General features: G+C 36.3%; 2 protein-coding genes across 3 annotated transcripts; both read left to right on the top strand.

Moving 5' to 3' along the window:
• The first annotated feature begins 75,687 nt into the window (after positions 1 to 75,687).
• OTOGL (otogelin like) lies at positions 75,688 to 199,877 on the top strand. 2 transcript variants are annotated; one of them, XM_090275663.1, is made up of 58 exons: positions 75,688 to 75,766; positions 76,852 to 76,891; positions 77,868 to 77,916; positions 82,808 to 82,874; positions 84,489 to 84,587; positions 86,085 to 86,239; positions 90,347 to 90,468; positions 93,566 to 93,771; positions 98,870 to 98,997; positions 99,360 to 99,466; positions 104,329 to 104,435; positions 104,645 to 104,770; positions 105,962 to 106,070; positions 107,333 to 107,379; positions 107,797 to 107,942; positions 109,039 to 109,162; positions 110,722 to 110,899; positions 114,614 to 114,738; positions 120,772 to 120,981; positions 122,755 to 122,920; positions 123,723 to 123,797; positions 126,020 to 126,072; positions 127,658 to 127,820; positions 131,942 to 132,049; positions 132,770 to 132,908; positions 138,187 to 138,321; positions 142,801 to 142,950; positions 143,912 to 144,031; positions 145,318 to 145,434; positions 146,455 to 146,611; positions 147,156 to 147,182; positions 149,880 to 150,047; positions 151,813 to 152,091; positions 153,908 to 154,025; positions 159,299 to 159,378; positions 159,691 to 159,729; positions 162,084 to 162,139; positions 164,518 to 164,695; positions 164,961 to 165,103; positions 165,337 to 165,360; positions 165,456 to 165,548; positions 167,566 to 167,755; positions 170,240 to 170,454; positions 174,441 to 174,582; positions 176,129 to 176,314; positions 178,018 to 178,230; positions 178,716 to 178,820; positions 179,187 to 179,294; positions 180,651 to 180,752; positions 181,236 to 181,340; positions 181,426 to 181,466; positions 186,657 to 186,720; positions 187,920 to 188,098; positions 188,557 to 188,661; positions 193,015 to 193,134; positions 194,563 to 194,608; positions 198,787 to 198,866; positions 199,517 to 199,877. In XM_090275663.1, the coding sequence occupies exons 1-58, from the start codon at positions 75,688 to 75,690 to the stop codon at positions 199,715 to 199,717; spliced, it is 7,014 nt and encodes a 2,337-aa protein (XP_090131789.1). In that variant the 3' UTR covers positions 199,718 to 199,877. The 2 variants fall into 2 exon arrangements, with proteins under 2 accessions (XP_090131789.1, XP_090131790.1); XM_090275664.1 differs by having other exon boundaries at positions 159,691 to 159,718; positions 162,082 to 162,139.
• A 13,201-nt stretch (positions 199,878 to 213,078) lies between these two features.
• Positions 213,079 to 227,757, top strand: LOC150012260 (uncharacterized). The gene is given in 10 exon segments (XM_090273669.1): positions 213,079 to 213,126; positions 214,679 to 214,816; positions 215,172 to 215,307; positions 215,713 to 215,970; positions 217,328 to 217,542; positions 220,667 to 220,856; positions 220,966 to 221,268; positions 222,734 to 223,009; positions 227,412 to 227,722; positions 227,725 to 227,757. Coding segments are annotated over 10 exon segments (1,908 nt in total).
• The last annotated feature ends 38,953 nt before the right edge of the window (positions 227,758 to 266,710 follow it).

Below are 266,710 nucleotides of genomic sequence, written 5' to 3' on the forward strand. Positions count from 1 at the left end.
AAATTACACTTGCCTGAAAATAAACCTTTGCTTTTTCCCAAAGTGGCTTTCTTAAAGTCTTTCCTATCTCTGTTGATGGCAATTTTATCCTGGATACTTAGTCTAAAAATCTTAACACCATCCTTGAACTTTCTCTCTGTCTCTCTGTCTCTGTCTCTCTCTCTCTCTCTCTTACATTCTATATCAATTGTTTTTCTGGGGCATGTGTGTGGAAATCCTTTTAGCTTTATACTTAAAAATATATTGAGAGCCCAGTCACCTTCAGCATGGCTGTGCTGGTCCCAGCTGCCCTCCCCTTTTCCTGGATTAGCAGAATAAGCCTCCTGCCACATCTCCATGCCACCTCCTTTGTCTTCATACAACTTATTCTCCACATATGAAATACATCTCTTTGACCCCCCCCAATACTTCACTATATATTTTACCTCTTTTACTACTCTGTTCCTCGTTCTCTCTGCTGCTTCTGTCCTAGCTTCTTTGCCCGTTTTCAAACTTCCAGAATGCGTCAGGCTTTTAGACTTGTTCTTCCCTCTTCCTGGAATGTATTTTCTCAAGATGGCCATAGACAAACAAAGCCATGGGTCTATTTTCAAATTTCCTCTCTATCAGAATGGCCTTTTCTGACCACAGTTTACAATTGCTATCTTCACCCTATTCCAACTCTCCAACTCTTCCAGGTGTCTCATCATTCTCTGTAATTTTCTTCCTATTTTATTTTTTAAAAAGCCTTTGTTTCCATTCCACTAGAATGTAAGATTCATAAGGATAGGAATTTTGATTCTTTCTGTTTACTATTGTACCTTTAGTACCAGGAATATTGTTGGCACATGATAATGTTAAATAAGTATTTGTTGTCTGGATGAATGTTCCCACTCACAGGACAAAAGTGCATATTTTGGTGGTTTCAGAAATAAGACCTTAATGCAAAAAGGCTATATTTCTTTAGGGTAAAAGAGAGGGTTGTTCCTGGCTGGTTTGGCTCAGTGGATTGAGCGTCGGCCTGCGAGCTAAGTGTCGCTGGTTCGATCTTCCAGTCAGGGCACATCAGAGAAGGAAAACTCTGACTCCAAAAAACCTCCGCTGCCTTGCGGCATACCTCTTCAGGGGAAAGGCTAAGGGAGTAAACCCCGACAGAAAATCCGGAGCCGGAGTCCCTAAGGCGGTTTGACGCTGTAGTCAACACCGGCAACTCCTGCAGCGCACCTGAAGCCAAGCTCTATTGACTCCGTCTTTCCCTTGGACCCTTCAGCTGCGAAGAGAGGGGGGGGTCTGCTGCATGGGCAACAGCAGACCCTCCATATCACCCTGCCCAGGCTCTGTAGCTTCAGCTTCACTGGAGAGGACACTCCAGCGTCATCGCAAGATGTCGATTCAACACGGGAGGAGACAGATACCGTGTCACTCCCGAGTCGGACTGCACAGCCATTCTCGGCGGTGCAGATAGACTCTTAAGAAGCTACACCATCGTCTCTCGAGACGGATGGCTGCCGACGACGAAAAGAGAGGGTTGTTTAAAATATGATCAGCAGGAAATATTTAATATCTCATTTTATTTTCTTAAGCCAACTATAGCTGTCTAAAAGCTCTGTGTGGTTATTTATAGTGAAATGCCAGTCGTTATTATAATTTCCTGTTATAAAGGAATTTTAGACAGTGAAGAAAAAATGTCACTGAATTGATGTTTTACTAAAAATTTAATTATCATCTAGTTGCTTTTGGCACAATCAGTGTGAATATTTATGTAAGGCATTGATGTGGTCTTTCAAATGGATCACTTTAACATACCTAAAACAGTACTTCGATGAACTTGTCAGAAATGGAACTGACCAAAATCTCTTTCCAAATTAGACATTTAACTTAAGACACATCAGGACATTCATTTGGATATTTTAACATTATTCTACTCAGTGCTCGAAACTTAATATGCTTTCAAAACACAAATTAATGCTGACCAAGTTCTGAGAATTTATTTTTAATCCTGATTTTACAGATGAGGAAGCAAAGGGGGAGAAGTTAAATGGCTTATTTAAAGCCACATCACAAATTAGCAGCAAGCTGGAACTCTGTGCCAGGCACTCTTCTCTCATGTTTCTAAGTTTATTAATGTCATATTCTGATGCCAGGCTAATCCCTGGAATCCAGGTCTAAGGAGCATAATTTATCTCTGGGGGTGCTGCTGTGATAACTGAAGCCTTTCCCATTGAAACTCAGGGTCTGGAATGAGACCTGCTTCACATTGATTGAAAAATGGAGCTGCAATCTGTGTTTTTGTTATTTGGGAAAATTATATCACTTTAATGTTTTCCACCTTTTGTATTGAGGGGCTAAAATAATAGACTCAATGACAAGAAGTTCTACATGTTCTCATGTTAGTACAATGGAGCATTATGGTTTATAAAACAATTTAGAGTTAAGATTTTTGTCTTAAACAGGGTAAAGTTAGATATCATTTTTCTATATAACCACACACTCAATTATACAGAGGTGGAGTAGCTTTTTGTGAATCAAAATATAGGTTATCAGGAATTTTTACTGAATCTTGCCTTGGGTAAGGGCTTCTTCATGTTAGAAAGAAGGGCTTAGAGGCATGCAATTATTCTTAGTTAAAACTGCTAATTGGTTGATAAGATTATCTTCTTATTCTTTCATATTTGTAAAATATGAGTTTTCTCATTTGTAAAATAGTGATCATTATAGAATCTCTCTAATAAAGTTATTATAAAAATTAAATGAAGTAATCAAAGTTGACTGTTTAGCACAGTGTTTGGTACATGGCAAGCACTACATAATCATTAGTGGTGTTCCTCTCATCTTCTTCCTTCTTATCATTACCATTATTAAATGATGATAATTATTAAATGAAAATGAGAACATATGTTGTTCATATGAATAGGAACGGAATAGTGAGGGATTATTTTCATGTCCTGTATTTCAAAGACTGGCTTTAGCTACCAGATGCAAGATAAGAACATTAACTACTTTAGTAGTTAAATGATTCCAACACAGAAAGTCAACAGCTAAATTGACATTTTCAAGCAATAAAACAAATGTCAAGAAATATAAAGTCATATTTTAGATTAAAAAGTGAAGAGTACAATAACAGACTGTAGTTGAATAGTGAATTGATGTGTTCTCAGAGAATAGAAGTTAGATGAAGGTAGAAATGTAAAATTTTTATTATTGACACATTGTTAACATTAAACTGCTTTTTGAGTAAATGAGTAAATGAATTGGTAGGTAGATGCTTGGTTCATAGCCTAATGACAAGTGTCTGCACGTGTCGTGTGGCAGATATATAGACGGTCTTATTCATCTTTCCCAATTTCCTTTTAGTGTGTTCTTTTGTACTTCCATGATCAGAAAGATTAAAAACCACATTTTCCAGACTCTGTCTTATAGCAAGTGTGCCAGACATGATTTAGGTCTGGTCAGTTAGATGAACTCACATGAGACTTGAATTTCTACTTGAATTTTGCAGTCACGAGAGGAAGAACAAGGAGTGTCCACTCTGCTGGAGCAGATTGCTGTAGAGGTGGATGGCACTGGGGTTGGCCTTGGAGGTGGCAGCTTCTTGACAGGTGAGGCAGCTGACTCAGAAACCCATTCCTGCAGTGGGAACTTGGGGGTTGTCTCCAGACACCCTGCCCAGAGTGTCTTTATTTAGTTCTCCCATTTACTCTGTAAGCATTTTAATATCTGGGAATTAGAGGAATCCTTTTCTGCTGAAAGAAGCCTTGACTGTTCAGATAAGCCTTGACCGATGCAGTGGTTCCTCCCACCTCCATGCCACAACTGCCTCCTTCTCACTTTTTCTCATGCCTCGCTCAAATGCCACTTCCTTCCTTAACTATTCCCTTATCTCTCCAACTTCTGTGCTTCATTTGATCCACTGGAAGATTTTTTGTTTCTCTTATGGTTTTGCCATATTATGTCTTGATTCTGAGTTATTCTTTTTATTCTATTCAAGTTCAGGTTCTTAGAGGGAGCATAAAATTAAAATATACTTAAAGGCCTTTTTGAATTTGTGACAGTGCCATAGGTGTAGGAGGCATAAACAGTTAACAGACATTAGAAGAATTAAATGTAATCACCTTAGGAAGGTTGCTTTTAGAAACACTACCTAGGAGCAGTGTGCCACAGTTTAAACTACAATGTACATGCTGATGGCCACTCCATCTTCAACTTAGACTCTCTCCTGAGCTTCAGACCCATCCTTCCAGCTCCTTCCAGGACATTTTCATTTGATGTTCCACTCACACCCTAAGCCAAATATTTCCCAAGCAGAGTTTATTATCTATACCCTCTAAACTGCCTTTCCTTCCCTGTCCCCTATGCTAACGAATGGCAGGCCTCATGCTCTTACCATCATTCAAGCCAGGTCCCTGAGCAACAATCCCAAATATTGTTTCTTTCTCTTGGTACATTCAACTAGTACCCAAGTCACATCCACTCAAGTGCCATCTACCTCACCTGTTCCCTTTTCTCCATTCCCTCTGCTACTGGTGTTTTTGGTCTGCATTATTTCCCACGTGGACTGTAGCACTGATCTCCTTCCTGCTAGTACAGGGCGGTCTTTGTGGAGCAAGGCCATCACATTTTCTTGAGTTGTTTTTTTAGCTTTACCAACAGTTCTCTTTATTTCAATTTTTGGAACAATGCAGCTGCATATACTGCTCAGAGGTAAATTACTGACATATGTAGATCATTCTGGGTGACTGTACCTTGAGTTTAGTTTTGAGGCAGATTGGTTTTGATGTCTGCTTTGTTTACTTGTGCTCGGTTTTGTCAGAAGGTACGGTTTCAGGCAGTCTTACCATCATTAATTAAACAAATAACCACATCAAATATCAATTATTATTGTTGTTGCTATTTTATTAGGAAGCAGAGCACAATGTTGAAAAGTGAGAACTATGACAAGGGGAAAGAAGGGAAGAGTCTTGTCAAGGAACTAATATAAATGGCCCATGGAAATGGACAACAGGGTGGAGACTGAATGTGGGAGAGAGGTGGGAGAGAAAGGGGAGAGCAACAGGAAAAAACTGGACAACTGTAATTGAACAACAATAAAAAGAAAAATAAAAAAAGAAAAATAAATATTTTTAAAAAGCAGTGAGAAAAGATCAGAAAACAGGAGAGAAACGAAACACATCTAAGCTCAATCTCTTTGGGTCCTTTCTTTTATTATTACAACTCTCTTAAAAATCTAGAAGAATAAAAGGTAACAGATGGAAGTGAGAGAAGAGATATTTTCAGTAATATCACCAATAAAAAAGTGCATCCTTAGGACTCATCTGGGACAGTCCTCTTCCTCTAGTCGCCCACACAGGGAAAAAGCATTATTATGAGATGATCTTCTACATTTATTCATTTTTACATCATCCCTACATTTTCTTTAATCAGGCTCCACTCTTGGAATATCCTCTCCATTTCTCTCCATGAATCTTCATTGAATAACCCCTTCAGGCCAACTGTAATTAAAAAACAATAAAAAAATTTTTTTTTAAAAAGTGAGGATTCAGGAGTTGGGATCACTCAGGTGATACCACTAACAGCCTTATGAACTTGGACTAGTTTCTAATCTCTCTGTGCTTCCTTATTTGTAATATGAGGTTAAATAATATTTACCTCTGAATGTTGTAAGGACTGAATAAGTCAATACATGTGAAGTGCATAGAATAGTGACTAGCTTAAAGTAAATATATGTGTCAGCTATTATCTTTACTTTCTATGTGATTTTGAGGTTTAAAAGTATCTAAATGATGTGAAATTCCAACTTATTAGGCGAGAAGAACTGATATCTCTGGAAATACATTTGGACTTCCGTGATTTTAGTAATTGAGTGATTTTTCTTCATATTTGTGCAATAAACATAAATATTATAGAATAACTTCTTAAAGTTGACCTAACTTACTAAATATCACTTCAGAAAAATAATGCAGAAAACTGAATTGTTCTGAAAATTGTTAATAAAAGTAGCTTGTTCCACGAGTCATAAAGAACCAATGATATTTCTGATATTTTTATAGCTCTTGTAGATGTTTATTGAAACTGATGATCTTTTTATAAAAGGAAGGAGTAAGTAATTATACTCTGTTACATTCCCTGAGTTCTTAAATTATATAAAGTTGAGTGGTAATTTCATGGAAAAAAAGGCAAGATATTTTTTATTAGCTATAGAAATAAGAAGATGCTATAGAATGATTTTTCTTTTTTCTTGGCTTTGAGCATAGTCTTTTAGATTAACATAATATTTATATATAGTATCTTTATTTTTCTCCTCAAATGGAAAGGTAAATATTAATGACTCATTTTTTACTTATCAAGATATATCTTTAGAAGGTGACATGTTCAGGTATGGAAATGAGGGAAATAAGGCACTTATTTATTGACACTTGGTGTCCGTGGGAGAAGAATACTGCCTCCAGAGAGCTTAGCTGTTATGAGCATCTACTGCTTAGCATTCATACTGCTCAAACCTAGTAGGAACTCAATGCATATCCACTGAGTAAGGAAAGAGGTATTCTCTAATAGCAGGCAGACTTGTGTCATCATGCTTTGCCATGTCATGGATGAAATCTCCCTAAAGAGTGTCAACCAATCTCTTTTTGCTTTCCTTCCTAGTCTTTGAGACTCAGATAAAGAATTAGCCACAATTCAAGATTTTTTGTCAACAAAATAACATAAAGTCAAGAATTTCACATTGCTCAGGTTCTACATACAGTCTTTCAAGTTAATGACTAATAAATATGTTTTTCTATATATGTTTATATTAGAAATTGTGTTTTTTATATGTTAACATCAGCAACAGAATTTATCTTTAAATAAGAATAGGCTATGTTTAAGAAAGTACTCTAATAGCCACTCTGAGGATCTGAGTGGAAAACTGTCCCCCATACTCCCTCCTGACCCTCTCCTCTCTCATTCTCAGTTGGGCTTGTCCAAGATTGGGTAGGCTAAAATCAAGAGGGGACCATATTGCTTGCTTAGTATATGAATGGGAGAACCTGTGAATTTCTGAAAGATGACTGATAGAGATAGTTTCTTAAAAGAGAGGCAAATATGAGAAAAACTTAGATCAGCACTTCCCAATAAAAACATAATGTGAATCATATATATAATTTTAAATTTTCTAATAATGAGATAAAAAAAGGACACAGGGAAATAAATTTTAGTAATATATTTTACATTCACACATATTAATTTTAGACTAGCTCAATTTCAAGAGCTCAGTGGCCACATGTGGCTAGTGGTTACTGTATTGGGCAACACAAATAGAGTGGGAGGAATCCCAGCATCATAGCCAGAGTCTGGAGTCCTAAGTGGAGACATGTAGTTAAATTTAAAGATATGAGTGGTGGTAATGGATGAGGGTTCATAAATTTAAATTTTTAATTCATTTTTTCCCTGTTTTTCCAAGATATAATCTCCTCTCTATTTTCCTTTTATCTTAAGTAAAATTCTTTTATTGGATGTAAGATATTTTCAGTGAAACTTCTTTGTATTTGTATCAGCAAGAAGTACTGTTCCTTAAGTATTCACCCAAGACAGAAATGCAATGTCTTCCCCTCATTTCCACAGCCTAGTAAGCCAAGTCTCATTCACTTGACAGCCTTAATATCTCCTGTATCTGTCTCCTCCTCTATCTCTCCACCTCGCTTTGTTTGCATTAGACACTCAAAGGAAGAGTCACTGTGTCCCATGCTTGGGTCAAATAAAGCAGAGAAAATAAAATAGCAATCAAAAGCCAGATGTGATGGAAACCCAACAAACCAGAAAAGGCTTGGAAACATGATGAGGTGACCAAGCAGGAGGTTTCCCACTCTATATCAGATAGAACTTTTTTTTTCAACTATTAAAATTTTAATTCAAATATTAAAATAAAATCTGGAGAACTTGGGACTACTCGAGTAATTAGTAATTTTTGTGGGAAGGCATAGATATAAGAGGTGGGAAAGACTCCCTGGGATGAATTGATGTAGCAATATTCCACCTTGAGAAAGTAATTTGGTGACAAAAGCTAACCTGACCTAACTGGGTACAAATCTGGTATGAATTGACATGAGGCTATTTATAGTCTTTGTTTTCACATCTATGAACATTCATACATTTTTCAGTAGAATATTAGTGTATTTGATAATGGGGTGCCACCAGTCCCACTATGGAGTGTTATGTAATATAAGGTATTTACATTCTATTAACTTTCTGAAGTCCAAAATGTTCAGAATTCCAAATTCCAGCTGGTCCCGTGGTTTCCAGGAAGGGACTGTGGACCTGAATTTTGATTAGAGATGGTTGGGGTTGGAGGAGGAGCAATAGGAAATGTGTTGCAGCACATCTCAAATCACAGCCTAGAGGTCACTTCTTGACTTGCCTGTGTTTAAAGTGACCTCTGCTGATAGACAGATCTCTTCTCTCCCATTAACTCAGCAAGTATTCTTTCTCTCCTCCCTGTGCTATCCTTCATTTCTTTATTGCCTTCTACTTCCTGGAGTTCCCTAGGCTTGTATATAGTTCCCCATGTGAAATTCTAGCATTGTTGAATAGTTACAAGAAACTCTAGAATCTCAAGTTAAAGGGTACTTTTAATCAGACATTTGCTCCAGAGTTTTTCAGACCAGAGGAGAACACTTGTTTGACTTAGTTTTATCATGTTTAACTGAGTGTGTCACCTGCTTGTGAAGGCATGAGAAAAACAGAACACGGGCAGTAAATATGTGCTCAAAGTTACACATCAGTCACTATGTTATTTTATTTATAGCATAGTTATTTGGATCTTATTGGGAGAGTAAAATGCTCCTGTAGTATGCTATTCAGGTGTGCTGCCTATATCTAGAGATTCTTTAATCTGAAAGAGTTAATGACATTCTAGATGGTGTTAATTTATACTCAGAGGGTAACTTAAATGGCTAGAAAGAAGTTTATATTTCTTCTGTGTGTTCAGAGGCATCCACAATGCTTTTGTATCTCTCTTAATATAATGTCTGTTCCAAACACAAAAATGAGTGTCAATACCTATAGAAAGGAGTTTGTTCTTTTTAAAATAGAAAGTCCTGTGTGACCCAATGTCATTGTTCCCCATAAAGCTCTTCAGAAAAAAATATTTTCTGTTTATCTTACTGAGCCAAATTTTTTTCAAGAATTATTTGTTTCCTCTATGTCATATTCATTTTGAAAATGCTTCTCTTTCAATGCAGCTGTGACAGAATAATGTGCTCCTTGCTGACCAGAATGTAGAGTAATTTCTTGTCCAATAAAAATGAAAAAACAATGGAGCTGTTCAAAAGAATTTTCTAAATTGCCCTGCAAAAGTACTCCAGAGAGCTACCCCAGCAAGCTGGACAATCAAAGGGTCACATTCAGAACTTACCTATTTGCATTTATCTTTCACCAGTGTGTAATGTGCCAGTCATTGGCTTTTTCCTGTCACTAAGGCAGCAAACAAATACTACAATTACTGAAGAAAAGACCTGCAACCATGTGGTAGATTAAAAATAAACCAACTCAAAAGTAAGTCTTAAGTTCACAGACACCCACTGTGATTGATTTCTGGTCAAGGGCCATATAGTGCTGTCATTATTTACTTTTACTGAGTCATAGATCAGCACTGAAGAGAAGGACCCTTTCCCCAGAAGGATGCATGCACATGCAACACTTTTACATATGTTAGGGTAGTACAGTATTCTCTCACTCATCGTGGGTATTACATTCTTAGAACCCCTGGCTAGAGGTAAAAATCCGCAAAGTAGGTACCTTACATTTATTTTAGTACAGTATTTATATATTTTAAGACTTTATAAACCCTTCCCACACACTTATAAACCATTCTCAGTCCCTTATTAACCTTTCCCACTCCCTTATTAATCTTTTCCACACTTTTATAAACACTACTTATGTTCTTAAACATATTCTACACTCTTAAACCTATGTAACTTTAACAACATACGTATATAGTACTGCAAAATTTTGTGATATAGCAAGAAATCCGCAATAAATAAATATAATATTTTAAAAAATCCCGTGATACAGTGAGGCCGTGATAAGTGAACCGCGATATAGAGAGGGATTACTGTATGTGGATTCTCTGAAGCCTCTGTATGTACCCCAGTCAAAAGAGAAAGTTATAGAAAGCAGTATAAATAGATGCTCTTTATAATTTTCTTTTTAAAAGCTGTTTTGGGAAAATTATGCTTTGTCGTATCTGTATTTTTTAAAGATTGCAAAGAAAAAAGACAGAATAATGTTCAGTTATTTAATTCTAGAATTGTACATTATTGAAATAATAGATGATAGGAATCACAACATTAATTTTAAATTCTGGTGAGACAAGTTAAAACAAAACAAATCATCTTGAGATTTTTCTAAGATCTAAAATATCAGTTTATCTGAAGATGGTAAAAAAAATTGTATCAAATTTTTTTTGTGGGAGTAGAGCCATCCTATTTGTACTTGAATTAATATTGCTATTTCAGAGCATGAACTTGTACTTTTAGATTTTCACTGTCTCTTTTAGATGGGACTTCTTGGGAATTGTAAACACTCCAGTGAAGGGAACAATGGTGGGGAAGCAGCTCAGTAGTCACTAATATCACTGTGAATGGTTCTTCAACTTATAAGACATCTAAAAATGACCATTAACCCCAAGAGCATCATGATTTCTGTGTCTTAGCGAATCCAACAATAATATCTAAACATCAACTTTCTAATGCCTTGAAATTCACTTCATAGACATTGTCACAGATATTATCATATTTAATTCTTTTTACAACAACCATATATGGTAGTTATTACCATTCTTATTTTTTGAAAGTGGAAATTAAGGTCAGAAGATCAAATAACTTGACTCCAGATCCCAGTTGTGATAGATCTGGGGTTTCAGCCAATGTTTCTGATTTCCCTCCTTTTTACTCAATCAAAAACTACACAGTTCATGCCAGAGTCAGCTGGCACTCATAGACTTGCTCTGGCTGTCACTGCCAGTGAGAATTTGTAAGACCAGACTGGCCTCACCCAGGGCAGGGAGGACTGAGGTGACCTGAGCATGCAAGGCTTCTTGTCAGAGGGGAGCCCCGACAGCTGGAGTGTAGTCAAAAGTAGTGGCTCCTGGGGGTTGAGAGTTTGTTAGCAAAGAACACAGAAAAGAGACTTCTTTACCTCTCAGTTCTGTCAGAGTGACTGAACAGCACAATTTGATGAGGAAGTGAAAGAGGTCTTTAGAAATAAAGTTAAAAAAAAGAAAAGCAGAGTCCCAATCAACTTTGTGTTTCATTCTTTGCTAAGAAAGATGCTAAGAAGATCTTCCCTCCCAAATTCCAGCTTGAAGCTGAAAGGTCAGAGGTACAGAACAAACAGTGAGAGAGGATGGTACATTCTAAACCTTATCGCAATGTAGATGCAAAAAAATATCTGGAATTGGAGGGCAGTCATCCAAGAGATCTGAAAGAACCCAGGAGGAAAATGGTCATTGGGTCTAAGACAAATTATCATCACAGAAGACCCTACAATTTGAGGAGAGGTAACAAATCCAATCCCCTATTACAAAAATCCAACATTTGCCATCATTTATTTCACTCTTATTTTTTAATTTAAAAAAATGATTTGTATTTATTTTATTTTTAAAGAGAGGAAAGGAAGAAAAGAATGAGAGAATATTGATGTGAGTGAGAAATTTCAATTGGTTGCCTCTTGAATGCAACCTGACCATGGACCGAACCTGCAATCCAGCCTGTGCCCTGAATGGGAATCCAACTGCAATCCTTCCTTTGCTGGATGATGCCTCTACAACTGAGCCACACTGGTCAGGGCTGTTTCACTTTTATTTTAAAAATAATTTACAAATGTCCATTGAGTATCAAGTGTAAAATATGAGATTATTATGCTTTTGACTTTTCAAATTGTTTTTATTAGATTTTCAGAAAGCTCAACCAATACCCAGAGTCTCCGCAGGAATCTTTATGGACCTAGCAGACTGTCTCTTCAGGACTTTAATATAAGGCCAACACCACCAGTTTAAGGAAATAAAGTCACAGACCAATAACCAAAACCCATAACACAGTTGACAAACAACACTACTTAGGAAAATTAGTCTCTATTTGAAAGCAAAAAAGTGGAAGCATGTCCTGGGTTCCTGACAACTGAGCTTACAACAAACGGCTCTCACTGTATGGAGACAGTGTTGTCAAAGAGCCAGCAAAGGAGGAGATTCTCATGCTTATCCTCCAAATTAGTCTAGTTTATTATCCCGGATAATTGAAGAGATGATGTTTTATTGACTTATTCTAATTAGGAACAATAGTTTTTGAGTGAAATTTAAAAGAAAGTTTATGTTTATTTCTTTTCTGTCCTGCTAGACTAGAAAGAGTTCCCTAGAATTTCTATAGAAGCATAGAATGGCTTTGAATTGAAACCTTCAAGGACACAAATTTAAGTTCTTTTATGTCATAAATTTTAGTCAACCTGCAAAGCTACCAGAATCAGAAAAGAATTTTGATAGAATACTTAAGAATAGAGACATTTCCTAAAAGAAAAGCAGTGTGTAGTTGAAAAGGCATTTTTGCTGGTAGTTGTAAAAATGCAACAATTGAGGCAATGTATTTTTGCAACTATAAAAGTTACAGACATATTTTTTCTCTTTAAATAACCCTGACCTATAAAGGAAAACTGAATTTTTGTTCCCTGCTCTCTCTACCTTTTCTATTAAATATCAGAAGAAGACAGCAGACCTGTGGCAAAGAAGAAAGAGGAAAAGAAAGAGTCACACATGGGTGTTCTTAATATTAGTCGAATTAAGGGCCCCCTAACTCTCCCTGGGACCAGGATAACAGCAGCCTTAACAGATTTTCAACAAATTTGTATATCTTTTAACTTTAGAACCACATGGAATGACTGTATAGTCTAGAAAACTTCATGTAATAGTGGGTCGTGTACTTGTAAAGCTCCCTTCTAGCTTATCTTTTTCATTATAAATATTATCTACTTCAAGAAATGAGTTTATGTTCCTTTAGTTCTTTTTCTCATGGGCATTCTTTCTTCCACCCTTTTTATTGTAAAGAGAAGGAAATGAGATCTCAAGGGATTAAAGGAGAGCTTGCTTGACCTTCCTAAATCTTATTCATTCTCAGAAACTTGCATTTTATAGGCTGTAAATAAAAAGGTTTATCTTAGATCTACCCATAAGCAAATGCTGGCTTCTGACTGAGAAATTAATATGCTCCTTAGCAGTTGCTGCTACTTATTTGATAATTTTTCTCACATGGAATAGAAAATTGGCATTATATCTAAATATAGCATAAAGTGAGTTTATGAATGTACTATTCACTGGAATTGCTGTCACAGTTACGGAGGGCCCACAGTTGCCCACAGTTTTTTTTTTTTTTCCCTGCTCTCTAAAATATTGAGATGAATAACATTGAGTTCAATAGTGTTCTAACTTCATCTTTCATTCATATTAGTATCTCTAGACTTTACATAGGAAGTGCTCAATAAACAAGTACCTACTAAGTTCCAGGACAATGTAATGTTTAGAATAGGCTCTGGATATAGAACTGGGTTTGCATTGTGCTTCTATTGCTAACTAGCTTTGCAAGTTCTTAACCTGTTTGCATCTCAGTTCCTCTGTTTGCAAAAGATAATAATAGTGCCTTCCTTATAGAGGTGAAAGAGTTAAGAAACAGAATATATCAGGCTGGTCTTGGGATTATTTGTGCTCAATCACTTCCTTGCCTTTCCGTAGCCTACTTTGTGGCACAGAGGGGGCTGACTCCTTCAGCCTGCATTCCCCACGCTCCTGTGTCAAGTTTCTGGCTGGTGGAAGATTGAGGGGGTGGAAAGAAAGAAGAAACCTGGGCATTTCCCCCTCCCTCTCTGCTTCAGGGAAGTTCTTGGGTAGCAGCTGCATCTCCTCTATGGCCCCAACACTTACTGAGGAGACCCACCTATCTTCCTGCTTCCTTTAGGTGTCCCCAAGCCCTGGGCTTCTGCAATATCGCCTCTTCCTTTTGACTGTCCATCCTAGGGGTGACAGTGGCTTCCTGCCATTGCTGCTCTCTGGCTAACTTCACTCTTTCCTATTTGGCTCTTAGTTCTTCCAGTCACTTGTATGACCAATTCCCTAAATTAATATCTCTGTTGTAAATTCTTATAGTGGTTTCTGTCTTCCTGGTAGGTTTCTTATTGATGCATCTATATAAAATATGTAGTATAGTACCTGGCCAATAGTAAGTTCTTACATGATAGGTATTAACAAATACAAAGCAAGTAGAAATTATTTTATTTATATTATTTAGTTAAAATATTTATATTTAGCTACAATTAATATATTTAAAATATTTGCATAAATATTTTAACTATAAGAGAGAGGAAAAACAAACAAACAAAAAAACAGGTTCACAAACCCTGATCCACAATTCCAAAATCTATAAAGCTCTGGAAACCTGAGGTTTTCAAAAATAAGTTCATGGAAAACTCATTTGACTGTAAATTCTGATGCGAACTGACACGAAACTACATAGAGTATTTATCCTACTTTGTGTGACTTTATTCATGTCTTATTGTATAATAATTGACGTGTTTGATTTCAAGAGACTGATCAGGCTCCCCTAGGAATCTTAAATAATAACAGAATGTGTATATAATCTCTGTATAAAATTCAAAAGATTCTGAATTCAGAAATCCATTGGACCCAGGATTTAGAACAAGGAGCTTCTAGGACTAAGACTGACCTGCTCCACTGATTCTCAGACCTTCGGGTTTGAATTAGAACTATATCACTGACTTTTCTGGGCTTCCACTTAGCAGACAGCAGATTGTGGGACTCCTCGGTTTTTATAATTACATGAACCAATCCCTCATAATAAATTTCTTTCTATATTTCTCCTATTTGCTCTGTTTCCTTGGCGAACCCCAACTAATACAGAAGGGTATCTAGAATAATTAAGTTCTTGGTTGAGCAGTTGAAAGAACAGTGCTACCATTAGCATAAATATGCAAAGCAAGAGGAAGAGCAAGTTTGGTAGAAGATGGTATGTTTCAGTTATAACATAAAAAGACTCAAATATTAATGCCATGAGGAAATGATACAATGTTTATAAAGATGCTAAGTAAATTTCAACTTTACTAGGGTCATTTAAGGATTTATGAGATTGTGAGAAACACAATTTCAAGTATGTTCTTCATTTGAAATTAACATCTAGAAATCTAAGTTCAGAACTGATGAATTTGCTTTGGTAAAGCTCTTCAAGACAAAAGCCTCGCCAATGCTAGAATTTAAATAAATAGCTTTTAACTAAAACCAGAAATTCCTATTTTCATATTAACAATTCATTTCCCAGCACATATGCCTCAGTTCCAGGATTCCAAATGCAATGAATATAAAATTACAACAAAATTCTAAAGTGAATTTTACAGTTTGAATCCTTGTCAATCTGGAATTACCATTTTAAGGTGATACAAAAATTATCATTCTTCAAAAGTAGTTTATTAAACAAACATTTATCCCCTTCCCTTGTGAAATGTCCATCACAAAACCACAATCATATTTTTGTCATTGCTCAAGTACCACGGAAACTGCAGTGTCATAGAAACAGATGCACTTCTTTAATTATAGAAAAGTGTCTTGCTTAAAAGACAAACACAGTTTTAGCACTTATGACTAGTTCCTTTTAAGTGGATCTCCTTGTGTACTGAATGGGATTCTCTGGGCTAAAGCACCTGCATTAGTTTGCTAGAGCTACTCTAATCAAATACTACAATACCTCCCGGTTTTGGAGGTTACAAGTTCAAAATCAAGGTGTCAGCAGGGTTGGGTTTATTTTATTTTATTTTTGAGGTCTGTGAAGGAAGGATTTGTTCCAGGCCTCTTTTCTTGGCTTATATATGGCTGTCTCCCTGTGTCTCTTCATACTGTATTTCCTTTATGAGGATCTGTCTCTTTGTCCAAATTTCCCCTTTTACAAGGACATCAATCATATTGAATTAGAGTCTACTCTGATCTTGTTTTAACTTTATTTCCTCTTGGGGACCCTATCTGCAAATAAGGTCACACTCTGGGGTACTGGGGTTTAGGACTCCTACATATTTTTGGAGGGAGGACACAATTCAATCCATAGCAACACCTCATCCTAAGGTATGTTCCTAGGACTCGTGAATCCCTAAGCCTCATTACAACATATAGATGTGCTGTGGAGTGTCTTCAGAACTGAATAGAGAGCTCGCTGCCAAGTAGATGTGATGGACCTCCTGCTGGTAGGCTGGCAAAGACAGCTTTATCAAGGAAGAAAATTGATAATCAGTTGAAAGATGATTATTTATTCACTAAGCCCTTGTTAGTTTTAGATTAAAGATATACTCTCCCCAAAATTAGAGCTTGAATACATCATAATTATCTACCTATAGGTAAAAGCAATAACTTTGTTATGGAAAAATTTTCAAGAGAACTACTTTTATTTTATTTAAGTATTTATCCTAAGTAACTTTTATTTACTTATAAGTTTCTATAGACAGGGGTTTGTTTTATACCCAGCATAGCAGTTTTTCAAATGAAAGGATAAACTGATAAACAAATTAAATTTCATTATCATTTGGGGAGAAGAATAAGGAAAAGGAAACAAATAATGGAATGATAGAATCCCTGTAGAAAAAATTAAAATGTAGAACATTATAACTTAGAGACCTGGTAGACCCTTGCAAGAAAAGTTTAGTTATAGAGATCCAAGTTGGTGGTGGAGTGGGTGGAAGGTACACTCACTTCCTCCCAAGACCAAATGGGAATGACAACTAAAATATAGAACAACCAACCTGAATAACCAACTGAAGACTAGCTGAACAGGTCTTGCAACCAAGGACTTACAGAAGCCACATCAAGATTTGTAGGAAAGGCAAAGATGAGAAAAGGGTTGTCTGTGCTCCCACATGGAGCAGCTAAGAATTTGCAGGGATAGCTCAGCTCCAAAGATCCCACCTGAGAAGCAAGGGGTCTCAACTTCAAATTGGGATCTCCAGCCAGGAGCACCAGTGCCAGGAAGAGAAGGCCACATAAAACCTGGCTGTGAAAATCAGTGGGTATTCTGTCTGCCAGGGAGAGAATGGAGTTGGCTAGAAACCTCAGAATCTTCTTAAAGAGCCAATGCACAAAATCCTGTTTGCAGCCGCTCACCCCGGGCTCCAGTGAAGGTGGGTGGTTCAGAACAGAGTAGAGTTCTGTGAGCAGAGACCAAGTTGTATGGCTCCAGAGAGAGAGCTGAAGGAACAGCTGCCAGGGTCCTTGTGTGGCTCCCTCTCCCACACCTCAGACACCATCTTTCTTAGGTAGAACACTCTCCTCCATATGGCATACACCTTGGGGAATGCAATAGTCCCACATTCCCGAATCCCTGTCACCCACCCTGTGGAGCTCACGCCCTTCATAGGAGCTAGCTGCTTGGGCCTGAGGTGTAGATGTTCAGGTGGACTCAGGGAGGTGTCACAACTGATTTATGTGGCTCTAGGGTAGGAGCCCACTTCAAAACTGTAGCCTGACTGGTGCCTTCCCCACATGGAGATCCACTAGCCCCACATTTCCAACTTCTGGCAGCCCCACCTTGCTGACCGTGGACTCTCCATGAGGTCTGGGCAGAATCTTAGACAAAACTGAGTTGTGAGGCTCTATGATGGGAGCCATTTTTCCCTTGCATGCATGACTGGTGCAGAGCCCTACCTTCACACAGCCAAATCTTGGTCTGTTTGGGCCTGAAAACTCTGCTGACCTCCTCCTGATGACTCCCTGAAACCCCATCCAACCACAAAAGTCTGCAGGGACCTGGCAGGTGGAAGTTAGCCTTGGTGAACCCTGGGACTTATGCTGAGTGACCTCAGACCCAGAACTTGCACTGAGTTTGAAACTGTATCAATCTGGTGAACACCACTGGCCTCTACCTAGTCACTCACTGAGAACTTTTCTCACCCAACTCATATACTGCCAGAAGTTCTTCAGTGACTGAGCCTAACAGGAAGGCAGCAGGAGGTGGCAGGTGGAGGTGGACCTTGGGGTACCTTGAGTCTTTTGCTGAACTTCCCTGGACTTGATGTTTGTGGAAACTGGCCTTGGTGTGCAGCATGACCCTTCCCAGAGACACCCAGGCCCATAAGAGGCAGCCACAAATAAGTTGCCCAGGGCCAGTTACAGGCAGCATCTGATATTGAGTGAACCAGAATCTCTCCCAAGAGGCCTCACAACCAACACACTCAGTGGTGAGTATTAACCAACATCAGAACAGGATCCAGTTAGTTCCATAAGCAGCACATACAAAGGGAGATCTAGGCAGGCACCAGACCCTGCTGAGGTGAATTCTGTTTCCTGTAGAGAGCACATGTACAGCAGCTCTCCACTGTGGTTGGGGTCAGTCCTCACAGTCAGCCAGCTTAAAGGTTGACCCAATACATATATGGGCCAACAACAATCAAGACTCGACTGCAACAGAAGGACTCACATAACATACACAAGGGACATTTCTGGAGCAACCAGATCAGGTGATCAAGGAGACTGTGCCATTGTTTCCCAAAGGACACTTACTATGTAAGTCCATCCTACCAAGACTAGGAGACATAGAAGATCTATTTAATACATAGAAACAAAAACAGAGAGGCAAAGAAAATGGGAGACAAAGAAACATGCCACAAATGAAAGAATAGGAGAAACCTCCTGAAAAATAACTGAATGAAATAGAGGCAAGCAATCTACCAGATATAGTTTAAAACAATGGTTATAAGGATGGTTAAGAACTCAGTGAGAACTTCTACAGCATAAAAAAGGACATAAAAAACACAAAAAAGAATTAGTCAGAAATGAAGAATACAGTATCTGAAATGGAAAATACACTTGAGCCCTGGCTGGTGTGGCTCAATGGATTGAGTGCCAGCTTGTGAACCAAAAGGTCACTGGTTTGATTCCAATCAGGGCACATGCCTGGGTTGCAGACCAGGTCCCAAGTTGGGGGGCATACAAGAGGCAACCAATTGATGTTTTTCTCCCTCTCTTTTGCCCCACTTCTCTCTGAATATAAATAAATAATATCTATGGAATACTATGTAGCAGAAAGAAAGAAGGAACTCCTACCATTTGCAAAAACATGGATGGAACTAGAGAGAATTATGCTTTGCAAAATAAGCCAATCAATGAAAGACAAATACTATATGATATCACCTAATACAGGAAACTAATGAACAACACAAACAAATGAAAAACAAGTTGAACCAGAGGTGTGCAAAAAAGGAGCAGACTAACAGTGACAAGGGGGGAGGGGAGAGGGAAGAGGGGTAAAAAGGGGAAGGGTCTAGTCAAGGAACATGTATAAATGAACCATGGACATGGGCAACAGGGTCGGGATTGGCTGTGGGAGAAGGGGTGTGTGGGGTGGGGGAAACAATGGGAAAAAAGTGGCATAACTGTAATAGAAAAACAATTTTAAAAAATTTTTAGTAAAAAAAATACACTAGAAAAAATAAACAGTAGGTTGGATGAAACAGAGGATTAAATCTGTGATTTGGAAGACAATGTAGCAGAAAACATCCAATTAGAGCAGCAAAAGTAAAATAAAATAAAAATGAGGTTAGTTTAAGGGACATTTGGGACAACATGAAATATAACAACATCCATATTATAGGGAAACCAGAAAAAGAAGAGAGAGAGCAAGGGAATGAGAACCTATTTGAAGAAATGATGACTGAAAACTTCTCTAATCTGGTGAAGGAAAAAGACACGCAAATAGAGAAAGTGCAAAGAGTCCCAGACGAGGTGAACTCAAAGAGGTCTACACCAGGACACATTATAATTAAAATGTTAAAGGTTAAAGACAAAAGAAAATCTTAAAAACAGCAAGAGAAAACTATTAGTTACCTACAAGGGAGCTCGCATAATACTGTCGGCTGATTTCCAACAGAAACACTTCAGGCCATAATGGATTGGCATTAAATATTCAAAGTGATGAAAAGCAGGGACCTAAAACCAAGACTACTAAGTCAACAAGGTTCTCATTTAAAATGAAAAGAAAAATAAAGAGCTTTCCAGACAAAAACAAACAAACAACCCTAATTGTTAAATGGTATTTTTTTAAGAAGAAAAAGAGAAACATAGTTATAAACAAAAAATGTCAATAAATATGTACCTATCAATAATCACTTTATACATGTTTTGTGAAAAGTCTCCAATCAAAAGACATAGGGTGAAGATGGTGGCATAGGTAAAAACTGCTTGCCTCCTTGCACAAACACATTAAAATCACAACTAAAATATAGAACAACTATCATTCAGTACCATAATAAATCTAAATGAACGGAAGTCTGACAACTACAGAATTAAAGAAACCACATCCATGCAGACTGGCCCCCCAGTACCGGGTTCCAGTTCCATGAAGATAGTCTCCATAACTTCTAGATGCAAAAACCAATGGGGATTGAGTTGGTGAAAGAAACTTCTGGAGTCCCAAGCAGCTCCCCTTAAATAACCCCCACACAGACTTACTCAGAATCACTCCCTCTGAGCTCCAGCACCAGGGTAGCAGCTTGAAAGGCACCAGTGGCATACAGGGAGGAACTGAAGTGTCTGGCATCAAGGTGGGAGCTGGGGGACAGTGTTCTCCAAGACAGAAAGGCAGGCAGAGGCTATTGTCCTTTTGCTGAGCCCTCCAGCCATAGAACTATAGAGCTGGTGGTCATAGGTGCCATATATGAGACTTCATCCCTAGCTAACACTTTTTGCCCCACCCTGGAGATCCCCTGAGACTGTCCCAAACAAGATGGATGCAAAGAGGCCCACTCCATGACACACTATAATTAAAAGGCCAAAGGTTAAAGATAAAGAGAGAAAAGCAGTTAGTTACCTATAGGGGAGTTCCCATAAGACTGTTAGCTGATTTCTCTAAAGAGACTTTGCAGGCTAGAAGGGATTGGCAAGAAATATTCAAAGTCATGAAAAGCAGGGACCTATAGCCAAGATTGCTCTACCCAGCAAAGCTATCATTTAGAGTGGAAAGGCAGACAAAGAGCTTCCCAGACAAGAAAAAAGCTAAACGATTTCATCAGCCCCAAACCATTATTATATAAAATGTTAGAGGAATTTAAGAAAAAGAAGATCAAAACTATAAACAATAAAATGGCAATAAAAATATCTATCAAAAGTTGAATCTAAAAATCCAAACTAAGCAACCAAGAAGAACAGAGATAGAATCATGTATACAGAGAATGTTTTGATAGTTGCCAGACGGTAAGGCAGTGTGGGGGAATGGGTGAAGAGGGGAGGGGATTAAGAAGTACAAATAGATAGTTACAGAATAACTACGGGGATGTAAAGTACAGTGTAGGAAACGGAGTAACCAAAGAACTTATATACATGACCCATAGATGTGAACAATGTTGTGGCAATTGCCTGAGGGAGTGGAGGGTGCTAGGTGGAGTAGGGAAAATGAGAAAAAATTGGGATAACTGTAATAGCATAATCAATACAATATAATTAAAAAAGACTTGGAGTAGCTGAATGGATAAGAATACAAGACCCATATATGTGCTGTCTACAGGAAACCCACTCAGAACAAAAGACACATACAGAGTAAAAGTATTTCATATAAATAGAAATAAAAGTAAAGCTGGGGTATCAATACCTATGGCAGAAAATACAGACTTTAAAACAAAGGCTATCATAAGAGATAAAGAAGAACATTACATAATGATAAAGGGAGCAAACCAATAAGAGGATATAACCCTTGTAAACATTAATGCACTCAGCATAATACCTAAATATATAAATCAAATATTGATGGACATAAAGGGAAAGACTGACACTAATATAGTCCTAGTAGGGGATTTTAACACCCCGTTGATATCAATGGATAGATCTTTCAGAGAGAAAATCAACAAAGATGACACACTAGATCAGATGGATTTAATTGATATCTTCCAAGCATTTCCCCCCAAAGCAGCAGAATAAACTATTTTCAAGTGCACATGAACATTTTCTAGAATAAACCACATGTTAGGATAGAAAACAGGTACCAAGAAATTTAAGAAAATTGAAATCATATCAAGCATCTTCTCTGACCACAATGGTATGAAACTCAAAATCAATTACAAGCAGAAAACTGAAAAACACAAACACATGGAGGCTAAATATGTTACTGAACAGTGAATGTGTTAACAATGAAATCAACAAAGAAATCAAAAGATACCTCAAGACAAATGGAAATGGGAAAACCACAACTCAAAATCTATGGGACACAGTGAAAGCAGTTCTAAGAGGGAAATTCATAGCATTATAGGCTTACCTCAATAAACAAGAAAAATCTCAAGTAAACAATCTAACCTTACGCTTAAAAAGAACTAGAAAAAGAAAAACCAAGCAAGCCTAAAGTGAGTTGAAGAAAGGAAACAATAAAAATCACAGCCTTTGCCCCAGCTGGTGTGGCTCAGTGGATTGAATACCAACCTATGAATCAAAAGGTTGCCTGTTTCATTCCGAGTCAGAGCACATGCCTGGGTTGTGGGCCCGGTCCCCATTTGGGGGCATGTGAGAGGCAGCCACACATTGATGTTTCTCTCCCTTTCTCCCCTGCCACCCCCTCTTTCTAAAAATAAACAAATAAAATCTTAAAAAAAAAAATCACAGCCTCAGATACATGTAATTTGGAACTTCTGGAACTTCCTGGAAGCGCAGTGCATGACAATAGTTTCAGGATGTGGCAAATTCTGTAAGAAACCACTTACATAAAACTTCAGCATGAGTGGCCATCTTCTTTTCACTAACCTTTTCGTATTTTTGTTTCTTTGCTGCAGCCTCTAGTCTTTGCCATGGCAAGAACCAGGTATGACGATACATTTGATTGGACCACGTTAAAGCTGAAAGCAGCATAGCAGGCAGCTGCTTCAAGTGGGCAGGTCAGCAGGCCCGAACCCCCACAGGCAAGCAAACTGGCAAAACCAAGAATAACATTAAAGGTTTCTAAGTGTGAATCAAGGAACAGAAGAAGCAGTGCAGATGACTGGAGCAGCATTTGTTTCTCCCCAAATCCAGAAATTTTAGTTTCTATGATGCTGGGTCCCAAGTTGTAGCCACTGTGACTGAATGTTAACCGAGGTAGTGAAGCATGATGTCCAGTTTTCTACTGCATTTTTAAATTTATTTTTAAAATTTTATTGATTATGCTGTTACAGTTGGTCCAATTTCTTTTCCCTTTGTTCCCCTCCACCATGTGACCCCCCCTACAGTTGTTCCCCCCCTTAGTCCATGCCCATTGGTTGTGCATATAGTTCTTCTCAACATCTTCCTGTCTACTCCACTCCCTCCTACTATGCTTCTTAATTCCTGTACCATCTGCCTCCCTTTCCCCCCTTCCCCCTCCCTGATGACCTCCCCCCTATATGTTCCCCATACCTATAGTTCTTTTTCCCCTCTCATTGCCTACTTAGTTTGCCTTTGTTTTGATTCCCTAGCTTCTGCTGTTGGGTGTTGTGATAGTTTTTATTTTAATGTTCGTAGTTTTGATCCTCCTTCTTCTAAACAAGTCCCTTTAACATCTTATATAACAGTGGTTTGGATCTAACAAACTCCTTTAGTTTTATTTTGTCCTGGAAGCACTTTCTCTGCCCTTCTATCCTGAATGACAGCTTCTCTGGATAGAGTATTCATGGCTGTAGGTTTTTGCTTTTCATTACTTTGAATATTTCTTGCAAGTCCCTTCTTGCCTGTAAAGTCTCCTTTGAGAAGTCAGCTGATAGTCTAATTGGGACCCCTTTGTACATAGTTCTTATCTTCTCTCTTGCTGCTTTTAAGATTCTCTCTTTATCCTTAATTTTTGACATTTTCATTATAATGTGTCTTGGTGTGGTTCTCCCTGGGTCCAGTTTATCTGGAACTCTTTGTGCTTCCTGGACCTACAAGTCCATGTTCTTCCCCAAGTTCAGGAAGTTCTGCTTCCTTATTTTTTCACATAATTTTTCAATTTCTAGTTCTACTTCTTCACCCTCTGGCAATTCTATAATTCGAATGTTCATTTGCTTATAGCTGTCCCAGGGGTTTCCTCATATTCCTCACTTTTTGTTTCCTCTTTCTGCACCGGTTGACTGTTTGTTCCCTTCCTTTGTTCCGATTTGTTGATTTGATCCCTGGCTTTCCCTTCCTCACCACTTTGTCTTGTATGTATTTTTGTTCATTTCAGCAGGACTAGCGTTCATTCCTTCCCTGTCTTGATTAAGTCCCACTGTTAGGTCTGTAAGCTGCCTTAGGACTATAGCTCTGAACTGAGCCTCAGAAAGATTCACTATTTGTTCATTGGTCAAGTCCCTTATCTGCTTTTTTGTTAGCTGCATGATTGATATTTCAATCATTAATTCTGCCATTCTGACCATTTTGTTTATCTTTCCTTCTTGGGCAGGGTGCTGTCACATCTCCATCGCTATATTGGGCAGAGCCCCATGTGCTCGTCACAACCTGGCGACTTTTCTCACCACACTGTGGCGCTTTGTGTGGGGGGCGGGGGTCCAAGATGGATTCCTGCTGTTACTCTCCGCTGAGAGACCGGGAGCCTTCTCCTCCATCCTCACGCCCTCCGGGCCTCACAGTCTGAGACAATGGGGTCTGCCTTCCCCGGCGTTGGGATCACAAGCTCATGGATCTGGTCTGTAGCCAGGGCTGGCTCCCAGATGCTTCTCTCCTCCTCCTAAAACAGGTGTCTGCTTACCGGATCCCTGTGCTCATTGCTGCAGCTGCCACCACCAGCACAGCTAGATCTTTCATCCGCGGCTTTGCCCCTCCTACCCATCCGGATGAGCACCACTTGTTTATGACTTCATATGTTGGACTTCCATGTAGTTTTTTTTTTCTGGAACTTCTCATTTTTTCTGGTTTTGCGGTAGTTGTAGTCCTTCTTAGTTGTGGAGGGAGACAGGGCATATCAGTCTAGGCCTCCATCTTGGCCGGAAGTCTGCATTTTTTTTTTTTTCAAGTGGAAAAGTTAACTAAATGGTTGAGACACACAAATTGGTGGAGAAATTGTGCCTAGGCCTTTTTTGTTGTTGTTGTTAAAATATTTTATTTTGAATTATATTTATTTGAGATCTCATTTCAGAAGAAGAGCATGAACAACCTTTGGCCACAATTGTGATGGTTGTAAATGCTCACAATTGTTCACTCTTAGGGTTTATCCATCCCTGGGGTTTGCAGGTTGTTCACTTAAAATGTTCTTAAAATGGTTGACTTCTTGTTTGCAAGCCAACTGATATGGTAGCAACCAAAGATTTCAGCATATGAAAGACCACCTGCTTGTCTGTGCTAGAAATCATAGCATGTAGAAATGAAGACTTAAGAAAATCTCAGTGACTACTAGATTATTCTTAGGACTCTTCATTAACTTTATAATGTTCTTGATATTTAAAAAAGCATATCTGTCACACAAATTTAGTTAACATCTTAAAACTGAATATATATGTATTTTGCTTAGATAAATGTAATCACTGCAAACATATATTTGATCTGGAATTTTGTTTTTATTTTGAAATGTGAGTTTTTTATTTACAAGTTTATTAAAAACTATAAACTGTTAAAAACAATAGAAAAGATCAATGAAACCAAAAGCTGGTTCTTGGAAAAGATAAACAAGATTGATAAACCTTTAATCAGACTCATCAGGAGAAAAAGAGAGAGGACTCAAGTAAATTCAATCAGAAATGGAAGAGGAGAAGTAACAACTGACACTACAGGAATACAAAGGGTTGTAAGAAAATATTATGAACAACTGTATGTCAACAAACTGGACAGTCTGGAAGAAATGGATAAATTTCTAGAAACATATAATTTTCTAAAACTGAATCAAGAAGAAACAGAAAATTTGAACAGACTAACTATGATTAATAAAATTGAAGCAATAATAAAAATAACTCCCAATAAAAAAAAGTCCTGGACTGAATGGTTTCACAGGTGAATTTTATCAAACATCAAAGAAAAACTAACACCTATCCTTCTCAAACTAATCCTAAAAATTAAAGAGAAGGGCATACTTCCAAGCACACTTTAAAAGACCAGTATTATTCTTGTAAAATACTCTTGTTTCTCTTCAGATCATATAAATTTGTCACCTTTTTTTTTATTTTTAACTAAACCAGATAAAGACACTACAATGAAAAAATTATAGGCTAACACCCCTGATCAACATAGATGCAAAAATCTTCAACAAAATATTAGGAAACTGAATCCAATAATATATTTAAAAGATCACACACCATGATCAAATGGGATCTATTCATGGGATTAAAGGTTGGTACAATATTTGCAAATCAATTACTGTGATACCCTACATAAAATGAAGGCTAAAAATCCATGTTCATATCAATAGATGCAGGAAAAGCATTTGATAAAATCCATTACCCACTTATGATAAAAACTTCTGGCAAAGTGGAATAGAGGCAACATACCTCAACCTAATAAAGGCCATACATGACAAACCCACATCTAACATCATATTTGATAGGGAAAAACTAAAAGCACTGCCCTTAAGATCAGGAACAAGACAGGGCTGTTTGCTTTCACCACTCTTATTCAACATAGTACTGGAAGTCCTAGCCACAGCTATCAGATAAGAAGAAGAAATAAAAGTCATCCAAGTTGGAAAAAAAGAAGTAAAACTGTCATTATTTGCAGATGACACGATACTGTATACAGAGAACACTAAGCATTCCACCAGAAAAAAACTACTAAAACTGATAAATAAATTCAGTAAAATAATAGAACATAAAATAAATATCCATAAATTGGTTGCATTTTTATATACCAGTAGTGATATAACATAAAAGGAAACTAAGAAAATAATCCCATTTACAACTGCATCAAAAAAACAAAACAAAACAAAAAACACCTAAGAATAAATTTAATCAAGGAATAAAAGACCTGTACTCGGAAAATTATAAGACATTAAAGAAAGAAATTGAAGAAGTTACAAATAAATGGAAGCATATACTGGGCTCATGAGTAGGAATAAGTAACATCATTAAAATGTCTATACACTCAAAGCAATCTTGACTCAAAGCAATTCCTATCAAAATGCCAATGGCATATTTTACAGAACTAGAACAAATAATCCAAAAAGTTATATGGAACCACAAAAGACCCTGAATGGCCACAGCAATTATGAGAAAGAAGAACAAAGTTGGAGGAATCATGCTACCTGATACCTATCTATACTACAAGGCATAGTAATTAAACCAGCATGGTATTGGAAAAGAAGACACACACAAATATAGATCAATGGAACAAAATTGAGAGCCCCCAAATAAATCCATGCCTATATTGGTCAATTAATAGCTGACAAAGGAGGCAAGAATTTACAATGGGGGAAAAACATTCTATTCAATAAATGGTGTTGGGAAAATTGGACAGATTGATGCAAAAATAAATAAATAAAACTACACCACCTTCTTACACCATGTATAAGTATAAACTCAAAATGAATTAAAGACTTAAATGGAAGACTCAAAACCATAAAACTCTTAGAAGAAAACATAGGCAGTAAAGTCTTGGATATTTTTCTTAGAATTATTTTTTTCTGATGTATCTCTTTGGGCAAGAGAAAAAAATAACAATAACAAAGTAAACAGATGGGGCTACATCAAACTAATAAGTTTTTACACAGCAAGGGAAACCATGAACAAAATGAAAAGGCAACCCACTGAATGAGAGAACATATTTGCCAATAATGCATATGATAAGGGGTTAATATCCAAAACTTATACAACTCAACACCAACAAAAACCAAACAATTCAATTAAAAAATGGGTAAAAGACCTGAACAGACATTTCTCCAGAGAGGACATAAGTGGTCAATAAACATATGAACAGACACTCAACCTCACTAAGCATCAGTGAAACATAAATTAAAAAAACCACAATGAGATATCACCTCACACCTGTGAGAATGACTATCATTAATAAATCAACATAAAGTAGAAGATGTGGAGATAAGGGAATCCTCATGCACTGTTGGCAAGAATGCAGATTGGTGCAGCCACTGTGGAGAACAGGATAGAGGGTCTTCAAAAAATTGGAAATAGAACTGCCTTATGATCCAATGATTCTACTTCTGTGTATATATCTGAAGAAACACAAAAGGCTAATTTGAAAGAATATTTTCACCATTATGTTCATTGCAGCATTATTTATATTAGCCAAGTTAGTGGAGCAAACAAAGTGCCCATTGATAGATGAGTGGATAAAAAAGCTATGGTATGAACTTCCAGCCAAGATGGAGGCCTAGAAAGACATGTTGCATCTCCCTCCACAACTAAAAAGGAATACAACTACCTCAAAACTAGAGACAACCAGAAGTTCCATGATATCAAATTGCATGGAAGTCCAGCAAACAAAGGTATAAAGAAGAAATACTCATCCAGACAGGTAAGAGGGGTAGAGCTGGGGTGGAGAGGACATGGTGTGTTGGTGGCAGCAGCAGCAGCAGCAGGCCTGTGGAAAATGTAGTCACATGTTTTAAAAAGTAGGGAGGGAAACCTGGGGAACACTCTCAGCACCAGACCAAACTGCACAGCTCACAGTTCCAGCGCCAGGAAAAATAAAACCTCACTGCTTCTGATTATGCAAACCAGTAGGGGCTGGGGTAGAGGAAGAAACTGCCAGTCTCTCAGCAAAGTCCACTTGTTTAAAGGGCCCCCACAGTCCTAGAATGCCTGCAGACCCACCCACTCTGGGAATGATGGCAGGGCAACAGCTAGAGGGGTGCCAGGCCCGTATGGGAAGTGCAGGAAGTGCCCGTAAAAGTTGAGAGTGCCAGCAAGTGGCATTGTTCTTTCTCAGACCCCTCCTCCACATACAGTACCACGTGGTGAAATGGGTTGCCCTGTACTGATGAATCCCTAAGGCTCCGTCTCTTACAATGTAACAGGGGTGACAGCTCTATCTGGGATGCAGAGGCAAAGAAACACAGGCACCTGTCAAGATGAGGAGACAGAGAAGTATAGCTCAAAAGGGGAACAGATCAAGGTTCCAGTGGGAGAACTAAGTGACAAGGAGATAGCCAATCTAACAGACATAGAGTTCAAAACACTGGTGATAAAGATGCTCACAGACTTGTCAGATATGCTTAAGTATGGCAAATACATAAGGGAAGAAGTGAAGGCTGTGTTAAATGAAATAAAGAAAAATCCACACAAAACCAATGGTGAGGGGAAGGAAACCAGGGTTCAAGTCAATGATTTGGAACATAAGGAAGAAAAAAGTCAACCAGTACAGAATGAGGAAACAAGAATCGAAAAAAATGAGAGGATTAGAAACCTCTGGGACAACTTTAAATGTACCAACATCCAAATCATAGGGATGCCAGAAGGAGAAGAGGAAGAGCAAGAAATGGAAAATTTATGTGAAAAAATAATGAAGGAAAACTTCACTTCCCAAATTTGGCGAAGGAAATAGACATACAATTCTAAGAAGCACAGATAATCCCAAACAAGTTAGACCACCACACCAAGACACATTATCACTAAAATGTTAAAGGTTCAAGATAAAGATAAAATCTTAAAAGCAGCAAGAGAAAAGAAGAGTTACATACAAAGGGCTGCCTATAAGGCTATCAGTTGATTCCTCAGAAGAAACTTTCCAGACAAGAGGGGGCTAGCAAGAAGTATTCAAGGTGATGAAAAGCAAGGACCTACAACCAAGGTTACTCTATCCAGCAAAGCTATCATTTAGAATGGAAGGGCAGATAAAGTGCTTCCCAGACAAGCTAAAGCTGAAGGAGCTCATCATCACCAACCATTATTATATAAAACGTTAAAGGGACTTATTTATGAAAAATAAGATCAAAACTATGAACACTAAAGTGACAGCAAACTCACAACTATCAACAACTGAATCTAAAAAATAAAAACAAAAACTAAGCAAACCAGAATAGGAACAGAATAATAGATATGGGGATCATTTGGAGGGTTAACAGCTGGGAGGGAGAAGGGGGAGAAAGCGTAAAATGGTGCAGGGACTAAGAAGTATAATTGATTGGTACAAAAATAGACAGGAGGAAGTTAAGAATAATATAGGAAAGGGTGAAGCCAAAAAACTTATATGCATGACCTGTGGACATGAACTAAGGGGGGTGGGATTGCTGGAAGGAAGGGGAGTACTGGGCAGAGGGGAGCAAAAGGAAAAGAAATTGGGACAACTGTAACAACATTAAGTATACTTAAAAAAAGGCAGTGGTACATGTATACAATGGAATATTACTCAGCCATAAAAAAGAACAAAATACTACCATTTCTAACAGCATGGCTGGACCTAAGGGTTATGTTAAGTGAAATAAGTCAACCAGATATAGAAAAATACCATATGACTTCACTTAAATGTAGAATCTAAAGAACTACATAAACAAACAAATAAAACAGAAACAGACTCATGGTTGCTGGAGGGCAGGGTCATTGGGGGACTGGGTGAAAAAGGTGAATGAATTGAGAAGTACAGATTGGTAGTTACAAAGTAGCCATATGATGTGAAGTACAGCATAAAAAATATTGTCAGTCTTATTGTAATAACTATGTATGGTGCCAGGTGGGTACTAGAATTATCAGGGGATCACTATGTAAATTATAATTGTCTAACCACTATGCTGTACACCTGAAACAAATACAAAATGATCTTGAATGTAAACTTTAATTGGAATTTTTTTTTTTTTTAAATTTGGCCCTGGGTGGTGTGGCCAGTTTAATTCCCAGTCAGGGCACATGGTCCCTAGTTGGGGGTATGTGAGAGACAACCACACATTGATATTTCTCCCCCTCTCTTTCTCTCTCCCTTCCCCTCCCTCCTAAATTTTTCTTAAAAATATTTTTAAAATTAAAAAGAAAAGTTTAGTTCCAAGAAACAATGGAGAATTAGGTTCAAAGAGATCAATATTTCTAAGACCATGGGATCAGGCCTAAGAATAATGGGCATAGTGGAAGAGCTAGCATTTTGAAATCAGAGTTTTTGCTGTTACTTTTTAAAAAAACCCACAATAATCATTTATTCTGCAGATCTGCAGGTCAGCTGAGGATAGGCTTCTCTCACCTGGACTGGGCTCTGTTGAGACTGGGCTCAGCCCATGTCTGGAAGTCAGCTGATGTAGGTGGGGCTTGGATTTGACTTTGCCCTCTGTATTTGTCACTCTTCTCCTGGCACGAGTGAGTCAACTTGATCATGTTCTCATGACAATGACACAGGAACAAGAGGGCAAACTCAATTGTGTATGCTCTTTCCAAGCTGTTGGTGATGTCATGTTGCTAATATTCTCCTGGTGAAGTCAAAGGGCTGACCCCAGGTAAAGGGTGGAGTATATTTTTCTTCCTTAAGGAAAGAAACTGTGAAATTACATGGCAAAGGCTATGGGTATGAGGGCTGGGGTTATGAAGATTTGGGCAATTAATCTACCACAAGTAATGAGTGCTGGGGAATAGGAAACAGAGGATGGGAACTTGTATTTTTTTTTTTTTGTTGCCTAGAATATGGTACATGAAATCTTGGTTTACTTTATAGCTTTGAGAAAATTGCCTGTCCTCAGTTTATCTATGAGCAAATATTAACAACATCTGTATGGTTAGATATTTGTGAAGAATGAAGAGATGCCACTTATAAAACATTAATCATGTAGTATATTTGGAATTTATGTTAGATTTCTTCCTTCTTATCTTTCGGAGTACTATTTCAGGGTGTACATAGCTAAAACACACAAACACAATTACAGAGAAAAAAACAAATAAATACATAATGATAGTATATATTAATGTAGAGGAATAACAAAATAAGGGAAAAAATTTCTTGGCCTGAAGAGGTTATTCAATGAAGATTCATGGAGAGAAATGGAGAGGATATTCCAAGAGTGGAGCCTGATTAAAGAAAATGTAGGGATGGTATACAAATGAATAAATGTAGAAGATCATCTCATAATAATGCTTTTTCCCTGTGTGGGAGACTAGAGGAAGAGGACTGTCCCAGATGAGTCCTAAGGACCCACCTTTTTATTGGTGATATTACTGAAATATATCTCTTCTCTCGCTTCCATCTGTTATCTTTTATTCTCTAGATTTTTTAAGAGAGTTGTAATAATAAAGGAAAGGACCCAAGGAGGCCGAGCTCAGATGTGTTTTGTTTCTCTCCTGTCTTCCAATCTTTTCTCACTGCTTATTCTTTTTTTGTATATTTATTTTTATTTTTTAAATTTCTTTTTCCTTGCTATTCTATTATAGTTGTCTCATCTTTCTCCATTGCTCTCCCCTGCCCCACCCACCCCTGCCCCTCTCCCACAGTCAGTCCCCACCCTGTTGTCCATGCCCGTGGGTCATTTATATTAGTTCCTTTACTAGACCCTTCCCCTTCTTTCCCCCCTTTTCTCGCTCCCCCTCCCCTCTAGTCTCTGTCAGTCTGTTCCTTGTTTCCATGCCTCTGGTTATCTTTTGCTCATTTGTTCGTTTTGTTCATTAGATTCCTTTCTTAGGTGAGATCATATGGTATTTGTCTTTCGCCACCTGGCTTATTCACTAAGCATAATACTCTACAGTTCCATCTATGCTGTAACAAAAGGTAAGAGTTCCTTTTTTCTTTCTGCTGCATAATATTCCATTGTATAAATGTACCATAATTTTTTGATCCACTCATCCACTGATGGGCATTTAGGGTGTTTCCAGCTATCTAATGCCCCTAGAGGTGATAGGCAGTGGTGGTGGGATGTGTATACAGAGAGGTATGGCCAAGGGTTTCTGCTATCAGAGTTGGATATTCTCCATTTGCCCCCACCCTCAATAATCTCCACCCTTTCCCCCTGCATTGTTTCTTAGCCTGGCCTCTATGATCAGTGTCAACTGAGCTCTATTGCCTTGTGACATTTCATGTGAGTTCAGTTAATGGTGCACACCAACAGGATGTTAGAGACTAGGAAGTGAGAGAGCTTGGTTCCTGCTCTGCAAACTTAATCGACAATTGGCATTGACTACATTCCTGAAAGTTGTGCTCCTGTAGGCAGCCCTTAATTAGGGCTATAGCTCAGCTTCTCCGAGTTGGGTAAGTTCTTGCCTCTTTAGGCCCAGAGCTGGTAGTTGCTTCTCAGTGTTGCTAGTGCTGGAGTACTTCATCAATACTTTTTTGGTTTCTTTTAGTCCACCCACACCTTTGTAAATATCCTCTTCACTAAAACTTCTTCAAATATTCCTTCTGATTATGCCATCTGTGTTCTCTCAAGACTCTGACTGATGCACCTTCCTACTCCAAAGTCTGTAAATGGTGCTAATGTGCCTTTTTCCTAAATGCAAACTTTGCTGCATTGGCAATATCCTATTTTAAAATATTTTTGTTAAAAAATGTTTTTATCAGGACTATTTGTCTTCTTTGATATACTGAAGATAGTGAGTACTGTGGAGTATAGTAGATATTTCCCTCCCTTTCTTCCTTCTTCTTCCTCCCTCCCTTCTCCTGTCCCTCCATCCCTCCAACCCTCCCACCCTCTCTTTTTTATGTTTACTTGCTATGTGCAAGAAGACAGTAAAACAATATTTGAAATCTAAGAAATGTTTGGATAAGACCATAGAATTGGTGTTTTGAGGAAAGACAATAGAGCACTAAGATTGGTAATTTGGTGCCCATGTTATAATAAAAAAAAAATTTAAATGCTGCTATTTCTATTTGTGCGTTATGCTTTCTTATTACTTATACTTCTAATCTAAATATTTCACTCTTAATAACCTCCCTTCCCTCTATCAGTATGTGGACAAATCTTATATATTCTACTTCCCCAATATCTCAAGAATTTCTTTCATTCCCTATTATATATTTCTCTTAAAATCTTATTCAACGGAGCATTTGAAATAGACAGTAGTTCACAAACTTGAATGTATTATGGTTTAATTTTTTTCTCCACAGCCAAACTCAGTTTATGAAACCCATTTATGATTTTGGCAGAAACTCATTTTGTTAATTCAAGGTTAACTCAGTAATACCATATATTCCCGGAAAGAATATCAAACAAGGGCCTCACCCAGGGTCTGGGCTCTGCCTACTTAGTTTCCTGTCTTATCCTCTGATGTTCAGTTGCTGCTTACATGAAGCCATACTGAACCATTTGCAGTTCTTCAAACAATGTACTTGATGGTTTTCCTGCCTCTGTTTTCAAACACGTGGTTCTTTAAAATGTTTTTTATTTATAGATTGATGTTAGAGAGGTGGGGGAAGCATCGATTTGTTGTTCCACTTATTTATGCGTTCATTGGTTGATCCTTGTATGTGCCCTGACTGGGGATTGAACCTCAACTTTGGTGTATACCAGGGCCAAACATGTAGTTTTTTCAGCTGGGTAAACCAAGTTCTCCTTTTTCTCTCTTCACCTTCTTTACCTCAAATGAATAAACCAATGTCAATTCTCTTTATATGGCTTCTCTTTCAAAAAATTTGATAAGTGCCTAGTCCTATGGAAGGAAGGTCATACTCAGATATACTCAGCATTGTCAAATTGGTAAATATATGAGTTGTGGAGGTACTGAAATTTGTTTTTTATTCTAAATTTTGCCTCTCATTCTCTACTTACTGTAACCTATCTATCTATTCATGCAGCAGATATGTGTGTAACTCTTAATATGTATTAATCACTGGGATACAGAGATGGTTCATGAATTCTCCTACTTCACAAAAAAAGGTATATAAGGGAAGAGAGAAGTATGAGACCAATTAGAGAAAAGTTAAACAGTGGTTGAGTCAGAGGCAAAGGAAATTGTACTCTCTGGGAAGGCAGGAGGATCCCTTCAAAGACATAATGTTTTAAGTTAGTCTTTGACTATAAGCAAGACTTTCTTAAGCAGAATGAAATCCAGGCAGGGATAACTGATACTATCTTTTTAAAAAATTGATATTATTTTATCATAAATTTTTTGCACTAATTTAATTTTTAAAAATATTACATTAAAATATTTGTCTTGATTTCTGAGTTTTTTGGTGCTCCTTTAAACCTTGTGCTTAAAGTGAACCTTGATCTTCTCACCCTAGTCTTTTTTCCATAATAGTCATTGGGTTGGAAAAGCTAGGACTTTTCCATTGAAAGGTGACAATTTAGACTACCAGAGTGAAGGATGTAGTTTGTGGCAGTGGTGGGGAGGTAGAGATTGTCCAGAGGTAGGGCAACAGCTAGATTATCAAGTGACTGGATATCAGGCTAGATATTTTGGCTTTCATTTTTCAAAAGGGTTATTGGAAACCTTTTTAAATATCAAAAATGATATAATCAGATTTGATTTTTTGGAAGATCTCTTTAGGAGGACTGAGTGGAGGGGGCAAGACTTAAACATGGCAATAAATTAAGAGCTGGTTTCAAGATAAGAAATAAGAAATATTGAAAACCGTAGTAAAAAACAATAAAGATAGATATTGTATTAGAGGGAATATGATCTTAAATTTTTTAATTTTAATTTATTTTTTAATCCTCACCTAAGGACTTCCTTTTTTCATTGCTTTTTAGCAAGAGAAGAAAAGAGAGAAAGGGAGAGAGGGAAGCATCGATATCAGAGAAAAACATTGATTGGTTGCCTCCCATACTTACCCAGAGCAGGGATTATACGCACCTTGACCAGGGATTGAACCTGCAACCCAGGCATGTGTCCTGACTGGGAATCTAACCCACAACCTTTCGGTTATAGGATGATACTCTAACCAACTGAGCCACACTGGCCAGGGCTTATATTTAATTTTTAAATGAAAGGTTTTCATGCTAATTATAAAATTAATTTTTTTCTTTAAGGAATACTCATTTGGCCAAGATATTTTTTTAAATCATCTGATCTTCTGCCTTTTAATAGTTTACTTGTGTCTAGTTAAGCTATGAAATGATGGGGAAGTGCAATTGTACACTTCTACTACATAATGCATTATGTGACGAACAATTGCTTTCCAGGAAACCTCAACGTTGATTTGCTTTAGTATGCCACCAACTAGTAAAAAAACAAAAAAGAAAGGCAAAATAAGTGCAAAAAGCTGAGCAATTGAAAGTATCTTCTAGTAACTCAAGAATTGCCTCCCATAAAGCTTTACAAACTCTTTTCAACCCTAATAAGGTGAAAGCTCCTCCACTACATAAATGTTCAACTCATTCTACTGTAGTTTTCTAATTTGTTGATTTAGCAACTGTCTTTGACTCTGAAAGATTTCTTTTTTTTAATTATAAGGAGTACACATTGGTTTAACTAGTGAAGTAAACATCCTTGGAAGACAATTTGCCCAAATATATGTCAACCACGGTTATGTTAGGTTTCATAATTAAACTGTACATATTTTTTGAAAGGGGTTTTAGAATAACTATACTGGGGAATTAAGATATGAAAATGATAAAGGTCAGTTGCTCATGGTGTTTAATGTTCCTGAGCAGTTTACACCATGTCATCAACAGGAGTCATAGCTATAAAAGTAAGAAGTTAAAAAGAATAGAGCAAAGGCTATAGCAGGTTTGTCCTAGAAAATCATGAGTTACTTTGGGAGGTAATAAATAACTTTATTTTGGTAATGACTCCTGGAGAATAGCATTAATTAATTAATTAATTACTTTTTCAGGATTCCTTAATTTATTTTATATGAAGTAGAAATTAAATAATCTAAATGTTTCAAAGCCAGTTTCTGGACAAAAGCTATCATGCATGTATTCTGTCAGATTTATACTCAGTATTTTATTCTTTCTGGAGTTGTCGTATATAGTACTTCTAAAACCTTCAGTTTTCAATTTTAAATTCATAGTATATAGAAATGAGGTTGACTTATATGATATTGTATCCTGTGACCCTGCTAGACTCACTAGTTTCAGGAGCTTTTCTGAATATACCTTGGAAATTTTTACATAGAAAGTCATGTCATCTGTGAATAGAGGTGGTTTTACTTCTTTCTTTCCAAACTGAATGAGTGCCTTTTGATTTTTAATCTCTTACTTTATTGTTATGGCCAGAATCCCCAGGAATATTGAAAAAGAATGCTAAGAGAAGACATCCTTGCCTTTTTCTTTATCTGAAAGGAAACACATTCAGTTTTTCACTATTACATATTATTATATGTTGGTATTTTGTAGATTCCTTTTATCAGGTCAAAGAAGTTTTCTTCTATTTCTTCTTCTTATTTTTTAATTTTAATTTTTTCCTAGACATTTTTAACTGAATTTATTGGGGTGACCTTGGTTCACAAAATCATACAGGTTTCAAATGTACAACTCAATAAAACATCACCTTCACACTGCATTGCAGGTCCATCGCCCCAAGCAAAGTCTCTTTTCATCCCCATTTCCTGCCCTTTGCCCACTTCCTTTTATTCCCACTCCCCTTTCCCTTTGGCTATCACCACCCTTTTGTTTGTGTCTATGTGTTTTATATCTCTATATACATATATATGTATATATATACATATATATATATATATATATATATATATATATTTTGCTTAAGCCCTTCACCTTCTTTCATTCAATCCCCTTACCCCTTTCCCTCTGACAGCTGTCAGTATGTTCCATGTATCCATGCCTCTGTTTCTATTTTGTTTATCATTTTATTTTGTTCATTAGAGTCCACATGTAAGTAAGATTGTATGGTATTTGTCTTTCTCTGACTGGTTTATTTCACTTAGCATAATAATCTCCAGGTCCACCCATGCTATCCCAAAAGGTAAGATTTCCTTTTTTTTTTTTTTTTTTTTACAGCTGAGGGTATCCCATTGTGTAAATGTAACACAGCTTTTTTATCCACTCATCTACTGAAGAACACTTGGGGTGTTTCCGGATCTTGGCTATTGTAAATAATGCTGCAATAAACATAGGGGTGAATATATTTTTTTGAATTAGTGTTTCAGGTTTCTTAGGATATATTCCCAGAAGTGGGATGGCTGGGTCAAAGGGCAGTTTCACTTTTAATTTTTAAAGGAAATTCCAAACTGTTTTCCACAGTAAAAGAGTTCTCTTTACTCTGCATCCTCACCAACACTTGTTGTTTGTTGATTTATTGATAATAGCATTCTAACTGGTATGAGGTGATATCTCATTGTGGTTTAAATTTGCATATCTTTGGTGACTAGTAACATTGAGTATTTTTTCATGTCTATTTTGAGTTTTATGGAAGTCTTTATTGCACTTATTAATATGATAATGTACTTTCTTCAGTAGTGTGTTAATATGATGCATTACATTGATTTTTGAATATTAAACCATTGAAAAAACATTGAATTTTCAGAATAAACCACACTTAGTCATGCTGTATTGTATTTTTAAGATATTGCTGGATTCAATTTACTAATGTTTTCTTGAAGATCTGTGTGTCAAAATTAATGAGGAATATTGTTTGGTAGTTTTATTTTTTTGTACTTTTGTATGAAAGTAATGCTGGCTTACTAAAATTAGTTTGAATGTGTAGCTCCTATTTTTATTTTCTGGTAAAGACTATGTAGAGTTGGTATTATTTATTCCTCAAAAGCTTGGTAGAATATGCCAGTGAAACAATTGGAACTTGGAATTTACTTTGTTTAAATGTTTTTAAATTTGATTTCTTCAATAGATATATGACTATCCAGGTTATCTATTTCTTTTTGAGTGAATTTTAGTAGATTGCTTATTTTATGAAATTGGCTCATTGAATCTAGTTGCCCAATTTTAGAGCTTCAAACTCGTTTATAGGATTCTTTTATTATTCTTCCAAGGCCAGTGGAGATTATGACAGCCCCTCTTTTATTATTTATATTAATAATTTGTGGGGTTTTTTTTGTTTTGTTTATCTTGGTCAATTTGGCTAGTAGTTTATCAATATTATTGATCATTTCAAAGAACCATAATTTGGTTCTACGAATGTCCTCTGTTGATTTTCTCTTTTCAATTTTATTGCTCTCTGCTTATATTTTCATTAATTCCTTTCTTCTGCTTGCTTTGCATTTAGTTGGCTCTTCTTGTCTCTTTAGGTAGAAATTAGACCTTTCTTCTTTTCAACATAGGTATTTAATACTATAAGTTTTTCTCTAAAAACTGCTTTAGTTACATCTTATAAATTTTAATGTTTTCATTTTTATTTTACTCAAAATATTTTCTAATCCAACCTTTGTTTGCAGCCTCATCTTCTAAGACTTCTCTCATATACCTTGTGTTCTAGCTATACTTGTATAATTTTCCACTTCTGTTTCCTTTACTGGGAATGTCTTTTTTCCTAGTTTAATCCATAAGTCTTCTCCTCCTCAAATGTCATATTCTCCATGAAGCTCTCCTTTATCACCATAATGGATAGTGGTATCTCCTTCTTTGAGCTCTTAAAGCATATTACATTGAGTTGGCCAAAAAGTCTGTATGGTCTTTTTCTCTAGAATTAGAGACACATTTTTCATTTTCACCAATAACTTTGTTGATTTGGATATTTTAAGCATGTTGGTTATCTCCAATATGAGATAATGCTGATTGCTCTCCATCAACATCCCAATTTGATTGCTATCAACTTCATCTGGTCTACCTGACCATGGAGCATTGTCCAGCAAGAAATCTCCAGCACAAAACTTTGCAAACCACTTTTGACATGTTCCATCAGTCATAGTATCTTCTCCATACATTGTACAAATCATTTTTTGTGCAGTTGCGTTTTTACCTTTCTTGAGATAATAATGCATAAAATGCCAAAAATGTTGCATCTTTTCTTCCATCTTCAATATTAAAATGGCTACACAAAAATTCACCAACTTTGATAAATTTTTTTAAAATGCAACTGATATGACAGCTCTCATAATACAATCTATAAAATTGTTTCAAATGATCTTAAAGACAACTAAGTGCTACTAGAGACATCTTATGGGAAAAAACAACAAATTTTTGGCCAACCCAATAGTATTGGCATATTAAAATGACTCAGAATGTTTTATAAAACAAAAACTTCTTATTCAGGAAAATGTGCTGAACTAGATTTCCCAGTATGGTAAAGGAGCACTTAACTGAAATCACCTTGAGTATTGCCTTGTTGTATTAGAAGCCTCTCAGATTAAGACTCTTTAGAGAGATTACAGAGCTGAAAGGAATTAGCATGATTCATATTACTATGCAAGGGAACTTGTATTCCTTCATCTAGGAGAGCAAACCCTTCTTTCTATGCATTCTCAGGTTCTACCTTTTGAGCTTTATTTCATATTGGGCTCTTCTTTTGTAAGCTGTGTCAGGCCAGGTGGCTTGACAACTTCACTTCAGGTGTGGTCCTTGTCAGGGGGCTACTGACAGAACCATCAGAGTGACTGGTGTCCTGGCTTGTGCTTAGCTCTTGTCTACACCAAGATATTTCATTGTAACTACTAAGATAAGGTATCTCTTTCCATAATGGCTGAATGGAGTTCTTTAAAATAAGACTTTCGAGGAATCGAGGTTGATTCTGAAGACACAAAATAAAGCTATCAATGATTTAAAGATAGTTTTTAAACAGTAAATGTAGGTTCGTAAGTGACTAATTACAGTATCTCCATTTGCTAACTGCTCTTCATTAGAGGAGATAACATGTTAGCCATGGATGTAGTAGTCCCTATTTTCTATCTGCTATAATTTTTATCCAGAGTTAAATAGCTAATGTTCTTGTTTCAATAGGAATATTGAGTCCTATTACAGAAATTTTCAGACTTTACTGCATTTTCTGACATATAAAGGAGTGGGCAAGAGTAGATTTGCAGTCATGGGTACATGAAACACGGAGTTTGTATTCCTTCATCTAGGATGGGGCCTGGGTAAAGTAACAACTCACTGGAGCAGGCTTACATAATTCCGTGTATTTTTAAAAATTAATTATTGTATTATTTATTATAGTTGTTAACCTATCTTTGACCACCTTTGTATATTACCTTCTGTCAAACTCTGGTACCATTTTTTTCACCATGCATAATTGTTATTCTATTACAATTGTCCCAATTTTTCCCCCATTGCTCTTCCCTGTAGCAACCCCCCCACCCCCCTGCAGTCAGTCCCCACCCTTTTGCCCATGTCCCTGGGTCATTTCTACATGTTCCTTGACTAGACCCTTCCCCTTCTTTCCTCCTTTATCCCCTTCTCCCCTCCCCTCTGGTCACTGTCAGTCTGTTACTTGTTTCCATGCCTCTGATTCTATTTTGCTCATTTGTTTGTTTTATTCATTATGTTCTTGTTATAGGTGAGATCATATGGTATTTGCTTTTTGCTGCCTGGCTTATTTTATTGAGATATAATTGACATGCCTTAAATCACACATTTAAAGTATACAACTTGATACATTTTAACATATGTATAAATCTATCAAACCATCACCACAAAACAAAATAATGGAAATTTTCATCATTTCCATTTTTTTTGTACTTTCCTATAATCTCTCTTTTACCTTCTTCAGAACCCCCTTCCTCCTCTCTCAGCAACCACTGTCCTGCTTTCTGTCATTATAGATTAGTTTGTGTTTTCTAGAATCTTAGAAAAATGGAATATCTACAGTATGGTTTTTTTGTCTGATTTTTTCATTAGCATAACTTTTTTATTTTCAGACCCATGTCCTTCATATATAAATTGTTTTTTCTCTTATTGCTGAAGTATATCCACACAATGGATACATGGATATACCTCCCATTTGTTGATCCCAACACCTATTGTAGGACATTGAATTGTTTTTGTTTTCTGTCTATAACAAATGAAGCTTTTATAGGAAATCATGTATAACTTTTTGGGTGGACAGATGCTTTCATATCTCTTGAGTAAAAAGCTTGAAATGAAATTGCTGAGTAGAATCATAGGTGTACATTCCCCTTTTCAAGAAATTGTCAGACTGTTTTCCAAAATGATTGTATCATTTTACATTTTATATTTTTTGCATTTATACATTTATATTTCAAAAACTATTTTTTCTTCTACCTTGTATGGAAATGATAACTCTTTTTATTTCAACTGTTGCTTTTGAAGTGGAAGTTTCAGGTAAGACTCCAATCCTGTTAGAGAACTAGGATATAATATAGACACCATTGTGGGTGTGAAAAGGCTTCTTACTAACACAATGAAGCAGGCTCTCAAACAGCTCTAAAAATAGCTTCAGAGAGCAGAGGAAAGAAGACTGGCTTGGCTTTCATCTTCATCATGACTAGGGGATGGGGCCTGGGTAAAATAACAACTCATTGGAGCAGGCTTACATAGCTGGAACTTCCTGCCAGTGCCAAAGGAGAGAGTTTTTTTTATCAGCTTACCCACATGTAGGGCAGAAGGGGAAGTAAGAGTGGTGAGGTTTGAAAGCTGTCAGCAGTCAGACATCAAAAATGGAGTAAGACTCTTAATTACTACTCACCCCTGATATCTGACTGATGACTGAAATGGACATGTTTCATTTAATTGAATTAGAGCTTGTTTAAGTAAGTCATTATGGCTCTATAAGTTCTGTTGACTGAGGCCAATAAGAAAGGTGAAAGCTTAATTAAATGCTTTTTATAAGAGACCAACATTATGTATTTGGAAAAGTGAAATGAATGTCTTGCTCACTTTCAGTTAATCTTGGAACTTTGCAGAGTGTGTCTTAGTGAGACCTTATATTTTGGGTATCTATGAGGCAAGAGATTCCCAGAGTTCTTTACCCTAAATGAGGCAGCCTTGAATAAGGAATTGTTGTTGCTAGACTGGATGAACAGGCCAATGATATTGGCTCAAGAGTCTCTAAAAATGTGCAAATGGTGCCAATTGTTGGTGCAAGCCACCAGTGTGTGAAGTCTCGCCAATTTTGCTGACCCTTGGATTCCATCCATGATTCAGGACATCCAAGTTAAAGCAGCCGCTCTCTAGGGAGCATCCATCACATGTTGGTGGTTCTGCCATCCAGAAAATATAATACTAACTTCCTTCACTGTCCACGCACTTGTTCCCAAGGGGCTCCCTAAGCAGCCAAGGAGTCAGTGAGACAGTTCCTCCAGAACAGTGGCATCTAGCAAGGGACTGAAGACAGGGGAGACCAGCCCCTCCTGTGGGTGGGATGTGTCAGAAGGTACAGGTTTGAATGCATCCTGTGAGTTTTATTTCTGTTTTAGCAAGGGGGGCTTGGTGAACTTGCTGAGCTTTCAGGGTGCTGCTTTCATAACCCAAGGCTTTATTAGCAGCTGGGTATAGAAAGTCAGAGTCAAGCCATGTGAGAGCTTTTGTTTCCAGGACAGCCCAGTATGCAGTCAGCAATTGCCCCTCATATGGCATAGAGTGTGAGAGCAGATTTTTATGCCAACAGTCCATGGGCACGCTCTGACCATCATGGACGGTCCATAGGCTCCAAATCATTAGCGGATGTTGCTAAAGCCTCTACAATGAAAGAGTCTCTGGGGAAACACTAAGAAAAGTGCTTTTTATACTGTAATTTGGACAGATTCTAGAACCTTTTGTTATAGGGAGTACCATTTAAGGTGGGTCAATTTGTAAGAAGTAGCATAAGTGGGCTTAAGGAAAGTTTAAAGTGAATAATATGTAGCTTCAGAACCCATTAAGGTCTAAAAGATGTTGAGCTGGTTTTAATGTTGTGAGTGCTTAGAGGGCCAATAGGTGTTTCTAGATGGCATCAAGGACAGAATGGCCCTCAGCTTACCAATGACTTTTCAGGAATTTAATAAAGGTGCCATGATCTTGTACAATGTATGGGTCAATGCCCATCCTTACTTTGTGAGCTCCTTTGTGAGTATTTCTATTTCTTGAATGAGTGTGTTAAGAGTCTCCTTGGAAGAGGATGTCATCAGTGTGCCACAATTATTGGGAATAGAGGGAAGGAGATTTTTCTGATGTCTAAAGTGAGGCATATGAAGTTGTCCTCTGTTTAATACTCAGTAACTTCCCTGAGACAGTTCAAATTGAGTTCTATCCCCGGGTATAATTTAAGCTTCAATGGTGATTAATGTCATTAAAGTTTGCCAATTGATACATCTCAGCAGATGTTAAAGTTAATTTAGATCTTCTGTTTTAGGGGCACAAAAGCCAATCAGCACTCTTTTATCTTTTTATTGTATATATATTTTTTATTCTCACCTAAGGACATGCCATTGATTTTAGAGAAAGGGGAAGGGAGGGAGCAAGAGAGAAGGTAAAGCATTGATGTGAGAGAGAAACACTGGTTTCCTCCTGTACACACCTTGGCTGGGGACCGGACCCAAAACCCAGGCATATGCTCTGACTGGGAATCAAACTCATGACCTTTTGGTTTACAGGACAATGTTCCAACCAACTGAGCCATGCTGGCCAGGGCTTATTGTATAAATTTTTTTTAGCACCATGGAGTATCATGGGTGTTTTCTGTATAACCCTGATGATCAGAAATTTTTGGCAATATCATCAGAATGGCATTTTAGGGTCCTAGTGAGCCATCTGCTTTTAGGAGTATGACAGAGCATGCCTCATGGTGATTACTCTTCCTCATGTGAGTGACCAACCATACATGATTTGTATACAGTATAAATGTGTCTGTATATGCCACAGGCTAACACCCTTTCTCCTGAGCTTTTTATAGAAGTAGGGCCAATTCCTGGTGGAGACAAACAACCAATAGTCACAGGGTAAGAATTATTCTCCTGAGCTTAGCCCTAGCTGACGCTTATGCTGGAATTGGACACATGATTTAATCTGAAGTCCACAGCTAGGTCTGGTCCAAGACACATGACTTAGTGCCTCTTAACGTAGGGCTCCAATCCAATATTCCTGTCCCCAAATGTTAGTTATCAGAATTTCCTATTTAAGTCAGTTACATCTATGACAGAGTCTCAGTAGGGCTCAGCAAATAGAGCCAAAGCAGCAGAGCTCAACATGCAAGTTTGCCAGCAGGCTAGTGGCACAGCTCAAAGGGCATGCTAGAAGGCAGGCAGGGAAGACAGCTAGTTGCGTGATCCCCAAATTCTCTTTATGCCAATTTGCATCGCCATAGAAAAATAAAAGCTACTTAGTAGTAGATGGTTATATTAAACCAAGGAGCAGATAATAAAGATCTTTGCATTCCACTGAAGGAAAAATCATGATAAAACGTGCATTTGGAAAGAATAATATGCAGCAGTGGATGAATTTCTTGAAGGGGACATTAGAAACAGGGAGACCCAATCCTTCTATTAACCTGTGTGGAACTTTTATGTAAATTAGAAAAAGCTACATTTTCTCAAGGTACTTTATTTATTGAAAAATATTTGTATTACTGATTATTTTATAATAGCCTTTTTACTTTGAAGTAAGAAAATTTTTGTAAAAAGTATATACATCTATAATGCTCAAAATATAAATGTCGCTTTCATCAACAATCTCAGGTGTGGTAACTATGCAGGGCCCAAACTGTACAAACGTGCATGGTGTCCAACTAAGGAAGACCAACTAAGTAATTAATGCAATGGCTCAGATTGGAGATGACATTCCTACCAAGGTAATAGCAAAAGATTATCTCTCTCTCTCTTCATATACATATATAATATTTTTCATATATATTATATATATGTGTGTGTATATATATATATATGTGTGTGTGCGTACATATATATTAGCCCTGGCTGGTTTGGCTCAGTGGATTGAGCGTCGGCCTGCGAGCTAAGTGTCGCTGGTTCGATCTTCCAGTCAGGGCACATCAGAGAAGGAAAACTCTGATTCCAAAAAACCTCCGCTGCCTTGCGGCATACCTCTTCAGGGGAAAGGCTAAGGGAGTAAACCCCGACAGAAAATCCGGAGCCGGAGTCCCTAAGGCGGTTTGACGTTGTAGTCAACACCGGCAACTCCTGCGGCGCACCTGAAGCCAAGCTGTATTGACTCCGTCTTTCCCTTGGACCCTTCAGCTGCGAAGAGAGGGGGGGTCTGCTGCATGGGCAACAGCAGACCCTCCATATCACCCTGCCCAGGCTCTGTAGCTTCAGCTTCACTGGAGAGGACACTCCAGCGTCATCGCAAGATGTCGATTCAACACGGGAGGAGACAGATACCGTGTCACTCCCGAGTCGGACTGCACAGCCATTCTCGGCGGTGCAGATAGACTCTTAAGAAGCTACACCATCGTCTCTCGAGACGGATGGCTGCCGACGACGACATATATATATAGTCTGGAAAAAGTCCATCCACTGTTAATATGAGATAGTTTGTGTGAAATTGACATAGCCTGGCAGCCAAGGAAAGTGTACTTGAATGCACATGCATGAGCAATGATGGCTTCACTGTACTAGTCAGTGAGGGCATCAGTTGCTGTTCAGTGAGTATGTGTACTGTGTGGCCATTGCATTCAAAATGATTGAGCAAGCAGAGCAACAAATCTGCATCAAATTTTGCATGAAACTTGAATACTCCTTCCCTGGAAACTATTTGGATAATTCAGAAGGCCACAGCTACGGGCAACTGGTGATTGGCAGCTTCATCACAATAATGCGCCTGCTCATACATCACATCTTGTTCAGAGTTTTTTGTGAAATAGCAAATCACCCAGGTGACTCAGTCTGACTGTGGCCCAGATTTGGCACCCTGCAATTTCTGGCTTTTCCCAAAACTAAAATCACCTTTAAAAGGGAAGAGATTTCAGACTGTCAATGAGATTTAGGGAAATATGACTGGGTAGCTGATGGTGATTGAAAGAACTGTGTGAGGTCCCAAGATGCCTACTTTGAAGAGGACAGAGGCATCATTGTCCTGTGTACAATGTTTCTTGTATCTTGTATCTTCTTCAATAAATGTCTCTATTTTTCACATTATGTGGCTGGATACTTTATGGACAGACCTCATATATACAGTGTATATGTATCATTTCAAGTAAAATGTTTGTTAAAACATAATCAATAATATGAATAATTTCTAATAAATAAAGTACCTTGAGAAAGTATACCTTCTTCTCATGCACACAAATGTAATCCAAGAGTTTGATGATTTATGGTTCTATCATTACTTAGACTTGATATTCTAAATGTAAGATTTGAAGATATAATAGGACTCTTAAGATGGTCCCAGGACCTCCGGTCAAGATGGAGGCATAGGTAACCATGGCTTAGTTCCTCTCACAACCACAGCAAAACTTACAACTTGACTACGGAACAAATATCACCAGAATTTTCAGAAAATCAAGTTGTATGGAAGTCTAACAAGCAAGGAATTAAAGAAGTCACATTCATCTAGTTAGGTAAGAGGAGCAGAGATGCAGAGATGTGTGGAGAGGTGGAATGAGTGGTCCCACACCCATGTGTGTTGGATAAAAATTGGGAGGGATACCTCATGAGCAAGGAATCCCAGCCCCACACTAGACCACCCAGCCCAGGGTTCCAGCACAAGAAGATAAGGCTCCATAACTTCTGGCTGCAAAAACCAGTCGGGGTTTGAAGAAAGAGAGGGATTCTTAGGAGTTTCCTCTTAAAGGGCCCACAATGGACTTAGGACTTACACAGACTCACTCCTTCTAGGCTTCAGCACCAGAGCAGTAGCTAGAATGGCATCAGTGGCCCTGGGGAGAAATTGAAGTGTCTGACATCAAAGCATGTGCCAGGGAACAGCTTCCTCCCAAACAAAACCCCAGAGGCCAGGGAGCAGCATTGTCCCTTGTCTGAACCCTCTCCCACACAGAGCCCCAGAGCGGCTACACCGTAGCTGAGACTCCATCAACCTGATTCACATGGGTTGCCCCACCCTGGTGATTACCTAAGGCTCCACCCATCCAATTTACCAGTGTGCTTTTCTACAACAGGCCACACTACTAAGTCAGAGAGTCAAAGCAGCTCTACCTAATACACAGAAACCAACACAGGGAGGCTGCCAAAATGAGGAGACAAAGAAATATGGCCCAAATGAAAGAACAGAACAAAACCCCAGAAAAAGAACTAAACAAAATGGAGATAAGCAAGCTATCAGATGCAGCTCTCAAAACACTGGTTGTCAGAATGACAAGCAACTCATTGGGTTCTTCAAAAGCATAAAAAAGACCCAGGCAGAAATGAAGGTTACACTAGCGAAATAAAGAAAAAATTACAGGGAACCAACAGTGGAGGGGATGAAGCCCAGAATCAAATTAATGACTTGGAACATAAGGAAGAAAAAAAGCATTCAATCAGAAGAGCAAGAAGAAAAAAAGAATCCAAAAAACAAGGATAGGCTACGAAGTCTCTGGGACAATGTCAGATGTGCCTACATTTAAATCGTAGAGGTGCTGGAAGAAGAGAAAGAGTAAGAAATTGAAAACTTATTTGAAAAAATAATGAAAGAAAACTTTCCTGATTTGGTGAAGGAAATAGACATAGAAGTTCAGGAAGTACAGAGAGTACCAAACAAGATGGACAAAAAGAGGAATAGATAGGTGTTATTAAGAACAGGAAATGGAGTAGCCAAAGAACTTATATGCATGAAATAAGGGCGGATAGCCAGAGGGAATGAGGGTACCAGGTGGAAGGGGACAATGGGGAAAATTGGGACAACTATAATAGCATGATCAATATTTAAAACAAACAAACAACAAACAGAAAAGATGGTTTCTTTTTATTGTCTTAGGAAACTGGATGAATAATTATGTCATCCACAAAAGGTGTAAAATGAAAAGAAACAGGGTGGTGGTTGGAAGAGTGTATTAAGAAATAATGAGTTTAATCTCCAGGTCCATTCATGCTGTTGCAAAGGGTAATAGTTTCTTCTTTTTTACATCCATGTAGTATTCCATTGTGTAAATGTACCACAATTTTTTTTTATCCGCTCATCTACTGATGGGCACTTGAAGACAAATACCATGTGATCTCAGTCATATGTGGAGCCTAATGAACAAAATAAACTGATGAACAAAATAAAACCAGAGGCATGGGTGCATGGAACAGACTGACAGATCTCAGAAGGGAGGGGTGGGGAGAACTGAAAGAGATTAGCCAAAGAACACATATGCATATATGCAAAGCCCACCGACACAGACAACAATGTGGCGAAGGCTGTGGGAGCCAGGGTGGGGGCTGGCTGGAGTGGGGCTAAGGGGCAAAAAAGGAGACATTTGTAATAGTATCAACAATAAAAACAAAAGAAAACAGAAATAGAGTTTAATTTAGTTTTAGACATGCTAAATTTGTAGTGCTTGTGGACTTATCTATAGGCAATTAGGTATATTGACCTGGAGCTCAAGAAAAGAAAGTGGTTTGAAGCCATAGACTTGGTAGTCACCAACATATTGGCAATTGTAAAAGACATACACATGTGTAATGCTTAATTATAGGTAAACTGATGGCTGAAAGAGCCAAAAGTAAGCATGGCTCCTGGCCCTCTCCCTCTCTTTTTTTCTTAACATCTTGTTAACCCAGAATTTTTGTATCATTTCACGGATGGAAAAAGTGAGTCTCCCAAACGGCTGTTATTGGACTGTCACTCACCTACTCTGATGTGTGGGGACTCAGAGACAGATTATATTCAATTTTAGAAAAATGAAGTAATGTGCCTTTTCTTAAATCTGCTTAGTCATACTCTACACACAGAAGCAACAAAGCTTTCTGGTTGGAGACACTGGCTCTGCAGGCCAATATTCCATCAACATGAGAACTGGCATCCTAAAGTGGAACATGAGACATGCAGTGAAAAATATGGGGAATGGGAATGGCACAATGGTACAGGCAGTCTAGACAGGGAGGCAGTAGGCATCATGATGGGGTGCAGTGCATGGACTCTGAGGCAAGACTGCCTGAGTTGTTATGCGAGATCTGCCTCTTACTATATCACAAGTTAATTAACCTCATTGTATTGATTTCCTCATCTGTAAAATGGAATAATAATAAGATGACTGCATAAAGTTATTTTATTATTCATAAGATTAAATGAATTGATATATATATGTATATATACACATACACACATATATATAGCTCTGAGTTTATTGTCTAGCACATTAGTGTTCAGTAAATGTGAGTGATATGCATTTTACATAAGGAATCTGTGTTCTTGCTCCAGATGGCTGTGTCTTTAGTCTGTATATAAAAATGTAATAATCAGCCCTGGCTGGGTAGCTCAGTTGGTTAGAGCATCGTCCCAATACGCTAAGGTTACAGGTTCAATCCCTGCTCAGACACATACAAGAATCAACCAATGAATACATAAATAGATGGAATAACAAATTGATGTTTCTCTCTCTCTCTCTAAAATCAATATATAAAAATTAAAAAAAACAAAAATGTAATAATCGAAATTGATTATTGGCATTTATCCAATTTATTCACACAAGGATTTGAGGGAGCATAACCATGAGATCCATATTTAAAGAAATTAGAGTAAAGGGACAGATAAGTTGAGTCATAAAAAACCAAGAGGATGTGGAGGCACAGGCTATCATGTCCAACACTAAATCTGCCATTGGCCATGTATTCAGGGGACCAAAGCTAAGAGGATGGAGTATACATTTTGGGCTATTTCTCTGTCCAAGACATTCTCTGAGGTCATGCCATTCCTGTATTTTCACCCTGCCCCCTTGCATCTTGGTAGCATAGTGATCCTTTGCTCTCCCTGCAGAAAAAATGTTTTCTGAAAGTTCTTTTCTCCTGTCTTTCTAATTTTGTTTCAAGTTTCTACCATATGTCTATTCTCACCACCTTCCTTCTGGTTTGGATCATATCTTGGATGCCCCTTGTATTATTTTCCTCTCTGTTATTCCCTCTGTCATTTGTTCTCACCCTATTGCAATATCTCCAGTCCATCTCTATCACATGTAGCTTCTCCAAACATGTTCTAATCATATTACCCACTTTCTCAAAACATTTTGAGTGGCTCTCTATTGCATTTCAAATAAAGGATAAATGCCTGATATTCAGGGGACCCTCACAATCTAATTTCATTATTTATTTCCTGATTTATCTTTCCCCACTTCTCAACACAGAGCTATGTTCTCATTGCTATCCACAGTGCTTTCTTCTTTCCTGGAAGCTGTGTGTCTTTTTCATCTCTGCACCCCCTGCAGCGCCGTGCAGTGCCTTACTTAGGAGAGAGAGTTCAGTTAGAAACTGTTTAAAGGGTTTTGCTTCCTGTGAATTCAAAACCCATGGAGTGCTGCCCTCTTTTGGTTACAATAGCCCAGAGCCTAAATCACCAAATAGGGAATGAAGCCGAATGACTCATCTTTTCCTTTTGGTTAGAATCCTCGTGGAAACAAACAAGGCAGGGTGAAATAATTCCATCCTCTTCCCTCATTTTATCTAGCTTCAAAGATTGTTTGTTTAGGGAGATAGAAAGAAGATAAAATTCTGTATAGAAAACTTGGAACTCTTCGCATTCAAATCATATATTACGTGCAAACTCAGAGCTGGGGTAAAACAAATAGCTACTTTGAACATTTTCAGAGCTCCAAGGATCTTCAGACCTCAAAACAGACTTTTCTGTAAGAGCTAGGAATGAGTAAAGAAGAAGTACTTTTAAAAAACCTACTAAGGTTAAGGACAGCTTCCTGATGAAAGGGAAACTGAGGCAGGTAACACAGTCGTTTACTTCACACTGATACCCGGTATTTGGTAGAGTAAGAAATAATGGGGCCTGCCTATGAAGGTAAAATTACTTCTGTAGACCTTAGTGGGGTCCAGGTTTGTGACTCCACCCAAGCCAGTCTTGGTGATCCAGTAGAAGTCAAAGAAGAAGGATGACTCGGAGCCCAGAAAGAGTGATGGTCACATTTTTAAGAAAGGATGGCAGGAGGAGAGGGAGAGATGCACAGGAAAAAAGATCCCCAGTGAAGGCAGTCACTTCATTATACAAAAGCCGAGGGTTGTTAATTTTAGAGCTGTATATCCATATCTTTGTTATGGATCCCACCGAACCCCTCTAAGTATAAAACACAATGAGCCCTGGCTGGTGTGGCTCAGTGGAGGGAGCACTGGCCTGTGAACCAAAAGGCTGCCTTTTCAATTCCTGGTCAGAGCACATACCAGGGTTGTGGGCCCGGTCCCCACTTGGGGGTGTGCAAGAGGCACGTGGTTGATGTTTCTCTCCCTTTCTTTCTCCCTCCCATCCCCTCACCCTCTCTGTAAAAATAAATAAAATTAAAAAAAATTAAAAAAAGACAATGAATAGCAGATAGGTATGCACCATAAATAACAAGAAAGTGCAATTAAGGCAGCCTGAGTTTTATCTCCAATGTCAATAAAACCAAACTTCCTCGGATCTGAAAGGAAAAGGCATTTCAAAACTGAAACCCAGCGGGTGACAGGATGCTCCACACCTTTTGGAGGAGGACAGAAAGGTTTGTGGGCTGGTGTCTGAAGCAATCTTGGCATCCCTATGATTAGGAGCTAATGTTAGCAGAAAGATCAGGTGTCAGTCATGACTAGAATTGTTCACTGTTATCTTCAGAAGGTCACCGGATTTCTGCCCCTTCTTTTTTGAAACCTGATCTGGGGACCACAAACAACCACAATGAGTTGGAACCCTGCCATGGGCTCTAAATTGGGCTGACGAGGCTGAGTCAGTGCCAGGACTTGACACGGGACGCAGCTTGAAATATTCAGATGGGGAGAGGGTTGGACTTTCTTTTTCATTTTCAATAATGTTCGTTAAGAAAATTGGACTGTATGTGGACATCAAAGAATAAATTAAATGAGATTAGTCCAGCATTTGGAGAGAGGATATCTACAAAAGTCTGCAACTTTCTTGTGTTAAATTTTGGGTTCTTGGAGTACTTTACTATGTAGGGAGACTGCCATTCTTTTTCAATGTGTTGGCCCTTCTCTTTCATATTATAAATGTAAAATTTAGTCAAGGTCTATAAGAAACAATGGAAATCCCTCTCATGAGAAGGATATGTATACTTTCATAAATATAATTTTTAAAATTTGTGAATTTGCCAGCAGCACCTCACTTGAGCTGAGCTTTTGTTATATAAATAAAACCATCTGCTGTATCCAAAGAATTTCAGTCTCTAGAGAACAGGATCATAAACAATTGATCCTCCAAAGACCTTTCAGTATTTTAGTTTGATTAAAGCTTTCCCACAACATTGCTTTAATTATTTTATCTGTTTTAAATATTCCAAGGGTTGTACAATTTGGGTTTTCTAATCTAATGTCTTTATGTGAGTACATAAGAAAAAAGTCTACTTCACTTTTTTTCATTTATGTTTTTTTTTTTTTAAGAATTCAAATTTATTGAGGAAACATTGATTAATAACATTAATTAAGTTTTACCGCTTTGGACAATGAGAAGAACATTGTGTATCTTTTAAGGTGCTTTGATGAATGAATCACAAATAGATACTCAGATTAATAGAGAGTTCAGAAGAAGGCAGTATGTTAGTCCATTTTTCTGATGGGAAAATGAGACATAGAGTGAGAAGTTCAAGGTCTCACGTCCCACAACTATTAACTGCTAAACATGATTCAGATTATGTGAATCCCAGTTGAATAATCCTTTAACTCAACACTGTCTTCAACTCAATGTTTGTTTTCTTTGAAGAATGGATAGCAAGCATGCTTCTTAGTGAGACGAAGAGAATTCACTTTGACCAATTGACCAAACAAGACCCAGCAGCTGGGAAATTTGTTAAGACTTATAAGAATAAAATTAGTTTTCTTTTGCTTTTCTTTTTTTCTTTAACCTCGCCTGCCCCCTTTAGAAAAATTGTTTATTGTTAATTCATTTCTTGGTGAAAGCAAATTTCTAGGAGGCTTCTGAAAGTACAATATGTTTGTCTGGAAGACCAGAGGGATTGATTGCAAAAGTCATGTCATTGAATGTTGGCCAGAGAATATCTCCACCCACCAAGTTGTATTAGAATCACCCAGGGAGCTTAAGAAACAAAACTAAAGCCTGGGTCCCACATACAGAGGATGGCATTTTATTGGTCTGGGTGGGCTCTCCAAGATAATTCTAAATATGCAGGCTGCATTTGAGAATCACTGTTTGATGCACCTGGATCACATTATCTCACCAGGATAGTAAGCCTGTGGATTTCCACCTTTCTCCTAAGGTTGTCTTCTTTGCTTTGAAGTAATTCTGAGTGAAGCTAAGAAATCAGAGAGCAATGTGGGAAGAGACTCGGGAGGGATAGAAAACTGCTCAATGTAATGTAAAGACTCACCCAAAACTATCTACTTCTTCCTGAGGGTTGACCAGACCTACAGGGTAGCTGAGTTATTGGACATAGGAAACATAGGTTGACAGGGCTTCTTAACTGCAGATTCTACCAGAGCTAGCCACAGCTTTGCTGGCACCATTTTTATAGCAGGCTGAAATATTAGAGACTCTGCCTTTTAAATTTGGATGTACAACAACACTGCTGTTTTTATGAGTTATTTTGGCACAAAATGGCATTCGTAGCAACTATCTTAATTGAAATTATATTTGGATGTGACTTATTAGGCTGTTCTGTGCATGCACTAATATTTGCTGAGCTATTTGTTTGGGAACAGGATGTATCCTGCATCTTACATGACCCACAAGAAAGCCTTCCCTGTCCAGTAAAATACATACTTCAACTAGTACTATTTTAATGCTTAGAAGTAATAAAAAGAAGTTCAGAGAAGCATAAAAGTAATGAATGCTGATGTCTATTTTTTCTTTTGGATATCAAGGTATCACTGGCACCAAACTAATGTTTGCAGTTTGGGAAGAGTCTATTCATGAGTTCATTTTTGGCCAAAACTATGGGCAAAGTGAACCTTTGCAGCCCAGTTTGAGAATTAATCCAAGTCATAGTTAGTGTTAGAATTCTTAGTGGTTCCTTTTTAAATATAGTTCTTCCTTTACTTTGTAGTTTATACTTTTCCCAGGCTAGCGCAGAGGAGCCTTTTTAAGGCTGCAGGGAACAGGGAAAGGCCAGCCTCCGGCAGACTTCTGTTAGCACAAGAGAGTAAGCAGGAAGGAGAGGGCAATAGCTTCACCTGGAAGCCTGAGGCCACTAACTCACACCTTCTAGTATACATCCATCCTGGTCGTAGGACATCTCTCATTCATTTTTATATTGTGGTTTTAAAATTGTGGAATACTGTCCAGTTACTGCTTTGAAACAAGGCAGGGAAATGCTCAATAAATTTTTAAAAACCATTTCATGTGTTTCTTAATGTATTCAAATGTACTCAAAAGAACCAAATATGCTTATAATTTATAAAGTTTTGTTTTGTTTGCTATTTCTCCTTCAAAATAAGAGTGCCACTTCCAAAAAGTTGACCTCTTACTGAGATGGGATATTAAAATTTAATCGACATCTGGTTCTGTAAAGGCTTTGGTGTAAAATGATTATGTTGTGACAGTTAGTGATGGCTCAGGGGAGCTGGTGTGAATGAGTTCTGGTCTCAGCCCTGCTACCCACTGGCTCTACCACACGGAACAAATTATCTTGATCTCTGTTCATGTGGCAAGCGAGGGCACAAGCACTGCCATGTCAGTTTTAAATGCTATGGTATACTTAAACTAGATTTACTTTTCAGTGAAGAAATTCTAAAATAAAATTTCATCCAAATTTGTTTTCAAGTAACTCTTCTCTTTGTACAAATTATTATGTTAGTCATCTTTCAGAAGAACCATGATTTATTCTCAAGACTGCAGGACATTGTTTGGGAAAGAGGTCTAAAGACTGACCCATGACCAATGTTTCCCTCCCCCACAACCTTGCTCTTTCCTTCTACGGGAAAAATCTACTTCCTTGGCCTGAGTATCCTGGAAGTTCAGATACATTATTTTGTCACTCTTGGATACCCTCAGGACATATGGTAAACTTTTTGATGAGACCATTCTAACAAGTCAGACCCAGAGCAAACCTTTGTGCTCAGTGATTATTTCTGTTCTCATAGATCTTGCTGTGCAGTTCATTTTCACCTTCAACAAAACCAGGGCAGGAATCTGAAGGCCAAGCCTGCTTGTCTAGCTCTGGTTGGCTGAACTGCCCTGACTGACGTGCCATAGTCTAAGGTCAGCCCGTCGATCCCCCACAGAATTCTCTTCCAGATCCTGAGGACTGGTCCCTTCATCTTTGCTTCACCATATGCTTACATTCTCATAGAATTTTATGGGAAAATAGGGCTGTGTATGTGCTCCATTTGGTTAAAAGTGAATTTCCGTGCTGGAAACATTGTTTTCCTTAAAATAAGGGCCTAGATTTTACGTAAAAAGGGAGTTTCTCCAAGATATTTTGAAGCATTACCCAACTGAAACGCTCGTCACTAGAAATAAAAATAGCATGTTCTCTTAACAGGCAGGTCTTTTTGAAGGAAAACACTGTGTAATTCTAAGTGAAGAAGAACATGATGTTTTTGTCCAATGTACTATTATATTTTAAATTAGGAAAAATATCTGTCAGTAAAAAAGCTTATGATAATTGATAAAAATGATTAAAAACGAGTAGTTAGAAATCATATTAAAAATTTTTAACCATAAAACTCCCAAAAGTAAATAGTGAGTACATAGTATGCATCCAAATATTTTATGAGTAAGAAGTAATATAATATTACTTAGACAATCAACAGTTAAAAATAGGAGATGGTGAAAATGCCCTCTTCACTCTTACACAATATGGGCTTGTTCAAAATGTTCTTAAAAGACATTATAGAGTTTTAGAAAATCGATGGAATTATTACAGCCAGATTTATAGGATTGAACATCTCTAACAGACCCTCTAACCCCCTTAATCTGGAAAACACAAAATGTCCTCTAGATGGAGCACCAAGCCTTTTCTTGGTTCAGATAAATAAGTCTTTTTGTGAAAGGAATTTAAGAACTTCATTTTAATAGAAAATAATGTACATAACTTTTTTCTTAACCTTAGCACATATTACCAGGAATATCTATTCTTCGAGGGAGAAAATATGTTTTAGACAACAGAGTTTATCCTCACGTGTGCTGGAGTAAAATACACTTGATTTTAAGTTCTCCAAGTGAGATCCACTGAGTTCTGGAGACTTGGGCAAGAACCAGAAGAGCTGTGAAAGTTCTCTAAAGGACTTGAGTATGGCTGAGAGGGAGGGATGGTGAGGGTTGAGAAGGACAGGGCGAGGGGCAGTCCCTTTGTCTGGACAGAAGCACTTCTCAAAGGTAGCTCAAGTGTCTGTCTAAGTCATTGTCATGTGGTGAAAAATAGGAAGGAAGTTTGAAGTCATCTAATACATTCTTCTTTTCTTATGAAAGAAGAAACTGAGACTGAGGGAAGCAGCTGTCTTTCTCTAACAGTGATGGAGTTAGTGATGGCGCAGACAAAACTGAGGAAGCAGGTGGCAAGCCTTTGTTCTCTTAGCTGTCTAGCATCCATCCCCTCTTCCTAACAACACTGATATTCTTTTGGAAATCACTTTTCCCCAACCCTATGGCCTCTGGGAAAGCTGGTAATGGAAGCTGAGGTGTCCCATGAAACTGCTTCCGTATAGCCAAAGGTTAGGCATGTGACCTAATCACTCACTTGAGGGATTTAAAATCTTAAGCAGAGGTTTAATATGCAAATATGGAACAGTCAAAGCTTACTAACCTTGAATGATAACCGAATATTTATTTTACTAAACATGATTTTTATTTCCCCCAGCTTTATTGAAATATAATTGACTTCTAACATTGTTTAAGTTTTAGGCGTACAGTGTAATGATTATGTGTATATATATATACATACATACACACACACATACACACATACATATGTATGTGTATATATATATGTATTGTGAAATCTAAGGATAACTTTTCAACCTTCCTATTAGTTCTGTGAGAGTTTTAATTACCTTATAATTCCTCTTTTGATTAAGTTGGCCAGATTATTATTTTTTCTTCTTTAAAAATTGTTCTTCTATTACAGTTGTCCCACTTTTCCTCCATTGCTTCCCCCAGATTAGTTTTTGATACTTGCAATTTAAGAATTTTAAGTGATTTCAGCAACTACCATCTATTTGATAATGAAGCATGACTTTCTTATTGTAAATTCAAATAACCCAGCACTCACCTTAAGTTACCAAGAGTAACTTTTTAATTTCGGCAGCCAGAAACATAATAGAATAACATGTTTTAGATATTTTGAGTATGAAAAATTTTAAATTCTAGTAATAATAATCTGACAACACTATTGTAACAAATAAGAAAAGTTTTGCCTTTTATATTATACCAGAGAACATTCTAAAATCAAAGTAACACTAATTTACTTTGCCTGGATTTTTTCTAAATCTTAAAACTATGTAAAACAAATAAACTTTGCTTGTTTTCTTACTAGAGATGAGGAGGAAAAAAACCTCCAAACTAGTAAAGTAGTATAAACAACAGCCATAAAATTATGTGAGTCAGACTAAAATAACAGTGAGATAATAAGGCCTTTAAATTTTTTTCCCCTATTCAAAATCCTTCTCAAAAGCATCTGGTTTAAGCGTGCTATTTAGAAAATGTGTTACAAAAACCTCATTTTTCTTTTTAATGCAATTCCGTTTAATGCATGCAGCAAGTAGACATCTCCCTTGCTTCTATATCTCAGAATATATTTTTTTAAAAGTAGTTTGATGTTTACAAAAGTTTCATTGGGCTGTTTTAACTAATCTCGGGAATAATGTAGTATAATATGATTTATAAGCTGACAAGTCTCATGCCTTAACAATGAAATCTACTAGAAACAGTTAGGGCATTCCTATCTTAATGAGATTTTAAAGCAGACTTTGCAGGTTGGCTCAGAGCAGCAGGCCAGGGGAAAGAATGCTCCAAGGCCTGGGAGCACACACACACTGAGTTTCCAAAGTAGTCAGCAGAGGGCTTTTCTGTACTTGCTCGTTGTGTCTTGTTTTTGCCAAATTCATAGTGCACTGAAGAAAAAGCTCCTTATAAAATATAAGCTCAGGTTAAAAGGAAATCAATGTCCTGGAGATAAGCTAGCTTAAATAAAAATACAATAGAAAGACTGGTTAGTAGAAATAAATGTCTATGACTTAATTCAGTCTAATGTTTGACTTGTTGATATAATGCCCCTTTGGCGGTCACAAGGAGTGTTAACCAGGTAGAAGTGCAGGTAAAAACTCACCAGTTTGTGGGGTTCCCTTGAACCAGATTTTGGAATGCCCTGCCATGACTCTAACTGGCTCACAGCAGTATGCTGGAGCCAGCTCTGACGGGCTCATGAAAGCCAATGCTTACATTTGCAGGAATTTTATGAGTTAGTTGAAATCACATTGGTAGCTCAAAATTGACAGTGGTGAGAGTAGTTACTCCGTGGAAATCTGCAAAGGCTATAAATCTGGTACAAATTTGGGCTCTCCCTTTCCCCTGAGGTGGTGGGTTAACATTTATTAATATATCACCGGATATAACAAAAAAAAAAGGGCACTTTCTTGAGAATCATGCCATCTCACACTATTTTCATGCCTGTTAGTGTCTGCTTTGTTCAGGCCAGTTGAGTGCACAAAAAGTCATTCTTGAAGGTTTGGTTCCAGTTAAAAACTGGGAGCTGAATCTGGTTCTTTCTCCACTGACAGGTGAGGTGGAATCTGGAGTGGATTCCGCCACTGCCCCTGTTGTTGGGTGGGCAGCAAGAAGTGTGTGGGCAAGACGGTGAGTAGAGGCCTTGGTGTGACAGTGAGCATGGAGCTGCAGTCCCTCTCCCAGACCCATTGCTTATGTCCCCCGCTGCTCTTTTACAGGATGTAGTACACTAGTCCCCTCCCTTAGCTGCAGTTTCACTTCCCACGGTTTTAGTTACCCATGGTCAACCAAGGTCCTAAAATATTAAATGGAAAGTTCCAGGAATAAACAATTCTTAAGTTTTAAATTGAGCGCCATTCTGCATTGTGTTCACAAAATCTCTGCCCTCCCGCCCCTCCCACCAGGGAGGCGAATCATCCCTTTGTCCAGTGTATCCAGTCTGTGTACGTTCCCTGCCCAATAGTCACTTCTGGTTATCAGATCAACTGTCATGGTATCAAAGTGCTAGTATTCAACTAACCCTATTTTACTTCCTAATGACCCCAAAGTGCAAGAGTAGTGATGCTGGCATTTCGGATATGCCAAACAGAAGCCAGAAAGTGTTTCCATTAAGGGAAAATTTGAGAACAGTAAAATAGGATATCGAAAGAGACCACATTTACATAACTTTTATTATAGAATATTGTTATAATTGTTTTATTATTACTTACTGTTGTTAATTTATTACTACGCTTAATTTATAAATTAAACTTTATTATAGTTATGTACATACAGGAAAAAAAGCAAGGTATATATATATATATAGGATTTGCTATTATCTACAGTTTCATATATCCACTGGGGGTCTTAGAATGTATCCCCTTCAGATAAGCATCTATTGTAAATGCAGCTGTCCTTGGCATGGCTAGCCTGTGTCTCACTTCTGTGTTCTAGAATGTTATCACCTGGGCAGGCTCCTTCTGGAGCACACTCATACCTTTCTTTTCTCTTGGGGTGCACCTTTACTTTTCTCTCCAAAATCTAGAAGTCTCCATGAGAATTGCAACCAGGGGAGCAAAGGGCAGTGGCAGCTCACCCTGGGCTAACCCCAGGAACCTGTCTCCAAGGCTCCCTTTGCTGTGACTTTTCAGTGACCTAGCAGTAACCCTGCTGTGGCTCACTTCTTTCCTATAACATTTCTGGAGAGCCAATGCAGAGCACCGCCTGGCCTCTGTCCTGTTGTTTCTTCTCGCCTGGACTTTTCAGTGAACTAAAAGCAGCCCCACCTTGGCTCAGTTCTTTCACTGTGACTTTTACTTCTCAGTGAGTTCACGCAGCCCAGTGAGGCCCATTTCTTTCCTATAACATTTCTAGGGAGCCAAAGCAGAGCACCACCTAGGCTCTCTCTTGTTGCTTCTACCCTGAGCCCTTCCTTTGTTTCACTGTCCCCAGATTTAATAAACATAGTCTCAAAATAAAAAATAAATGAATAAGCAAACAAGTAGCATCTCTTGTTGACAAAGTAATAATATTGTTATTTATAAATGTAGTGTGGCCTCAGACTTACTCAGATGTGCAATGAACCATTGGGTTCTTAATTTTTTTCTGTAGCTGCCTTTGTGACCACCATTCACTGCCCTATTTGGATGGCTTAGGTAAATTTCCTTCAGCATTTCAGTCCCCTTCCCTGCTGGCATCGAGGTATGGGGGTGGGATTGTGTTCACTTCCCCCGTGTGTCTTTGGGAGACTGGTTTTTAGGACTGTACAGTGTTCTTCAAGTAGGGCTGGTTTCTGCAGTGAATGGGTGGTCCAGGCTTCTCCTCCACCTCGGCTATAGGCTATATGATTAGTCTTATCTGTAGTGTCTGCTGCTGACTGTAACTGCTGAGAGAAGCTGCTGGAACTCCTGCTTGGTTCTTCTGTTTATTTTCTCTGATGATTTTGGGCTCTACCTCAGCTCTCACTGACTTTGTGTGGAGCCCTCTAAAGTCTGACTGGGAATCCTTGGCCACACAGTCCAACCAGCAGACTTCTGCTACCGAGGTGGTTCTTTCATAAGTCAGCTGCCCTCCTGCAAGCTCTGAAGACAGACTCGGAACTCCCTTCCCCAGCACCTGGTGGAGGCATTTGGTTTCATGTGTCAAGTGACATCTAAGGGCTGGCCCAGAGAACTGAACTCAGGTCCTCCATTTGCCTATCTGCTTGTTGCTTCTACCTTTAACATGTGCTTTATGGAGCCACCTTCTTTCCTATCTCCGATTCTTTATCTTTCTCACAGTCCCTCTGGTCAGGAATGATGGGCTTTAACTCCTTCTTCTTACCTCGCTAGGGACTTCATCATATAAACTCTAAGGTCCAGTCCCTCAGTCCTGCCTCTTCGTATGTAAAGAGGGAGAGATAAATATATAGAAAATTTCCTTTCTTGGAAAAAAAAAAAAAACATGGCTTTTAAATTTGTTGTCTTTTTGCAGATAAAAAGAAAATCCTACTTTGTATGTTTGAAGTTGAATATTATATATATTTTTCTCTTTGTTCTTGACTGAAATAATCTGAATCCTCCAAGGCACATGCATGCCTCATTCTGACTTGGAAGAAGGTCACACACATGGAATTGCAAAAAAGTAAAATATATTAATATGTTTAAAATATTACCCTCATCACATGTACTTAATTTCTCTCATCTTCTGGGTTAAAAGCTTTTCAAGAGAAGGCTCTCCTCCTGCTAAGGACTATTCTCTTTTGAGCAGTCTCTTACGGCTCTGTTTTCACCAACACCCTCTCTGTGGCATCCTTCCTGTCAGCTTTTAATGAAGTACCTGTATCCCTTTAAATAAACAAACAAAACAACTCTCCATGGACCTCACATCTGTCCAAACTTGCTCTTTTTCTAGTGTTTCTGATCTCAGTAGGTGACAGCACCGTCCACTGAATCATGCCAGGTAACATCATCGTTTATATCTTCTTTCCTTTCATGTCCTGTGTTAATTAACTAGCAAATTCTGTCACTCTGTTTGCAAAACATTTCTTGAACTAGTTTCTTTTTTCAACTTCTACATCTTCTGTTGTCGGCTAAATCACTATCACCTCTTCACTGGTCTACTATCATGGTCTCTGGTTGCTGTTTTCCTGCCTTTACCCTTGATCTCCTTGAAGACAGAGTGATTTTAAAATTAACAAACAGATAAGTACAATATATGTAATTGCATATGTGTATATTTATGTGTGTATATGTGTAGATATATTAACATATATATAAATACACACATATACACATACATATAAAATCCTGTTTATGTCACTCTTTTGCTTCAAATTTTCCACTACCTTTATTTTGGGGGAAGTCCAAAATTCTTGCAATAATGGTCCAAAGCATTTGAATGACCTCACTTGACTGCTGTTACATCCCAGCCTTGTGTCATTCCCTCCCTAGCTCACCTGTCCTGGCTGCACCACGTAAGCCCTTTATTTCTTCACACCTACCAAGCTCCTTCCTTCTTAAAGCATCTACATAAGCTGTTTTCTCTGCTTGGTAAAATCTTGCTTCTCTCTGGCCAACTCCAGTTCTCAATAGAAAAGTAACCTTCTCTGAAAGTCCTACCTGATGCTCCTCTTTCCTGCAAGACTCTCTCAGGGCATTTTGTATTTTCTTTAAGGACACGTACTACAATTTTAATTAAATAATTAGTTTCATAATTATTTTTAATGTTGTTTACCTCACTGAATTGTAATCTTCCAGGAAAGAGGCTGTCATATTTATTTTAATATTTCCTCTACTTCTAATTTTAGTGCTTATTTAACTAATTTGAGCTGATTTGTATATGTTTAACCTTTATATGTTTTATCTTCATACCACCTAACATGGTGTTCTACTTACAGTAAGTGTCCTAAGAACATCTATTAATAATTATTTATAATTTTAATTATCCCTTATTTTTCCCCTGGGGAGTTCTGTCTTCTTTATATGAAAAGGAGGGGGTTTAAAAAAAATTTTGGCATGTGTGAGTATGAGAGAGAAGAGACACACACACACACACACACACACACACACAGAGAGAGAGAGAGAGAGAGAGAGAGAGAGAGACAGAGAGAGAGAAGAGATTCATGTGAAGATGAAAGTAATCAAACTCAAACCAGAAGTAATTCAGATATTGGATTCTGAAATGTGGAGTTCAACTTCATGTATCATATTTCTATAAGAGAGCATTAAAAAAAAATGGCTACTGAAATTTCTAATAGATCTCAATTGCCTCCAGGAGCAAGTCCATACTATTTAGCATAGAACATAAAACTTTCTATCAATGGAACTTTGTCTCCCTTTCTAGAGTCATTTCCCATCACATGCTCACTAAGCTCTATAAACATATCAGGAAAGGGAGAAGATTATCAATACCATAATTACCATCGCTGCTAACAATATTTATTAAGCAATAGTCTATATTCAACACTGGATGAGGGCCTGTGGGGACATACAAGGATGTGCAAGTCAGGATCATAGCTCCCAATCTCCTATTCCCCTAGTAGAAGTGAAAGGTATATACATAAAAGACAAATAGCAATATATACTAATTAGCAAGTGCTAAATAGCAGGAGTGCAATTTCCTGAGATGTGAATGAGTGCTCTGCTTTAGTTTTATGTTTCCACAAATAAATGTCATTCTTGGGAAACAAGGAAGGGTAGGAGAAGATATTTAGTGTTCTACCTTTCTCTGTGAAAGCAAGTCTTGTGGTTTATCCATTGCTTTGTGTAGTTTTCCTTCTTTCTCATCTTCAAAACTAGCATAATGCAGCCTGAATCCAGAATACAAAGGGACAAACATTTGACTGAGAGCCCTCATGCAAATTTCCTCGAGCCCTTAGCTTACTTAACTTTACAAGTTCAAATACGTTAGCTTGACCTGTGGAGGGCAAAGCTTGAATTCTTCTACATTGAGAAGGGAGCCTGGTCCACAGCACAAAGCCATGAGATAAAATATTAAACAAAAAAAGGTTTTTAAAAGGTTTTCCAAATCCGTAATTCATGTCACAGCTTCCCTGTGTCATTGGAACTGCCTTACTCCCACCAGTGGAGCGCTGTGATAGCAGTCTAATGTGTAGTTCTCCTGGATCTGACTAATGAATGGCAGAAGAGTGAGCAGGACTCAGCACAATCCTTAAGACAATAAGGCTATTTCACAGTGTCTGGTTTCTGTTTCTCCCGCAGTTCTCATTCTCAACTTCCATCTTCTTTTACCTAATACCACTTAAGAAGGTTTTTCTGGGAAAATGTAACATCTTTTTGCACATGTACATGTCAATTCTCTAGTTTTTTTCTGAGTCTAAATGGATGTTTTGGGGGCCTTGGAGTAGTAGAGGCCATTTAATTTATAGTATGCCTTGGGCAGTAGGCCACTGTCCCAGTATCTACAGTAGGAAAGCTGGAGACTCCAGAGAGCCGAGGGTATGGTTCTTGTCGGAGTCCAAGGCCAAAGAAAGGAGAAAACTGGTGTCCCAGCTGAGAGATGGTCAGGCAGACACTGTGAATTCTTCCTTACTCACTTATTTGTTCTTTTCAGTTCTTCAATGAATTAGATGAGGCTTACCCACATCAGGGAGGGCAATCTGCTTTACTCAGTCTACCAACTCAAATTTCAATCCCATCCAGTAGAACCTTCACAGATAGACTCAGAGTAATGTTTAAACAAATATCTGGGTACTCTGTAGTCCTGTCAAGTTGGCACATAAAACCAGTCATTATAGTCATCCTCCTTTTTCTCAGGTCCTCTGTCTCAGTTATGGTTCATTGCTTGTCAAGCAATAAAATCCTAACCAGGTTCCTCAAGTAAAAAGAAATCTATTGGATAGATATAGTTATGGAAACCAAAATGTAGTGAAGCATCTTCTCCATCACTTGCTTTTGTTGCTTTCTTCTGAATATCTGCTCCATTCTCCTACTTCTTGCAGAATAGCTCTCTTTGCTTATTTAACAGCATGCGTATGACTGAAAATCAGCTGTCATGTCTAATTCCATCTGATCACAAAGCTACGTGTGACTTTTATCACTGATTTATTTCAGCACATGAGAAAAATAATTAGATTAGTGATAGGACTGCGGTATATTATTTTGCTTAGTGTCAAGTAGCCAGAGAATGTGAGTGCATTTGTTTCATATTGCTGCTATAACATATTACCACAAACTTAGTGGCTTAAAACAACAAAATTTTATTATCTTGTAGTTCTGGAGATCAGAAGACTGAAATGAGTTTTACTGGGTTAAAATTAGTGTATTGGCAGGACAACATTCCTTCTGGAGGCTCTGGAGGAGACTCCATTCCATTGCTCTTTCTAGCTTCTAGAAGCTCTCTGCAATCTGTAGGTTGTGGCTGTTTCTTCCGTCTTCTAATCTATTACTCTGATTCTTTTGACGCCTTCTTTCACTGGTAAGGTTTCACTGGTAAGGACTCTTGAGATTACATTGGGCCCACAAGAAATTGAGTTCAATGAAACATTAACAGCCTTGGCTGGCTGGCTCTGTTGGTTGGAGCATCATGCCATACACCAAAATGTTGTGGGTTTGATCCCTGGTCAGGGAACATTTCTAGGTTGTGGGTGGGTTCGATCCCTGGTTGGGGTGTGTATGGGATGCAAGCAATTGACATTTTCATCTTACATCCATGTTTCTCTCTCTTTTGCTCTCTAAAAACAGTAAACATATCCTCAGGTGAGGATTAAACATTTTTATTTAAAAAATTACAGAAAGGAACCATTAACTTATACCTGTAAGTCTCTTTTGCCATGTAAGGAAAAATTAACATTCTGGGAATTATGACATGGATGTCTTTGGGAACCCATTATTCAACTTATCATAATGAGAGTCATAAAAATGTATTGTCAATGGATCAGAGGCAATGTAGATTCTTGGAAGAGTTTCTCTGAATAAGGAATATGGAGAGAGTAGGCAATATAACCACCACATCTACTGCGTCTTCCCAAACAAGGACCTGCTGGCTAGAGTGAAGTCAGGCTGGCCTTCCACCTCCACTTAATGTTTCAGCCTCTGCTTCTTTCCCTTCCAATGGGATGTCTCAGTCCTCCCATATCTGTAATTCACTTATACGCCCTTTTCCTACTAGAGTAGACTTTTTGGTATTTAATTTCCCCCAAACTGGATCCTCTATTACAATACAGATTGCTAATCCCTGTAGACTCATGAAACAGAAAACATGGGATATAGTGGAGATGGGATTGGGGAATTGTGCTTCTAATATACTCCCTAGGTGATTCTTGCACATACCAAAGTTTGAGAACAACCACTGTATTCTAAGGTAAAGCTGATAAACTTATCTTGTTAGATTAAAAGACTGAGGAAAACCTACCAAGGGAACTAGTGTGTTTTCACTGCAGAGTTTGGGAGATAATGATAACAATTTGCATGTAACTCAGTAAGACGAATTCAAGCTGGTAGCCAGGGGAGAGGTCATTAAGATAAGAGGGGAACATTTTGGGCGGGGGCAGCTGATCCAATCTTTATGTGACTCTCAAGTCACAATGAAGGGCTTAGTTTCTTCTAGGTTATGCTTTTATAATGATTTTCGCTCTGCTGAAAACCACAATGATGATCTCCAAAGGCAGTTTTTCTGTATTAACCTTGATAAACTGATGTTTGACACCCTGAAGTGGCTGCAGTGGTTATTGTTACAAGTCAGGTGGCCAGGTATCTGAGTTGAATTCTTCATGTTATATAAAGTCATCTAACCATGACTTTAAGGATTTGACAGGGTTTCCTTTTTATTTTCAATAATTTTATCCAAGTGTGAGATGTTTTTATGTGCTTTCTTTAAATTTTTGTAATTGTCTGCTTTGAGTAACTTAGGTAAAATTAGTAAAATAGTTAAATTAGATAAGCAATTTCTTGTGAGTCATAGATGCCTCCCTATCACAAGTTTGTAATTCAGCTAAAAAGGTAAGTTGCAAATATATAAAGCAGTAACCTAGAAAATGAGCATATACAATTTTTGATAGTTGGTGGCTCTGATGTTGTTACAGAACCCCTGGGCTGTTCCAATTGAAAACAAACCCACGGGCTCTTTAGTTAGGGGCTCGATTGCCCGCCGCCAAAATTATAACTCTTAATACCAGAGTTTGGTGAAAAGAAAAAGAATTGTTTATTTAACAGTTATATAGATTTAGTTATTTGCGGATTTCTGTTGTTAAGTCTTATGTTCTTTAAAACACCCATAAACACATATTCTTGCCTCCCCCCTACCAAACCAGGCTAGCTTTAGAAAAGTTAGAGAAACCGTTTCCCTAGTTTCCAAACACAGTTCAGCTTTACCGGCAGCTGCCAATCACTCTTCTGATTGGGGAGGTCCTTTCTGTGCTGTGGTGCCCTCCAGCTCTCAATGCAGAACTGCCTGGATTCTCAGCCTCCTTGCAAACTGCATTCTTCCTGTAAACCGCATGGATCTCCTGTCCTCAAAACCGCATGGTGAGAGCCTCTTAAAGCAGCCTGGAGATCCCTTCTCCAAGCCACATGGAGGGGGCGAAAGAGCGAGAGCGCGCTAAATTTTCCGCAGCTGCTTATATATCCCTGACTACATCCTCTGACGCAGTGGGCGTTGCAAACAGTTCTGACCATTCACAGAACCTTCCATAGGCTCTGTGTGCTTTTTCCATACCGTCCCCTGGTTCAAGACTCCTCCCATCTTCCTGAGGCTTTGGATGCATTAAAGCCATTTTGCATAAAAAAGACACTAGCCACCAGCCTCAGGCATGCGGAGGCATTCTAAAAGCTGCTTCCTTCTCCCCATCCCCCAGCTGCAAACTCTGGCGATTTTTGGAACACCCCTGTTTCTGTAACAATGTTTATTTTAATTTTAAAAAAAATTTTAGTTTATGCTGTTACAGTTGTTCCTGCATTTTCTCCCTTTCCCTGCCTCCACCCAGCCCCATCCTCTCCCCACCCCAAGCCAAGCCCCACAGTGTTGTCTGTGTTCATGGGTTGTGCATAAATGTTCTTTAGTTAATCCCTTCACCATCTTTCATCCCATGCCCTTCCGCTCCTTTCTGTCAGCTGTCAGTCTGTTTTATGCATCTAAAGTTCTGCTACTATTTTGTTTGTTGATTTATTCTGTTCATTAGATTCCACATATAAGTGAGATCATGTGGTATTTTTTTTTTCATTGACTAGCTTAATTCACTTAGCATAACTTTCTTCAGGTCCCTCCATGCTGGTGCAAAATATAAGAGTTTCTTCATTTTTACTGCTGCATAGTATTCCGTCACGTAAATGTACCACAACTTTTTAAATAGTAGATTGTATTGATTATGCTGTTACAGTAGTCACATTTTTTTCCATTTTCCCCCCTCCAGTCAGTACCCCCTTCCCTCCAGCAATACCCCCTTAGTTCATGTCCATGTGTTGTGCATGTAAGTTCATTGGCTTCACCCTTTCGTATTCTATTATTAACAACCTCCTGTCTATTTTCCTACCAATTATGCTTCTTGATCCCTGCACCATTTTCCCCCTTTCTCCCACTTTGCCCTCCCAGCTGATAACCTTTCACATGATCCCCATACCTATGATTTTGTTCCTGTTCTGGTTGTTTGCATCATTTGTTTTGCTTTTGTTTTTAATCTTTAGATACAGTTATTGATAGTTGTGAGTTTGTTGTCGTTTTAATGTTCATAGTTTTGATCTTTTTCTTAAATAAGTCCCTTTAGCATTTCATATAATAATGGCTTGGTGATGATGAACTCCTTTAGCTTCACCTTGTCTGGGAAGCACTTTATCTGCCCTTCCATTCTACATGATAGCTTTGCTGGATAGAGTAATCTAGGTTGTAACTCCTTGCTTTTCATCATTTTGAATACTTCTTGTTAGCCCCTTCTTGCCTGCGAAGTTTCTTTTGAGAAATCAGCTGAAAGTCTTATGGGAACTCCTTTATAGGTAACTCTCTTTTGCTGCTTTTAAGATTCTCTCTTTATCTTTAACCCTTGGCATTTTAAGTATGGTTTGTCTTGGTGTGGTCCTCTTTGGGTCCAACTTGTTTGGGACCCTCTGTACTTCCTGGACTTGTATGTCTATTTCCTTTGCAAAATTAGGGAAGTTTTCTTTCATTATATTTTCAAGTAAGTTTTCAATTTCATGCTCTTTCTCTTCTTCTGGGACCCCTATGATTTGGATGTTGGTACACTTAAAGTTGTCCCAGAGGCTCTTAATCCTATCCTCATTTTTTTCAATTCTTGTTTTTTCTTTTTGTTCCAGGTAAACGTTTATTTTTCCCTTTTGTTCCAAATCATTGATTTGAATTCCAGATTCCTTCCTGTCACTGTTGTTTCCTTGTATACTCTTCTTTATTTCACTTTGTACAACCTTCAGTTCTTCCTTTATTTTGTGGCTGTACTCAATAAGTTCTCTCAGCATCCTGATCACAAGTGTTTTGAACTCTGCATCTGATAGGTTAGTTCTCTGTTTCATTTAGTTCTTTTTCTAGGGTTTTGTTCTTTTCTTTCATTTGGGCCATATTTCTTTGTCTCTTCAATTTGGCAGCCTCCCTGTATTTGTTTTTGTGTATTGGGTAGAGGTGTTTTGACTCTGTGTCTTGGTAGTGTGGCCTAATGTAGTACGTGTCCTGAAGGGTCCAATGGCACAGCCTTCCCTATCACCTAAGCTGGGTACTTGAGGTATGCCCTTCATGTGGACTGGGTACAGCCTCCTCTTAGTAATTGAGATTTGGCTGCTGTTGGAAGATCAATGGGAGGGATATCCTCAGGCCAAACAACTGCAAGGACTGTCCGTGATCACTGACCACCAACCTCTGTCCTCTGTGGAGGATCAACTGTGCAGGGGCATAGTGGTGGTGCCTCAACGTGGTCTGCAGCTGTCCACTGGGTGCACTGGCCCTGGGGTTTCCCTGGGTAGTGCAGGCTAAGGTCAGCTCTCACCTGTTTTTTGCCTAGGGCCATCCTGCCTGAGCTATAAAGCAATCTGAGATGGCTGCTACTTTTGCTGGGCTTGGAGATTCCCAGGCAAAGCCAAGCTGTGAATCTAAGCTAACTGCTGGTAGTGCCGGGCTTAGAGTTCACTGAGGCCAGCTGTTGCTTGTTTGATAGAATTTAGGAAGTTTTGAAGCACGAGCCAAACCAGCTACTTATATGGAAAATCAGCTTGGGTGGGTCCATAAATTGGGTGGTGTGGAGTCTCTGGGATTCTCCAAGGTGGATCAAACAGGGCTAGCCATGTTGGTGGAGTCTCAGATATGGCAGTAGTTGCCAGCTCTGTGAGGGGAAGTTTAGAAAAGAGGCAAAGGCTTCTGCTCACCTTGATGCCTGACACTTCAGTTTTTCCCTGTATACCACTGGTGCCTTTCAGGCTGCTACTCTGGTGCTGTAGCTCAGAGGAAGTGAGTTTGAGTAGGTGAGCCTCTGTGTGGGTTCTTTAAGGGGAACTGCTTGGGGCTCCAGCAGTTTTTTTCCACCTACTCAACCTCTGCTGGTTTTTGCAGTCAGAAGTTGTGGGCACTTATCTTCCTGGCACTGGAACCCTGGGCTGGGGGGCCTGATGTGGGGCTGTGACTCCTCACTCCTGAAATATCTGTCCTGAGTTTTTATACACCACACATGGGTGAGAGACCAGCCAATTCCAAGTCTGTGCCCCTCCTATCCATCTAGATGGATGTGGTTCCTTTAATTCCATGGTTGTCAGATTTCTATTCAATTTCATTTCTGATGGTTCTGGCTGATGGTTGTTCTATATTTTTTGTTGTAATTTTGAGGTAGTTGTGTGAAGAGGTGAGCCCTGTCTACCTTGACCTGATCCCCTGAGGCTTTGCATCACAGCTTTTTATATCCACTCATCTACTGATGGGCACTTAGGTTATTTCCAAATCATGGCTATTATAAATAGCACTGCTATAATCATAGGATTGCATATATTTTTTGTATTGGTGTTTTAGGATCCTTGGGGTAAATTTCCAGAAACAGAATTGCTGGGTCAACAAGGAGTTCCATTTTTACTTTTTGGGGATCCTCCATATTGTTTTTCACCGTGGCTGCAAAAGCAGGCATTCCCACCAACAGTGCACTATGGTTCCCTTTTCTCCACAGCCTCACCAATACTTGATGTTTATTGATTTAATGATGGTAGCCATTCTGACAGGTATAAGGTGATATGTCATGGAGGTTTTAATTTGCATTTCTCTGATAACTAGTGATACTGGAAATTTTTTCATATATCTATGGGTGCTGTGTATGTTCTCTTTGGAGAAGTGTCTATTCAGGTCTTTTGCCCATTTCTTAATCTGGTTGCTTTTCTTCCTGGCATTGACTTGTATTAGTTCTTTGTATATTTTGGATATTAAACCCTTGTCATATGGCAGATTAGATGGTCTAAACATATGCCAGCTATAAAATACTTAGACATGCTAAATAAAATTAAAGTCATCCCATGTAAGTTGTTAGATGAGTTCACAAGGATATAAGGAATATTATCAAAAGCCAAAAACAGAGCAGAAATTAAACATGACCACCTTTCATTTTGGGTTTGGGAGTTGAATTTATACTCTATAATATGGGAACTGTCAAATTGAGAAATTAATGCAAAATTCCTTGGAGCAGTGGTGGAAGTGCATAGATCTAAAATCAATTTTTTGGAAGGGCCCATCCTCAACCTTGGCAGTAAAGGATTCCCTTTAAAAAATGCACTACCAGAAATGAACCCAAAATCAAAATTACAAAGCCTATGAGGTAATTCATCTTAAGTGCAGAGAGCAAACACAACAAACAACAGGGCTAGAACTCTTCTCCTCCTGAGAAATTTAAATAACATCATCCCTCAGCAACTCTAAAATAAGTACAACTAAAATGACTGAAGATATAAAATGGAATTGAAAGCATGAGAAACCAAATTTATTTATATTGTTTTATCTACAAGGCAGTATACCTTAACCTTGAAGCTAAAATGTTGACAAGAGAAAACTTTACTTGTAGGAACATTAATTCTTTCAAGATATTAGTTAGATATTACAAGTCAATGGCCTCATAGCAACTTGAAAAACGAATGTTCCTTTACACTATAAGACTAACTTCTGGGGTGAGCTTTAATTTCAAATTGTGACCAACGCAGATATTGCTAATGACACATAATCACGTTTTTGTCCAGAAGAGTTTAGATAGATGCCATTTGTAAATTAAATTATGTCAAACAATCCAGAAGTTGCCAAGCAACATACCTCCTGAAACCATAAATAGAATACTGCAAAACTATCTTATAATAAGGCAGTTAAATTTAGCATGGTTAAAACCATGTCAAAGATATAGGATTCTTTTTGCTTGCTCAGTGATAACATAAGTTTTGGATTAAATCACTAACCCTGGAATGTGTTAGGTTTTAGTAAAGCAAGTAAGGAATAATTGCATTTTACTAACAGAATGTGATATGATGGGAATCAAATGTTATCTACTCTAGATTTGATCTCAATTAATGAAAAATTAGTATTTATATAAGCTACCAAAGAAGTTAATTTTTCCCATAGATGAACTTTATTAAAAATATCCCCCTTCTTTTTATCATTGACAAATAAACTTAAGATCAGCATTTTCCCATTCTTGCCAATTGTTTTCAATGTGGTGCGTTGAGGCCAATAGGCTGTCAGGTGTCAACTTTCTAAAGATCATATTCCATGTGGGAAAATGTGCAGTGCTCTAGTAGCAAAAAGGGAGCTGTTTATTGCATGCATTATGTGGTTACCTCAAACTTCTTATGAACTTAATATCTCTTCACAAGCTGGTGGCTGACTCACTTTTTGCCAAAGTTCCTTTGTCACAGAATGAAATATAAAAGCTGTCAACTAAAGTTTGACAGTAATAACTACATGTAGCACAGTTATAAATTCTCTTGTTGGTGTGGCTCTGGGTCTAATCTTTCATCTAAACTCTCTGTTCTATTGTATCTATTCATGGAAGTCTATTTTGCCTATTTTCATGCAGTCTACAATTTAATGTAATGACTTCATAATATAGGTCTTTGAAGAAGAACTTGGGGATTTATGTTATTATTTTCTTTGCCATTGTTCATTCTCCTTTACTAATCTTTTATTTATTATAAGCCCAGATGGAGGAGAAATAAAAGATAGCATACATTAAACCTATATAAAAAAGAATGGTCACCCTGAGAATTCTTGTTGTAATTTTCACTATTTTCTTTACCAGACACAAGAAGTTATAGTTTTTAAATGCATATACTTCAAAATAGAAAAACAGTAATAAAAATGCTGATAATAAAGATTATATAGCCTAGGAATGTTCAACTTTGGTGAAAATGGCTGTGATGTTTTAAATAAAAATTTTAAAGATACTGTATAAAATTTGAGATAAAATTTTCAGTGTTACTGCATTTGAATTAAGTACATAAGATATCTAGGTTTATATTAGAAATAAATACTTTTCACATGACTTTAATGTTTAGATAGAACTATGAATATTATTAAAATGTTTATTTTTGAACCATGAAATTAAAACTTTGGTTTCTTTTTGGAATTTTTCCATCTGTGTGTCACTTGTGAAAAATTTTAAGTTAAAAAAAACTCAAGCAGTTACTAGATTGGGAAAAAGCATCAATGTATGATTTATAGCTTTTTCATATTTTAAGTTGGCTTATACAGGTTGACTTATGAAGCTAAAAGAAACTACTGTAAATTAAGGAGGAGAGATGGTAATATACATTGGTTATGCACATTTCCACCCTTTCTAAAGAGTCAATAACTGTTCTGCATAAATAAAATTGCTGCCCTTAATTTTAAAATTTATTTGGTGGAAAAATATTGTTCTCCAAACAAATTTCAAGCTTACCCTTTTAATTTATTTTATAGTCACATTTTCTAAAGTGTCTAGTATATTTTATAGCTTTGATTGTGCTTTAGTAGATACATGTTTTTAAACCAATATTTAGGATGTAACTATAAATAATTAAGTCATCTGTTTAGAATTACAGTATATTCATTTATCATTTAATTTGTTTGAGTGATTGTCTAATTAAGAATAACGACTAATAACCCTTAATAAATATTTATTAAACACATACTATACTTGAATTATTTAAACTTTATTAATAGTTATTTAACCTTATCAATTAAAATTATAAAATGAGTGTACAAGCATGTGTGTGTGTACATAGGCACATAGCGACTTATAATTTTAGTAAACTTTGTGTGTGTCTTCATGCTTAAAATGTGAATTTATAGGGAAACATCTCTTGGCTCACGGAATTAGCAATCAGGTAAGCAATGGAAAGTGATTAAGATAATTTTAAACAAGAGAAAACAATAATCAGATTTGGGGCACAGAAAAAGAACTCTTTAGGTAATAGATATTGGGCATGCAATAATTAGAACTTCACAGAAAAGACTAGGAAGTAGTTGCAGAGGAGGTCTGGGTGCAAGGCATTAAGACCTGGTATGCTTTTTTGTCTTGTAAGGTAGTTCCTCTGTAGTTAGACATTCCTTACCACTGTGCTCCATTAAATGAGTCTAATAATAATGAAGGCATCTCATGGGATCTGCTATAGTAAATGTGTGTCCATTATATAAGCATGGCTTTCACTCCCTCACGGGGCTTAGATAATCTCTATGGAGTTGGTTATGAAATATTTGAGCAGTTCTCTGATGCCAATCTAGGTAGTCAGTCACTTCCAGAGACTTCTTTGTTGTCTAACTGAATATTTCTTAAAGAGCATGGGAAAATGAGGTGTGAAGGGAAGGTTTTCAGGGCCAGATGTGTTACTTTATTTTTTTTTTAAAGTCAAATATTATATTATTATCTCTCTGTTATTTTCTACTTTTGTTGGAGAATGTTTAATAGAAACATCTGTGGGCATATAAACATATCAATTTAAAGTACACTGTAATGGGACTTGAGTTGAAAATACACACACATAATTTTAGTTTACTCTTCATTCTTAAAAATTTATGAGAACATCTAGACATTCTAGGAATGATTGATAGGATTTTTATTTCACCTTTTATGAATAAAGCACAGAGAATAGGTGAACAATTGGGAATAATGATGATCTCAAGTGACATCAGGGGTTAATTGGGTTTTTAAAAATTAATAGATCAATTAATTAATTTTGATGCTGATGTTTTTAGAAGTTATAAAAGGCTAATATAGACTAAAAAGGTGTATGATGTGCAGCATCAGGGTAGGGTGTAACTAATACGGGCTCATGTAAGAGGCTGCCATGCATTGCTAATGAGAGACTCAGCCAAAAGGTTGCCTGCAATTTCTAAAGCTTCAGATGCTCTATGTAGTTAGAAAGACGGGGATTTCCTTATAAATTACTTGGTTACAAAGCTATATTTACAAAAATTTGACCGCTCTACAAATACACATCCTTCTAAGATGCCATCATAGTAAAGACCAACAATTTGGTTGCATTTCAGGGAGAAAGTCTATACTGAAATGAACATTGTGAGAAAACTCAATTTAATGATACCTTGGAGTAAATTCTTGCTTCATATACTGCTGTTTTCATTACAAGGTAAGAATTCATATAACATTTTTACCTTATTTTACTATATTTTAGTCTTTGTTGTAACTGATAGGAATAGTTTATTCTTATACTGTAAAGCACTTTTTTGAAGTTATTAGAATGGATGCATACTTAATAACAGCCAGGTCATCCTTTTGAAAATTGTTAATAATGTAGATATATTTGGGACATTTAGTTTTTTTGTCTTTTCTTTAAATGTTAAAATCATGTTTTTATTGTATTATGCAACTGTACTAAAAGAAGCTCTGATAATGATTTTCTCTTCTAGAATGATTTAAATATTTGTCTCTGTAATTTAATCACTTGAAATTTTATAATAACTATAGAGAAATTGAGTACTGAAACTTTCTTTATGCCAGTAAACCAAAGAATGGTAAAAATGTGTTTTAAGAAGGACTTTAACATTTGGGGCTCAGAATTGATTTTCAGTTATTTTACAGCAATTTTATTTATAAGTTAATTTTTATAGAATATTTTTATGGGGAAAGGATTTATTTATAATCAATAATCAATTTCTAATCCCCCCAAAGGACTGTATATTTTGGAGCTTGTAAGAGAAGAGGGAGAAATTACTGAAGTATAAAAGTCTTGTGAGGTCATAGATGCTAATGTCTAATCCTAGGAGTGACTGAACTTTCATGGAAAAACTGTCATAGAGAGTTGAGAGATGGAGTGGACTTTGGAGATGAACTTGTCTAACATCATTCTTTTGTTATATATGTGGTAGCTTGCTTAAGTTTGGCATTTACTAAGTGGTAGGATTAAGATTAAAATTCAGATCTCTGGACTTTTAAGTCTAGGGCTTGTTCTACTGTATTATGTCTCTGTATAAATCTAGGTACAGTGCTCCTTCTGTCTGAATTACCAGTTGCTTTGATGTCTCGCAGGAAATTTGCTGGTCAAAATCCTTTAAAAAATGGAAAATACCTAACAACAAAATTAAGTTTTAGAATTTATTTTAAAATGATCTGTTTAATAATTAAAACATGTGACCAAGATAGCTATATAATTTGTTCAGTCTTATGTGTGTATATATATATATATATATATATATATATATTTATCTCTGGCAGGATATATTTGTGCTTCATCCATTTTGACTGAAACATCAAAGTGAGTATTTTTTGTTCTTTTTCTTATAAAACAAAGTTAATAAGGATGAACAAATGGAAACAGATAACTCTATCTGCTTATATTATATAAAAAACAGATAAAATAATTTACAAAATAAGGACATTATATTTAGTTAAAAATTTTTTCCACAAATTAAAAATTATCAAGCATTCAGTTCCTTATTTATGAGGCAAAGATGTTTTCTTTTTTAAATTTTAATTATAAGAGGAGTTCTTGGTGATGTCCAATGACTGTAGATACTAAGAAGAAATTACTTTTACTTCAAAGATGTATAAAGAAGTTGTACTCAGTAATTTCCCCTTTATATTATTATTATCCATCTACATAGCTGATTACAAATGTACTATATCTTAATATAGAGCAAAACAATTTTTAATTAATTATTAAAAAGAATAAAATTGATCTAACACTAAATAATAAAAATCATTCTTTGGACTAAACTGATCTTTTCAACAAAGAGCAGAATGCCATTCCCCATTGATTTTGATAAATCACAGTATGATGTGCTTACTCACATTAATGCTCATCTGCCTTTTATGACATGGTAAAGGAGTAAATTAAGTATTGTGTTTGGTAAAAGTGAATGTGTTCTTGGTGAATACTTATCTCACAAGTTTTATAAAGTCGTTTGAGAAAATGCCAGGTGTGTTGGTGCTAAAATATTACACTATTTTATTTACTTCTCTACCTTGAAGTTCCTTCCTAAAATTCAGTTTACATCAGACACTGGAGAGATTTGGGGACACTCCCGGAATTTTGTAAAATGAGACAGCACCACCACCCAAATCTAACCCCTCAGAAAGGGGGAGGGGGACCTTTTAAATGTTAAACCAAGAAAGACCTCTTTAATAAGGTGATGGAAATCAGGAGGAAAACACCAGCTCTCTCTTGGGAAAGGCTTGTTCAGGTTGCCGTGGGGCCTTTGACTATACAAGTTCTTTTTGTTTTCTTCCAGAAACGGATCTAATGAAAATCGACAGAAAAGAGCTCTTTTAGCAGCACAGGTAGGCTAGGCCTCAGATGGAGAGAGGGACAGAGAAATAACCCATTCTGCTTTGGGACTCTGCTGTCACTTCAACAATGAGACCTTTGTGCAAGGGAATGAAATGCTAAAAACAAGACTGGAAGGAGGAGGAAGAGGCAAAGTAACGCCTCTACTGCTTTTCTGCGCCCCTCAAATGCTTGTTTACAGTCAAACGTTTTTTTGCTATTCACCTTCATTTCCTATTGATAGGCACGTAGTAGCATGTGTGGGAGATTCAATCTCATCTACTTGCCAGAAAATTTAAATGGGTTTAAAAATTAAGTCTAGTATCAGTTAGAACAATGACAACAGAACAAATACAAGGAAACGGAGCAGAGAAAGGTGTAAATGATCTGAGTTAAATACTGCAAAAGGTCATCAGAGATGTACTGGTGTCCTGACAAATAGCTTTTATATTGTTAGATAAATCTCAGTTACAGACAGATATTTTCTGAGAGGGAAACTTCTTTTTTTTTCTTTTCCTTTTTTGAGGGATGGGGTAGCACTGAACTTGAGGATGCCTTTTTGCCTCAATCCCTTCATACAAAGAATATTGGATCTTATAATTACAATGTCTTCAAATTGTGGTTGGAATGTTCAAATGAGTGGGTTTTAAAAAACATTTCTCTATAAAGAATGGATAGCACAATAGAGAATCCTTTAAGGCATTTCTCTGGGAGGTAAATATGATTTGAGTATTTAGATAACAAAGAGCATATATATTCAAAGAGGCATTTGTCAAATTCTGAAGTGCAATTAATTTCTATGAGCATTTCTGGAACATGTCTGAATTATATATATATATATATATATATATATATATATATATATATATAGCTGTAAATTAAAGAGAATTAAAGACAAATTTGATATGCTGTTATGACAATTTAGAAGACAGAACTAATTTTTTTTATCAAGTGATCATTTTTTGTACTAAAATGGGCAAAGGATTGTCTATGGAATGGAAATATTTTCTTTTTTTCTTATAGAGTGTTTTGTGTATTTATTTATGTAACATGTGAAGTGGTTAAAATGACTTTTCTCTGAGAAATTTTAAGTAAATATTTGCTGGTAGACCATATTAACCACAGAAAGACATCATCTTGACTCAGTAGAAAATCTGATTTTGAGAAAAACTGCAATCTATTGAACCCGCTAGATTGAAGATTCTGTGATATAGTCCCTGTAGTTGTCACAGGAAGTGGCCTATTGATGGGGTTATACAGGATGGGCAAAACTAGGGTTTACAGATGTTCACGTGGAAAATAATAAAATCATAAATAATAATAGAAGAATAAACTGTGTTTCACATTCTCACAACTGTGAACCTACTTTTGCCCCACCATGTACCATTTTCAAGATAGTTGTTTTTTTACAATTAGTATAATTTACTCCAAAGGGTTTATGTTAATACCTCCTTTTTTGTTAATAAATTAGGAACTCCCATTGTTTTGATTTCCCTTTTAGAGAGAAAGAAGAGTAGTACACTTGCCTTTTTGTTTCCTGTAACTAAAGAGCATACATCAGAATTATCTACTATTTGAGCAAATTTTAAAAGAATAAATGTTAAAGACAGACAATGAAGTCATAATCACATGTTGCACTGTTTAAGATTGAAATTTCATCTGTTACATGGCCATTCTTGTCCATAGATTCATTCCCCTGCTCTAGGAAGACAGAACACTAATGGATAGCTATCTGTACAAGTAAGGTTCAGAAATATGTTGACAATGAGATGAACAACGAGCAAAGAAAGGGTAGACACAGACTTCTCTCAATGGTGTATTTGTGTGCTGCAGTGATTTCTCATCTAAAGACTGCATTTCTCTGTGCTTCTCACCCTCCTGTGGAGATGTAATCAGCAAGGAGGAAGAATAGGCTATTCTTCTGTATCACTTATGTGACTTACACACCCACTGCTTTTTTTTTTTTTTTTTTTTTTTTTGCATTCGCAATGCATTTAAAAATTCTTCTGAAAGCAGGCGCTGAGACCTGGACTCAGGTGCAGGTAATTTATTTAGGATGTGCACAGTGAGGAAGAGAGAAAAGTGAGAGTAGGAAGGGAGAAAATCCAACACAGCTATGCTAATGAGCGGCTTCCTGCCTTAGACATCTGGGGCTCAGCCTTGTTGGGGACTCTGAGAAACAGTGTAGACTGTGTTGTAGAATTGTTTGTCCAATGAATGGGGAAAGCTGGGGTACTTATCCACCAACTCCCTTTTACCCTTGGTAGAGGGCAGCCCCTGGGGGGCTTTAATAATCCTCTGGAAGGCACATTCTGTGGTCTATCCTGCTTGGATTTTGCCCTTAGGCAGAGATAGAAAGAAGCCAGTGTTTGAAGTTGGAGGATTTGAATGTGCATAGAAACCCAGATGCAGGTGAAGTTGATGAGAGGATGTGGGGAGAGGCATCAACAGGATCTCTCTCTTTTTTTTATCTTCACCTGGGGACATTTTAAAAAAATTGTTTTTAGAGAGAGAGGAAGAGGCTTGGTAGAGAGAGTGAGAGAAACATTGACGTGAGAGAGAAACATGGATCTGTTGCCTCTGGTGCATGCCCAGACTGGGGACAGATCCTGCAACCTTTCGCATTATAAGATGATGCCCCAACCAACTGAGCCACACTGGCCAGGGCAACAAAATCTTTTATAGTCATGGCTCTAAAGAGCCTTGGGAGGCTGATCATTTCCATTTGAATAATGTCTATTTTCAGTTTGGCTGTGTTTGTTGATGACATACAAGGGAACAGACTAGAGATATAAACGTGAATAGCAGTGCTTGTTATGTTGAAACTCAATATCTAGTGGAGGCCAATAAAGAAGTCATTTTTTGTGTAACTTGTTCATTGAATCTAAGACACCATCAATTATTTGCCATTATTCTTATGACATAAAAAATAAAAGTCCTCTGAATTGTAAATATAAAATACCATTCTGAGTTCAGATCTGTTAAAAAAGAAAAAGAAAACTGTGTGTCATGTCCCACCATTGTTGAAATATTATAGTACAATGCCTGGAATTCTGTGGTAATTAGGGCACTGTGATAACAAAGACACTGGTATTATAGGTAGTCATACCTGGTAATGCTAAGTAGTGAGAGGATATGGGAAAAAAATGAGTTATATATTCTTGCCTTAGTTTAGTGCAACAATGTCCAGTGTATTCAGTTTTCGTCTAATAACAAAAATAGGTAACATGTTTATAACCCTATGTGCATTGCACTATTCTTGGGGCTTTACTTATCCCACCTCATTTAATTCTCACAAATCTGTGAGGCAGTTACTATTATTCCATTTTATAGATTGAGATATTGAGGCTGAGCAGGTTGAATAATTTGTTCAAGGTTATAAGCCTATATGAGGCAGAGTTGAAATCACTGTACACTGTTAGTGAGCATCAGAGATGATTCACTGGAGCCAAAGAAGATTTTGGTGTCCAGTAATATCGGTGGTTGTGTTAGATTTAGGCAGCTGGGAACAATAATGTTGAAGAGAGAATAAAACTTGCTGTGTTGGGGGTAATCAAAGTCACAGACTATCATGAGTCTTAGTTTGAAGAGAGGCAAGGACAAAAAGGGGAGATTAAATAGTGAAGCTAAAACCCTGGAGGAATGAAGGCAGGAAATGATGAACTTGGACCCATGCTATGGGTCAAGGAGTCTTAAAGTGGTGAGTGTGGGAGTTCTTTTAGCAGGCATGGGTCAGGTTTGCTTGTTAAAAGAAAAAGAACTTTGTTGGGAAATGCTGAAATAAAACTTTACATGTAGGAAGCAGACCAGAATATGTTGAGAAAGGACTTTGGACCTGAAGTCACATTCTGTATCCCCCTTTCTTCTTATCCTTCACCCTTCCAAGTTTTTCTAACATCCTTTGGTACTCAATTTGACAATTATGTGGCAATGTTCTGGAGTGTTTATTCCTCTGTGAACATAAAATTGCTGTTGGAAAGGACCTTGCTGCACAGGACCGTATACTGAATTGGCTTTGAGTTTAAATAAAAATCATAATTGATTAGTTTTAGTAATCCACAATTATTTGCTCCTAATCCATATTGACCTCTAAAAGTCTTAAGGTTTTATCTGAGTTGCTTAGATTAGTATAGATCTCCTCTTGCCAATTTTCTGTATGTGAAGTACTATGTTGAAATCTTTACATGCATCATTTTATTTATATTGCTATGATTGCACAATGAAGTAAGCACCATTGTTCCCATTTTACAGACAAGTAAAAGGAGGCCCTAAGAGGTTAGGAAACTTGCCTAACAGTAAGTAATGAAAGAGTTAGTACCCTAATCCAGGTCTCTCTGCTTCACTGATTTGTGCTCTTAGCCACTACCTTAAAGTGCCTTGGGATCTATAAAAATATACGCAAGTGTTCTATGAACTTTAAAGTGTTAGCACTTTGGAGAGTGAGGGTGGCACTCTCACAGTGCAGCAGCAGACGCTTCTATGTGCGGTGCCTTCACAGATGGGTCTGCAGGTGGTGGGAGCTTCATTGTTGGTCCATTGGCCTCATGCATTTTCTTCACACCCGTCTGCACTTGGAAGTATCAGAGAACTGCTGCTTCTGTAGGCAGGACAGCCAGTTACTGCAGAAATTAACTCTAACTAGGCTCTTTTCCAAGGAGGGAAAGGAGGCAGAAGAACTGAGGTCAAACAGGTTATAGAACTTGTCAAAGTCATGTATGAGGCAAAACCACAGCCCCGGAGGAGCCTTGTCTGCATCACAGAGATGGCCTCAATAACCCGAGGAGACAGAAAGTCAGTGCCTTATAATTTCTGTGTTTGTAGCTATTTTTCAGCTTTTCTAATTTGCCTGCTTGGCTTGAATGAAGTTATTTGATTCTCTTGAATTCTTATTTCTTTCTTTCAAAGTTTGAAGCAACATCTCCAAGATACTTCTTCCATGAAGCGATTAATTGGGGCGAGAGCAAAATAAAAGGTTAGTGCTACATCTATGTTTTTGTATTTACTTTCTCAAAAGACCCCTATTGGGGGATATCTTGAATCGACTCTCTATTATTTCCATATAATGCAAGAAGGAACAGGAGCCAGGGTGGAAATAATACTTAATAATTGTTTAGGTTCACTTCATTTTTGGAAACAAGAAAGGTTAAACACTCTGACAAAGCTGATAACTACATGCCCCAGAAAGATATCACTGGGTATCAGAAACTTATTTCGACATCCTATTTTTGCTTACTGATTTCCCATTTCCATTATGCAAAATGCTGATGGTAGTTTGAAATTTAATTTGTTTTTTCTTGCATTTAAAATAACAAGGATTTCTGTTCTTGGCTTGGTATTTGTTTTCAGGGAATAAGCAGAATTGTGAATATTTTTTTTGAAGGAGATATATTTGTTTAAGTATTTAGGCATTTATTCATTGTAAAAATGCAAGATTGTGGTATAAGAGAAAATATAAAGATAGTTTTGCTCCTTGGGGGAAAAAAAACTACATTGAAGTTTATGAAAAATGTTATTTTTTACCTATGTTTATGATCAAAGTTGAAATAGCTCATTTTTCTTTAGTTAAGATGTACTACTTAAGAGAATTCTCTGTGTTTAAGTGTGAAGAGAAACTTTTTAGATCAATTGATCTTAAGGTGGAAGGTTAATGAGTTTTCCCAGTTCTTGACTTTGGCAGAACTATGGTTAAATTATTGCATTTTGAAAGTGCTTTCAAGACCTTAATTTATTCCAGAAAGGCCCAATCTCTAGTACTACTGTATAGTGACTCAAAGATGTTCTCTAGGTCTCTTGATGTGTTACTTAAATACTTCTAGCTTGAGTTTTGCCAGTTGCCTCTTGTCCTCTCCTTTTTAGAGGAAAAATTTTCAGTGTGATTCATTTGTGTTTTTAAAACTCGCCCAGGAGCTCATAGTTTCTTGCTTCCTCTTTTCAACATAATCCTTTGGGACAATATTTCTTTCCATGAAAGAAAGAATACTTTTGGTGACATCCAGCAGTGACTTTGGCTTCTGCCCCATTAAAATTAAATCTGGGTCAGAAAAAATACACCTTTTGTAATGAAGCCTGAGGATTAATACACAAAATTCAAACGAAAAATTTAATTATTCTCTTAGAAAATGTGAGTTTCATTTTGAGTTTTATACTTTGCCTGATTCTTTGGACTCATGAGGGATGCTATTCTTTAACACAGCGCTTGCTCCCAGGGAAGGATCGCATTGGACCTGTAGCCAGTGCCAAACTCTGTCAGCGGAATCATCTGCAGTTTGTGTATTTCTGGCTCTCATCATCTGGGACAGGGATTCCTTACATGGGAACTTGACCTTTCAATCGCTTGAAGGAAGCTAACCTTTGCTCTCAGGGTAGTTTGAGATGTGAAAGCCTGTCTTTCTTGTTTCACAGCACACATAATGAAATGAACTAGATAAAGACCTGACTGGGTTCAATTCTTCAGCTCATCAAGGCAAGAGGCCCAGGGTTCCGTTTGAGTTAATAGTGCTTACAGTTAGTCCAAGCTAAATCTTGATGTATCATGTTTATAAGAACTGATGCATGCCAGGAGATAACTTATTTTGTTGTCCTTCAGGTTCTTGTCCTCATGAATGCCTTAACGGAGCTTTCTGTTCTAAGACTGGTACGTGTGACTGCCAAATATTTCAGGCACTTGGGACACGGTGCCAGATTGGTAAGTTTCAGGGATACTTAGGTGAGAATTATGAAATAACAAAGAAAACATTAAGGCATAATTTGGTATATTAGGTTCATCCATTAAGATTGGAAACAATCATATTATATATTAACTTAAATACTCACAATTCATTTCCAGTAATTTAGGAACAATGTAAAAGAAAATAGATATGCCCAATTTCTCCTCTCACTTATCTCTACTATTTCCTCAAGCAGTTTTTCTACTCTAGATGGCACTAGCCCGTTAAAATCAGATTCTCATTCATCTCTCTTGTGCTTGATAAATTAGATTTATTATTTGAAGTGACACATTCTTTTTGACTTTGAGTTAATTAGAGATTCTTTACATAAAGTAGAAATAATATTGAGAGCTCTTCAAAGCAGTCGATCCTTAAGAAATATTTTTATTCATGGTGTCTAGGTTAGGATCCTACATCAGTCATAATCAATAAATATTCATCTGTGTAATGAGTATTTATTGAGCATCTAATAAGTCCCAGACTAGGCACTGGGGATGGAATAGTGAATAGTATAGACATGTTCCTATTCTCTTGGAATTTACAGTCTAGAGAAGTGGGCTAACACAAAATAGATACACATACTTGTGATGAGCTATAAAGCATAAGTTTCAATGAAAATTTGCAACAGAGGTAAGGCATACTGTCAAAGAAGACTGCCTGAATCATGACTTACTCTCCATTTTTTTCCTGAAAAGTCCAAAGTTAGCCAAGGCTAATAAATTTAGGTAAAAATTGCAAAAAGAAAAGACATGATTGTGCTCTTCTTTATGCTGTCTATGTAAGGTATTAAAACATTTTACACATATCAATTACTCAGTAAATGTCATTGATTTTCATATTATTCTAAAGGGAAAAGTAAGAAGGGAGTCACAGAGACAATAAGAGATGACGTATAATTTAAGACAAACATTGCTTAAAACTTGGCCAGTTTGAGGCCATAAATTTTTATTCCATCATACTTTGGATGACTAATGCTCCCTATCCCCAGACATATAAACGTGATATTTTTGTCAGTGGTTATTTTTCTCTGTGGATATTATTAAGATATTTTTGAAAGAATTGTGGAGATGGGAATACTCTTATGCTGTCTATGCTGATTTTTAGGACACTCACTGGTGACATTTCTTTCTTTTCTGAGCCATTATATTGCTTTATTACTATCACGCTTATCTTACTGTATCATTCTCTCTGCTCTTCCTTTCCTCTAGAATCTTCCTTTGGAAGCAAATATAAAGAAATTACTAATATAAATTCTTTCTTCAAAGCAACTTGAAGATCCATATCTTCCCTTAGGGAAGTTTAATGGTTTTGTGAGAAACCAGTAATTTTGTGTTAGTTATTTCTTCCTGTGATATGGGCCACTGAAGAAGAAAATATTTATTTTAATGAAATAGAATCAACTACCATGACAGAACCTTGCCAGAAACAGGTGTAATTTATTTTATTCTACTAAGTATTACCCTATTTCTTTTCAGTGCCAAACATGGGCAATGGCAGAGATGGGATTTGCAAAACCTGGGGACAATACCACTTTGAAACTTTTGATGGCATCTACTATTATTTCCCAGGAAACTGTTCTTACATTTTTGCAAAGGACTGTGGTAATTTGGAGCCTCGATACACTGTATGGGTAAGTGATCCTAGGGCATAATTAACTTAGAACTTATTTCAGGTGAATCCTGTATTTTTTAGATATTGGGAAAATTATGCCAAACATATAATAGTTAGGGCTCTGACTGGGAAAGAAGAAGAGTTGCATCTAAATAGGATAGATAAAATTTGCAGCTATATTGAGTGTTATTCTATCAAGATGTGGCCTAGGACTGGGAGAAGGTGGGTTGGATTTACATGGAAGGGACTTTTAGGCAATGCATAAATGTCTATATCATGGATGTCGTAATATCAACTCTTGCTGATGTCTTCATTCCTCAGGTTTTATTTGATCATTTTGAAGAAGGGGTGGGTCCAGGCACTAATCATATTACTCAAGTATGTTTCATTCTTCATACTTCCAGTGTGATGCCACTTGCATTTATTTTTAAAATGATAACCCTCTGCATGAACTGGAGGCAGCCTTTATGAAACAGAGTACATGCATTACCTAAGCACAGGCTAGAGGATATGGTAACAGGCAACTAATTGCTAAGTAGATGATACTATATGATTGAGGTCAGAGAGTTAGTTCTTAGTTTCAGAATTCTTGCTTCAGAAGACTCTTGGGAGACATGTCCAAATGTAAGCTGCAGAGTGGCTCTAGTTGAAGCCAGGCAGTCAGGGCCCTCTTTCCCTGCCCAATATCTTCCCCTGAATTTCCAGGTGTCTAAAAGCACACCCAGGACATTGCTGTGCATCCTATTCAAAAGCTTAACTCTTCATAGGGTTTGTTTGAGTTTCCATTTGTTTTGTTTTTCTTTTCTTTTCTAACTTACAATGGCATTGCCTAAATTCTTTTTGTCTCTTAGGTGAGACAAATTTTAAAAAGTAGGCCCTGAAACTTTTCTTTTCTTTTTTCTTTTTGTTATAATAAGGTCATATTTATTTACATTCAGTAGAGCTAACAGGTAATCCCTTCTAATTTTCACTGTTTCCCAAGATTTTCTTCCTCATATCTTTCAATGAATGTTCTCATTGCTTTTTAAAAGTTATTGATTTCAAAAAATGTAATCTTTATTATATTTTTCCCATTACCAGTTAGTCCCTTATACCCCCTCCCCCAGCAACCACCACACTGTTGTCCATGCCCATGAGTCCTTTTTCCTCTTTTCTCAGTCCTCCCTGCCCCCGGCCACTGGCTGTCATCAGCTCTCCATCTATGAGTCTGTCTCGGTTTTGCTTGTTAAATCAGTTTGTTCATTAGGTTCCCAGTGATCCAGAAAGGAAATGAGGTCTATTGAAAGTTATAGGGCATAAAGATTTGGAAAAAAATTTGTTTCTTTAGGTAAGAAAGTTAGTGGAATACACCTTCAGTACTCATAATGCTTTTGTTCTCACTCCCCTTTTGTCCTTTATACCTTCACTCTTCTGCTGGGTTTATCGCTCAAACACCTTCTGACTCCCTCATTGAAATGGTCTTGTCCAGTGTCTCACCCTTTTGAGGACTAAGGTGTCAACTGGGTAATCTATCCTTTGATAATTACACACAATGCTGAACTGTGCTTCCAGAGCTGATAGATACTGTTTCTACATGGCCCTGTTTTGCTTGGTGGAATTTGTTTTCAAATCAACAAATCCATTTATTTTAAACATCATCTTTCCCCTGATTATAGAAGTAGTTCACTTCATTTATAGAAAATGTAAAAAAATTCAGAAAAGTCTGAAAAATAATACTAGAACTATCAGTCAAGAGTTACCTTTGCTAATAGTTTCATATATTTCTTTTTACACTTCTTTCCTCTGGGTTTTGTACACATTTATAATATTAAAATTATACTACATATAACTTTCTGTTCTATATTTTTACTTAATATTATATCAAGAAATTTCTTACATGTTAAATATCCTTAACAAACACAAATTTTATTAGCTATATTTGTTTCGACTTATGGCATATTCAAGTTATTTAAATATGCCCTGCTTTAGAAATTTAGGTATTAATAATATTTTCAGTATTTTCAATATTGATAAACATCTTTATGCACATAGTTTTATTGTCCTGATTCTTTTTTCCTTTAATTTCAACCTTGTATTTTTTATGAAGATAATACATGTACATAGTTAAAAGGTCTCATCAAGGCGTAAAAAGCAATATAAAATAAAATAACCTGGCCTTTCTTCACTCTCCATCTGCAGCTGAAGTCTGGCTCTCCAAAGGCGATCATTTCATTTTTTTAAGCTGTTTCTTCTTGCTTTTATTCTACACATAAAAATCTACAATTATTATTATTATTTTTATTTTTTAAAGTTAGGCCTTATTTGTTCACTTCCTACTATGAAAAATGAGGAATCATCTCAGTTACTATCACCGTTCCTACCTCTCTAACACACATGCACACACACTTTCCTTCTCTCCTCCTAAGAGAGTACATCACCATATTTAGTTACATTATATGTGGTTTTTATATTTATTGTCACTTACATATTGCTCATATATGAATAATATTCATATACATATTGGTTATAGTTGAGCTTGACAGGTTATCATGAATTCATTTCTCTTCTTTGTATGTTTGTATGAGTTAACAATTGTCCTAATTTGGGCTTGCTGCATGTTCTAGACTGCAATCACTATTGTTTGCCTCCAAACTCTCCATCACCACAGAACTCTTCTCAATATGGTCAGGTACTTTAGGAAATCCCTCAGTTTCTCTCCCCTGCCATAGGGTGGCTATTGCTCATTTCTTTGTTCTCTGCTCCAATTGAGACTGGTTGTGTTTGAGCCTCTTACACACCTAGCAGTTGGGATCTCTCTTCTCTGTCCTTCTGGAGAATTTCATTCTTGTGTCTCCTGTATTGATTTCCCTGTTTCTTGGGTCGTCATGAAACATTTAGCGATCCTAGAACTGTGTACATACTTGAGAGACATGTTCTAAAAAGATTATTGGATGCTCCAAACAGGAGAACAGTGCTCCTTTGTAGCAGTAACTGAGCAGAAACCTGTTTCTTCTTTCTTTTGCTCACTTGTTTCAATTGGTTATATTTTCAAATTGTTTTCTAGAAAGAGAAGATACTTTCCTGGAAATGGAAGTGAACATTTTAAACCTCGATTATAAGTTAGAAGTTACTTTCAGAATTTTGAGATTCAACCCATTCTGATTTCTGATCATTTTACATGTGACCTCTCCCACCCCCCTCCAGAAATTTTTAGATATTCTCTTTATCACTAAGGTTATAAGATTTCATGATTATTTAACTTAAAAAAATTTTATTGTGCTGGGTACTTGATGGGTATTTTCAAGCTTTACAAATCCTTCAGTTTTGGAATACTATTTCTTTTTCTTCTCTTTCTCTCAGAGATTCTGTGATTCAGATATTAGAGCTCCTGAACTGAGTGATTAAGTCCTTATTTTTCTTGTTGATGCTTCCTTATTTTACATCTTTTTGCTTTTTTGGTCTACATTTTGGGAGGTTTATTTCCAATTCTTAGATTCTATTTATCTTCCAACTATTCTATTTCAGTTATTTGTTTCTTTTATGATAATGTCAATATACAATTGTTATTTTTATTTTTTTGTATTTTATTTTTAACAGAATTTTATGCTTGTTTCACAAATGATATAACTAACTCATTTTTTTCTTTGAAGATATTAATTACAAATTTCTGGAAGTTTATTTTTCTGAATTGCTTTAGATACCTTTGATTTTTGTTTGTTTATTTACCTTCCATGTTGCAAGGTTTTATCATAACCCACGAATGTTTATTCACATTTGAGGATTAGGCTCTAAAAGCTGATCAGAAATCTATGAATATATGGATGAGGGCTTGTTTGCCTGGTGGGAGATGGAGCAGGGAGTCTGGTTTCATTAGATATGCCCCAGATATGAATATCTGTATGTCTTTTATCCATTTTGTTTCTCCAAAGAAAAATTCTCCAATATCCTGACTGGGATCAGGTTCATGGATTTCTGGATACTGCCAACATTTTAGACATACTTCTTTAGGCTTTTGCACTTGCTATTCCCTTTGCCTAGAATGATCTTATAAATATCCATATGACTTGCTTTTACATGTCCTTCATATATATATATACACACACACACACACACATATATTCTTTTGTTTTGTTTTTCTCTCTTTAAGGTTCATAATAGCCCTACATGCTTTGGTTCGGTGTATTATTGTTACCGGTCAATCAGCTTGTTCTTTTCAGACCAAGAAGAAATTCGAATTTATGGGCACGAGATTAAAAAAAAAGGAATCAGGTAAGATAAAATAAAAAATATAATGAAAATAACACCATGAGTTAATAGTATTTCCAAACATCTCACACTGAAAATGAATTGTGAAGAGTAGGAAGAGAGAATTTCTTTTCAACAATAACCTTAAAGCTGTATCATACAGATATCAAAACTTGGGTGGGCTCCAAGGCCAACCAAGTGGTCAGGAATCTAATCATTTTAACTTACCCAATGCTTATGCGGGATACAAATATGTTTACATAGGTGGAGAAAATATTACTAAGAGAGATTCAAGAGATGCATTCATAGTTCAAGTCTTCAATTATTTTTGTCCCCTTCCTTCCTTCCTTCCTTCCTTCCTTCCTTCCTTCCTTCCTTCCTTCCTTCCTTCCTTCTTTCTTTCCTTCCTTCCTTCTTCAGAAACTTTAAATAAAACTAAATCTCTGCAAGTTCTTTCCAAATTTATGTGACTAAAGTTTGGGTGTTGAGATTTTTCCTTAATGTAGTGACAAAGAGTTAGAGCTAATGCATAACTGGCTTTCTTATAGATTGGAGATGGTGCTGCTTCTGGTTTTCTGCCTGCCAAGTGTAAGATCTGAAAGTTTTAGGGAAGCAATATTTATTTATTTATTTGAAGGAGGGTTTTATACATTTTAAACTAGGAATATTGTAGAATAATATTCCTTTCAACCTAAATAATTATAACAGTATTCAATCTTAAATATTTCTTGGCCAATTTACTCCAGGTAAAGTAAATTGTGGGAGAAAAATTCTATCCATCATTCAAAATTCACTAGTAAGTGTTTGAACCAGAAAGATTCTTTTCAGTGCAATGGCCTTACCAATCCGTGTGCTTTATTCCTCAGTTTAGATTCCTTAAGAGGTAACAGATGGTAGCAGAAAGGGCTTTGCATGAAGCACCAGGGGAACCAGACACTGACCAAGTCAGGCAAACCAGAGTGGCCTCTCTGTCTCTCTGGGATTATTTTCTTGATCAGTTGGGTTCTTTATTGCTCATTTCCTTATAAAAGAAAGCTTAGCCATTTCAATGGGAAGATAATGCATTACAGATGTATTTCTTGGAATTGAATTTCAATAGTAATTTAGAATTCCTTATATGGGACTTTAGGTAACATAATGGGCACTTTAAAAAATTACGTTTTGTAAAACAGAAATGGTATTCAAGAAGATTTTCAAGAATACTAACCTGTTGTTAAATCAAAGATATAATATTTAAATTTTAACTCAGACATGTTGCATTATAGAAAAAGGATTGTTTTCTTATTAACCAATTAAATTGCTTATACCCATGCTATATCTGGCTTAGAGTCTAACTCATAGCAGGTGCTAGAGAAATGTTTGCCAAAATGAAATCAAATATGTGAGGCTGTGTGCATCACAACTTACCTCTCTTGACTTCTGTTCTCTCACCGGTGAAATGAAGGTTTTTTTTGTACATATGAATCTGTGAATAATTTTTAGCATTAATCAGTGCTTGCATTGTTAATGTTTCCTGCCTAGGTTGAATGGAGTTTTTCTTAGATTTATGGGAGATTATCTAATAGCATTGTTTTATGTTATAGATGTTAGAATGATCACATGCACCTTTAATTTTAAAAGTTTATTTAATGAATTTACTGTGAAAGAGATAAATGACCAACGACCGTACCAAAAACTACCCACAACAAAACAACTATATCTTTGCACACCTAACATTATATTATTATGAAATACACTTAGAAAATATGATTCACTTTTTATGCATAGTTTTTATATACTCGCAAACTTAATATTATTCATATTGAATTTTACTCTGCATTTACTATGAATTCCTTGTGTTTACAATATTAATAAAAATAAATTATGAAATCAATTAACTAATCTTTTTATTTATTTTCCAATGTAAATTTTTAGTTATTTTCCTATTTTTATTACCAATTCTCTGTAAAAATTTACCCGCAAACACCTTTGGGCAAATGGTTAGATATTTCAAATTGTTTCTTCGGAGACCAGACTTTTGTTAATGGATATGTTCAGTTATATGGTTTTGTGCTATGCAGCCATTCTTCTCCTGAAAAGGAACTCAATAATTTGAAATTTGTGAGAGAAATATTTGAATATACCTATTAACCTCCTATCTCACATTAAGTTTATAGTTTTCAGTTAGCATGGCTATAGTAATAAAAATGATATTTTCCCTTTCATTACTTTAATTATTAGCACCTGCTCTTTAATATTTGTGGATGGAAGGAGGAGAGTGTTCAAGAAATATTCTAGGCAACTTACTGTGCTTTTAAAATGTCCAATTGTGTAGTTTTCTTTAGTTCTTGTTATGTCTCCCACTTCTTTTATATGTGCACATTCTTGTGAAAAATGAAAAGACTAGACATTGGGCCAGGAATTTAAATATTCAATGTGACCCTTGTTTAAATAGACCAAATTTTATCCAGCTTAAAAAGTATGAATCTAACCCCTATGCAATACTGTAAGACAAAGTATTCTATGTTCCTAATAATGTACTTTGCAGCATTAAAAATGTAAATTATAATTAATCATGCCTTGCCGCTTTTCTTTTGGAAAACAATGGCTTATACCAAGGTGACACGTTGGGGACAGAAGCTCCTGTTTCATTACAGCCAAGTTTAAAATAAAATTAAACAAAATCAGAATCTGTGCAGTATGTTTACATATTTTGACCATGTTTGTACTTCAAAATTTTAAGCATCATTTTTTGATTATCTTGAACTTTCTCAATAAAAATAAATAGATTTAAGCTCTCATTATTCAAAATAGACAAGGTTATTTTCCAGGTTACAAAAACCACTGATATTTAGCAGAAGTGTATTTTTGTTTGATTGAAAAAATCATCCATTATAAGTATAAAATCTAAATCAGTATGGAGAAACAGATATAATTTTTGTTGTCTTTTGATTTCAATATTGAATTAAAAAAATTTCCTAGAGGATGGTTGCTTGGGAAATCTAACCACATAGTTTATTCAATAATTATGAATAATAACTATCTTTTATTTAGTTTTTTTCGGTTACTATGTGAAAGAAATAATCATCTGTAATTCATCCTTCATTATAATTCTTAGATTGCTTTTGTTCCATTTTTCAAGTTTAACATTGCCTCAGACAATTGGAGAGGTTTTTGTTGAGAAACTAGCTGACTACATTCTGGTGAAAACAACCTTTGGTTTTTCATTGGCTTGGGATGGAATATCTGGAATTTACCTCAAAATATCTGAAGAGTATAAAGGGAAATCGTGTGGCCTATGTGGAAACTACAATGGTGTTCAATCTGATGATTTCATCATTCAACAAGGTAAGGGGAGCAGGAGAAATGTGTGGGTACTTCTGAAGTGTCCTTCCTTCACCGATCGAGCTGTTTGTACCCAGAAGGGTACAACTTGTTCTAGCTTGGGTAAAATTGGTAGGCATCACTTACCTGTTTTAGTAATTTTAAGAGAAGCTTACATAGAAAAATATTTTTGTGCCATTCTTGAAACCATGAGCTAGTTTATATTTGCTACATTAAGATACAGGACTTACTCATATAACAACATTAATTGGGCATTAACTTTGTGTCAGGCACTGTTGTGGGAGCTTGGGATACATCAGTGAAAAAGCAAAGACGCCTCCCTTTTTGGAGCTTACTTTTCAGTGATTTGGACCCATTTGGGCAAAATTGTTCACTTTTGGACAAGAGCTATTTTACATTGTCTTGTTAGGAATAAATTAAATGACTACCAGAGAATAGTTTTGTAAAGATAATTAAATGTGAAGAGCATAATAAAAATTGAATAATAACTTTGAAATGTTTTATTATGTATAATGATATATCTACCATCATCCATCTATTTATTCAAAGTCATGAAACTAATCTCTGTGAACTATTAAAAATGTGTTCTCTTTTAATTTGGTTACCAGTGTGTACTGGCAACAGAATGAGAGTCACAGGACACAGTCATGATTGAGTTCCACATGGAGAGGTGCAATAAAAATAGAATACTGTTCTTAGTACCAGCAGATGTGGCTGTGAACCTTGTTCTGAATCTTAAAAGTTTTGTTGTCTGAGGGAATTCATTTAATCTCTGATGTTTAGTTTCTGCAGCTGAAAAACAGGTATATAATAATCCTGAACCTTAAGAGTTATTAGGAATAATGAGAATACATCTTGATATTGCACTATTTATAATAATAGTTAATATGAGCACATAACTACATTATCCCTAACCCTCACAACATTCTGTGAGGTGGGTAGTATTTTATTAATTTTGTAATGCCACAAGGTGATGTGCCCAATGTAACACAGCTTGTAAAATGCTGCTGTCAGGGTTGGATTACAGATCCGACTGTCTCCCCGTCCCATGCTTAGGTAAATGTGTGAGAAGTCAACTTTCAGTCTGTCAAGTGCTATTTAATCCTTTTGAATATTATAAAATGAATAAAGAAGAGTTGCCTATATGTTGTGTTCTAAGGCACAGTGGAAATCCTACTTAGAGGGTGGGTTCTGGAATCAGACTGTGGGATTCAAATTCTGCTTTGCCACTTATTAAACTTTCTAAGCTTAATGATATTATAATGTATACTTCATAGGGTTGCAAAGATTAAAAGAGACCACCCATGCAAGACATTTAGTATACCTTGTGGCACATAGTTAAAGCTCAATACATTTTAGTTAATTTATAGTCATCTCCACGTGGTCTCAATAAGCCTGTAATGGAATAAAAATGTTTGATTAAAGACATTGCTTTGAGAGCTCTTGTTCAAATGCAGACATTTTACCCATGAGGCATAGTGCATCATCAGGATTAGATCCCTAGTGGCCAGTGTAAAGAGCTGGGCTTCAAGGAGTCTGTTTCCTCATATGTAAAATGGAGATAAGAATAATGACCCTGAGAACTCCCAACCTATGAAGATCAAATGAGAAAATATAGCAGAAAGTGTTCAAAAGTCTGTGAGCGCAATACAGATAAATGTATGGTACTGAGATCATCATGGAATGGTGTTTTGCATCCAGTTGGGGATCTCGAACGAGAGAGCTTACAGACTTGAAATCTTGAGATAGGGATTTAAACTCAGGCAGAACCAATCAAAAGGTAATTGTTGACTTCTTTTTCTTCTCTATGAAAGCTTCATGAAAAAAATGATACTCAATTCAGTTCTCAGTATTAGAGTTAGAAAAGACTGCTGTGGGCGATTCTCCCTGGACACCTGGGGAACGTGGTACAGAGGTCTGGACCGAAAACAGCATCGGCTCTGTTAGCAGCAGAGACACTCAGGTTGGATTTAAGAGTCAGACAGAGTTTGATAACCTGGCACATAAAATGGTTGCTCACAGTGAGATAATCGGGGCAGCAAAGAGCTGATAGCTGATTCCAAGTGGCAGTGGACCAGCTGGAGGCTATTGGACTGAATTGTGGCTGAATTGGCAGAAGGCACGAAGGACAATGGAGAATGTGTGGGAAGCACCCAAGGAGAGATTCAGCTTTTTTACAATTTTATTTGGTGCACAATATAAAGCAGAGTAATTAAAAACAAAAACAAAAACAACAACTCTAACTTACAATAATTTATGGGGATATGAAAAAACCTGCCCTCTTAATTTACTTCCATGCTTCAGTAATGCAAGAAAATTTCTACAGATGAGCTATATTACCTTTAGCTTTAAGATCTTAGGATTTTGTTGAAGCTCAGCCTTTACATGGGTGTGATAAATCTTTAGAAGCAGTGAGTTTAACTGAATGCCATGGAATGCATAATTTCTTAAAAGTGATTAAAATGGTACCTCTCTCTGCATTCCTACTCATTCTTCAGAGATGACTTCACAAAGAAATGAGGCTTTTCAGAATTTCTGTGGCTATAGAAGATTTTAATTTGTTGTCTAGTTGAGATTCTGGTTCCATAATTCATGTCTGTAGCTAGCTGCACATTAACACAGAAACCTGGTTTACTCTTCATTTTCCCAACATAATTAATAGTGCCTCACTTTCATTCTCAGAAATGTCCCAATGTGGATAATTATTTACTCTGTTTATAGTAACTTTTATATAAAACATTTTAATTTTAGTTTTGCAGGCTCTAAGACCACAAATTGTTGCATAATAATCAACTTTTATGACTCTTTTATTAACACAATGTAGTAAAAATAGCTAAATACGTGGTTGAAAAACTAGAATTAAAGTGAACTCTTAACAGATTGCCCAGGGTGTTGAGTTACATTAAAATTTGCACATAAATATTAAAATAAGTGGGCCTTTAGGAAATGTTTTGGTTTCCTTAGATATTTAAAAATGATGATTTAAAATGAAACATGACTATAAGTTTTCCTAAAAAGAGCACCTATTTTCCCTTTTTAAATTAAGCATGTAGGACTAGACCCATGCTTACTTCAGTGTGTGACATTTCCAACAATGTCAGAGATAATGAAGTGGGCCAAGTTTGAAAGCTCTAGGATTCTAATGATCTTTTTAATAAATATTACAGACTCTCTTGTACTTAGTCATTCACTTATTTAGCAAATGTATTTTGAGCACCCACCATATACCAGATACTAACCCAGGCATATAACAAAAGGATAGCTTAGGCAAGCTCTCTCCCTTTCATTACTAGGTATTATAGTGAAAGACAAAATAAAGAGAAAAATTAAAATATAGTTTATGTGAAAAATAGTCACCCTAAAAAATAAGGGAGAGAGGGAGAAGGAGGTTACAAGTGATAAAACACCGTTTGGTTGAAGCCCAGATCGTGTGACAGAGAACGTTCTCTGAGAAGGTCATATTAAATGAAATGAGGGAGAGCGCAGAAGGAAGATTGGAGGGAGAAGTGATTCTGAATGAGGAGGAGCAAGAGCAAAGCAAGTGCAAAAGAAAGGTGGAATGAATTTGAGTGAAGAACAGTGTCACGCCAGTAGACTGGAATAAATTGAGCAAGAAGAGGAGAAGATACAGGAGGCGTGGGGGTGGAGGAAGGTAGGTGAAGGGTGTTGGGAGTTGAAGGAGTGCAGGGGCCAGAAAAAAAAAATGCCTTCAAGGCCACAGTAAAATTTGGAATTTTATACTAAGAAAAGAAAGCATTTTTGTAGATGCACTCCCACCATCTTCCCAACTACTGGTAGTAGCACACCCACATTATCTTCCTATCGTGAAGATATGGAGAGGGAGTTAAACATTTGGTTTGAGATCTTTGATTCTGGTGATGTGGTAGCTCATCTTCGAAGGCAGACCTGTGGCTCTGTAGATCTACGTGGTGGAGAATGCAGAGCTCAAATCTGAGCCTGCCTTAGCTGGAACTTTGAGATGTCTTTTTTTATTTAAGATTTTATTTATTTTTAGAGAGAGGGCAAAGGAGGAATAAAGAGAGGGAGAGAAACATGATATGAGAGACAAATATCGATTGGCTGCCTGTAGCACAAGCTCTGACTGAGACTGAAGTGCAACCCAGGCATGTGCCCTGACCAGGAATCAAACCTGTGACCTTTTGCCCTGTGGGATGGCACCCAACCAAGTGAGCCACACTGGTCAGGGCTCGAGATGTCATTTTGTTCAGTTCTGTTAAGTCCTTGCGATTTGAGATCCAGACTTTGTCTCAGGGGCTGAGACAATTTACACAATGTGGAGCAGAGAGCCCAGTGTGCTCACCACCAACTGTCGCTGTGTACATTAGTTCCTGAATCTTGCCTATGAATAATGCTGAGACAGTGTCAGGATTCCTAAAACTCTGTCCTGAACATGTTTAGAAACAATTCTCATCGTGTTCAGATGAAATGGCTTCACTTCTTAGGCTTCTGTGCACCGGGTGTCTTTTTCAGTCTTTTGCTTTGGTCTGTCCTCTGAAATTTCAAGGGCTCCACAAAGATTTTTTCAATTGTTGTTTACCCCCAAAACAGAACTACAATTTTAGTAAGTTTTTGACTAATATAAAATACAGTGAGGGGGCTTTCTGAAGATTTTTATACCAAACTTTTACTTCTGCTTCTGTTTTATGCATAGTTTCTCCTCTCTATAGCACAAAGTACGGATGGTGTAATTGGTGCTTTACTGAGGTGCATGTTGCTCCCCTCGCTCCCATTCTTTCCTCATGGTGCTTCAATACATTTTTTCTCTTCAGTGATATTAACCTTGATTTCGTATTGACATTTTAGTCAGTTCATTTTTATTATGCTAAAGTAATGTTACAGGGGTGGGCAACAGTAGGTTTACTGTTGTGAGTATACGAAAGTTTATTCTTGTATTATTATTTTTATTTTGCGTATGAACAACTGTAAAACTACTTTGTCCAACCCTGTATAGTCTAATATCATTGATAATTATAAACTTACTGAGTTTAACTTTTTGACCAGAGAATTTATGTCGATGAACTGTGTGTTTGTGGAAAGTGATACTATTCCACATATTTTGGTGTGTGTTTGTGTGAAACAGAGGACTACACAGAAGACATTGCTAAGTTCGCAAATACCTGGTTGGTGCAAACTCCAGATAACGCCAAATGTGTACCTACACCCTCAGATTTTCCAAATCCATGCTCCAGTGGAATGCCAGCATTTGAGGTAAATTTGGTATAAAAAATTTGGGCATATTGGATATAATACCCATATATTCTATTTGTATATTTAGCATTAGTATTTTAAGTGCAAATACTACATAATCAAACACTGTTAAATTTAGAGAATATAACTGAAATGGGAATAACTTCGAAATTATTTCAGAAATAGTAAATGTAATGAGCTTCATAAAAGTAGTACTCATTACAAACATATGTAGTTATAAAAATGTTTATTAATATTTATAAGCAGAAATTACCTTCTGTCTTAGTAAGAACAGAGAGTCTCATAATTAGCTCAGTAGAGAAAAATGAGAGTACACGCATATCATCAATCAGTCCTGGTGACTGTCATCTTCTTCTGCACAGGGCATCTTCTTCAAGTGTCAGATTCTGCTTCAGTTTCCTTTTTTGAGTTGCCATGAGTATATTGACCCATATTTATATATCGCCAGCTGTGTTAATGATCTTTGCAAGTAAGTGAAATGATTAATATTTGCAGTAATATTTTCTTTATACAAAAAAAAAAAGCAAAAACCACTTCTGTAACAGCCATCTTATCAGTTCACAAAATATAATGGGAAATGTAAAGCAAAAACTATACTAACAGCTCTTAAAATATTACTAGGTAACAGGTAAAGTTTATTTTATATAAGCAGCATGAACAGAATACAGCAATTCTTAGTATTTTTCATGCCACTGATCCCTTTTGGGAATCTAGAGATGTCTGAAGACTCTTTTTCAAAATAATGTTTGAACGTACAAAATAAAGCATATAAGTTTACAAAAGAAACTATTTTGAAGTAATTATTAATGTGGTAAATATATATTTTTAATTTGCATGTTAGGTCTAATAACTACTGTAGTTTGACATAGTGATGAGTATAAATAATATTTTAAGATTGCTACAACAACTTTAATGAGAAATGAAAATGTGACATATGAGATATATTGGTGATAAGGTCAGAGATACTGCTAAGAACATGTTACTGAAGTGTATGATTGAAGGGAATGCTAAATTTCATTAGGAGATTAGTGAAAATAAACATGTAATTCATTTTCCATCCAAGGTCACAGTACTTCTGCATTCTCTCTCAGGTTAAGAATACCTAGACGAGGTGGTTTGTAGGAAACAGATTCAGTGAGATTCATCATAATATGTTCATTAATGTAAAAGTTACTATAAATTGCCCATTATTGAAGTCCTATATATTTTTAAAAAGTTACTGTGTATATTTGCCCTGGCTGGTTTAGCTCAGTGGATTGAGCGTCGGCCTGCGAGCTAAGTGTCGCTGGTTGGATCTTCCAGTCAGGGTACATCAGAGAAGGAAAACTCTGACTCCAAAAAACCTCCGCTGCCTTGCGGCATACCTCTTCAGGGGAAAGGCTAAGGGAGTAAACCCCGACAGAAAATCCGGAGCCGGAGTCCCTAAGGCGGTTTGACATTGTAGTCAACACCGGCAACTCCTGCGGCGCACCTGAAGCCAAGCTGTATCGACTCCGTCTTTCCCTTGGACCCTTCAGCTGCGAAGAGAGGGGGGGTCTGCTGCATGGGCAACAGCAGACCCTCCATATTACCCTGCCCAGGCTCTGTAGCTTCAGCGTCATCGCAAGATGTCGATTCAACACGGGAGGAGACAGATACCATGTCACTCCCGAGTCGGACTGCACAGCCATTCTCGGTGGTGCAGATAGACTCTTAAGAAGCTACACCATCGTCTCTCGAGACGGACGGCTGCTGACGACGACTGTGTATATGGTTAGATATCTTGAATGTTCAAGAATATCAAGAGTTATTAATAAATTGAATTTAAAAAGTAATTTCAAGAAATGTAGGTGATATATGGGAACTTTGTTGTAAAAAAACAGACTAATGTTTAGTTGAGTAAAACTACTTAAAAGCATCTTGGGTAGTTTGTTAAGCGGTTTAAGTTTATCAAAGGTAAGAACAAAGAGGGAAGGTTAGGTAGTATAAAACTGTCGTATTTATGACTGTTCTGTTTTAATTAAATGGTGATTATTACAAAAATAATGAATGTAATGGTATTTTTTTAGGCATCAACATACTCTTATTTGAGATACTTGCTAATTTTTAGTAGAATGTGGTTTTATCTTTATTTATATGTATAGTCTCTAAATGTTACGGATTTATAAACATAGGAGCTTTGAGAGTATTACCTTTTTACCTAAAACATCAGGTACTGGCCTCTACATTTTACAACATTTCATTCCTTATTTGGTTTTATTTTTTAAGAACAATATTATTATATCTCTGTTCTTTCATTCAGTCTTTTTTTTTTTTTTTTTTTTTTTTTTGAGGATCCCTGTTAGGCAGTCCATGGTCCTTTTGCAGCCATGTGTATGGAATTAAAAATTTTTCTTATTCCACAGGTCTCATTCTTGGACTATTCCCCAGTACTCTTTTCATTTGCCATTATTGTTATCATCTTTAGCACCCACTTCTCCAGAAGACTGAGATGAAGTATCATTTGGCAGATCAGAGAAAGTCATTCTCCTTTTATTAGTTAGGATATTGTTTGGCTGCTTTAATTGCCGATGTATCAGTGACTAAAATTAAACTGAATGTTTAATTTCTCTCACATAAAGTCCAAGCCGCCAAACTGGGAAGCGGTCCTGGGTTTGTAGCATGTGTCTGCTCCCTGAGTTTTTCAGTGACTCAGTGATTCTATTCCTAGGTCATCCCCTAGGGACTAGGGTATTAATTCTGAATTTCATGCCAAAACTGGCTTGTCACTACCACGTTCATATTTTAGCCCTTTGGGAAGGAGAAAAGGACTTAAGAGGGCTGACAGCTTTTTAAAGGAAGTGACCTATATATAGTCTCACTCACACTCCAACTTATAACCTGTCCACTGGAACTCAGAAGCAGGCTGCACCTCCATGTGGGACTGCTGAGCAATGCTCTCCCCAGCTGGGCAACCAAATGCCCGCAAAAACTTGGAGGTTCTAATACTGGGGAGAAGAAGAGGGGAACTGGGGGAAAAAAAAAGAGTCTGCCAAACTCACTTTGAAATTTCATCACTGAGAAGTTAACAGGAAATTTTGATATCTTATAGGCTTTGGATTTTGAAACCTAATTGCTTTCTCCAGGGCAAATAAAAATAGAAGGATAGAGAAACATCTTTTACTGGTTGAAATCATCTGATACTTTAAGAGATATGTTTGAGGAGCGGAGGTTAGGTTGGGAGGCAAAGCAGACATATACCAAAAGAAGGGCATTATAAATTGAGCAATGGTCACTGAAAGAATGATGTGAGAGTACTAGTTAGCCTTTCACTCTTCTCAGTAGGCCCCCCCAGGACTAGACCTACCTTCATTCTTTCTTCCCTGAAGGAGATTCTCTGCATTTCTTATATATTAGAGGACTGCATCACAAGGACCCTATATCATGAGAATAGCATTGTGAATCTGCTGAACTCAAATTAATTTCCTGCTTGAATTGTGATAGTGTATTGAATTTGATTCAATACATAGTTTCTAAGCATCTGTTCTGAGCTGAACATTGTGCCACACCTTGGAGAAACAACTTATTTTATTTTAATTTTTAAAATCCTCACCTGAGTATATGTTCATTGATTGTAGAGGAAGGGAGAGGGAAGGAGAGAGAGGTGGGGAGAGACAGACAGACAGACAGACAGACAGACAGGCAGACAGACATCGGTTGCCTTCTGCACATGCCCCGACTGGGGATGGAACCCTCAACGTAGGAGGTATGTACCCCGAATGGGAATTGAAACTGCAACGTCAGCAGCTAGGCCAGGGCAAGAGAAACAAGCAATTTAAAAAGGGACCTTGTCCTGGGAACTCAGATTCTAATGCAGCAGAGGAACAGGTCTCCAGCAATGACACATGCTCTCAATGCAAAGTGATATGAATGTAGCGAAGATTGCTGACTATCTGGGAGCGCCTGTGCAGGCTCTGCAGAGGAGATGACATCTCAGTTGAAATTTAAAGAATGATACTATACCAGTCCTTGAACTTAAACTTTCTTTCTACATCTAGGAATGATAAATCTACCAGCAAGGAAATGGTTTTAGTTTTGCCCTAACAAAGTCAATTGATTTAAAGACAACTATTTCTAAATGCTCATTTTCCCTCTGTAAATTAGGATAATGATTTTTTTCCTGCTCAATTGTTGGGCGTTTTTGTGTGGTGCCTAGCAAGAATCCTAGAACAACTTAGATATTTAATAAATGGCAGCTATTTTAATAAGAGTTGCATTGGGTTACTTTGTTAACTTTCAAAGCCTCTATTAATTGTAAGAAACAATGCACATATTTTGAGACAAATCATAAACATCATATCTTTCTAGAAATTGAATAATTTTAGCTTACACTTTTTTTGAGACTTTAATTCTTTGGAGGTTTAGAATATTTTCTGAGTTTCTGAAGTTCATATTCTTAGTCCCATTTTTCTTCTAACGCTCAGTTAATTGGACTAGATAAGCTTCTCCAATTACAGTAGCACAAGATAAGTGCAATTTGAGATGAGTGGCTTTTACAATAGTGATACTGAAATGCTTAGGTTCACAAAATGCAACATTCTTAAGGTCATTGTCTTGTAAGATATTAACAAGTCAATTCTGAGTTTGAGTTGGGTTGGAAAACAAGCTCACTACCTTATTATAAACCCTGCTTATTTTATAGGTACCTTGCTAATCTGCTTTGGAAATTGGCTGACCTCTTATATTTGTTTGGGGAGCTTCTAGGGTGATTATAAGAAAATAATTAGAGGTTATTTACTTTTGTCAAAATTGTCAGAGTAACTAGCTTTAGTAATTTAAGCTTGAAAGTATGAAACGTTTAAAAATCTTAAGTTAAAGGCTGTTTATTCAATCGTTCAAAAGTGCTGCGGATTATTAGTATTGGTTTTATTCCAGTATGTTGACTATCGGGAGCATGGTATCTGAAATAACACTTATATTTGGTGCTTTTGTTGTAATATAATTTTATCTGTTGTAATAGATTTATTAAATTCTAAAAGGTCTGGGATGCTTTGTGTGGGAGCCAAAAATACATACAAGGATTCTGGGAACAATGTCAGTATGAAAATAGAAAACTTTTTTAGTTATAGGGACATCCTTGAACCAAAATAAAGGTGATCAGATAATTTAAGACTTTGATGAAGACAATTTACCTAGGCCCTTCTGGCTGTTTGTTTTCTGCCTCGTTATACGTACTTTATTACGTACGTGCTGACACCAGGTAATATTGGAATATTCACCAAATATTAAACAATTCTAGAGATCAGGAGCTCAAAGATGTGGATTCTGTCAGTATTTCTTGTGTGATTCTAGCTCTGTCTTTTCCCTTTCCAGAACTGATGATGATGATACCTACTGTCGAGCGGCCACTGAGTATGCTCGAGCCTGTTCCCATGCTGGCTACCCTATACAGGACTGGAGGGAAGACTTCCCAGCATGCAGTATGCTTTCTCATTTTCTAAACCCTGTGTACTTTTGTTAATTTTAGGCTTACTCTAGTATTCAAAACTTCCCAGAGTATTCAACATGGATGAACTGCAAGGATTTGTTACTGATGCAATGACATTGGTAAACTTGCAAAGTTTTTGAAACACTAATTTTTTGGAGGTGAATAAAGTTGAGTTACAGCTCCCCTGTTTGCCCGTTTCAGGTGATAAATGTGATGATAGCTTTGTCCACCGAGATTGTATCAGTTGTTGCCCACCCACTTGCACATTTGAGAAAGAATGTCTTGGGAGCAATCTCCACTGTCTTGATGGATGTTACTGTCCTGATGGTAAGTGTTTCATGAAAGAAATCATGTCTCCACTCATGGAAAATAGCATCCTGTGATCAGAGAATTACATACAACATCCTCTCCCAGGGCTATTGCAATTTACTGCCCTTGTAGGATTTGGTCTTTAAAGTAACTAGTAGAAAAGGCTGCTTTTCTTTAATAAAAAGGCTTGTTGCTTTGTAAATTTCCCAGGAAATTTGGAATCTATAGTCCTGACATTACCCATGGCAATTATTTTGTTCTCCTGAATATTTAAACATATTTAATAATTGATGAAAGCAACTAAATAAGAAAAGCCTTTAAATTTTAGCAGTACAAGATTTGAGTCCTGATGTAATTTTAATATTGGAAATTACAAGTAACATGACAAGTTATAGAGGTAGAGTTTAAATTTAGGAATGGCTCCTATACTGTTAGGCCTTTTTAAAGAACACTGAGAATTTACTCAAACTCTTTTATATTTACAGATTAAAAAAACAGAATCCCAGAGATGTTAAGTGATTTTACTACTGTCATATAGTTAATATGAGTGAGAACTAGTTGGAAACAGACTTTTTGACCTCAGTCCATTGTTCAATTAGTGTTCTCTAGAGAGTATGATCTTTGGACCAGTGCCAGGCCTGAACTATTTGTTACCATTCACTGATGAGATAGGGAGTTTGCACCAGAATTTAAATTAATGCACCAAAATACAAGTCAATGCTTCCTTCATCGAGAAAGTCTTGCTCAGAAAAAGGTCAGCTGAATGAAACTGTGCTTAGTAACACAGTCGGTTTACGTTCTAGCTTAACCATCTTTACTCATTAGAGAGAAGTAACAAATGCTTTTCCACTATACTTGCCCTTTGAGTAGCACTGCCTGGCTATTTATTTTATGCGTGATGATGGTATAAATATTTCATTTTGAGATGAACTGAAATTAAACCAAGAATATATTTCCTTAGTTGCCTTTATTCTGTATAATGAACCTTGAGTTTTTGATGGCAAGTCATCGGATAAGAAAGTGGAAAGTCACTGAAGTAGATACTTATAAAGATTGAGGTAGAACAAGGATATTGGTAACCTCCTTGAAAGTAATTTGTATTTCACTACCTAGTGTAAGCTAGTGTTCAAAAAATGTTGGTTAAATTATTATATTCAAAGAATGAAATATTATTTCTTTGAGAATTTGATATACATTTTTCTTAAATAGGACTCATTATGGAAAATGGGACTTGCATCTCCATGGAAAGTTGCCCATGTAGTTTTCATGGATTAGCTTATTCAGTTGGTTCAAAAATTGAACAAGAATGCACTGAATGGTATGTGATCCATGCAAACCAATTATTTCTGTGTGCCAGGCTAGTTGACAACTTTACAATGACATTTGTTTAAAAGCATATACTTATGACTAATTTTCTTCCCAAAATTTCAAGATGCAGTTTGCATTTTATTTAGTCTGTAAAGGGGTGGGGGAACATCTGTACATTATTTTATAATGTAATTCTTCTCACTTCCTTTGGTAATTTCATAAAATATTTACCTATGCTGCATTTTCTTATTAATTTTAATCACTAATTTGCACATACTTCCACTCTTAGTATTGATGGTTTTCCTTGACCTTCTCTGTTGATGTTTTAAAAAGTGACTTTCTAACCGGAGGCAATTCCCACGGGCCCTTCTGGGCAAACAGGAGTCTCTACCCCTCCTCCTTTGCCTCTTCCCCTTTCCCTTTCTCCCCTTCCCCTTGCTCTAATGGGCCCCTCAAGGTGGCCTGGGAGCTTCCCTCTTAACTCTAACCCCTTGCCCTCCCTTCCCTCAATAAACCTGGTGTAAAAACCTAAAAAAAAAAAAAAAAAGTGACTTTACATATTGCCAGTTTGGGGCCATGATTAGAAACATTTAGAATTTCTTATTAAATAAGCTAAGACTATTGCAGACAAGTGTTACTCCCTTCCGGCGGTCCTAAAAAAAACAACAAAGATCTAATGGTCATCAGGTTCCTCCTCCTTCGGTGTCAGTGTATAAAACAAAAATGCAATTGGATAACTAACCCTATTCTTAAATACTGATATGAGTTTCTGCCTCTCAGAGACTGTTCTGTCCTCCAAAATTCATGTCTTTTTGATGGTAGAAGGCAGAATTTATCCTACACAAGAAGATATCTTTCCTCTGTCTTTTATGTCTGTTGTTGATCTTCAAAACCAATTTTCTTAATTTGTAGATATGTTAATTTATTAATCTGAACTCTTGATGTGTATTTCCCTGATGATATAGGTAAATACTTTTGTGTGTATGAACATTTTAGTCTAAGCAATGAGAAAAAGACAGAGAAAGTTCTCCGTTTGGTTAGTTCCCACTTGTATCATAATTAGTGATTTTTAAGTATGACACACAGTAAATAATAATTTAGGTGCTGGCCAACACAAATGTATCAGTTAATTAAACTTGTGCAGCGATGTTTTCCAAGTCTGGTTATTCTGAGCCTATAAACATGATATATTTTGGTATATTAATCAATGCACTGATGCAAACAATATAGTTTCTCTGTACAACAGATTAATATATTTGTCATTTTATTTAGTGTATGTATTGGTGGATTTTGGAACTGCACTGAGCATGACTGTCCAGGTACTCTTTTAAAATATTTTTTTAAAGAAAATGTCTCATTCTGTTTGAAATTGGGGAGGAACATAGCACTGACATTTATGAGGTCATCTCATGTATAATAAGAGATGTGATGATCTATCAATCCATATAGTCAAAGGATAAATGGAAAATTGAATGAATGATAGCTTTGATCAGGCAATTTTGGTAAAATTTATTAAAATAGAGAAAATATTACAAAACCTAAAACATGTGAGAGAGCTATCACTCAGTAAACTTTAAATTAAATTGAATAATTAATATAAAACATTTTAGTTATTCTTTTTGATACATAATTATTTACCCTAAGTTGACCTGCTTTTTGAGACTAAATAATTTCTTTCTCTTCTTTCTCCTTTTTCTCTCTCTGTTCCTTTTTATCTTTTTTTTTTTTTTTGGTAGTTCAATGTTCTGTTGTAGGTGATTCTCATTTTACAACTTTTGATGGTCGACATTATTCTTTTATTGGAATGTGCCAGTATATCCTTGTGAAAGGAACTGGAAAAGATAAATTCACAATTACTTTACAGAAAGCTCAATGTGAGCAGGTAAGACTATCTCATAATGACCAGAGAAATGTTCATTTTTTGACTCAAATTTGTGTCTAGGTTAAGAATGGTAACATGAATGGGTATAGTGATTTTCTTTAAAAATAACACACTGTTAATTGTTAATATGCATCACTCTCCTATGTACTACAAACAAAGAAAAAATATTGATAGTTAATCTATTATACTATTGATTATATGATGCATCCTGATCTCAGAGATATTATAGTATGAGAACAAATATGCCTTAGATTAAGTAATATACATTTAACTGTACTTTCTTTCTTTAAAAAATGATATTTTATGTGTAGTTTTTTTAGCATTTTGTGCATAGTAACACAATGAACCTTCGTTTTTGGTTCCTTCAAAAACGCTATTATAAAGAGATGGTTTAGACAGTACTGGACAGGTTTCATATCATTCTAGACAAATGTAACAAATTTCTTAGCATGCTGAAACATTTATTTTAGGGTTTTCTTCAAATAAACACATCAATAATTTGTAAATAAAGATGCCTGGATATTCTCTCTATTTAAATCAGGTAGTCAAAATTTTGTAGAAATCATTAAGTTTCTGGTTTTACTATAATATAAAATGGTTATTTCTAGCAAGAATTCTCAACTACTTTACTTGCTTTTTTTCAGTTTGATTTATTCCTTTGCAATACTTTAGAATCTGAATAAGCTTTCTACATAGAATCATAATTGTTTTCCTCATTGATTTTTTAATGTCTAATATACTGCTTAAGTGAATTTAAAAAGGTACTTTGAAAAACATAATTATTGGCACTTATTTGAAAACATTATTTAATGTTCTATGTAAAATACATGTATTATATTGTATCTTTAATGCACTTAAACACATATTTATTAGTAATGGGGCTACATAAGATAGGTTATGTAGTAATTACTTTATTATATTACTTATACTCAAGTTTTCTACATACCAGAAATTCTTATCTGTGTGTACTCTTTCTCCTTCCATTTCCCCTTTCACTCCCTCACCTTCTCCTGTTCTTCTCTCTCACTGTCCTTGTTTCTTTTTATGTCTCTTTATCTCTCTCATCTCTTTAACTGATGATTTGATTTTTCTGCAGAATCCTGGCTTGGCTTGCCTTCAGTCTATAACTCTTATTCTGGAGGATGATTTTGACAAACAAGTGACCCTTAGCAGGGGAGGACAAATCCTCACCAGTCCTAACCAAGGCTTCAACCTGAATGGTGAGCAATGCTAATGGTGAACTTCCCTTACATGAAAACAACAACAAAATCACCGAAATGGAGGCTTCTCCCATTGGCTGCCTCTCCTAACGTTTGAGTGTCTGTGTTGCCAGATCCTTAGCTAGACATAGTAGAGACTACCATGTTTACCTCAAGTGGCCTAGAGTTTGGAAGGGGAGAGATACAAGTAAATAGTCACTTACATGAAAAATGATAAAGTCAAAGACCTCGGGAGTCTAAATGAGTGCAGCTCTCCCAGCCTTGGGGAGAGGTATGCAGGTGTGGCCAGGAAAGTTTTCTGAAGGAGATGGTGAATGTGTTCCCTGCATAACAAGGAGGTGCAGAGCTCTGCAGTATATTCAGGGGGAACTAGAGCTAGTTTAGCATTGCTAAAACCTGATGAGGGTACATAGAGACTGTCCAGAGAGGTGAACAGGGAAATAGGTGGGGTGAGACTGGGGAAGGCCTAACATATGGGGCTTCGTACATTGTGATTTTCCTGGGATAGTCCCTGTTCCAGCATAGTTTAATGACACTGTGTGACTCCCAGAAATGTCCCAACTTGTGTTAGGAATTACATGACCATACTAGTGATTGCCATACTAAGGAAGTTGCACTTGATATAAAATTGAGTCTAAAATTATCATTAGTTTACCATTTTTATGTACAAAAATGACTGTCTTATGTGGTTCAACCAAATAAATGGTTTTAATGAGAAGACTGATACAGTCTTTTTGGGGGGTGGGGAGTATAATACTATTACAACAGTGTAGAAGTAGCTTTGAGAGATGTTAGACATTCCTAACTAAGATAAAAACCAGTTAGAATGTGATTAAAGTAGGGCGTGCAAGGAATGAAGAGGAATGGACCTAAGGCAGTGACAATAGAGAAGGAAAGAAGGAGATATATTTAAGAAATTATTTAGATTAAAATGGACTGATCCTGGTGATGAATGGGATTGGGGTTGGTTGGAGAAGGGCAACAGGGAGATGACGTAATCAAAGAATGACTTAGATTTCTGGGTTTGGTGACCTAATGATGGAAGAAACTGTGATAGGGATCCAGGAGCAACTCTCCTGGTGGCACAAGTCAACAGTTCAGCCCTGAACAGAAGTTTCTTGTTTCTAAAGGTGTTTCATACAATGTGCTTCTCAAGTGCTGAGTTCCTCCTCTGGCTGACAGGCTCAAGGGAACAGAGAGTTTTTGAGGGACGGGCCACTGCCTTACTGAGTCATGACAAGAGTTAGGAAAAACACACACACTGATGAAGAGAGATCAGATTTTAGATGTTTAAGGACTGTTTGCCAATTGGAACTACATGTGGACCGGGCAATTTATTAAAATATCTGATTAAGGTCCAGGAACGAGGACAGAAGGGAAACAGGAGAAAAGAAAACAAGCAAAGTGTGGCAAAAACTGGCCCTGGAGCGCAGAGGGGGGAACTGGGTCCCTGCCTCCCCACGTCCCTGTCTCTTGGGAGAGGAGTTTTGGCGTAGCTAGCATTTCAGGACACTGCATATGAATCTCAAAGCTGATTTATGTGTGTTCTTTTCCTGCAGGAATTGTTGAAATTCAAACTCTATCATCCTTATTTATTCTTCTAAAAACCACATTTGGTTTAAGGATTCTGTTTGCTATAGATGGGGAACGAATTTATATTCAGCTCACCAGTCCATGGAAAAGAAGAACACTAGGTCTATGTGGTACTTTTAATGGGAACATAAGGGATGATTTTCTGTAAGTATGATTTCTGTGTAGCTAACATGATTTAATGGCTAGTAATTTAGAGGATATAAAATCTTTCAGTAAAAAATGTTTACTTAACTAATAATGTAGCTAGCTTAGTCATCACAGTTCCAAGAACTTCACATGGATCATCATATTTAAATTTTGTAGCAATCCACAGATTAGCATCTCTGTTTTATAGATGAAAAAATCAACTGAGGCCAAAAAAGAGGCAAATAAATAGCTCAAAGTCACTGAGCTCCAGTGGTGTGGAGCTGGGCTTTGGATTTAGACAGCGTGGCTTAGGGTCTGTGGGTTAACCCACTGAGTAAGAATAACTACCTGTTATACTCTCCCCGGCCACCTGTCAAGCTTAACAGTACTTTTTAAATCTGAATATCATTTAGTATTAACAATAGTAAATTATACTTTAAAAAATATTGATATCAAGCCCTGGCTGCTGTGGCTCAGTAGATTGAGCGTCGGCCTGCAAGCCAAGTGTCGCTGGTTCGATTCCCAGTCAGGGCACATGACTAGGTTGACATCAGGTCCCCATTTGGGGGTGCGAGTGAGAGGCAACCACACAGTGATATTTCTCTCCCTTTCTTTCTCCTTTCCCCTCTCTCTAAAAATAAATAAATAAGTAAACAAACAAACAAATTTTAAAAAATTGATATCACTTAATATGCATGGTATCTCTAAAGCAACATTTTGACATCAAAGTTAATTGAATTTTGTGACAGTTGGTGTTCAGTAAGAAGAAAAGCAATAAAATACATTTTTATCCGTTGTATTGATGAAGCACTTTCACCTACATGTGAAGAGATACAGTGTATAATTTAATGTGAATGCTTTGAACATTTGTGCTAAGCATGGTGGGCAGTTTAAATAGTATAATGTGATCCCATCCTCAAGGAGCTAGTATTGAAGATAGGGAGGGGATAACATCCTTTAAGAAATAGTGAGTTCTAGGCAAGGTGTTCACCAACAATACATACACAAATACTGAGGTAATTACAAAAAGTTAAGTGTTGAGTTGTGTCATTATGGCTAGAAGCACAGCAGGAATTTTGAGTAGGTTAGTTTGGGCTGAGTAGGCAGGGAACGTTTTATAAAGAAGCCATTCTCTAAACACCATTTGAAAATTTTAAAAAAGATATGTTTATTGATTTTAGAGAGGAAGGAAGGGGGAAAGAGAGAGAGAGAGAGAGAGAGAGAGAGAGAGAGAGAGAGAGAGAGAGAGAGAGAGAGAGAAAGAGAAAGAGAGAGAGATGTGAGAGAGACATTGATTAGTTGCCTCTCATACAGGCCTCAGCTGAAGATCAAACCTGCAGCCTAGGGATGGGTCCTGCCTAGGAATGGAACCCCCAACCTTTTGGGATACAACATGATATTCCAACCAACTGAGCCACACTGTCAAGAGCTCCAAATACCATTTTTAAAAACCACTTCTGTATATTCCTCCTGCCTGGGGTTCTTTCCACCTCCTAATCTTTCTCATAAATTCCTATTTATAGTTCAACCCAACTCAGACGTTATTTGCTTCAAAAACCAAATTCATATCACAACAGACAAAGTTAATTTTAACTCTGTTATATGAATATCTGCCATTTCTCTGTCTGGTTTTCACTTAAAACTGTGAGGGCTTTGAGAATAAGAATCATATCCTCAATCCTTGTATTCTTAGGAATCAGTATAGAACATTATAGCATAGAACATAGGCAGTAGATAGTTGAATTGAACAGAGGTAGGACTTTTAATAAGAAAAGAATTAGAATGGGTGAGGATAACTGGCATTTAAAAGTTTAAATTTCAAAAGAAAAGTTCTTTCTTGTCTCCTGTGTGATTAAATTGTTTTTAAGATATTTAGTTTTTTTGTTTTGTTTATTTATAGGTCAGACTATCAATATCTTCATATATATCTTTTGTTTCACAAATGATATTTTAAGTGGCTTGGCTAAGATATGCAGAAAAGACATTAAGCCTTCTGTCCCTTCCTTGTTTATCAGAATGGGTTAGCAGTCCATGTTTAACAGAAGGCAGATCTGTCTCCCTCCTCCTAAGGCACCAGTCTCTTCCACGTGTAAACATTCAGGCGTGATAACAGTGCAGGATAATGTTTCAGAGTTAAGAGATAACTTTCTAACATTGTTTGGCTTTCCAGCATAAGCAATTAAACTTCTTTGCTTCACAAATGTTAATAAGAATCTGCAAACACAGTGGAATGGAAACTATGAATTACTAGAACATTTATTTTGTATGCCATTTATAGTCACTTATGGTGAGCTAAAAAGTTATTTTATAAAATGGAATGCAGTAAATAAGTGGGTCTACATTTTAACTCTTAGGTATTTTTTGTATTTATTGTTTTAAGTGACCTAAATGAGGTAAGAGAGCCCAGCTGTTAGTCAGCTCCTCCTGGGAACCCTGACTACACCCATCACCTTGACCTATTTTATTGTCTTTTGTAGGAATGAAGAGAGAAGGAAGGGAAAGAATGAGAAGAGCTAGTGCAAGTCATTTCTTTGAGTTTCAGTGTTCCCACATGAACAAAAGGAGGTTTTGGATTAGGTGTTTGTTATAATGCTTTACAATTTCAGACTGATTTAATTTCGAGGATCAGGGAAAGGAAGGAAAGGGGAAAGGGTGGGACAAGGATGGGCATTGTGGAATGACTTGTGCAGCTCCTGTTCTTCCTTTCACAGTGATGGTGGTGAGAAGCTCCCTATAATTAATGGTTTTTAATGATAACAAAGCAGTTAACTTATTCTGGCACCATAGAGAACCAAGATAAAGCCCACTCCACCATTTAGCCATGTTTTAGCAATTAATTCAGGTAGGGCTTGCGTTAGTCAAGTTTTGCTTAGTCAAAGCTTCCTATGAGAGACTTAGTTCAACCGGATTCTCTTAAGTAGTTTTGACAGTGTCTGGCATAGTGTCTAACAAGGAACGTCACTTGCTAAATATTGGCCAATGAATTAATAAACTTTGATGGCTGCTGGAGGGGACATGTTAGTGTTTGGCTATTGTTGTGGTTTATAAGCCTGACTTCAAAGGGTCGGTGTTTCTTTTCCATTTTGATTTGCTGAGGGAATTGAAGAAATGAGCAAACTTGGATGAAAGATGACATTTATACCATTTTCCCTCAGTTTTCATTTGGTTTGTTTGTATAGATTCATGATGGAACCTTAGTATTTCAGGCCTTGTAATAGATACTGAAATATTGAGCCCATAGTTATAGACTATTTATTCATTGGGACATTTGTCTTTACCCTGAAAAAAATCATGTGAGCTACCTACCTTTTTCTCTTCCATATACTCTAAACCACACATGTGTTAATATTTTGTTTGTGTGCTGTTTTGTTAAATCAGTGCAAACTGGATTTGCATCTTGGCTATGACACATCAGCTGAGTGAATGTTAATCATTATCTGATCTTCTGTTTTGCTTTCTTTCTACAGGGGGATAATGATTATTTCCCCCCCTGAGGCTGAGATGATTATTAAATAAGACCATGTATGTCCACAATTTGACACCGTGTAAGGTCTTAATAACAGGGAATTAATACTATGTATATTTAAAAAATAGTAGAACATTTGTAGTTCTAAAATATTTTTATAAATAAAATATAAATAAAAAATAACATTCTTTAAGAAAATATTTAAAGACTTTGAACAAATGAAATGAATGAGAGAGGCTATGACAAATACCATCTTTGCTTTCTAGTTCTCCATCAGGCATGATTGAAGGTACACCACAGCTTCATGCAAATGCATGGAGAGTTTCCTCCACTTGTTTTGCACCTGTTCATGTTCCTATGGTGGACCCCTGTAACATCAATCAACAAAACAGTAAGCTCTTCTTTTTACTTGTAAACTTAGGGGAGAGTTCTATGTATTACTGTAACCTTATAATATTAGATAGTGATTTTAAATTCTGATTTTTAAAATTAAGATATTATTGATGCCATTCCTTATGTATTTTTGCTTAATATTATGCCTTTACATATGCCTCTTTATGTAATATAGGTTATTTTTTAAAGGGACTCCAGAAAATGACTTCTATTTACTAGTTTGCATTAATAAATTTATTTATTTTATGTATTTATAACCCCCCCCATTCTTCCCAAATGTGAGATAGCATTTTGGAGAGTTCAGCTTATTTAAATACTTAATAAAAATCTCTGGAAAGTCTCCAATAATGCTGTTATACTCTTGAGATATTTGACTTTAGTTTCATAGTATGACAGCTCATGTGGATTCTCCTGTTTATTGCTACCCCATTATGCATTCCTACTCACAGAATCTATTATGGTTTCATAAATAGGAAGCTAGTGATCCAAGGAAGTTTTGTACCATCAAGCATGCAACAATTTGATATGGTCATGCTCCATGGTTGCAATTTGCAGTGATAGTGCAACTCACAAGTCAAGAATTTTTGGCGGTATTTTTTTTTTTTGTTATTGTTACTACTAAAGCCACAACAAACCATGTGAATGGCTCTTCCACTGCTCGATAAAAGAAGACATACGAGGTCTGTCCAGAAAAAGTCCATCCATTGTTATCATAATGAGAATGATTTGTGCAACATGTCACCTGGCAGCCAAAGAAAGTAGACTGGAATGTGCATGCATGAACCATGATGACTTCACTGTATTAGTCAGTGGGGTGGTAGATGTTAGGGAGTGAGCATGTGTACTGTGTGGATGTGGCATTCAAAATGACTGAACGAGTAGAGAAATGAATCTGCATCAAATTTTCCATTAAACTTGAATATTCCTCCCTGAAACTATTTTGGTGATTGAGAAGGCTGCAGCTATGGGCAACTGGTGATTGGTGCTTCATCACAATAGCACACCCACTCATACATCACGTCTTGTGCAGAGTTTTTTGTGAAATATCTAATCACCCAGGTGACTCAGTCCTCTACAGCCCAGATTTGGGGACCTACAGCTTCTGGCTTTTTGCAAAACTAAAATCATCTTTGAAAGGGAAGAGATTTCAGACCATCAATGAGATTCAAGAAAATATGATGGGGGAGCTGATGGTGATTGGGAAAACTGTGTAAGAACCCAAGGTGCCTAATTTGAAGAGGACTGAGGCATCATTGTCCTATGTACCATGTTTCTTGTATCTTCTTCAATAAATGTCCCTATTTTTCATATTACATGGCTGTATACTTTCTGAACAGACTTCATATTATTTTTATTTTTGTTAAATCACTTTGTGAAAAAAGTAGGAACTCTTAAATAGATTAGATATTCAACAAATCATTTTCTTTAATTATTTTGGCTAGTTTAGTGTTTTTGTGTAGTTAAAAAAATACATTATTAATAATAGTTGAGTAATCATGAGAAGCCAGTATAATTTCTGGATCTTATAGTGGTTGTCTGGTAGGATTCTGTTGATTGCCATATGGTCCTTATTATTAACGTAGTTTTGATGTACTGGAAAAATATAAGATATTGCTGCTTTTAGTCCTGTCTTTCAATCTAAGCCAACTTCTTTTATTTTTTTAAGTATATTTTATTGATTATGTTGTTACAATAGTTTCAGTTTTTTTCCCTTTTGCTCCCCTCTGCCCAATACCCCCCTTCCCTCCAGCAATCCCACCCCTCTTAGTTCATGTCCATGGGTCGTGCATATATGTTCTTTGGCTTCACTCTTTCCTATATTATTTTTAACTTCCCCCTATTTTGTAGCAACCAATTGTGCTTCTTAGTCCCTGCACCATTTTCCCATTTCTCCCCTTCCCCCCTCCCAGCTGACAACCCTCCAAATGATCCCCATACCTATGATTCTGTTCCTATTCTGGTTTGCTTAGTTGGATTTTGTTTTTATGTTTTAGCTTCAGTTGTTGATAGGTGTGAGTTTGTTGTCATTTTAGTGTTCATAGTTTTGATCTTCTTTCCCTTAAGTAAGTCCCTTTAACATTTCATATAATAATGGCTTGGTGATGATGAACTCTTTTAGCTTGACCTTGTCTGGGAAGCACTTTATCTGCTCTTCCATTCTAAATGATAGCTTTGCTGGATAGAGTAATCTTGGTTGTAAGCCCTTGCTTTTCATCACCTTAAATATTTCTTGCCAGTCCATTCTTGCCTGCAAAGTTTCTTTTGAGAAATCAGCTGATAGTCTTATAGGCACCCCTTCATAGGTAACACTCTGCTTTTCTCTTGCTACTTTTAAGATTCTCTCTTTATCTTGAACCTTTGGCATTTTAACTATGATGTGTCTTAGTGTGGTCCTTTTGGACCTAGCTTGTTTGGGACTCTCTGTGCTTCCTGGACTTGTATGTCTGTTTCCTTCACCACATATGGGAAGTTTTTCTTCATTATTTTCTCACATAAATTTTCAATTCCTTGCTCTACCTCTTCTCCTTCTGGCACCCCTATGATGGGAATGTAGGAATAGTCCCAGAGGTTCCTAAGCCTCTCCTCATTTTTTTCAATTCTCATTTCCTCATGCTGTACTGGTTGACTGTTATTTTCCTCCTTATGTTCCAAGCCATTGATTTGAACTTCAGTTTCCTTCTCTTCATCATTGGTTTTGTGTGGATTTTCCTCTGTTTCATTTAGCACAGCCTTCACTTCTTCCCTTATGCGTTTGCCATACTTGAGCATATCTGTTAAGCCTGTGAGCATCTTTATCACCAGTGTTTTGAACTCTACATCTGTTAGGTTGGCTATCTCCTCATCGCTTAGTTCTCCCACTGGAACCTTGATCTATTCCCCCTTTTGGGCCATACTTCTCTGTCTCCTCATCTTGACAGGCTCCTGTGTTTGTTTGTCTCCATATCTTAGGTAGAGCTGTTGCTCCTGTTATGTTTTAAGGGCCAGAGCCTTAGATATTTGTCAGTAATGGGTGACCCCTTTCACCACATTGTGGCGGTGTATGTTGGGGGGAGGTCAGAGAGGGAACAATGCCGCTTGCTCAGCACTCGCTCCTTTTCCAGGCACTTCTCCTACTTTGTATGGGACTGGTGCCTCTCTAGTTGTTGCCCTGGATGTTGTTCTCAGAGCGGGTGGGTCTGAGGATATTCTAGGACCATGGGAGCCCTTTAAACAAGTGGACTCTGCTGAGAGACTGGCGGTTTCTTCCTCCACCCCAACCCCCACTGGTTTGCACAGTCAGAAGCAATGAGGCTTGATTTTCCCTGGTGCTTGGACTGTGAACTGTATGATCTGGCCTGGTGCTGGGAGCACTCCCCAGGTGTTTCTCCTGACTTATTGTTATTATTAATTAATTAATTAATTTGTTTGTTTGTTTATTTATTTATTATTTTTAGAGAGAGGGGAAAGGAAAAAGAAAGCGAGAGAAACATCACTGTGTGGTTGCCTCTCACTCCCGCCCCCATCTGGGCACCTGACATGCAACCTAGTCATGTGCCCTGACTGGGAATCGAACCAGCGACACTTGGTTCACAGGCCGATACTCAAGCCACTGAACCACAGCAGCCAGGTTTTCTCCTGACTTTTTAAAATGTGTGACAGCAGCCTACCACTGCCACCACTCCTGCTGCCACCATACCACATCCTCTACACCCCAGCCCCGCCCCTCCACCTGTCTCGATGAGTATTTCTTCTTTATATCTTTCTTTGTTGGACTTCCATGCAGCTCGATTTGCTGGAACTTTTGGTTGTCTCTAGTTTTGAGGTAGTTGTATTCCTTCTTAATTGTGGAGGGAGACACAGAATGTCTGTCTAGGCTGCCATCTTGGCTGGAAGTCCCAAGCCAGCTTATAAACTCGAAGAAGATTGTTACTCTCTTTGGTCTTTTTCCTGTCTATAATAATAGGACTAGACTGAAGTTGGTCTCTATGATTGAATACTTTTATCACACTCCTGTTTAACAATACTTTCCCCCATTTTGTGTTTAACTTTCTCTTAATAGATCTACTCCTCCTTCATTTAGTTTTGTTCAGCTTATTTCTAACTTTCTCATTTCCATCCTTGATATTGCAGCAACTTTATTTTAAATTATTTTAATAACATGTAAAAATTGATGTAGAACACAATTAATAAATCCAGTTTTCTTTAATTATCTTTTCTTTAATTACCTCCTTTATTACACACCACCTGTTATATATATTTTTATCACTTTTATCCCTATGTCTCATGTCTTTTAAGATAAATATTTTAGATACTATCCTTCTTCACCTTTGCCATGAACTTTTTATTTTTTACATTTAAAATAGGTGAATTTAGAGAAATCTGCAAAATACAGTAGCCCCTCTCTATATCGTGGTTCACTTATCGTGGCCTCACTGTATCACGGGATTTAAAAAAATATTATATTTAATTATTTATCGCAGATTTTTCACTATATCATGGGATTTTGCAGTACTGTATACATATGTTGTTAAAGTTATGTAGGTTTAAGAGTGTAGAATATGTTTAAGAACATAAGTAGTGTTTATAAAAGTGTGGAAAAGGTTAATAAGGGAGTGGGAAAGGTTAATAAGGGACTGGGAATGGTTTATAAGTGTGTGAGAAGGGTTTATCAAGCCTTAAAATATGTATAAATACTAAAATAAATGTAAGGTTTCTACTTCACGGATTTTCACCTATTGCGGGGGAGTCTAGAACGTAATACCCATGGTAAGTGAAGGAATACTGCAAATAGAAAGTAGTCAACAATTCTGATGTGGATTCTGAAGGATATTTTTTCACAAAGATCTTGAGTCACCCTTTTACTTAATGTCAGTAGGAATATTTTTTAGTCTGCAAGTCCTTAGGACACACATACAACAAATGTCCCATTGACGTAGTGCTTTGTTTTAGAGCTCCTAAGGATTGGGAGTATGCATGCCAACATTGTGCTGTTAGAGTCTAAGGCATTTATTTGCACATACACAGGTATAACAATGCAAAAACATAATACTAAGATAATTTCCATGTGTTTCCTTACCTATAATAAGTGTATTAAAAGTATTCAACCAATTAAGTTTGATATAGTTCATTAATTTGAAAACATTCTAATCTTTGACAACTCATCTGGTCTCTCAAAGACAATGACAACTCAAATAGTGATTGATTTTTAGCTGTGAGGAAGTCAATACAACCTAGGTCTACTAAATCAAGCAATCATATAGACTTTTTCAGAAAGGTGGGATCTTCTAGATTGTTTGGTCAAATTTGTTTACTCCCATAAAAATTGTATCTGATCAGTTATTCTCAAGGGGAACGCCAACAAATTTTAAGAAGTTATTATACCCCAACCAAAGGCCTGGTAGTTGTATCTCATGGCCTTTAGCATATGTTCTAATCCTTAATTTCTGTTTATTAGTTGTTTATTCATGCATTCACAGATTTTTTTTTATCACTGTGCATTGTGCCTTGTGCAGACATTAGTGTAATGACTGTGGCATCTGCCACATTACCATTCACCTCAGTGACTGGATTGGAATGAGATGATTCCCCAACTTTCCTGGATAATTGTGTATTCCAGAGAGTGACCATAACATCCACAATGTGGCACCACTTTTATTGTATATGGATGTCTGGAGATAAGCCTCCCACTACTCACCATTTCTTTATAGTAGAATTGGGGTGTTTTCCAAAGATGATCCTCAGACAATGAGATGATTGAGGCTATCAACCTTTCTGTTACTCATGTTATTCAGATAAAACAGCACTTTATTTTTGCTAAAATATTATTGAATATAGATTAAGTGCTGTCATCAATACTACCAAAAGGAAAACAAACAAATAAACAAACAATAAAAACCCAGTGTAAGCTTACTATGTTGGCTCTTATTAAAGGGAACATACAATACAGTGTATGTCTAGGAAAGCAAGATGCTTGGCTGGTTCTGGAACTTGATCCTTAGGGTTAAGATCAGAATGAGTAAATGAGGTGCTAATGCAGTTCTTTGTCTGTTAGTTGGGTACGCAGCACACTGTGACGTCATCCACCAAGAGCTCTTTGCTCCCTGCCACTTCTACGTTAGCCCTGGGCTGTATTACCAGCTATGCCGCCATGATGCATGCAAGTGTGGAAGTGCCTGCCTATGCAATGCTCTTGCCCACTATGCCTACCTCTGCAGCCAGCGGGGTGTCACAATTGATTTTAGAGTTCATGTTTCATTCTGTGGTGAGTATGATGGCAACAGCACAGATAAAGACAATCAGATAACACTTTAGAGATTTTTGCATTTGTAATAACGGTTTTCATTTTTTAAGTGGAAAGTCAATATTGCTTAAGGTATTTGAAATTAATGTACAAACAAAAAACAAATGAAGTACTTTATTTCTTAAAATTGAAGATATGTTGGATAAGATAATAACTTTTGACTACTTTTTGTTATAAGCCAACTTAGAGTGTAAATGTATGGTTTGAAATAGGTAACAAATAATTTGAAAAACTGGAAAAAATTTTAACAGTAATGTCATTTATAAATATGGAAAAACATTATGTGTTATAGTGACACAGTTGATTTTCAGTTAAATAGGCAAGTTATGCAACAGCCACTTAGTATCTCAATTTCTAGGGGCTCTAGTCCTCATGGTTATGGTGGCTGCTGTTCTTATTCATGGTAGATTGTTTACTTTTCTATTTGTTCTATAATTTTTTATGAGCTAATCTTTATTAGGGTCCTGCCTCCCTTTATTAGAATCCTTTGTGACCTGGATTTCAAGAGCCTCATTTCCTCTACTTCTCCACCTAACAGTGGGTTTCACAAAGCTTTCTTCCAGAGGGATTATTGGCCATTTTTGATGTTATTTTCCTAGGTTGGGATTTCTAACAATGATATAAATATAAAAGTAAAATAAATTCATATAACAAAAGTGTGCAGCATGTATATTTATGGTTTTGATTTTTCCGAGGATACTTTATTTTATTACAGACCCCACAGAATTACAGAGGTTTTTCTAGCATCTTCCTGTTCTAAGAGCAGATTTCTAGTCCAGGAATTGGCTAACTACATCCTTAGGTTTCCTGTGTTTTTGTAAATAAAGTTTATTGCCCATTTATTTACATATTGTTTATGGCTGCTTTTGGGGTAAGAGGGCAGAGCTGAGTAGTTGTGACAGAGACTGTAGGTCCTGCAAAGCTGAAACTATTTATCATTCGGCTCTTTATGGAAAGATTGCTGATCTCTGCTGTAGCCCATCTTTGCAACTGATGATGGAGATTTTTGAGGGTCCAAGTAAAAGATCTCCCAGTTCCTTGCCTCATAAAAGACCAAGTTTCATTTTCTGTTCCTACATGAGTTAAATCCAATAGATTGATCCTCCTCTCCTCTCTTCAAATTTCTGGATATTATTTCCCTCTTCACTTCTGGAACTGGGGGATATTACTCATCTACCACCCCCTTTTTTCCCTTACAAGATCAATTATACATTTAACACAATTTCAATTATGTTTTATCCAGCATCTTCTGGGTGTTTGTTTCTTTAGGTTATTTTAGCTTGTCCCCTCTAATCAATTCAGTTTGGCCTAGAGAGAAATTGGAAGGGTTTAGAAAAAAGTATAAGCATGATTAAGAAGTAAAAAAATAAGAGCTATGAATAAGGATCAATAAAGTCAAGTGTTGTCTTAATTGCAGAAGACTAAAAGTTTACTTAAGTAATGCTTAAATGTCATAAAGAAGATGAGTCAGCATAACAGTCAATAGATTTGAAATGTGAGGACAGGAAGTTTATTTAGACCTATAAAATACTTAAAATAGTTTTACAAAGTATGTCACAGGCTATGAAAGAATGCTATGAAATGTCTCACTTAAAAATATTCCAAAATAGAAATTTTATTTTTCTGTTATACTTCTATCAAGGCAAAGATTGTAATTAATCAATTTATAATTCAGCACACAATGCCTCTCTCCCCTCTGGCAGTCTTTCTCAGCTGCTGCCCCTTTGTCCCCAGGGGTGGTGTGCCAGAAAGGCATGTTGTACCATCACTGCTCCTCCTTTTGTCGCCGCTCCTGCATGTCTCTCTCTGCCCCTGAGCAGTGCACTGATGAATGTGCTGAAGGCTGCAACTGTCCTGAAGGCAAATACTATGAAGAGACACTTCAGTTTTGTGTGCCCATGTAAGTCATGGAAATGGGTTGACAGCATCCAGTTTTTATCTCTTTTTTTTTTTTCTTACATTTTAAATGGGCTTTCACGCTTGTTTCTTTTCTCTCTTTCTTAATCTAACTCACTCAGCACCATTTATGGGAAAAATATTTTTCTTCATGAACAGTCATTTCTTCATAAAGTATGTGTGCATATGTTCAAAGATCTGCTTGTGAACCATTTCTTTAATATTTCCTAATGTCTGTACCTTATTTATTTTTAACCCTGTACTTGTTCACAAATAGCTACAGAAAGAGCTAAGGAATCTGATGGTTAATCCAGGAGTATATTTCTACTTTATTTTTATCATATCAAAATTAATAGCAAGGTTTATATTTCACTGTCATGTGGCAAATTGTAGTAGAAGCATTGCAATGTCTGTCTGCACTCAGAAATTTCTCAAATCTCATGTGAGATAAATACTTTTGTCTTAGCATAGGGTGAAATGATGTCTCAAATATGTTTCTCTAAGGTACATTCAGGGACTTTTTTTGTGACTAACACAACACGGTCTGTTTTGTGACTAAAACCATACAGAATTTTTATTTTTATTTTAGTTAAGAAAACAAAATTCGAAGCTACCCAAGTTTTCACATTAAATGGTTTCAGCCATTTGAATGGCACAATCGCATGTACTCCCACAGAATTATGTCAATTTTAGAGTGCACCTTAACTTACTAAAACAGAACATGGGGTTTGCTTGGTTTTTAGTGTTTTCTAAAATCTATATGCATGTATACTATTTTGTTAATTTAACCCTTTTCTTTCTTATAGATTTCACTGCCGGTGTCATTATAGGGGCAGCATTTATCAACCTGGAGAGCTGATCCCAACACCTTCAGGTTTATGGTAGATTTCAATGATGGTGATTGTACTTGATAAGTAACATATACTGATATAAATTCTTAACCAAAACCATAAATTGAAATGACTACTGTAATTTAGAAGTACAGATAACCCTAATATAACCTGTAAAACCACACACACATACACACACACGCACACACACACACCCTGCAGCATAGAATGTCTAAGTCTTATAACTGCAGAAAAGAGTGAAATTGAAGTGTTATGCAGTGAAAATGGAAGCCTTTTGATCAGTTTGGTTTTTTACATGGAATTTAGGAGTGAGGTGGGTGTTCAAATAGTGCAAGTTGCTATGGGGTTTTAGTTCTGTGGTTTATCCACTGACTTCAAAAAAAGCAATTCCAAAATGCATTTAACCACGTCACAGGCTGGAGGCAGTGTACCGTCTCTCTAGGAACGTCGATCCTGGAGACCTAACACATTACTAGGATAACACTCTATTTGGGTTGTAAGCCATCTGTTAAAAATGCAGATGCGTCCATGCAGCAGTCCACATTGATCTACACTCAACTCCTGACATTCCTCTTTTAGTCCACTATATGTGCCAACAGAGGATAATGGACAATAGGTAAAAATAAGGATAATAATAACGATTTCTCACCATTACTCTTTACCTTCTCTAGTATGGCACCATTCTAAGTATTTTTTATTTGTTATTGAGACACTCATAACTGTAACCCCAAAAGATGAGTACTGTTCTTATATTCCAGTTTATTGGTGATAAAATGAGTCACAGGTAGTTAAGCAAGTTGTTAACGAAGGCAAGATTCAAGCTCAGGTAACATGGCTGTGAGGTGCTTTCTGTGTTGCCTACTTTGCTCAGCATCTTATTCATATCCTCAGCAATATACAGTTTATGTTCAGTTTATCTTTATTGTTATCTGCACCTCCTTTCCTTTCACACCCCAATCAAGATACAAAGGCAACCAGCTTTTAGGTCTTTCTCTAGTAGTCTGTACTACTAGCCATAGTTCCCCAAGCCAGACGGCTGGGAGTCATTTTTTGACAGTTCCTCCTGTTCAACACCCTTAGCTAATAAACCCCCAATGACTGGATTTTACTTTTTGCAAATAGTTGAAGTCCTCCTACTTTCCATCACCACTGCCATAACATGCTTTTCCCTGTCTGTCCCCTGGACTTCCTGTCTCTACCTGGCTTCTTGCCTCTAGTCATGCTCCCTTCCATTTTGTCAAGTAGTTGAAAATATAACATAATTGAATTTATTTTAGTAAACGTGCAAAAAAAAAAAAAAAAAAAAGGAATCATTCCTCCTCTGTGAGAAAAAATCCCATTAGAGTATTGACCTCATTTGCTATTTCTCTAAAAAAATGTCCCAGAATGAGTATGATATGGAAAAGCTGGCTCTGTAATCTGAGAACTTTCTGTCTCAGTTCCTCTCTGCCATTCACAATGTGAGCAAAGCACACCTCTGAGTGTCATCCTAGCGTTAGACAACATGGAAGCATATTTTTTCATGTGATGTGGTCCTTATATCATAGCTTCCTCATCTGGGCTCACAGATAGAACACATGATCTGGTTCAAAGCTGGAAGGAAAACTGTTTATGTTGGAGTTATTGAGAACTGATGTGTGCTCCCTCTAATGATAGCTTCTTAAAGAAGCTTCCGAATTAATTTTGCCTGTATTTGCTTTTTGTCTTATGTTGACTTTAGAACTTAAGTTTTATGGAATTTGTGACTTCATTGTATCTTCAGGGCTGCTGCCAAAATGATTTTTCTGGAAATCAAGCCAACCACATCACTTCTCTAGTTCAGGTCAAGATTCACCTCAGAGACAATGTCTTGGTGTCTGAAGAGCAGCTGGCCTTTGCCTCTTTGCCATCTGCATCTACTGTCACCTCCCGCACTGCACCTGGTTACATAGAATGCTGCCCTAGCCCTGCGTGGCTTTGTCCTACCTTCCCACCGAGTATTACTGCCTTCCCACTTGAGAAAAGACTATGAATTTTGGTCTTTGTAGCCCCCATGCCTATCTCAGTGCCCCATACATATAAGTGTTTGATAAAAGTGTGCTGAACTAAAATAGCTCTCTTCAAATTGGACCTAAGCCAATAACTTATTTATGAAAAAAATTCTATGGGAAAAATAACATTTATATATATTCAATCAATTTTCACAGAGTATATTGTTTTTTAATACAGAAAATAGATTTTTATAATAATTTATAATAATTTACTTTTACTAGCCAATGTTCAAATGGGACTGTGAAATGTGATGAACCAGCAGCGCCCTCTACTGGTAAGATATAGATATGTATTTTCCTTAAGGAGAATATGGCTCTGGTACTGCTCCCACTTTTCTGGCAAAGTGTTTCATCTATCCCGGTCCTCCTTGCCTATGTTGATGAATATAGCGTTGGGAGCGTTTCTCAATGCGGTGCTTCAGTGCCTCCTAAGTCCTTTCACTTTGGAAATTACAATATTTGAAGGACAGTCTGGGGTGAACATATAAGGCTGTTTAGGGGCAGAGGTCATCAATCCAGGGATGCTGCCTAGATTCTGCTCACCCCAGAACTAACCCAGGTGCCACAAAAGCTTTAGGGATATGTATCTTGGACTTGCGAGACAGAAGTTTTGACACTACTGTAGGCCAACACTTCTCAGATACTAATGTGTGCACAATTATCCAGGGATCTTGTTAAAATGCTGATTCTGATTCAGTAGGTCAGGAGGGATGCCTGAGAGTCTACATTTCTGTCAAAGGTCAAGGTGATGCTATTGCCATTGGTACTTGGGCTCCATTATGAGTAGCAAGGCTCTAGGACTAGAGCCATCACTTAAAAATTGGCATATAAAATGATGTCAATTGCCGTCTTTCCTTATAATGTCATTTATACTTATATATCATTCTTAAAGATCTTATATACTAGGTGATGCTATATTATTTATTTTCACTATACAAAAACATTTAAATTTATAGTCACTGTAGAGAAATTGTAGGCAAATAATGACACTATTTTCATTGACTTTAATGGGCAGAGAGAGGGTAGGCTGTTAACATTGAGAACTATTGCTTTGTTATTTACACAGTCATGTGTATATTATTATAAATTAGCATGGAATTATATGCCCTGGATTTACTTTATATGGATTCAGGCTATCTAGGGCTTCTTTTAGGATCTGTCCGTGTACCACACACATATTCAATAGCTTCTGGGCCATCTGTGCCTTGCTCATTTGCTTCAAGGCGGCTCAGCTTTAGAGAAGGGGAAGTCCCAGTGCCATATTCCTAACAGAGGAATCCACAAGATTTAATCTTTTCAGCCCCAAATAAGGCACTCTATTTAATCCCTCTGAGCCCAAAAGCTTTTTGGAGGAATTTGTATTTCTTACCCTACCTATAATTACGTCCACTTCAGTACTTCTACAGTATAGTGAGGACTGATGTCAATAATGACTAAAAGGTGAAGCAAGATCTAAAATTGTCATGTGTTTGTTATAAACACACAGATTTGTAAAGTTTAAACACACTAATTGTTATTCTTCTAAATTTGTGGATATATGTTTGGATTAATAAAATACCCTGTTTCTTGACCTCAGAAAATTTATACATTAGCTGTATAGTTATAACATTGTGGAAGGAAGCTAAGATTTTCAAACTCAAAATAGATTTTGGAAATTTAGGTACTTATAAAGAGAATCTGACTAGAGAATATTTTTAAGCTCATCAACTGAACATCATAGAGCAAGAGAATCATCTAATAACAACTGGTAAAATGTTCTATGGTGACTTTTGTTTTGATACAAGTGTACTTTAATACAATTATCTGTCTATGGCATTAATACAAACTTAAGCATATTTTGTTTGTGCCTTGTCCCTGAAGTTCATGCTTGCCCAGAGGGAAAAGTCTATTTTGACTGCAGGTTTCCTGATCCTGAATTACCAGCTGGTGGTGTAAATTGTGAGATTACATGTGCAAACCTGGCCATGAACTTCACTTGTGCCCCATCCTCACCCTGCATAAGTGGTTGTGTTTGTGCTCCAGGGTAAGCCTCTTTTTCTTCATAATACAAAACATTCAGAATTTAATATGAAGCACAGCAGTTAAAAACATTATTTACAGAACTAGCTAAAATTGTTGTTCTGGTTGACTGATGGTAATTAGTTGGTAACTAGAAGACTATTGTAATCATTGTTTTATCTTCATGTAACATATCACATGTTATCTGCAAGATATTATGTATTACATGTTAATATAGCATGATTAAGTAATGTCACTTAGGTATGCAATGCTATTAAAGTAATAGAGTGTGTGCAATATTATTCAGGTACTACAGTATGAAAGTGTTAATTAATTAATATAGTATTAAAGTAATACAATATAATTAAAGTAAACAGTAATACAGTGAATTGATGAGAGAACTCATTTTAGGATGGATTCAACATTTATTTCCAGGTTCAACTGCAATTTTGGGAAAGTGGTAGTGAACCACTCTTCATTCACTGCACTTCAGTGCATATTTTTGTATATTCTTTTGTGCTGTTATTGTTAATATTAAGTTATAATGGTCATGCCAACTGCTTTATCTAATGGATGTTATAGAAAGTGGTGTATTGAGGCTATACCGGGCAGTGGGTAACAAGTCGGAGCTATGGCTCAGACACACTGGGTTTCAAATCCCAGCTCTGTGCATATTAGCCAAGTGATTTTTGGCAAGTTTCTTTAAGGTCTCAATTAGGCATTGTGAGATGTGTGTGTGTGTGTGCGCGCGTGTGCGTGTGCGTGTTCACTCAATAAATACGAGTCACTATTTTATAGAAACATAATTTATGCTTCATAAATTTCTTTTAGTAGCAGTAATGTGTAGCACACATGAAAGCAAATATAGAATTCAGGGGCTATTAGCTTTCTTGAAGGCACACTTATCATGAGACCTGACCGGTCCTCCCTCTTCTGATAATGATTAGAGTCAGTGCTCAGAAGGAGGGATGCCTAAAGGCAAGTAGGTCATCCATTCTTCCTCCAGTAGCATATTCCCACAAAGGGATTCCTAGGCTTAGTTCATGTAAACCATGAACAGAGAAGAGAGAGGTTTTGTGGTCTGTTTCCCAGGGGAGTTGCATTCGTCTAAATGGTCTCCATTTAGAATAGGTTGAAGAGCCAAGTAACTTGGGACTGTACCAATCTCTTTAGAGAGGAGGGATGCAGTCAGAGGTTAACAGAACAAGCCCATGCGTGGGAAAATAAAGGCAGGTAGAAATCAGGCCGCAGAGCAGATGAGCAAGGAAGACATTTTAGTGAAAACGACGAAGAATGTAAAACCTTTATAATGATAAAATGATTGAAACCTACATCATTGATTATTTATTTGATTTGATTATTACTATTATAGATGCATGGCTAATTAGATAAATGTACATCCTAACTTCGTTTCATATGTCTGTGATTGATGCTATTATTTTAAAAATATCTATTTGCCGTCACTTGACTTTCAGTTCAACAATGATTTATTTATTTACTGATGAAATCTCGTTACAAAAGCTTAAAGAAATGTATCAGATAAATACAGTTGGAATTGACTAAGAGGACTCTGACTGATTTGGAAATAATTTTGTTATTCATAATTTTCTACTATAGAGTTGGTTATGGTAATATGATTTGGATTGTTTTCCATGTGACTTTGGTTAGCTTATTTTAGGAAAATAAGCCTGTAACTTGTTTTCATGGGGCTCCTGATAGTGCCAATGATTCATTGACTTAACAGGACTATATACCTTAGTTTAGAAGTCACTGTGGATTAAAGAAATGCAAAACAATATAGTGGGAAGAGTCATATAGAATTGGGTTCAAATATTGGTCCTTCTTTTTATTAACTGAAGTATTTTGGAACAAGTTACTTAACCACTGGAGTCTCTTAAAAAATATTTATTTATTTTTAGAGCGAGGAGAAGGGAGGGAGAAAGAGGGAGAGAAACATCAATGTGCAGTTGCCTCTCACATGTCCCCAGCTGGGGATCTGGCCTGCAACCTAGGCATGTGCCCTGATTGGGATTTGAACCAGCAGCCCCTGGGTTCGCAGACTGGTGCTCAACCCACTGAGCCACACCAACCAGAGCTCAACTTCCTCTTTTTAGAATGGGTGTAATAATACCTACTTCACGGATGCAACACAACAGTCATCCAGTAAGTCTGCCCAAGTTGCAGATAACTTACAAGAGATTATAGCTTTCTTCTTCCTTCCTCCAGTTTTGGTTAGTTATAAAAAATCAGCGGTCATCAGCATAAGTACTAGAAGCCACTACTTTGGTGGGGTATGTAGGGATTGTGGCTCATTTAGATGAGGCATCCCTCATCTAAACAATTGGACAGCCAATGTTTATGAAGTACCTATTGTGGAACTTTGTGTTACTCTACAGGGATGGTGGATACAAAAGTACCCAGGTAACAACGGAATCAACCTTATGGGGTTGTCACTAGGATTAGATGAATTAGTGATGTATTTAAAGTAGTTAAAACTGTGGATGTGCCATAATAAGCACTGAAAAGTATTAGTTTTTATTGTTGCTTTTATGATTTCTCTTAGATCTTTAATGAAGTACTTGCCATTTATTGTTATGAATCCTCCAATAAACATTTGTACAGATCATTATGTATGAAAAGTGTGGAACATAAAGGATTGCACTGAAATGATTGTGCTAAAATGAATCTTAGTTGATGAGAAGAGGCCTTTCAGGTAGAACTGGGGAGGAGAAAGATTTCCTAGTCAGAGGAGAGATGCAATATCCAGGGAAAGTGGCTTGAAGTTTGGAGGGTTGAGGTGAGAAATTATGGACTCTAGGGTATTATTGTCTGAATGAAATCCAAATGAGATAATGCATCATTACATGGATAGATGCATTTATTTACCTTTACTCAACAATTGAGTGTCTGCTATGTACTAGATATTGGGACATAGCCACTAACAAGATATTCATGGTCTTCCCAGGTGGAGCTTAAAGTCAAGAGACAGCATATACATGGAATAAGAAATTACAGTACTGTGTTAGATGAACTATGAGGAGAGCAGAACTCGAAAAGAATATGATTATTTCCATTTGTGAGAAGAGGCAAGAATTCAGGATTCCCTACTCCTATGTTAATTTTTATAGCATCGAAATATAACATTTTAAAACAAATTTAGAAAAAACTTTATCTATTTTATCTATTTTAGTAGTTATTTATTTTGAATAATTTTACTATTATTTTACATAAATACATTTAAAATTTTAATGTTATTATACATTTAAATTATTAAATTTCTTATTTTTTTATGAAAGTGATTTTGAAAAATGTCTTAATAATACTGGAAAGTATATGTATATATTTATATTAAGGGTATATATATGTATTTATTTACTCTTTGTAACAAAATACTTTGATAACACAACAAAATTAATTCTTCCTTGACATTGAGTATTTTGTTTTAATTTTTATATTCATAGATATAGTAAGATAGCTTTTCATTGGTACTATTTCAAGAAGGCAATAACACTTTATTTTTTCTTTTGCCTTTTTTATGGCAATAACACTTTAAATAAGATTTATTTCCAAAACTTGATATATTAATAATAAAAATGTGAAACACTTGATATAAGGTTATTTTTTTTTAATTCAAAACACAGCTGAACTAAATTCTCATGATTTTAATTTTAAGCACTCACAGAAGAAGGCTTTTAATTCCTCTCTCTGTCCCATAACAAAAAATGTCACAAATCTCATAATTCACCATTTTATCAAAAAATTATTATACCCACAGACCCTTTCCTCTTAAGTAGTAAATATTGAAGAAGGGGGCCTTCACTACCTCTATGTGTTTTTTTCAGAATAGCTCTCTTTGTCTGGGAATTTAGGCTTCTGTCTCTCACTTATTGTATTAAGTGATAAGAAAAGGTTAAAATGATCAAATCCAATCTTTTGTCTGGCATTTACTTAGTACTGTGATATACAAGGTACTGTATGGAAAAAAGCGGGGGATAGACTGGATTTAACCTTTCAACAGACCGGATCAAACATGCCTATGACAGATGTAATGAATATAGATGGTTTCAAATATGTCAGGATTATAATTTTTTTTAAAAACTGAAATTAGTACTTTATACTACATTGCATTAACTCTTCTTTTGGAAGACTGGCGGAGCACAGAGGAAAGTGCTATATTCCCGAAAGCTGTCCTTGTATCTGGAAAGACTGGGAGTACCTCTCAGGAGAAGTGATTACTACTCCATGTTATACCTGGTAATGAAATTCATTTATTTCAGAAAAAATGTCCTAGGCAACTGTATTAGTTTCATTCATCTTGTATTTACTTCATGTGACTGACTTCAGCAGAAAACAAATCAAGCCTGAGTAAATAAGATTTTAAAGGCATTCAGGCATTGATAGAGAGCCACTATCAATAGGGGGATCATACCATTATTTTTATGCATATTTGTTTAACACAGAAGAAAAGTGTGAAATATGACAATTTGAAAATAAGAAAAAAATACCTCAAGTTTATAAGAAAATGATAAATATTCCACAGAGAAAGTCACATTTAATGGAAGGCTTTCTGTTTGGAAATAAGCCAAAAGGATATCATAAAATAAAATTGAAATATAATTTGCTTGAAATATAGATAAAGATTCTAAACTCATGAACAAAATCCCACTTAATGTATTTAAGTAAACTCAAGTATCAAAGATGGCATTGTGGCCTTCTGGCTACCAGCATGCCTGTGTTCAATTTTTCTTTCCACCGTCTGTTTTTAGTGTGCCCCAGGTGCACTTTCTAGGCTTGGTTGTAGTGTCTGGTAATTTAAATAGAGTGGTAAATATATGTCTAATATCTTAATGTAATGTTGTCAGAGAATATTGGCAATGCTCTTGAATGCAAATCTTCCAATGTTCATTTCACTTGGAAAACTAATTGGAGCCATGTTTCTTACAATGAATGGTAACTGGTGCTATTTTCTAATAGTGTTTGTCGACGAGGAATGTTCAATTGCACATACTATCCATGCCCTGCAATGTGCACAATATATGGGGATCGGCACTATTATTCTTTTGATGGACTAGAATATGACTATATCGGTGATTGCCAGGTATTTTTGATAAAGGTATGTCACAATTACTTGCACTTTTATTTGCAGTTATGTAAAGACAATGTAAAAATCAAGTATGCTGGAGCATGGTATAGCAAGTCCATATGTCATTAATACAACCTGTAAAAGTTAAGCAATTTTAATCAAATTTCCTTGACTCAGTCTAAAGTTTTATTACTTATAAGTGATGGGTCAGTTCTGAAACTTCCTGTGCCTCTGTTTTCTCATTTGTAAGATGAAGATAAAAATTGGACCTATTTCCATGGCTAGTTCTTAGGGTCAACTGAGATCAATATAGGCAAACTCTCAAATAGAGCCTGCTATATAGTTACTGCATTTCAAATGTTAATAATTTTATTTTTATTGACTTTGTTTGGAAAATATTAATATAAGGCATTAAATCAGGTATCGTTTATGGTTGTAGCAATTGAAAGGCATTATTTTCAATTTTAGACTGCTATTTTGATATGTTTTGGTAAACCCCAGGCTTTGTATATCTTATAAAATCCTTAAAATTTTTCATGTTTAATGCATTTGTATTTTCTGTGTACCTAAATTTTACTTAGATATCATTGATCTGAGAATTAAATTTCTAAATAAAAATGTAATCTTAGGAAAAAACCTGCACAAAAATAACAAAATAACAGTCCTATGTATTAAAACCTTCTAAAACATTTCAATAACACTTTAGCATAGGTTTTTCAGTAATTATTTTCTACTTTTTAATTATTTTATTTTTTATTGTTTATTCTATTACAGTTGTCCCAATTCTTCTCTTTTGCCATCCCCCCCAGCCCACCCCTGCTCCCACAGTCAATCCCCTCTCACTGTCCATGTCCATGCATCATTCATACATGTTCTTTGACTAGACTCTTCCTCTTCATTCCACCATCCCCACCACCAGCCCCCCTTCTACAGCTATCAGTCTGTTCCATGCTTTTGTGCCTCTGGTTCTATTTTTTCTCATTAGTTAGTTTTGTTCATTATATTCCAGTTATAATCAGGGTCATGTGGTATTTGTCTTTCACTGTCTGGCTTATTTCACTTAGCATAATATTCTCTAGTTCCATTCATGCTGTTGCAAAAGGTAGGAGTTCCTTCTTTGTTTCTGCCTTGTAGTATTCTGTTGTGTAAGTGTACCACAGTTTTTTTGATCCCCTCATTTACTGGTGGGCACTTAGACTGCTTCTAGCACTTGGCTGTTGTAAATAGCGCTGCTGTGAACATAAGGGTGCATATGTTCTTTCGAATTGGTGATTCTGGATTCTTAGTGTATATTCCCAGCAGCAGAATTGATGTGTCAAAAGGCAGTTCCACTTTTTTTGTTTTTTTTTTAAGGATAGTATGCACATCTTAATGATGTTAATTCTTCCAATCCATGAACATGGTATATGCTTCCATTTATTTGTATGTAACACAATTTTTTTCTTCAGTGTTCTGCAGTTTTACAAATACAGGTCTATTACATCCCTGATTAAATTTATTCCTAGGTACTTTATTTTTCTTGTACTATAGTAAATGGGACTTTTTTCCTTAGTTTCCCCTTCTGATACCTCATTGATGGTATACAGGAATGCCATTGATGTCTGAATATTGACTTCTTATCCTGCTACTTTGCTGAATTCAGTTATTAGGTCAAGTAGTTTTTTGGTGGAGACTATAGAGTTTTCTATGCACACTATCATGTTGTCTGTGAATAATGACATTTTTCCTTCTTCCTTTCCTATTTGCATGCCTTTTATTACTTTTTCTGGTCTAATCACTGTGGCTAAAACTTCCAGTAATATGTTGAATAGAAGTGGTGAAAGCAGGCACCTTGTCTTGTTCTTGATCTCAAGAGAAATGTTTTCAGTTTTTGCCCATTGACTATGATGATGGCTGTGAGTTTGTCATATATGGCCTTTATTATGTTGAGGTATGCCCTCTCTATTCCCACTTTACTGAGTGTTTTTTGTTATGAATGGGTGCTGGATTTTATTAAATGCTTTTTCAACATCTATTGGTATGACCATGTGATTTTTATCTTTCATTTTGTTTATGTGATGTATTACATTTATCGGTTTGTGAAGGTTATACCATCCTTTAATCCCTAGGATGAATCCCACTTAATTATAGTGTATGATTTGTTTAATGTGTTTCTGGATCCAGATTGCCAATATTTTGTTGAGGATTTCAGCATCTATGTTCATCAGATATATTGGCCTGTAATTTTTTTTCTTTTGCTGTGTCTTAACCTGGTTTTGGAATTAGGGTAATACCGGCCTCATAAAAAGAGTTTGAGAGTCTTTCCTCTTCTTGAATTTTGGAATAGTTTAAGAAGAATGAGTGTTACTTTTCTACTTTTTAATAATAATTAATGAATCAATCAATATTTAAGTTTTACCCTCAATTGTTTTACATTTGAGAAGTCGTTAGTAAACAAGAAGCCAGAAGGTTGGGTCAAATGAAAGCTCTGTTGTGGTAATGTAACTAATTTTGACTAGAAAAACCCTTTACAGGAAAGTTTCATGGAAGTGGGAGGCCTGGTACTGGCATATTTTACCCCATTATAACACTTCTTTATCAGTGTATTTTCAGGTAGAATTCCTTTGCAGTGAACACCTCAGAGTGGTTTTCCTTCTCAGTAACATTCTGGTTAAGCATTGGCTATTTTAGGAAATGAATAGTAGGGAGTGCTGTGGTGATTGGTATATAAAATCCTAAGAGAAATAACACTCCAAAGAAATCCTTGAGCAGAACAGTACACACCACAAGGCTGATGACTGATGGGTGGTTTTACCTGTCTGGCAGCAGAAATGCAGGGATGCTCTGATTCATTGATGCAGCTTCATCAATCTCTATGTGAATGCTCTGCTTTCTGTCTCCTCAGGCTTGCTGTGTCTCTCTTTCTATATTTTGTCTCTGTCTTTGCTTCAGTTCAATTATTGTTTCTATTTCTTCATATCCTAAGCTTGCTTTCACCTGTTCAGCTCCCACTCAAGCTTTATTCTCTCTGTGCCTATTCACCCTCAGATCTTACTACAAAAAGCCATTATTTTTCTGGTTCAAATGTGAGAGATAATCTAATTGGATAGAATCGTCTCTTTCTTGCCAGCATTAAAGTCCATTGTCCCATGAATGAACGTATTGCTTTGGGTCCAATCCGCTGTGGACAGAAACATGGCTGCCTGCGGCTACTGTATCAGCAGGGACTTTGTGTGGGGTGGTTATTCTTAAAAGGCTAAGGCTAAGACAGGTGCTCAGACTGAGATAAGTAAAATAATATACCACCTTGAGAGGTACTGACACTTTACGTTTCAGAATCACTTGGGAGAATGTTCTCTATCATTGTTTTCACTCCCTGAGAATAAAGGGATTGAGGAATCCCTGTGGCACATTGATGTTGATTGCTTTTCCTCCAGCTTGTAATCACGCTTTGTGTTGCTTAGTAACTCAGCAGTATTATCTTCAAACCTAATATAACTTGAAATACATATGAAACAGAAATTGGAGAAATGTGATTCTTAGGAATTGATATTATTTCAAGTTACTGTAACATAACATATTATTACAAGACAGACCACGTAATATTGAATGTTTCTTGGCTCTTTGAAGTTAATATAAAGAATACAGCTGCCACTGAAGCACTTTAATTATTAGTAATAGAAATGGCAATAGAAAACCTTTCAGCCAGCTTTTCACATCCCTTTATTGAACTGTTCCCAAGAAGAGCAAAAATAAAACCCTAAATTACATATTATTTTTGATCTTTGAAAACTGTTCATAAAAGCAGAAAAGTGTGGCATTATTTTTTAGTAGTACAATGCCATAATCACCTTATCATTCTCCTTTTCAAAACTTAGGCAATGCTTTGCAAAAAGGATTACAAGAAAACAAAGCTCTCAGTGACTATAAAGGAAGGAAAAATGGGTCCCAGAGAAAAACATCAGTTATTCTGTCAACACCATTGCTTGAAAACCTGTTCTCTAGGTGCTATGCTATAGTAATTACTAATGAGGCAGGAAGAATTTAGACAAACCAAGAGATAGATTGAGCTAGTGTTCACATTGCTGATGATATGAAAAACTAAGTGTGGAGAATTTGCATCAAGACCTATATGATTTCCAAACATTTAAAGGCTTTTCTCACTTTGAAAATAAACACTGACCCATATACCTAAAACTGAAAAGGATTCAAGAAATGTGTGTGAGTCCTTGAAAACTGGATATTGAGTCCAGAGAAGTGTCACTTTTTTTTTTCTGATGAAATTCCCACCTTCCCCAAGTTAGTGAGAGGACTCTTAAAGCAGTATCACTTTTAACTTTGGGAGACAGGTAAGGACTACTTCAAAAATTTGATAAAAACCATGGATTTTCTTCTTAGAAAAATATGGTACTCAAAAACAACATTTTACAATGAATTTTCAGGGTCTGTAAAACTACAGAAACCCATTAATGAAACTGAGATACAACATTAGGAATCTTGATTCTAGAGAACATGTTCTTAGTGGATGGAGTGGGAAGTGGCCAAAAGGTGAGGGTGAGGTGAGAGGTAAGGAGTCGATTTATAGTGTCTGGGGCTAAATAATAGTCTCTCAAACTAAGGATAGCCTATCACCTACAATTGATTTCTCTTCTCGGCCAGTGCTTAGAGCCTTCCTAATTTCTCTGCGTCATTAAAAATAATAGAACTCTGTCTTCGCCCTTATTTAGCTAAGTGGCCTTGGACAATCAGTTCCTCCTTCTTAACCTCTGTTTCCTGATTTGTAAAATGGAGATAGTACTTAATTGAAAAAGTACCATAAGAATTAAGTGAGATAACATATGTAAAGTTCACAGAAATCCCTTAAATGATATACATTATTTTATTTACCAACATGTACCAAAGTTTTGTATCTATTTAAGTTTGAACTTGTAGACATATAATTATTTACCTAGAAAACTGTTTAAGATACAACAAAAGATGTTGCCTAAAATGACTAAAAAAAATTCCCCTAAATGAATGTGTTTTGAGGTATTTATTGAAAATAAATAGGTTGATAAATTTGAGCAATAATAATAAAATGGGAAAAAAGCTTTATTAGAAAATATTAACAGAAGATATTAGTAAATGTTTAAAAATTAAACTATCTGGGTATATTATAATAAAATTCTTCATATTATTAGAATGAAGTTATCTTTATTTTAGAGGTAAGTTGTAGTTCAGTTTGCATACACACCATTGTAAATCCTGATCTTCTTTAAGATTTGTTAATGAAAATAGATAAAAAAATATAGTACACAATTGTATTAATATAATGTTATTGACATTTCAGAGTACAGATGATTCAGATATATCTATCATTGCCCAGAACAAAAAATGCTTTGACAACGATATTGTTTGTTCTAAAAGTGTTTTGATTTCAGTTGGAGACACTGAAATTTACCTGAATGATACTCCTTACAAAGAGGTTAGTAAAAAATTTCTTTTAGGATCATTTTAACTTACCCTGAGGATAATGAAAATAAAACAGAAATAATTTGGGATACTTTTCTCTGTAACTGGTTACTAGATTTAGATTATTTTTCCTATTTTTATGTGGCTTCAGTAAGCATTCCTGACTTGTCTCTTTTGTTTACACTCCAATTCTCCATATTCTAATTCTTTCATCTGTTCTTCATTCCCATGGTTATCATTGACTTTAGCAACAGTCACCTATTACCTGGAGTATTTTAGCATCCTCCAAACTAGACTAGACTCCTGACTACCAGTCTTAGTCCCTCTCCTCTAACTGATCCTGCCACACTGCAGTCAGGATGTTTTTTCTAAAATGAAAACCTAATCTGTCACTCTAGTGCTTCGAACTTTTCAAATGACTTCGCATTGCCCTGCAAGACCTCACAAATCTGACCATTGCCATGTCTCCTGACTTACCTCTCATCACTTTCTGCTTCAAGCATGTGTTCTAGAAGTTGGAGCTTTTTATCAGTTCTTCAGGTGCTCGGTGTTCTTTCCCTCCCTTCTGTTTCTTCCTAAATGTCATTGCCCTCACCTGGTTCAGCCTTTCCATTTAACTTATTCTTATGCGATAGGTCTCATTTTATCTCTTTCAGGGATCTTCTCCTCATGCATTACACTAGGGAAATTATGAGGATAGTTGTCTGTCTTCTTCATTTCTCTATGAGTTATGTGAGAATTGGAACCACTGTCACCCCATTCATTTTTGCATTCTTGGAGCCTGCCCAATTTCAGAGAATAAATCCATTTCACTCATTCATTTGTATTTCTACTATACATCAAAATCTGTGTTAATTATTGAGACTACAACAGTGAAAAGACACTGTACTTACCATTAAAGACTTTATCTCAGGTGAGGAATGCTTTCAAGTAAGTAAGGATGTGCAGTGTGATGTGCTATGTATGGCAAGAGTATGCACATACAGGACAGTATGGGAATCCTTGGGAAGAAGACCTAAACCAACCTTGGAAGTCAGTCAGTACTCACTGAATAAGGAACCCTCATTATGTTACCTGTTAGCTGAATCACTGGGCAAGCTGCAGCTTGCCTATTTGTAAATTTGAGATGATTCTACTTCTTATGTTGATATGAAGATTAAACAAATGAACAGATTTCAAAAAGATGTCCCTTCTTCTCTCCTTTACCCTTCTGATTTTTGAAGGCTCAGAAAATTTGCCCTGGATGAAATAATTTGAACTGGGTCTTGAATGATGGATGGGTATTTATTAGCCAGGTGAAGAGAGAGAATAGAAAGGCAATCAATGCAGAGGAAAAGAACAGAGTTGCATGATAAATTGGCATGTTCGAACAACTCCAAGTGGTTTCGTTTAATTGAAGTGTATGGGGATATTGAAGGAAGAATATCACAAAGGAATTTATGGAGAAGTGTCCAGACTGACTTTAATGCAGGGGACAATAGACAGGAGGCTGTATCCAGATCAGCCTTGAATGGTGTAAGACATTTGAATTTATTTTTATAAGTAAGAAATTTTAGAGTTGAAAAATGAAATGATTTAATATATGGCCCTGAGATTTTAGAACAGTGTTTCTCAAAGTTTGGTCTGCAAAGTTTCTGCATTAAAATTATCTGAAATATTTGTTATAAAAGCTGGTTCCTGGGTCCCACCTTAGTAATTAAAATGGTTGAGACTGAGAATGAAAATCAATATTTTAACGGTACCCCAAATTCTTTTACACATTAAATGTAAGCTAGAACACAGCATATTTCAGTCAGAAACACTGAGCTGTTGAGACTACCTAGGCAGCAATCTGGCTTTGGACAAAACAGTTTCTATAGTTCTGTTGACATCTTTTTGAAGTAATCACTACGGTTTGCTATAACCATCAGTTGGATAGTCATTTATAGGTGAAGGTTCTCTCTAAGAATAAGAATAAGAATATGTTTAAAACAACTGAAGGGAAAATAGTAAATGCTCCTACAAAGACAGTTTGACACAATTTTGAAGTGATAATTACAGGTTTGTGTAGTTTTCAAATCTAATTTTTCCCTGTATGCAGGTGCTGATGAATCTTCATCATATAGGTTGATGAGAAAAAGTCATAAAGATAATTTGACCATAACAAATCCCTCCTAATATTTGTTCTTGAACACCAAAAGTGAAAATAAGTACCATTTATTTTATGGATGGATTGTTCATCCAGCAGAAGAAAACAAACATATTTTTCTTTCAATAAATGCACATTTCTAATTTTGTTAAAAATCTAAGACAGAAACATTTTATGAATTTATTTAAGCTCTACTTTAAATCTTTAATTCTTCACATTTATAACATCACTAGGGTTTGTGTAAAGTGCTATAATTCTCACCTAAAATGGAGTTCTGTATATTAGGCAATTCATTGCACAACACACTTTCAAGGAGAAGCATCCTTACTTCCTAATCTGAAATGAAAGGAATATGCATCTCCTTTTGATCAAAGAGGATATTTTCTTGTAGTAAACTATCCTGTCTAATAAAAACTGCCTTGCAGGCAAATAGAAAAGATGTACAGAACCAAACTGAAGGAAGTCTAATAATATGCTGCCTTATTAAAAAATTCATTTTATGTTCAAATGATATGTCAATCACTCTGAGGGAACTTTAATAGGAAAATACACAGAAGAGTATTTCATGAGTGAAATGGAGCTATAGCTATAGGCACACTTCATGCTTTCCTTGTTGCTGATAAGGCTGAAAGGTGAGACCTGTGAACAGGCCAGTGCAGGAAGGTATTAAAAATTTATGAGTCAGGGCTTGATATAGAAGCTGAAGATACTGCCATGAACTTGACGAAGTACATCTTTCAAGGAGCTAAAATTCAAGTAGTGGAAGACTGATAATAATGCCAAAGACAAAGTGAGATAATAGAAAGGCACTGAAAAATGTAATTGAAACAATAGAAATAGGTTTATGGCAGAGAGGGATTTGGGGGCAAGGCAGGCTACTTATTTTATGGACCTAGTGAAATGAAATGTGGGACCCCATTGTTAAACAGGAGAAAGTTTTCCTACTTTTGCAGTTTCTCTTGTCCTGTTAGGTATTTTTCCTTTATTTTTTAATGCCTTGCTCACTTGGCACAAGGATGCTTCCACGTTGAGTCTAGACCCTCACAGGTACCCAGGGCCCTGCCCCTAACTCCAACTTGGCATTTGGGAATAGAAGGAAATGAGGTTAGGTAGAGCCCATTAACAGTATCTAGGTTACATAGTACGTACTGTTTCATCCAATATGTACACTGAGTGCATATAAATATGACCTTGGTCTAAGAGACTGAAAACTCCTTATGGCTATGACTAAGTTTATTTAATTTGTCCTATGGAATATTTGTAAGTGTCTACTTTGGTGTAGTATTTCTAAAGTATGCTTTTGTTATTACTTAGGTGGGGGGGATAATAACCAAAGGATTTCATATCACCTACATAATTTTAATTTTCCTTCTGGAAATATTAATTTTACTTAATTTGATTTAACCATGCAATTTTGAAGTTATTATATGAGTTAATTTCAATGTTAGAGTCAATGTAATCTTTTTTAGGGAATAGACCCTGCTCATAAAGATCACTCTTTAGTTTCACTTTAAGCTAAAGACACTAAATTTTCCCAGTGGGTTCCATCTCTAGTTTCTTCTCACTTTTATCCTTTCTAACATAGAAATTATTTTCTTGTAATGTACAAATATGGTCTGTCACTTTCCTATTTAGAAGCCTTTTTTCTGTACAATCTGCCCATGGAATAACAGCCCTTCCTTTATGGGTAACATGGTTGCAAAGTGTCTGAGGCTACTTTGGTCATGAAATCCGTGCTCTAGTCGCTTGGAATGGTTTCTTCTTTATTCTCATTTCCAGCCCTCTATATCTTCGTATGTATGGCCTCTTACAGATCAGTTCATATCCCACCCCTTGCAAGAAGCCTTCCTCAGTCCCTCTGATGGAAATTCACTTCCCCCTTCTCTTTCTCACACTCTCTTTCATATATGTGTATAATATATATGCCGGTGTGTGTGTGTGTATGTATACATGTACCTTGTGCTTTTGTTTTCTGATTATGTTGGTTTATAGGTAAAGTCACACACTTTTTGCACTCAGTCATATTTACTTCTCATTAATATGAAATTTCTGAGTCAGTAGGTATATCCCCTTAACTTATTCTATATACATGCTCCTGTTTGTGCTTTTTTCTAGAACTCAAATACCTTGTACCCTATGCTCATCTGTCCATGTTGAGCCCATCCAGCAGTTTGTGTCTCATAACCAATTTAATGTGTTTCCTATTTTATGCATTTGCTTTATTATAAAATTCAGAAAAATGGGACTAAACAAAAATACTAGTACATGGAAACTTATTGGTGGGTAGTAACTTTTAATGTTTACATTTTGGTTAAAAGACAAGGAATTCACTTTTTTTCTTTATCATTATTACTGTTTTTAAAGAAACAACCAGGTTTTTTTCTGGAATATGGACCTACATACCAGCTTTGGAAGGCAGGGTACTACATGATAGTATTCTTTCCAGACAAAGATATCACTATTCTTTGGGATAAAAAGACAACCATTCATATCAAAGTTGGACCCCAGTGGAAGGTAGGTCAACCTATTTGGTAGGTCAGTCCAAATGAGATGCAAGGTATAAAATTAAATTTACCTTGCAATGTTTTGTAAAAATAAAATGATCGATGTTTTTTCTTTAAGAAATCAGTTATATATTCAGAATTACTAACTTATACTCCAGTGAAGAACCACTTTACCAACTAGAGTACAGTGTTGTATACAGTTCTTTTTGACATTAAGCTTACAATATCCAATTTTCCAAAGTTACTTAGCTCAACTTCCTTCTTCCTACTCCCCTTCATCATGGCTATGTGATATGCTTGTAATACAGATTGATTCATTTATTACAATATGCATTCCATGTTTTCCTCCATATTTTGGATATATCATTGAATTTATTTATAGTAAAATTATTTTTAAAGAGTAAAAAAATTACTCTTACAGTTTACAGTTCTACAGATTTTAACAAATGCATCGGGTTATGTACCTACTACCACAGTCCTACAGTCCTACAGTCCTGTGTCTTAGGTTGGCATGATGTAGAAGTGTTAAAGTTAATTTTTTCTTAAAAATTATATTTTAAATGTTTTGACTTTTCAGTCTTACCTGGACAAAAATAAATTGTTTTGTTGTTTCAGCAGTCACAGTGTTACAAAACCTTAAGCATAAGGCAGGGGTTTTCATCATTAAAAATTTATTTATATATGTATACCCATGGGTATAGTGTAATGTTTGTATTATACATTTCCAAGCTAAGACATTGGTAAGTGTGGAAAAATAAAAATTGGGGGATGCTAAAACATTTTTGAGAATTTAAAATAATTGTTCAATATAATTAGATAGATAGGAAACACAACCTTTTTGAAACATGTTAAATGGGTTTTGTAGAAATTTTTAAAATGTCTTTTAAATACTTAAAACATTTTAGTGACTATGAGTTCTTAAATATTGAACTGAATATAGATTATTTCATAATAATTTCCTTTTACTTTAGAACAAACTATCAGGATTATGTGGAAACTTTGACAAATGTACTTCAAATGATATGACCACATCTAATAACTTAGAAGTGAGAAATGCACAGGTATTTGGAGATAGCTGGGCATTAGGACAGGTAAGCTGAATACACACACACACACACACACACACACACACACACACACATATATATATTAGAACCAAACAAATATATTTATTCACTGGAACATTTTATTCTTATAGGAAAATGTATTTAGGCAATACTATTTTACATAAAATTTCTATAGTAGTTCACATCTGACAAACTACTTTCACATTTCTCTTCTCATATAATTCTTGTGACAACCATGCAATATAAAGGGTGTTGTCTTCATGTTATAAGTGGAGATATTGAGGCTCAGGAAGGTTAAGTGATTTGTCTAGTATTATGAAAGATTGTGTTAGGAAGACTGAATCTAGAGAATTCAAAAAATCTTGTACCTTCCTGGCTTATTGGGTAGAGGCCAGTGCTCTTTCCTGAGGCAGGGCAAAGAGGGGAGTGGTTGGTAGGGGACAGTGATAACAGAACAACGACGTAGAAATAAGGATAGGTTAGGATATGCTGAAAGAGAAGTGACAGATATTTATGTGGAAATGTCCAGGTTTTGATTCAAGGAAGAGATCCAGGCTAGAAATATGAATTTGCCAGTTACTAGTATATTCAGGTTGTTAAAGCCATGAGAAGTGTATAGCATGTGAAAAAGAGAGGTTTGGAGATGAAGGTTTTCAAAGAAGAAAGGGGGAAGGAAAAGAGGGTGTAGCAGCGGCCAATGAGGGGCCCACCCAGAAGATGGTGCTGCCAAAGGCAAACGAAGAGAGACATTTAAAAACAGCAAAGTAATAAACAGAATCAAAGGTAGCAAAAGGTCAAGTGAGATGAAGACTGAAAAACCGCCTCTATACTTGGTAATGAAGAGACTGCTGATGATCTTTCCCAGGGCGGTTTCAGGTAAGTGGATTAGAATTGGTGCAGACCAAGTTGCTGAGTATGTGGGAGGTGAGCCTGTAGACACTTGAGAATATACCATCCTCACAGGATGGCTTGTGACAGAAATGGAAGAGGTGAAAATTAAGGAAAGAGTCTCATTTGCTCATATAATTATTTTAATCATTTAAATGCCACATTTAAGATAACGGAAAAATTATTTACCTCTGCTCTCTACTCTCAATATGATTTTAATAGTATGTTTAGCTGTTTTTAAGAATAATATATGCTATCACATTGAGTTGGCTGAGCACAGATGCTTTAGGTAAAGTCTGTTTGAAAGAATGAGACTATATTAGATGTGATTGTAATGGATGGAGTCAGGATAGGTTACTCTGGTTTTTGCTTCAGAGATCACCCCTTTAAATCTTTATTTTCTCCCTTATCACTTTCCACAGTGTGAAAACGCATATGAATTATTTAAACCCTGTGGGGTACATCAAAACAAATTTCCTTATGCTAAGAAAGAATGCTCCATTTTGTACAGCGATGTTTTTGCTCCTTGTCGCAATGTGGTAAATGAATACTTTACTCAACTTTCAAATCTAAATGGGTACTGCTGTATCTATAACATAAAGATAAGTGAGACATATAATTTAGCTGCCCGTTGTTAGGAAGACAAATTTGTAGTTTGTTTTTCTATAGAAGTCATGCATTTAGTTGATTTACTCTCTCCTTCACAACATCTTATTTAACAGCATACATTTGTACATGATATTTTCAGTAATCTCTTCTAGTTCATGAAGCATTTTTTACATACATCACTAAAGCCATAAAATATTGATCAAAGCTGTAGTTGTTTTTCTTCAAAGACTATTGCCAAACGGGCATTCTTTTCATCAATGTAAAGTATAGTTTAAAATTATTTCTAGTGGCCCATTTAAAATGCATCAGAAGATGGAATGTAACTTATTTAGAAATTTAATTGTTTAAGATATTCATGAAAGTCAGGTAAAAGCACAATTGGTAACTGAACATTCTTTAAAAAAAAAAACATTTTATTTATTTATTTATTTATCTTTAGAGAGAGAGGAGGGAGAGAGAAAGAGAGGGAGAGAAATATAAATATATGATTGACTCTCATGCGCCCAAACCGGGGACCTGGCCGCAACTCAGGCATGTGCCCTTACTGACCGGGAACCGAACCAGTGACCCCTTGGTTCGTAGGCCAGCGGTCAATCCACTAAGCCACATCAGCCAGGGCTGAACATACTTTTAATGCTATGTGAATGTTCCAAAGATGAAACAATGAACTTCTATAAAATATAAATCTGTTATATTGCATATGTTGAAATTATATTTGCATGTTAATTCCATTACCTGTTTTGCTAGTTCTTTGATCTTATATCTGCCTAATAAATTTCTTTATCCTTTGAGCATTATGGAGGTTTGAGATATTGAGAAATCTCTAAATGTCAGTGTTCAGCTGATGTATCAGATTTTGAAAATATACCAGTTACTTCTTCCTTAGAATGTTGAATTTTCATCAATTATAGTTATTACTATCTGAAATTAATCTTTTTTCTCATTTTCAGATTGATGTTACTTCTTTTGCCAAAAATTGCCATGAAGACACATGTAACTGTAACCTTGGTGGGGACTGTGAATGCTTATGCACAAATGTAGCAGCATATGCATATAAATGTTGTCAGGAAGGGGTACCTGTTCATTGGAGACCATCTACTGTTTGCTGTGAGTACCCCCTTGGAATATCATCATTAGGTGGGAACCTTGTAAGGAGGTCATATTAATCTATCTTCTCATAGAACTAATACCATGGAGCTCATGGAACAGAATTTCTTTAAGATGACTAAACTGTAATTCCTGTGACAAAGCAGGTACATTTTAGTATAGCTAAAGGATTTATAAAAATTTTTTTGAGAAAATTGTTCATGTTCTGTTTGACTGTTGTCAGCGTAACATTTGTACTATAATTTGTTTATATACCATCCCCAGACACATTGTTTATAATTTTACTCCTCTTATGGCTATGAAGTTGCTGTGTTGTTCTTATTATAAGAAACATATATTTAAAAACATCATTTTGAATTTTTTTCATATTTGACTCTAAACTTATTATGTACCTGTGTAGGTGGTCATCTGAAGACTTTATAACGGTGTTACTTCTGTGTTCTTTTGCTTGGTCATTGATAAGGCCATGGTGATATCTTGCACACATTTAGATAAGTGGTCAGATTCTTACATAGTTTAATGTTTCTTCTTTTTTTTCTTTTAGCACTTGATTGTGAATATTACAATGAAGGTATGTGGAATTTCAGGAATATCACTATGTTATTCTATTAAGTGTATCTTCAGAGTTTTGAACAACTTTGCTGGATACGAAGTATGAATAGCGTATAATTTGGTAATAACCCAATAAAAGCCGTTGCCTTCTAAAATGTATCTAAATTTCTAAGTATTTGTGTTAAAATTTATTCCCTAGGAAATAAAAAGAGGGTGTAACCATCTTCTCAGCACCTAGGAGGCCCTCAATAGTTTTTGAATGACATGAATAAATGAGTGAAGTTAGTTAACTTTTTAGGTAAAAAGGAAGAAAGATATATACCAAATGCATACATTTTACCATTATGTATGAAAATGGACACTATTCAAACTTTTATTGTGTTGTAGAAAAAACGAAGCATAAATACAATGATAATAACAGAAGGAATTTATGTATTTATCACTTAAGGCAAAAATAATTATTTAAATATTATAAGAATGAAAACATTATAATTTAATAGTAACAATGAAAATCTTCCAGCTCTAACAAGCATCCAGATTTGCGATGAGAAGTCTAACAGGTGGTGCTGGCTAAAACTAAGTTATAGTAGATATGAGACAGAATTATATTCTCAGTGAAAATGCCAGAAGTTGGCAAGATTGGTGCTGGCTTTTTGTCAAACCTGTTTAATGATGATGGCATAGCCACTTAACGCTAATTTCAGATGAGTAAGATGATTTCAGACAAGTAAGTGACTAGAAAAAATAGAGTAATAGTTGTAGAAAAGCTAAGCCATCAAAAGAAAAACAAAACAAAACAACCACAACCATGGACACATGGAACAGACTGACAGCTGTCAGAAGGGAGAGGGGAGGGGGGACTGGATGAAAGAAGGCGGAGGGATTAGACAACATATATGCATAACTCATAAATATAACAATAGTGTGGTAACGGCTAAGGGGACATCTATAATAGTGTCAATAAAATTAAAAAAAAAATCACAACTAAACAACCAACTGAAGGCATTTTGATGCTTTATTGAGTCAGGGAGAAATCTGAGCACTATAATTCAAAGGAGGCCAGAAAATTTTAGAGAAACAGAAATGACAAAATAAAAATAAAATAAATATTTCAGTTTTTAGTTGTTTTCTTATAGTTATTGAAGTTTGATGGAGGAAAAATCCAATATTAAAAATATTCTGTGATAGTTAAAGAAAAATCTAAACCCAAAATATTTCCTGTTCAGGATTTAAAACACACCCACACCTACAAACTCCACATCAATCCTTTGGATTCCATGCTTAAAATAAGATGGATTGCCTAGTATTTATAACAATAGGTTTATTATATTAACTACTTTACCTATACTGTATAATTTAAGCTTCAAAATATACTTGTAAGACATGTATTGTTATTAACACTCTAAAGAGGAGGAAATTAAGCACAGAGGGGTTAAATAACTTGACCAAAGCCACTTAGCAAAAAAGATAGTAAACTATGATTTGTTAACCTATGTAATCTTATTAATAATATCACCCCAATAAATTTAATCAATAAGGTGAAGGGTGAAGAAGGGAGGGAGAGGGAGAGGGCAAGGGGGGGATGGGGAGAGAGAGAGAGAGAGCGAGAGAGCGAGAGCGAGCACAAGCCTCTTCTTTCCATCTTAAAAGTGGGCTGGGAAAGGAAAATTGTCCTCAAGTTAAAAATTAGAGAAAAGAAGAAAAGTGAAATTTACTGAGATTAACCAGGTTAATCTTTTTTGGTATCATCTACTCCATATGATTAGCATTTTATATAACTTACAAACATAAAACATGCACATATCTGTAAAAAGTATACTGCTGATCATTTTTAACTTAATTTGATGATTTAGAATAAACTTCAGAGTACTATATTAAGAGCACTAAATGACATAGAAATTGGTCAAAGGTAAATTGATCTTACTATCATAAAACCTAACTCATATATTTTTAAAATATTAGTAAACTTATTTAAATATAGATACTTCTGTTTATAAGATTAAGTATACAGAAAAATTATTCTGCTAAGGTTTCAGGTTTGGCTCTATACTAACTCTAGTAAATATTTTCTACTTTATATGGAACCATTTAAATGTACGGCAAATGATAGCATTAAATAAAAAGATATTTAATTTCTCTGTTGAGCTTCCTCTTATTTTCTTTTTTTTTTTTTTGTAGACATGCATCACTGGTAAAATCCAGTAATTCTCAGAACAGTAAATTATTGCACATCATGTCTGTGAATTTTGTTTTCATGCAATGTATCCTACTACGGAGAGATGATTTTTAGAAGACTGTCAGAATACCTGACCATCGAGGGATAACTAAACCTATGATTATTAAGAGTAGATTAGAATCTTGGAATATTAGAGTGGAAGGTTAACTAGAAAAACTTCTTCATATAGGTGGGAAAATTTGAGATCTAGAAAGCTTAAGTCAACCTCGTATTCAGCATTGCTATACAGACACATATACATATACACATTCATGTGTATATATATTCTAAATTACATAATTTAAGTATGTATATATATTCCAAATAATTATAATATGTATATTTTGAAAAGGACTTCAGTAATTGTATTAGTGACAAATGTTTAAATGCTCAGTAATCTTTGGAGTATCTTTTGTTATTAAAATAGATTCTATTGAAATGACAAGCTGAAATGTAAAAATTCCATACCAATTTATAATTCTTTTATTTGTATTTAAATAGGGCTTGGAGAAGGTCCATATATGCTGGCAAGTTATGGGCAGACTGGCCTTGTTCTGGGGGCCAATATAACTGGTAGAAACATTTTCTCTTTCCCAAGAACCAGTACTCAAGGTGATTTATTTTTTAGTTTTATGATCACTCCAGGTCTTTTCAAAGAGAAGGCATCATGTAAGTATAATTTCCAAGTGAAAATAAGATTTTAGTTTTTTATGCACATTTTTAAAATTTATTCATTCAGTAAATATTAATTTGGGATCTAATATGTTTATAGCATTTTTTTCTAGGCATCCCAGAGGATATAAAAAATAAGATGCTGGTACATGAACCATCTTTCTATCTCTTTAGTATATAAAATCACTTTTAAATTTATTGGCATCTGTATGTTAGAATCACAATCGTTTGATTTAATTTTTGTCCCTAAGTAAAGCACAGCTTAAATTTTTTATAGTATTAATCGTAGAACTTAATATGAACTTTTTGAAAAACAGTCCACTAATAACTAAAAGTTGAAGGATTTTAATGCTACATTAAAGTAAAAGAAAAAAAATTCTGATTTGAGGTAAAAGTTGTTAAATGTTAAGAGCATAAATCAGAGCCAAGAGTGTCACTGAGACAATCTGTTATCCTGACGTGGCCTTGTGTGTCTTGTGACTGGCCCCACATTTATGGATCTATACTGGTTGTATCCACTTGACACCTATTCTGTCTGGTGATTATTGTCCTTTTCTGATCTGCAAGGCTTAGACTACATTGTTACTCTACTAGCCCTACTTAGAACCATGCATAGTGTATTGTATAAGCTCAAAAAATATTTATTGAAGGAATAAATCCAACTTAAATTTCACCTATTCTGAGAAATCTCCTGATTCTCCAGTTAGAATAAATTGCTTTGTTTGGTAAAAAGAGCTTCTTAGTTTTTTAAATCTATGAAAACACTATCACTGTCTGAAGTTCTAATTCATATGTTAGTTATATATTTTTCTCTTATAAAAATTTCTTTTATTCTTATTGGTATCGTCTAGTGCTCAACAGTGGGATTTACAAGTTTTAGGACACAATAAATGTCATTGTAAAAAATACGTTGACTTAGATAAAACTTTTCATGTATGGCTTACAATAATATGTTTTTAATAGAAAAATCCTAATGGTTTTAAATTAAGATCACTTATCAAATATATAATTTGCAAGTATCCTCTCCCATTCAGTAAATTACATAAATAAATTAAGGTCTAAGAAAGTAAACCTAAAATCTTAATTTAAAAAATTTATAGCATGAGTTTTGCAAATACAAGGGAAAGTTTTAAAGTATATAACAAAAAAGGATGTTATTTCCCAATGCTTTGTAGTTGTTCATTAGCAATTCAATCATGTATAGGGAATAGACAATAATGTTGAACATATTTTTTCTTAATGCAGTCAAATTACTTACAAGAACATTTGTTTATTAAGAACCCAGTGATATTGAAATACAGTGACATGCCTAAATCTACTTGTTTCTCTATTATCTTGTTCTTTTCTAGCATTCGATTTAGCCATTTGTAGATATAATGCCATTGACAGTGTTAAAGCTTAGCAGTACTAATAGGTGTTCAATTAGTCATTTAACTATTTGTATGTTACTGCACATTCTGGGCTCCGAAGTTGATATATCTTCCCCCCAACAAGATCTGATAAAATACTTAAAATTTAGAACTCATTAAAGATTGATTAAAGTTGCCCCTGTTATTCAGTGCATTAAAACACTACTTAGTTTTTTACAGATCTTACAACTCATTTCTGAAATATTTGAGATAGGCATTAATTATGTATGACAACTTTGTGGATTTTTTTTTTTTGTCAGCTTTATAAATATGTTTTATAATGCCGGTGTCCATCTCGTACTTTCTCCAGAGAACCCAGGCAGTTGTCAAACTCACTGCTCTCTGTTTTACAGCCTCGGCACTTGTTTCCCTGGAATGTGCTGAAAGGCCAAACTACTTTCTCTATGTCCATGATGATGGCACTCTTAGTTTGAGACTGTGGCAGGCAAATTCTGCCTTTCATCGGAAAGCCACGTTTTTCTACCACCAGGGCCTCTGGATTCCTGGTTACAGTGCATTTGAGTTATACAGCAAGAAAGGCTTTTTCATCACACTCACAGATTTTATGGTCAAAGCATCAAAATATGATGATTCTGAAGAATTTAAACATGCAAGCAGCTTCAGCATAGAAGGTATGTTTCCCGAGGTCTTCAAAAGGAGAATAAATAGATAATTTACATAATGGCAGAATATTTACAAGGTTTTAATTTTTAAATCATTCTTAATGAAGTATAAGTAGTTAGAAATAGTACCTACATTATAGGGTTATTGTATAAGTTAATTGCTTATACTATAAATTGCTTAGAACAGCCTTGAATGATGTTATTTTTAGTTATTGACCCAATTATTACATTCAGTACTCTCTGGGCTTTGGAATAGAGCTCACCCATGTCTCATGGGTGTCTGGTGTTTGTATCTACTTTTTGTTTCCTAGAAGACAATTCTCAATAACCTGATTCTTAATGATAAAGAAAACATGTTTATCTCTGTCCTTTGAATACGAGGGTGTCTGGTTCCACTGACCTCTGGAAGATTTCCCTGTTCAGCAAGAACCTGTTCTTATTTCTAGGGATCCTTATAGTTTTATGGCTATTGAATTTTCTGAGTTTCAGAGAGAAAACCTCACTGCTTCATCCAATGTCTAAAACTCATGCTTTGTTTTCAAGACTGAGGAGCTTAATATCTGTTTTTGGTTTCCTATACAAACTGTTTCATTCTAACCTAGCCTTCTCAATCAGTCTAAAAAAACTTATCATTTGCCTTTTCTGTTGTGGGTGGGTAAATTTATGTACATCTTGATTGTCTTTGGATTTTAGATCATTCAAATTGAGCTTTAATTTTTGAAAAGGTTCCTGTACTCATGAGGAAAAAAGCCACTGACATGCCTATACAATATAGAGTGGATGTGATGTTTTTACTTGAATTTACTTAAAAGTCAAACTTTATGAATCTATATTTCCCCTCCATTCTAGAAATCTGCTCCCTTAGAACGAGACCCAGCTCCTCATGAGCTGTGGACAACTATAGCCAATGGCTTCATCAGAACCCCAGAAACTGAGCTTTGTGGGCTTCCTAACCCTAGGAAACTCTAGGGGTCTACTCCAATCTTGGAACCAATCCTCTCCTAGAACCCACGATCCCAGTAACCCAGGCCTAAGAGTCACTCTATTCTTTACATGCGTAGACATCTTCCAAAAAATATTATTTTCCTTCCTATACTTTGGAATTTAATTCTGTGTCCAAAGTCCCAGAAACATAACCTGTTTCCTGAACTTTCTCTCTTATGGAGCTCCCCAGAGCTAATTTTGGACTGCTGCAGAGGATTGGTATAGGATATGGGGAAGGGAGAATATTAGCAGAATTTACAGGAGAAAAATCTTCAGTCAAGGGAGGTTTTATAACTGTAAGAATGTATTATTAAATCCATTCACTTTTTGGCCAGATAATGCTTACTATGTACAAGGAAATGTGCTAAGTGCTGTGAGATGAACAAACGTGAATGTTCTCCGTAGGTCTGAGGTCAGGAAACATGTCTTTAGTCTTGCCATTTTTCTAATTGTTTGAACTTGGCAAGTCACTTGACTCCTCTGCACCTCAACTTCTTCATCTATAAAATGAAAGTAATACCCACTCAACAGGGTTTTTATAAGGATAAAATCTGATCATAGAAAATTTGCTTTGCAAAAAGTAAAATTCCAAACAAGTGTGTAGTATTATTATAATACATAGGTCAATGAGAACCCACTAAACACAAAGAAAGGAAGATGATTTAAAAATTTCCTTGGCCTCTTCCAACCCCACTTTTTAAAGTACTTGGGAGACATACTAAATTTTAGTTATTCAATCTGAACATGAAATGCTTTAATCACCAAGCAATTACTATCATATATCATTTTCAACCTGTACATAAACAATATACAAAATATAAACTTTATTTTCTTCCACTAGAAATCCAGGCAGCAGTGCCTTACAGGAGGATATGTGAGTGGAGATATGAACATTGTGCCATCCCCTGTTTTAAAACATGTAGTGATCCTGAAGCACTGGCATGTCAATTTCTTCCACCGTAAGTCATGTTGAACCAGTAAATGAGCAAATTCCAGCATTAGGAGATTTACCTGTCAATGAATTTTTTTTAGATTTGAAAAAATGCATTCTCAAGAATAATTTGTATATTCTGTATATATTCATTCATAAACTTGTTTTATTTCATTTGATCAGTAGTTATGAATGGTTGCTTATGTGCCAGGAATTCTTCTACCTACTATGGTTATATTAGTGAGCAACATAGATGAAGTGTCTGATCTGCCTGATATAGCTTAAACTTTGTTGGGGTGAGACAGAGAATAAACAAATAAAAGTGTAAATATATAATGCAATATTTTGTTTGATGGCAATGGCAATATGGGTTATGGAGAAAAATAAAGAAAGGTAAGGGAGACAGGGAGTATGAGGCATGCATGTGTATTTGCCACATGTGGTCAGGGAAGAACCTGCTCACAAGTGGCATCTGCTCAGAGATCTGAAGGAAGTTAGGAGACTGGCCATGTGCATATCCAGGGAAAGAACCTTCCAACTGAGAACAGTACAAAGGTCCTGTGGTAGGACTGTGTTTGAGAATTAATAAGGAGCCCAGCTTGTTGGAACAAAATGGATAAAAGTGAGAAAGATAGGAAATGAGACCAGAGAATCATAGTGGTGAAAAAATAATATAAGGCCTTATAGCCTGTTAGTGCGGACTTTGTCTTTTTTTATGAGTAATGCTCTGGTGTATTTTGGGCAGAGGAGTGACATGATCTGATTTATTTTTAGAAAATTTACTTTGGTTTGTGTAGTGAGAATCAACTATTGGGGGAAGGGAAAGACGAGAGCAGAAGCAGTCAGTAATACCAGACATAAAGGGGAAGTGATTAGGTTGGTAGTCCAGGAGGTTATGAGAAGTGAACAGATTCTGGATATATTTTGAATTTAGAGTCAAAGAGTATGCTGATGGATTTAATGTCAATTATGAGAGAAAGAGGACTTAAGGATGTAAGTTTTGGTCTCAGCGATTTTTAGGTGGAATGATATGAAATAGCCATTTTTGTAATTAAAATTGGTCAAATACCAGCAAATTCAAATGATTCAGTGTAATGGAAGGGCTGAATTACCATTTACTGAGGTAAGGCCGTGTGAGGAGTGGCAGCTTGGAAGAATCTGATTTTGAGGATTTTAAACTCAAGACTGAAAATTGTTCATTGGATTTGACAATCTGGAGAACAGGAAGAGGAAAAGTGGAGACAAAGTGAAAATGGTTTCTGTTTGTTTGTTTTTAGGGAGTTTCTCTGTAGAGGAGAACAGAAATGGGAGTATTTTAAAAGAAGCATTTTATATTAGGCATTGCCGAGCTTCCTTTTATGATGAACATTGGTGCTAGAAAACTTCCCGGGTGAATGAGACATGACCCCACTTTCAAGGAGCTCAGAGTCTCTCGGAAGGAGACAGAAGCAAAAAAAACCACGAAGGAGGGCTAGGAGAATGACAACTAGCACATTTAAATATTGACAGTGTGGCGTGCACTGCGCTAGCTGCCGCGAATAAGTAATCTCACTGTTCCCATTTTCAGGAGAGAAAACCAACTGAGACACAAGGAAGTTAAACAGCTTGTCCGGGTCACACAGTTTGGAGGCACTGGAGCCAGGGTTTAAACCACTACAACCTGCTTGGTATCAAGTGTTAAGGGAACACAGAGAAGGAAATTATATTTTTGCTTATTTTCTTAAAAAAAACAACCAAGTTTTTCTGAAAAGGAGACAACTTCATTCCCTGGGACCCCTCATATTCACAAAATTGTTTCCTCATAGCCATTAGGACTTTGAAAACAACAGAGGTCCCATAGTGAGAGTGTAGTAGGGAAAGGAAGGAAGAAAGAAGGAAGGAAAGAAGGAAGGAAGGGAGAGGGAGGAAGGAAGGTAGGAAAGAGGGAAGGAAGGAAGGAAGGATGGAAGGGAGAGAGGGAGGGAGGAAGACCCGGAAGAAGGGAAGGAGGGAGAGAGGGAGAGAGGGAAGGAGGGAGGATGGAAGGAGGGAGGGAGGAAGAAAGGAGACTTAGGGCATGGCCAGTCTCGGTACTGGGGAGGAAATGGAATTATATTTTGAAGTGGCACTTGGCTACATTGTTACTTCTCATGCCATATAATCAGTCTCTGAGGTGTTAGAACCCAGATCCTCAATGCTTCTTCCATTGTTTGGTCCATAGCTATCCTGAAGTTTCTATTTTAGTATGATTAGGATTCAGGGGAGAGGCTCCAAATGAAATTTCATTCCTGCTGAGCTGTTTCTCATCTCTGCCTTCTCTATCTCTACCTTGCCGGGGTTCCTGGACCCACATTCCCCTGGTTGCAGATGAAGAAATTGACTCAGAGATGAATGACCTGGGGAGGAAGGGCGAGCACTCCTCAGAGGAGAATGCTGCTGCTGACCCCTTTCTCAGTAGAACTTTTATTGAATTAGCTTTGTGCAGAAATGCTTGGCTTGGGAAAGCAGCTCTCCACCCAACCATAAAGAGGATTATCAAAGAGGAACATAGATCAATACATTGTAACAATTGGTTAGACTTTCTGAATTCAGAGCACATTGCAAAAGACTAGATTGTACTACTTGAGTTAAGCATTCTGTTGATAGTTAAATATCTTGCTGATACAGATCTAAAGCTGAATAAGCAGGACAGACCTCAAAAGATATATCGCATTCCTATTCCTTTCCCCTAGCATGTGACTAGCACGTGACCAGTGGTGTGGTATTTGGAGCATGCCACCAGCTGCCTCCTGTTTTTGGTCAAGTCTTACAGTTCTGTTTTCAGGCCTGGCTTGCGCAGCGGTTACACTTTCCTATACCACACAAAATGGTCTCCTACACTACCTCTCCCCCTTCCCCATACCAAGGAGCTAAATTATTTCTCCTCCTTGTACTTTCAGCCCTGAGGGGAGATGCAAGTTTTGAGGTGGTGCTTCAACATGGCCCTGCACCTCTCCTCCAGGTCTCCCACAGAATCACCACTCTTGTTCCCGATGACTGCAGTTTCTGGCACCTATCTAGTGTTAAAAATAAAAATATCTAGTGGAAATACTAATTTTTATGAGAAAAGATGCCAACTAGCATACCATAGAGCCCATATGTAAATACAATCATTACTGTGATATAACCATTAAAAGAACCATTATGCATCTGAGACATTGTATCAGTCAGAAGTTGAATAGGTTACCATTTGTATGAAAAAATAATCAGGAACCTGCTATGTCGTCGTCGGCAGCCGTCCGTCTCGAGAGACGATGGTGTAGCTTCTTCAGAGTCTATCTGCACCGCCAAGAATGGCTGTGCAGTCCGACTCGGGAGTGACATGGTATCTGTCTCCTCCCGTGTTGAATCGACATCTTGCGATGACGCTGAAGCTACAGAGCCTGGGCAGGGTGATATGGAGGGTCTGCTGTTGCCCATGCAGCAGACCCCCCCTCTCTTCGCAGCTGAAGGGTCCAAGGGAAAGACGGAGTCGATACAGCTTGGGTTCAGGTGCGCCGCAGGAGTTGCCGGTGTTGACTACAACGTCAAACCGCCTTAGGGACTCCGGCTCCGGATTTTCTGTCGGGGTTTACTCCCTTAGCCTTTCCCCTGAAGAGGTATGCCGCAAGGCAGCGGAGGTTTTTTGGAGTCAGAGTTTTCCTTCTCTGATGTACCCTGACTGGAAGATCGAACCAGCGACACTTAGCTCGCAGGCCGACGCTCAATCCACTGAGCTAAACTGCTATGAAGGCATTTCAAAGGAATAAGTTACTGGTTTTTAGAAAATATTTTAAGAGGATGGCTGTGGTTTTGACTTGCATAAAACAATTACAAAATAATTGAGTTGCATAAAAATGATATTTAATTTAATGAGAACCAGTTGCTCCTAGTCTTTTTAGCATTCTGGTAGCTTTAGTTTTTGTTTTTTGCTTGAGAAAGTTAGAGTTGAATAGAAAAATCATCCTGGCTATAATTGTATTATGTAAGTATATTTTATGAAATAAACAATTGGTTATATAAACTAAACTTTATGTTTTTAAAAAAATCATTTGCAAAAGAAGTGTCTGAGAGATGGCTAAATGTATCTCATGTTAAAAGAGAAATGAGCTGTTCTTGGTTTTTAGTGTTGTCTGAATTTCCTTCCATGAATAAGTGCCCCTGGGGGCAACACTTACCCTAGTCTCAAGTTAGTTTGTTTCCAGCCTGAACTGGAATGAGGCCTTGACTATTTTTGGTTCAAATTCTTTGCTTTTCAGGTGATGCAACTGGAAATATTTTATAATATAAGCAAATATTATTAAATCTGCTAGTGTATTTGAGAGGCAGATAAGCAAGTCTTTTTAATAACAATATTTGTATTAATTCTCTCTAGTATGGATGAATGTAATATTTGGTTGTACAGAGGATTACATTTATTTCATTTGAATCCAAAATGAGTTGGATTCTGAGCCCCAGAAAAAATATGTAAGAAAAAAAAATTAATCTTAGTCATTATCTTGACTTCATTTCCTTAGAAAAAAGCATTCCAGATGGTCCCTGCTGTCTTTGGCCTATGGTGCCCAAGCCCACGACTTCTTGAAGTTTGGGACTTTTACTTTGCTTCCATGCCATGAACAAAAACTGGGAGCCTTACAAAGACCAGTCAACCTGGGACTTGACATAGGTTTCCTTAGGCTCATATGCAACCATCTCCTCCCAGGCCACCCACCTACAAATTTGGGCACATGCCCTGATGCTCTTGAGAACTACACCTCTGCCCCCCTCACTCTTTTCAAACAAGTACAACCATATCCCACCTCCATCCCTTCCACCCAGAGATTCTTAATATCTTTCAAGGTGTTTAGAGCTTAATAATAGGTGAGTCAGGTCACTGAGATTTTGTTTTTGTTCAACAACATCCTTAAGGCAAGGATATTCAAAGAGTACACCTATCTGCTTGGGTGAAGGGGCCATATAGGAATGGAAAGTGCAATGAATGTAGTTTAAAATCACAATAAATGATTCTTCTGCATTTCTACTGACTTATAGAACATTGCCTTAATGTGTGCCAAACATAAATGTATGTTTTGAGTATTCTAGTTCAAATTCTTCTTTAATCATAAGTGACACCTGTTTATGATCCATAACTTGTGGTTTTATGAAATGAGGTATGATAGAGTGGTAGCAAATAGAGCATTTCTTAGTGCTTGACAGGAAGGATGGAAGAATATTAGAAAAAAAAATTATCTTGATTGTATATATTAAATGCAGCATTTTTAATATTTTAAATTGTTTTCATTTTGATTTTTTTTTCACATAAAGAGTTGAAGGATGCTTGCCCTACTGCCCCCAAAATATGGTTCTTGATGAGACCACCCTCAAATGTGTTTACCCAGGAGACTGTAAGTGTGAACCTTACTTAATTTATTCTGGAAAAATAAAACACTGGGATATTGTTTTTTCTGTATCATGGCAAGCGGTCGTGAACAAAAGTTTTAGAGGGACAATCCACTGGCGTGAGATTCTTCTTCAAACAGCCCTTCCTTTCTTTTTTGTTTCTAGCAATTTCCTAGCATGTAAATCTTCCCTCTAGCATTCCTCCTGTGTGCTCTTTCTCTGAACACTTTCATTGAAACTAACGATCCTTATGTGTACTATGTGGGCCTCACTGTAAGCAAAACCAATTAAGAAAGGATATCTCTGTTTCTTTGTAGGCATACCTCTGATTGCCACAGAACCTGCATTGACAACAGGTAGGCCATCTCTACCCATATATACAGGTATTATTATAATTTGAGAGACTAAAATTTAAGTCTTGGCACACTTATATTGTACCAGCTGCTGGTATTAGTCTATGCCATGGACTGGAAAACCTAGCTGCCACTTTTATTCAGTAGCTCTTCACTGGGCCAGCATGCCACAGTTTCTGAATGGCTTCTGCATTTGGCCCACCTCTTCTCCCTTTCAATGAATTTAGATAATGAAGATTTTCCTCACTTTTTAATTTAGGTTTTACTAAATCCTGCTTAAATTTTCACAATGATTAAGTTGACTCTAAAGAGATGTCAACGCAAATGACATCATCCTTTAAAGCAGCGGTTCTCAACCTGTGGGTGGCGACCCCTTTGGGGGTCGAATGACCCTTTCACAGGGGTCACCTAAGACCATTGGAAAACACATATAAAATTACATATTGTTTTTGTGATTAATCACTATGCTTTAGTTATGGTTGGGGGTCACCACAACATGAGGAACTGTATTAAAGGGTCGCGGCATTAGGAGGGTTGAGAACCACTGCTCTAAAGTCTTCCACTCCTCTTTCTGTGCTCTGTCCCAGCTGCTGGGGGTGGGGGTTGGGGTTGGGGGTTGGGGTTGGGGGGTACTTCTGAGCTCATCCCCTGGCTTCGCTCCCTCACTGTGAAACTTACCTCAGAAAAGGATTTAATAAATCCACTCACACTAAGGCTTGACAAATTCAATGTATTATTTCACCTGTGATTATAATTTAGAAAAGCTCAGGTATTTATTCTTTAATTTATTTGACTAGCTCTAGTGTCAACTCTGCCAGGCAGTACCCTGGCACTGGGGGGCGGGGGAGGAAGGGAGGAAGGTGATCAAGGCACAGCCTCTACCCTGGTACAGCTGTTAGTCCAGAGGCTATTGAGATATTATAATAGAGGTAAGTAGTAGTAAGCAGGAGGGGTCTTGTACTGATTTTGGAGGTGTCGTCTCAGAAGGGTAACAGAAGGTAGGCGTTGGGTAGACTAGTAAAAGGAGGAAATGTGTTGCAGCTAGAAGGGGAAGCATGTGCAAAGGCCTGCAACTAAGAGAGAACATGTCACACAGAGGGACTTGCTAACCTAACAAAGTAATAAGCCTTTCAAAGTGAAAGGAAACAAGCATGTATTGAGATCAATAAGAATAGCTATTCCAGATGCATTGATTCAGACAGAAGCCCAACTACCATTCCAATTTGGAGACAGAGACAATGGGCATTAATGAGAAAGGGAAGGGGAACAATTATATCAATAGAAGGAAGACATTTCTATAGGTGCAGCTGAATAACATAGTGATGTTAATTCCAAACTATGTTTCTAATTTTCAGTCCCGTAGTCATCAACACAGTAGTTATAACTGCTTTCTTTTTCTCTTTGCAAAAAGTTTTTTGGGACACAGTGTTGCCATAGGCTCAGCCCAAAGGTTATTTTGCCCAGTTGTTACAATCCAAAGATTCGAGATGTATGACATGTCAGGCAGTTCCTCTGGCATGGAAGCTCCAGCTCCATTTTCAAGTAGCTCTGTTTAGCCCTCCTTAGGTGGCTCAGTTTGTTGGAGTATTGTCCTGTACATCAGAAGTTTGCAGGTTTGATTCCCAGTCAGGGCACATACTAGATTCAGGGTTTGATCTCTGGTCAGATGCATATAGGAGGCAACTGATCAATGTTCCCCTCACCCCCTCTAAAATCAATAAGAATATTCTTGGGTGAGTATTTTTTTTAAAGTAGTTTCATTTATATTATAGTTTACAGACCTCAGGCAGGTCAGTGTATCTTACGCATATAGTGTGAGGGGAATTATGCCAAGAGATGGGATAGAAGAGATTACCAGGGTCATATCACAAAGGGTCCATGGTAAGAAACTTGTAATTTTTTTTTTCTCTGAAGACAATGGCAAATCATTGAAGAATAGTACTGAGTCCTGTGACATCTTCAAAATAAAAATCTCACTACTACCATCACTACTATTCTAGTTAACTACCAGTTATTGAGTATTTATTATGTGCCAGACATTGGACTAAGTGCTCTGCATGCATTTAATACTTATTAGAACTCTATGAGAGAGGTGTTATTTCATGCAGGTTTAATATAATGGTGGTTAAAAGCCAGGGCTCTGAAGTCAAAATTTCTGAGTTTGCAGTCTGCCTTGGACACTTACCATATTACCTCTCTGTAAAATGACAAGAGTATTATCAACTTCACAGGTTTCTTGTGAGAAATAAATGAAATAGTCTTTATACAAATTTCTTAGCACAGTTTCTAGCACATACAAATCCCATACATGATAGATAATGTTCCACTAATGGAGAGGACATCTTCATTTCCAACAGGTCCAGAAATTAGTCCAACAGAAATGCTAACACCCACGACAGGTTTGGAATGTGAGGTATGACTGGGTTATCTTTTCAGCTATTTTGTCCTTTCCTGATAGCATCTGTTCAAGTGTCTGTATCACTCTCCAAATTCTATTAAACTTTTCAATGTGATCACTAATCGTTCTTTGCTAAAAGATAATAAGAAATATGTCTTACATTTTAACAAGTGTATTTTAAAAACTGGTTTAGATATTTCTTTTTAATTAGGTTCTGGTCACACTAAAATATTCAAATTCAAATGGGGTCTTAAGTGTGATTTTTAATAAAGAGTTATCTCATCTGGGCTTGTCTGTAAATCAGGCATTCAAAAATATTTATTACGTAGCTACTATGTGCCAGGCACTGTGCAAGATGAAAGCAATGTGATGGGAAGCAAAGAAAGATAAGATAATTGAGCCCCAGAGCTTGCGACTGTCTGGGCTGAGACTTGAGCACTTATATTCTTACTTCAAGTATGTCACTTGTTCTGATAAACTAATTATTTATTCAACTATTTTTTTTTTAGCATTATTTCTGGCCAGACACTATTAACATGCCACATGTAAAACATCATAAAAGCAGGCAAAAATTCCTGCATTTATGGAGTTTACATTCTGTTGAAAGTTCTGATACAACTGATAAGCAAAGTAAGTTACTGATCATATAAAATGTTAGTGGGTGCTGCTCAGGAGGAAAATAAAACTATTTTCAGTGAAATGGTCAAAAATCCTCACTGATAAGGTAAGTTTGGAGTAAAAGATCTGAAGAAGTTGAGAGAGGGAGCCATGCAGGGAGTCAGAACAACCGTGTTCCAGGAAGAGGGAAGGGCGACTGCAAAGGCCCTGAAAGTATCTGAAATATTAAAAGAATAACAAGAAGGAATTAAGTAAAGAAAGAATAAAACAGCAAGTAAATTAGATTATGTGAGGCCTTGTAGATGATTGTAAGGACCATGGCTTTTTTTCTGAATGATGGGATATGGAATGGGATATTTTTGAAATAAAGAGGCCACGGAATTTGCTGAAGGATTAGATGTGGGGTGTGAATGAGAGAGAGGCATCAAGGATTCTAAAATATTTTTCCCTTGAGTAACTCAAGGATAAAGTTAATACTAATTATGATGGCAGAATTGTGGGGAGTGAAGAGCTGGGTGTGCATAACCAAGAGTTCAGCTTTGCTGTATAGAAATTGAAATTCCTTCTAGATATCAAAACTCTGTGGAGAGCCCTGGATGCTGTGGCTCAGTGGATTGAGCGTCGGCCTGCGAGCCAAGTGTTGCTGGTTCGATTCCCAGTCAGGGCACATTACTAGGTTGCACTTTAGGTCCTCAGTTGGGGGCGCGAGTGAGAGGCAACCACACAGTGATGTTTCTCTCCCTCTCTTTCTCCTTTCCCCTCTCCCTAAAAAATAAAAATAAATAAATAAACTAATTAATTAATTAATTAAAATTATTTTTAAAAAAGACTTATTTAAAACAAAAACAAAACAAAACAAAAAAACTCTGTGGATATACGGATCTGGTAAACAGTTTACCTCAGAGGGTTGTTGTGTGAATGAAATGGGTTAATTTGAACAATGGGGAACATAAGTGGTATAAATTTTTATCATTACTGTAATTATTACCATAATTTAAAAAGAATGTTATCCGTAAACTTTAAAAAATACATCATTTATTTAATTCTTATCTGTTTATCAAGAAGTCTGTGAGCTATGTATAAAATTAATTTATAATAATTCTATCCAACAGTCAAACTGATCTCACTAATGAATTTTTAATGAAATATTGGGATAGTATTGTTATAATTTTTTAAACTGACATTAACAGAAATTATAATCAACACTAGCTTTACACAATATAGTATGGCAGGTTGACTGCCTCTATGTAAGTCTGCTCGCAAAACGCTAATTTAGACAAATTAGAACTCAGATGTCTGAGTACATGAACCATTCTGATATCAAATCAATATTGAGATAAATCTGCAATGAAGTCCATACTGAGTAGTTTAGAAAGGTTATATCAACAAAAAGTTGTAGTAAAATTCTAATTGTTTATCTTTCAAAGGTTGTACAATGTGAATGGGAAATTTTTTAAAAATGCAATGGAATATTACTCAGCAATAAAAAAGAATGAGATCTTGCCATTTGTGACAACATGAATGGACCTGGAGGGTATTATGCTAAGTGAAATAAGTCAGAGAAAGATAAATACCATATGATTTTACTTGTGTGTGGAATCTTAAAAAAACAAGTGTATAAACTAAACTAAACTAAACAGAAGCTGATCGCATCGGTACAGAGAATAAGCTGAGGATTATGAAAGGGAAATGAATAAAAATTTTAAAAAAATTTATTGTAAATGTTAGTTGAAAATGGGAAAAACTCACCAATTTTCTTCTTTCTTTATTGACAGCCTCAACAATTTGATCCTGTTTATAATTGTAGCCAATATATATGCCTTAATATGGAATGGACATTGTACAACTGGTCTCTTAGTTGCCCAAAGGAGTTGGAAATGCCTGACTGTGGTTTCCGGGGACGGCCTGTTCAAGTGAACAAAGATATCTGCTGTCCTGAGTGGGAATGTCCTTGTAGGTTTGCAATTCTAAAATACAATCAGTTTTTAATCAGGGGGAGGTTGTTATATTTTTGAACTGATCACCTCATCAAGCCAAAATTATTGTTGAGCATTCTTCATTTGATTTATGATTTTGGTTCCCAGTATGTAACTTTTAGATTTACTTTTTGTTAAGCATAATAAAACTAATTCAAAAGATTTTCTAAAGGAGTAATTGTTACTACAAATACAAATTATTAGTTAATAAACTAAATCCACTCTCCAACATTGTTTTTTAGGTCGGTGTTCCATGTTGTCAGAACTGAGCATTATTACATTTGATGGAAACAATGCAGCATTATATAGTATGGCTTCTTATATCTTAGTAAGAATTCCTGAGGAAGTTGTAGTTGCCCATATTGAAAAGTGTTCCATGAGTCAAGTAAGTCATAATCTATTCTTTTGTTTTTTCTCCATAAATCTATAGCTGAAGTACATTGCAACATTTGGTATTCTCAGAGTAAGAAAGGGCTAAAGATTTATCTCTTGGTACTTAAAACAAAAAATATTTCCTATGCATATATTTAGAGGTATATAATAATAATCCAAATAATGTTTTTAAAAGTCAACTAATATTTTTCTTTCAAAAGTGATTTTTCTTTATGCTTTTTTCAGGATGAAAACTCATTAATAAAGCTAGTGAGTATTTGCAAAAATGTTTAGTAAATTCCTTCTATTTATTGCTAAAATTATGTTTAACTTTACAAAGTTTTAATTTTGTTTTTCAAATAAAGGCTTCCTCTGAAAGAATGTCTGGACTTTGTTTTAGCAAGTTAAATTTGACAACACCTATACATAAAATACTTGTCCATCGGGCAGAAAGAAAGGTAAGAATACAAAGATTAAAAATAACATTTCATTAGATGAAATTAAGAAAAGAGAGAAAGTTAAACATATTAGTGGAGTTTTATTGCTATTATGTCTAATCATTCATTTCATGGGCATTCTAAAAGTGTTCCTTAATATTATAGTTCTCCTTCCATAATGTGACAACTGTTGCATATATTTCTCCCCTGGTGAGGTAAACTGTCATGGCCGCGTTAGATGGGCCAGAGCCTTCTTGGATAAAGTGAGTGGCCAATATTCTTAGTGTCAGTTAACCTTAGTGCTTCAAATTAAACAAAATGGCAATGATGTGAAGAAAAGGGATCATAAGGTTGGAAAGAGTAGTAGTCACAAATACTAGAATGAAGACCACCAAGAGAATAGATGGAAAGATAGTTTTAAAATGTTGATGCCATTTATCTTTTTGTAAAATAGTAATAGCTAAAATAAGAAGAAAAAAAAGGAATGGTTAACTTTATTGAAGTATACTAAAGAAGAGCAAAGAATTATATATAACAGATAGGAGTCAGTTATAAGCTGGGTGTCTCACTTGGATCTAAATGGTTCTCAAAAATATAAGAAAATAATGTGTAGAGATTTTGCTAAAAACGACTGAGATTTTATAGGTTTTCTGGAAATAATTCTATTAGCACAGGACCATAGATTCTAGATAGAAATAATATTAAAATAATCCTAGTATGTAATAAGGTGTTAGAAAGTTTAATTTTAATTAAAACTTAAAAATATATAAAATAAGTACTTTTTAAATGATTGCATTTGGATATAACTTTGATTTTGATGAGGTTGATATATTAACAAGAAGTGCATGGGAAGTAAACTCAAACCAGGTCAGTGCTATCATTAAGCATTTGGACAGATGGGGTTTTTTTTGGCCTCAGCTGAACTCACCACTGGTTATGTAGTCAGTCGAAAATTAATTAATTAAAAAAAATCATTTAGTGAGAGTTTTCATGATAAAAACAACACAGATCTTGATCTCAAGTTACTCATAGTTGTGTGTGGGATGCATAAATGTAATTATCTGCCAATTAGAAAGCAGGAGGAGGTATAATGACAGAATTATTACCAAGATATTATGAAAACAGAAAGGTAATTTAGTGCAGTTTATTGGAGGGTCAAGTAAATATTTTTGGAAGAGGTGATGTGTAAAATAAATCTTAAAGAATGACTAGAATGAACAGGCAAGTGAAGAGATGTTTTAGCTCAAGGGTGGCATATGAGGAAGATATAAAGATGAGACATTGGATGTTTGGTCAGGTATAACGGCTACAGATTTACTGCTGGTTATAGCTCGGGGTTCCATGCCATTGCCATTATTTAAAGCATTGTTTTTCTCATGGGCATGGGCAACAGTGTGGTGATTGCTGGAGGGTGGCAGATATAAGGGGACTAAATGGTAATAGGAAAAAATGCAATAAAGATTAAATTAAAAAAAATAAAGCACTGTTTTTCAAAGTATAATCCTTGGCCTGCCTACACTTGTATTACCAAGAGTACATGCTAAAAATATTGAGTCTGGAATCCTACCCAAACCTAGGAAGTAGAATTGGTGGTAGTTCTAATCTTTTACAGCTTTGACAGATGATTGTTATAAACGTTATAGTTAAACACTAAATTAGAAGACGGAAGATAGAACCAGATTAATAAAGTAACTTTATTATCTTAAATTCATATTAGTAGATAATGGTATAATCAATATATATTGAGGGAAACAGACAGAAAAGCTTACATAACAGAAAAAAAGTTAAGCTTTGAAGAAAATAATGGGCAAAGAGGTTAAAACAAATATTGAATATATAGCAAGACACAGCAAAGGCACAATAAAAGACCTTAGAAGTTATACGAAGCTGTGTCAGCACCAGAGAAATAATTTTTTAAAAGTTAAAATATAGTTTATGTTAAATCAGAAGAAGTGGGACAATCTGAATTCTCCTAATGTTAATAAGTGTATGTGTCAAACATTTTTCTAACAGATGTAAATGCATTATGTAATTTCAGGTGGAAGTGGATACTATTGTTGTGCCTTTGCCCTTTTCAAATCAAGAGCTGCTGATAGAGGACTCTGGTACTATGTATGTGATTACAACTCCAGCGGGACTAATCATAAAGTGGGCGCATCTCACAGGAATCTTAGACATCCATTTTGGCCCTCAATTTAACTTGTCAACTGACACAGAAGGACTTTGTGGTGAGCATTGCTCTTCAAAGCTCAGTTTCTTCTAACTTTGCTTTCCTGTTCACATTACACTCTTTTGACCCCTATTGCCACACGTTTTTGATTTGAAATGTGATAGTAACTTTCAGAGCCTCCTGTGAATATTGAAAGAAGTAATGATTTCCAAGAATGGGCTAAGAAGCAAGAAATAACAGTTCAGTGTTGGTATTTTATGGAGCTATATGCTTACCACTGTTACTACAGTACTGTTTATATTCCTACAACCTCATCTGTAATAAGAACTAAGGAAGTGTCAGGTGTTATTTTACATACTTTAACTCATTTAATTCTAACTATAGCCCTATGAATAGCCACTAATTAATTTGTAAGTGATGAAAATGAGACACAGAAAAGGGAAAGCCTTAAATAATTTTGTTTCTTCCTTATTTTATTTATTTATTTAAGTTTGAAATTAAGAAAAACTGTTATTTAAGACATCTTGAAAGTTATATACAATGTTCTAAAAAATCATTCAAGTTTTATTTTAAAGTGTTAAGCTTAAATGAACCCTTAGACCTAAATTTAATATCACAATACAGGGTGGGGAAAAGTAGGTTTACAGATATTTATATGGAAAATAGTGCAAAAATTAAAGAATAAACTGTTTTGTGTACTCACAATTGTAAACCTACTTTTGTTCCATCCTGTATGTTACATAGATACAAAGAATTTCAAGCCAAAGGAAACAAATTAGAAATATATCTTTGTACATAACAAAATTAAAAGAATAGTACTGATTCTGGTGTCTACTTGAAAGTTAAGAAATGGTATCCCTTTCCAGCTCTGAGCTTAACATCAGATTCCCCATCTTTAAAATGGGAATAGTGCCCTGGCTAGTGTGGGTCAGTTGGTTGCAGCGTCGTCCCGAACAGAAAGGTTGCAGATCGGAGTCCTGGTCAGGGCACATACCTAGGTTGTGGTTTCTATCCCTGGTTGGGGTACATATGGAAGGCAGCCACAACCAGTAGCTGTTTCTCTCTCCCATCAATGTTTCTCTCTCCCTCCCTTCTCTTCTCCCTTCCTCTCTCTCTAAAAGCAATGAAAAAATGTCCTTGGGTAAGGATAAAAAATAAAATAAAATGGGAATTATAATATCTATCTTCAAGAGTGTTGCTAAAATGGTATGTGAAAGTGATTGTAAAAGCACTTAACACATTGCTCAATACACACAGTGAACAAATGTTAGTACAGATAGATCTATTTTAATATCACTAAATATTAATTGAATGAAAGTCTATGGATTACCTTCTGAGTGTCTGACACTATGCTTGCTTGGTGTTAACAGCTCGAAATAAATAGACTAACTCCTTGCCCTCACAAATTACACAAAATACCCATGTTTCTTTTTAAAGATCTAAAGTACTTAGTGGAAAGATTGGCTAAAATGATTACATATTTTCTTGCCTGTTTTGAGTATGTTACATATAGCACTAACTGCTATGATGACTAAAAGATTTTTTGTGGAAATGTCATAGTTATTATTGAGTATATGGTATTGATTATAAATAGCTCAATAGTTATTATTGAGTAATAATAACTTAGAGACTTTGAAAATGTATAAAAATAGTAGCTGCTTTATAGTGTAGTTCACCTGCGTTTTGTCTTAGTTTGTGCATTGCACTCAGTCCTCTGTATATTTATAAGGGCTGGGGCAACTATGGCAGCAGCAACCTTTACTGATAATGATATAAGATTTGATTTTGAAAAAAAATGTTTAACTCATTTCTATTATAGCTGAGAGCCTTGAAAATTAAGAAAAAATTATGTATTCAAGTAGGGTGAGATTCATGGAATTATGATCAGGGTTCCAGATCCATTGCTTTGTACTTTCCTCTGCCCTGCACTCCACTGGGTGAAGAGTAAGCTCTCTCCTCAGTCTGGCCTTCCTCAGCACAGTTAGGCAGGTCATAGCACTATGGCCACCAACAGGCCCTGTCATCCCCAGGAAGGGAGATTGTCTGTGTCCTAGATTCCCAGGTCAATAACTGAATGTCGAACAAATCTATGTGTCTGGTGACTGTCACAAGCTGACTAGTTGATGCCTGGAACACTCGTAACAGTTTGTAATAGAAGGTGTGAGGACTGCCTTTGTGCCAGGCAGGCCCCTCTCCTGACGGGCTGTCATGCACTAGGTGACGGGGCCGGGATAATTTCCGAAGGAAATAATTTAATGTCTTTAGGCAGGGTTTTCTTGGTGGATTGGATGCCAAGGGTGTAATCACCAAATACCCACTATTATGGGGAATATTTGGCAGATTTAAAGAACTGTTTCTTAAATTAAGAAACAGTGCTAATAATAGTAGAAAAGTGTAAGGATGCCTTCTATGAACCTTTCATATATTTTGACTTCTAGGATCATTAATCTTAATCAATTATTATTAAGGTGATTTAATTCTGCTGTCTACATTTGGTTTAAGTAAAAAAGAATTTCCTTCTAAATGTCACATATTTTCCTAGGTATTTGCAATGATGATCCAGATGATGATCTAAGAATGCAGAATGGCACAATTATTACAAATATGGAAGACATAGAATTATTTATTGAGAGCTGGGAAATTGAGAAAGTATTTAAAGTAACAACAAGAAGACCTGTTAGAAATTGTACTGAGTATGATTGCAGCCAATGCATTGAGTTATTAAACAGAAAAGTTTTCATTCCGTGCCATGGTAAAGTAAGTTGAAAGTGACCATAAATAAGAACTGTCATGTTAGATATTTTGAGAGTAAAGCCAATAAATTTCTGTTCTTGCCATGATGTTTTTCTACCAAGAACCGTTTATCCCAAAACCTTCTGTCAGTATGCTTTGGAATTCAGAACCATTTGCTGTTTATAGATTTATAGAGACAGGAAGGGTAATCATCTTTTTTCTCCCTATGTTTTATCATAACTATATCTACAGCTTTCCAGAAAAATAAAATTCCATCTTATGAAATAATTGCCTCTAGGAGAAAGAGATCAATGCCATTTCTTAACCCAGTATGGAAAACAAGGCAGTGAAGGTTTAACCAATTCCCTATGACCATAGCCTCTGAGGTGTATACTTATAATAGAATCTGCCACATATTCAATTTAATTGTTCTTTATTAGTCTCTAACATTCAGACTTTAGGTGACTAGAAGATATTTTAAATAATATATATATATAGTAAGATCTATTATTAGAAACAAAGGACAGACAAATACAGCATTTCAGGAATCATTTGATGAAAAGTTAGTGAGCATCTAGCACCTATTAGGCATTGTGTTAAACTTCTGTGATCCAAAGATGAATAAGACCTTCTACTTACCCTCAAGGAATCCAGTGGGAAGGAAAGCCTGGGAACAGAAATGTTGAAAGATATACAGAGAAGCTCAGGTTTGAAGAAAACTTCCCAGAGTTTAAGACATTTTCCAAGAGAGAGAAGAGAGGAAGGGAGACCTAAGTAGATAAAATAATATATGGAAGAGCAAGTTGGTGTAAAAGCCCGTGTTAGGAGAAATTGGAAGTGTAGTGCAAGACACGTGGGTGGGAAGCACCTGGGAAGAGGAGTGAGGGAACCCTGAAAGCAGGAAGAAGCTCACCTCAGAGCCCCGCCCTGCTAGATGGGCAGTGCAGACTTGACAGTTGTCAGCTTGCCCCCTGACCTTCCCTGAAGACAAAGGCAAAGTGACACAAATGGCACGTATTTCAGTTTTCCTTAGAGACTTGGATGCAGATGAGTTTTAAATGTTTACATTTGCCAATACACGTGCTCAAAATGGAAAAAATGAAGCACATGCTTTTTAACTAATTCCAGTATCATTTTAATGTCTTTTAAAAGCAGAACGATTTTCAAAAATTGCGTTTTTATCTGGGAACGTGAAAGGCTGATTAAATCAGCAAACTTTTCTGATTCCTATTCAGGCCAAAGTGAGGTAACACGAATACCATTTAGTCTATGACAGCCTCAGCTTTTCTCCTAGGATCGACCCAGTGAATTTGGTGGCAAAAGAAAGAAATGCTCATGATTTTATTTCCCTACTTATAAATCTTCAATCCTTTTTTATAATACCATATAGCAGGTGGATGATCTTTTAAAAATGCAAACAGGATTATATCACTTCTCTACCTAAATCCCATCGATATCTTTTAGTTACACTTAGAGTGCATTCCAAACATTTATCAATACTTACCAGATCCTCTATGCTCTGGCCGCCCATCTCCAGCTTCTTCGTGTGTTACACTGTCCTTGCCTGTTAAACATTAAACATCAGTCTTTCTCCTTTCAACTCTTTGGATATTCCAAGTTTTTGTCCTGCCAATAGGCTTTTATGCTTACCGTGCATCCAGCTGGACTACGTCCCTCCTTCAACCTATTTTAGTATTGTGACTCCTGTTGACTCACTAAAAGGTTTTCTTAAATTGAGATCCAAAAGGCAGAGATGTTTTATTCACCTTTGTATTCCTCAAGCATTTTGTAGTGCCTGATATGTAGTTAGATGTTCAATAAATTATGGAAGTATGAATAAATGAATGGATGAGGGGAGGATACAGGAGAGTCTGCTTTTTTGGGTTAAGTGGAGAAGGGATATAAATTTTTATTCTGAGTAAGTTAAGTAATGTGGGACTTTAAAGCCAAAAAAACAAACAAACAACAAAAAAAACCCACCCAAAACCCTTAGAAACATAATTCTGGAGCTCAAAGGAGATAAGCTGAGACCAGAGATCAGGTTTGGGGAAGTTATTAGTATATAAATTTTTAAATATAATGTAGGTTGTACCAGAGTCTGTTCTATACACTTTCCATATATAAACTCATAGCAAGTTTAAGCAGTAGTAAGCTTATTATTAACTCGATTTAACATACGAAGAAACCAACACAAAGGTTTAAATGCCCAAGATGGTGTTAACAACTGTGAAAATAGGTGAGACCAGGAAGAACATTTGTAATGAAAACGGGATCTAGAGAAATACTCGGAATGAGAGGCAGAAGAGAAAACAACGACCAGATGTGCAGGCAATAGAGTACCATGCCCTCAAAGGCAACAGAGAGGGTCTGAGAAACAGGAAGTGCTCAAGGCTTTATAAGCCTCTGAGAGGCTGGGGAAGGTTTAAAATACCAGCATTCCTGGAACTTGACAATAAGGAAGACCTTGGTGACCGTTGCACGGATTCTCTGCCAAGTAAAGTAGATGGAAACTGAGGAGAGTCAACAAAGGAGATTAAAAAGGAAGTAGAATCTTGATTTTTATAAATATGGACCTTGAAGAAGAAATGATGAAATATGAAAAATTTTAAGCACTTTATCTTACACTTTGACCTATGTCAGGATTTAGCATCGGATTGTATATGCTTAGGACGGTGGGGAGAAGACAGCAGCAGAGTAGGTGAAAGTTACACTCACCTCCTCCCAGGTCCAAACTGGAATTACAACTAAATTATAGAACAATCAACCTGAATGTAGATGCTTAGTATGAGTACAGAGAACAATTGGAATAAAGGTTGTTACAAGTTAAATTATTTAGATTTCAGGCATCTCTAGAGCAAAACGAAACAATCTGTAGGGGAAAAAATGGGTCCCTAATTAAACTGAGGTATGTCAAATAAACTAAATTATTTGAGCAACACATAATATTATATTCATTTTTGAGAAGTATTTATAACCTCATTTAATAATAAATGCTATGTACTTTAGGAGTTTCCAGTTTCATCTGTAATAGATCAAAGTTTTATTCATTATCTAGAAAAAACAATTGTAACCCAAACTTTAATATCAGTAATGGACCTTTGCTAGATCCACATACTGTTTCTTTTTCATTTAAAAATAAATAAAGTTATTTTCAATTACAGTTGACATGCAATATTATACTAGTCCCTGGTATATGACATAGTGATTAGACATTTATATATCTTATGAGGTGTTCACCCCAATAAATCTGACACTGCACATAGTTATTGTAATATTATTGACTATATTCCTTATGCTATACTTTACATTCCCATGATTATTTTCTAACTACCAATTGGTACATCTTAATCCCTTTCACCTTTTTTTATCCATCTCCCTAAATCCCTCTCATCTGGCAACCATCGATTTGTTCTTTTTATTATGAGTTTGTTTTGTTTGTTTGTTTATTTTGTTTTTTAAATACCACACAGAAGAAAAAGCATATAATATTTGGTTTTCTATGTTAGCTTATTCCACTTAGCATAATACCCTCTAGGTCCATCCATGTTGTTGCAAATGGTAAAACCCCATTCTTTTTCATGGCTGAGTAATATTCCATTGTATATATGTACCACTTCCTCTTTACTCATTTTTCTTTCAATGGACACTTAGCTTGCTTCCATATCCTGGCTATTGTAAATAATGCTTCAACGAACATCAGGGTTCATACATATTTTCATATTAGTATTTTATATTTCGTTGGATAAATATAAAAAAGAGATTCTTTTTCATCTTTATAAGATAGATATATGTAGATCAGTGCAGACAATATTTATTTTATGTAAAATGTGTTTTAAAATATTGTAAATTCAGAGCTGACATTTAATACCATGAAGTTTTGAAAATCTAAGGAGGAACCATCATGAATATTAACTTGCTACTCTTTGATTCTCCAAAGAATTTTAGTCTAGCTTAGGGCCTTTAGAGAAATAAAACAACACAATTTATTCCAAGGCACAACATATTTCTAGGTTTCACCGCAGAGCTTTTGTGAAAAGATGTGGATCAATTATACCAATTCTTGGAACCATGAATGTGATGCACCTTCTGCATATGTAGCTTTGTGCAACAATTTTGACATCTGTATTCAATGGAGAACACCTGATTACTGTGGTAAGTAGTAGACGTCAAATAATATTTTCCAACAGCCAATAACATTCCATTTTTTGGTACTCCTTTCCATTTTTCATCATAAAACAATTTTGTAAGGTTAAATGCATATGTATTTAACCTAGCAGTTAGATATAAGCTTTCCCAGATAGGCAGCTTCTGTTCTCATCCTAGTTTAAGTTTAAGGTAGTCCTCAGTTCTTGCAAAAACAAAACAAGACAAAACAAAACCCAGTCCACATAATATTAGTGAGTAAAGTAAATTTAAAAGTTAAAGAAATCACAGAGGATTGAGAAGAGATTTTAATTCTGTATCCTACAGCACATTTTGTTGACCCCCATTTATCTACCTCATTTCCCCTAGCTTGTTCTTATTCACTTATTTATGTGGAGAGGATGGAGATTTCTTGCCCTCTGTCCTCCTTTCCTGACATAATGTCCCCTTCTGAGAAATCCATCTTTCAGGCTTTTTTTTTTGATATCTAGATTCAGTATTTTCCCAATTACAGACTTGTGTTTCCTTTTTCTTTTGTATGTGTTCTTTTCCCATTTTTATCTATAGGGCTCATGCTTTCTCATCAAGTTGTAATGCTGTTCATAAATATTTTTGTTAAACATTTCACCAGTCCTAGCTGGGCACAACTCATGGAATATATTGTTAATTTAATTTAGGAAATATTGATTAAATGGGTTAAATGGTAAAAGATTTTTTCAAAATGGTTGTTACTCAAATGCTCCAACATAAAAATATTACCTTTCCCTAGAAAAAAGCATAAAATGAATAGAGAAAGATTAATAAATCACAAGTACCAGTTACATAAACACTTCGGAAGTGCAGCCGCTCCTGGCATGCCCTCACGCCTCCTTTGTCTTCCCATCCCCTACCCCCCAGATGCCATTGCTCTTTGGGAGTGGGATTGCTTGACTCACAGGGAATGTTTCATGTCACCAACTTTATAAGATACTGTCAAATTGTTCTCCATTTAGATTTTACCTGTTTGCACCCCCACAAGCTCTGTGTTCATTTCTAACAGTATGATCACTGAAAATAAACAAGAATTTTCTAAAACATCATTTAGAAACTGCTCAACTATAATAGTTTCGTTCGACAGGGAAGGATTCAACCTAAATAAACATGCAGTATTTTCTGTTTTTCACTTGGTTGAGTTACATATTTGAAGTGTATTTCTTTGTTTATTCTGAGTAGACTATTGTATATTCTCTCACTGCATAGAGCAGAAACTTCATAATAGTTGACTCTATATTTATGCCAACCAGATCTGGGCTGCTATTGACAATATTAATTTGATAGAAATCAGAAGAACTTTTCCTATCCTAACATAATACTAGCTGGAACTGGAAGGTACTCAAAAATACCCACCGATTTTTAAAAAAAATTTCTGATTACATAATAACTGAAAAAAATAGACTTTGAAGAGACTGAAATACGAAGAATCATTTTCATGAAGAAATCTAACATTTCTTCCTTTTATTAGAATTAAGATTGGTTACTTTTATCATTAACAAATTCTTTCCTCTATTATTCATAGAGCTGAGTTGTCCAGAGGGTAAGGAGTATCAACCCTGCGTGCGACCCTGTGAAGCAAGAACATGTCTGAACAGATGGTTCTATGGACACTCTCCATGTCGGAATTTAAGAGAAGACTGTGTGTGCAAAAACGGGACCATTCTTCACAGGCCATATTCAATTGAGTGCATTCCAGAGGAAGAATGTGGTAAGCAGCAAACAAATAAAACATTGTTAGATTGTGGGGAAATGTGCTGAGAAAAATTGATCAAAGGTACCTAGGCGTTGGAAAGAAAATGAGTTTGTTTGTTTAATAAATCAATTAGTGAAAGACAAATACCATATAATCTCTCTTATATCTGGAGTCTGATGAACAAAATAAAGTAATGAACAAATTACAAACAGAAGCATGGATACATGGAACAGACTGACAGCTGTTGAAGGGGAGAGGAAGGAGGGGGCTGGCTGAAAGAAAGGGAAGAGATTAGCCAAAGGATGTACATGCATGATGCATGGACATACACAACAATGTGGAGATGGCCTGAGGGAGGAGTTGGTTAGAGGTGGGCAAACATTGGGGGAGGGGGGGAGTGGGGCTAATTGTAATAGCATAAACAATAAAATATCATTAAAGAATACAGTTTTATTTTAAAAGGATTTCAATGAAGCTATCCAAATAAGCACTTTGGTGGTGTTGTGTTTTAATCTATAACTATGCCTTTAATAACTGGGCAAGAGCATAGCAAATTAAGAACAAGTAGTGTAGTATGTGAACTGAATTCAGATTCTAATTACTTTAAGTATTAGTGATTCAGCTTCACCTCTATAAGCCTGAGTTATGCATCTGTAGGCTGTGGAAAATGACCATAAGGTTAGTGTGGGAATGTACCAAGTACAAAGCATTTTTCACAGTAGTGCCTAGAGAAAAATAGCGCTCAAAAAATGTCAGATAATATTATCTGAGAGAAAAGATTTAATATCTCTGCTGTCTTTTTCAAACCATTTTATTCTGACACATTATCTCCAAGATGATTTCAGAGAAAGAGTGCAAAATTGAGAAAATTTTAGTACGTACTTTATCAGTTACAAGGCTCATTGTTACAATCAAAAGAAAAGAGATTTAGTTAATAATAAAAAAAAGACAAAAGTGAAATGCATATGTAGTTTCAGGTACAAGTTTGTGTTTGCCATTGAAGAAACTATTTTGTGGAAGACTTTGAGAATATACAGACATGCTTAGGTTTGTTCTTAGGAATCTGTGAGGTTGTTTTGCTAGTAAATAGGATGGTATAAAATAAGTTCATTGGAGGCTGGGATATAGTTGATCACTACATTTATCTTTATTACTCCTTGAAAGAACTACTAGAGAACCATATTTATCACTAAGTAAACTTTAATAATAAAACTAATAGAGCCACTAAGTAATATTTTGCTTCCTTGCCTATTTTCCATATTTACATTTTTAAAGCTGAAATATTTTGAATCTTTATATGACAAAAAATGTTAATGTGATATAGGGATTACTTTGTTTTCTAATACCACTTATTTTTAACAATTAATATTTTAAAGCATTTAAATTCATGTTACTGAGCGTGTTCAAATGAAGTACATTATGTTAACAAGACTTAAAATGAAAAAATAATTAGCCAACTATGTTATTTATAAAAGAGGGTAAGCAAATTTACAGAAAGTTGTAGAAGGGAAATATATTTTCTGTGGGTTACATTAGAAATTTCATTAAAGAAAAATACAAGCTAGTATCTGATGAAAAGACAAATCTGAGAAAGGATAGGTATGTGACATGTTATCTGTGCCACTGGCCCAAGTCACAGTGTGAAATAAAAATATAACAGCTTGATTAATTTTTAGTGTTCAGGTTATGAGTGATGTGACATTGTCAAACTCTTTAAGCTTGTACTGATAGTGAAGACCAACCTCGCATTGCTGGAGAGATTTGGAATGGGGGCATTGATGAATGTGCCCTATACAAATGTTGGGGGAATGGAAGCATTATTCCTATAGAACCCGACTGTGAGGAAGAGCCTTCCCCTATTTGTGAACGAGAGGCTGAAGTTGTCCTGGGCTTCGTTGATAAGGAGTCCTGCTGCTCAAGGGAAGTTTGTGGTATGTATTCAGGCTGAAGCTTTATAGTCAGTAAATGCCACAAAATATGTATATTTATAATCTTTGTGGAAAAGCAGGTATGCATGATGCTTGGTATTACAAAATGTAAGTTTGTGGTAACAATAAAAATATTTTCATAAATTTCATTTGCACTTTCTCAAAGCAAGTTTTGCCTCTTTATGGTTTTGTTGATTTTACATATACACACACAAAACTCTGGCTATTAGCAATTAATTATATTTAGTAATACATGACCATAAAAAGGATCTGGGAATCTTTGACTTATGACAATTGAGAGTGAAAGACAATAATAAATAAACTTTAAATTTGCTGCCTTTTCACATATGACCCATTTTGTGAACAGAATGGGTCTAACTGCAAGGTAAAAACATGCATAATGAGAATTACTTTCCTGCTTGGAGTTAGAGACATAAGATTTTAGTTATGTTCACTAGTATTTTAATGCCTCTGCTTCTTATTTGCAGCATGTGACATGACCTTGTGTGATACTACCATTCCGACATGTACAGACAGTCAAAAACTGACTGTTGGCCATAGCCCTCTTTCTTGCTGTCCACAGTACAAATGTGGTGAGTAATTAATTAGAAAAACTAAGAGTGAGGTTCATTGTTTTTTCAGAATAGTGGATCAGATTCTCATTTTTTGAGTCTACAAAGAAATGATCTATTATTAAAAGTTGTGGCATTGTCTTCATAAAGATAGTTTTTTAACCTGCAAATATATATATTTATACATTATGTATATGTATATAAATTTATACATTATATACATGTATATAGTAATTAAGTCATTTTAAAGATCTAAATCTTGTAGAAACATATAAGAAACAGAATATTATATATATAAATATGTGGATTCAAAGATAACTAAACTGCACTATTTTATTTTATTATCTCACTCAACACAGTTTTTCAAATATTTTTGTGTTTCTGCAGAATGTGACCCACTGAAATGCCCCATTTTTACAATACCAGACTGCAGAGAAGACCAATTCCTGATTCAAGTGGAACAGGATGAGCCTTGCTGCTTTGCTCCTCTTTGTCGTAAGTGTTCTATGAGATTTCTGGGAAGAAGAGGGAGGATGTACGGATAAATCTTATTTGTTGTAAATTTCGTGGGACTGATGGAAACCAGTATTCTGCTGTTAAAGGAATTCAAATAGATAAGAACAATAGAAAAGGAAGTCCAGCATTTTAGTTGAATCTTACAGTTATTAATTAGTACTATTCTTGCCAGTCCACACAGAATATATGTATCAGGCAAAACATGATCAACCTGATATAATCAAACCTTTAAAAAAATAAATCTAACACATAGTTCTTTTGGAGAAAAATTTAACCTTGGCTCTTCTTGAAGAACCATGTAGAATAATAGAGTCTGCTAAGATATTGTAGTACCTCTTTAACACTTTATCTTATGTATTATGTGTGAGCTATGATCTCAAAAGAGAATGGTGGAAATGAAGGTTGTCTGGGAAATGCTGTATATGGAGCTGTATATTTTGTCTGATAAACTGGACAATAAAAAATGAAGAATTATCTATATTTTATTTCAAGTGACTTATCATATAAAAGCTTGGTGATTAATGTAGGTTTTAAATGTACTCATGAAAATCAAAACACATTACTTGTACCAGGTAAGGTTCTTTGACTAAGTAGCAAAAACCAATAGATTCTAGCTAACTTAAGCACAGCCAATTATTGGAAGGATTTGGGGATCAAGATTTTGTAGGATTAAGATGAAATACATTAAGCCCTGGGAAAGAGAGAAACCAGCTGCTTTATATGTCAGTTACTAATTACTGAGTCAGCAACATTTATTTCCTGTCCTGGTGTGCTTCTATTTATGATTCAAATGCCATAGAGAGAGATTCTGATTCAACTAATGTGGGCTATTCCCACACAGAGACCTGATGAGAATGAGGTGCCTTGTAACAGTCGCTCCATGTCTGGGTGGAACATTTTCCTTAATGTCCTTTACAGAGTTGTTATCAAAGTTAGGGGAGGGATGCTGCACAGCTCAAAAGGACAAGTGCCTACTATATTGTTTATCCATACATTGGAGTAATTAAGAATAGTGAATTAAGAAAACTTAAATTAATCAATCAATAACATTTTGATCCTGGTAAAGAATAAGCTATTTCAAAAATCTTAATGCCCTATATTTCTGGCAAGATGGTATTCTATGTCACTCAGCTTGGAAAGCATAAACCAATATACTCAAGCAGTATTAATGTCTTTATGGCCAAATAAAATCTGCTAAAGCCTTATTTTTTGTTTTCCCTTTTACTAATCATACTGTATTTTATGTTGATTTTATATACATATAGTAATCTGAACTAATAATTACATTTAAAAAAAATTTCAACTGTAACTTCTGGCTTTTTGTTTTACTGTTAGTTTGTGAGTCTTGCACTGAACCTATTCCACTGTGTACTGATGGGGAATTTCTCACTGTGGATCTTAATACCACAGATGTCTGTTGTCCTCACTATTACTGTGGTAAGTATATTTTAACTACTTTAAAATATTTACATGTGTCCAGAACATCTTAGTTATACTGTCACATCAGATTATACTTCAATTCTAACATATAAAATATATATTGAACATATGTAATGTCTTCATACATATAAGAGCTCTTGCTGGATAATGTCATTACCTACCAAAAATAAGATCAGCTATGATTGTCTCATCATCCTAGAATTTCTAGTAATCCAGTTGATTCCATACCCTCTTCACTTCCTTTCTTCTCTTGTACTCCTGCACTTCTCAGGGCCCTTTATTTGATGAGATGTTCTACACTGTTGTTGTATGTGTTATGAATCATTTATTTGTCCTTGTGGCAATGGGGTGATGGGAGAGGCAGCACTGGGGAGATATGGGTTCGTGCACTACATCAGTAATGACAGTGAACTAAATGATAGATAGTAAAACTAGAGATTGCGTGAAGCTAATCTTTACTCATGTAATTTTTCTATTCAGTTTGTGAGCCAAATCTTTGTCCTATACCACTACTCAACTGTGCAGAAGATATGAATCTTGTGAAAGAAGATGTGTCTGGTCAATGTTGTCCAATATGGCATTGTGGTAATTAATTTTCTCATATTTTAAAGTTTTATTACAATACGTTAATATATTCTGATCAATATAAATGTTGATTTTTGCCTTTTAGAATGTAGCTGTGAAAACCTGGTTATGCCAATTTGTGAAGTGGTAAGAACACATATTTTGAATGACTTGTTTTATAATTTAAATCAGTTTATTCTTCCTTTATTTCTCTTATTTCTGAATACTTGAAGTTAATAGAATTATCCTCCTTAAGTTATACTGAAGTAGATTAAAATAATGTGTCCTGATATTAAGGAGCTGTAAATGTTTTATATTCTACTTCAGACAGGAAAGTACAATACCTTATTTTTTTTCACTGGTGACTGAATCTACTAATCTTATGTCTATGTAAGTTCATTGCTCCTAAAATGAAGCAAAACATTAAAAAATACCATCTCAATGTTGGCATAGATTGTGATGATAGTTTATGGATGTATATTTATCTCCAAATTCACCAAGTTGTATATTAATTATGTACAGCTTTTGTATGCTAAATAAACAAGTAATTGTGCTTTACAGAAGCATTAATCCAACACTTACTGTAATGATGAGTTATCTGTTATTTGCATAAAGTACATAGTATAACTTCCATAAAAATTCTCTCATTTGATATTTTGTGTGCAGTATATACACATCTATAAAGTAGAATTATCATATTGTATTTTTGTCTGGTTCTTAATAATTTCCATAATAATGAATCTTCATAACGTAGGCATTTTTAGCTCATTTTATAAATGGGGAAATTCAGATCCAGAGAGAATAAATGATTGACTGAGATCTTCAGGATATGAACCAGGGGCTATTTTATGTATGTATGTGTTTGTGTGTGTTCCCTTATTCTTTCTATTTTGTCATTTCTTTAATTTCCTTTACAAAGTGTAGCCAAGGCAAAAGTGGACATAAACAAAAGCAAGTGTGACTGTTTTGTTAGTTGATAGTACCTGACATATAACAAGGGTTCAATAAGTATTAGTGATAATTATTCTTACAAACACCCCACCCCCCCAACACACACACACACACACAATAGAATGTTAACCACATCATGGAGAATTTTCTAGGGAAGATGACCATTAAAGAAAAGTTTGGAAAAAAGTGATACTCAGGTTAGGAATAAGAAGTAAAAAGAGGTGAACTGCCTTGACTGATGTGGGTCAGTTGTTGGGCATTGTCCTGCAAAGTGCAAGGTCACTGGTTTGATTCCCTGTCAGGGCATATGCCTGGGTTGCAGGTTCAGTCTCTGGTCGAGGTGCATACAAGAGGCAACTGATTGATGTTTCTCACATCGATGTTTTTTTCCCTCCCTTCTCCTCTCTCTAAAAAAAATAAATATATAAATAGTATAAAAGAATCAATTTTAAAAAAAGAGGTGAACTGTTCTAGACAGGGGCTAGTATGAGTAAATGCACAAACGAGTGAGATAAGATATATATACTAAAGGATCACAATCTCTCTCTTTCCTTGAGAGAGCTGACTTGAGGTGGAACAATGAAGAGTGAAAGACTATATAAATTGGTGAATTAGGTAGGGTGTTAAAGGCAAGGCTGAGGAATTTTGATTTGATTTATTCGCTTATTCTTTTCAGTTATTCATTCAACCAATATTTGTTGGAAACCAATTATGTCTGGTCATGGTGCCAACCATTTAAAAATGCACAGTCCTACCCTGGGGAGCTCAGTATAGATTTAATGTGATAGGCGATGGAAAGGATCTTGTATCAGATAGAAATTATTATAAAAATGCTATAGCAGGATAAGGGCAGTAAAACATTAGAGTGCAGGAGATCAGCAGACTAGGATAGCCATTCATGAATGAGGCCTAGAGTGTAGTGAGGTCTCTATAGAAGAGAAGGGGGAGGGGTTAAATTCAGGAGGGCAGAATGGAAGACTCCGACCTTTTGCAACATTATTTTATGGGTGTATGTGTCCATATGCATTTTGTGTATGTGAGTGTATGTGTGTGTGTGTGTGTGTATGTGGGCGAGAGAGAGAAAGAAATGAAGAGAAGGCAGGATGAGGAGAAGAAAAAGAAAAGAAGCAGGAGGAGGAAGAAAAGAGGAACCAAAAGACAGAGAGAGATATGTAGAGAGAGTTCTAAAAAACCTTTAAGTTTACAAGGCTGAGACACTAAGAATCCAAGAGTACCGGATCCTTGGACAAACACTCTCATGGCCAGTGGAGCCGCTGCAGAGGCGCTCTGCGATTCTCCGAGAACCAGCCTCATTCAGAACTCCCCTGCTGGCCTGAGAGAGGGAACACATGTTCTGAGGCATTTCAGTAATTTTCAACACAACAATATAAACTATTCCTTTTTCCTATGGGATTTTATGCCTCTTGTGTTCTGGGTCCTTTGAAGCTTCTTTGGGTAGGGCTCCTTATGTTCATTTTTTAACCTTGGTGTGGCTTTACCTTAACTATGCGTGCATGTGTGTGTGTGCGCGCACACCTTTACTGCCTATCTTGGTCTAACTACCAACCAAACAATCACATTCCTATGTGTCCCTCCCTTTTCCTGTTTTTCTTTTTTCTCCCTTTTAGTGAGTTTTTACCATTCTCCATTTACCTTTTCTCTGTGTCCTTCTCCCACCCCAATATTTGTGCTAGATGTTGGTCCATCTAGTTTACTATCAGCTCAGCTTTCAATGTCTGAATATTATTTATGAATCAAACTTTGCAAGTATTTATTGAATGTCTACTATATATTAGCATTATTCTGGGTACACAAAACATAAACAGCAATTTCAATATCCTTAGATTTTATCCGAATATACGTGACCATCATGCATGATAATTTAGTTTTAATATTCATTGTCTACACAAGCATTGACCTGACCCATTGTTCCTGAGTACTCATTCTGAATCTGAATGATGTTTGAATGCATTATATATATATATATTTAACATCACATTAGTTTTTCACAAACAACAGATGTATTTCAACCTAAAGAGTCTATGTTAGGCTTTTATAGTCTTCCTTCCTTCCTCTTTCATTCTTTTTTTCATTTTCTTTCAGTTTTTTCTTTCTTTTTAGTGACAGCTTTATTAAAATATAATTAACATTACCATACAATTCAGCTATTAAAAATATACTATTTAATGGTGTTTAGTGTGTAGAATTGTGCAACCATCAACACAATTAGCTTAGAACAGTTTTATCAGCCCCGGAAGAGACTCTTCTACCTATTAGCAGTCACTCCTCACTTTTCTCTCTCCAGACTCCCCAGCTACAGGAAATTACTATCTACTTTTAATCTCTATAGATCGGCCTATCCTTGGTATTTTATGTAAGTGGTATCATATACTATGTGGTCTTTCACTTAGCATAATATTTTCAAGGTTCATTTGTGGTGTTTCATGTGTCAGTACTTCATTCCTTTTCATTGTTAAATCGTATTCCATTGTATGGATATATTTAGACATTTATCCAAAATAAAGATTTACAAAGGCAAATAGCACATGAAAAAAATTGTTTCACTGACATCATTAGCTATCATTTAAATGCAAATCAATACTACAGTGACATACCACTTTATACTAACTAAAAAGATAGATATTAATACATTTTGGCAAGAATGTGGAGAAATTGGAACCTTCATATTCTGCTAGTGGGATTGTAAAATGGTACAGCTGCTTTGAAAAACAGCCTGGTAGTTACTCAAAAGGTTCAATATAGAGTTGTCATATTACCCAGGAATTCCACTCCTAGGTATATACACACAAGAAATGAAAAAACATGTCCACACAATGCTTATACATGAATGTTCATAGCAGCGTTATTCAGAAAGTGGAAACAGAGTAAGGTGACTTTGCTTGCTACTGACTTTAAAAAAGAGGGATGCTTGCTTGAGAGTAAAAACAACAACAACAACAAAACACCACATTTGATGTAATATTAAGTACTAGTAGAACAATTAAGGAGATATTTCCTCTTGGTGAAATTGGGTACTGATGAGAATAAAAGTGTAATTCAATATGTGGATAAGCTCTAAAATAAACCGTGTAGAAAAGAACAGAAGACTTAAGCCTAAATTTGAGAGGGCACATTGGACATTGTGGATCTAATTAAAAAACAAATGTGTGAATGACTTAAAAGAGTTAGTATGAACCCAATACCTCTTTATCCAATCTTTTGAAGTAGCTAATACAGTAAGAGAATTTAATTTTTTATTTTTTAATTTCATAGTTCTAACATTTTATTTCAAATCTCAATGGAATTGTGTAATGACTAAAAATCGTAAAACCTCATATGAGTTAATATTTATGCAACTACTTTACAATTTGTAAAGCACTATAAAAAGTAGGATATTATTAGCTTCTGGGGGAAGTGCCTTTTATATATTACTATTAAGTTATTTGAGTCATTTCTTATGTCAAGAATAAAATTTATTTTATTACTGATCTTATGAAAATTAAATGTACTCAGGAAAAGATGATGCTTAAAATGCAATTCTTGAAATTTTAGGCCTAGTCCTACACACTAGAGGAGTTTATACCCTTCCTAATAGGGCAAAGTTTGAGTATTGGTCATGACAACAATTTACTGCAACTAAAGGTTATACAGAACTTTCTGAGCATCAGCTCTATTCTAAGCTCTTTTCATATATTGACCCATTTATTTCTCTCAATGATCCTAAAAGTCAGGCAGCATTATTATCCCCAATTTACAAATGAAGGGAATGAAGAGAAGACTGGCCAAGTAACCAACCCTACATATATCACACAGCTGTGAAGTAGCAGAGCAAGACCAGCACAAGGGCAGTCTTGTTCCTGAGTCTCTGCTATTAACCACTATACAATACTCTTCTGTTCCTGCCTCACATGCTATAGCAGCCTTGCTCAGATGCAGACATTAGAGCTCTTGACCATGTCTACAGAACAGATCAAGATAATTTCCGCCGAGCGAAATTTCAGGATAAGCAAGCATTTTCTTATCCTCAGTTGCCCACTAGCAGTTCCCAATCACAGAATATTTTAAAGTTAGGACAGATCATGAAGATCATCATATCCACCTTCACTCATTTAATAAATAAGGAAATTAAAGTTTATAGAGATTAAGTGATCCATGCTCATAGTGTTTATTGTGAATTTTTTCCATGTGCTATGAATTAAATGATGATGAGCTTAATCCAAGACTGTTCACTATCAAATAGTTATTAAACACCTGCTATGTGTCTCACAGTGTGGTATGCAGTTTATTAAATATTATATTGTGTATTTTTACAGTTGTCATATGAGAATTCATATAATAATAATGATGATGATGATGATGATGATAATAATATTGTCTTTCTAATAGGGAGAATTTACTACAATAGACCATGACTTTCAGACTGAATGTGGCTGTGTAAAGTATCTCTGTGGTAACTATGTTTTTTATTACTTTTAAATAATAAATATTGGTATCTGTTTTTCACTATTAATAAATTAAAAATAATTTTCTTTGAGATATATTACACATTTTAAGTCAGTTGCTGCTTTTTTGAGTAAAAACAACTATTATTTTTTTATTTCTTCTTTTATAATATTTCTAAATGTTCTAAGAAATTTGATAATAAGACAGAAAAATGAATATTATTTTTCAGAAGCTTCACAGTATTTGAAGTTGATGCTATGATTCATATATACTTAGGGACTTTGAAAAATAGACATCTATAAGTGACAGATATTTTGCTCACTATTTTATTATTGTTGATGTTAACACTGCAAAGCAGAGTTGATTTTTCTATGAAATAACAAGTCTTCATATGAAGTATTAGTAGATTAATAGAAAATAAAATTTCTGTTCAACAGCTTGAAGCTTGTATTTATATGAGAAAAGGCTTAATTAAGTTCAGTGTTGGTGAGGCACAAAGATTTTCTGAACTGAGTTCTTTATCACTATCTAGCTTCCCCCAACATTCCACTTAAAAAAAATTATTTATTGCTTTTCCTATTACAGTTGTCCCACGTTTTCCCCCGTTGCTCTCCCCCAAACCCGCTCACCCCTTCTCCCACAGTCAATCCCCCTAAAATGCCACTTCTAATGATACGATAGCACATTATATCAGCTGCCTTCATCATGAAGTATGATTTACATGACTAATTATTTTACACCACAATAAAATTGAAACTTTGTTCTCAAAATAACAATTAAAAACGATGACATGTTATAGAATCCCATCATGAAGAGACCCACTACTATTAGTTTATATTTTACCTCCATATATATCCACTCTCCCAAATTGTCATGTTATATTTCTGGAAGAGGGAACAGCAAGTAGCTTGATGATCTCTTAGGTCTAATTCTGGAATTTACTATAAAGTATAACTTTTGGAGGAAGTTCAATCAGTAAGTAATGGTTGAGTTTACAGATCCATTTCTTATTGTATGTTAAGGAATAAACATGCTGCATTCATTATTAGGTAAATCCTGAGTTATTAACAATATATTAAGGTAAAGATCTTTATTGATTTTGAAAAAAATTGCACATCACAATCAAAACATATATTTAAATAAAAATTCATTGAGTAATTAAAAACTCAATATTGTACATTTTGTTGGATATTTTTCTTTTCTTAGAAAAAGATGATGTGTGTGTATTTCAAGAAGTGTCAGTACTGAATCCTGGCCTGTCTATGATAAAGTATTTGGAAGGAGACTTTTGTCATACAATAGACTGTCTGGAAGAAAAAGATAATTATACAGGCTTTCACACTCTGAATTTTACAATGGTGAATTGTTCAAAAGAATGTGATGTTGTAAGTATTCTTTATAAGTCATTGTGTCGAGAGTTAGTCAGTCTTAAAATCACAGCTATAGAATTTGAATTAGGGAATACCCCATAACTTAAAATTATACACTTGAATAGTGCTTCAATAATCTATGAATGTGTAGCATATCTACATAACGCAGATTTTTCGTTTCTGTGTATGACCTTGAGCTTCCGGAGTCTTACTGTTTACAGCTTGCTTGACCTGAAGTTGTTACACCTGCTTGATGAATCTTCGCTGGCAGATGTGAAGGTTAAACATCGACTTCATTTCTAATATAGCTATATAAAGTCAATTACTATATGAAGTGCTCCAGATTCAACCTTAGAAATGCTTACAGGTGTTCTGAGAGAAAATATATTTATGTTGGGAAGCACTTTCAGAACTAATTAATTGTGTATTGGTATTGTTGGGGGGATAATTCAATGTATTATTATCATACACAGCACCAGGCATATATTCCATCTCCAAGTGATTATGATTGTTGTGGTACCTGCAAAAATGTATCCTGCAAGTTTCAAATGGAAAATGGAACATCAGTTATATACGAGGTACAAATTCCTTATTTCCTAAAAATATGTTTCTTAGAGGGTAGCTTTTTATGCTTCTTTCTTTTTTTTCTTTTTTAAAAATTTATTTATTGTTTTTCTATTACAGTCGTCCCACTTTTCCCTCCATTGCTCCCCCCACCCCTATGCTGCTTTCTGAAGAAAACATTATTAAGTTGAATAAGTTTGAAAAATGTCACATACAACAAACACACACACAGAGTTCTACAGACAATAAACATACCCATGTACAGCACACTTACAAGGGACAAGATACATTTACATTCTAAACTAGCTGACAATTTCTGTTGTAATAAAATATTTTTAACTTGTCTCTCAAACTTATTTTATCATAGATCTTCACATATTTTTAGATGTGAGGAATAAGCTTTGAAAAATACTTATTTCTAATCATTACACAGGAAAAGAACAATGACATTTTATTCATTCATTTGAAATGAAGCATTTTAATAGAAACCTGAAACTCAAGATGTTAGCATATTATTTCAGGTATTGATGACTTTAGCAAGTACATAAGAGTAAAGATTTATAATACTTAACAGATTTGTAAAAAGAAGATCCCAAGAGACATTAATGCTATACTGCATCTTTATACCAGAAACAAAATAATTATTCAGAATTTTCTGATTATCTCATAATAAATCTATATAGAATGTTTGCAGACCGACCTGCTCCTTTCCTAGAATTTTTATTGAAGTGCTATAATTTTGTTAGTGGTTTGGTCAGATTTAGGAAGGTCACAAATTGTGTTTATAATTTACCTGAAGGTAGTTCCAATTTATTATTACTATCCTTACATTTTTTCCATTAGTAGTTTAATTATCTGTAGATATTATTTCTGGTTTTCTTAATTACATGAGATTACTCTCATACCAAAAAGAAAAAAAAAAGTTTATTTCCAATCCTGTACATTTTATTAAATAAGAAAAGTGACTAATTATCTTTTTGCCTATTGTTTTACAATTATGTGCAAAATAGTGTTATTGATTCATATAATGTTGTTAAATTGTTTATCTGCTTATCCCAGCAGCATTTCTGTTTTCTAATATATATATATATATGTATATATATATATATATACATATATATATATATTTAACTTTTAAAAAAGATTTTATTTATTTTTAGAGAGAGGGGAAGGGAAGGAGAAAGAGAGGGAGAGAAACATCACTGTGTGGTTGCCTCTTGCGCACCCACCACTGGGACCTGGCCTGCAAGCCAGGCATGTGCCCTGACTGGGAATCGAGCCTGTAACCCTTTGGTTTGCAGGCCAGTGCTCAATCCACTGGGCCACACCAGCCAGGGTTCTTTTCTCATATATATATTTTAAAGAGGGACTCTTAAAAAAGGAAGCTTACAAAATGATGATGAGACATAGGTGACAGTGAGAAAAAAAGAATCAAAGGATACTTTAAAAAATACAGTAATTTGGGGATTTTAATAAAAGGCAACATAAACTTTATAGATATCAATAATCCAAGAACTACTGGTATATATAATTAATATTCCTAATGGTATTCCTGAAATTTAAATAAAAGGTTAAATTATGTTCAGAATATTTTTTGAGAACACAAAAAATGCAATATAGGTAAATATATAAGACCATTAATTTTTAGCTCTTTGTAAGATAAGCTTTAGTTATCAAGAAGTCTAATTTCTATGAAACAACTGATTTTTTTATTTCAGATAATCATATATTATTATTGTGTTTCCTGAATTTGAATATTTTATCTTCTTTTACACCTAGACCTGTAGTTTATTTTTTTCAATTAAGGTTCATAGAAGACCTGAGGACATTCATAAACTAAAATAAAGTTCAGAGAAAAGGAAATTAATTAAAATTCTTTAGTGGTTTACAAGAATTTTTCAAGCCAGAGTTGGGCTAGCATTTTAAAAACCAAGTTATAAAAGTAAAAAATCAAGCATAGCCCAATAATTATGTAATAATTATGTTTAGCTGAATTTATTTCTAAATAAGAATTCTGACATCAGGAATGAAATAAACAGTTATTAGGTTTTAAGATAACCATAAGGTATACAAAACTAGAACCATAAGTCAATAATCACTATCATCTGAGGATTTAAAAAATATTTTGGTAATAAGGGAGTAGAAGGGAGAATAAACAAATCTCGAGAAAGGAGGTGTATTACATAATGTCACTTGTTATTTTATAATTAGTGAGGGAAATAGTAGAGCAAGACCTTTGACACTTGACCAAATTAGATAATTAATTTTATAATAAAAACAGATTCATTTTGCTTTTTTCCTCTATATTGTTTTGCTTCACATTTACATCTCAGTTCTAGTATGAAACCAGACACACACACACACACACACACACACACAATACATATATATATATTTTTAAAATATGCTTTATTGATTATGCTGTTACAGTTGTCCCAATTTCTTTTCCCTTTGTCCCCCTCCACCCAGTGGCCCCCCTCCCTCCAGTCATCCCCCCCTTAGTCCATGCCCATTGGTTATGCATATAGTTCTTCTCAACATCTTCCTGTCTACTCTACTCCCTCCTACTATGCTTCTTAATTCCTGTACCATCTCCCTCCCTTTTCCCTTTCCCTCTCCCCCCATGATGTTCCCCATACCTATAATTCTTTTCCCCCTCTTGTTGCCTACTTAGTTTGCCTTTGTTTCAATTCCCTAGCTTCTGTTGTTGGCTGTTATGACAGAGTTTTCATTTTAATGTTCATAGTTTTGATCCTCCTTCTAAACCAGTCCCTTTAACATTTCATATAACAGTGGTTTCGATCTGATGAACTCCTTCAGTTTTACTTTGTCCTGGAAACACTTTCTCTGTCCTTCTATTTATTCTGAATGACAGCTTCACTGGATAGAGTAATCATGGTTGTAGGTTTTTGTTTTTCATTCATTTGAATACTTCTTGCCAGTCCCTTCTTGCCTGCAGAGTTTCTTTTAAGAAATCAGCTGATAGTCTTATTGGGACCCCTCTGTATGTAATTCTCTTCTCTCTTGCTGCTTTTAAGATTCTCTCTTTAGCCTTAATTTTTGACATTTTGATTATAATGTGTGTTGGTGTGGTTCTCCCTGGGTCCAGTTGTTTTGGAACTCTCTGTGCTTCCTGGACCTGTAAGTCTATTTCCTTCCCCAAGTTAGGGAAGTTCTGCTTCATGATTGTTTCACATAATTTTTCAATTTCTAGTTCTTCTTCTTCACCTTCTGGCAACCCTATGATTTGGATGTTGGCCCGCTTATAGCTGTGTCAGAGGTTTCTGAGCCTCTCCTTATTTTCCTCACTTTTTGTTTCCTCTTTCTGCACTGGTTAACTATTTGTTCCTTCCCTATGTTCCGATTTGTTGATTTGATCCCTGGTTTTCTTTCCCTCACCAATAGTTTCATATGTGTTTTTGTTTATTTCAGCAGGACTAGCCTTCATTCCTTCCCTGTCTTGTTTAAGATCTGCTGTTAGGTCTGTAAGCATTCTTATAATCAAAGCTCTGAACTGTGCCTCAGAAAGATTTCCTATCTGCTGCTTCATTAGATTAGATATTTGCAGGCTGGTCAGCTGTGCCACTAGGATCTCTATTATGATCTGTGCCATCCTGACAGTTTTGTGTTTACCTTTGCTTCCTGGGCAGGGCTGTCACACCTCCTATGCTATCAGGGGTGGGACCTCATGCACTCGTCACTACCGGGCGACCCTTCTCACCATGCTGTAGCATTTTCTGTGTGGGTGGGGGTCCAAGATGGATTCCTGCTGTTCACTCTCCACTGAGGGACCAGGAGCCTTCTTCTCTGTCCCCACCCCCTCTGGGCCTCACAGTCCAAGGCAAGGGGGTCTGCCTTCCCTAGCAATGAAATTGCAAGCTGATGGGTCTTGTCTGCAGCTGGAGGTGCTCCCCCGGTGCTTCTCGCCTCCCCTTAAATACAGGTGTCTGTGCTTACCGCTGTCCTGCCGCCATCACCGCAGCTGTTGCTGTCAGCACAGCTTGACCTCTCCGACCCGGCTTTGCCCCCACTACATGTCCAGATGAGCACCACTTCTTTATACATTGGACTTCCATTTATTTTCTGGAACTTCTGGTTAATACTGGTTTAGCAGTAGTTATGTTCCTTCTTAGTTGTGGAGGGAGATGGAGCGTATCAGCCTAGGCCTCCAGCTTGGCCAGAAGTCTCCTGTGTCCATACATGATTTTTAATCATTTAAAGTTGTGGCCATTTCCAGATGGACTTTTTATGTCACAAGATTCTTTCTGCATCTTGACTCGATGTTTGATTCAGTAGGGTAGAAAATATTCTAGAAGAAATATACCAGAATTTAACTGCAAAAGAATTACTTTCTCTTTTATTTTTAGGAGGGGAGTATGTGGGACTATAATTGTACCACATATGAATGTGTTAAGACTGATGAAGGAACAATGATTCTGAACTACAGTATGGTCTGTCCTCCTTTTAATGAGACTGAATGCAAAATGGTTTGTAGTTTGTTATATCTAAGAAAATTTAGTATTAAAGATAATTTAGAAAATTATATGTTGTCAAGGTCATACATACATTGTAGCTTAATTTGGTGAATGTTTTATTTTCATGTATACATATAAGCTCTATTATATTCTTGTTGGCCATTTTGAATTACATATGGTATTCCAAGTAATTTTGACTCTCCCTGAATAGACATTATACTATCTCTGAGTTTTAATATGTAGATAAAAGATTATTGAAAAATCATTGGGTTAGCAGCCCTAGCTTCTTTCTCAATATGGATCAATAAACTCATCAGAGTTTGAACAATTTTCTTTTTTTTAAAACACACAGCCAGATATATGATGTAATTCATTTTTCAATGCATGCAGGCCTAAGTGAAATGTATCTTAGCTTCTCTGAGCAGAGTCCACTGTGGAACTTAGCAGATGTCACAGTGTTGCTGGTCCTTTAGTTTTGTTCTCCCAATTTCCTATTCTCCCAGAGAATAGTCCATTGAGAGGAGGGATTTTTGAAAGTGATACAATTTTTTTCCTTTTTATTACTAACTTTGAAGGTTGCTGGAACAACGTTCTTTCCCATGCAAAAGTGGTAGAATAAAAAAAAATTCTTGTAGCTTTAGTTATTTAGGAGATAATAATTCCTATTGAAAAGTGAGCTTTGTTCTGTTGTGTGGGGCAATATTTTTCTAAGTATAGAGAAATAGCATAGTCTCATTAATTATTTTTCAAAATGTCCTCTTTTAGTAAGAATGGCTAGCTGGATAAAAGATGTAGTAAAGTATATAATAGAATTTCAGGTTTGGAAAGAATCTTATGCACCATTTTATTTCACATGTTTGGTTTTACAGAGTAAATTATTCTCTAATTTGAATTGCAATTATCAAGTTACTAAAAAGAACTAGAAACTTACAGTAAGAATTCCAAAAGATAAACAACAAAGATTTTTAAATTTAGCCTTAAGCAGGAGCCATCCTGAAATAGAGAATTTTTAAATAATAAAATATTTTAAAATATGCACCATTTTAACATTCAATTATATTTATAAATTCAGTCTAGTCTCATAGAGTAGCTTATATTATTTTGAGGGGTTGAAAACTATAATGGCCTCTATTTAGAATACCTGTTAGTATGTTGCTTTAGTAAGAAATTGTTTTGTAGTATTAAAAATGTGTTCTTTTAACTAAGTTAATCTTTTTGCACTCTTTCTTATTAGTAATGAAGAAATAACAAAGTTTTAAACCAATACTTGCTCCTATTTTTTTAAAGGAATTCTTATTAGAACTACTTAAATTCCAATCATTGTCCTATAAAGTCTTTTGATACTTAATAGAAATATCAAGAAAGTTAGTTTTCAATTTCTAGTCTAAGAGGAAATAAACAAAGACTGTGAATTTTGACTATATTTCTTCTCTCTTCTAGAATGAAGGGGTTGTAAAGCTTTATAATGAAGGCTGTTGCAAGATTTGTAAGTGAGGAAATTTTACATTGGTTAATTTGATAGACTGGTTTAAATTGTTTTATGGTTTTTCTCGTAAAACTTAGTTCCTATGATACTAGGATGGAAACAAATTTTATAATGTATGTGATTTAAATGTTTTTGTGTCAGGTGGCTGATTATTTTGTCATTTAATCTTTATCTTCAGGAATATGAGTAGAGTGCTTTTTACATAAATTTAAATTTTATTAGTAGAAATTTCTTTATTGTTGCATTTCCCAAAAGGTATTGTATAGGACTTTAATAGGTGTTAAGTTTAGAAGTGCTCTATGGTCATATTTGCTTGGGACATACTGAGCTACACAAGGTCGAGTAGGTTGTGATGAGAATGTAATTGTGACTCCAGTGAGGGCGTTCAGAGTGCAGTGTTTTCCAGATCTATTGGAACAAGTCTACGGTTCTGTATTACTCATTTAAGAAATGCCAATTTAGTGAACATATTCAAATCCTATATGTACAAAACTTCCCAATAATTATTTTCATAAGGTTATGTGTATGCAATATGTTTTATATTATTTTAAATTATAAGGTTTATTTTATAGTGATTCTTAATGATTTTTAAGGACTGAAATAGAATAGAGGGGTATAAATGCAGTCTTCTTTTTTCTTTTAAAAATGTTTATGAATTTATGTCAAGATAAAAATAGGAGTTTTAGGAAACTTAGCATAGACAGTAATTTTAAAATGGCTTAGGGAACCTTTTAGGAAAAAGCGTACAGCTCAGTCAGGTTATTAATGCCATGGTGTAGGGTTGGTCTCTCACATCCAAGGTATCATGCCTCTCAAGAGAAATTTCTGAACCTCTTTTCATGAAGGGCTGAATCTTCTAAATATGCAAGAAACAGTCTTGTCTATTTAGAGCTGTACAGTCATATTGAACAGAATATTAAAATATATTAAAATAGTGATGTTACAAAATTATTATACATACTATTGAACATGATAACAGCTTATAAATCAGAAACTCTCTTAAGTTTTCTACTGTATTAACTTCTCACAAAATTCCAATAAATATCCTAATTCCATTGAATCCAGATTTTCAGCTTAGAGAGGGTAAGTAACTTTTCCAGCTCAAACTTCTCACGAGCCATGGGATTCAACTCCAGATGCAATTTCACAACCTGCTTCCAAATCAATTGTGGTGCTCTGGAGCATCACCAGACTTAGTTTTAGGAGATTGCAAAGGCTGACTGATGATATCTGTTGATCAGTAGCATGGCTAGCATGACTGAGTTTTTATTTACATGATATATGAGAAGACAAATCCAATGAACACAAACTGATCCACAACAAGAAACAAAGTTCAACATAAGATGGCCTGACATCTAATTTGATAATTGTATTGGCTTGCTAGTGCTTCTGTAACTATGTACCACAAGCTGGGTGATTTAGAAATTTATTTTCTCACAGTTCTGGAGGTTAGAAGTCCAAAACAGACCGGTTGATGGGATTGGTTCCTTCTGAGAACTGTGAGGGAAAGGTCTGCTCCTGGCCTCTCTCCTTAGCTTGCAGATGGCTATCTTCATGCTCAGATGGTGTTCTCCTTGTATGTGTATCTATCTCCAAATTCCCCCTTTTTACAGGGACATCAATCATATTGGATTGAGGCCTACCCTAATGACCTCATTTTTACTTAGTTACCTCTGTAAGGACCTTATCCCCAAATAAGGTCATATTCTGAGGTACATAGGAATATTTGGAAGATATAATTCAACCCAGAACAGCTTTTATCACTGGAACTTTTGTAAACAGTATAATGCCACTTATATATTTTTAGTTACTGAGGCTGTTAGACACACACTAATTAAAAGTTTTCTGTTAGGAAAGCAATTTTTAATTCCGCATTTTATGAATCAAATGTAAACTAATGTGCATCTTTAAGAGTCATCATGTGAGGAACCCAAAGAATGAAATTAGGATCCAGAATCTGAGGAAGTTTATATTTTTTAAGATGTTGCTTCTTTTTCCTTTGCTTCCTCAGTCTAGACTGTTCTTTAGATGTGAGGTATAGGAATAAAATCATATTACAATGTTAAGACATTGGATTCTGTAACTCCTTGTTAATTATTAGAGAAGTGAGTACGCTTATATTATCTGAGTGGCCCAAAGATCTGTGTGATTGACCATATTAGTACCATGTATTGCCTGTCACACATAGATACTCTACTAAGTCCATTGCAGATAGTACTACAGCTAATCTTCATGAGTTCTGGGAGTTAGATGGGACGGTAGGTATGAAAATCCTTGTCTGCAGTTTTTACTTTTGGTGACCAGGCTGTGTTGGAAAGATTGTGGATGTTGACTACTATCACAGGTGCTGTGCTAAACAAAATGTGTTGCCCTAAAGTCTCTGAGGAGTAAATAGGAAATGTCTTGGCACAAACAAATTCAGCCAACTAACTACAAAGTTATGCTGTCCAAGTTTCATTCATTGAATGAATTGGCTTAGCAAACCAATTTTTATTGAGTGCTTACCATGTACGAGACAGTCTTTTAGCACTGGGACTATGATAGTGAATGAAACAGAATCTGCATGCATAATGCATATTATAAAGAAGGGGAAAGAACAATGAACACATAAATGCATATTATTGTGTCAGGTAGTGATGAGTGATGTAAAGAAAAATAGTGCAGAATAAAAGGGATGGGGAATGAAGGGAGCTGGGTTGCTAATCTGAGCGAGTTGCTGAAGACTGCCTCTGTAACGAGGTGTCATGTGAGGAGAAACCAGATGTCCTCAGGAAGCCAGCAGGAAGAATGAAAAGTGTTGAAAGCAAAGGAGGTAGGAGGTATGACTATAGCACAGGGGTGAATGTGATGGAAAGAACAAGGTAAGGTATCTTACAGGTGATGTTAAAAATGTCTTCTTTCTAGACCTATTAAACTTACATGAAGTAACCACTGAGTGAAAGCACCATAAGGATACGAAACCACCTGACCTCTATCACCAACACTAAGCGTTGGGTCACAAGGCAGCTGGGAGGTCAGGGAAAGGAGAAAGAAAAAGCATGAGGTAGAGGAGGAGCCACAAATGAGATGAGAGGAAAACCAAAGGGGATGTTCTAGAAGCCAAGTGCAGAAAATGTAATAAGGAGGAGAGAGTGATGGACTAGGCCAAATGCTACCAAGATGTCAAATAGAATGATAACTGAAATGTGACCTTGAATTTAGCAGGTTGAAGGTCAAAGGTTACCCTGAGGACCATTTAACTTCAGGCAATCTTTGCTTGAACCAGAATAGCTTAATGTTGGGATTTCACATAGCATTTATTTAAATATAAACTTTGTGGCTAAAATAATTTGAAAACAGGAGTTCTAAACCTGGTCTTTTGCAAGCAAGAAAACCCAGCAGAATGATTTAGTGGTTTTCCTAAAATGACAAAGCAAGTTAATATCAGAGAAATACAATACAAAACAAAGAAACAAAAAAACCCTGGACTTTTGCAGCCTGATTCAGGATTATACCCACTATGTACAGCATTAAATATATATTCTTGGTGCTTTACCAAGTGAAAATCCATCACACACCCAGAGGTATATTAGTATGTCATTAATTAATACAAAGTGTTTTCATTTGAAATCCTAAGAGATTGTTTCAGAGCCATAAAATCAAGTTAGCATCACTCATCCATACATTTAAACATGATTGATAAATAATTTAATTATATTCATGCTTGATTTTTTAATTAATATACATTAGGACAATGTGTTTTTAAATCTAATTTTTAATTTCAAAATAGACTTATGTATATATATACAAATGCCTTAGTTACATACATGTATATTTACTTCTACATACCATGATTAATTCTAAAAATTATTTTATCTATCTCTTTGCCAATACACCACACAGAAGTTGATTTAGCATTACTGTACATGTAGAATATTTTTGACTTGTGGTTATAATTATTCTGACAATAAAATAAAGAGAAGTATAAAGCTAGAAAATGTAAGAGAAAATATTTTCAGAAGGTGAAAATAAATATTGAACATAAAATATGAGTGAAATTTTAAGTGTCTCTTACTATAGGAATATATTTTACTGTAAATATTAACACATCAGTTTTCAATACAGTCATATGTTAATTGAATTAAGAAACAATTTGACATTGGCCTTATAATGAATAAATATATTCTATGCTTTATCAGGTAAACGAGAAGAAAGGATATGCCAGAAAGTGATTATTAAATCAGTCATAAGGAAACAGGATTGTGCAAGTCAGAGCTCTGTAAGTGGAAAAATATTACTTGTTACATAAAGGACATGTGTCTTTCCAAAAGTATATGCATCACAGCACTAATAAGTTTGTAAGCCTAGAAAATGCTAACATATATATTATTTAATTCTGAGATGATTCCTAAATTCTAATATTAAAATACTTTGTTTGTGAAGAAGTGTGAATTATTTTTAGCATAATTAAAAGTTCTGAATGATAGTTACAATCCAGAGAAATGAAAATTAAATATAAATACATTTGACTACATATATTCTTAACTATGCAATTTTACTCAGCAAAAAATATTCCTAGTTTTAACGTTACCTCCTTTAATGTGGCCTATTCAATTCCATAGTCTACTTGAGCCATGATATAATATGGGTTACAATAGACTTATTAGATTATGATTAACATATTGCAGATACCTGTCTAGTTATGTGAGCACATGTCATACTTTGAGTTACATCAGCATTTGTTCTCTTTGGCGGCATCTCCATGGAACCAAGTTACTAAGTTTCAACCTAACATGTTTTGCAATCTTTTAACATACAGAAGCTTGAGAGTACAAATGACCAAAAAGCCTTGCTTTCATTTGATTTTTAGTAGAATCAAGTAACCAGATTTTTAAATTTTAAGACTTTTTTTCTCATTTCTCCTCATAGATAAGTGTTGCATCTTGTGATGGAAAATGCCCATCAGCCACCATATATAACATCAACATTGAGAGCCATCTAAGATTCTGCAAATGTTGTCGTGAAAATGGAGTACGGGACTTGTCTGTGCCTCTATTTTGTTCAGGAAATGGTACTGAGATCATTTACACGCTCCAGGAACCTATAGACTGCACATGCCAATGGAGTTAAACTTTTGGATTCCAAGAACTCCATGCTACGTCATAAATCAAATGGAGCTAACTTTTAGCACTATTATTTAGACACTGGGAAGTTTTACACTGTTTACAGAAAATATATTTTTCAAACTATTTGGAGGTAGCAATTAACATGTAGTAAAAAATATACAAAATTTCCATGGAAAAAATAGATTTACTTATTTACTTTATTTTAAGGAAGGGAATTATTTTAAGTTGTTCAGCTGAAATCCTATTACACATATAATTGCAACATGCTACAAAACTGGGATATGTTCATTAATTAGGTTATTTTGCAAAATTTTTGCAGCTTCACTCAGTAGTTACTTTTTGATTTGCTAAGTCTGCCATAACTCCAAATTAAGATACTCTTTGATCTCTATTCTTTAGTCTGGTAAATGTAATCAGTTAAATTGGTATCTGGATAGTCATAAAGCGTGGTATGCTTAGAGACAGATCATAGAACTATAAGGTTTTAGGTTTTTTAAAGCTTGAATGGATATTAGAGATATTACTGCAAATTCCCCTCATTTTGCAGGTGTAGCTAGTGGCTTGTACAAATTAATTCAGTGTAACAATATATTGAATTCATGTTAACAGCTGGGTTAAGTCTAGATCTTTTATATTTCAGTCCTATGTTTTTTCCTTTTGAATGGTGTAGTAAGGTGTCTACCACAGAATCTCTCATTCTTAACAGTTAGCTTTGCATAGAGTTAAGAATTTTAAATTTAATGCCTTTACAAAAAAGGCAAAACCATGCCATGCCACACATACATATGTATATACAGGCATATAATATTAGTTATCCCAATAATAAGGAATGAGGAAATGTAGCATCAGTTCCTAGAGAAGGGGTACCTTGGGCTTTTATTTTTTTTATACCATTAAAATATTATTAAATATGTTGATACTACCTAACATTTAGTTAGCTGTTTACTGTCTCATGCACATCTGATTTTTGAGATGTATTTGCATACTGTTGAAGTTGCAAGCTATTTTGCTTTTCATGCTGCTTTGCCAATGAAGAATAAGTTAAAATTATTTGAATGTATTAATCATTCCATTACATAATGCTTCACTTTTTACATACAGTAGATTATTGACACTTGCTAATCTCCAAATTCTTTGACACTTAGAGTATATAATTATTTGAACTTCCTCATCTTTAAAAGGAGAGACTGACCTACTTGGTATTTTTGTTGTGGGGAAAAAATGAAGTCAAACATCAACAAGAGAACAGTAAAGTTGCATTGAAAAGCAGATGTGAGCCCTGGCTGCTGTGGTTCAGTGGATTGAGCATTGGCCTGCGAGCCAAGTGTGGCTGGTTCGATTCCCAGTCAGGGCACATAACTAGGTTGCACGTCAGGTCCCCAGTTGGGGGCGCGACTGAGAGGCAACCACACAGTGATGTTTCTCTCCCTCTTTTTCTCCTTTCCCCTCTCTCTAAAAATAAAACAAACAAACAAAAAAATAAATAAATTATTTTAAAAAAAAGAAAGAAAAAGAAAAGCAGATGTGGGAGCCTGATGGTCTAGGCTAGGTGATACCTTTGATTTCAAAATCATGCTTCCCCCTCAAATTGCAGCTTATTAGACATTTTGTATCTCCAGGATTACTTAGAAATGGATGAAAGAATGAAATGAACATCTGCAAAGTCCCAGTGTCTGCTGTATATAAAAATTGATTTTATCTTATTTGTGCTTCATATAAGTGTTTCGTCTAGATGTTAATATTTCAATATTCTTTCATTCCTGTTAATATATAGACTAAATCAAATGTTTTACATTAAAAAAAATTAACATTTTGCTTAAGAAAAACATATACTTCAAATGAGGCACATGGTATTGTACATTACTACACATTTCTTTATTTTCATGCTCTGAAAAATGTTTATTAAATTTAAAACATTAAGTCATCTTTAAATCCACTTGTGGGAAAAAGGGAAACACTCTCCTTGAATTTCATAAACATTCTCAAATATAGCAAAAATGTATTGAGCATCTGCTATGTCCAGGCACATTCTGAGCTCTGACAACACAGGCAAAACAACAAAGGCACAGTGCTCATGTGCACGCAACTTACAGTATAGTAAGAAAGTGGGCATTAGATAGACTAACAGCCATGGGAAAATCCAGAAAGAAACACCCAAACTTTCTGGAATGTAGTATATGATAAAGGTGGCCCTCAAAATACCATAAATGATGTTGGAACAATTGGATAGTGACTTGGACAGAGAAATTTGAATTCATACATCCAATGACATCAGGATAAATTTTAAATCTAAGGTCTGTCCAGAAAATATCCAGTTATCTAATATGAAAAAATAGACATTTATTGAAGAAGATACAAGATACAAGAAACATTGTACATGGGGCAATGATGCCCCAGTCCACTTCAAAGTAGGCAGCTTGTGGCGTCATACAGTTCTCAAAATCGCCATCAGCTGCTCTCATCACGGATCCGAAATCTATTCCCTTTCAAAGGTGATTTTAGTTTTAGGAAAAGCTAGAAGTTGAAGGCACTAAATCTGGGCTATGGGGGTGCTGAGTCACCTGGGTGATTTGATGCTTTACCAAAAAACTGCACCAAATGTGGTTCATGAGTGGGCGTGTTGTTGTGACGAAGCTGCCAATCCCCAATTGCCCATAGCTGCAGCCGTCTGAGCCATCTGAATAGTTTCCGCAGAGGAATGTTCAAGCTTAACACAAAATTTGATGCAGATTTATTGCTCTACTTAGTCATTTTGAATGGGATGGCCCCACAGAACACATGTTCACTCAATGGCATCTACCACCCCCACTGACTAGTAAAGTGAAGTCATCATTGTTCTCACATGGGCATTCCAATCCCTCTCTACATCAATGTCATGTAAACCGTTCTTGTTATACTAACAATGGCTGGAATTTTTCCAGACCTCTTATAAGAGGTTTAAATGTTTAAAAGAAAAAGAAAAAAAGAGGGTAGAGTTCTAAGAGAAAATTGGAGCAATTCATTATAAACTTAGAGTTGAGAGAGCCATTCTAATTGTGACTCAATATCCAGAAGCTCAAGTGAAAGTATTGATAAATAAGAAAACTGAAAACAAATTCTGCCAACAACAAAAATGTCATAGAATCAAAAGAAAAATATAAAACAAGCACAATATTTGCAGTGTATCACTGATAAAAGTTAATCTTCCTATATAGAGAGAGCTCCTAAAAATATTAACAACCTAATAGAAACAAGGCCAATAACTTGTACTGAAAATTAAAAGAAAGAAAGAAATACTACTGGTGGACCCCTTAACAAAAAAGATAATAATTTTAATAAAGGTGTTTCAAATTCAATCTACACTGACATGACATTTCTTACCTACCAGATGTTTAATTATACTTTTATATTTTTAAGGCTCTAGGAAAACAAGCACTTTCATACGTCATTGGTGATGACACAAAACAGTAGGAACCTGAGAATTTTTCAGTATTTATTAAAATTTAGAGGTGCTTTTTGGTGTCACCAAGTTATCTAGGATAAATATTCTAGACAATGAAACAAGCATAAAATAGCACTTGTACAAGGTTATTCATTGCAGTATTGTTTGTGATACATAAGATTGGAACAAACAAGACTAGAATAAATTATATGAATCCATATAATGTAATCTGCAACTATAAAAAAGAATGGAAAAAGAATTTCTATATTTCTGTATAATTATCTCTAGAATATATTTTTAATCAAAAAGATTGAAGTATTAACCAGCATAAGTAGAATGCAAGGTTTTTAAAGAAATGGACCAAAATAAGAAAATATAAACGTGTTTACTGTGTTTACATAGGAAGAATAAACAAAGTAGTAAAATGACACAAATAAATGGTGGTGGATTAAGGAAGATGGGGCTGGAATAGAAAGAAGATTTCTTAGTGTACAACTTAATAAATCTTAATTTCTGAACTATGTATGTATCACATATTCCACATATTTAAGTTAGTACATACTAATATAAGTAAATAAGTAAATTCTAAATACAACTGTTATAAAGGCAAAGTAGAAGTTGTTATGAGCAAGTGATAAAGAAAAATCTAACTTGGGTTGGGTAGAAAATAAAGGGAGACCTCTGAAGTAAGTGATGTGCAGGTAGAAACCTTAAGGAGAGTGTAAGCTAATCGGGCACTTCCAAGCAAAATGAATAGCATGTACTAAGGTCTTGTGAGGGAATAGTGTTTGTACATTTTGAAAAATGAGGAATATGGGACAGGATGATGCTTATAGATGGGCTGGGAATGAAAAAATAAACAAAGAAATCAGTGAGATGCTACTGTCCTAGAAAAAGAAATGATAGTGACAAACAGAGGAAGTTGTAGTTTACAGGATGCATTTGGTTGTAAAGCCAAGAGGACTTGCTAACTACTATGGTATGGAAAAGTGTGTTGAAAATGTCTCTAGTTTGATGAGCAACTGGGTGGATGAGGGAGGATTTTGGGGGTGATTAGGAAGATTCAGAATCCTATGCCTGGTATGTTGACGTGGCCAGTTAGACAACTGAGTGAAGTTATTAGTACATGGTTATTCCTATTGGTCTGGTTCCAAGATGAGAAATCTCTTGGAAATTAGGATTTGTTAGCATACAAATAGTATAAAGCTACAAGAATGAATGAAGTTAGCTAGGGTGAGAGTACAGTGAAAGAAAAACAGGATCCCAGACCACATCCTGAAGGCCTCTAACATTTAGGGATCATACAGTAAAAGAATAGTCAGGGAAGGAGGCTGAGAAGGAATAGCCATAGAGTCTGGAGTAAAGCCTGGAGCCTTAACAGGGGTCATAGAAGCTAAGGAAATAGAAGGTTATACAAAGGATAATCTTAAGACAATAAATGCTTAAACAAACATGTGAGAATTATTGAATTACAGTACAATAAAATCAACATTTACAAAACAATTTCTTAACTTTAGAAAGAGTGATAAGATGTAAATATATCAGATCTTATGTTAAAAGTAGTACCTGCATACTTATACTTTCTCTACATTTATTCAGTTCTTTGATCTAGCTGCAGCTGCTCAGATAAAACAAATTAATTATTTAATGGCAAGGAGATTCTATAGTTCTTCATGTGATTAATGCTTAGGGAGAACCAACTCTGGAACTAGCCTATTTAAGCTTAAACCCCAATGAAGTGACGCACTAATCTGGGGGAGGAGCTGCAGCATGAGCGTTGCTCCAAAAGATGCCTTTCAAAGAATTTGAGAATTTGAGATAAGCAAACATTGAGACTGGCAAGAGAATGAAATGTGCATGAATCTCTGCTTCCCCTGCTGTCAACTTCATTCTCGCCCACTGTATTCTGGGTTGCTCCATGTGTCACTCTGGCCACTGCGTTTGCATATGGCCACAGCAGTTCTAAAAAAAACAACCTTTATTATATCTGTCATCAAAGAAGAGAAAACATCTAACTCTGAGCTCTAATTACAAAATCCTGTGCAATGATTGGCTAGGTTTGTTTATCACCTGATCAATCAGGTTGACTGTGGGCTTGTTTTCTGTTGCTGTGAACCTACTTACCATACATTCAGTGGCTTGAAAGAAAACATTTATGATCTGACAGTTTCTGTAAGTCAGGAGTTGGGACAGGGGTTAGTTGGGCTCTCTGCTCAGGATCTCACTAGGCTGAAATTATTTTTTTGGTTGAGACTGTGATCTGATTTGAGTCTTGGGGTCCTCTTCTCCCAGGCTCATTCAGGCTGTTGGCAAAATTAAATTCCTTGTAATTGTAGAACTGAGTTCCCTGCTTTCTTGCTGGCAGCAGGATGGGGCACACCCTCAGCCCCCAGAGGCCATACTCGAGTTCTAACAACTTGATCCTCTCACACTATGATAGCTTACTCCCTCAAAGTCATCAGGAGAATCCCTCCCTAGTTCAGCTACAATGAAGTCTTATGTGATACAACATAATCATGGAAGTGACTATCTCATCATTTTCACAGGTCCGCCAACCATCAAGGAGAAGGGATTATACAGGGTGTATCAGGTGATGGGAATTTTAGATATCCTAGAATTCTGCCTACAGAAGGGTTAGAGTGTTTGGCTTGGACCAGCCAGGATCACTGGCCAACCCTACAAGCTCACAGAGCTCCATCATCTTCTGTTCACCTGTAAAGAGAGACAAAACAGTACCGCTAATTTATTCAGTTAAAATATTTAAGGATGGTTTTAGGTTGGGTTTTAATTTCTTCTCTGATTTTTTAAAGCATAAGGATAATGGCTCTTTTCTGGATATATTGCGGTTAGTCAGAGTTTAGCTGTCTCTCCCTCCCTGTCCCTCATCTAAGATACTTTCTTCATCAAAATTTTTCAGTAAAAGTTACTGAACTGAATTCATTAAATATGTTAACTGTGCTGATAATCTCATTTAGAAATAAGTACCATCCATCCTGGCACACTTGTTAACAAATCTAGCAGGAAAGCCATAAACTTAATGGACCAGAACTCTGAATTACTTCACAACTACCCCCTACTGCAGAGATGAAGATCCTTTTTGTTTAGTCCCAATTCTCAATGTGACATTTGAATGTTACTCTGCATCAATGGATATAGATAAATCAAAATTTTAATCTTAGGTTGTGAAGTGCAGCCAGTAATACTTTATTAAACATACCATTTTCACTCAAAGCATATTAATTTGGATTGATTTGGATGATTAAAACTATCTTAAAAGAGCTATTGCGATAACTACTTTTCATATTGTATAGATGAGTATGTTAACAAGACCATACCACACGTATTTAGGAAATTTTACCTTGTAGAAAAGGCCAATCTTAGTTACAGAACAAAAACGAGTCTTTTTGGAATCACATTTAAGAAACCAAATAGAGATGAAAAAATGTTGCTAATCCATTTTTAATTTTATTTCTCTTATAACTTATGCCAGTAAAATAGAGCTTTGGAATCTATAGCAACAGTGGCATTCCATTAAGTAATGTTAGAAATATGACTTACTTTGAATACATATCAGCTTATGAAAATGTTACTATTGTGAGAAAATCTGAGTAAAATATCTTCTTTGAAAGAGGATATTTAAAAAGACTCATAAGAACAAGAAACATGAGACAATGAAGACAAAAAAAATAGTACCATTAATTTACCTAGATTAGAAAATTTAAGGAAGAAAATTTTTATGTTGGTCTTTAAATTTGAAGTACTGTTCCATTCTAACTTTAAAACAGTACACTTTTATGCACTCTGGAATGTGGTAGGTCTTGCTACTCTAAAGGTAAAGCATTGAGAAAGATTCTCATGCATATTGCAAAAAACTCTGAAAAAAGACTCTTGGAGTTCAAAACAGAGCCAGAAGGGTTTTTATAGTAATTTTGTAAGTTATGCATGAGTTTTTCCAGAGTGACATGACTCATGTTAAAATTTATATTTGCTGTTCCCCAAAACATTTAAAAATCTTTACAATGTGGTAAGTCCCAAGTGTCCCCTAGAAAAGGGAAAAGTCATTGAGTTTTATAATATTCCTTGAACTATTTATTAGAAAATATTTGAGCCCTGACTGGGTTGCTCAGTTAGTTGGAGCATTGTCCTGTACACCAAGAAGTTGTGGGTCTGATTCCAGTCAGGGCACATATCTAGGTTGCAGGCTCAATCCCTGGTCAGTGCATGTACTGGAGGCAAACAATTGATGTTTCTCTCTCACATAGAAGTCTCTCTCTCTCTCTCTCTCTCTCTCTCTCTGTGTGTGTGTGTGTGTGTGTGTGCGTGTGTGTCTGTCATCAATAAACATAGCCTTGGGTGAGAATTAAAAAAAAAATTTGAGAGCCTACTATGTAAGGTATCACAACCGGCTCCCTGGGTAGTGTGAAGGTAATAGGACAGAAGCCTTGCTTTCAGGGAGATTATAGTCTTGTAGAGATACTAAGAAGTCACAGATAATTCTATTAAAGGTAAAATTCAATTAGCCATCCTTTAGAGGCATGAAATGGCACAGAAGCACAGAGGAGGAGGATTTAACTCTTGTTAGGGGTACCAGGGAAAAATTTCAGAAAAAGGTGAAATGGGAGAAGACTATTAAGGGGAAAAACCGAGTAAACTGAAAATGTCTGACATGAACTGAAAATGTGCTGGGAGACTTCAAAAGTAAGAAATTAGGGAGGCTGAAGAGCTATTGAAAACATTGTGATTAGGAAATTAACATTATCAGTGCAGATCTTTAGGGATGATTAATCTGAAGACTGCTGAAAATGGATTAAAGCAGGGAAAAACTAGAGATAAGTAGACCTATTTTACATCAGTCTAATAAGAAGGAATGAAGGGATGTCAGATATCTGGATATTATTCGTCGGCAGCCGTCCGTCTCGAGAGACGATGGTGTAGCTTCTTAAGAGTCTATCTGCACCACCGAGAATGGCTGTGCAGTCCGACTCGGGAGTGACACGGTATCTGTCTCCTCCCGTGTTGAATCGACATCTTACGATGACGCTGGAGTGTCCTCTCCAGTGAAGCTGAAGCTACAGAGCCTGGGCAGGGTGATATGGAGGGTCTGCTGTTGCCCATGCAGCAGACCCCCCCTCTCTTCGCAGCTGAAGGGTCCAAGGGAAAGACGGAGTCAATACAGCTTGGCTTCAGGTGCGCCGCAGGAGTTGCCGGTGTTGACTGCAACGTCAAACCGCCTTAGGGACTCCGGCTCCGGATTTTCTGTCGGGGTTTACTCCCTTAGCCTTTCCCCTGAAGAGGTATGCCGCAAGGCAGCGGAGGTTTTTTGGAGTCAGAGTTTTCCTTCTCTGATGTGCCCTGACTGGAAGATCGAACCAGCGACACTTAGCTCGCAGGCCGACGCTCAATCCACTGAGCCAAACCAGCCAGGGATATTATATTGTGATTTATAATAAATGTATTTTGGTCTTCTTTCTTCTTATGGGCACATAAGTGCTCCTAAAACCCTTGAAATTTCCAAGAGAGCAATAACGATGTCTTTTGTTAATGAGGTGACTTTTTGACTACACCTAAGGCTGGGGCTGCTTGCCCAGAGAGCCACATTGTGTTTAGAGGGCTAGAACTTTCCTCCAGTCGTCAGTGATTTAATCAATCATGCCTACATAATAAAGACTCCATAAAAAATCAAATAGACAGGGTTTGGAGACCTTTTGTGCTGGTTAGCAAATGAAGATGCTGAGAGAATGGCCCACCTAGAGGGCATGGGAGCTCTGCACCACTTCCCCACGGACCTTGCCCTACGCATCTCTTGCACTTGGCTGTTTCTGAATTACATCCTTTTATATTAAACGAGTAATCTAGTGAGGAAATGAGTTTCCTGAATTATGTGAATCACTCCAGGAAATTAATCAACCCAAGGATGAGGTTGTGGGAACGTTCAATTTGTAGCTATTTGCTCAGAAGAATGGGTAGCAGTGTGACCTTGTGATTAGCATCTAAAGAGACAGGGGCAACTCTTATAGGACTGAACCTTTAACCTGTGGAATCTGACGCTTTCTCTGGGTAGATAATATCATAACTGAGTTGAATTGTAGGACACCCAGCTGGTGTCTGAGCGTTGCTTAGCACTGTGCTTGCCATGCAGTAAGCACTCAATATTTTGATAGAATAAATGACTGGAAGTTGAAGGCGAGGAAGGGGTGGGGATTGTGTTTACCTGTATATTTGCCATGTTTCTACAAGGCTGTGGTTACGCAAATTTGTCTGCTCAACCTCTGGTGAAGATGTAGCATTTTTTTCATGACAGGTATGTAAATAAGACCCTAATCAACATATTTCCTAATAGGAAATTCTTGTCATATAATATTAACAATCTCTGTTATTGACTAACTGGTTGTCTGAAAAATAAATTAATTTCCTTAAGAATTAATGCCCTGAATGAATACTAAATCTACCCTTTCTGTTTCTTAAAAGAAATGACTCACAAATTTCTTGAATTTTTTCACTTAATTTCTCTATAAATAAGGTCTTAGGACAAATAAAAGGGTACGGTGGGAACAAGGCCACACTATTTCATATGATATCTCTTCAACAAAAGGGGGAAACCCTATTGATTAACTTACTGTTATGTTTATTGCTTTAGTAGAGAAGGTGTAGTGACACTTGTTACTTTTAAAGACAAAGGTCCTGGATGGTGTGGCTTAGTGAGAGTGTCATACAGTAAACCAAAGGGTCACAGGTTTGATTCTCTCTCCCTTCCTTCCCCTCTCTCTAAAAATCAATGAAATTTTAAAAAAATATAAAGACAAAAGATATGTCGAACCGCCTATGTTAAAACAACACAAATATAGTTCACATCTATACCTGTGCCTGAATTAAGACATAGTTCGTGTCATCATTGAGTTCCTAATCTGGCTGAGGACATAAATACAAAAAAGGTAAAATTTTGTTCTACAGTAGAAAGTTTTATAGAAAACAGTAGTGAAAATGTTAATGGTCTATTACTTCATTGAGGGTGTAAGTTAGGGTGCCACAGAGGAGAGGAAAGAGGTGATGTTAGAAAGTGAATTTGGTCAGAAGTATATTGTAAGCAACCAAGAGTCTGAACAGGCTTTTAAGTAAGCGCCCCGGTCATGATCATGTGAGAAAGGTCACACTAGCTAACAATGTGTGGGAGAGGCTGGGATATCTCACAAGAAGACATAGTCCAAGTCTGAGTTTATTGGCAGTAATTGCAATGAACTAATATCGGTTGTCACTCTATTAAGTATTAATATTCTACTAAGCACTCTACAACTGTAATCTTGACCACGGTCAACTTTTTGGAGAGATGCTTAGCTAGTAAATGGAACAATAGGATCTGAACTGAGGCTCTGACTCATAAACATGGCATATACTTCTGAGGGGGGAGAAGGGGGGAGAGAGAGAGAGGGAGAGAGAGAGAGGGAGAGAGAGAGAGAGAGAGAGGGAGAGAGAGAGAGAGGGAGAGAGAGAGAGAATCAAGGTTTTCAGTTAAGGCCATAGCTATGGAAATAGAAAGGAATTAATCACCTTATGAAATGTTTTAAAAGTAGAATTAAAGGGATTTGGGGGGACAAGCTGGTTTGGGGTAGTGAGGGAAACGATGTGCGGATGCAGAATTGTTGGGGATTTTCTTTGTTTGGCTGGTTTGCAGACCCTCTGCTCAGAGGACTGGGGGAGAGAAGATCATGAATTTAGTTTTGAAAAGATGGTTGTGAGTTGCCTGAGGGAGGACAACCAGGGACATGGCTGGTGCGGGGCTGTAAATACGGCTCTGAAGCCGCGGGGTGGGTGGGGGGAGATCCCAGACGAAGTGATCAGGAGTTTGAATATACGCGACAGGAACCACAAACGTGAATGAAATAACCGACACTCAAGGACGGTACCATGGCTCAAGTCAATTTTTAAATTAGAGACGTCAGAGGATAATGGGGACAAGAGAATGGATGGAAGTACCAGGTGAGGGTGATGTCAGCGAAGCTGAGAAGATCTCAGGAAGGAGAAAGGGTTCGATCAAAACTGTCAAACGCCGCAGAACCCTGGCCAACCACATAACATACTTAACAAAGAATGAACAGAACGTGGCTTCACAGATAGCCACACGGGGGAACTTGAAAGTGCCCAACCAGGGCTATTCACAGCCACACGGTCGACTTCCACTTCTTTTTCCCGAGAAGCCAATGTTTCCCACTCGCGTTCTCCTTCACCGCCCGACCACGTGGAGTATAATTCTACCCAGATCAATGTTTTGGGACTGGCATGTCAGTCCTCTCCCTTCCGGCTGCTTACTGTTGCCATGGAGACTTTCACTAAATTAACACAACCGAGGGCGAGGGCACCGTGGGCGGGAAGAGCCAGCAGAGGGAGGGCTCACAGAGAGGAGCCGGGAAGAGGGAGCGCGCGGCCTGGCAGCCCGGTGCGCTGCGACCGCGGGCTCCTGCGCGTCCTCGGCCACCGCGCCTTGAGCCTCTTTTGCGTCTGTCGGACCCATCACCGCGCGCGGCACTCGGCGCGCGAAACCTGCAAAGAGCAGGTGGCGTGGCCCGGGGTCAAGGTCGGGGTGGTGCGCGGGAGGGTTGCAGGGGCGCCCCACACCCGCAGGCGTCTCCGCGGTTCCACCGCGCTCCGCGCGCTTTGATTTCCAGGTTTCCGCTCTTTCCTCCTAATCCCGCCAATCTAACCATTCTACAACCCCATTTCTTTCCTTGATACTGTTCCTTTCTCCAGCGGTTACAAGTGCTCCTCTGGAGTCTTTCTAAAACAGCGCGCCTCTGGGCAGCTGCTCTCTACCGTTTCCCGGCTCCGGGCGCAAATCCTGTGACTCGCAGCTGATTTGAGCGAGGACTTTGGAACTTGAAGGACAGACAGCGGGAGCGATCTTTCCACGTCGATATTCTTATTATAGCACACAAGACCTCCACATTCAACATTAAACTTAGAGTTGGGGGTGGGGTGGGGTGGGGATAATATTACAACCCCGAGGGCAGAGCACTTTTGCTGAGAAATATGAACAAAGTTAAAGCTTGGCAGTTTTGTGGAGGAGTAGGTGGATTGAATGCTTAGGTATTTCTTTTTAACTGGGAGCATTTTATCTGAGGTAAACACTTGCTTAATAACTAAAGAGGATTTTGTAGGAAGAAATCTGCTTTAGAGAGCTTTGAAACTAATCCTGGGTATCTGTTTACTGTAAAATTACATTTTTCAGTTTTAGAAATATATATATAGAAAGAGATGTAAAGAAAAAAAACCTGTTTGAAATACACATGTATACATATATATGTATGTATGTATGTTTATATATGTGTGTGTGTGTGTATATATATTTCAAACAGGATTTTTAAATTTTCTTTACATCTTAAATTTAATGTAAAAGTTCTTAGGTTCCCAGGGACTCTAGGTTCCCAGGAGAAGTTACACAAGCTTTTTAGATGAATACATTTTAAAATTAAATTGAAACGGATTTTGAATGTTTTCTCCATTTAAGATACAATTTCATTAATAGTAAATTGAAACATTTCATGATGATAAAATGTGAAGAATTACTTCCAACAAAGCAGCAGTGTGTAGGTGTTCTAGATTTCCATCAATTAAGGTCAATAGTTTCATACAGTGCAATGTAATTTCATGTAATTGCCTGATAATTCATTTTATTTCAAACATCTTTATATTTAATTATAGCAGCTTCTAGAAGCAAATTATTTTGCTATTTGTGGGGAAGCATTGATGTTTCCAATTTTATTAGGTGGAACATATCATGTTGCACCTACTTATTAATGCCTTAATTTCAGCTGGGTGAGCAGTCTAAATTGAAAAGTCCTGATGTTAAAGTGATACATGCAAACTCACACCACATAAAGAATGTCCAATATTTTAGTATTGGGTCTAAAAATATACATGTTTAATTGAACTAAGTGTACTTTATCTGCCAGATGGAGAAATCAATCGTTCTACTATTCTGGATTCAATATGTTTTAAAGGTAAGACATTATTGAATGTGTCCCTTTTGGAAATATTAGGTCAATTTTGGAAAACAAGGGGTATGTTGAAGAGAAATAGCACTAAATATTAGGTTTATTATATAAGGAAAATGTCTTTGCGAGGTGCTGCATAAATTTGTGTATGTAGATGGCATCTGTCTTCTCTGCTTACAATTGTATTGAGATAATAAGGGAGGAGAGAGAAGACTTTGGTGAAAGACATGCTATGGTGATTAATTTTGAAGTTGTTTTTGATAGGAATTTTGATAAATATATTCTTCTTAGAGTTGGAATTTTTTTCTTGTTGTTATCTAGAGAACATAAAAAGTCCTCTAGTGCTGTGGTCTAACTCTTTTCGCCTCAATTGGTAGCATTTTTTTTTTTTTTTACTTATAAATGAACCAAGACTCTAAAATTACTCAGAGTCAAACATTTTGCACCCAAACTTATTTTCATTGTGAATGTATTATCAAGAATGTCTGTGAAATAATTTAATTTTTTAGCCATTACCATCAAAGTACATAGCTGACATGCCATGAGGGTTTGTTGTGTGTTTTCTGTGATTTTAATTTTCTTCTGCCTCTCCTGACCCTGACAACATGGTATTTTCTAGTTTGAGAAACATGGATCTTTTTTTTTTAAAGGTAGCGATTTTTTAATTAATTTATTTTTTAACAAGGTTACTTTATTTTATTTTATTTATCTGTTTTTAGAGAGAGGGGAAAGGAGAAAGAGAGGGAGAGAGACATGAATGTGCGGTTGCCTCTTACGTGCCCCAACTGGTGATCTGGCGTGCAACCTAGTCATGAGCCCTGACTGGGAATCGAACCAGCGACACTTGGAGAAACATGGATTTTAAATGTCCTTGCTCTTATTTCACTTGCCTTTCTCAAGTTATTCTCAAAATTATGTTCACAAATAAAGTATCCAATGAGTGTTATTTAACTTATGTGTAGAAATCAGTATAGCTGAAGTCGTCGGCAGCCGTCCGTCTCGAGAGACGATGGTGTAGCTTCTTAAGAGTCTATCTGCACCGCCGAGAATGGCTGTGCAGTCCGACTCGGGAGTGACACGGTATCTGTCTCCTCCCGTGTTGAATCGACATCTTGCGATGACGCTGGAGTGTCCTCTCCAGTGAAGCTGAAGCTACAGAGCCTGGGCAGGGTGATATGGAGGGTCTGCTGTTGCCCAAGCAGCAGACCCCCCCTCTCTTCGCAGCTGAAGGGTCCAAGGGAAAGACGGAGTCAATTCAGCTTGGCTTCAGGTGCGCCGCAGGAGTTGCCGGTGTTGACTACAACGTCAAACCGCCTTAGGGACTCCGGCTCCGGATTTTCTGTCGGGGTTTACTCCCTTAGCCTTTCCCCTGAAGAGGTATGCCGCAAGGCAGCGGAGGTTTTTTGGAATCAGAGTTTTCCTTCTCTGGGTATAGCTGAAGTAGTTTTCAATTATCATTCAGCATATTTTACATTTCATTTTTTGTAATTTGTTTATAAAATAATAACCAAATATGTATTTTATTACTTTTGACCATTACTTTTATTTCCCATTTCAGATCTCAAAAAGTTTTTATTATATACCAATAAGGAAACAAACAATAACAATTTTTGTTGAGTGGGAAGAATTTCCTAAGGGAGGAAGTCCTGAATTTTATTTTTTAAAATACCAACTTGTTAATAATTTTGCTCAAAAAGTAAGCTATCATTTTTTGACTCTGATGATGAAAAATAAGCATCACGTAAATGTATTATAACTAAAAGTCACATCAGAAGTAGGAGCTTAATAGTTATTGTGATTTCTTACTTTTATTAATACATAAAATGTTAGCATTTTATGAGGTATCTTCAGTAAGTAATTGATCAAAACAATATTTAACTTTTTCATAGGAATGATTATGTATTTTTTTAGAATGTGTGTACTATGCAGAGAGTAGTTATTTAGAAGTAACATTTATGTAAAAATAAATATTCAATATTGGAAAAGCTGTTAACATATCTGACACAGAGTTAGTAAACATTTCTTAAGCAAATGTACCTCATAATTTACAGGATGTCAAAAGCATTCCCTCAGACCCACAAAAACCTCCAAAATCAGTGATAACACTAGAAGAAAATGAAGACTATCATATCATTATACAGTCCATAAATGATGGACAAATTTTAAGTGAAAAGTCATTTCAAAGCCGTAAGTAATATGTATATCTTCAATATATTACCTAATTGTAAAAAGGAAAGTACCAGATAGTATTTTTCTGTTTTTAAAATATAATATAAAACTTAGTATTTAAAGGAAATCATAAACTAAGTTGAGAATAACATTTTCAGTTTTGACATTTAATGTGTGATAATATAAACAGGTAGGTTTAGTGGAAATGATACACGTAATTCAGATTACTCTAAAAAATATAATGTGGATTTGTAATCTAATTTATTCACGTTAAATAGGGAACAAGAAACTCTCATATAGTCTTGAAAATATTTTGTTTAGATAATATTTTCCTACCATAGCCAATCTTTTGTAATTCAATATTCTTTGGGTATCATTTAGTTTTATTTGAAAACATACTAATTATTCTTTCTGATTTTTTAGGTGGAATCTCAACTAAAAATATTAGAACAATAGCAACAAGTACGAGTGTTTCTTTTAACTGGAGTGTGCTATCTTCCAATGACATTTCAGTGTCAATATCTCTTAATAATGCTTCACAAATTATGCAGAATAATGCCATGGTTTATGAGTGGAATGATTTGAAACCTGCCACCTTATATGATTTTACTTTTGAATTTAAACAGTTGCATTTGGATTTTATAAGTACACTTCAGAGACTAGATGTTCAAGTTGAAACAGGTATATAGATATTTGGTTCATTATTAATCAAGATATTTATTATATATTTTGTAGATAAGTTGGCCATTGTGTTGTTGTTTTTTTTAAAGTGATCCAGGCAAGTATTAACCATTATGAACTACTTGTAAATGAATTAGCATAGTCCCCCTTTCCTAACTATATCATTTTGGTATTTGACTGATTTAGTGAACAAGCTGGATTTAGTGTGAAGGCAAGAACCAACTTTATTTTCCTTTTACCACTTCTTTTAAAGTGAACCAAATGGGTTATTTCTGTCTGTCTGTCTTTCTTGCTAAACTTTAGCAATGGTTCATTTAGACTCCACAGCTTTTGGGGTGACTTTAAAATATCCATGAACAGTCACACTTTCAGGTATTAAAACGTCCATTAAAATCTAATTTAAACTTCTCCATTATTCACCCCTGACCCAACATGACCAAAATTAAAAATACTGAATGGGAAGAGAGACTGTGTTCAGTTTTTTGTGTCTTCCTGGTTCCACTTCCTTTGCCCACATTGTGGGGAAAGATAGAAGAAAAGAGGACAGAATCATAAATAGCTACTGAGAGCTGCACACTCACTGCGATGGGCTGAGAGTCCTGTTTTGGTACTCTCTATAGGAATAATCAATGAATCACAATGTATCTCTACAAGTGAAGTGGAAAAACACTTGAATAGTAAGAAAAAGACAATAAGATAGTTAAAGCATTTCCTTTCTCCATCCTCCTTCTTGTCCTGTAAAAAGGAAGACAACAGTTTTCTTCAAAAGATATTTCTCACATCTTCCTAATATCGTGGGTTGAGCACTGATGAAGCATCAACGAGAATTCAAGTAAAATACATGCTCCGAACAGGCTGACATTTTCCGCAGGCTTTCTACAGTATGCAATTTTGGAGAAAAACACTAAGTAGCCATTCCAGTTTTTTTTCTGGAAGATGAACCCATTTGAAGCGGCGGAGAACAGAATGCTTAGCAAGCATTATGTCTAGTTTTCTTAAATAAAAAGGAACCTAAAATATACTTACATAGTCTCTACCAGTATTTAGAGTAAGGGACAGGAAGGGCAACCTAAAGTAACTTAGAAAAAGGAAAATCATTTGTGGTTTTAAGTTATAATTAGACAATAATTCTGCAAATTAACTCTTACAGTTACTAACACTATTTTAATTGGTAGCAATTAGTTTACTATTTGAATAATAACAGCTTTAGCACTTGCTAGTTTGAGAGAAATATAGGGAAAATTCACTATTAATGCTCAGAGGTTTTCACAATTAACTTTTATAGATGTTAAGAAATGTAATTTTAAAATGTTGTATTACTGAATTCATCTTTAATAAATCATTTTTCTTTTGGTAGGTTCATGTTCACAAGGATGGGTAGCATTAAAAAATAACTGTTACAGAATTAGCAAAGAGAGTAAACCATGGAATATAGCTCAGCAACATTGTAAGTTATCCTTCAATTCTGCATACCTTGTGGATATAAAAACTGAAGAGGAAAAAAATTTTATATTTTCATATCTCAGGTCAAAGAATCAAATAATATTATGGACTGGTCTTAATGATTTGAAGGTCAGTAAATATAAAGATATACATGTATCATGATAAACAAAATTGTTTATATTTATTTGTTCATTAATTTACTCTTTATTCATTTATTCTTCATTCAATAAGTATTTATTGAGTACTTATTATAAGCCAGACACTGTTTCTTTTTTATTTTTTCAATCTCCTTCTCTCTCTCTCTCTATCTGAGCAGTTAAGTTTCACAGCAAAACTGAGGGGAAGGTACACAGACTGCCCATACACCTCACCCTCTCCATACATGCAAGCTTCCCTATCATCACCTTCAGAGCGGTACATTTGTCACAGCTGAAGGACCTGCATGAACCCATCATAATCACCCAAAGTTCATTGTTTACATGTATGGTTCATGCTTGGTGTTGTACATTCTATAGGTTTGGGCAAATATTTAGTGACATTTATCCATCATTTTGATAATCATACAGAATATTTTCACTCCCCTAAAGATCCTTATACTCTGACTATTCATTCCTCCCCAACATCCTTCAATCTCTTTTGTAGGCATCTATTCTTTACCTAATTTTGCTGTAATTTTGGTCTTCCCCAGACCTCTCTAAATTCATTGGAGTGACCTCATCCATGTCTTTACTTAATCTATCACCTAACCCCATAATTCTCAAACATGTATCCAGCACACTCTTTTCTTATGAGCTCCAGTCATCTAATTTTCTTCTGACTATGCTTTTTGAAATATCCACAGACATGCCAATGTTTCCCAGACTGACTTGTCATTTCCTTCCCACCACACCTGCTTCACGTCCTCCCTCTATTTCTCACCTCTGTGAGCAACACAGTAATATGAACCCGAAAACATGGAAGTCTTGTCCATTTAATTTCTTTCACTCCACACATCCAGTTTTATGGAGTTCAGTTTTACTCAGAAAGATACAGAAAGATTTGAAGATTGTGTTCAATACCAGTGAAAAAGAGTGCGTGACATTTTTCACCAACATTCCTAACACTATGAGGTATCCATGGAATTTCATGTCGGTCTGCATTTTGTAGGAAGACCCAAGACATAAAACAATGATTTCTGTCTAGTTTGTGTTTCTTCTGGATGATCCATTTAATTTTATATCCTGCTACTCAAAGATAAACCTGTTCTCCATGAGATATCCTGATCTTTGGTGACCCAAGGTGAAGTCTGTCAGTTTGATCCAATTTTTCTGTGGAAGTTTGCATAAGTTGGGAAAAACTATTGCTCATACCTAATTGCATTTTCTTCATTCTCTTATTGAGCTTCCTTTGCCTTTGAATAGGCAGAGAGTGAAGTTCTAATAATGATCCCTCAAACCACAGTTCCTTTTAGACATTTTAGAAGCTCCCCTCCCAGTATTTCAGTTTCTTTCAAAGTATACCAGTTAGTGTATATAGTTGTTTCCTGCCTTTGTGTGATTGTTATAAAAGGTTTAAATTAGAATGTTCTTTTCCAATAGTTATGGTAACTGGTTTTTGTTAAAAGGTTCAGGTCATGCAGTCACAATAGTCAAAGAGGCTCTCAAGCCATTCTTAGGGTCGCTGTGAATTTTTAAAAGTGCCAAAGATGTAGTCTCTGCTTTCAAGATACTTAAAAATAACTTGGGAGGTAAATGAAATATCAAAGTATCTATAACAAATTTTAAATAATAATAGGTAAATTCTGTAGTTTCTCCTAAGTGTTAAGCACCGTCCTGTGTGGCTTACTTGTGTGATATAGAAGGAAACTGGGGCACAGGGAGATTAACTTGTCCATGTGGACACACATCAGGGTCTGCTCTTAACCACTGTTCTCTGACCTGTCCTTTAAGCTGGTCTCTTGGGGTTGGTATCAAAGTGACCTGCTGGGATGTAATCCCTGAGGTAGTGTGAGAAAGTAATCAGCTCTCTCACCCATACTGAATAAGCACACGTTTGTTACTGGATTTCAAAGATAGGCTATCATTCGTCATTGCATTTCCAGCTTCATTTGGGTCCAGGCAATCAGCAAGAACTTAATGAATAAGAAGATAATAGTCTGTTTTTTACTTTGTGAAGCAGGTAACTCTCATTTAGTTCTCACAACAACCTTATGAGGTAGGCACTATTGTTTTTCTCATTTTATAGATGAGGGACGTGGAGTTCAAAATGATTCTGGTTCACATAGCTGATAAATGGCCTTGCCAGGCCTTGAGTCTATGTCTGTCTGACCAGTCCTCATGTCTTAACCACTTGAACATACTCCCCTCAAGCCTCTGTCTATGGTCAAAACTGTAGTAGCATGTATGCAATAAAGCACTCTCTGAGGAATTTGAGTGTACTATTTTTAAAAATCTCTTTATAGAGTGTCTGGAGAAAGCAATTTTCTCTAATCCACATCTTTGCAACTAGCTTGGAGCTGTGCTTGATGCTGAGATGGCGTAATAATCACAATATAAACATAGTCTCTGTTTTTATAGAGTCATTATCTCTGTAAGAATTATATTTATTTTATAAGGAGCTATTACATGCCTGGTGTTGTATATATACAGTCTCTAAACCTGTTGGTAACCATGCAAAGTAGTTATGACTATCTCCATTGTATAGTTGGAAAAGTTTAGTTTCTAAGAGGTTGGCAGCTGTTCAAGAATATATAGGAGGTGGCAGATATATTGATTAGAATACAGGTGTATCTTTATCAAAGCTTGTACTTTTCCTACTACCCCTTTCAAGGAGGGTAGCCACATGAATATCTAGAGATACAATGATTACTTGTGAGAATTGAGGTTAGTAATATTCACCAGTGACATCCTTTAGCAGAAAGGTATCAAAAACTACTCCTGATTCATAGGACTGCCACTTTAATTCTCATAACAATTTAATGTGTAGTTTGTATTGGTATACCTATTTTACAGATGAGAAAATAGAGACTTAGTGGGAAGATCTGCAGTTTGCCTACTTGGTATTATTAATAAGTGAATGAAAGTGAACTCTGTCCTCAGTTCAGAATCTTTATAATAAAGGAAATCTACATAAATATATATTAAACTGGTTGATGATTTAACAACCTTAGAAAATTTTATAATAAAGGTATGACTAATAAAAATCTTCAAGTACACTTATTTGCAGATATGACACTTTTTCTTTAAATTGGCTTAATCTATACATTTTATTACAGAAAGACGGTTATCTCACATGGACAGATGGATCATCTTTTGGCCTTAAGAAAAATGAACTATTTTCTTTTACACTGCTGCCCAAGAATGAAACAGATTGCTACATTTTACAGCAAAATGCAACTGGATCAAACTACTTTTTCACAAGATTTTTCTGTTATGTTCCACTGCCATATATTTGCAAATATGAATGTAAATATTTTTATTAGTATTCCTATATTTATGCATCTTGTTCTTTTATTGTTTAAAAAATAGAATTATAATTTGTGATTAAAATAATTCTTTTAAAATATATTTTTAGCACCTTCTCTGCAGGAAAACCTTTTGATCTATACAAAGGATGTTGGAACTACTGAAGTCATATTTAGTTGGAATAATTTGAATGATTGGAATATTTTGAATAAGTGGCTGAAATTGGGATATAAAATTATTATTAAATATTATTTAGATTACACAGAACAACATTTTGAGAGCATACCCCCAAATGCTACAGAAAAATCAATTACCCAACTGTCTCCTGGCCATGTTTACAGATTTTCACTGTTTGCCATAAATGAATGGGAGGCAAAAACTACGTTAAGTCCAGTATTCGTTGTTGAAACATGTAAGTTATAAGACATTTGAAATTATAATTTTTCAAGTATTTAATACGATTACTTGTAGATATTTCCTAAGGTCTGGTATTTTCTCCTAACACTCTAGGTACACCTTCAACTTTACCAATTTTAAATTACAATGAATCTGTTTAAAATTTTGGCTTTTCTGTTAAACAATAAACCTATAAGGAAGTATATCTTATTTGTCGTATAGCCTCAGCTAGACTGGAGCCCAGTCCATGGTTGATAATCAATAAATTTCTGTGGAAATGGGTTTTTGATATGTGCTAATAGCAAAAGATAAACAGACATGTGTTGAGACTTTAAGAGGATCACAATGGAGAGAATTAGTGAGGAATAAAAGTAAATGCAAACAAAACTATATAGCAAAATCTAAACTAAATTCTCACTCAGTGGTGTATTTAATAAATGCTTCCCAGAATTCAGAGGCAGGGTGACAGTGGAAGACTTGTGGAAAGGAGGGGCGTGGACTCAAATTTGAAGGAAGAAAAACATATAAGCAAACATGTGGAAATATGAATTTGTGGGAAAAGGATAATGCAGACTGACTGGAGATTTCCTTGGACATGAGGGTAAAATCAGTTTGAGAGGCAGGTGGTGCCAGACTTGGGAGTGCCAGAGGTCTCTATCTCAGATGATTGGACTTGACCTTAGATGCATGGATATCAATCAATTAAGACTATTGCTCTTTAAGACTTGTTTTACCTTCCTTAACACACTCTTAATACATTGTCTTACTCAGTCCTCATTTTGACTCCGGGAATAGTTATGTAGCAACGAGGAAATTGAGCTTCACAAAAGTTAAGTGAACTGACTGGAGTAACTGGTTTGTTTAGTAGATGTGGCTTCTAAAGAAAGAATCAAGAAGAATGTATGTTGGGAGGGCAGGGAACAGATATGGGTTTGTGGCTGATATGTGCACGGTGCTGTTTTAAGAAAATTAATCTCTGGGGATTAACTAGGGAAATCACTGGCACTGGATAAAATGGTTGGTGACCGGAAAATATTTCTGTAAGAGGATGTGTGCCTGAGTCCCAGTGATGATGGGAATAAAGAGTGAATAATATGAAGTCCCCACCCGCTAGTCTGACAAGACAGAAGAAGGAAAAGACATATAACATGTGATTGCTGAATGCCCTAAGTGCCACTTCAGTGGTGCTTGTATTAAAAATAGTGATTGAACAATAATGTGTCAAATACTGTGTAAAGTGCTTTCCATTCCTTATCTCATTTAATCTTCACAATATTTTTACAAGGCAGCTATGCTATAATTTTCATTATTTATAGTCAATAAAAGTAAGGCTCAAAGATAGTAAGTTACGGAGGGAATGGAACTAGAAAGTGTAAGAGGTGGGACTCAAACCGGTTTTCCAGTTTTTCCTATTATAGACGTGCTGAGAAGGGAGTGGAGATTCTGGCCAACCATGTCACTAATGTATTTTTATCTTCTAGGTCCATTATCTGCTCAAAATTTCACAGTTATGCATGTGACCCCAACAGAAATATTTTTACACTGGGATCCTGCAGATCCAGAATCTTTTCACCATTATCTTATAATTGCTTTGGATGTTGAAAATAATAAATCAGAAGAGGTGTTTGTTGAAAAACTCAACACATCAACGATAATTAGCAGCCTCAGATCTTTTCATCATTATTTGATATATCTATTCAGTGTAGCAGAAAGAGGAACTTTAAGCTGCTCTGGGAAACCTATTTCAGCTATTACAGGTAAGTGTGGACATATTTTGCCTTTTGATAAAAAATTTAGACTGCCTGTGTTGGAATATGATTTTGATAAAATGTAATTATGTTGATCCTTTATAGGTACAAGTACTCACAGTTGAATATTTGCTTGTATGTTGAGTCAGTTTTAAGCATGGATTCTAAATAAATAAATTTATGTAATTTAAACTTCTGCATTTTTCCTACCAGAGTTCGTAGAAGACATGTTGCTTATTATAGCCTTGGCTAGAAAATAAGTTATCATAAAATATGAAGATGATTTCACACAGTTATCTTTTAACGAACGTGAAGACTGAACGTAGTATTTTACTTTGTTGGTTTTCTCACGCAGTGTGATTACTTGACCGCTAGAGGTCAGTCGCATCCTAGGACTTCTGACCAATATATTTCTAATTTCCACTCACCTACACAGGGCAGTTTTTGAATCCTTGTCTAGAATATAATCATTAATCAATCTTTTATTTAAACATTCTATGTATGCTAAAGTATGTCAGGCTTTTTTGAAAAGATAAAATACTATTGTCTGAAACAGTGCATAACTAAACACATAGTCCCTTTGTGTGTAATGTGTGTATTGCTTGTGTGTTTGTATGTATTAAACATGCCTTCATGCAAACTTCTTGGAAATTTCACTGTTAAAATCTAAACATACTAGAGCTGAGGTGTAAAACCTGCATGTTCACAGCCATAGATTAATTAACCTTCTCATACTTACTGGACATACTTAAGATTCTTTGAAATTAATATCAATTAGAAAATATATTATTTAATGTTTACTAAATTGCAAATGCTTAACTTACATGTAATCAGTGTTGCATAATCCTAACCAAAAGTATTTTTCTAATTGGATACTATATAGCAGTTGTTGTTTTTTCTTACCTCAGCTCAGACAGAGCATTCTTCATTTGATAAATGCTAACTCACAGGCAGACTTGGAATATTTCTCACAGATACATTAATTTTGAAGTCATATTAAAATCTCCCAAGCCCTGGCTGCTGTGGCTCAGTGGATTGAGCATCGGCCTGTGAGCCAAGTGTCGCTGGTTCGATTCCCAGTCAGAGCACATTACTAGGTTGCATGTCAGGTTCCCAGTTGGGGGTGTGAGTGAGAGGCAACCACACAGTGATGTTTCTCTCCCTCTCTTTGTCCTTTCCCCTCTCTCTAAAAATAAAAGTAACAAACAAACAAGTAAATAAAAAAAATAATCTCCTGTGGTACATACCTATTTGTTTAATAGAGGGACGGGGGAAAGGTACATGTGAATCTGCACATTTAATTTTGGATCAGTGCATGCCTAGGATTTGTTCCAGTACTTTTTTACTCACCTGAGATTGAGGCAAAGTTCTTTTTGAATTTTATTACTTACTAAACAAATGACTTTTTTAGTACCAGGAACTGCAATAGGTACTAGAGAGGCAAACATAAATAAGACCCAGTCTCTGCCTTCCACTAATGCAGTGAGATGAATAAGTTAAAAGGAGTAATAACGCTGTATTATAATTGCTATTATAGGGGCTATACTCTGGATACTATGGAAGCATAGAAAGGGAACTGTTATACCAGACTCGGGGTCCAGGGCTAGTCACAGAAGTCTTCTTGTGGAGGAGTGATGCTCTGAGTCATTAAGGAACAGAGGAGTTTCCCAGGTGGGAGTGGGGAGGCAGAAGGATGTTGCAAGGAGAACAAACAGATGTACAGAGGCAGGAGGCCCAGAGAGACAGCTATCTAGCCAGACCCAGGAAAGGCAGAGAAGGCTTTTTTGAAGAGATGGGCATTTGAACATTAGGAGATTGAAGGTGGATTGGCATGCCTGAAGTACAGAAGGGCATGTGAAGACAGCCTAGAAAATGTAATCTAGATACATGGCATGAGGGGCCTTGATATGTATTAAGAAGTATATTTTTATTCAGTAAAATTTAACTTCTTTGGGACCATGGATCCTTTCAGAATGTGGGAAAATGAATGGACCTGCTCCCATAAAAACACACAGACATGCACAGAAAATTCTGTACTACAGAGACGTACCAACTATCATCATCTCCTCAATTGCTGCTTATGTGTGGTATTCAGTAGATTTCATCTAAGTCCTTTACTAAAGTAAATGTTCATAATAGGTGTTTAAGTTTTGCAAGTATGTAAGAACAAAGATATGAAGTTGTTTTACTCTGGAATCTTGTGAACAGTTTTTCTAATTGAATTATGCTGGCATTTTCTCATAATTTTACATAAATAGTTTCAACACTTAAAGCTAGGTCAGCAACAATTTTGTGGAATTAATATATGGACTGAGCAAACTATGAATATGGCCAAGAATAATACTTCCCTGAAAAATTAAAATGTGGAGTTTAATTGTGTTGATAAGGAAGTAAACTTCAGAAAGGATTAAAAATCTAATTATAGTTTCTTCAGACAAAGTAATTATGAAAATCATAATGAATTCTTTAAAGGTTATTTAGAGTAAAACCACTGAACAGTTTAGATCATCCTTATCATAATGAACTAATGATTCATCATTGTGCTTGGGAACTATTAAAAGTTCAGGGAAAGCATACAACACAAGATAAATAATTAGGATTAAAAGAAAGGCATTATATATTCCAGAGTGTTATATAGTAATAAAAAAAATCATAAAGCTTGAAATTCAAATAAATTGTGTAAAGAGATAAACGAAAGTATTTCCTTTGGTAATTGCAATAGAGTATCAAGAAAATTGTCCTGGCCAATGTGGCTTAGTTGGTTGGAAACTTTGTGGGTTCGATTCCCAGTCAGGGCACATACCTAGGTTGCAGATTTGATCCCTGGTTAAGGAATTTACAAGGGGCAACAAATCGATGTTTGTCATATCGATGTTTCTCTCTCTGTCTCTCCCTCTTCCTCTCTCTCTCCCACTTCCTCATTAAAAGAATGAGCAAGTGTCCTCATGTGAGGATTTAAAAAAAACTTTCTTTTTAAGAAAAAATTATTCGATTATGTTCTACATGAATCGTAAGCACTATAATTTTCTCATTTCTAATTGTGTCATACCTTTCAGAAATTAGGAAAGTTGCAGTTATCTTTGTGGTAAATACCACTCCCAAAGCTTTAAAAACCATCTGTATGTTAATGATGCCTAAATTTATACCTCTAGCTCAGACCTTTCTCCCGAACTTCAGACTTAAATATCTAATTGCCTGATCAATATATCGCATTTGTGGTCTCAGAGACATTTTAAATTGAACATGTTCGAAACTGAACTACAGATGCTTCTGCCCAAATCTGTTTCACTCATAGCCCTTTCCACGTCAATCTGCAGCCATTTCATTCATCCAGTTGTTTGTAGGGTATTGTTAACTCTTGCATTTCTTTCACAACCTACACCCAATCTGCCAAGAAATCCTGCTGGTTCTGTCTTTAAATAAATAGATCCCAATTCTTTCCCCCACTTCCCTTAGGGCTCTTGTCATCCAGGCCACCACTCTCAGCTAGATGACTGGCTGTGCTTGCCCGTTTCTAACATCAGTCTTCTATATAGTCTGTTATTAACATAAACAGCCCCAAGTGATTCTTTATTACATGTAGCAAAGATGATGCCTCTGTGTATAACCCTGTAGTTGCTACCTGTTTTATCCAAAGTAAAAGCCCATGAAGCCTTTCATGATCTGGCACTCTGCTAGCCCCTGGTCTCATTCTGTCATGCTTTCTGCCATTCCCTCTGGATTTCTTTCTATGTTTGAAGATGCCAGGTACACTCCTATTGCAGGGCTTTTACATTATCTGCTTCTTCTGCCTGGTACTCTATTCTTCCAGAAATCTGTGTGTCTAACTCCCTCATCAAGTGTTTGCTCAAAATCTCATCTTTTCAAAGACACATGCCCTGAATTCCCTATATAATACCACCATTTCCTTGCTATAGGTGCCACACTCCTGATCTCCCTAACCATGGTACTATGTAAACTTTGGTTATGTGTATTGTTTATTGTCCATTTCCACTCCTTAGAATATAAACTCCCCAAGGCAGTGACCTTTGTATTTTTTATTGATGTGTTCTATCTGCCTAGAAGAATGCCTGGTACATAATAAGTGCCTATGTACCTTGGATAAGAGACTGAATAATTTTAATAATAGGAGCATTACTCTGATAAAACTTCAAAAATCTGAAGAATTTGCAAAATACTGTCTGTTTTTCCTTGGTGTGTAACGTTTGTGCCTAATCACATTAATAAATCTTATGTAGTAATAAGATATATTTTTCTCCAAAATTGAGTTTTTTTCAAGATACAGTAACATAAGGATTTCTTTAAATACTTTAAATACTAATTGATATTGAACTGAGATATTTTTCACTCAATAGAATAAGTACTGCTGATAATAAACTAGGATATGTATCCATTTATCTGTTTCTCTAAGGCATAAATCCACCTCAGAAAGTTTATGCTAAACCTGAAGATGTGGGAGAGGACAGTCTGATTCTTCAGTGGGAATTCCCGCAAGATGGCCATGAGGTCTACATTCAAATCAAAACTATACCAGATGCAAGAGAAGTCATGAATCTTTTTGTAAAGAATGCTAATGGATTCAAGGTTGATAATTTAATCCCTGGAATGACATATAACATTGGAATGGCAACAGTGATAAATGGGAATTCGAGTGAGCTGGTAACTATTCAACAAACCCTAAGTGAGAACCAAATACTTTCCATTCATTATTATCAGGTATTTGCTGATCTTGGGGTACTATAAAGTATTCCCTATAGATCCCTAGGGTGGTAGGTTTTACCTCTCTAAGGAGATTGTTTGTGTGCTTTACCTAATGGTAGTCACAGGACCTAGAGTAATTTTTATTCCTTTTATCCTGACAGTGCTCCCTGCTTGTGTAAAGGCAGCATTGTTTATGATTAAGAACTTGATCCTAAAGCCATACTACCTAGGTTTGAATCTGGGTTCAACTCTTTAATAACCCAGGGCAATGTGCTCAAGCTGTATATGCCTCAGTTTCTATACTTATAAAATGGGAGAAAATAATAGTATGTATCATGGGATTCCTTGAGAATAGCTGATTTAGTAAGTATAAACTTAGAACAGTGCCTGACACATAGCTCTATGTGTTTATAATGATTACTATATGAACAAAGGCATGCTGTATCACACCAGAAGGAAATATTGACAGTATATGAAAGGCTTAGGATCAAATCAACAAAAAATTTTTATGTCCTTTCTCAAAAAAGATTAGTTTACTCAATGAGTAATCATTGAAAAATCTATTCAGGAAAGACAGAAAGGTAAAAAGAAAATATATAAGTGAAATTATATTTATACATATTTATATATTTTGATAAACATTAGGGGAGGAATACAGAGTAATTGAAGAGGGAGGGAGGGTTCTTTGTGAACAGGCTGTAATAAGAGAGTTACATTCGAATGGGTGCTTAAAGCGTAAGAAGGAGCCAGAGGGGAATGAGATGGGAGAAGGGTACTTTAGGTATACACAGCTAGCATGAAGACTGTACAACAGGAAAAAGTCTGGTACACCTGAAAACAAAAGAGCCAGAATGTGTGGCCTGTACAGGATAAGGAGAAATATGTTAGGAAATGATACTGGACCAGTATTCAGGGGTTAGATCACATAGCTCTTACAGTCTATGCTTTTGAGTTTCTTCTGAGGCAATGGGAAGCCTTTGAGGATTTCATGCAGAAGAGAGCCAGTGAGAACTATGTTACAGACATTTACATGTGGCTATATGCAAAGATTGGGTTGGAAAAGGGCAAGGAAGTGGGTAAGAGGTGGTTATAGAACATGGACAAAATATTATGGTGGACAAGATGGGAAAGGGCAGATACACCTATTATGGAAGTAGGTGGTCCACACTTTGATGCTGGAGTCCTTGTGATAAGTAAAGGAAGGGAGAAACTTAGGGTCTTGACCTGAGCAATTTGGGTGGGTAGTGGTGACTCTGAGCAAGGAAAGATCATGGGACCTCACGGGCCTTTGGGCTATCATTATGGGCAGCCTGGGGGAAAAATGGATTGGTCCCAAATCATGTACCAGTGGTGTCTACACTCAGCCAGCATTGAATCTTCCTGTTTTATCCTCCAAAGGCTAAAACTAAATTCATGTATGACACTTTCATACTTAAATTTCCGAGAAAACCTACCTAAAGATAATTATCATAGGAAGCAGTTATTAGAAAGAAAACTACTAAGAAAAAGATAGTGTGAAAAAGTTATTTTATGCCTATGATTTATTGGCAGAATGGAAATACTAAGATTAATATGCATAGATGGGAAATGATCTACCAATTATAAGCTGTATGAGGTTAGAGGGTCTCCATATTGTCTTGGTCCCTAAGTTCTCTCTCTTAAAAATTTAGATTGATGAATACATTTTAAAATTGTCTTCTGGCTTTCAGTCCTATTCTTCTTTGACTATAGGAACTTAGCATTTTTAATCCATCTTCCATCTAAAACATAAAATTTTTGCTTCCTTTTCTAGATAGTGCTCTCTTTTGAAATTTTTTTCAGCTCTGTATCTTCAGGTATAAGCACAGTTGTTAACTTTGTTTAATTCAAGCACTTATTTGTAAAACTGCTCTCCAAAACATGGAAGCTAAAACATGGATTAACATCAGTAAATTTTAGGAAGAATAATAGAATATTGGGGTTTGAAGGCAGGACCGAGATCTTCGTGCCAATTTAATGTGCAATTCCCAACATAGAGCCTCTGGTCATTTTGTAATACATGCCCGTAATTTTCCTCTATTATGGGATCACATCTGTATTCCAGGACATCACAGAACAGATCTACTCCCAGATTCACATGAAAGGCCATCAAATGATTGGAAACAGCCATTGTGTTCCCTGTGTCTAGAGTTTCTTTCTTTCTGGTGAATTATCTGTACTTTCTTTGAGCATTCCACTATTTCTTGTAATCATATTGGCCTTTTTATTCAGTTCTTAAGCTTGATAGTCACTTTTGGCATTGCCAGATTCTTTAAAGCTTATCATTTGTACTTAAATATTAATGTATTCCAAGGTGCATAGATAGAATCGATGCTTTCTGTGCATTCATTCAAACAATGTTTGTTGATACCTATTGTTTACCATGATCTATTTTTCTCTCTCCCATACACTTTGAGGCAATCAGGCATAGAGGGAAATTTTCCTTTTAATGAACTTTTACAGACACGTAAAAGAAAATCAAATTTACACATTTTTCTGTTTCCCTTTCCCCTATGAAACATAACTCCTTTCTCTCTCTCTCTCCCCTCATCTCCCTGCCCCTCAATTATTCTGAAAATAACTAGCAAAACTTGATTTCCAGTCATTATTATGCACCTTAGAATATAAATTACCCCCTTTTGGAGAAAGCCATCTTACCAGCACAAACCTTGAAACTGGATTGCTTGTGTTAGAATTCCAGCTTCACAATATCAGTTTACATCCTTTGGGAAGTCACTTAAACATTTTGGTCCCCAGTTTCCTTCTCTCTAAAGTGAGAAAGATAAGAATCTTATCTACTTTATGAAGTTCATATAATTTAAGGGCTCAGACACCAAGCAAGTGCTGTGGGAGTGTCTGCTGTTTTTCACTAGGTGTGGCATGGTGGCATTGAAGAGCTGTGGCCATTCTTAGTGGGAAGGAAACCTGCTCCAGCTGTTCATGCTGACTCCCTTTGTTGGAGGAATTAGCTATACCCAATTTTTTTTTGAGGGAACGAGAAACGTAGGAGAGCTGGTGTTTGCGTTTTCTTGTTACCTTTTGGTATAGAAGAATACATTTTAATGTGGACTGGGCATTCCTGAGACCTCATTTTACATTGTCTGTAATAAATCCCTCTCAATTTTGATTAGTTCAGTTGATCTCATATTGAAAAAACCTCACACAGCCCCCACTCCTACCACTTCTTTTGAAAGAGCTTTTGAAGGAAAATGATTACAAAGAGAGGACACAGTAACAGTGGTGGAGACCCATCAGTAGTACCCAAAATATGTCAGTACCTTTTATATTCTTAAGTGAAATATTCTCCAACTTGAGTTTGCAGAGGTTCAGGATATAGTTTTTTTTTTTTTTTTTAAATTTTATTTTTTGGTTATTCAATTACAGTTGTCCCATTTTTCCCCCTAATTCAGGATATATTTTTGAAGAGAAGGAAGAACTTTGTCCTATTCTATATCTTTTATCTTTGTTTTAACCCTGGCTGGTTTGGCTCAGTGGATTGAGCGTCGGCCTGCGAGCTAAGTGTCACTGGTTCGATCTTCCAGTCAGGGCACATCAGAGAAGGAAAACTCTGATTCCAAAAAACCTCCGCTGCCTTGCGGCATACCTCTTCAGGGGAAAGGCTAAGGGAGTAAACCCCGACAGAAAATCTGGAGCCGGAGTCCCTAAGGCGGTTTGATGTTGTAGTCAACACCGGCAACTCCTGCGGCGCACCTGAAGCCAAGCTGTATTGACTCCGTCTTTCCCTTGGACCCTTCAGCTGCGAAGAGGGGGGGTCTGCTGCATGGGCAACAGCAGACCCTCCATATCACCCTGCCCAGGCTCTGTAGCTTCAGCTCTTAAGAAGCTACACCGTCGTCTCTCGAGACGGACGGCTGCCGACGATATCTTTGTTTTATATTCCATTTTTAATTTATTGAGGTTAAATTGACAAAAATTGCACAAATTTAATGTATACATCTTTTTAAAATTGTTCTATTACAGTTATCCCAATTTTCCCCCATTGCTCTCCCCTGCTCCACCCTCTCTGCTCCCCACTGCCACAGTCAATGCCCACCCTGTAGTGCATATCCGTGGGTCCTTTATACTTGTTCATTAACTAGTCCCTTCCCCTACACCCCCCCTCTTATCTCCCTTACCCCTCACCCCTGGTCAGTGTCAGTCTGTTCCTTGTTTCCATGTCTCTGGTTCCATTTTGCTCATTTGTTGGCTTTGTTCATTAGGTTCCTCTTATACGTGAGATCATATGGTAATTGTATGTTTCCACCCGGCTTATTTCACTAAGCATAATACTCTCCAGTTCCATCCATGCTGTAGTGAATGGTAGGAGTTCCTTCTTTCTTTTTGCTGTGTAGTATTCCATTATGTACCAGGTTTTTTTTATCTACTCATCTACAGATGGGCACTTAGGCTGTTTCCAAAACTTGGCTATTGTAAAGAGCGCTGCTGTGAACATAGGGGTGCATAAGTTCTTTTGAATTGGTGTTTCAGGATTCTTAGGGTATAATCCAATCAGTAGAATTGATGGATCAAAAGACAGTTCCATTTTTAGTTTTTTGAGGGAATTCCATACTGTTTTCCATAGTGGCTGCACCAGTCTGCATTTCCACGAACAGTTCACTTTTCTCCACATCCTCACCAGCACTTGTTTGTTGATTTGTTGATGATGGCCATTCTGACAGGTGTGAAGTGGTATCTCACTGTGGTTTTTATTTGCATCTCTCTGATGGTTAGTGATGATGAACATTTTTTCATATGTCTATGTACCCTCTGTATGTCCTCTTTGGAGAAGTGTTTGTTCAGGTCCTTTGCCCATTTTTTAATTGGGTTGTCTGTCTTTTTGGTGTTGAGTCATATAAGTTCTTTATATATTTTGGAGATCAATCCCTTGTCTGAGGTATCATTGACAAATGTATGTTCCCATATGGTTAGCCCCCTTTTCATTTTGCTGATGTTTTCTTTTGCTGAGTAGAAACTCTTTAGTTTGATGTAGTCCCATATGTTTATTCTTTCCTTTATTTCCCTTGCCTTAGAAATTATATCAGTGAAAATGTTGCTACATGGGATATCTGAAATTTTCCTGCCTATGTTTTCCTCTAGGACTTTTATGGTGCCACGGCTTAAATTTAAGTCTTTGATCCATCTTGAGTTTATTCTCATGTGTGGTGTAAGTTGGTGGTCTAGTTTCATTTTTTTGCATGTCCCTGTCCAGTTCTCCCAACACCATTTGTTGAAGAGGCTCTTTTCACTCCATTTTATGTTCCTTCCCCTTTTGTCAAATATTAGTTGACCGTATAGACCTGGGTTTATTTCTGGGCTCTCTACTCTGTTCCATTGATCTATATGTCTGTTCTTGTGCCAGTACCAGACTGTTTTGATTACCATGGCCTTGTAGTATAGTTTGGTATCAGGTATTGTGATTCCTCCTACAGTGGTCTTCTTCATCAAGATTGCTGTGGCTATTCAGGATCTTTTTTGGTTCCATGTAAATTTTTGAAGTATTTGTTCTAGGTCTGTGAAATATGTCATTGATATTTTAATAGGGATTGCATTGAATCTATAAATTGCTTTGGGTAGTATGGACATTTTAATGATGTTGATTCTTCCCATCCATGAACATGGTATATGCTTCCATTTATTTGTATCTTCTTTAATTTCTTTCTTCAGTGTTATGTAGTTTTCTGAGTACAGGTCTTTTACCTCCTTGGTTAAGTTTATTCTTAGGTATTTTATTTTTCTTGTTGCTATAGTAAATGGTAATTTTTTCTAGTTTCTATCTCTGATATTTTATTGTTGATGTACAGAAATGCCTTTGATTTCTGAATATTGACTTTGTACCCTGCTATTTTGCCAAAGTCACTTATTAAGTCGAGTAGTTTTTTGTGGAGTCCATAGGGTTTTCTATGTACATTATCATGTCATCTGCAAATAATGACAGCTTTACTTCCTCTTTTCCAATTTGGACGCCTTTTATTTTTGTTTCTTGTCTGATTGCTATGGCTAGAACTTCCAAGACTATGTTGAATAGGAGTGGAAAGAGTGGACATCCTTGTCTTGTTCCTGACCTCAGAGGGAATTCTTTCAGTTTTTGCCCATTGAGTATAATATTGGCTTTAGGTTTCTCTCATATGGCCTTTATTATGCTGAGGTATGCTCCCTCTATTCTCATTTTGCTGAGTGTTTTCATCATAGATGGGTGTTATACTTTATCAAATGCTTTTTCTGCATCTATTGATATGATCATGTGGTTTTTGTCTTTCATTTTGTTTATGTGGTGTATTACATTTATTGATTTGTGCATATTAAACCATCCTTGTATCCCTGGGATGAATCCCACTTGATCATATGTATGATCTTTCTAATGTGTTGCTGGATCTTGTTTGCCAATATTTTGTTGAGGATTTAGTATCTATGTCCATCAGTGATCTTGGCCTGTAGTTTTTTTTCTTTGTTGTGTCTTGACCTGGTTTTGGAATTAGGGTAATACTGGCTCCATAGAATGAGTTTGGGAGTCTTCCATTTTCTTGGATTTTTTGGAATAGTCTGAAAAGGATAGGAGTTAGTTCTTTCCTAAATGTTTTGTAAAATTCATCTGTGAAGCCATCCAGTCCAGGGCTTTTGTGCGCCCAGAGTTTTTTTATTACTGCTTCAATTTCACTAGTTGTTATTGGTCTGTTCAGGCTTTCTGCTTCTTCTTGATTCAGTTTTGGAAGATTATATGTTTCCAGAGATTTCTCCACTTCATCTAGGTTGTCAAATTTCGTTTGATACGATTGTTTAAAATAATTTCTTACAATCCTTTTTATTTCTGTGGTATCGGTTGTGATTTCTCCTCTTTCATTTCTAATTTTATTTATTTGGGTCCTCTCTCTTTTCTTCTTGATGAGCCTGGTTAAAGGAGTGTCAATTTTATTTATCTTTTTAAAGAACCGGTTGCGACTTTTGTTGATCTTTTGAATTGTTTGTTTAGTCTCTATGTCATTTAATTCTGCTCTGATCTTGATGATTTCCTCCCTTCTACTCTCTCTGGGCTTTGTTTGTTGTTGTTTCTCTAGTTCTTGTAGCTGTACGGTTAGATTTTTTATTAGAGATTCTTCTATCCTTTTTAGGTAGGCCTGTATTGCTATGAACTTTTCTCTCAGGACTGCTTTCACTGTATCCCATTGGTTTGGGGCTGTTGTGTGTTCATTATCATTTGTTTCCAGAAATTTTTTGATTTATTCCTTGTTTTCATTGTTAACCCATTCATTATTTAGTAGTATGTTATTCATTCTCCATGAGTTTGAATGTATTTTTTTCCTTGAGGTTGATTTCCAGTTTTAAGCCATTATGATATGAGAAGTTGCTTGACATAATTTCAATTTTCTTGAATTGTTGAGGCTTGTTTTGTGTCATACCATGTGATGTATCTTTGAAAATATTCCATATGCAGTTGAAAAGAATGTATATTTTGCTTCTTCGGGGTGAAAGTTTATAGATATATATCAACTAAGTCCATTTGACCTATAGTGCTGTTTGATGCCTCAATATCTTTGGTGTTTCTTTGCTTCGAAGATCTGCCCATTGTTGACAATGGGGTGTTAAAGTCCCCTACTATGAGTGTGTTGCTGTCTATATCCTTCCTGAAGTCTTTCAAAAATTTCCTTACATATTTGGGTGCTCCTATGTTGGGTGTATATAAGTTTGCAAGGGTTATATCTTCTTGATGGATTGCTCCCATAAATATTATGAAATGTCCTTCTTTGTCTCTTTTTATGGCCTTTGCTGTGAAATCTATTTTGTCTGATATGAGTATTGCTACCCCAGCTTTTTTTTCATGTCCATTTGCTTGAAATACTTTTTTCCATCCCTTCACTTTCAGTCTGTGTAGATCTTTTGTTCTAAGGTGGGCCATGCTTTTTAATCCATTCAGCTACCCTATGTCTTTTGGTTGGTACCTTTAATCCATTTACATTTAGGGTTATTATCAATAGGTATTTATTCATTGTCATTTTCCCCCTTTGTACTTGTGTTCCTCTCTGTCTCTCTCTGTTTCTTCATCTTCTTAAAGCAGACCCTTTAGCATCTCTTACAATGATGTTTTGGTGGAGATGTATTCTTTTAGCCTTCCTTTGTCTTGGAAACTCCTTATTTCACCTTACATTTTGAATGAGAGCCTTGATGGGTAGAGTATTCTTGGTTGTAGGCCTTTGTTTTTCATTGCTTGGAATATTTTTTTGCCATTTCCTTCTGGCTTATAGTGTTTTTTTGAGAAATCTGATGATAGCCTTATTGGAGCTCCCTTGTATATTATTAGCTGTTTCTTTCTTGCTGCTTCTAGTATTTTCTCTTTGTCTTTGAATGTTGCCATTTTAATTATGATGTTTCTTAAAGTGGGCCTGTTTGGGTTCATCTTCATTGGAATCCTCTGTGCTTCCTGGACTTGCGTGACTTTCTTTCTCTCCTCAAGTTAGGAAAGTTTTCTGTCATTAGTTTTTCAAACAGGTTTTCTATCCCTGCTCCTCTTCTTCTCCTTCTGATATTCCTGTGATACAGATATTATTATGTTTTGTGTTGTTCTGCAGCTCTCTTAAAAACTCTTCATTCCTTTTTACCCTTTTTTCATTTTTTTGCACTGTCTGGGAATTTTGTCTACATTGTTCTCCAGCTCGCTGATCTGATCTTCTGCTTCCTCTAGCCTGCTTTTAATTCCTTCTACTGTGTTCTTCAATTCAGAAATTGTATTCTTCATTTGCTCCTGGCTCTTATTGTTAGCTTCTATGTCCTTTTTCATGCTTGTGTAATTCTCAGTAAGTTCCTTGTTGTTTCCCTGGAGTTCTTTGTAGTTTTCTTTGAGCTTGCTGATCTCATTGAGTTTCCCTATAATCCATCTTTTGAATTCCATGTCTGATAGTTTGCTTCCCTCTATTTCATTTAACACTCTTTCTGGGGATTCTTCCTTTCCTTTCAATGGAGGGTTGTTTCTCTGTCTCCCCATTTTTGTGACTCTTCTTGTTTGTTGCTGCTTCTTAGATTGATCTGCACTTCCTGGATCTGCCCCCAGTGGTATCAGATTATGTACGAGTCTGGTCCTAGGCAGGCTGTTGGAGACTACCAGAGGGGAATGGTTTGCCTGCAGTACGGAGAATGAGTCAGCACTGGGACCCATTCAGCTGCTCCCTTAGTTCTCCCCTTAAAGCCACCACCCCAATTTCTCCCCAAGTGTCTCTAGTCCTCTTTGCTGTTCTTCTGCTTGGGCCCAGGGTAAGTGAGTGCCAAAATATTTTCGAATGTGATCTGCTTAAGAGCTCTTTTTCTCCAGCTGTTTCTCTCAGGCAAGCAAGAAACCCTGTGGCTTTTCACTTTTCACAGCTGGATACTATTTTACTTCCTGCTCTGTTGCTGTAGGCTGGGAAGCCCAGGTGGGGGTTTAGACTCTGCGCTTCTCAGGGGGAACCCGCAGCTGATGAGCTGTTTCCTCAGTTCCTTCAGGTGCCACCCATAGGAGCCCAGCCAGCCCTTTTACATCTCTGCACTTCCTACCCATCACGTTGTGATGAAGTGGCCTTCTCTGTCTCTCCGTGGTTATAAGACTTCTCTCCAGTGTTCAGTTGGTTATTCCAGATGATTTCCCCACAATTAAGTTATAAGTCCAGACTGGTCTTGGGAGGAGGTTAATGTATCTTCCACTTACTCCTCTGCCATCTTGGATTTATATCTCCTTTAGTTGTAAATTTCATCAACCTGTAATCAGCAGTCAGATATAAGCACTACAGGGTGGGGCAGAATAATTCCTGCAGGTGGGGCTATTGCTTCCCCTCAGGCTGATGCCACTTCAAGAAGAGTGCTCTGCCAGAGCAAGATGGCTCCTCCAGTCTGGGAAGTGACTCAGCACAGGGATCTTGGTGACTGTTCCCTCAGTTTTATCCCCAAAGCCACCATCCCCAGACTCTCCTTAACTGTCTCTAATCCACTTTGCCCCCATTTACCTGGAGCCCCGGGTAAGTGCCTGAAAACAACTTTTTTTGTTTTTTCCTTTTGCATTGGCCCTTTAAGAGGTTTTCTGTGACTCTGACCATTTCTCCATGGCAGGCAGAAACCCTGCCACTTTTCAAAGCTGGATGTTCTCTGGGTCCCTCTCCCAGCTCTGTTGCAGACTGGAGGGTCCAGCTTGAAGTTCAGACCCCACACTTCTCAGGGGGAACACCCTGGCCACTGAAATATCCATCTGGACCTTCAGCTGCTTCCAATGGAAGCCCAGCCAGTCCTCTTCCATCTCCTTTGCACTCTGTACCAGTCACATTTTGGTGAAGTGGTTTCTTCCATCTTTCCATGATCATAAGCCTTCTTTCCAGCTCTTGTTCAGTTGGCTATTCAGGGTGATTTCTCCAAAATTCAGTTGCAATTTCAGATTGGTCCTGGGAGGAGGTCAGTGCAGCATCCACTTACTCCTCCACCATCTTGGATCTCTCTATTTTACACCTTTTTAGCCTTTGCGAACCTTCAGGATTACTGTGCCCGCATTAAGGGCATTGGCTCCATTTCCCTGGACAAGTGAAAGTGATGGAAAACACCACATTTACCCACTGGAGAGACTGTCACTGACTCTCTATATGTTTAGAACTTAAAGTAGGCTGTGCCTATTTAAAGTTGTGTTTCTCCTTATAAAGTGTCTTTGTCACCCAAGAGCATAGAAATGAATTGTTTCCATGACTACACTGGTCACTCATTTTCAATCCCCAGATCTTTAATTGCTGCTCAAGACACATTTAGAAACTTACGCAGATCACTGCCCGTGGATTCAGATGGGTTGGACACTTGTGGGATGTCATCTTAGCCTTAGAAAAGCCATATTTACTTTAAGAGCTTTGTAACTGAGGAGAGCTGGAAGGAATTTAAAGAGAAACCTATAAAATTAGTTATGGACAGAAAAATAGAAATTAAGATAATATAATTGGAAATGGAAAATCATGGTAAAAGTGTCTTGAAACCCAGTAGTATACCATATGGAAATTTTTTATGGTTAGTATATTGAACATTTTCCCATAACTACCAAGAATAGAAGAGGCAAGAAAGTTATGTGTTACAGTCGAAAAAACTGATGGATACATTGCACAGACTTTATGTTCTAGAATGCTAATAATAGATGAGTGCCTAAATCCTTTTACACAATACTGGCTCTATATAAAGGAGCAGAAATATTTAACAGTGACTTAGAACAAGTTCCTGTGCATGAAACCAGATGTCACCAATAAAATTGAAAAGGCCATCTCTGTAATTATTCTCTGGAGGAAAAAAAGCAGTTTTTCCCAGAATATGATATGTTTTTTAGAAAAAGATGTATACTTGGAAGAAAGACAACCTAATGATGTACTGGATGATATCCCAATAGTCTACAGATAGAACTGAGATTAAAACTGACCTGAAGAAAAATAATGTGAATTGAAATTGTCTGAAATTTCAAATATGCTCTCAATAGCACAGTAGAAGACTGAGTTAAAATAAGGCTCTTTAATAGAGGCCAGATAAAGTATAAAATGCCCTCCAAGAAGTTGCCAGAACTATGTTCCTAAAAATGCAACGAAAGATCTCAAAACCCCTGTGTCTGCAGCATACTGTCTGATGCCCATAGTATGGCATGCAAAGCCTCTCACAGACAGCGTCCAGCCTCAGAGGTGGCTCTTCCATGCCTTGTCCCCATTCCTCAGACACACCACAAGCTTTAACTAGCTGGAGGGTGTGTCTGACACAGCTCTAAGCACTTTATGTATAAATACAACCTCTCATTTAGTCACCACAGTGACCCTGCAAAGTATGATAGATACTAGTCTCCTTCGCATTTCAGGGATGAGGAAACCAAAGCACAGAGTGACTAAGTAACTTGCCAAAGGTATTCAGCTAATAAAAAGCAGAGAGAACATGATATCCCCAAACACATGAGGATACCCTTTTTGGTTTCCATGCCTGGCTCATGTATTCTCTTTGCCTGGAATTCCCTTCTCACTACCTCTCTCCCACACACTCTTTCTGCTGAGCGTGTACTATCCTTTAAGACTCAGATAAAACTTTACTTACTCTGGGAAATCTTCCCCAATTATCTCTGCTCAACAACTTTTTGTTCATGTCATCAGCTCAGCTCTTGAGACAGGATAGGCACTTAGGCTGGGAATGGGAGGATACTGGGAGCACAGGCAGTCAAGTTAAGACCAGGTGGCCAGAAGGAATGCCAGATAAGCTGACCTCAAGGATGTTACCACCCCGCCACTCCTTACTCAAAATGCAGAGGTAGTTGATTTTATCTCTGTTCCAACTGCCAATATAGATACTACTGACCCACATGTGCAGTATTTTTTAACTGAATTTATTGGGGTGACACTGGTTAATAGATTTATATAGGTTTCAAGTGTACGATTCTATAATACATTAACTGCATATTGTATGTTTACCACCCAAAGTCAAATCTCCTTCCATCACCTTTATCCTCCCACCGACCCCTGCCCCATTACCTTCTTCTACCTCTCTCCACCCCACTTCCCTCTGGTAATCACCATACTGACAAGGTTTGACCACTATATGACCTCTCTAGGGTGCTGTTAATGAGCAGTCCACCATGTTGCCCACAGTGTGGCGCGAACCTAGTTATGAGGCAATGTGGCTGCAGAAGGAAGTCACCTGATCCGGAAATGGAAAATTCTGTAAGCCTGCTTTTTTCAAAAACAGCGATCCTTTCATTCAAGTCTGCCTCGTCCCAAGGATGTAAAAACAGCCAAAGAGAGCCAGCTGCCAGCCAATTCAGAGGACCTTCCTTTCCTCTGTGCTGCCTCCCTTATGCTCTAGCATAAGCTTAATAAAATTTTTCTGGAACTTTCCCTGGGGTTTCCTCTGATTTCCACCCTAACACTGGTAACACTCTGACCATTTGGGTTTCTATTTAGTGATATGTGCATCTATTTCTTGAGATTGGGAGCTCTTTGAGTGCAGGATCTTGGCCTTATTTATTTTACTTGAGTATTTGTTCTAGTATATAGGTTCTAAAAAGTATTTTTCAACAAATAAGTATAAAGATAAAAACACAGAATATCTCAAATTATATTTTGGAGCCTATTATTGGAAATCAAAAAATGAAAGTTAATTCTGTACTTCCAGCATACATGTACTTATATGCTCTGTCAAAATATCTGCCTTGTTTCTCTGTCTAATGCTGACATAGTAAACGTAAGTTTAATGCATAGACATTTAACACTTTCACAAATTCTAACATGACAGACAAAATACAGAAAAATGTGCATGAAATTTGAAAAACATTAATTATAAACCTCTCTCTTTACCTTTCAGAGCCGAAACCAGTACAAATTGTTATTCCTTATGAAAGTTATAGTACCTCTGTCATCTTATTTGTTCAAACACCTGACATTGGAGTGTTTGATGGCATACTTATTCTAATTGAAGGAGGGCCAAATGTAACCTTGCCTTTAAAACACGACAATAAAATAACTGTCGCCAATTTAACCCCAGGCACAGAATATAATTTCTTTGTTTCCATCATCAGTGGGAGTAAATTAAGTAATGCATATTATGTGCCTGCAGTGAAAACATGTAAGTATTTTAGGACTTGCATAAGTTTTATTTTCATTTTGATTTTGTGTAACATTTCAAATCAGTAGACTATGTTCACTATAATGCAATACGTAGTTTTCAAAGATCTTTTAAAATAATTGCAAATACCTCACTACTGAGCCTGATTTTTTATTGCCCAATATACAGATAGAGCTAACCTTGTATAAAACTGAGGTATTGAATTTTTAAAATCTATCCATTTACAAAAAAATCCTTGCATATTGATCAGAATTTAATGACTTAATCCAAATGTGAGGAATGTGAGTGATTTCAGGCCGGTTATGAGAACTAGATTACATTATTTGAAAATGTCTCTTGAAGTATAATATCTCCCCATGCTGCCATTTGTCTGGAAAGGACTAGGGCATATATTCCTTACTTCTTTGAATATTTGCAATTAATACATATCATATTTGATTATACCAGTACTTACATTTTAGATTCATATTGATTTTGATTTATCTTTTTTCCCTTTTTATTGAATTTATTGGGGTGACACTGGTTAACAAAATTATTCAGGTTTCAGGTGCACAATTCTGTAACACATCATCTGTACACTGTATTGTGTGTTCACCGCCCAAAATAAAGTCTGTCCATCACCATTTATACTCTGTATACCCTCCTCTACCTCCCCTCACCCCATCCCTTCCCCTGGCAATCACCACCCTGTTGTCCCTGAGTTTTTTCTTACTTCTTCTTCCTCTTTTTTTGCTCATCCCTCCATGCACACAGCCCCTACACCAGTTATCAATTTATCTTTTTTAATGTACAAAGAAAATTCTACAAGTATTAATTTTGAACGTTTGGGATATGTGTAATTTATCTAAGATATTCATCCAGTATGTAGAAATGAATGATACAGAGCAATAAATGCCATACAAACATCACATGGAATCCTAAAAACATTAAAATTTCAACTATACTATGTCCAGGTTCTTTATGATTTGCTTTTTTGTTTATAAATATTCACATATATCATACTACCACATGCCTTCTTTCTCCCAAATCATAATCCTTTCATTGATGTTTAAATTTAAATTTTCCATAAAATACTCCCAAACTGATGTCACAAATCACATTATTCTAAGAAAATTTTAACATTTATAATCAGCTCAGTATATATTTAATTTTTGCTTTTATTTTTATATACTTTTCATATTGATATTCTCTGCCTCTCTTCCTTATGCTACAAATTATCCTGAGCAACATTCCCTTTGACAGTTCTTGTCTTTGAAAATAATTAGTAATTATCACCTAAATATATCAATAATGTGAAATCAAGCAGCAAAATATATCAATATATAAGATGACAATCTAAAACTGCCAGTTTTTCTGAAATATATTTTTTCCTTTATGCTAGATGGGATGTTTAAAGTTAGAAAAATAACCATAAAAGCTCTGCAGATAAAAGTTTGTTTTTTGTTTCAGCCAATATTTGATACAAAGAGGATTTTGTACTTTGTCTAGACTTAATATTTTTCTCTTTGTTGTCTTTTTGGCTTATGCTAATAGTTTCAGAAAGCTTTAATCCTTTTTCTCCTTTGAATATTGTGCATTTGCTCCTGTGAATTTGCTCCTATGTAGTTTTTGCTGCAACATTAAAATTAACTGCCTGTAATGGTATTTACAACAACTCTGAGTATTGCAACTGATCAGCGTATTTTATAAACTGCCATTGCATGTGTAAACAACTATTTTTAATTAGGATAGATAGTTGATTAATAAACTTTATTGTATTTTTAAAAATTGCGCTCCCCCCCCTTCAAAGGGATAAATTAAAAGAAAAGCCAAGTTAGAAAACATTGAAGGAGAATTTAAGTGTGTTATGTGTTTTGGTTAGGCTTGGAAGCACCATCAAATATCCATGAGGGCAAAATTACAGACTCTTCCATAGAAATTCTCTGGAATCGAGCTGGTGGGAATTTCCAGCATTATGAAATCACATGCAGAAACTGTGCTGCTGCCTTCATGGTATGTTATAAAAGGCTCTTGGAGGAATTAAACTTGAATCTTTCATGCTGAATCCAGTATTACTGCATTCTTGCATTAGATAGTAGCGAAACTAAATAATCCCCAAGCTTTTTTGCTTGTGTTCAATTGTGGAGCACTTCTGAAATGAAAACTTGCTAATGTGTTCTTTTGGATTGATAGGTCCAGAAGGTGGTGCAAGAAGCAGCAACATTCTATAACCTGGAGCCTGCCACAACTTATACCTTTTCAATTCGCACTGAAAAAGAAGGTTTTAAAGACAGTACTCCCAACATAAAAGAAATACAGACAGGTACAGCTGTGTAAGCACTTTAGGTGTTATTCAGTGTTCAAATATCTATTTCTTTTAGGGAAGATTTAGTAAATAGTAAATTATTTCTAGATTTTTTTCCCCCTGGTTAGCGGTGTCTTCTTCTGTTTTATTTATTTTTCCTGTTTCCCCTTGTATGAGTTAGCACAACTGCTTTTGTGTATGAATTGCTAGATAATAGGGCAACTAATTGTCTGAGGTCTGTTCAAGTTCTTCATTTCTAATTTAATTTCTCCACTAGACAATGAAGTGCCATTTCCCCAGTGTCAGCAACTTACTCCCAATGGCAGATGGTCATTTATTCCACTATGGTCATATGCAATAAAGAATAGTTGGGAAGGATGTATGCGAAATATATGTTTTCACACGTAGGTGAAGTAAGATTGTCAACTATCCTGCTGAAGTAACTGTTTTAGTTATTCTTGACACTGATGCTATATCTAAATATTTATATATTTAGAAACTGGTCATGTCCAGTATTTTTTTTACTGTAATAACAAAGAATGGAGAGAAATAACTAAGCAATTTTGTTCCTTTCTCATAAGTGGAAGAATTTCAGAGAGGAAACAAAATATATATTATATATTATTTAATTTCATTTTTTTTCCTCAGGAAAGGAAGCATTTCGTATTTAGATTGCAATTAATTTTCCTTATAGTTAATCTTGTCACTATTTGGTATTTAATTAGAATTAGTCCTAAAAACCATTAAATATTTCTGAGGATGGTGGTTGTACAAGGCCAAGACATAATCTCTTTGTATATTTTAGAGGCAAGGGAAATATTAAGCACAATGCTACTGGGATACATATTGGCTTTATTTCAAAGTTTGAAATGATTCCTGCTGGGATTTGTTTTCTCTTTTGACTTTTAACTGTTTGTATCTACTAAGAAGAGGAAAAGGAATATCTTGGTTACCCTCAGAGTTTGAAGAAAGTTAAAGAAATCCTGAGAGCATTTCAGGGTTGTTTTAAAGCAGGTGCTTAGTGTGATAGAAATGTTATTTTAAGTGTATATTTTAAATGCTACAGCCCCAAGTGCAGTTGAATTTCTGAACCATAGTAGAAACTCAAATGCAGTAACTGTTAGCTGGCCTTCACCCAGAAGTCTTCTGGATGGATACATTATTTCAATATCCAGTGAAAGCTTAATGAAAGAAGAAATTCTGCCTTCCACAAAAAGGTATGATACTATTGAAAAGAAATTATATCAAGTTACATGGGACACAAGGTTAACATTTTATATATATAATAAATATAGAAATTAGAAAACTTTGCAAGACAACCTTCTGGACTATAATGTTATTAGGATAACTGATGTATAGTACCACATTTATTCCTGCAAATAAATAATAATAAATTATTTCAGGATATTGTCATGCTTATGTGTGTAATATACACTCTTTGATTTATGTGAAATTACTTTATGTAAGAAGCTGTGCTTTCTAATTAACCATTAATGCTTAAGCACAGCAAATTGTTTCCATTGTAGGCAATAAAAGCAAAACATATATAAAATTCTTCCTTTAGGTAGTGTGAGAAGACAGAGTTTTCCAAATGTTTCTGAGCTACATTAACTTCAACTATACTATGTCCAGGTTCTTTATGATTTGTTATTTCTGTCTATAAATCATTACAAATATCATATCTTAATATGAGACTTTCCTTACTGTGTAGGACATTCACATTTGATAGCCTTTCTCCAGGGATGGACTTTTCAATTAGTGTTGTAACTACCAAGGGACTAAAGAGAAGCCATCCTACTGTCCTCATGGTTAGCACTTGTAAGTTCATTTTATATTTAATTAACTTCTTATGGGTAAAAATAAGGGGAATAGTTGTGTTTAAAGCCAATATCTAGTTTAAACTGAATGGATTTGGTAGTGGTTTATGACATGCTTGAAGAGAAGGAGCACTATATTTACATGGAGAAAGCCTGAGTTATATTCCTGCCTTTATCACTTATTGGTTATGTGACCTTGGGCAAAACTATTACATGCTCACTTTGAAAATGAGAATAATTATTCCTGCCTAGTTATAAAATCTTGTTACTAAAGTGAAATTTAAAGTTCTCAGTGAAAGTTCAAAGTACTCTAAACCCTAGGGCACTGTCATTAAATACTCAGTATTTTTCTAACATTTTGACTATATAACGTTTTATGAAAAACTAAACAAAAACTTGGAATATGATAAAATAGCTGGCACTGTGTTTTTAATTGTATTATTTGGGTTCAATTTGCCTCTTTTGACCTTATTAGTATCACTTACATGTATGAACATATTTAGACGTTCCAAAGAGCCTTGTCATTTGTGGGTGGTAGTTGTACGAACATGTGGTCAAGTACCAGAGCCCTAGGGGGATGAGAAGAGGCTTAATTTCAGAATTTGCCATACTGAGGAAGGGAAAGCCTTGGGAAATGCAGCAGCAGTCAAATCAATTACTGGAAGATAAACTAAAAAATTCAAGCCCTTATATATATATCAACATGGTACTGTGTGCTTAAGTTACCACTTTGAGTCTCCCCAGATTACCTAAAGTGTTGGTTAAGACTCAGAGGTGTTCATAACTCATTATGTAAGGTGATATTTAACAGACGTATCTAAGTCTACAATTGATGTGGCACTGCTGCCTTATAAAGACCACCCTCATAAAAATCAGAAATAGATGAGAAATGGTTTCATTTTTTAAAATGATAGCTCATTATTTTATATAAGTGAAAGCTGCTTAGATTTGGACTGCATTGTTAATGTTGTTACTATCATCGTCACCATCATCGCCATTGCTGTTATCATGGCATTGAGTACCTGTTCTTTGTCAGCAGCCACGCTATGCATTTTTTAATGATTTATGTCACACGATTCTCAATGATAACCATTATCTTGTCAATCATAATAAGATGCATATTTTTTACATTTTTTACAAATGAGGAAATGGAGGATTGGAGGATTTCAGTAGCTCATACAAGTTGACAGAGATTTGAACCCACGTTTCCCTGACATCAAAGTCTATCCTTGTAACCACTCTGCTTCAGTAGAACAGCCACTGTGTTACAGGAAGGACTGACTGTCCCCATTCTTGGCTCTGTGACCCTGTACAAATTATCGTTCTATTTGGACCTCAAGTTCCACATTTCTATCCTGGGTTTAGTAGTATTTTCTATATTTTCAGATGTTGTTGCTTTGGATTTTTTTTTTTTTTCCTCAGACAAGGTTGATAGTCTTTATTTACACTTTTACCACTTTACAATTTCACTTCTATTTTCTACCATATATAATTTTTGTATCTCTCTTTGAAAGTCATCTCAAATCCATTTTGAAGTAGATGAAATATTAACAATGTAAAAATAGAACTAAAATATATCAAGAGAATATAGAGGGATAATAAATTACAGTAGGAAGGGAATATGAATCAACAGAAAATGAAATAAAAAGGATTGTGAATCAGTAAGGCATATTTAATTCTGAGCTGAATTCTAATTAACTTAAACCAGTATGTAAGTAGGAACAAAAATCTCATGCAAAATTTGAATTTAGAGATAAAATTATTCCAATGAAATGTTAATATTACATTTCTTCTAGATAAGGAAAGCAATGCAACATTTCAATTTGAAACACAATAAATTAGAAGTAGGGACATGTTATTGATTAGAAAATAAGTTTCTACAAACTTCTCAGACAAAATGTTTAAAGGAAAAAGGAATTTTTTGAACTTAGGAAAATAGATGTATGTCTTATTTTACGCAGTACCATAAAATTTTAAATTAAAAATACCGATCGTAATAACTGTATATTAAATTCTGCCAAGAGAAAAATAAATGTGAAAACATATAGTTCATATAATTTTGTAGAAACAGGATTTCTAGAAAATCCTTTTTTTCCTTTCACTGTGGAGATGAAGAGACTTAGGCTCAGGGTAACTAGCTTGCACAAGATCACATAGTGCTAAAACTGCCTAGAAAAACCTAGGTATCTTGTCCTTTCTTTCACAGTGTGATATCAAGGTTATCAGTCCAGTGTAGATAACATAGTGTTAGAACATTTTTAGAGATATAATTCCTGTGCCTTATTTCGTTGTCCTAGATCCAGACCCACCCTCAGATTTGCTGATTTTTGGGCAGGAAGAAAACACAATATATTTGTCTTGGAAACTTCCACAAGGAGGCTTCGATAAGTTTCAGGTAAAGAACAGTGCTGCTGTCATTCAACCTAGATGTATACTAAGGTCTTTATTTTACTACTCCTTTTTGTACTTCATTTTACATTAATGGTTTTAGAAATTATAGTACCACTCCTTTAATGTAAGATTTTCCTCCAAAGCAATTATTTTTTTTAAAGATTTTATTTATTTATTTTTTTTAGAGGGGAAGGGAGGGAAAAGGATAGGGAGAGAAACATCGATGTGTGAGAGAAACAATTGGTTGACTCTCGGATGCCCCCAACTGGGGACCTGGCCCGAATGCCAGTATATGCCCTGACTGGGAATGGAACCGGTGAACTTTTGGCTTGCAGGCAAGCACTCAATCCACTGAGCTACACCAGCCAGGGTGCAATTCTTCTATTTACTGCATTAAAAGTACAAAGTCATCATGGGTTCAAATTTAAGTAAAAGCTGATACTTGACTACTTTATTTATTTTTATTTTTTATTCTTTATACTATTACAGTTGTCCCAATTTCCCCCTCTTTCCCTCCTCCCCCAGCCCAGCCACCACTCTCACAGTCAATCCCCACACCATTGTTCATGACTATGGGTGATGCACATATGTTCTTGCCTAATCCCTTTACGTTATTTTAACCTGTCCCCACCCCCACTTCCCTCTTACAGCTGTCAATCTGTTCCATGTTTCTGTGCCTCTAATTCTATTTTGTTCATTTGTTTATTTGTTCATTAGATTCTAGTTATAAGTGAGATCATATGGTATTTGTCTTTAATTCACTGACTTATTTCACTCACCATAATAGTCTCCAGTTCCATTCATGCTGTTGCAAAAGGCAAGAATTTCTTCTTCTTACTGCTGTGTACTATTCTATTGTGTAAATGCACCACAGTTTTTTTATCTACTCATCTACTGATGGATGAGCAGTTAGGCTGTTTCCAGCACTTGGCTACTGTAAATAACACTGCTATGAACATAGGCATGCATATATTCTTTCGAATTGGTGTTTCGGGATTCTTTGAATATATTCCCAGAAGTGGAATCACTGGGTAAAAAGGCAGTTCATTTTTTAGTTTTGTGAGGAAACTCCATATTGTTTCCCAGTTTGCATTCCCAACAACAATGCCTAAGTGTTCCCCTTTCTCCACATCCTTGACAGCACTTGTTGGTTGATTTATTGATGATAGCCGTTCTGACTAGTGTGAGGTGATACCTCATGGTGGTTTTACTTGGCATCCCTCTGATGACTTGACTTTAAATGAGTTTGGATTTTTAGTGGAGATAGACATGTACAGTACATACATAGTACAAAAGGTGAATAAAGGTGTGATGGTGCTGGAGGGTAATGCCTCCGTGATACCGCTGGCCAGAAGAGCAATTCCAGAAGTTGAAGCTGGTGATGGTGCCACAGGCTCCCTTTCAGCTGCATCCTACAGGTTTAGTTCAGAGTGGAGACTTTCAACCTAGAGGAGAGGAGAGTAGCTGTACACAAGACACTTTTCAACTATGTCTGTAAGGTAAATATCTACATTTTTATTGCTTTTAATTTTTAATAATGTAACCAGGCATCATGTAAGGACATATTATACATGAGAGAATATGCTTCCATGGACAGTACTGTTGCTTTGTATTCTATGGGAGCAAACAATTATTCCATGCTTTCATTGTGGTAGGAAATGGTAATTTTAGTTTTAAATAACAGAAAACAACCTGAAATAGTTTAAGCAATAAAGAAAATTGAATTGTATTAATACAAGCATGCCTCATGGAGACCAAGGAAAAGAATAAAACTGAGTGTTGAGAAAAACTGGAATCAGATATTTTAAGCCCATTGAGGCTCAAGGAATTATTTTCTATTTCTTATGTTCATCTTCCATATTTTTTCCCTGATGACCAGCTTTCTTTGTTAAGCAATCCATGTGGTGAGTGGAAGAGTGCCATACACAAATTTCAAGTACAAATGGTATGTTATCATCCACAGAGAAGAACAGATTCTCCCTATGTTCCTAAGGAAGGGACTGTGATAATTCCAGCTGGATGAGACACCCAGTTAAGTTCTGGTCAGCAGTGGTTGTAGGTTTCACATCATATTAAAATCAGATTTGTGGTTGATAGGGAGTGTAAAGAGAATCATTAGAATTTGGGCAGATTCAACAAAAGGTGTTTCCTATAAATAAAAAGTAACATAAAAGCTGTGGAAGAGTAATCCATGTGGTAGAGATGGAAGAAGACCATAAGCTGCAGAATGTGGATAATGTCTAGAAGCTGGGAAAGGTCTTTATTTTTGTGGGTGAGTGTTGATATATTACTGTCAAAGTTTTCTGATTAAATTATTAAAAGGATAGATGTTAGGGATCTAGATAGATGAAAAGGTAAAGACTTTGCATGTCTCTGATAATTTTAGTATTCTAGGCCAGCTCTAAATCACAATTTGACAGTAGTCAATTAATGCTTGAATTTTTTAGAAAGCAACTATCAAGGAAAAAGTCCATGCTGCTGAGTAAAGTAAGAGCAATTTGATTAAGATATAATTTTAAGGGAATCAAATATGTCATTCTGTTATCTTCTGAGGATAGGCTATCCTCCTACCTAAAATCAACCCCTACTATAAAATTTCCTCTGTCTGCTTGAATAAGAATGTATGCCAGAAGGCTGCCGGTGTTTTACAGTTTCCTTGGTGTTCAAATAATGATAGTTATAACATCAGTGACGTGTGCAGTTAAAATTCTTTAACCTATTTAGACAGCCAGACTTTAGCTTGCATTTGATAGCTTCACAGTAGAAATAAACTGTCTACCAGCACGTTGATATAAGACATTTGGGGGGGGGGGGTGCAAAATTAGGTTTACAGTTGCTCCTATGAAATATAACACAGTAATTAGCCCGGGCTGGGTAGCTCAGTTGGTTAGAGCATTGTCCTGATACGCCAAGGCTGCAGGTTCAATCCCCGGTCAGGGCACATGCAAGAAGCAACCAATGAGGCATCAATTGGTGGAACAACAGATCTCCCCCTCTCTTCCTCTTCCTTCCCCTCCTCCTCCCCCTCCCTCCCCCTCCCTCCCCTCCCTTCCTCCCTGCCCACCCCTTCCTCTCTAAAAATTAATAAATAAACATTGTTAAAAAAAAAACAAAACTGTGGTACATTTACACAATGGAATACTATGCAGCAGAAAGAAAGAAGGAACTCCTGCCATTTGCAACAACATGGATGGAACTAGAGAGAATTATGCTTAGTGAAATAAGCCAGGCAAAGAAAGAAAAATACCATATGATATCACCTAATACAGGAAACTAAAGAACAACACAAACAAAGGAACTAAATAGAACAAAGAGCAGAATAGCAGTCAATAGGGGGGAGGGGAGAGGGAGAGAAGGGGGATAAGTAAGGGAAGGGTTTAGTCAAAGAACCCGTATAAAAGACTCATGGACACGGACAACGGGGAGGGATATGATTGCGGGAGAGGGGGTGGGTTGGGTGGGGGAGAGAAATTAGGGGAAAAGGGGACAACTGTAATTGAAAAACCAAAAAAAAAAAAAAAAAAAAAAAAAAAGACATTTGTGGCTTCTGGTCAAGATGTCAGTATAAGTAAAATGCAGTACTTGAATCCTCCCAAAACCCCATCAAAATTACAACTAAACTACATAAAACATCATTCAGAACCATCTGGAATCTAGATGAACAGAAGTCCTATAACTAAGGATAGAAAGAAGAAGCCATGTGGAGACTGAGAGGCAGGACAGAGATGCAGAACAGTTTGCCTCAACACCCACGTGTGGTGTTTAAAACTCTGAAAGGATAGCTTGGCTTCGTAGGTCTCCTCTGAGGAGTGAGGGAGTCCCAGCCCCACATCAGGCCCCCCAGACCAGGGTGCCGGTTCTGGGAAGAGAAGTCTTCAAAACTTCTGGCTGTAAAAACCAGTAGGGGTTATGGCTGAATGAATGGAGGGCTCCTGGAGTCCCAGGCAGTTCCTCTTACAGGATCTACGGGTACTTACTTGGACTCACTTGCTCTGACCTCCAGCACTAGGGAACCAGGGTCATATAGGGAGGAACTGAGTTCTCTGGCTTAACAACAAGGACTGGAGTGGCAGATTTCTCCTAGGTGGTGGTGCTGGTAGAGACCATTGTTCCTTTGCTGACACCTCCCCACAGAGCCAGCAGCTAGGTGCCATATCTGAGTCTCCATCACCCTGGCTAACACTGATTACCCTGCCTGTGCTTGCCTGAGACTCTGTCCCCCATCTTTCAGGCCCACCCAAGCTGTTTTCAAATGGCCTATCTTAATTCATTCTGCACTTTCCTAAAATTTCTCAAAGGTTCACAAATCTCAGACAAGCAGCATCTGGCCTCACTGTGTCCTGCACCTCTTGCTAAGTGTCCCCAGGCCTTGAACTAACAGCAGCTGGTCTTGGTTTACATCTAGGCCTCTCCCAGGCATTCCCAAGCCTGGCACAAGTAGCAGTCATCTGCAGATTGCTTTGTAGCTTGTGCTGAGTAGCCCTGGGAAGGCACCAGAGCCAGCATACCCAGTGGACAACTTTAGACCATGCCAAAGAACCAACCAACCACCTCCACAGGCAGCACATTCAAGGGGAAGACTCAGAGGGCACCTGATTCACCCAGAAACAAGTCCTGCTCTGTGCAGTTGGCCCCTCTGTGATAGATCCCCTGCCAGGGTCACTGCCAGTCCTTGCAGATGATTGACCTGGCATAAATCACTCCCATTGATAGCAATCAAGATTCGACTGTAATAGGAAGGTGTACACAATTCTTTGGGGGAGGGGGGGCACACCTCAAATGCTAAGCTGAAGTGACCTGAGGGACTGTGCCACTGAACCCTACAGGACACCTACTACATAAGGCCAGTCTACCAGGAGATGGAGTAACTCTACCTAGTACATAAAAACAAACACATGGAGGTAACCAAAATGAGGAGACAAATATGTCCGAAATGAAAAAACAGAACAAAACTCTGGAAAAAGAACTACACAAAATGGAAATAAGCAATATACCAGATGCTGAGCTCATAACATGCTAAGTTCATAATGCTGGGTGTTCAATGAACTTAGGGAAAGAGTAGATGAATTTAGTGAGAACTTCAACAAAGAGATAGTAAACATAAAAATGGGTATAGAAAACGTTAAAAAGAACCAGTTAGAAAAGAGGAATATACTAACTAAAATGAAGAATACATTACAGGGAATCAACAATGTAGTAGATGAAACAGAAGATCAAACCAGCAATTTGGAAGATAAGGAAGCATAAAACACCTAATAAGAACAGCAAAAGGGAGAAAGATAAAAAGAATGAGGATAGGTTAAGGAGCCTTTGGGACATCCTCAAAAATACGAACATTCACATTATGGGGATACCGGAAGGAGAAGAAAGAAAGCAAGGAATTAAAAACTTATTTGAAAAAATAATGACTAAAAATTTCCCTAATCTGGTAAAGGAAGCCCTAATCTGGTGAAAGAAGTAGATATACAAGTTCATGAAGTGCAGAGAGTGCAAACAAGATGAACCCAAAAGGTCCATACCAAGACACATAATTAAAATGCCAAAGGTTCAGGACACAGAGAGAATCTTAAAAGCAGCAAGAGAAAAGCAGTTAGTTACCTGCAAGGGAGCTCCCATTAGACTGTAAGCAGATTTCTCAACAGAAACTTTGTGGGCTAGGAGTGATTGGCAAAAAAAAATTCAAAATTATGAAAAGCTAACACCTACAACCAAGATTACTGTACCCAGCAAAGTTATCATGTAGAATCAAAGGACAGATAAAGAGCTTTCAAGACAAGTCAAGGAATTCATCACCACAAAACACAGTATTACAAGAAATGTTAAAATATCTTCTTGAAGAAGGAAAAGAAGAAAAGAAGAAGGAAAAAGGAAAGAAGAGATAAAAATATGAATAATAAAATGGCAGTAAATACATATTTATCATCCATATGTTCATTGCAGCATTATTTACAGTAGTCAAGATATGGAAGTGTTTTAAATGTCCATCAACAGATAACTGCATAAAGAAGTGGTGCATATATACAATGGACTTTGATTCTGCATAGACCTAGAGGGTGTTGTGCTGAGCGAATAATGTCAGACAGAGAAAGACAAGTGCCATATAATTTCACTTAAATATGGGATCTAAAAGCCAAAATAACTGAACAAGGAGACCAGAAACAGAGTCATAGATGCAGAGAACATTTTGACAGTTGCCAGATGAATGGAGATTTGGGGGGATAGGTGAAAAAGGTGAAGGAATTTAGAAGTACAAATTGGCAGTTACATAATAGTCATGGGGATGTAAGTACAACATAGGAAACATAGTTAATAATATTGTAATAACTTATGTATGGTGTCATATGGGTACTAGAGTTATTGAGGTGATCACTTCATAAGTTATATAAATGTCTAATCACTGGGCCGTATACCTGAAACTAATATAATATTGTACATTAATTATAATTGGAAAATTAAAAAATTACTTTAAAAAATATGTATATATTACTAGTTAAGTTTAAAATATTTAAATAATTTTCATTAAGTTTATAAATTATCTGAATTATTAATATTAATTATTAAAGAATATACATAGAAAGATAATATTATAGATCTATCTGTAAGGCTTGTATAAAGTATAAAGTCTTCTGTGGCTCTCCACTCTACCTAATATTATGTACACTGCTTATTGTGATCTTCAGAACCAATTAGTGGCTCCAACAGCCTCTCTAATCTTCTGTTTTCCATATACCTCATATTTCAACTGAATTATATTGCCCACCATTAGTTATATATTTTATGTTCTCCTGACTCCATTCTTTGGTCATAGTGTTGTTTTCAACCAGAATACATTTTTTTTCATGTGTTTCCTTGACACTTCTCCAAGGTCTTGCTCAGATATCATTCTCTCCACAAAAGTTCCCTCGAACACCATTTATCAGTCTCTCATACTAGAACTTTTAGTGTTGTCCCTTGACTACTCTCATTCTTCATGTCTATATGTACTTGTTCACTGAACTGTAGTGATTCTAACTTCAAATTATTATATAAATCTCTCCCTTTCCATCTCCATTTTACAAGCCTCCATTCAGGTTCTTACCATTGTTGCTGGCTTCCTCTTACCCCCAGAATTAAGCTGACCTTCAGAACAATTCTAAATCTGTTGAACCATAATATCATTACCTTTCTCTGCACTCATTTTAAATTCCAGACTCATAATGTAAATGTCTTAGACATATTACTTCTTTTTTCTTTGATAGTACACACCTCTTTGAGATTTAAATATCTCTGCAGTTTTTTCATCCCTGAAATGGTCATTTATGTATTCTTTACTCCCATCATTTTTTGAAGGGGGACATAGCTTCCCCAGCTATTTCTAAAAATAGTTACTCTCTTCTCTGACCCACACAGCTTTGTCATAAGATTTATATAATGTACTTGTTTTGATGTCTGCTCAGAAACAGATATCACAACACATTGAGGATTCCTAGCAGGGTACAGGCTCATGTAGGGGTGCAGTGCAAAGAGGAGCAAATGGAAGGACAGAAGGGTGGCTTTTGGATTTTATTGTAGATAGAGAGTGGAGCTGGTATAGGGGCTTCCTGGAAGGACTAGAGACTGTGCTGTTTGATAATTTCCCCCAGCTTAGAGACAAAGGGAGCTAGGGCCTTCTTATCTTGGTTGTATAGATATGGGGTAGGCCTGGAGGAGGAACAGGGATCTAAAAGTTGTCAATAGTCAAACATAAAAAATGAAGTTAGCTTTTTTTTTTAATGTGTTTTATTGATTATAATATTACATTTGTGCCAATTTCCCTTCCCTCTGCTCCCCTCCACCCGTTGGCCCCCCTCCCTCCAGTTGTCCCCCCCTTTTAGATCATGTCCATTAGTTGTGCATACAGTTCTTCTCAACCTCTCTCTGTCTATTCCATTCCCTCCTACCATGATCCTTAATGCCTATATCATCTCCCTCCCTCTCCCCATTCCCCCTCCCTGTTGACCTCCCCCCAATATGTTCCCCGTACCTATAGTTCTTTTTCCACTCTCGTTGCCTATTTAGTTTGCCTTTGTTTCAATTCCCTAGCTTCTGTTGTTTCTTGTGATGCAGTTTTCATTTTAGATTTCATTGTCTTGATCCTCCTTTTTCTAAACCAGTCCCTTTAACATCTCATATAACAGTGGTTTGGATCTAATGAACTCTTTCAGTTTTATTTTGTCCTGGAAACACTTTCTCTGTCCTTCTATTCTGAATGACAATTTCGCTGGATAGAGTATTCGTGGTTGTAGGTTTTGGATTTTCATTACTTTGAATATTTCTTGCCAGTCCCTTCTTGCCTGCAGGGTCTCCCTTGAGAAGTCAGCTGATAGTCTAATTGGGACCCCTTTGTACATAATTCTTTTCTTCTCTCTTGCTGCTTTTAAGATTCTCTCTTTATCTTTAATTTTTGACATTTTGATTATAATGTGTCTTGGAGTGGTTCTCCCTGGGTCCAGTCTCTTGGGAACTCTCCTTGCTTCCTGGACCTGTAAGTCTATTTCCTTCCCCAAGTCTGGGAAGTTCTCCTTTATTATATTTTCACTCAATTTTTCAAGTTCTAGTTCATCTTCCTCGCTCTCTGGCAAACCAATGATTCTTATGTTGGGCCTTTTATAGTTGTCCCAGAGGTTTCTGATCCTCTCATTGTTGCTTCCCATTTCCTCTCGCTGCATTGGTTGACTGCTTGTTCCTTCTCCATATTCCGTTTTGTTGAAATGAACTCTGGATTTTTTTCCCTCACCATCTGTCTCGTATGTGGTTTTGTTCCTTTCGTTATGTGTGTTTTTCACTTCTTTCTCATCTTTTTCCAGATCTTTTGTGAATTCTGTAAGCCACCTGATAACAATAGCCCAGAACTGAGCCTCTGACAGGTTTCTTATCTGTTCATCTGTCAGGTTCTCCATCTGTTGCCTGGTGAGCTGTGCCACCGGGATTTCTATAGTTGTCTGCCTCATTTTGACAGATGCATTTTGTTTTCTTGGGCCGGCTGTCGGGGGCAGTGCCTGTGTACGCGTCACAATCCAGTGACCGGCGCCTGTCCGCGACCTATTTCGCAGCCCTGTGGCGCTTTCTTTGGGGACGGGGGTCCAAGATGGATTCACACAGTTATTCCGCTAGGAGACCGGGATCCGTCCTCCCGCCCCCCTGGGCCTCACTGTTCAAGGCGATGTGGTGGCTGCTTTCCCCAGCGCTGGGGTCGCGAGCTGCCGGGGGTTCGACTGCAGCCGGGCTTGTTCTCCCTGCCGCTGTCCCAGGTGCGACCGCAAACAGCTCCGCCCCCTTTCTCTTGTCCTACCTGCCCAAAGAGCGCCGCTGGTTTATAACTTCATATGTTGGGCTTCCGTGTAGTTTTATTTTCTGGAATTTCTAGTTATCCTTTGTTTTGAAGTAGTTGTATTCCTCTCTAGTTGTAGAGGGAAACCTAGCGCGTCCGTCTAAGCCTCCATCTTGGCCGGAAGTCCCGAAGTTAGCTTTTTTATGACAATGCTATAATTATCTATAGTTTAAGGTTAGAAGAAATAAGGTGAAGGGCAGTTTTTTGTTTTCTTGTTTGTTTTCTTTTAAAAGATAAGGGTATTATGCATGCCTTCAGGTTGGGTTGAAAGCTTCCTAGAACAGAAACAGTTTCCTCGTCAACAAATTCAGCATTCAATATTGACACATTTTACTCCTTCAACAACAAATTCTTGTCTTTGCAATGCTTACTTAGTTTAGAAGAATTGCAGATATGAGAATGATAGGTACTAGACCAACATCTCTATGAAGACTGGAGGAGGTAAGATCAAGCCCCCCAAATCTCTAAAACAAAAGGTAGGAGAGGGCCATGTGTTAAAGTCTGGTTAATTAACTAAGGGAAATGTCTTAAATCAATGTTAAGTCATCAAGTATTGTCAGTTCCACTATTGAAATATAAATTCCACTTGGCTCCTAAAGGGTCCTCAGAAAACCAACTATCTAAAAGTTCTCTACCAATATGAAATGATAAAGTCTGTGTGGCATTCAAGGTCATTAAAATCTATGTCATAGAGAACCTAAGAACACAAGTACCATATTACTCATGAGATTATGATACAACTTAAATTTTATTTTTTATTTTTTTGCAGAAGAAGAATTAAGCTCTTAGTGATATGCTTCCACAAAATATTCTGGTAATAAATTTTATAACTGGGTTTTCTTTACAGAATAGAAATACTTATTTTGTTTTACCCAGCATTCTGAGAGTTCAAAAGATAAGGAACATGTGTTAGTATGGACAAATTGTGAAGTTCATTTAAACACCAAATAGTTCTTCTAGTTAGTTATCTTCTAAAAGTATTAGATTGCTGACTTTCTTTTTCATAGCACTGTGAGTGCAAAACTATTTATATTTTACATTTTTAAATAGAATCTCAGAACTGTAATGGAACTGAAGATATAATCTATTCCAAGCATAAAAATGAATAGCTTGCATATTTAAGACCTAAGAGAATTCACTGTGAACTTAGAAAAAAAAAATAGTTGACATAGAACATTTATGGAAGTTTGCCATTTCCTTTTGTACACATTTTAACTATTTTTAAATGAACTCTGAGTGTTATTAAAGAGCACTGCTGTCCGGTAGAAATATAACGTGACCTACAAATGAAAGTCATATGTGTAACTTTACATTTTCTAATAGAAACAGTAAAAAGAAATGAGGGAAAATAATTTTAGTAATATATTTTATGTACCTCAACATATTCAAAATATTAACATGTAAACAATATATAAATTATTAATGAAATATTTTATATTATTTTCTGTACTACCTCTTAAAAATCTAGTGTCTGAGGCCCTGGTCAGGTAGTTCAGTTGGTCTGAGCATTGTCCCCTTATGCAAAGGTTGTGAATTCAGTCCCTGGTGAGGGGCACATACAAGAATCAACCAATGAATGCATAATTAAGTGGAACAACAAATTGATGTTTCTCTCTGTCTGTCTTTCTGTCTGTCTCTCTCCCTTCCTCATTCTCCCTAAAAATCAATAAAAAAAAATCTAGTGTCTGTTTTATACTTAAAAAAAATATCAATCCAGACTAGAAACATTTGCAGTACTCAGTAGCCACATGTGACAAGGCGCTATCATATTGGACTGCAGAGTTACAGACAGTGACTGTTGTCATCTGGATTTAATGATAAGTGGAAGATGGCGAAAATTAGCACATCAGTGCCCAGCTCAAATCCTACTTTCTTAGAGCTTTCTTTGACCTTATCCATAGGGAATAACATTTCCTTGCACAAAACATTCATGAAACTTCTGTTTAACCTTTTCTGTTATTTTTAATATGTGATCTTTTATTGCTATTGTTGGTGTATGTGTGCTAACATCGCCATTTCCTTGAAGACCTTTAGCTCTCCTTTGGAGTAAACTTCCAAAGTTACTATATCCCAAATAAAGCAGCACTTCCTTTTATTTGTCCATAGTTTCTATCTTCCAGACCTCATATGCTAGCCTTTTAATAAGAATCTACTTTGTTATATATGCCTGGGTTCTGTTATCCTGTGATTTTACAAGATGTGGTAGGCCATATGTTGGAAAAGAAGGATCAAGGCCCTAGAATTTGAATCACAAGTTCATCTCTACTGTGAGGCCTAGGGCAAATTTTTATACTTTTTGGTCCTATTTTTTCATCTGTCGATGAAGATCATTGTTTTTCTGCAGAATTGTTCAGGGAATTCAGTGAGGTAATGTTCGGCTACTGCTCTGTCATGTAAATTTTGTGAGGGCAAGTCTTTTGTCTGCTTTGCTTACCTTTTGGTACCATTAGTGAGACCAGTATCTGACATATAGCAGGAATCAAGAAATATTTTGATGAGTGAATGATTGAAACATTACTTTTTAAAAGTTTTCACTATTTATATTTCATAGAGAAAATCAATTTTAATATGAATCTCTCTTTACCCTCTCCCCTGTCACACAGCCATCAGAATTCTCTTTCTTAAAAGTAAAATGAAATGTAACATTTTTGTGCTTCAGAGGTTTCTTATCATGGCTTACAAGGCTCTAGCTGTTCCTTGTGACCCACCCCTGCTCTCTCCAGTATCTGCCATCTCGGGAAAGGACACAGTCCTACAATTACTTGCTTGCTTATCTTTGATTCCTCCCATTCACTCATCCCTCAATTCATCAGCTAGTTAGTTCTGCCACTTCTACCTCTAAAACAGATTCTTAACATGTCTACTGTCTACATCCCCACTCCGCCACTCTTGTCTTAGGCACTATCATTTCTTACTGCGGCCAACAGCCTAGGTGACATATCACAACCTCTCACCTTCTAACTGGTCTGTTTCCATTCTTGAGGACCTTACAATCCACTTTGCACATAAGATCCAGAGATAACTATTAAAAACAGAGAGTCCCTCATTGGTTTAACACTCTCCATAGATTTCTATTGCTCTTCAAATAAAATCTAAACTACTCGCCATGGACTCTAAGACTTCATCTGATTGGACCTTCATCTGTATAGCCTGTCTATTCAGTTACTATGTTGAGCCCATATTTGGCTTTTTCTCTTCCTCAAGCACATCCCCATTACAAGGTTTTTGTGCTTTACATCCATTCTTTATGGATATCTTACCTTCAGGTTTGTTAACATTTTCCTGTCATAATGTAAAGTTCAAATATCATCTCCTCGTATCCTCCCCTGACTACCAAATCTAAATAAAACTGCTCTTTCTGTTCACTCATGGTGCTGCTGATTTATCTCATTCATTTATATATTGAGTTGCTTATTGTTAAGTGCCACCACTAGAAATGTAATTTCTTACAATCAGAAGCCTTTCTATCTTGCTTACATCTATATCCCTAGTACATGTAATAATGTTGGGCCAATAATAGATGCTCTATAAATATTTGCTGGATAAATAAAATTTTACATACCAGTGTTCCTATATATTTTGGAGGTAACGATGGAGGAAGACATCACTACTGGCTATAGTTATCAGGAAAAGATGGGACTTGAGATGAACTTTTAGTAATGGGTAGGATTCAGACTTTTGGAAAAAAGGAGAGGATATCTGCACTAGCGAGTTCACAAAGTCAGGAGTGAGCATTCTATCTCTTGTTTGTAAATGTCATTCAATGATAAGAACACCTTTAATAATTAATCATTCATGAAAAATTTTATCCTTCTAGCATGATTCAGTTCATTCCTATATTCAGTGTAGGTATTCTCAAGTGAAAAATCTAAGCATTTTAAATGTCAATTATAAAAGATCTATCTTTTTACCCTTGTCTGTCTATCTGTTCTGATTCACATTATTTCAAGGCAAATGCCCAAGGAATGTCTTTTTATGGGGTTAACTGAGGCCATAGAATTACTTTTTACTATAGAAATGAGCACATTTTTTTCAGAGGCTGTAAATTATGCATCAGTTATTAAGTGAAACTCATTTTAAGAGATCATGTTAATCTTTAGGATTCAGATTATTTTTATTAACTATATTATATTACTAACAGTTATCCTAGTCTTACTAAGCTAATGAGATTATCTGTTAAATTTTAATGAATTAAGCAACAGTATCCTAGTTGCTTAGCAAAGTGTACTTGCATAATTGGGATCATTTTCCTCATCATTTAAAATTAATCATCCCAAGTCTTCAAATTGTGCTTAAAAGTAGAAAGAAAGCAGAAATTAAGTTTTTTTCCTTGATTTCTATTAGGCACGTGTAGTCCACATACACTGGGAAACAAACCTCTGTTTTTCAAATTGCATTTTAAAAAATTTACATATTTCATCATTAGATCTCTATAATTTCTCTTCCTTTTACCCCTTCATTAGAGTCTTAATATGACTCTTTTTTATTGATTTTTTGCCATTACTATTTATCTTCCTTATTCCCCTCTCCTCTGCAGTCACCACACTGTCCATGAATCCTTTTTCCTTTTTGCTCAATCCCTCCATTAATATGAGTCTTTATATGTCTGAATTTAGCACTCTGTTAAGATATTATCCTCTTACTATTACAATGTATTTTCTCCTGCCATCCTTTTTAGGCCAGAAGTGCTCAGTGTTCTGCTCATTTCTCCTATCTTTTCATATAGCAGATAAGCAAGGCAGTTGTCAGTGACACCTTATAAATCAGTAAGCAATGATATGCTTCTAGACCTCATGACTATCTTCCTCCAGTAACAAAACCCTCTTCCCACAGGACAGTGATAAACATGTCTGCTTAGAAAATTTGACTCTACCACATAACATTTTAAAAAACATAATAAAGTTGGAATAATTTTAAAATTAATGTGATTACTTTCATTTTGAAATGGCTTTCTGTTTTACAACATGAAATATAGAGTGAAGAAGAGTCAAGATTGTTATAAGTAGCCTTTAATGAATAAAAATTCTCCAAGGTATTGGAACTATCAGATCAGATCACTCAATGAAAGTTTCTAAAGGCAATGCCAATTCTAAAAGCTTTAATGAATAATTGATTGGCTCAGGTTATGATAAAAGATGGGTTGGTGTGGAGTGCGACATTTATCATCCATTCATTTTTCAAAAAATTGAAGAGCCTCTAATCCAGGTGCCTATCTTTGTTCTCTCCCTTGCTGGATTTGTCTACTCCCCTATGTCTGATTCCCAATGAAATCTGTTTAACAGTCCTCTCTCCTGAGAAGCCTGAGGTCCCTGGAGGTCCCTGGGGGTTATCTCCACTGCCTGCTTCCTTGACATGATAGAGCAGCTCTGTCTCAACCTTTGGTAGCTCCTTTCAGCAATCCTCTGTGGCATTGTATCCTGCTGCTTTTTGCTGCTAGGGTTTGTTTGCAGAGGCCAACCTTCCTGGGTAAGGTCCTGGGAAGATAGTTCAAGCCTGGCCACTCTGTCTGGTCAATCTTGACCCATGAAAGATTCTGGCATATTTGCCAGGATAAAGGTTGGTGTACAAATTGCTCTCCAGCTCTTTTTTGCCCTCTGCTCTCTCTTTCCAATTTTCTTTTTCTGTGATCAACCAGCACATGAGCAAGAAGTCTGCTGCCTAAGTATGTGAACTACTAAGAGGTGTTGTTTTTAGCAGGCACTCAAAGTTTATGGTGGCCCTCCTCCTTTAGGTGGAGTGTGGAATGTGTGCAGAAGCCCTGCTTCCCACCTCTTGCACAGCCAGGAACAAGTTGTGTTCTTCTCCACTCGGCCAGAAACTCAGGACTTCAGTAGATCCTGCTGTCTTCTGCTTACATGGAGTTGGGAGAGTGGGCATGCGACTTTACATAATATTTTTTGCTTTCAGGTGACCAACAGGAAAAGTCCGAATCATTATGCAGTATGTAGTATATATGTTATATACATATACATATAAAAATCAGAACTTATATAAATGAAATGTAAAAACAGTTTGAGACTATTGGTCTTTTTTAGTGAATAACTTCTAATTCAGTCCTCTGTGCTTATCATCATACTATGTGAACTATACTGTTATTCTCCCTCAACTAGCTTCAAATTACTTCTTGGTGAAGATTGGAAGGATTATGGCCCCTACCTTGCCATAACTAGTGACCGATACAAGGTTGGTGCTTTTTAAACCATGAAAAACATAAATTCATCTCTCCTTCTTCTAGGTATCCTATTGTATGACCTCTAAAAGAGAAAAGCTATTTAAAGTAATTGTTTATGGCAACAAAGCCAAAGTAAAGAATTTGACTCCGGGTGTGGACTACATGTTTCATGTGAAGACAGTTAGAGGCAAAGATTACAGTATATCTGTAATGAAAAAGGTGACCACAAGTAAGATTATATTATGAATAAAATCTTTGCTTTAGAAAGTGTTTTGTCGCAGCATAAGTACAGCTATTAAAACAAAGAATGATAATAAATAATGTTTATCATAAAATATGTTGAGAACCACATTTGAATTTTAAAAAATTTGTATGTATAATTGTTTTAGGAACTACATAGAGTGATTTCTTAAATTTGAAATCAACATGCTGTATGTCTATATATCATGTATGGCACATATATGGAACATAGGCATGTATAATAGATGCGTGTATGTATATATATATACACACACAAGCATTATATGCATTTTATAATATAAACTATTTAATTTACTTTATTGTCCCTGATGTTTGTAAATTGTTTGCAAATCAGTTTCATACTGTTTTATGATTGGGGAAGTTATAGTATTTGTTACCAACAGTTCTTGTGAAAGATTGTGAGGTCTGTAGGATCCCTTCTCAGTGGAGACCAATATTGCAAGAAACGACATTACTTTCATCAATGAGTGGATTGAAATGCAGTGATATAGAACAATATAAACTTTGGTGTAACCAGGCCACATTTGAAAATGCCCTTACTTCTCTTCTGGTCCTCACTGTCTCTCTGTCTTATCTGTTCTGTCTTATCTTCATTCAATATGAACTAATTGCTAGATGATAGCTAATAAACCTGTGATGATATAAGAATATTCAGAAGATATAAGCCTAAAGGAATGACTACTGGAAGTGATTTAGGATTGGTTAAGGAAAAATAACTTGGGAAAGAAGGAGGATGTCAATGTGCCACTTAACTTAAAATATGTACTACCTTGGCTGGTGTGGCTCAGTGGATTGAGTGCCAGCCTTTGAACCAAGGGGTCGCTGGTTCGATTCCCAGTCAGGGCACATGCCTGGGTGTGGGCTGGATCCCCAGCTGGCGGCGTGCAGGAAGCAACCACACACTGATGTTTCTCTCCCTCTCTTTCTCTCTCCCTTCCCCTTTCTCTAAAAATAAATAAATAAAATCTCAAATTTTAAAAAATGTATGTATATATATATATGTGTGAATAATGTTCAATTTCTCTATTTGCAGAGCTATGTAAGGTATTATACATGAATAAATTTAAGGATTACATAGATGTTTATATATATGTGTACAATTTTATTTACATATAATATACCTTTTCAATAGAACCTTCTAAGATATGTGGCTTAACATTAAAAGCTGTGACTACTTCTTCTGCAAATTTAACGTGGAATCCAACAGAGACCAACTTCACTCATTACAAGATTTATATATCAAACGGAACATTTGCAAAAGAATATCTCATTTGGGGAATGATGACTGAGTACACAGTTACAGATCTGACTCCTGGTGGAATATATAACATCACAATACACAGAGTGAGAGGCAATATTGAAGGATCTGGAGCATTTACCAGAGTTGTTACAGGTATATAAATTTTTAAATATTTTTAAAACACATTTATGTTGCATATTGTACTGTTTAAGATAAAATCTCAATGCATTTTTTAAAATTTGAAAGTTTACAATGTATAGAATATTTCAGAGGGTTAAAATACTCATTTAACTGGACTATTCTTAAGAGTGTTGAGATAGCACATGTAAAATGTAAATTGTATAAACCGATATCTGGCACATAGTACTCAATAAATGTAGCCAATATTATACTTATTTTCACATCAAATTGGAGGTCCAGCTAGTGAAATTAGGTGTTGATTTGAGGATCATCCATTATTCTAAAAACTTGTTCTTTGTCTTTGATGTCCCACTATGTGCTGTACACATGAAAAGGCATAGTCTTAGCATATGCAGAGAGTACTGAAGAATAGGAACAAGGAAACACATAGTACAAGTCAAGTTTATAGGTGAAGCAATGCAAGTATGTTCATACAATGTAGTTGCACAGGAAAAGGAATGACTAGGTCCACAGCATGGATGGAAAAGGTTTATTGAGCCTGGTAATACCTGCAAAAGGATAAGAATTTTTCTAATGAGTCTAGAGGGAAATTTGGTGTGTGTGGAAAGGAGGACTCACAGAGAGAGGGAACAGCCTATGCAAAATTATGGAGGTGTAAATGAATATGGTGTATTTGTGAACTGTAAGCAATTCAATAGTGCAGGGTTTTGCTGTTTTTATATGAGAACAAAATCCTATTCTGAATAATTTAAAAGATCATTTTAAAATCCAGATGAAGCTTGAAACCTGTCAGTATTTAAAACTTTTAAAAGAGAACATGATTTCATCAATAACCCATAAGATTCTTCTTAGGTTGTGGATTCAACAGATGATCGAAAGCTGACATGTGATGATAACTCAGTATATGGATGTTTATGTTATATGGCTGTTAAACACTGTGTTTGTTTCTTATTGCTGCTGTGCCAAATTAACACACCCTTAGTGGCTTTAAACAATGACAGAAAATTTATGTCTTAATTCATAAGTCCAACATAGATGTCACCAGGCTAAAATCAAGGTATTGAAAGGGCTGTGTTCCTTTCTGTAGGTTGTAGGGGGACATCTAGTTCTTCACTTATTCAGGTCATTTGCAGAATTCAGTTCCTTGAGGTTGTAGGACTGAGGTAGCCATTTTCTTGCTAGCTGTTGTCAGCTGAGAACTGATCCTAGGTTTAGATGGTGCCTCATTTCTTGGCTTGTGATCCTTTTCCTCCATCTTCAAAGCCAGCAAATGAAGGTTAAGTTGCACTCATGTTTCAACTCATTCTTGCTTTCTTTCCCATTACATTTGACTGTTCTGTCTTTCTCTTTCACTTTTAAGGTCTTGTGTGTTTAGATTGGACCTACCTGGGTAATCAAGGTTCATCTCCAGTTTAAGATTCACAATTCTAATTAAGCTGGAGCTCTGAAGCTGTTGCTCTGGGTCTAAATCCTACTCTACCATTCAATTGTTTGCTTTGAGATCTTGAAGAAATTACCTAAATTCTTTGTTTCACAATTTATCATTTTTAAAATGACAATAATAATGGAATCTACTTGGAAATTGTTAGACTGCTATATAAAACAATGTGTGAAAGTACTTAGCTTGGTTCATAGTGTATCATACACTTGGTAAGAGTCCTTATTATTATTTTTTTAAAAAATAATTTATTTATTTGTTTGTTTATTTTTAGAGAGAGGGGAAAGGAGAAAAAGAGGGAGAGAAACATCACTGTGTGGTTGCCT

Source organism: Furipterus horrens, unplaced genomic scaffold (assembly GCF_987537825.1).
Source record: "Furipterus horrens unplaced genomic scaffold, mFurHor1.1.pri manual_scaffold_4, whole genome shotgun sequence".
Lineage (NCBI taxonomy): Eukaryota > Metazoa > Chordata > Mammalia > Chiroptera > Furipteridae > Furipterus > Furipterus horrens.

What these genes read in the sequence shown, in the direction of transcription:
- OTOGL (XM_090275663.1), top strand. Translation starts at nt 75,688, where the DNA reads ATGAACATTGTGAGAAAACTCAATTTAATGATACCTTGGAGTAAATTC. An exon ending in GGAAGACTTCCCAGCATGCA is followed by an intron (nt 104,436 to 104,644) that starts GTATGCTTTCTC and finishes TGCCCGTTTCAG; the next exon opens with GTGATAAATGTGATGATAGC. An exon ending in AAAAGTGTTCCATGAGTCAA is followed by an intron (nt 165,104 to 165,336) that starts GTAAGTCATAAT and finishes TGCTTTTTTCAG; the next exon opens with GATGAAAACTCATTAATAAA.